General features: G+C 38.8%; 2 protein-coding genes and 2 pseudogenes across 3 annotated transcripts; 2 read left to right on the top strand and 2 right to left on the bottom strand.

Annotated features, from left to right (window-relative positions):
- Positions 1–951: 951 nt before the first annotated feature.
- LOC115528721 lies at positions 952–6,881 on the bottom strand (annotated as a pseudogene).
- A 20,423-nt stretch (positions 6,882–27,304) lies between these two features.
- Positions 27,305–28,279, bottom strand: LOC115527888 (annotated as a pseudogene).
- A 2,304-nt stretch (positions 28,280–30,583) lies between these two features.
- On the top strand, positions 30,584–189,274 carry SMCHD1 (structural maintenance of chromosomes flexible hinge domain containing 1). Of its 2 annotated transcripts, XM_030335646.1 has the most exons (48): positions 30,584–31,103; positions 40,214–40,289; positions 41,390–41,551; positions 46,116–46,198; positions 46,856–46,986; positions 60,709–60,823; positions 60,944–61,063; positions 65,659–65,825; positions 67,724–67,814; positions 68,503–68,713; positions 71,271–71,391; positions 71,470–71,653; positions 73,228–73,422; positions 74,957–75,070; positions 75,622–75,728; positions 76,449–76,531; positions 77,137–77,250; positions 84,150–84,227; positions 84,307–84,426; positions 88,740–88,884; positions 94,496–94,592; positions 95,918–95,990; positions 98,291–98,430; positions 99,085–99,219; positions 101,041–101,268; positions 107,343–107,491; positions 108,403–108,491; positions 109,059–109,177; positions 113,441–113,608; positions 120,607–120,732; positions 122,957–123,036; positions 123,272–123,429; positions 125,000–125,115; positions 126,768–126,832; positions 142,707–142,794; positions 143,634–143,765; positions 144,634–144,786; positions 152,659–152,785; positions 152,954–153,073; positions 154,250–154,335; positions 156,385–156,507; positions 160,053–160,243; positions 161,920–162,029; positions 162,486–162,556; positions 170,150–170,321; positions 180,556–180,714; positions 180,973–181,087; positions 188,220–189,274. In XM_030335646.1, exons 1-48 carry the CDS (start codon positions 30,927–30,929, stop codon positions 188,242–188,244), a joined length of 6,009 nt encoding a protein of 2,002 aa, XP_030191506.1. In that variant the 5' UTR covers positions 30,584–30,926; the 3' UTR covers positions 188,245–189,274. The 2 variants fall into 2 exon arrangements, with proteins under 2 accessions (XP_030191506.1, XP_030191507.1); XM_030335647.1 differs by lacking the exons at positions 30,584–31,103; positions 40,214–40,289; positions 41,390–41,551; positions 46,116–46,198; positions 46,856–46,986 and having other exon boundaries at positions 60,752–60,823; positions 60,927–61,063.
- Positions 189,275–208,275: 19,001 nt separating this feature from the next.
- Positions 208,276–259,974, top strand: EMILIN2 (elastin microfibril interfacer 2). Its single transcript, XM_030336871.1, has 8 exons — positions 208,276–208,631; positions 209,175–209,297; positions 234,552–234,727; positions 239,543–241,471; positions 254,586–254,999; positions 255,592–255,624; positions 256,185–256,313; positions 258,923–259,974. Exons 1-8 carry the CDS (start codon positions 208,498–208,500, stop codon positions 259,258–259,260), a joined length of 3,276 nt encoding a protein of 1,091 aa, XP_030192731.1. The 5' UTR covers positions 208,276–208,497; the 3' UTR covers positions 259,261–259,974.
- The last annotated feature ends 2,054 nt before the right edge of the window (positions 259,975–262,028 follow it).

Raw genomic sequence — 262,028 nt, forward strand, 5'->3', positions numbered from 1 at the left:
AGGACTTGATCCCACAAACCTGTGATCATGACCTGAACTGAAATCAAGAGTCAGATGCTCAACCAACTGAGCCACCCAGGTGCCCCTTTCCCTAAACTTTTGAATTAGATTCTTAATTAATTTATCTTAATTCTTTTTTTTAATGTAAGTATTTAAGACTATGAATTTTCCTCTGAATTCTATCTTAGTAGTATTCCACAGATTTTGTTTCTTTGTTTTTTGGTTTTTTTTTTCCAATTTACTATAGCACTTTATTTTTCTCACACAATATGTTGCTGGCACCTGATGTTCTCACCTGATAGTGGAAAACCAAAATTTGTTGTCATCTCTTAAATAATTGAGAACTGTCTACAAAAACTTTACATGAATTAAAAGGATGAAAAAACAGGTAAAAATGCAAACCGCTTTCCAACCCAAGAGAAGTAACGACCCACCATTTCTGGTGGGGAAAATATAAGATAAGAAAGGAAACTGAGTGGGAAGGCTTGGAATTTGCCAACCCTGTTAGATTAGCAAGACAGAAATAACAACTGGTCCAAGAATTCTTTCCAGCTTCCAGAGAAATCTTGGGATAGTCAGTTCTTACACATTAATACTCTACACATATCAAGAAATGGATGACCTCACAAATTCTCACCAAGCCAATGGATTTCTCTTCCATAAACATGTTCTCTCACCTCAGTTAGAAAGTGACTAAGCCATAGGTACTAATGGTTTAAATCAAAGATACATGCAAGGTTTTAAACATATATCAAGAGAATAGTTAACTTGAATACAACATCAAAATCAGCAGCGAATTCTACAATCCAGTGCTAATGTCAGATACAATGTTCAAGGATAAATTTCTTTTCAAAGGCTTATTCCAGTTTCATGAGGCCAGCATGAGGGAGGCAAATGTATACTTTTGAATAACCTCATGCAGCAAATGTTATACATCTTCTTGCAGTCCATTTAGAAACACTTGCAGTGGATGATGCAGAAGCCCAACTTGTTCTTCTCCTGCTTACTGGTCCACACCTGCCAGAAGGTAGACAGTGAGGCCAGGATGGATTCCCCACTCCACACTAGGTACTTACTCGCAGGAGGAGTGATGATCTTGACCTTCATTGTGCTGTGGGCCAAGGCAGTGATCTATTTCTGCATCTTATGGCAGTGCCAGAGTATGTGATGGCCCTGCCATATATACTGTGTTGACATACAGGTCCTTCTGAATGTAAACATCACACTTCGTGATGGAGTCAAAGGTAGTCTCTTGGATGTGATCTCATAGGACTCAATACCCAGAAAGGAGAAATGGAAGAACTCCTCTGGGCAGAGGAACCACTCATTGTTGATGAGTACTGACCACTGGGCCACCCATAATTCTTCCCCTGGTAGGAGGAGGACAAGATGATAGCCATCTCCTGCTGCAAGTCCAGGGCAACATAGCAGAATTCTTCTTGATGTCATGTACAATTTTTTGCTCAGCAGTGGAGGTGAAGCTATAGCCATGCTCCATGAGGATCTTCATGAGGTAGTCAACCAGGTCCCATCCAGCAAGATCCAGAGCCAGGATGACTAGGGATGAGTGTAGCCCTAGTATATGAGCACCGTCTGGGTGACCCCATTCCTAGAGTCCATGACAGTACCAGCAGTGTGACCAGAGGCATAAAGGGACAGCATGGCCACATACATGCCTAGGTGTTGAAGGTCTTAAACATGATCATAGTCATCTTCTCTCTGTTGGCCTTGGAGTTTAGGAGTGCCTCAGTCAACAGGACCAGGTGCTCCTCCAGAGTCACATGTAGCTCATTATACAAGGTGTGAAGCCAGGTTTTCCCCAATTCATCACAGTTGGTGATGATGCTGTGCTCCATGTGGTACTTCAAGGTCAGGCTGTAGCAATTGCTCTGGACTTTGTCACCTATGTAGCTGTCCTTCCGCCCCATGTCCACCAGGACACCCTGGTGTTGGCTGCCTGACAATAAAAGGGAATACGTCTGGGGGTCATCATCTCCATTGAAGCCAACTTTACACATACCAAAGCCATTGTCAATGAGTAGTATGGTGATTTCTTCTTGTATTGGAATCCACGAGAGCTGGGAGGAGAGGAGCCAGGAAGCTGAGCCACAAGAGCACGTGGAATATAGGCTGACTGCAGCAAGTAGCATCCCAAGTTTTTGTATGCTGTGTTATTATTGTCTACAGTTTCAGTTGGTGACCTCTGTTTGTTGTAGACATTGTTTAAAATAGTTTTATATTTCCACACAGAAGAAATTTTATCCCCCTGATTTTTATTAATTTCTAGTTGTATTGGATTATAATCAGAGAATACTGTCTTCATTGTTTACTGTTTGGACTTTGCTGAGGTTTTTATTTGTGGCCTAATAGATTTTGTGAGTGTTCATGGGCAATTGAGAGAGAAGAGTATTCCCTTCCTGAGATATTTCATTTAATATGTTATCAATTAGATATACCTTATCAGCTATATAACTAAAGTTTCCATAATTGACTTGTTTTTTTTTTTTTAACTTGATCACTCATACATTGAGAAACACAAAGATTAAGTGATTTTACCAAGTTCTCATTAGTAAATAGTAATGTTCTTTAGTGAATAGCAAAACTGAATTCAAGCACTTTGGCTTCAGGACCTCCACTCCTAACTACTATACCATACCGACTTTCAGGGGCGTTCATTAGATTTTTCTCTATGTGGTATCACTGGGGTGTCAAACCATTCAGAAGGAGGAAGAGACATCTCCCAAGGGAACAACTTGAAATCAATAAAAAGGATTGCTTCCCTAACTCCTATGGAGTTTGGTCAGTGAAGTTGCCAAGGGTGTGGCATACTTAGCCAAGGTTGCAGTGTGGTGGGGCAGCGGAGATGCAGTTAAATTTGGGATGGTAAATGTCTAATATCAAGTAACAGAGGGAGTAGGAGACAAGTTCCACCAACGATCTGTATGAGGGTTATGATAGTGAGATAGTCATCCCTTACAGACTTCCAAACCTCTGACTGGGAAGGAAGATATGAGTTCTCAGGCATGAGACTCCACCTACCAGACAATTGCTGGGTTAAGATACAAAGGGGGAAGGCCCCTGACTTGTTTGCCTGTGAAAAGGAGGTGATCAGACTCCATTGTGGTGGAGGATAGGGTAATGAGTAGCTCTCCACCGGCAAAACTTTCAATTCCTAAAGAAGGAAAAAGATGTCTGTGCTGAGGAAGCTAGTTTGTTCACTAGCAGAGATAAGCTCACCTTAGAGAAGTCCTGTGGTATTATGTCTAAAAGAGGACACAAACAGAGCAGTACAATTACAAAGAAAAATTACTCCCTGCTTATCTTTCAGCCTCAGAAGTAAAAAGAACATCTGTTCTCTACAAATTAGTTGCCCAAGCTTATAAAAGAAGGCCTTTAGGTCCTTGCTCACAAGAATGGACAATGCAGGGGCGCCTGGGTGGCGCAGTCGGTTAAGCGTCCGACTTCAGCCAGGTCACGATCTCGCGGTCCGTGAGTTCGAGCCCCGCGTCAGGCTCTGGGCTGATGGCTCAGAGCCTGGAGCCTGTTTCCGATTCTGTGTCTCCCTCTCTCTCTGCCCCTCCCCCGTTCATGCTCTGTCTCTCTCTGTCCCAAAAATAAATAAACGTTGAAAAAAAATTAAAAAAAAAAAAGAATGGACAATGCAAAACTCCACGAATGTGCTGGGAGAGAAATGGAATGGTTATAAAACTGATTCCCTAGGTATCTGACAGTTTTGGGTTGGGGAAGATAGAAGTAGGTCTGTTTGAGAGGCTTCGTTTCTTGGGCACCAGAAAGGTGAAGATCCAAGTTATTTGGACCTTGGAAAAGGAATTCCAGATCTGTTCTCATACCTACACCCTCATGTCTCACATCCTGGAAGAGAAATATGGAGAACCGAAACAGCTGGTTATTTGAAATTGCCCATTCTCAGGGCGCCTGGGTGGCTCAGTCGGTTAAGTGTCTGACTTTGGTTTGGGTCATGATCTCACGGACTGTGAGTTTGAGTCCCACATCAGGCTCTGTGCTGACAGCTCAGAGCCTGGAGCCTGTTTCGGATTCTGTGTCTCCCTCTCTCTCTGCCCCTCCCCTGCTCATGCTGTGTCTCTATCCACCTCTGAAAAATGAATAAACATTTTAAAAAATTAAAGAACGAAAGAACGAAAGGAAGAAAGAAAGAAATCGTCCATTCTCAGGCACCAAGAGAAGATGTGGAATTAAATCAAGCCAGAAATGAAGTTGGCCATGGAGGAGGGGAAAGGCTAAAGTGGCTCTCACACATCCAGCAGGATGCCTCTGGAGGAAGGTGATGGGCAAGCAGTAGGTACTGAAGGCAGCAAATCCCATATCACCCTGCGGTGGATACACCCAATCTATGGGTGAAGAAAAGGTGAGTAATTGGATAACTGGCAACTGTGAACAGCATATATTCTGGTGTCTTTTCTTAGGGAAACTCTATCCTGGGGCAAAGAAAGGGGACGTGGGGAGCTTCATTAAGTGAGTAAGATAGTGTGGCTTCTAGTGAAAGGGAAAATAAGGGGACTCCAATTCTATAGGACAGTCACTCTGAGAATTAAAGAAGTCATCCAGAACTAATACAAGCCAGTTAAAGCCCACCAACCAAAGAAAAGACCACCAAGCCATACCTGTTTTTAAAAGTTGCGTTTATTGAACTTGCTATAGTTAAGAGGAACTGGTCATGGGACGTCTCAGTAAGATAGAATAGAGTTTGTGCTTGTGCTGGTGGGTTCTGAGAAGGGCTGGGTTCTGAGAAGGGGCCATGTCTGCAACTACAGGATAGTCTTCAGTGTGTTTCATTAGAAACATTGTTGTGTTGGCCTGAATCCTGTTCAAAACATTATTTATCATAGTCTGATTTATCATATCATAGTCTGACTAGCAGAGTTGTGCTGCACTTTCTCAGGCTGAAATTAAGATTAAAGGTCCCAGTTGGGGAACGTAATTTGGCTAAGTAAAAGGCCATGGAAAAGCTTCAGTTGCATTGTAGCTCTAGGGAAGCACTCAAAGAAAAATTCCAAGAAAGCAGACCAATTGGAAATATGGCTTGTGTAGAGGCAGGAGGCTGCTTAGCAGTAATCAAAATATCTAAGGTGAGCCTTACCTCAGATACCCAGTGTTTCCTGCACTTCCATGGATAACGTACTCTGTGAGGAGATTTTAGCACATTGGGAGAGAATAACAAAATCCTATTAAGTATAAGATACCATGTACTTCCCCTTCCTGTTGTCGTTGGCTTTGAGCTAGAATACACCTTGAGGAATTTGGCTTTGAGTTGTAAGCAGTCTTTTTCTTAGAGAAGCAAAATTGGAGACAATACACTATTTACTATAAATTTCTGTTTGTTCTGAAAAAGCTATAGGACAGCTAAATGGACAGGTTTAGTTTCATACTGTAAGGCCATAAGGCAAAAATGTTTTCTAAAATGGAAAGGGTTGAGATACTGTGAATCTAAAAGTCTAAAATGTTCATAGGACCCTATGAAGTATCGTGTGTGTCTGTGTGTGTGTGTGTGTGTGTGTGTGTGTGTGAGTACTTGCGACTCTACTCAACTTCTTTCTTTTTTGAGAAACCTTTTTTTAGGTTTAGATCACAGAAACAGGAGGAGGGACACACCCAACAGCTGTAGAAGCAGGAAATATCTACTCTAACACTGAAGAACAAAAACATGAAAATTGAGAGTGTTTGTGCATATTTTGTTCCAACTAACTTTCTTGAAAAAGTCCATATTTCACCTACATATGATGGGCAACAGGGATGCTTGGTTCTCTTTGTACAATGTATCCAGTTTGATTTAGGCAGTTTTATCTTTGCAACCTTATGTTTTCCTTTGGAGAGTATTTCTTTTCTAAATCACATTCCAGAAGCAATATGGGAGCTAAACGCCATAAGACAGCAGGGAGGCAATGAGTCACAGGGGTGATGTTCACCTCATACTGAAGGAGGGTCTGTGAAGAGAAACAGACCTGAGTCCGGCTGAGGTCAACATGAACTAAATCACTGATGAGAGTATTTAGAACTAAAAAATAAAGACACTGGGGCGCCTGGGTGGCGCAGTCGGTTAAGCGTCCGACTTCAGCCAGGTCACGATCTCGCGGTCCGTGAGTTCGAGCCCCACGTCGGGCTCTGGGCTGATGGCTCGGAGCCTGGAGTCTGTTTCCGATTCTGTGTCTCCCTCTCTCTCTGCCCCTCCCCCGTTCATGCTCTGTCTCTCTCTGTCCCAAAAATAAGTAAACGTAAAAAAAAAAAAAAAAAAAAAAAAAAGACACTGAGGAATGCGAAAAATACAAGTTGTCCTTGTTTCTCATAATTGATGTGTTCATGTAAAAGTAAATGAACCACTTGTGTCTCTCTGATGAGGATGCTGACTCCTACCTTTGTGACAGGTCAGCTGCCTTGTAAGGGAAGAATAAGTAAGATCCAGTTGTCAGGAAAGAGCTTCTCTTTCAAGAAAGTGAAACCTAGATAGGAAATGGAAACTTCATCCATGAGGGAATTTGTGTTTCTCTCTGAGCTTTGTTTGGGAATGAACTGTATGTTTGAGAGACTACTAATAGGGGCAGACCACCTCCACCCATCTTAAGGCAAGGGCTGTAAGCTGCAAAAGATTCACCAGTGTTTTATAAATCAGATTCTATATTCTTTTCTATATCCATCACTCTTTTGTCCCCTTTGGTCCAGTCTTTCTCAAAATATGATATTTGGGGGCACCTGGGTGGCTCAGTCGGTTGGGCGTCCGACTTTGGCTCAGGTCATGATCTCACGGTTCGTGGGTTCGAGCCCCGCATCAGGCTCTGTGCTGACAGCTCAGAGCCTGGAGCCTGCTTCAGATTCTGTGTCTCCCTCTCTCTCTGACCCTCCCTCATTCATGCTCTGTCTCTCTCTGTCTCAAAAATACATAAACATTAAAAAAAATTAAAAAAAAATATGGTATTTGGACTACCTCCATTATAATCACCAGCCACCACAATAGAGTGATTATTTGAATGAAGTGAATCAAATGAATGTTCTGGTTTTTCAGTGCATATAAAAGTAATGTTTATACTATACTGTAGTCTATTAAGTGTGCAATAGCATTATGTCTAAAAACAATGTACAAATCATAATTTAAAAATAGTTTATTGTAGGGGCACCTGGGTGGCTCAGTTGGTTAAGCAGCCGACTCTTGATTTTGGCTCAGATCGTGATCTCACCATTATGAAATCGTGCCCTGCATCAGGCTCTCTGCACTATCAGCCTGCTTGGGATCTTCTCTCCCCTATCTCTCTGCCCCTCCCCCTGCTCTCTCTCTCTCTCTCTCTCTCAAAATAAATTTAAAAAAAATTTTAAATAATAAAAATAAATAAAAATGCTTTATTTATTAATAGTTCTCCATCACCTGAACTGTCAGTGAATCATAACTTTTTTGCAGGTGAAGGGTCTTGCCTGCATGTTGATGGCTGTTGACTCTAGGGTGGTGATTGCAGAAGGATTTCTTAAAAGAAGACAACAGTGAAATTTGCCACATCAATTCACTCTTCCTTTCATGAACGATTTCTCTGTAGCATGAATTCTGTTTGATAGCATTTTACCCACAGTAGAACTTCTTTCCAAATTGGAGTCAATCCTCTCAAACCCTGCTGCTGTTTTACCAACTAAGTTTATGGAATATCCTAAAGCCTTTGTTGTCACTTCAACAATGTTCACAGCATTTTCACCAGGAGTGGTTTCCACCTGAAGGAACTACTTTCTTTGTTCATCCATCAGAAGCAATCCCTTATCCTTTAAAGTTCTATCACGAGATTGCAGCAATTTGGTCACATCTTCAGGCTCCATTTCTAATTCTAGTTCTCTTGCTATTTCCATCACATCTGCAGTTACTTCCTCCACTGAAGTCTAGAGCCCCTCAAAGGCATCCAGATGCATCAGAGGAATCACTGTCTGTAGAAGCTATAGCCCTGTGAAATGTATTTTCTCAATAGTAAGACTTGAAAGTCAAAATTACTCTTTGATTCCATGAGCTGCCAAATGTATGTTGTGTTAGCAGGCACGAAAACAGCATTCATCTGATTGTACATCTCCATCAGGGTTCTTGAGTGACCAAGTGCATTATTAATAAGTCCTATTTGAAAGGGAATTTTTGTTTTTTTCTGAGCAGTAGATCTCAACATTGGGCTTAAAAGATTAAGTAAGCTATGTTGTAAACAGATGTGTCATCATCAGACTTTGTTGCTCCACTTAGCACACACAGAATAAATTTAGCATAATTCTTGAGGTATTAAGGATATTTAAGAATAATAATTAAGAATAATCAAGGTATTAATATTAAGGTATTAGTTTTCAGAATGATAAATGAGCACTGGTTTCAGCTTAAAGTCACCAGCTGCAGTAGGCCCTAGCAAGAGAGTCAGCCTGTCCTTTGAAGCTTTGAAGCAAGGCATTGACTTCTCCTCTCTTGCTATGAAACTCCTAGATGGCATCTTCTTCCAATAGAAGGCTATTTTGTCTACACTAAAAATCTGTTGTTTAGGGTAACCACCTTCATTGATTATCTTAGCTAGATCTTCTGGATTATTTGCTGCAGCTTCTACATCAGCACTTGCTGCTTCCCCTTGCACTTGGATGTTATAGAGATAGCTTCTTTCCTTAAACCTCATGATCCAACCTCTGCTAGCATCAGACTTTTCTTCTGCAGCTTCCTCACCTCTCTCAGCTGTCTTAGAATTGAAAAGAATTAGGGCTTTGCTCTGCATTAGGCTCTGGCTTATGGGAATGTTGCATCCAGACCACTAAGGCTTTCTCCATATCAGCACTAAGGCTGACTCAGCTTTCTTATCATTCATGTGTTCACTGAGTTAGCACTTTTCATTTCCTTCAAGAACTTTTGCTTTGCATTCACAACTTGCCTAACTGATGCAAGAGGCCTAGCTTTTGGCCTATCTCAGCTTTCAACTGGCCTTCCTCACTAAACTTAATTGTTTCTAGCTTCTGATTTCAAATGAGAGATGTGAGACTCTTCCTTTCCCTTGAACACTTAGAGGCCATTGTAGGGTAACAAATTGGCCTAATTTTAATGTTGCTATGTCTCAGGGAATAGGGAGGCCTAAGGAAAGGGAGAGAGACAGGGGAACAGCTGGTGGGTGTAGCAGTTAGAACACACAACATTTATCACATAGGTTTGCTGTTTTACATGTGCACAGTTCATCATGCCCCAAAATAATCACAATAGAAACATCAAAGATTACCATAACAGGGGTGTCTGGGTGGCTCAGTCAGTTAAGCATCCAACTTCGGCTCAGGTCATGATCTCACAGTTCATGGGTTCAAGCCCCGTGTCAGGCTCTGTGCTGACAGCTCAGAGCCTGGAGCCTGCTTTGGATTCTGTGTCTCCCTCTCTCTCTGCCCCTGCTCCCCCTCCCCCCACCACTCCTGCTCTGTCTCTTTCAAAAATAAATAAACATTAAAAAAAATCACCATAACAAATATGATAATAGTGAAAAAGTTTGAAATACTGCAAGAATTACCTAAATGTGACACAGAGACACAGAGTGAACAAATGCTGTTGGAAAAATGGCACCAACAGACTTGTTCGATGCAGGGTAGCCACAAACCTTCAATTTGTAAAAAACTCAGTGTCTGTGAAATGCAATAAAGTGAAGTCTAATGAAATAAGGTATGTTTGTACTTGACTGATTTAAAATATCTGGGCATGGAACCTAAGAATCTGTATGTTAAACACCCCTTACATGTTTTTCTTATGCATATTTCAGCCTGATCGTCCCAGCAGGATCTCAGCTGTGCTGCCAGGAATTAAGGAGAAGATCTGTGTTTGTGACAGTGATAGAGTTTTAAAGAGGGAGCTGGTGGTGAAAGCAACGTAAAGAGATTCCCAAGTGCAAGATTGGAGTTTCAATATCTAGCTGTTTTATAGAGCCCGTGTGTAAATTCACTTTCTATTGCCAACTGAGAAGACTTTAGTTTGTTATTGCAGGAGGTGATAATTTCCTGTAGACTTTGACTCTTTCTTTCTAGAGAAAGGCTATAAATACCTTATCTATAATTTGCCACCAGAGGAAGCCTGAAACTTCCAAGTTGGGCTGCTGTTAAATCCTTAAGAAGGTGGCTTTCGTTGAGCCAGTCAATGTCTTTCTGCAACCATCTGAGTAGGATCTCTCTCCGGTGTTCAGTTCTATCTTCTCCAAGTACCAGAATGAATCCTCACCAACATTTTATTTGGAGCCAAAGTCAAAGGTTGGAAAGTAATGCCCTGGCTTCTGTGTGGCCTCACAGGGCCTCTGATGTACCCGAGTGCTCATACAGGACTGGTAGGAACCTTAGTAACAGTGAATACTTCCGCCTTTAGTATTTTCTCCCCCACTCACTTGCCTGCCATGCCCACCCCACTATATACTTACACATTGTTAGTCCCAGCCTTCCTGCCTCCTTTCCTTTCCCTCTGCAGGAGTTATTCCAGTACTAATCTGTAAAAGCAAAACTCACACTTTGTCCTGCTCCCAGGATGATTAAGAACATCACACACTACAGTTAGAAACAAAACAAAACCATTTTGCACTGTTAGGTAAACTGAAAATAGTAGGGTATTCCTGTCTTGTTCTTGTCTCCAGAATAATACACCCTGGAAAATTTCCTGCAAATCTGGATTCTCTAGAAAAAAAGTTGGGTGTTTTTTCCCATTGTCAATAGAATAATGTGAATTTGGTACCTCTGATCATTTTGCCTTTCTTTCCCTTTCAGTGTGTTTTGAATTTGGTGAACCAGTCTTTCTGGAGTCCTCAAAAAGAAGTCTGACACCTTCGCACTGATGACACATTTAGGCAAGTTTGTCCAACCTTTCCTAAAAGGGTCAGTTTCCTGAGTATTCCTTTGGTGCTCCCTTCCAGCCCTTTGTATTGTGCCCTCCAGAACCCCTTACATTTTACTAAGATCATTATATTTTCCCATCACCATAAAAGTATCGTTATCCACCCAGTGGCCTGAACCTAAGAACCTGGTAGTCATCCTTGACTCTTACTTCCCCCCACTCCCTTCTCTTATATCTTAAAAGTCTTTCATACAAGTGAGAGGCCTGAGAAAATTGAAACTTAAAAGCTTAAGTTATGGGAAACTGAAACCTAACCAAGCTTAACCAGCTTGTTCCGCTTCTGTACAATTGCTTGGCGCGCCCATGTATTCCTGATCAATCATTATTGCCTGGCACATCCGTATATTCTTGATCAACCATTGTTACTTGGCACATCCGTGTACTCCTGATCAATCATTGTTGCTTGGCACATCCGTGTATTCCTGATCAATCATTGTGATACCCGTACCCCCGGTTGTGGTCTGACCTAAAGGCAGGAACCAATCAAATACTGTTAAGTGTCCAACTTTAAACACCAACCAATCGCAGCTCTGTAACTGTGAAAAATTCCTGATTTCCCCATGACTTGTTTGTACCTGTCTATAAAAGGGGTGTAAAAACCTCTCTCAGGGCCTCTTGGCGTCACCGGCAACGGGGGCGCAGAGGTCCAGGTTCGAACCTGCAATAAATGACCCTTGCTGCTTAGCTTTGACTCTGGACTCTGGTGGTTTGTTTTTGGGGGTCTCTTAGACTCTGGGCGTTTCACAAGTTCATAACACAACCATGACTTATTTATTTATTTAGATGTGAGAGTTTTTATGTTTTAATCTGTTGCTTTTTTGAGAACATCTCTATTGAGATATAATTCACATATCATAAAATTCACCCATTTAATGTGTACAATCACAGTCTAACCTTAGATGTTTTTATCACCCCAGGAAGAAATCAGCACCCTTTAGCAGTTAACTATAATCTCTCACTTGGGTTCCCACAGGGCTTAGTTTAAGTGATCCATTAGTGATCCATTCTTCATACTACAGTCAGAGAATTTTCTAAAGTGCTAATCTAAATGCACCATATCCTAGATTAAAAACCTTCAGTAGTTCCTTGGGATGCCTGGTTGGCTCATTTGGTTAAGTGTCCGACTTTTGATGTTGCCTCTGGTCATCCTCTCACAGTTTGTGAGTTTGGGCCCCACGTCAGGCTCTGCACACTGATCCTGCACAACCTGCTTGGGATTCTCCCTCTCTCCCTCTCCTGCCTCTTCCCCACTTGAACTGTCTCTCTTGTTCTCTCAAAATAAATAAATAAACTTAAAAAAAACCAAAAACCTTCAATAGTTTCTTACTCCCATTGTTGTCCTGAGAGAGTACAAAACCTTTAAGTTGACTCCAGGGCCTTTAAGAACTAACCCTTTTCTGAATTCAAGGATAAACAGTATTTTACAGTCATCTAGGGCCCATGAGGGACCTCAGAAAATTGATGAACCCCATGAATGTGGATGCAAAAGTTGATATGTGCTCGGATATGTTCTCTCATGGAGAAAAGATGATAAATTGCATTAGATTTTCTAGGGTTTAGAATATCTGGAAGAACAGATTAATTATACATAGTTTTACTCATCTTATAGTTTCGTAATGTCTGTACTTTTATTTGTGGAGTGGGAGACACAATCACATTTTCAAAGTCTGAGATTTCTAAAGATCATTCTGGCCTGGAGTATGGGCTATGCAGCCCAGGGCATGAAAGTCTTACTTGGTAGAATAAAGTCTGTGTGAGCCTAGGTTAGGTTAGTTAAACTAACCATGTAGGGAGGTGATTGGTAGAGGAAGAAAGAGCTGAGAAGGGCCACAGAAAGGGGAGAGGAGGTTATTGGAGGGAGAATGGAATGTCAGTGCAGTGAGGCTGATCATTATACCCTGTGAGTGGGATGGGGTGGAATGCTCTTTTGTACATCTTTGAAACCCCGGTGCTTGGCACACAAAAAGCATAGGATTGACCACAAGTGCTGAATGGATTAACAAATGAATACTTTTTTTTTAATCATTGTTTTTTTTTTTTAATGTTTATTTATTTTGAGGGAGAGGGAGAGAGAGAAAGCCGGGGAGGGGGAGAGAGAGGGAGAGAGAGAATCCCAAGCTGTCAGCACAGAGCCTGTGGGGGAGCTTGATCTCACAAACTGTGAGATCATGACCTGAGTTGGTATCAAGAGTCAGACGCTTAACCGACTGAGTCACCCAGGCGCCCCATGGATGAATACTTTTAATAAGGCATCACAGTTATTTGTTTCTGTGCCTGTTTTATTCATCTCTGACTCACTAATTTTACACGCAGTATTTGTTGTATTTCCCTTAGCTGAATAGCAAGATAGAGGCTAAGTTTGGCACTTGGGAGCACATGTTTTTACTTGTAGCTCAGTTCTCTTGTCCCTGCCACCATGCTGACTTTTCAATGCCATACGAGAAAAATATGCTCCTCTGAGCCTTCTCAGAGCCTCCCAGACACTTACAAACCACAGTTTCTTTTCTGACAGTTTCATTTCTTCTCGGCTACACCTCTTATGCATAAGCAACATTTTTCTAAAGCTGTGAATTTCAAATATTCAAACCCTTGTATTTTAGGTAAATATAGATGTTTTATCTAATGTATTTAAAAGAGCACAATAAGTGTGTACTTTTGAATCTGCCATGGTACATAATGTCTTAATGGTAATAGACGCCATCTGAAAAGCTTGGTGTATTTGCCAGTATAGCACTTTGCCTCCAACTTCTAACTGATCAAAACGAAGTCTACTGAAACTGAAACTTTCAGAAAAACAACTCATTTTGCCTAAATTTTAAACAATACTAACAAATATTAGAATTTATTTTTAATTACGTTTATGGTTCTTGCTAGAGAATAAGTTTTCAAAACAATGACACACCTTAATATTTTAGCCCTAAGTTCTACAGAGTTAGAGGATTTCAAGAAGATTTGATACTTGGTGTGAATATACATTGAGGTTACATAGAGAACTGAATTAATGGGAAAAAATGGTTCAATTCACAATATTAAATGAATCCCAAATGAATTTATCTATAGTGTATAAGTGTTCAGGCTTCAGAGTCAAATAAATTTGGATTTTCATCCAGCTCTGTCAATTACTAGCCATATGACCTTGGGCAAGTGATTTTCGTTTATGTCTCAGTTTCCTCATTTACAATATAGAAATAATATCTATCTAGCAGAATTAATTGCAATAAGTGCCTCAATCACTCAATAATGACAGTTATTATTATGACTACGTTCACAGTAGGAATATCAATCTGCAATATATCAATTAAGGTTTTTAGTTGCAAGGAAAAAAAAACTATCTCTGGCTCTTTTAAAAGAAACATTATTGGGGCGCCTGGGTGGCTCAGTCGATTGAGTGTCCGACGTCAGGTCAGGTCATCATCTCACGGTTCGTGAGTTTGAGCCCCGTGTTGGTCTCTGTGTTGACAGCTCAGATCCTGAAGCCTGCTTTGGATTCTGTCTCTCTGTCTGTCCCCTGCTTGCACTCTGTCTCTTTCTCTCAAAAATAGATAAACATTAAAAAAATTAAAAAAGAATGAATCTCCATTAATAAAAAATATAAATAAATGACAGAAACGTTATTTTTGACAGGAATCTGTGTAGCTTGTGGATTTCCTGGGAGGTTGGAAAACCCGACTTAATAGCTACATAGCCAAAAGTATGACTAGAATCAAGAACTGCTTCCGTGAGAACACCACTGCCAGTGGAGATCACTCTACCCTAGGCTAAAGTGCCTCTGTTGCCTCCACTGGCTGGATGCGATGGTTGCTGTTTCATTAATGTCTGATTGGTCACATGAGTGTGTCTCAGAGGCCTGGGAGACTAGAATAAGGAGTTTCTGCCACTTACAGCCACACATTCAGTCAGAGATGTGCTCTGTCTGGGACCTAAATTTATATGATGGGAATCCTTCAAATATAGGAGATTGAGAGGCTGCATAGCCAAAAATACACAAGTATGCATTGTACTTCCCAGGGAGAAACAAATATATGAGATTGCCTTGACTCCTCTCTTTTTCCCATTCTCCACAGCCAATCCATTAGCAAATCTGTCAGCCTCATCTTCAAAATATATCAAGAACCTGACCACTGCACCTCAGCTCCCTCACTACCAGCCTAGATCAAGCCCTTATTATCTCTTGTCTGGATTATTGAGTCAGCCTGTAGCCATTAAGCCTCTTACAGTCTATCTTCAACATAGTCATCAGAGTAGTTCTCTTAAAAAATGTGTCAGATCATGGGGCACCTATCTGGCTCAGTCGGTTAAGCATCTTGATTAAGACTCTTGATTTTAGCTCAGGTCATGATCTCACAGATCATGGGATCGAGCCCCGTGTCCAGCTCTGTGCTGGCAGCGTGGAGCCTGCTTGTGATTCTCTCTCTCTCCCTCTTTCTCTGCCCCTACCCTGCGTGTGCTTTCTCTTTCTCAAAATAAACAAATAAACCATTTAAAATTGTATATGTCAGACCATATCACTCCTTTGCCCAAAGTCCTCCAATACTTTCCCTTTTATTCAGGGTGAATATCAAAATTATCACAGTGACCTACAAGCCTCTTTCCATTAATCCTTCTCTCCCCCATTTCTCTCTCTATTATTTTTATTCTCATCCTCCATTACTCTATCACAACACCAACTATGCTCAAAACTCAGGATCTTTGCACTTATTTTTCCCTCTGCCAGGAACATTTGTCTCATTGATCTTTACAGCTTGCTCCTTTACTTCCTTCAACTTTCTTCTCAAATATCATCTTATCAGAAAATGTTCTTTGTCCGTTGTATAAAATAGTGACCCTCCGGCTCCTAGGACTCCCCTCCTTCAAAATTTTTCTCCACAGCGCATTAATCATCATTCGACATTCTGTATATTTCATTGTTAAATTGCTTCTGCCTCCTCCTATTGAATATGAGCACCACGAAGATAGAAATTTTGATTTTATCCTCAATGTCTAGTTGGCACACAACAAGCATTTGATGAATGAATGAATGAATGAACAACAGATCTTTAATTATCACTTTATTTATCCTCTAAATAAGGTACTATAAGGTACCCTATTTACTGTACTAGATGTCCAAAATAGCATCAGCACAAAATGGTGTTCTTACAATTATGTTTTTAGGATAGATCTTATTATGCCACTCACACATATATAATTTTTCTCTTGCTTCTGATTGCTGATAAGCTTCTCAACATGGGGTATGAGAGGGTGGAGAAGTCACAGGGTCATTCTAGTCCAGAGGGTCAATTTTACCTTTAGAATTTGAAGGAGAAGTTTTCTAATTTTTAAGTTTATTTATTTATTTTGAGAGAGAGCATTCACAAGTGGGGAAGGGGCAGAGAGAGAGGGAGAGAGAATCCCAAGCAGCCTCTGTACTGTCAGTACAGAGCCAGACACAGAGCCTGAACCCACAAAAAGCAAGATCATGACCTGAGTCAAAACCAAGAGCTCAATAGGCTGAGCCACGCAGGAACCCCAAGAAAGTTTTCAATTTTGTTCCTCTTTAAAAGTTTGCCACATGCATGTTTATATACAAATAGAATCAAGTTTTTCCATTTGGTTCAGTTGGGCAAAATCATGAAAATCCAGGAAGGAAAAAAATTTATGTAAGCAGTGAGTGATTAGAAAATTTATTCCTTCTGTGTTGTTAGGGAACTTTGTCTGTTAGTCCAGTGATGGAATCAGAATGCACAGGGTAGTTAAGAACACTATGCAAAAGAGTTTGGGGGAATCTCATAGTGAGCTTAATGTGGAGGCAAATAACAGCTTTCCAAGCACAATTAAGTCTTTAGTCTTAAGTAATACCAGTCAGTTTTAAAAGTTTATACTGTACTCAGTTCCTTATTAAACTATGGGTTTTACTACTGTAGAAATGGCAGTTGACCACAACCTCAAGTGTCTCTTATGTGAGAAAACACTAGGCAAAAAGAGGAAGAGATCATCACTCCTTCAGTGACACTTAAAAACCAACTACATGACATGACACCCCTGAAGAATAAGGTGAGGTGGTTTTCTCTATTGGAAATAAAAATAAATAAATAAATAAAACTAGACTATTAAAGTAGTGCAATATTACCAGAGAGGAAAAAAAAAGATTAACCAAAACAACACTCTAGAAAAGAACAGAAGAATGTATTCAATTACACAAGATATAGCAGAGAAAAATAGGCTGACTATTCAATAAATGATGCTCAATAGTTCATTATTCGTTAAAAAAATGAGATCAGTTCCTTTGTCAAGCATGATACAAATAAACTCCATTGAAATTAAAGAAAACAATTTTTAAATGGAAAAAAAATTTTAACTTTAAGAATAAAATTTGAGAAAACATTGGAAGTAGAGGAATTTTTATTTTTTTTTTAATGTTTATTTATTTTTGAGAGAGAGAGGCAGACACAAATTCCGAAGCAGCCTCCAGGCTCTGAGCTGTCAGCACAGAGCCTGACATGGGGCTCAAACTCACAGACTGCAAGATCATGACCTGAGTCGAAGCTGGACACTTAACCAACTGAGCTACCCAGGCACCCCTATTTTTTTTTAAGTTTGTTTATTTATTTTGAGGGAGAGAGAGAAGGGGGAGGGACAGAGAGAGGGAGAGAGAAAAAATCCCAAATGGTTCTGTACTGTCAGGTGGAGCCTGACACAGGGTTCAAACCCATGAACCGTTAAATCATGACCCAAGCCAAAACCAAGAGTTGCAAGCCTAACCGACTGAGCCATCCAGGCACCCCTGGAAGTAGAGGATTGTTAAAAGGAGACCACAAAACACTAACCGTAATGGAAATAATTGATAAATTACATTATATTAAGATCAAGTATTACTGTTCATTAAGAGATCTCCCAGAGAAGGAACAATACAAGCCACAAACTGGGGAAAGATGTTAACAAGATATACAACCAGCCATGGTTTAGTAGCCACTATATAGACAGAACTCCTAAAAATCGATTGTAAATGTCAGATAAACCTATAGAAAATGGGCACACAATGTGAGAGGCATTTCACAGAAGGGAAAACACAATGAGGGAATACACATATGGAAAGATGCTCAATCTCATTTATAAGGAGGGAAATGCAAATTACAACCATAATGAGATAGTATTTCTCATTCACCAGATGGACAAAAAAAAATTTTTTTTAATTTTTTTAATGTTTATTTATTTTTGACAGAGAGAGAGAGAGACAGAGCATGAGCAGAGGAGGGGCAGAGAGAGAGGGAGGCAGAATCCGAAGCAGGCTCCAGACTCTGAGCTGTCAGCACAGAGCCCGACACGGGGCTCGAACCCACAGACTGCAAGATCATGACCTGAGCCGAAGTCGGTCGCTCAACCGACTGAGCCACCCAGGTGCCCCAGGACAAAAAAAAATTTCAAGTAAAAAACACTCCTAAGTGTTGACAAGGGAAGGGAGTGGGCAGTAACTCTTCTATAGTCTTGTTTAAAATTTTGGCCTTATCTGGTAAATTTATAAGTACACACACTCTATGACACTTGATATATATTCTATGCGGTATATCCATTGCATAAGAAAGTCAGAACATAACACACAAATATTCAAAGAAGCCTGATTTTTAAAAAGCAGAAACAAACAAGAAACCCAAATCCTAGAAATAATTAAAACATCTATTGAGTCCATCTTCCTCCCAGGAGTGGCTGGTGGCGTAATGGTCACCGTGCTCCTCCATTGTTGTGTGGCCCCACAAAGTTGGCCCCAGTGGGGACCTGGGCATCCCTTGGAGGTAAACACAGCAGAGGGGACAACAGCTTCAGGGAAGCAGGATATGCTGCCATGTTGGACTAGATCAATTCCTGTCTGGACCATATAGAGGAAAAATGAACGCCTCCACCCCTGCCTCCAGGAGCTGCTTGAGTCCCACTTGATAGTTGAGTTCTGCCTTGGGTTCCAGCAGCAGATGGGGGAGGGTCCTAGTGATGCCAGCCCCCAGGCTCTGGGAGCCCCTAACCAACCCCAACCCTACCTCCCTGGGCTAGGCTCTGGCCTAGGCATTCATCACCTGGTTTAGATAGCTTCTCAAGGGCTGACCTACAGGTCATCTGGGCCTCCCCTTGTTGTGCCTGGATCAGCCCCCTCCTGGCATCACCTTTGGGGGTCAGGTGTGGGCCTGCCACCCACCCACCTTGCCTGCCTGACCAATTCTTGGGTACTCTCCACTCTGCCCAGGCCTTGAATGACCACATTAAATGGGTCTCCAACATAATAATAAATAATAATAATGATAATAATAATATGTCCATTGATAGAATGGAAAAAATGTATTATATTATATCAAGAAATATTGTATAGAATGAACTACAGCTACATGCATCAGCATGAATGAATGTCACAAATATTCGAGCAAAAAAAAAAGTAGTTGCAGAAGACTATATAAAAGTATATGTGATAACTGTGATTTATAATATGAAATGTATATCTGATCTTGCTGTTCCTGACACATAGCCCTAAAACCCTTAGAATTTCTCAAGTGGTAAGAGAGATTCATAACAATCCCCTTACAACTATTTCCGAGTTTATGTTAATGAGGGGATTCTTAGAAAGCCCTGAGGATGGAGGTTGTTTGCCAGTGGAAACAACCAGGATTGGAGGAATTTTCAGTCCCACCCACCCCCCACCCATCTCCTAGGAAGGGAGAGGAACTGAAGGTTGAATCAGTCACCAATGGCTGATGATTTAATCAATCATGCCTATGTAATGAAGCCTCCACAAAAACCCAGAAGGATGGTTTGGAGAGTTTCTGCATTGATGAAGGCACAGAGGTTCTGGGACAGTGGAGAGCCGAGAGAGAGAGAGAGAGAGAGAGAGAGAGAGAGACAGAGAGAGAGAGAGAACATGGAAGCTCCATGTCCCTTCCCCCATACCTTGCCCTAGGCATATCTTCCCTCTAACTCTTCTTGAGTTATGTCCTTTTATGATAAACCTGTAATCTGGTAAGTAAATGTTTTCCTGAGTTCTGCGAGCTGTTCTAACCAATTAATTGAACCCAAGGATGGGGTAGTGGAAACCTCCAATTAATAGCCATTGTGTCCGAAGCACAGGTGACAACATGGACTTGTGATTGAGCATCTGAAGAGCAGAAAGGAGGCAGCCCTGTAGGACGGAACCCTTCACCTGCGGGATCTAATTAAACTGTAGGGTGCCCTACTGGTGTTGCAGAACTGCTTGCTATGTGGGAAACACACATCTAGGGCCAGAACTGAGGTAGTGTTGTAGTGGATATTGAAAGTAGAGGAGACACACAGCAAGTGTTGTTTTTCCTTTACACTATACAAAATTCAAAAACTTTTGGAAACCAAATAACCTATCATAAACAAAAGGAAAAAATACCTACACATTTCTTTTTTTTTTCAATATATGAAATTTATTGTCAAATTGGTTTCCATACAACACCCAGTGTTCATCCCAAAAAGTGCCCTCCTCAATACCCGTCACCCACCCTCCCCTCCCTCCCACCCCCCATCAACCCTCAGTTTGTTCTCAGTTTTTGAGAGTCTCTTATGCTTTGGCTTTCTCCCACTCTAACCTCTTTTTTTTTTTCCTTCCCCTCCCCCATAGGTTTCTGTTAAGTTTCTCAGGATCCACATAAGAGTGAAACCATATGGTATCTGTCTTTCTCTGTATGGCTTATTTCACTTAGCATCACACTCTCCAGTTCCATCCACGTTGCTACAAAGGGCCATATTTCGTTCTTTCTCATTGCCACGTAGTACTCCATTGTGTATATAAACCACAATTTCTTTATCCATTCATCAGTTGATGGACATTTAGGCTCTTTCCATAATTTGGCTATGGTTGAGAGTGCTGCTATAAACATTGGGGTACAAGTGCCCCTATGCATCAGTACTCCTGTATCCCTTGGGTAAATTCCTAGCAGTGCTATTGCTGGGTCATAGGGTAGGTCTATTTTTAATTTTCTGAGGAACCTCCACACTGTTTTCCAGAGCGGCTGCACCAATTTGCATTCCCACCAACAGTGCAAGAGAGTTCCCGTTTCTCCACATCCTCTCCAGCATCTATAGTCTCCTGATTTGTTCATTTTGGCCACTCTGACTGGCGTGAGGTGATATCTGAGTGTGAATACCTACACATTTCAAAACAGAAAGTACCTTAGTAGTAAAGAGATGTTATTTTGGGAGGGGCCTTCAAAATATCAGGAATACTATTTTTCTTAAGTTGAGTGGTGGCTACACATGTCTTTAACAGAAACTTAGGTAATATATACTGTTATATGTGGAATAGAAGAAACAAAACAAATGAACAAAGGAAAAAGAGACAAAAATCTAGACTCAAATACAGAGAAGAGACTGTTGCAGTGGGTGGGGGGGGAGATGGGAGAAATACGTGAAGGAGATTAAGAGTACACTCATCGTGTGGAGCACTGAGAAATGTATAGAATGGTTGAATTATTATATTACACACCTGAAACTAATATAACACTCTATGTTAATTATACATCAATACAGAAAGTGTTTTCTCAAAAAAGATCATTGATATTTTTGGAATGTTTGTTACAGGAACAAAAGCTGACTGGTATTGATGACAGACATGGGGAATTTCCTACTGGTGGCAAAGGTACCCCATCTCCTTTAGTTAAAGAATATTTGGAAGAACAAGTAGCAGAGCTTTGGGGCCAGTCTGGGTATAAGTTTTGAACATATTGACTAACCTCTTTGAGTTCCAGGTTGCTAAATTGTAAAACGGCCTTTCTGGGGTGGTGTGACACTTCAATAAGATAGTTTATGTAAAACCCATTGCTGTAATGAGGACATACAAAACATGTGTTTTCTCCCTAAACATGATGAAGGAGCAGAGATGAATACTTGAGGAATAACTGAGTCCTTCCAAATCTGTGTCCTCATTCATTGGAGCACCCCCAAGTCTGCATGTGTTCTCGTACCTTTCTTCTTCACGGCTGTTTTTTTCTTTTAATGTTTATTTATTTTTGAGAGAGAGAGACAGACAGACAGACAGACCAGGAGTTGGGGGGGGGGTGCAGAGAGAGAGAGGGAGACACAGAATCCGAAGCAGGCTCCAGGTTCTGAGCTGTCAGCACAGAGCCGGATGCGGGGCTCGAACTCACGAACTGTGAGATCATTACCTGAGCCGAAGTCGGAGGCTTAACCAACTGAGCCACTCAGGTGCCCCTGTTTTTTGTTTTTTCTTCAGCCGCTAATTTATCCTGGGCAGAGTCTGAGAAGGGTTATTCTGCTTCAAACAAGAATCCTGGGTCTTTAAAATGCTACAGTGCTGGCAGTCCAATATCTGGGGACCTTCTTTGCTTCTTCAGTGACATATCTTTTTCTGCTGGATAGATTTGTCCAGTTTTAAGACCTCTCTAGCCGTGGTGTCCTCCTCCCACCAGCAGAGCCCCCCAGGCAATAGGCTGGATGGGGTGTGACCAGGGCTACAAGGCTCAGAGGCCCAGGCCAGGGTGCTGCTGGCCCTATGGTCCTGGCAACTATATAGATTTGTTTTGAAGGAAATACTAATCAATGTTTTATTATCAAAAGGTGAAAACACAATCAAACCGTTAATTTAAAATGTTTAAGGTGTTTTATTCAAAGTTGGTTCTTTAAGTGACATGGAAATTAAAGCTAATATATCAGGAGAAAGTTGGGAAAGGCTTATATGGCTGGAGATATATTCTGAGATCTTAGCTTATTTTAACACGTTTTTCCTTCTTTGATTTTCCCATAACCAACCCCACCAACTGCCTACTGTAATTCAAGAAGATAGCAGACTGTGTGATTTCTTGCCCCATGAGAACTTTGTCACAATTACTTTGGTGGCCCTCAAAGACCCATTTCTCCCATATTCTTGCCTGTGGTATCATCCCTTCCCTTTAATCTAGGTTGGCCCTATGACTTGCTTTAACCAATGGAGTATGGCAGAAGTAATGCTGTTCCAGTCCTAAACCTTCAGTTTTGCAAGCTTCCACTTTTGTGCTCTAGGGGGAGTCAGCCACTAGTCTGACTACACTGAGACCACCTCTATGAAAATCCTAATTTAGCCATGAGGAAGAGTTGAGAAAGAGATCTGAGGGTCCTGGCCAACACGCCCAGCAGAGCTCCCAGCAAACAACCAGCACCAACTTGCCAGCTATATGAGTAAGGCATCTTAGATGTGACTCCTCAAAGAACTGCCCAAGCTGATACCATCAGGGGCAGAGAAATCTGGTTCCACCAAGCCTTGCCAAAATTGCCGAATCATGAGAAAATGAAAAATATTGTTGTTTGGGGGCATCTGGGTGGCTCAGTCGGTTAAGCGTCCAACTCTCAGTTTTGGCTCAGGTCACAATCTCATACATAGTTCATGAGTTTGAGCCCTGCGTTAGCAGTGTGGAGCCCGCTTGGGATTCTCTCTCTCCCTCTCTCTCTCTGTCCCTCCCCCACTTGCTCACACACTCTCTCTCTCAAAATAAATAAATAAACTTAAAAAAAGAAACAAAGGAAAAGATTATTATTTTAAGCCACTAGGTTTTAAGGTAATTGGTTATACAGCAATAGATAACTGAAACAAGGTGCAGAGTAGAAAAGATACTTCCCTCCTGGGAACTTTTTTTCTAAAGACCTAAGCTCTTAGAGGAATGCAAAGGGCTTTGGAGAGGGGATGAAAATGAGTGAAGGACTTCTAGGGATAGATAGAGTACCTTGAAGAAAGATGAAGAGAGATGGATTAAAATTAAAATTAAAGGGGCACCTGGGTGGCTCAGTGGGTTAAGCATCTGAGTCTTGATTTTGGTTCAGGTTATGATTTCACGGTTCGTGGGATTGAGCCCTGTGTTGGGCTCTGTGCTGACAATGCAGAGCCTGCTTGGGATTCTCTCTCTCTCTCCCTCTCTCTCTCTCAAAATAAATAAACATTTGAAAAGAGTTTGTTTATTTATTTACTTATTTATTATTTTTGAGAAAGAGAGCACAAGCAGGGGAGAGGCAAAGAGATAAAGAGGGAAACAGAATCTGAAGCAGGCTCCAGGCTCTGAGCTATCAGCGCAGAGTCCAACATGGGGCTTGAACCCACAAACTGTGAGATCATGACCTGAGCCACCCAGGTGCCCCCATAAGTAAACATTTTTAAAAATTAAAATTAAAGAAAGATTCCCTCTGGGCTGGTAAGAAGAGCGGGTACTCCCAACTCTCCTAGCTAGCTATATAGCACACCTGAGCAGATGAGATCAAAGCCTTGCAAGTGGTTCCCATGTTCGAGGTAGCACAAAAGCAACAGGAAGCCATCAGATCTAAAGAGGCCATGTTGACAACGATGAGCTTCTCTCCCCACTACTCAGAACTTGGAACTTTTGCTGTTGTTGTTGTTGTTGTTTTACCTTTTTTTATTTTTGAGAGACAGAGAGAGACAGAGCACAAGTGAGGGAGGGCGAGAGACAGAAGAAGACACAGAATCTGAAGCAGGCTCCAGGATCTGAGCCGGCAGCACAGAGCCCGACACTGGGCTCGAACTCAAGAACTGTGAGATCATGACCTGAGCAAAAGTCGGACGCTTAACCGACGGAGCCACCCAGGCGCCCCAGAACTTGGAATTTGTTAAAACTAGAAACAAAGGAACCTCCAGATGTTTTCTACCAACCTGGTAGATTGGGGCTCAGAGTCATAAACAATTTTAGCAGTCAAAGTCTGAACTCAGTCTGAGTCACCGAAATTGTCCTTACCTTTCTTTACCTTAAGAAGTGTACTTAAAAAAAATTGGGGGGCACCTGGGTGGCTCAGTAGGTTAAGTGTCCAACTTCGGCTCAGGTCATGATCTCACAGTTTGTGAGTTCGAGCCCTGAATCGGGCTCTGTGCTGGCAGCTCAGAGCCTGGAGCCTGCTTCAGATTCTGTGTCTCCACCTCTCTCTGCCCCTCCCATGCTCATGCTATGTCTTTGTCTCTCAATAATAAACGTTAAAAAATTTTTTTAAAAATTTTGTTTTTTGAGGGCTGCCTGGGTGGCTCAGTTGGCTAAGCCTCTGACTCTTGATTTCAGCTCAGGTCATGGTCACACAGTTGATGAGTTTGAGCCTCACATGGGGCTCCATGAGGTCAGGGTGGGACTCGCTCTCTGTCCCTCCCCCTCTGCTTGGGATTCTCTCTCTCCGCCCCTCCCTCTCTTTTCCCCTCCCACTCTCACACGGTTAACACACTCCCTCTCAAATAAACTTACAAGAAAATTTTGTTGGGAAGATAGGAGTATTCAAAAACTCCCTTTCCTTGCTCTTTATATTCTAGGTATTTTTATTTGAGGAGAATTTAACTTCATCAGCAAATCCTAACAAGATTGTAATTTCTCCCCCTTCTTTCTGCCAACTGTCTTAGACCTGTAATATTTTATCAAACTGGTCTCATCACAGTACACAGACAATAGCACTAACCCAGAATCAGCAGGGATTTCTGTAAGCTTCCTTGTATTGTGGGATAGGACCACTCAGGAGTTGGGCTATATGACTAGCTTTGACAAATGACATCAGCAAATGCAATGCAAGCAGAGCTTTCACAGGCATTTGCACATTAGAGTTTTTCCTTTTGAAATTCTGTGACAGCCAAGTAAGAAAACCAAGCTCATTAGAGATGCCTAGTAGAGGTAAACTGAGCTTCAGTTCCCAATAGTCTCAGCTGCCAGCCAAGTGAATGAGACCATCGTGGACTTTAGCCCCAGTCAGGCTGCTAGGTGACTTCTGCTGTAGATGTGATCTCAAGTGAGACCAGCAGAACTGCCCAGTGAAGTTGAGTCCAAATTTCAGAATCATGAGTAAATACATGGCTCCTGGTTGAAACCACTAAGTTTTTAAAATTTTTTTAAATTATTTTTTATTTTTTTAAAGCTTATTTATTTTGAGAGAGACAGAGACAGAGACAGGGCAAGTAAGGAAGGGGCAGAGAGAGAGGAAGAGAGAGAGAATCCCAAGCAGGCTCTATGCTGCCCGCACAGAGCCCAATGCAGGGTTTGAACCCACAAAACCGTGAGACCATGACCTGAGCCAGAACCAAGAGTTGGACACTTGACTGACTGAGCCACCCAGGTGCCCCCTACTAAGATTTTTAAATGTAAAACTGTTTACTGACCACTGTTTACCAATATTTACAATAAAGTAAGCAATACACAGTTGAATGACATTCTGATTACTATAGAGTTACTGTGTTTCCTGACTTCTGCTGGACCAGTAACACAAATACTGAAAAGACTGAACCTACGTGTAAGGAATAGGTCGGGTAAAGGAAAAATATGCAAATCAATAGTTTAAACTACAAAAGTTTGTTTGCTCATTTATGCAGTATGTCCAAAACAGCAACATTTCTCATCATCTGATTGGTTTCATGAACACTTTCCATGAATTACGATCTTTCAATCAATATAACACAAGGATTTCAACCTTTTGTAAAGGAATGGTTCTCTAAGAAGAACTTTGAATGCCCATTTAACTAAGCCTTGTTTGGCTTATTAAAAAACACCATTATTTGTTTAGTTTTCTCCCCTGAGTGGTTAGGTTATTGGTAGTGATAAAATTTTTTCCTTTCAGGGAGTTTTGCAAATAAACTGTTACATTTATATAACTATAGATAAAGTAGGAATTGTGATGTCTACTTTAAATTGTTTAATTAATTATAGAATCATCTATTTGGTTGAGAGTTTCTGGCTTCAGAAAACTTTCAATTTAGCCTGAAGTTATCTATTTCTTGGGTTGCTCAGAATGATGGCATCCCAGAAACAACATGAACTTACTCATGGTTGTAAAATGCTATTTTTGTTTTGGTGAATGAAAAAAAAAAAAAAAAACCCAAAAAACAAAAACAAAAACAAAACCCCATTAACAACCATTTACACTTGTATTTATGTATACACACAAAAACACTTAAACAAAATACCCAGAATGGTCCTTAGCCATTATAGGTTAAACATAAGTTCTGATTCAGTGATGACTATGGGCATTTTTTTAACATTTAGAAAAACTGTTCTCTAATGCAGATAGAATAATATACAACAGTATCATGTGTTCTTTTCTGATAAATGAAGCAACTATAGCTTCATTTTTATTTGTCCAAAGTAACCAGTGCTATTGATGCAAAAACCAAAAACAACCCAATAATTCTCTCAATACTACTCAAAATGAACAGATTAAGTTTGATTTTCTTAAGAATGAAAATGGCTCAGTTGGTTAAACAATCAACTCTTGGTTTCGGCTCATGTCATGATCTCATGGCTCGTGGATTCAAGCACCACGTTTGGCTCCGTGCTAATGGTGCAGAGCCTACTTGGGAATCTCTCTCCCTCTCTCTCTGCCCCACCCTGCTCTCTCTCTCAAAAAAAAATACTCATAAAAAAGACATATATATATATGTACAATTATTGTACAATTATGTACATATATGTACATAAATATATATATGTACAATTATTGAGCATCTTCTGGACAAGAATGCAGAGTTTGTCTCTTTTTTTAAAGAGCAATTACAATTTAAGGGCACTTCATGTTTGCCTCTTTTGCCAACAGTATGTCTGTCTCATCTGCATCTCTCCATTTCATGAGAAAGATTAATTCTTTGTTGTTGTCTATGACACTATTTGTTTAGGACCAAGACCATTGGCAAAACATCTTGGTTAGTCAGCAACATCTCTTTTTTTCTTTGATTTGCTATCATCAGATTCACTGTCAGATAAAGATTTTCTTTGTCCTTTTTTTTTAATGGCTTTTTGAGAATTAAAAAAAAGTTTGATTAACTATGGATAATCTAAATTTTCTTCAGGTTTTCAAGTATTGTCAGAATCTGTAAATCTCTTCCACTTAAAGAACTATTCCACCCTCCCATTCTCTACACATCGGTACCATACTTTTTCCACCACCAAATCTTTGGGCTCTTCAACTCTTTTACTTCTTCCTTTTTAAATTTTATTTTATTTTTATTTTTTATTTTAGAGAAAGAGAGGGAGCAGAAGGGGGGCAGAAGGGCAGAGAGAGAGAGAGAGAGAGAGAGAACTTAAGCAGGCCCCATTCTCAGTGCGGAGCCTGACGCAGGGCTCCCTCCCACATTCCTCGATCCTGGGATCATGACTAGAGCCAAATTCAAGAGTTGAATGCTTAACCAACTGAGCCAGCCAGGTGCCCCTCTTTTACTTCTTCCATTTGTTTCTTTTCCATTTTTAAAAAGTTTTTTATTTTGAAAGAGACAAAGACAGGGCTAGCGGAGTAGAGGCAGAGAGAATTTCAAATGGACTCTGCCCAGTCAGCACAGAGCCTAATGCAGGGCTGAAACTCAGGAAGGTGAGATCATGACCTGAGCCAAAAACCAAGAGTTGGAGGCTTAACCGACTGAGCTACCCAGGCGTCCCTCTTTCCCATTTTTTGCAATGTAGTGTTACTGGAGGCCATTTTTAGTTGTGGGCTTGAAGAGTTATACTATTCACTGCCTTCCAGCAGCTCCAGTCTGGGTCTATGGCATTTCAGATTATGGGGGCCATGTCCCGGAGGGTGGGCCCTGGAGAGCTGTGCAAGAAGCTACTTAGTTTTTGGAGTAGATTGTTGTACAGCAATAGATAAATGGTAAAGGAACACTTATTTACAGTCTATATGGTAAGATGGCTAATGAAAATAAAAATTGAGTCAGTTGAAGAGAACTAGTTGTGATACTGGGTCATTGCAAACTTTTTTCAAATTGAATAAAGAACAAACTCATCTTTTTTTGTTGAAAAGCTATTTGGAGAGTTTCTCTGGAGAACAAGTTATGGAAATGGTTCTGAGGCTATTCAGGTTACCATACTGGCACATGAGACTGATTCACACTTGACCTTTGAAGAAGATACTATCAATACTTCCATCAATAGTTGCCCATAATATTATAGTACACTTCTCTGGCACTTTTGTATTTCTCCTCTTGGCAATTATCTTGAAATCTCTTCTACAGACGTGAAAAGAGTTTCTGCTCGTATCCACATATCTATACTGTACAGAGAAATGGGACTCCCCTGATGATGAACCGGCCCTAATCTCAATTTGATGAAAGAGTAACGCAATTTGTTTTACCCATTAGCTAAGAATTTTATTCAATTTGTATTTTTCTCGAGATATTTATATCAAAGACTATTACATTATAGAAGGAAATAGTTCACATGAATTTGTGAAGTAAAACATGACATCAAAGAAATCCCATAGGAGTTAGAGGTTACTTTGGTCTGCCTTCTCCTACTTCTCCCTTCAAGAACATTAATGGCATTTGGCCACAACTTGCCTCTTGCCAACTATATCTCCCACTATCTACTGCTCTATTCTCTCCACTTCCAGTCCTAATTATGTTCCCCAAACATACATGCCTTCACACTCTTGTTCGTACTATGTTCTACCTTTAATATCCTAAGTCTAGCCACTCCCCTCCCCCAAGATTCTGGAACAAGCAAATCTAAGCTTATAACATACACTAATGATAATAATCCATCTATATAATTAACCATGAAGATCTTTCCAAACCTAGTAAAACGGAAAATATACTAAATAATTACCCGAAATTTTTGGAGAATTGAAAAATCCCAGTCTGCTACTTTGGGATTTGGGAATTTAAATGTCACTCTCAAGTACAAAATATTCACTAAACATTTTTAAGAATTGGAGAGTAGGGGCGCCTGGGTGGCTCTAAGTCCAACTTGGTCTTGGGTCATGATCTCACCATTTGTGGGTTGGAGCCTGCAGGCTCTGTGCTGACAGCTCAGAGACTGGAGCCTGCTTCAGATTCTGTGTCTCCTTCGCTCTCTCAAAAATAAGTAAATTAAAAAAAAAAAAGAATTGGAGAATAAATGACTGAGTCCTCCCAACAATGACATTTTTATTTGTTGTTGAGTTAGGGCACTACGGCGGTAAGCATGTTTAATGAAAGGCAATAAAGACTTTTATGAAAGCAGACTATATGGTAAGCATTTTGCTAAAATTACGTAACTTAATCCTTTGGCATAGGTGTTCTCATTCACAATTTTTGGCAACAAGACCGCTGCGGTGAAGGTCTGGCCAGTTCAGTGGGAAGGGTTAGAATCGCAGACATTTCAGGACCCTCAGAGGCCGCCTGAGGGAAGGCCACAGTGACGTCACAGAATCTCGGTTCGGACATTCTCAGGGACCAGCTTTGTCTCAGTGGCCCACACTGGAGCCCACAAAGAACCACTAGCAAATGGGGTGGAAAAGGTGGCGTAGGTGCCTGGGCGTCTGTTTTCTCCGCGTGGGGACACACGTGCTCGCTACGTAGGAAATCCCACCCAGCGACGCCCGAGGCCCGCCAGCCCGACCTCTTCCAGCCTCCGCATTCAGGCGACCAGGGCGCAGAGGACGCAGCCCTGGCCCGGGCACCACCGCCGCAGCCCCGGGAGCTCGAGGCCAGGGAGAGTCGGTTGGGGTCACGCTAAGGCGGGAATGTACCAGGACATTCTCGGCCAGGAGAAAACAACCACTCGGAAGACCCCTGCCGCAGGTCTCCGCACTAGCTCTTCTTCTTGGGAAATGGGTCGCCCCCCAGAGCGCAGGCGCCCACAAGGAACCGCGCTTCCCTCCCAACTTCTGGAGGGCGAAAGGGGCGGGTCCAGGGAGGCAGTCGCTGAAGCCCCGCCCCGCCCGCGCGGCCTGCCGGATTCGCCCCGCCTCCTGTGCGCCGCGAAAGGCCCTTCTTCCTCCTGCGCCACAGTCCGGGCGGCGGCCCTGGTCGTGGGTTGTACTGCGAAGCTCGCGTGGAAGGCGGCGGGCGCGGGTCCCGGCCATACGGAGAGCGCGCTGCGCGCCCCCTTCTCCCCGGGATCGACGGGCCGCGGAAGTGACGTGTGCAGGAGCAGGAGCTCGTTTGAATCGGTTCCCGGGTGATCCTCGCGCCCGGCGCTGCTCGGCCGCCGCCTCCGCCACTGAGGGAGGAGCTGCAGCGCGCCGGGCTAGAGGCCTCGCGCCGCCCCGGGGGCTGGAGCTAAAGGCGCCGAGCGGAGCCTGCACCTCGGCCCCGAGCCGGCCGCGGTAGAGGCCGGCGCTGCCGTTTTTTCTCCTTTCCCCCAATATGGCAGCGGCGGGCGGCGGCGGGCCCTCGGTGGGAACTGGAGAGGACGGCGGAGGCGACGGCTGCAGGACGGTGTACTTGTTTGACCGGCGGGAAAAGGAGTCCGAGCTCGGGGACCGGGTGCTGCAGGTCGAGGAGCGCTCGGACTACGCAAGGTTCCGCGCCTCTGTGTGTCAGGTACGCCAAGGGTCCGAGGAGGGATGCGCGGGTAGAGTTTGGGTTGGGAAGGTGACGAGACACTCAACTTGCTCACCAAGGGCAATAAACCTGTCACCTGGCCCTAGTTCTGCGGCCTTGGCTTCTCTCTGCCGGGTGCCCGCCATGCCCGTGGCCGGGCGGCTGGAAGCCTTGGGCTGGTCCCAGCCTCGGCCTGGGAGTGTAGAGCCAGCAACTCCGTGGGCCTCCCCCCTGCCCTTTTACGGGGTTGGGGTCGGGGTGGCCCTCGCTGCCCGGGATTTCTTAACCTCGCGTTTAATTGGTCCGTGGCGACCTTAGTACTCTAAGCCCTTAGTACTCTAAACCCATCTTCCAGGAGGAAAAAGTCACTGTGTCTCTTTCGTGAGTTACTTTTTGTTTTAAAATAGAGAACAGAGTTGTAACCCGATGGCTCTGTTATGACTTGCGATGGTTGGGAGTTCTGAAATTCCTGGAGTCGGTTTACCTCAGGTTCATTAAATGATCCAATAATTTCCCCGGTCGTCCTGTCAAGGTCCTTCTTTCCCTGGTGGAAGCACTTGTCTGAGTTAGCTTCGCAGGTGGAGCTGCCCTTCTGGTTTTCTGAACCGTAGCCCTTGAGAGTTTTAGAACTAACTCGAAAGGTGTCTGTGGGTAGCTGTGAAACATCAAAGAAGGGTGTGTGTGTGTGTGTGTGTGTGTGTGTGTGTGTATATATACGCTATATATATAGTGTGTGTATATATAGTGTATATATATATGTGTGTGTGAGATGTGTATATGTGTGACTATATATATTTGTATATGTATCTCGACTGTGTTAGTTTGCTTTAAAAACTGATTGTGTAGGAAAAGCTACTTTAAACTGTCAAGTGTCTTCTAGATATGTGGCGGTGGTGGTGCCTGAGCTAAAGAAAGGATATAGCCCTGTGCTGCTTTAACCACATGAAGTTCTTTTTAAGCTACAAAGCTACTTAGCTTCCAAGGAAAGAGAACTTTGTGTTGAAGCATTGTTTTAATTTGGTGGGGTTGGTGATTTAGTACTGTTCTAGACACACAACTCTGTGTAGTTTCTGAAATAATTGAAATCAATATCTGTAGAATAAGAGCGACCTAAGAGCAAGGACTCTGGTTTGTTCACGGCTTTATTCCCAGTGTGTAGAACTGTGCCTGGCACATGGCAAATACCAAAATCATAAACAGTGCATTCATTCCGTGCCTGGAAGTAATAGATTCCCATGTATTTGAAAACCGAATGAATGCTCATCTTTTTTTGATGAATGTTTCCAAAACCATTCCACAAAAAGGGAACTCTTTATGTTCATTATTTTTATTGTTAAAAAATCGGCACATTAAAGAAAATATGGAACAGAGGGGAGAGGAAAAGAAACCTTTACTATAACATTTATAAATACTGGTAGCACTTGGAGTTGTTTTTTTGTATCCTTATCCGATTTAAAAAAATTTTTTTTTTAACATTTATTTATTATTGAGAGAGAGCACGAGCGTGGGAGGGGCAGAGAGAGGGGGAGACACAGAATCCCAAGCAGGCTCCAGGCTCTGAGCTGTCAGCACAGATCCCGAGGTAGTGCTCAAACTCAAACCTAGAGATCATGACCCGGGCAGAAGTTGGATGCTTAACCGACTGAGCCACCCAGATAACCCTACCCCGATTTTTTTTTTTTTTTATTGTTGTGACGCGCGTTTGCATTCTATTTTTTCAGTTAATATTGTCAGCATTTTTCTATTTTAATGCAAGTCTTCATAATCAAAGTTTGAAATAGTTTGTTTCGTACCACTGTTTACATAACCAAATCCCTTCTTTTTGTCAACATTTACGTTACTTTCAATTTTAAGTAATTCCAATGTAAGCATCTTTGAATACATCGTGTTTTATGTCTTTTTCTTTTGTTTAGAAACTTGAAAGTGAATTTTCTGTATCAAAGGTCAGGAATATTTTTAAAGCTCTTGATAGGTATTTTCAGATTTGTTTTCAATAACATTGTACTAATTCACTCCCTCTTTAGAAATAAATTCTCCCTTGTGAAAAGTGTCACTAACTGTTATTTAGGGGAAGTATTATTACAGAAGTGATAACTCACTTTTAGAGATGGTGACTCACTTAAGTAGAACAGTACAGTCTTGAATTAGGATTCAAACCCAGAACCCATATTTTTTCTGTTATACCACTTTGCCTCAAATTAAGTTGTTATAGGGAATAGATGTATTTATTCCATTCCTTCAGTATCTTAATTTGAAAACCAAACAAAATCTTTCTTTTGACTAATTCTTTCCTCCTCCTTCCCACTTTTTTCTGTTGGAAGAGACAAAGGTGAAATTTGATCAGAGGGAGAGGGAAGAACTAGTTAAGGAAAAAGAATGGAAGGCTAACTTTTTTTGCAGAATTTATTTATTTTTTTAAATTTTTAATGTTTGTTTATTTTGGGGGGGGGGTGGAGGGGCAGAGAGGGAGGAAGATACAGAATCTGAACCGGTCTCCAGGCTCTGAGCTGTCAGCACACAACCCAATGCGGGGCTCAAACTTGGGGACTGCGAGATCATGACCTGAGCCGAAGTCAGACGCTTACTCGACTGAGCTACCCAGGTGCCCCACAGAATTTATTTTTTAAAGCATCATTAGATTATGTAACCTAATCCCATAACCTTGCCTCCATTACCTACATGAAGAACTGCATTAAATTACTGAATTAAGTCCAAGATTACACAGTTAATAAGCACTGAAACTAGGGTTAAATCTAGGTCTCTTTGATTCTGAAGCTTGTATTTTTATTTAAAAAAACCTCCACAGTGCCCACGTTATTTACTACAGCCTTTATTTTCCTTGTTGGGGAGGAGGCAAAATAATGCACTAAGTAAAAGTTTTTCATTAAAACTTGAACTAATAAGTATTTGTAGTGCTAGAAAGTATTATGTATTCTAAACTGTTATTTGGGAAAAGTTCACTTTGTGGAAAAAGGGAGCAGTCAAGAGGAAAGAAGAAAGTTGAAAAAAAAAAAAGGAAGGAATAGATTTGGAAGAATCCCTTACACTTGTGATACGCAGCTATTGACTTCACCTGAGCCCTTGTGGCCTTGCAGAATCATAGAAGATGATTCATTTGGCTAGCTCTTCAGAATATATCCAGACATTAAGTCCCAAGTATGCAAACCTTCCTCTCCATCTCCAATTTTGAGGAAATGTTTACTTTTTTCTTTGTGTGGTTCCACTATACGTTGTTACTCTACCATGGCACCTTACTCTACCATGATACTTAAAAAAATCTGTATGCTTGTTGAGGGCAGGAGCTTTACCACTAGTTAGTTTATAGCTGTTAAGTGAATCACTCTCTTCCTTTTAAAAAAATTTGGTACATAGGGTACACATATTAAAAATTCTGGGGGGCTCCTGGGTGGCTCAGTTGGTTGAGTGTCTGACTTCTGCTCAGGTCATGATCTCGCGGTTCATGAGTTCAAGCCCCACGTCGGGGTCTGTGCTGACAGCTCAGAGCCTGGAGCCTGCTTTGGATTCTGTGTCTCCTTCTCTCTCTGCCCCTCCCCCACTTATGTTTTGTCTCTCTCTGTGTCTCAAAAATAAATGTAAAAAATTTTTTTAGAAAAATTCTGAAGATGGGGGTGCTTGGTTGGCTCATTTGGTGGAGCATGTGACTCTCGCTCTTGAGGTTGTGGGTTCGAGCCCCAAGTTGGGTGTAGAAATTACTTAAAATCTTTTTTTTTTTTTTTAATTTTTTCAACGTTTATTTATTTTTGGGACAGAGAGAGACAGAGCATGAACGGGGGAGGGGCAGAGAGAGAGGGAGACACAGAATCGGAAACAGGCTCCAGGCTCCGAGCCATCAGCCCAGAGCCTGACGCGGGGCTCGAACTCCCGGACCGCGAGATCGTGACCTGGCTGAAGTCGGACGCTTAACCGACTGCGCCACCCAGGCGCCCCGAAATTACTTAAAATCTTAAAAAAAATTATTTTTCCAGAAGATTAAAAGAAGCAAAAGTGGGTATAGGAAGGAATAAAATAGTAACCTGAAGAGAGTTAATAAACTTTGATAATATCTTCCACCATTGCTTAGCCTTGAAATCAGCTTTGAGTTTCTTAGAGGTCAAAACAAGGAAAGATAATTGATAGAAAAACTACAGTGTCTATAAAATAAAAACATTCCGTTTGCTAGTGAAGCAAAGCTTTGATTTGAGAAATAATTTTCCCTAGATTCCTTTGGAATCCTCATAATACGGACAACGTCCTTAAAGAGAGGAAAGGCTGCTGCTCATTTCCTTTAATGCAAGGTAGGGTATGTGTTATTTAGGGTAATGCAAGCTGCTTTAACCAGTAACCACTCGGATATTTTTAAGTTTTTTTTTTTTTAAGTTATTTATTTTTGAGAGAGAGAAAGCATGGGTCAGGGAGGAGCAGGGAGAGGGAGAGAGAGAATCCCAAGCAGCCTCCACTCTGTCAGTATGGAGCCCGATGTGGGGCTTAATCTCTCGAACTGTGAGATCATGACCTGAGCCAAAGTTGGATACTTGACCACCTGAGCCACCCAGGCACTCCTCAAATTTTTTTCTTCTTTTTTTTTTTTTCTTAGAAATTTCTCACTCACGTGCAGTATGGGTGTTACTGGTCTGTGGGTGATTCAGGGACATAACCTGCACATTAGGTATAATGTCAAAGGACAAATTAAAGGCTAGTTTGCAGAGTTTCAGAACAGTGCATCGCAGTATGTAGTTTCTGACTTAATCTATGGATGAAATTTAAAGTATTTGAAGACTTTATGGACTCAATTTAGTTAGCCGTTAAGAAATATTTAAAATTGGCTTTTGAGGAAGGTTGGACAACAGGTAGCTTGAAGGTGACCTAAAGAGATGGAAGGCAGGTAATTTTTATTACCCATTAAAGGCAGATCTGTCTGCTTTACCAATTAACCCAGAAAACGATGGGATCAAAGTATTCTTTTAAAAATGAAAAAACCTAGGGGCGCCTGGATGGTTCAGTCGGTTGAACGACCCACTTCGGCTCAGGTCATGACTTCAAGGTTTGTGAGTTTGAGCCCTGTGTCAGACTCTGTGCTGACAGCTCAGAGCCTGGAGCCTGCTTCTGATTCTGTGTCTCCCTCTCTCTCTGCCCCTCCCCCACTCGTTCTCTCTCTCTCTCTCTCTCTCTCTCTCTCTCTCTCTCTCTGTCTCAAATAAATAAACATTAAAAAAAATCTAATCAAGTCTCTTGCCCAAATAGAATGTTATTCTGCTTTCTTATAGGGAAAGGCAGAGTAAGTGTATCTGTATTCAAGGCCAGGTTAATACAAAACATGAAAGACTTTATGTCTTGATAAGATAGGATTTAGACTAAAAATATGGAGAGAGAAGGATATGCCGTCTTGAATAAAAGCAAAATGAATTATGTAAAAATGTAATTTATATTTGCCAAATATCAAAGATTTAAAAATATTGAGAAAAATTATGATTTCAAGAAATAATTCTCATATACAGAATTATAGGTAAGGAAGACAAAAGAAAGCTTAGTATCTTAGTTGAATAATAACAGATTAATGGAGAGAGTGTATGGAATTATTAGATATAATTCAGATGCATGTAAATCTTAAAAATTCAACTTGGCACATAGTTTTTCAGTAACTGTAAGAACAGACTTTATTCTGCAGGGTACGTAAGCACATGATCTAGCAATTGGGCACTGTAGAAATAAAGTAGTACTGAACTAAAAAGTAAAGACTCATTACACAAAACTAATAAAGGTCTGTAAAGCCAGTTTATTTGTTAAACAAGTACAGTTTTATTCCCCATCAGTTTATGTCCATAGCTTCATTTCTGTGGGGTGGAATTCCATAGGATATGACTATCTTTAATTTTAGTAAAGTATACCAGATTGCTTTCCTTTTTTTTTTTTTTTTTTTTTTTTACAGTTTTTTAGGTAACCTCTGTATCTAACATAGGGCTTGAACTCACGACCCCAAGAGCATCAGTCACATGCTCTTCGGACAGGGCCAGCCAGGCACCCCCAGATTGCTTTTCAATATAGTTGTATTGATTATCAGTCTTTTTTTTTTTTTTTAATAAATATTTATTTTTGAGAGAGCATGAGTGGGGGAGGGGAAGAAAGAGAAGGCGACAGAGGATCCAAAGTGAGCTCTGTGTTGACAGCAGTGAGCCCAGTGTGGGGCTTGAATCCACAAACCCTGAGATCATGACCTCAGCCATCGGGTGCCCAACCGATTGAGCCATTCAGGTGACCCTAATTATCATTTTATTAATAGTGTATAGGCCCAGTGTCCCTGTGTGGAGACCTGTACTTTATATTATCAGGACTTAAAATTTTTGCCGACCTCATGGGAATAAGTTGTTTTAATTTCTCTACTAGTGAGGATGAGTGTATCTTCATATTTTCTATTTTTTTCCTTTATGGCTTGCACTTTTTGTATATTTTCAGAAATCCTTTTCTCTGTCTTCTCAAAATTATTCCTCTGTGTTCTCCTCTAAAATTTGGGTTAACATACAGCATCTTTTTTTTTTTTTTAATTTTTTTTTCAACGTTTATTTATTTTTGGGACAGAGAGAGACAGAGCATGAACAGGGGAGGGGCAGAGAGAGAGGGAGACACAGAATCGGAAACAGGCTCCAGGCTCTGAGCCATCAGCCCAGAGCCTGACGCGGGGCTCGAACTCCCGGACCGCGAGATCGTGACCTGGCTGAAGTCGGACGCTTAACCGACTGCGCCACCCAGGCGCCCCAACATACAGCATCTTTAATTCTCTTGAAATTTCTTTTTGTGTATGTTAAGATGGGGATCTTATTTTACCTATTTTTATGCAGTTATCTAGTTTCAGTATCATTCATTGAAATTATTCTTTCCGCACCAATTTATAATGTCACCTCCTATTTCCATGTATATATGTGTGGGTCTGTATCACGATCCACTGTTCTCTTCCACTGGTCTGTTATAGTATATTTTATGTTACACATTTCTCTTACGAAAAGCTTCAAACATAAAGAGAGAATAGTATAATGAGCCCACATTAACTCATCATCCAGATTCAACAGTTACCAAGTATTTTACCACACAAGTATCATTTTTGTCTTTTGTGGCATATTCCAGTTCTTGGTTCACTTTACTCCTAGCTTTTCACATGGATTTCTGTGATCACACCATCAAAATTAACATCTTAAAATATTGTCTGATAGCTTTGTTCATATACAGGTATCTCTGATTATTTCAAAATGTCTTTTTATAATTGGTTTTTTAAAATCAAGATTCCATCAGGGTCCTCATGTTGAATTTGTTTTTTTATATTATGAATTTAGAGCATTTCAGCACAACTGTCTTTCCCCAATCTCTCAGTTTTTCTTGACCTTTGCCTGTTGAAGAAATCAAGCAGGTTTTTCTTGAATAGTGCACATTATGGATTTGTGCTCCTTCATGGTGTAATTTAACTTGTTCTATCTCCATATGTCCTGTAAACAAGTTATTTTTAAAGGTTTATAAGCAAAATTTAGGTTCAACTTCTTTGAGGTTTGGAGGCAAAGAATACCTCATAGATAGGTGGTGCTGGTACTTTATGTTACATTGTATCAAGAGGCATGTAATAAACCAATATTTCTCCCACTCTTAGCAGTGCTAAGATCATATTAGCATTCAAGTGGGATTCAGGTGGTTTCACCTGGATCCCTCCATAACAAAATTTGATCTGATAGTTCATCCATTAATGGTGATATTTTGATTGCCATTCCTCCTGTATTTATTAGCTGGAATTCTCTAAATAACAACTTTGCCTCATCAATTAGAGCTCTTTGGTTACCCCTAAATACAGTTGGTACCAAAAAGGCAGGATAAATGCTGTGTTTTTTCCCTTAATGTCTTTTTAAGTTTAATTATTTTGAGAGAGAGTGCATGAGAGCACACAAGCGGGGAAGGGCAGAGAGAAGAAACAGAATCCCAAGCAGGCTCCATGCCATCAACACAGAGCCCTACAAGGGGCTGGAACTCAGGAGCTATGAGATCATGACCTGAGCTGAGATCTAGAGTACTCAACCAACTGTGCTACCCAGGCGCCCCTTTATTTTTTCCCTTTAGTCAGTGTTTAGAGTAAGGAGTTGGTGCTTTAACAAGTTTCAGTGGGAACCAATAAGGGTTTAGTATCGCTATTGAAGATTTGAGTGAGTATCATCAGTCTAGTTGTCCGTCCCACCCCGGTGGCAAAGTTGGTCTAAGATTAGTCCATCATTACTCAAAGCAGAGGTCATTCTTTCCACTTAACTATACATTGTTGTATTGTTTAATTTTAGAAAGAGCATATGTCTTTTAATTGTAAAGATATGTAAAATTTTAATGGAAATGTTAACTCATTTTTCTTACTGTCATTTTTTGATCAGTTGTAAAATGTCTATTTTTTGTATGTTCATTGGTCATTCATTTGTATTTTTTCCTTTTGATCGTGGTTTTTTGTTCTTTTCTCTTTGTTGATCTTCGTCTTGTTTCAGGAAGGCTTTTGGTTTCCTAAGGATGCTCTTTGTCTCCTGTTGGAATTCCCTCTCAGAATTTATAATTAGCCTTAATTTTTTAAAGTTACTCTTTTGGAAGGGGTTATAATAGATTAAAGAGATTCTTTAATACAGAAAATCCTGCATAGCATGGCTATTCTTACCTCTGTGTTATAAATATTAACTTCTCCTTTTTTCTAGTACTTTTCGTGTGTTTAAGTATTTAATCTATATGAGCATAAGTGTTAATGCTTTGCTTCAAATGAGTTTACTTATGTGTTGACATGAAATAGCATGCCTTTTGCCTAGGAGGCCCTGCTCATATTAAAACTCTTTTGAAATATTTCGTCTAATCATCATGTTCCTAGGTGGCTTTATATGCCAGTAGAAGAAAAAACAACCTTGTTAAGCAAATAGGTAATTAATAGGTAGAGCTGTCCTAATTATGCAGAGGAAAAATTTTTAAATATCAAGACTTACATTTCTTAGGCAAATACAGTAATTGTTACAGGGTTATGATATACTATCAATATTTTCATATTCTTATGAACTTGAATGATGTATTTATTTCCTTTGTGTAATAATTGATTTTATTCCTATTATTTTGGATAGACACTTGGCATTTCACCTGAAGAGAAATTTGTTATTACAACAACAAGTAGGAAAGAAATTACCTGTGATAATTTTGGTAAGCAGTGTTTAATTGATGCTTTTATATTTAGTATATTCTAGTATATTATAGGGCAGTAACTATTTTATTACACAGATAAACATCTAAAATTATTGATAATTTTGGTTACTTTCGTGGAGTGGAGGGGGAAACTGATTATATGTGCACAGTTTGTGTAGAGGTCATATTTTTCAAACAAGATTATAGAAAAATAGTTGTCATTTACAGCTGCAGAAGATGAGATGTTGTGTGATACTTGGCCACATTTCTTTTACATGGGCCCTCAAGAAGTTAATTCTCACCAACTTAGATTCTTCCACTGTCTTTTTTTTTTTTTTAATTTTTTTAATGTTTGTTTATTTTTGAGAGAGAGACAGAGTGTGAGTGGGGAAGGGGCAAAGAGAGGGAGACACAGAATCCAAAGCAGGCTCCAGGCTCTGTACTGTCAGCACAGAGCCAGATGCGGGGCTCAAACTCCCGAACCGTGAGATCATGACCTGAGCTGAAGTCGGACGCTTAACTGACTGAGCCACACAGGTGTCCCCCACTATCTTTTTTTTTTTTTTATCCAATTAAATTCCAGGACCTGCCAGTTTTTGTGCTTGATTACTTTTTTTTTTTTAATTTTTTTTTCCAACGTTTATTTATTTTTGGGACAGAGAGAGACAGAGCATGAACGGGGGAGGGGTGGAGAGAGAGGGAGACACAGAATCGGAAACAGGCTCCAGGCTCCGAGCCATCAGCCCAGAGCCCGACGCAGGGCTCGAACTCACGGACCGCGAGATCGTGACCTGGCTGAAGTCGGACGCCCAACCGACTGCGCCACCCAGGCGCCCAATGTGCTTGATTACTTTTGAATTTAGTTCTTTGTCTGATTTCCTGTGATAGTTTAACTTATTAAGAATTGAGTGTTTTAGATGAGTGGAAATATTTGGGCCAATTCCACTGTACTATCCTTAATAAAACACAACTGAATTTATAGATAGATCCATTGTGTGAGGGTTTGCCTGTACCATCTCTAAAGATATCTTATAGATATAATTTGCATATTCAGAATTATAAATTCATTGTGTTTCTGATACTAGTGTAGCACTTAAGTTATTACTTCTTAATTACAGATGACACTGTTAAAGATGGAGTCACTCTATACCTGCTACAGTCAGTCAATCAGTTACTACTTACAGCTACAAAAGAACGAATTGACTTCCTACCTCACTATGACACACTGGTTAAAAGTGGCATGTATGAATATTACGCAAGTGAAGGACAAAATCCTTTGCGTAAGTATTACATCTGTACTAATTTTGACAAACTATTACTATACTTTATCCCTTGACCACATGTTGCATTCCTTCACTTTTTAAAAATTCTATTTCTACTTTACTAGAAGATATGACTGGTCATTGTGAACTTCCTTGCTTCAACCTCTTCATCACAATATGTTTCTTTTTCTATCTAAGTCTTCAGAGTAAAGATACCTCTCTTTTAAAACTAATCTAGTTAGTATTACAATTTCTTCCACTTTAACGAATAAGAAATATTGTACCTACATATCTTTCCATCTCTTGTATACTCTGATTTATTCTTCCTGGCTTCCTGTAGACCTCTCCTAATTGAGAAAATTTTTTTTTTATGTTACAAATTTGTATACCTGAACTGCACAAGTAAGTGGTTTTTGGTCTGGTCTGCATTTCTTGTTTCTTTCTACCATTACTTCTCACTACTTTTTATCCTACCTTTGGATTGTTTGCTAATGACCTTTATATAAATCAGTTGATTTAGAGAGTCTTTTCTGTCTGGATCCTGCCAGTGTGTTCAGTACTACTTAGATATTCATTATAAACTTATTAAAAATATTTTTCTCATTGTATGCATTATAGTTTGTAGGAAATTAGAATACATAGATAAGTAAAAAGAACATAGAGAACATCATATCTCTATCACACAGATATAACTACCACTTACACTTTGGTGTTTATCATTTCCGACCCTTTCATAACTTTTTTAGTGGTTTTATATGGTGCATACTTCTTTAATCTACTTTTTTGTTTAAAATAAAATGAACATGTTTAATAAATATGTCGGTGTATATTTGTTTTTAATGTTTATACATTATTTACATAAATTTCTTTGAACAGTGTTCTACTGTTAGACATTTTTAGTCTTTTTTATGTTACACATGACTGAATATTCTTTTGTCTAAATCTTTGTACACATCCTCACCTGAAGTACTGGTATTACTCCTGTCAGCTGCAGTGGCAGGCTCTGTGCCAAATGCTTTATGAACATTATCTCATTTAATCCTTAATCCCATGTAGTAGTTAATGTTAGGTAATGACCCTACTTTGCAGAAGAAACTGAGGCTAAGAGATTTTAGGTAGTTTGACAAAGGCCACCCTACTAGTAAGTGTTGGAGCCAGGATTTGAACCCTAGCAGAGGAAGAACTACCGAACTTGAACTCCTAACCGTTATATTTATTACCTCTGATGTTCATTATATACAAGAAAGCTACCATCTTATTTCTCCCATCTTAAAAACATCATACTTACTTACACCAGCTACTGCCCAGTTTTTGTTCCAGTTTACAGCAAAACTCCTTAAAAGAGTTGACTGTATTTACTGTCAGTAGTGTCGCTCCTCTTCCCATTCTCTCCTTTTCACTCTCTTGTATTTTTTTTTTTAAAGAGAGTGCGAGCCAGGGGAGAGTGGTAGAGAGTATCTTAAACAGGCTCCATGCTCAGTGAGGAGCCCAACAGGGAGTTTGATCCCACAACCCTGGGGCCATGGCCTGAGCTGAAATCAGGAGTTATATGCTCAACTGACTGAGCCACCCAGTTGCCCCTGTACTTACACTTTGAAAGTCTCCAGTGACTAAATCCAATGATCAGTTTTCAGTTCCCATTTTACTCAAGGCATTGACAGTTTATCACTTCTTCCTCCTTGATAAAATAATCTTCACTTAACTTTTGAGAAACCATACTCTATTTTGTTTCTACCTCACTGTCTTCTCTGTAGTCTTCTCTCTCCATCTTCTTTTTTTCTTCTTTTTCTTTTTTTCTTTAATTGAGATATAATTGACCTCCCTCCTCAACCTTCTTAATCTTGAAGTGCCTCAGGGCTTAGTTCCTTGGTTCCTTATCTTATTTAGTCATCCTATCCAATGTCACTGTTCTAAATACCATCTTTATGGCAGTGACTCCTAAATGGAGGTGATAGAAATGGTAGTTTTTAGTTAAATATTGATAATAATGTCAGACTTCTCTCCTGAATCCCAGTTTTGTCTGTGCAGCTGCCCATATGTTATCTCCGCTAGAAAACCTAAGATGGGAGCCCTGATCTGATCAATGAATCCTAACTACACATAATTTTCCCATCCAAATTGATTATCACTGTTTTTTTAGTTGCTTAGGCCAAAAATCAAATTGATCTTTCATTCAGTCTGTCAGAAAGTTCTGTTGGCGCTATCCTCAGTGTGTATCTAGAAATGACAGTTTCTGTTTCTTTAAACCTGATCTCGAGGAATCATCACCTAGATTATATAGTGAACTCTTAATTCATTTCTATCTTTTCATGCCTGTCCACGTAAGGTTTGAGAAGTCAGATTGTGTTACTCTTCTGCTGAAAACACTGATGGTTCCCCATTTCACTGAGAATAAAAGCCGAAGTCTTTTTAATCATCTATATGGCCTTTGTAGCTCTGCTTTGTGAGTTCTCTGCCTTTGTCTCAACTCTTCTTTTTGCTTGTTCGTTTTACCCCAGTTCTAGCTCTATACTTAGCTTAGGGCCTTCTGCCTGTAATACTCTTTGTCCAGATAGGCCCTGTCTCGTTGCCTCACCTCTTTGAAGTTTTGTTTATTACCTTCTTAACAAAAATTAACCTGCTTAAGATTGCAACTGTGTTTCCTTTGTGCCTTTACTGTTAGTCTCTTTGCTCTTTCTTTTCTCCATCACGTATACAACTTTCTAACATGATTATGATTATATTACATTTTCCATCTCTCTCATCATTTTCCATCTTTTAAAAAAAAATTTTAATGTTTGTTTATTTTTGAGACAGAGAGGGTGAGCAGGGGAGGGGCAGAGAGACAGGAAGACAGAATCCAAAACAGGCTTCAGGCTCTGAGGTGTCAGCACAGAGCCTAATGTGGGGCTTGAATTCACCAGGAGTGAGATCATGACCTGAGCTGAAGTCAGATGCTTAACCAACTGAGCCACTCAGGCGCCCTGATTCTTCCATCTTTTAATTAGAATGTTAACTCCACAAGATTAGGACTCTTGTCTGTTTTGTTCTATCCCTAGAATAATGGCTGAAAATAGTAAGTGTTTAAATACTTGCATATTGAATGAACTTGTAATTCTTTCTCTGGAGATAGATTTCTAAATATATAATTATAGAGTGAATAGGTAGTTCATTTTCAAGATTTGATATAAATTTAATTGCCTTCCAGATTAGTTGTGCTAGTCATCATTCCTGCTGTCATATGAAAAAGAAAGTCTCCCTGTTTAAGTTCTTGCTTTGATTACTGTGACTTTACATTCCTAGGTCTTTCCCTCCTTTTGTTTCATTGGCCTTTGGTGGTGCTTCTTACTATCCTTGACCATATAGTGGATATTTCTTCAAGTCATGCTGCTCTTTGTTTATACTTTTCTCTTAAGTGATCCAAGCCTTAACTGTTCTGTCAGTGAAGCAAAAATCCTTACCTCTGGCTGTTTTTATTCTCTCAAGTATCTGTTCTAGCTCCCTATGGGCCACCTCTACTCACTGAATTTGATGTAGTAGTGGTGGGGCATTGCAGCTAAAATGGAATGATTGTTTTCCTTCCCCTCTAAATTTTTCCTTACTGGTAAATATGACCATTTATCAAGTCTTCTAGAGCAAAGACTCAAAACCATCTTGAATTTTTTTCCTTTGTTCATTCATATTTCTGCAGATACCAAATTCTTCCCTCCAAATTTCTCTTAATTCTTTCTTTTCCTCCCATTTCTTACAATGTTCCTCCTCCATTTTCTAGACATTACCATTGGCCAGATCCTTATATGTAATCTGATTTGTGGTAACTTCTTTGTAGTTTATAAACATAGCCATTCTGTAAGTGTTTAGACTTTGGAATGCTTGCTGGGGTGCTACTCTGTGGATTAATTTATAGTGTTGGGTTATGCTTCAGGGAAAGTAAGAGACATAAATTTGGTATGTTGCCCTTTTTAATTAAGGAAATAAAAGTGGAAAATAGTTTTAATAGTGACCTTGAAGAAAAGAGAATATTAGGTGATAATAGTGAGCCGTTAAGAAGTTGAATATCAGCTTGGTTGTTGTAGAAAATAATTAGCAGTTCTCTGTTAAACAGACATGTTCTGCCATTTGACAAGTTGCTGTTAGTTACAAGATTTCCATATCTAAATTAGTTCTTAATAGACACTTTTATAGTTGCTTTAGATTTGCCCCTTCATCTCTAAATGTGTTTACTTTTGACTTGTGCATGATGTATTACATACCACGAACTAGTATTTGATTTTATGGTTATGGTCTTCTGTTTGTCTTCTATGTCTGTATGTCTGTCTTTAGATTATAAACTCCTTGAAGCCAGGAATCATGGCTGGCTGACTCATGCCGTTTAGTGCCTTACAAGTACTGGGTGATGACTGCTTTTTTATGCGGTGGTGATTGGTGATGATGCCTTTATTATGTATTATATCATTAGGATCAGGATAATACTTTAATTCTAGCTCTTTGGAAAATAAAAGTGATGGCTTAAGGTACTTCAGAGTTTCTTTTACTTTGTACTTTTAAATGAAGTATTTGGGAGGGAAAAGTTAAGCAGTGATGTCTTCTCATTCTCTTCCAGCATTTGCTCTTGCCGAATTAATTGACAATTCATTGTCTGCTACTTCTCGAAACACTGGTATTAGAAGAATACAGATCAAATTGGTAAGAAAATAATATTATAAAGAAATTTTACTTTTCCTTTTATAGAAGTACCGTAAGTTCATTGTAGAAAAATTAGAAAATAAGGTCAAAAACTAAAAGTAGAAATAATTATTTGATGTCTCTTCATTGTTAAAATTTTTTATGTGCCCTTTTTTCTATGCATATATGTATGTATGTATATATATATATATGTGTGTGTATGTGTGATCATAGCTTACATTTTGTTTTTTGTGATCTTCTACTTTCCCTTGACAGTACGTTGTAGACATTTGTCATATGAATATTCTGCAGTATAATGTTGTTATAGTTTCATTTATTGGTTATATGATAAATTATGTAATCTACTATTGTTGAACATTTAGATTTTTTTCTGTATTTTTGCCATTGTGAGGAATGCTGGCATGATTGATAGGTCTTTGTACATGTATCTAGTTCCTTAAGCTAAATTCTGAGGTATGGAATTTCTGGATTAAAGGACACGAAGAATTCTAAGGCCTTTGATTTATATAGCTGAAGTATCTTTTAGAAAGTTGTAATACATTTACACTTCCACCAGCAATGTGTGAATGAGCCCATTGAATTACTACTTTAATGTTTAACTTTTTATATTTTTAATATTGATTTGACTTTTCCTGTCTTTGTGAACTTATTTCATAGCTTTTTGATGAAACACAAGGAAAACCTGCTGTTGCAGTAATAGATAATGGAAGAGGAATGACCTCTAAACAGCTTAACAACTGGGCCGTGTATAGGTTGTCAAAATTTACAAGACAAGGTGACTTTGAAAGGTTAGAAAACCTTACTCACTTTTTTGATGGGGAGCTGGGAATTTTAATAAGGATGGGAACTCTAATATGTCTTTAGTTAAATGTGGTACATTGGAGGTTTTGACATTATCAGCATATATATTGTCAGCATATATACTTAGATTTTTATATTATTGAGTTTTTATTATCAGTACTTAGAAATAGTCAAAATTACATAATATTTTGCCCTTCCACTGAAGAAATATTTTTGCATTTCCTAAGATACGTAGAAGCTATTATGATATATTAAGTACTTTGGACCTTTCACCCTTTCCTTACTAAATTTTAATGAGAGCTTTGTGGTCTCTAGAGCAGTAGGATGGTTTTAAACTAGGCTTTAGAAATCACCCGATGTGATTTACAGAGTGTCTAATGAACCACATTTAGTTCTGTTGAGTCCACCATTGCTCTACTTGACAGGTCTCTGGTTAATAAAACATTCACAGCTGTTAGTGAATAGTGTCTAGTCAAGAGTTTTGTATCAGAATATGCTTATAGAAAATATCCTGAATGAGAATGTTATAGGGGAAACAAAATATACTAGAAGTTGTCAGGGTTATAAAGATTTAGGTCTTTGGGATATTAGCTGAATTCTAGTAAGAACTGTGACCCACAAGTCTTTTGGTATTTTCAGCTATGTTGTGTACTTCAGGTAGCACACTTGGGAAGAATCTGTTGTTGTTGTTATTATTATTTTTAAGTAATGTTTGTTCGTGTTCTGTTTTTTTCTTTTTGTCATGTCAAGGAGAATCAGTCAAATTTAGGGATTAATCTTAACATTGTTAAAAATTAATATAGTTCGCATATTTGCCTTCTTGTTTCTGAAATTTCAGCACCCACAGAATTTTTATCAAATTTGTACACACTTACAGTGTCATGGTTAGAGGCCATATAGTGAAGAAAGTCTCAGAAATCATTTGGCTTGGTTTGAATCTAGCCTTAATAGTTGCATGACATTGGTCAAGGTATTTTACTTCTTTGGGTTTCAGTTTACATATGTGTAAAATGTGGATAATACCTCATGAGGTTTTGTGAAAACCAAGTGAGTTAGTACACTGTAAAATCCTTAGAGCTTGGTTTATGGTAAGCAATGAGTAAATACAAGCTCTATAAGCTATCATTTTAGTTACTACTTTCTCACTGTTACCCTCAGACTTTTCTACAACCATTCTTTTTCATTATATTCATGAGTACATGTCATTTCAAGGATTTATAAAGTATCCACAGAGAAGGCAAAGACCATGGTCTTTTATAATGTAAGGATAGAATTTAGCATGCAATAGAAATATTAGGTATAAGGGAAAGGAGGACAAATAGTAGATTGGGCAAAAAAGGTAGAAAAATGTCATTTAAATCAAATGGAAGAGTAGAAACTATAGTGTTAGATTAAATTTTACCTGGATTCATGGAACATGGATGGACTCTCATTTTTCTCTAGGTCTTAGCACAATGTAAACTTTTAAACTTAAGTCAAACGTTAGGGAAATTTAAAATTTTTAACAGTCATTTATTTATTTTGAGAGAGTGTGAGTAGTGGAGAGGGAGAGAGAGAATCCCAGGCAGCCTTCATGCTCAGCGTGGAACCTGACATGGGGCTCGATCTCACAAGTCATGAGATCATGACCTGAGCTGAAATCAGGAGCCGGACACGCTCAACCAACTGAACCACCCAGGCACCCCAAGACATTTTATTTTTTGGTAGAAAGCTAACTGTTGCTGGTTTTGGTCCTAGCATTTTAGGTATCACTAAACAATCAGTTGTTGTAGCTACTATACACTCATAGTCTTTGAGTCTAATATCGGTCCCTTGACCCACCCACTCTGATTTTTGTTAACATCGGATGTTAACAAAGCTTATTCCCCTAGCTTCTGCTCTTGTAGAAGAAGATTATCAGTTGCTTTACTATTTCCAGTTTAGTTTTTACTGGCTACAAGAGTGGATGTCATAGGACACAGGCTATGGAAGACAAGGAAGGACAGCCTAAAATATAAAACAACTGACTCTCTAGGCCTGTAGGTTATGTTGTAGAGAGAAAAACAGAAGTAAAACACACAAAAAATTTATAAGCATTCCAGTCATGGATTATTGCTGTTAAGAAAATATTGGTGGGGAGAGAGGCGCCTGGGTGGCTCAGTCCGTTAAGCATCCAACTCTTGACTTCAGCTCAGGTCATGATCTCACGGTTCGTGGGATAGAATGCCTCATTGGGCTCCAAGCTGAGCATAGAACCTGCTTGGGATTCTCTCTCTCATTCTCTCTCTGTTTCTCCCTCGTTCACTCTTGCTCTCTGTCAAAATAAATGAATAAACATTAAAAAAAAAAAAACAGGGGCGCCTGGGTGGCTCAGTCGGTTAAGCGTCCGACTTCGGCTCAGGTCATGATTTCATGGTCCGTGAGTTCGAGCCCCGCGTCGGGCTCTGTGCTGTCAGCTCAGAGCCTGGAGCCTGTTTCAGATTCTGTGTCTCCCTCTCTCTGACCCTCCCCCGTTCATGCTCTGTCTCTCTCTGTCTCAAATAAACGTTAAAAAAAAAAAAAAAAATCAGGTGATGTGTTAGAGCCTGATGGGCATCTCTTACGTTAAAATCATTAGATAAGAGGGCCTCTTTGAGATTACATTGGTTGAGGCTTGAATGATTAAAAGAAAATAGCCAAGTGAAGATCTGGGGGAAGAATATTCCAAGTAGAAAGAATACCAGCAAAGACAAAGACCTTGAAAGTATTATCAGCTTGTTTTGATTGGGACAGAGCAAGGAGACAAGTGTGATTAGACCACAGTATATGGAGGGGAGAATAGAGGGAGATGAGGTGAGAGTTGTTACTTGCCAAAATTCTTTATAACTCTTGCTCAACCTTGGTACTCCTCTTCCACCCACCCTTTTTATTTTGAAAAAGTTAAAGCTAACAGGTTGAAAGAGCAGTATTAGCATGCACGTATCTTTCACCTAGATTTATTTGCTAAATAACACTTTGTCACATTTGTTATCTTCTGTCTATATGCATACTCACATTCCCTTCCTAAATCGTTTTAAAAATTAGATTCTTTATGAAATTTCACTACTAAATACTGCAGCAAGTATCTCTTTCACAGGGATATTCTCATAATGATAATACCATTATCACACCCAAGAAATTTATCATTGATTCAAAATATATAATGTTCATATTCAAGTTTTTCCCCTTTGTTATGTCTCTATGTTCTCCTTTACAATAATTTGTCATATATATGTCTTTAACAATACTAGTTTTTTGTGGAGTTCAGACTAGTTGTAGAAAGGTTCAAAACCTGGATCTGAGTGTTTCGTCAGTACTATTCTTTTCCTCAGCAGTTTATGAACATTGTCATACAGAAAAGTTGAAATTCTACAGTGATAACCCAGATATTCATACCTACATTCTTTTTTTTTTTTTTTAAATATAATTTATTGTCAAATTGGCTTCCATACAACACCCAGTGCTTATCCCAACAAATGTCCTCCTCAGTGCCCGTCTCATACCTATTTTCTACCATTGATTGTTGCTTTCCCACTAGTCTATCCTACTGATCTTCAGTTCAGGTTTTAAAATTTAATTCAAAATAAATTGCAGATATCTGTAAACTTTTTCCTAATGCTTAAAGCATTGATACCATTACTAGATTCTGTTTCTTTTGAGGTAAAATTTATATGCAGTGAAATGCTCACATCTGTCTTAAGCTTTTCATTGGATTTCTTTTTTTTTTTATGGTTCTATAATTTACATACCATAAAATTCACCATATTAAAGTGTACAATTTAGTAGTTTTGAGTATAGTCACAAAGTTGTGCATCATCACCACTAATTCAGAACGTTTTCATCACTCCAAAAGAAAAGAAACCTTTACTCATGGTAGTCACTTGTGTGTCCCCTCACCATCTCCCTCACTCTTAGCAATCGTTAATGTGCTTTCAGTAGTTGTTAGTCTAATTTTTAGTTGTTTTTGTAGGGATTACAATTAACATCTTACAATCCAGTTTGGATTAATAGCAATTTACTGTCTGGAATATACAAAAAATTTGCTTCTATATGGCTTTATTCTCCTCCTCCTCCTTTGTGTTGTTATTTTTATATAAGTGACATCTTTATACATCATAATTGCATCAACATAATTTTATAGTTACTGCTTTATGCAGTTATCTTTTAAATCAGAAGGGGGAAAAATCAGAAAGGATGTAAAAAGCATCATCTTTAGTAACTATTTTGGGCAGATCTACTAGCAACAAATTCCCTCAGTTTTTGTTTATCTGGGACTGTCTTAACCTTCCTTTATTTTTGAAAGTTGAGTTTTTTTCTTTTAATGCTTTGAACATGTTCACCTACTGCCTTTGGTTCCATAGTTTCTGATGAAGAATCAGCTGTTAATCTTATTGCATATCCCTTGTGTGTGACTAATCTCTTCTGTTTGCTTTCAAGATTTTTTTTTTTTTTTTCTGGCTTTTAATAGTTTGATACTGATGTATCTAGGTTTGGGTCTTTTGAGTTCCTTCTACTTGGTGTTTGAACTTCTTAGATTTGTAGATTAATGTTTTTCATCACATTTGTGGAAGTATTTGGCCATTATTTCTTCAAATCTTTCTTCTCTGTGGCTCTTATTATCCATATATTGATATGCTTGATGGTGTCCTGTAGGTTTCTGAGATTGTGTTCATTTTTCTTTTATTCTTTTTGTTCCTCAGACTAAGTAATCTCAGTTGACCTGCCTTTAAGTTCACTGATTCTTTGTTCTGCCAACTCAGATCTGCTAGTGAGCCACTTAACTGAATTTTTTTAAATTGCAGAACTTTTATTTGGTTCTTTTTAAAAAAATAATTTCTGCCTCTGTTGTTTATTTGGTGAAACACTGTGCTCATACTTCACTATTTACTTTATGATTTCTGTTCATGTAATGCACTTTAAAATAGCTGATTTAAGGGCTCCTGGGTGGCTCAGTTGGTTAAGCATCCTACTCTCGGTTTTGGCTCAGGTCATGGTCTCATGGTTTGTGAGATCAAGCCCCACATCCGGTTCTTTGCTGACAACGTGGAGCCTGCTTGGGATTCTCTTTCTCCCTTTCTGCCCTGCCCCTCAAAATAAATAAGTATTTAAAAAATAAAATAACTGATTTAAATCTTTGTCTAGTAAGTCTAGTGTCTGGGCTTTCTCTGAGACAGTTTCTTCTTACTGCTATTTTTCCTGTGTGTGGACTATACTTTAATTTGGCATGGCTTATAATTTTTTTCTTTTTTTAAAACTATTTTTAATGTTTATCATTTTTGAGTGAGCTAGAGAGAGAGAGAGAGAGAGAGAGTGTGTGTGTGTGTGTGTGTGTGTGTGTGTCTGTAGAGGAGGAACAGAGAGGGGGGAGGCACAGAATCCAAAGCAGGTTCCAGGCTCTGAGCTGTCAACACAGAGCCCAATGCGGGGCTCGAACTCAGGAACTGTGAGATCACGAACTGAACCAAAGTTGGCCACCCAACCTACTGAGCCACCCAGGCGCCCCAGTTTACAATTTTTTGTTGAGAATAAGACATTTTAAGTAATATAGTGTTGCAACTCTGGAAATTATTGCTTCTGGTTTTTTTTGTTATTTTTATAGTTTCCCCTCTAAACTAATTTTGTAAAATCTGTATTCTTTATCTTGTGTTGCTAGCTAGTGATTGGACATTTCCCTAAATGTCTGGAACCATTAAGTCTTCCGAGCTTTTGCCAGTGCATTTTGTTTGCATATTGGAGTATGTCTTTAATGCTCTGGTAGGAAGTTTAAAACTCTGCCTTTGTCTTTACTTCTTGCTTGCACAGAACCTCAAAGTCAGCCAGAAATGAAAGCTTAGGGCTTTCTTGAGCATGTGGCTAGCCCTGCATATGAGTATGCCCTTCTTCTCTATTCTCATGAATATGTTGCAGCTTTTAAAACCCACTATGGACCTCTCATTCTCCAGCTTTTCTTTGTCAGTTTTTGGCCAGGTTCTTATTTCCTCCCAGTTGTTTTCATTGCGTTCCTCAGCTGTGATCATAAATAATTACCATTGATAAGTTTTTGACACATGACTGAGGGAAAAGTGGTTCACAGTGAGCAGGTTCTGAGTTGGGTCAAATAAAGGCAAACCCTACGAGTGGAGATTCCTTGGGAACTGTCAGACAAATCTAATAATGGCAGTTCTATGGGAAAGGGGCTTTAGGGGAACTCCAAACTTGCTCCAGTGACTCCTGGGTAGCTGGTTTTCACTGTTATTGTAAGGCTATCAGTTTTCAAGGCTTCTGTGGAGCTGGTGAGGCCGGAAGTGGGATAGGGCATGTTAAAACATCACAGAGCTCACTGTTCTGAGATTCAACTGTGTGTCTTGAATAAACACTCCTTGGATTGTTCAAGCCTTTGGTTAATACTTATTCTGAAAATGTTGATTTTTGACAATGTTTGCAGATGTTCTCATTGCTTTTATCAATGAGTGAGTTTTCTTAGGTCCTTACTCTACCATTATGGAAGTGCTCACTCTGTTAGCCGACTTTTGACAAATGCATTCACCTGTGTAATTCAAACCTCTAATAACATGTAGAACATTACATGAACTTAGAAAATTGGCTCATCACTCAGGCATTATTATAATCATTGCCTTAGAAGTTAAATTCGGGGTGCCTAGGTGACTCCGTTGGTCGAGTGTCGACTTCAGCTCAGGTCATGATCTCGCAGTTTGTGAGTTTGAGCCCTGCATCATGCTCTGTGCCAACAGCTCAGAGCCTGGAGCCTGCTTCAGATTCTGTGTCTTCTTCTTTCCCTGCCCCTCCCCTGCTCGCGCTCTTTCTCTCAAAAATAAACAAACGTTTAAAAAAAAAAAAAAGAGGGGTGCTTGCATGGCTCAGTTGGTTAAGCACCTGACTTTGGCTCAGGTCATGATCTCACGGTTCTTGAGTTCAAGCCTCTCACAGGACTATCAGTGCAGAGCCCACTTTGGATTCTCTGTCTTTGTCTCTCTCTGCCCTGCTCCTGCTGGTGCTCCATCTCTCTCTGCCCCTCCCCTGCTAGTGCATATGCTCTCTCTCATAAAAAACATTAAAAAAAATTTTTTTAAAAGAAGTTCAATTAGATACCTAGAACATAATTGCTGTGTGGTCATAATCCAGATGTGTGTTGAATCAGTGCTACCTCCTGCTCAGCCACTGAAAGGTCCTCAACTTAGGTAGCCTTTTTTTTTTTTTTTTAATAAAAATAGTATGCCACATAGCTTATTTCCCATGCCATTTTTTTTTAGGTTGTAGAAATGGACCCTCAACAGGATTTTCCCTAATTTTGCTAAAGAAGAAGTTCGTCTTCAGTACTTTTCTGCAAATTTAGATGAACTTTTACTTTCTGGTATTTGTTACTTGAATTCAGAGAATGATTATGTAACATTTAGGCATCCTACTTTAATTGGGTTAGTTTCATTGTGTTGCATAGATTTATTCCAGAAACTCTAATAAGGATCTGTGGCCATTTGTCAGTTTTATTGGAGGTAAAGCTTTCTTTATTGTGGGATTATTCCCTTTGATAGATTCAAGATAGATATAAATACACATATGTAGTCACTCTACCCTATTTCCTGGCAACCACTTATATTTTAGTTTCTTTTACTAATTTTATTCTCTTTCTTGTTCCTTTTTTTTTTACTTTCAACACCTTCTGTGATTTCTTGCATATTTTTTTCTCTCTTTTAATAAATACAGTACTAATATATCAAAAAGATACAGTGTCCTTTTACATTGTATCAAGAATATGAATGTTTTTTGAAATTTTTTTGGACTGTGATATGTTATTCCTGAGGGATCTTTCTAAATTCTCTAGAGGAGTGCTTCTGTGATGCAAAAATTTTTATAGGGTCTTAGATTATCTTTCTCTTGTACTTACCTTCATGAAGGGATGTTTATATAACCCTTGAGTGTAGATAAAGGAAATTTTCTGGACTTATTTACACAAGTCTGAAACCTAGACATTTGTGTTCTTAACCTTATTTGCTATGATAGGGTTTTTGCCTAGGTTAGATTTGCATAGATGGTTTGGGTTGAAAGGTAGACTTAATTCCTGGTGATTATGTCCATTCACTGTCAGTGACTAGAATTCTTAGTTTTGAATCAGTCTAAGTATGTGTGTGTTTAATCTCTGAGCCCATCTCTCTCTAAGCTTTTGTGTATTTCCCGTATATGTTTTTAAGATAATATTGGGGGGTATTTTCAGGTTGTTTCCTAGAAGCATTGCCATAATAATTAAAGTCTTATGGGGCGCCTGGGTGGCGCAGTCGGTTAAGCGTCCGACTTCAGCCAGGTCACGATCTCGCGGTCCGTGAGTTCGAGCCCCGCGTCAGGCTCTGGGCTGATGGCTCAGAGCCTGAAGCCTGTTTCCGATTCTGTGTCTCCCTCTCTCTCTGCCCCTCCCCCGTTCATGCTCTGTCTCTCTCTGTCCCAAAAATAAATAAACGTTGAAAAAAAAAAAATTTAAAAAAAGAAACCATTTACTTTGTTTGTAGGGGTGGGGGGGGCAGCTCGATCTCACAACCTTGGAATCATGAGCTGAGCCAGTATCAAGAGTCAGTTGCTTAACTGGCTGAGCCACCCAGGTGTCCCTACTTTTTTTTTTTTTTAATACATTAGGTTCATAGAATTTAATTAATTACAGTTTTTGGTTTATAACAATTTATCAATTCAGGCATTGTATTTTTAAGGTTTATTGAAAAATTTAATAAGCCGAATAACCAGAATTTACCACCCAAACCAGTAAGTAGCACAGTTTCTGTAACTTAAATCTGTGTGTTCCTCCCTTGTTCTGTTTTTTTTCCTCTCCATCACAGTTAACTATCTTGAATTGTTTTTCTTATTTCCTTATTTGAGCAAAATATTTTATTTTTTATTAAAAACAAAATTTTTTTTAATGTTTATTTTTGAGAGACAGAGCGTGAGCAGGGGAGGCGCAGAGAGAGAGGGAGACACAGAATCTGAGGTAGGATCCAACTCTGAGTTGTCAGCACATAGCCACCCAGGCCTGAGCCACCCAGGCACTCCTCCTTATTTTTGTTTTTAAATGTTTATTTTGAGAGAGGGGAGGGGAGGGACAGATTGAGAGAGAGAGAGAGAGAGAGAGAGAGAGAGAGAGAGAGAGAGAGAAAATATCCCCAGCAGGGGAGGCTTTGCTGTGTGCAACACGGGGCTTGATCTCACAAATCAAATTGTGAGCTCATGACCTGAGTCGATACTGAGATTCGGGATGCTTAACCAACTGAGCCATGCAGGTGCCCCCTTATTTCCTTATATTTAAAAAATCTAACTTTGCTTGTTTTTTGATGCTGCAAAAAAGGATAGTCATACGATATGTTGTTCTATAAGGGACTTGTATTTTCACTTAATATTAGGTTACTTAGATTTCGTCTTTGTGTGGGTCTGTAGTTTTTTCTTTTTCATAACCATATAATATTCTTTTGTGCATACTTAAAATTGCACTGTATTTATCCAGTCTCCAGTCAGTGGGCATTTGGCTCCCCATGCCACATTTGGCATTATAAGCATTACTATCTTACTTATAAGTGTTTATGTGTGTGTATAACGTTACATATGTATTTGCTAGTCCAAGTCTACGTAAGTTCTTAGATACCTAGAAGGAAATTTGTGGGTTAAAAGATAAAAGTTCCAATGTACAAGGTAGTAAATTGTTTTCCAGAGTGATTGTATTTATTTATACTTCCATCACTTATGTAAGTTTGAGGGTTTTTTTTTTTCTTTTGAAAGTTTGGGTTTTGAAACTCACATACGAAGCCATTTGAGTCTGTTGTTTTGGTGGGAGGAATTTTTTACTATTGCTTTGATTTTTTAAATATAGTTAGAATATTTAGGCAATTACTGACTTAGTTTTGGTAAGTTATATTTTACTAGGAATTAGTCCATTTCATTACATTTTCAAGTGTAGTAGTGTATATTTATTGGTAATGTTTTCAAAGAAATAATGTGTGCTTTGATAAATTAAAAAAAATTTTTCTCTTGAGGTGTGGAATCTTAGATGATTGATTTGAGATTTTTCTAAGATGATGATTTTGTGCTACAAATCTTTAAGAACTATTTTCACTACATCCCACAAGTTTTGATAATGGTGTATATTCATTGTCCTACAGTTTGGTGTATTTTTTATTTCCTTTGTAATTTGCTCTTTGATCCATAGATTGAGGAATGTGTTGTTCAGTTTCCACGTGTTCTTAACATATTTTCCTCTTTATGTTGATGTCTAGTTTGGTTTTATTATAGTCAGAGGAAATATTCTCTATACACTCTATTTAAATTTGTTGAGATTTATTTTGTGCTCCAGAATATGATCTATTTGGGGGAATTTTCTGTGTCCTTGAAAAGAATATATATTCTGCTGTTGTTGGGAGGAGTGTTCTGTAAATGTCAATTTGATTCCATTCGTTGATATTGTTTACTTCTTTTATATCCTTGATGGTTTTATATCCTTGCTGGGATATTCTTTTATATCCTTGCTGGAATTTTGAAGTCCCCCACTTATTTACAGGTGTGTTTCTTTTTTCACTTCTTAATTTCTGCTCTATGTTTTTTGAACTTGTGTTATTTTATGTATACGCAGTTAGAGAATTGTTATGCATTCTTGGTAAGTGGATCCTTTTATTATTCTGTAATGCTACTCTGTCCTTGATAATTTTCTTGTTCTGAAGTATATTTTATGTGATATTCTTTAGCTTTCTTTTCATTCATGTTTTCCTGGTATGCCTTTTCTTACCCATTTTCTTTTAACCTACCTGTATCATTATATTGGAAATTCTTGTAGACAATATATACTTGGGTCACTTTTTTATTCATTTTATTTAGTGTATTTGTATTGTCACATTTACTATAGTTCTTGATATATATGTCAGGACTTAAGTATGTCTTGTATAGCTTCTCTATTCCTTTTATTTTTCATTTTTCTGGCCTTTTTATGGGTTACTCAACATACTTTTCTGTATTTTGCTATTTTTATAAAGTGATTTTGACTATAGTTTTGGTTTTATTTTTTAGTGGTTCTGAGGAATACTGTATACATACATAACATTACATTGTACTAGTAAGGATATTTTACCACTTAAAGTGAATTTTAGAAATTTTAGTAAATTATTTAGGTCCCCTCACTCTCTCATTTATTATTGAGTTTTCTTAAGTTTTACCTCCATGTACATTGAGAACCATATCAAACGGTGTTATTTTGATTTCATCAGACTAATATAATTTAAAAACTCAAGAGGAGGGGCGCCTGGGTGGCGCAGTCGGTTGAGCGTCCGACTTCAGCCAGGTCACGATCTTGCGGTCCATGAGTTCGAGCCCCGCGTCAGGCTCTGGGCTGATGGCTCGGAGCCTGGAGCCTGTTTCCGATTCTGTGTCTCCCTCTCTCTCTGCCCCTCCCCCGTTCATGCTCTTTCTCTCTCTGTCCCAAAAATAAATAAAAACGTTGAAAAAAAAATTAAAAAAAAAATAAAATAAAATAAAAACTCAAGAGGAGAATGAAGACCTATTTATCTATGTATTTGTTTCATTGTTCTTGCCTTTTTTTTTTTTTTTTTTGATCGTTTCCTGGTGATACTCCTTATCAGCTTGCTTTGATGTTACTGTAGCTACTCCAGCTTTTACATTTGTGTTGATGGTAACTTTTTTTCCAACTTTTTAACCTATTGACACTTTATATTTAGAGAGTTTCTAGAAAAAAAAATAGTTTCCTTAAGATAGAATATAGTTGTGTCTTAAAATTACACAATCGCTGCCTTTGAATTGAGGTTTCAGACCAGTTACATTACTGTGATTATTGGGATGTTTTGATTTAAACTCTGCGGTCTTTGTTATTTGTTTTTTTCATTATGTTTTTTTGTTGTTGTTGTTCCCGTTTTTCTTTTTTCTTCTGCCTTATTTTAAAATGAGTATTTTGTGTGTATTTTAAAATGAGTATTTTATTTCCTTTGTTGGCTTATTATTTGCTACCCTTGTTGTATTGATAATGTTAGCATTCAAAGTATGTATCTTCAATTTGTCACAGTCTATATCAAGTAATAATATACTACTTACATACAGTATTAGCATACCACAGCAGTAATACCTGTGCCATTTACTGTCTTAAAATTTATTTAGTATTAATTATTTTGAGAGAAAGAGACAGAGTGTGAGCAGGGGAGTGACAGAGAGAGAGGGTGACACAGAATCCAAAGCAGGCTCCCAGTTCTGAGCTGTCAGCACAGAGCCCAGCACAGGGCTTAAATTCATTACCTGAATTCATTACCTGAAGTTGGATGCTTAACCAACTGAGCCAGGTACCCCCATGCCATTTACTGTCTTGATGTTTTGTTTTTACAAAGTTTCTGTTGATATATATTAAATATTGAATTGTATTATTTTTATTTTCCTTTATTTTTATTTTTTAAGTTATTTATTTTGAGAGACCGAGAACATGCATGAACGGGGAAGGAGCAGAGTGGGAGGGAGGGAGAAAATCCTAAGCAGGCTCCGTGCTTTCAGCACAGAACCCAACATGGGGCTCGATCACATGAACTGTGAGATCAGGACCAAGAGTCAGATGCTTAACCGACTAAGCCACCCAGGTGCCCTCGTTATTTTCCTTTAAACAGGAGTCCTTCCCTCTGTTTAATTCACACATTCATCACCTTACATACTTCTTTTTTTTTCCCTCTTAACGCAGAAGAAAAAAAAAATTAAAAAAAAAAAGACAGTTAAGTTTAAATCAAAACATACCAATAGTCACAGTAATGTAATTGGTCTAAAACCTCAATTGAAAGGCAGAGAAGAGGATTTTTAAATTTTATTCTCTTAGCACATTTCAGTTATACATACAGTAGTGTTAGTGATTAGATCCTCAGACCTTATTTTTCTTATAGCTGAAAATTTGTGTGTTTTCGCAACTGCTTCCCATTTCCTGACTCCCCAGCTTTTGTCAGACATTATTTGTAGCCTTTTCCATTTTTTCCTCTTTCTAGAACTATGCTTGTAGTGTAGTGAGATAGTTTCCTACTTTGGAAACGTATGTCTTTTATACCTACTTTGATATTTTCTGTTCCTTTTCTTTATTTCTTATGGGTAAGTTCTTTGAATGCTGTCTTTGTATTTTCTCTTTCTAGCTGATCTTTAGCTTTTCCATTGAGTGTAATAGGGGTTGTAGCCTCACCCCCAATTGTTTGTATCTGATATTGGGAAATGGTGTCCCTTGATACCTAGCCTTTATTTTGAGAACCCAGGGATGCTTACTCTCCAGAGTGTTGTTATGGTGCCATAAGAGGTTCTTTTGTGTCATGTTACTAGGAAATAAATGTTTTTGCTATAATTCCCATTATTCAGAAATTATTTTTACAAGTTTAGAAGCAGTAAACAAATTTGAAGGGACAATTCTAGGGGCAGTAGGATATGTAAGGATACAGATATTTATTTAGTCTTGTTTGCTAAGAGAGTTTATGATTTAGTAGGGTGGGCCCAAGAAGGTGCATTTTTTGAGTTTCCAGGTGATGCTGATATAGCTGGTCTGGGGAATACATTTTGAGAACCAGTGGACTATTTATCTTGACTTTGGGCTCTGATTCTTTTACCTTGAATGGGGGTGTTGTCTAGCTTGGGGATCATTTTATTAACACTTAATAAAAGTGCTTTAACAATTTCCTTTGGCATCTAAGTAGCTTGTTTAAAGTCACTGCATTAATGTTTTATTTTAGTGATCATTCAGGATATGTTCGTCCAGTACCAGTGCCACGCAGTTTAAATAGTGATATTTCCTATTTTGGTGTTGGGGGCAAGCAGGCTGTTTTCTTTGTTGGACAATCAGCCAGAGTAAGTAAAAAGATTTCTTTTAAATGAGAGTTGATTAAAATACTTGGAGGTTGATTCTGTCTAAATTACTAATTAGTTTAACTTTTAGGAATTTTTAAAGTAGTCTTTAATATTTAACAGATGATAAGCAAACCTGCAGATTCCCAAGATGTTCATGAACTTGTGCTTTCGAAAGAAGATTTTGAGAAGAAGGAGAAAAATAAAGAGGCAATATATAGTGGATATATTAGAAACAGAAAGGTATGATACATTTTAACTCATTAATTATAAAGTTGTTAAATTGGACAGATAGAGAAAGTACTTTTTTTTTCAATTTCTAGCTAAGATACTTAGCTATTGCTTTAAAAACTTGAAGGTATGGAATTTTCAAATTCCATTACTTTTTCTTCTTTTTGCTTTAGTCTTGTGAATAGCAAAAGTGACCATATACATGCTTTCTCAGGCTGGAAATCTTCAATGCAATAAGATGTCTCATAAAGCTGAGTAAACTTCCTTGGAAATTGATCATATAATTATAAACTTTTTCCCTTACACTGAGATTGATTTTTTAAATCTTTTTTTGTCTAACAGTTTCAGACTTAGAGTAGAAAACACTTATAGTATAGGGAAATAAGCTTTTAGGAAATTGGAGCTCCAGAGAAATAAATGAGTGATTTACTTTTGTTAGAAATTTGCATTCATATTCTAATTTTAATGAGCAGAATATTAATGAATTTGAGTCTTGGTGGTGAGTTCATAGTATTGTATTATTCAACTTTTCTCCACTTGAAATATTTTGAAATTGTTTTAAAATCTTTAAAGTTTGAGCTTCTTAAGTCTTTTCTTATTCTAAAACAAGTTATAAAAAATTTATAGAAAAGTACAAATAAAAATGTGCTCAGATTCCAGAAAAAAATATCTAGTTGAATTTCTAGTCTTTTTTATTTTATAGGGTTTTTTTTTTTTTTTTGTTTTTTGGGTTTTTTTTTTTTTTTTTTTTGGTATTTTTAAATTTTAATTCCAGTGTTACACAGTGTTGTACATTAGTTTTGGTGTGCAATACAGTGATTCAACAATTCTGTATATTACTCATTGCTCATCAAGAGTACACTTATTGAAACTAATATAACACTGTAAATAACACTGGAATTAAGAATAAAACCTCCTTATTAGCATCTTGAGTTGGAAGGGGAAAGTATACTCTTAATCCCCTTCATCTACTTAATTTTTTTTTATATAACAGTTTTGAGCACACATTTTTTTTTAACATTTTGAGTATTTCTCCATTTTATAAAATATTTTGCTGTACCACACACTTTTTATTATTTTTTTTTAATGTTCATTCACTTTTGAGAGAGAGAGAGAGAGAGAGACAGACAGACAGCATGTGAGCAGGGGAGGGGCAGAGAGAGTGGGAGAGACAGAACTTGAAGCAGGCTCCAGGCTCTGAGCTGTCAGCACAGAGCCTGACATGGGGCTCGAACCCATGAACTGTGAGATCATGACTTGAGCCAAAGTTGGATGCTTAACTAACTGAACCACTCAGGTGCCCTAGTACACACACATTTTTAATACCTTCATGGTGTTTTGTCTGAATGTGTTATAATTTGACTATTCTGTTGAGCATTTACTGTATTTAAAGGATTTTATTATAAATACACTGCCATGAATGTCTTTGCAGTTTTTTCTTCATATAGCTATTAGAATTTTAATAGTTATGACAATGAATTTAAAGTTTTTAAATGTTCATGGTGTGTATTACAAAATTGCTCTTCTAGAAGGTTAAACCCACATCTAATATACTCCCCAAAACAGTATGTGGAAGGGCCTATCTGATAATTTCCTTATTTTTAAAAAGTGGAGTGGAGGGGAAGGCAGTAAAATGCTGGCAATTTGACAGGTGAAAGTAATACCTTTTCTTTATAAATGGGCTGATTTTTTTTTTAATACTTTCAAGCCACCTTTATTTTCTGTATAACTTAACATTCTCCTCTGTTTAGGAAATTTCTTCATTTTGCTCATCCCTCTTTTCCCCTTTTTAAGTTTGTTGTATTTATTACACAATTTATATATCATATTATATTTACATACTGATATTCCATCTTTCTCATCTTATGTTACCATCACAAAGCCCTGTAAAGTATATTTGTGGAAATATTATGCTGTGTTAAAACTGGTGGAAAATAGGAGTTCAGAATTCAAGTGATTTTTAAAACTGTATAGGTATGATAAAGCTTGGATAGAACTAATGTCTCTTGGATCATCATTTCTGCCACTTTTTCCTGTGATTTTGTGCTTAATTTGTCCTAACATAGGTTTCATGGCTACTGGTAGGCCCTTGGTCCTTTTTTTTTTTTCTGGACAATCTTTTCCAGCCTACTATTTGGCTTCTCCAACTTTTACACACAGTTATTACAATGTGTACAGAGTTGGTGGCTCTTGATGTACAACCAGGAGTCTTGCTTTTTCTAGGAGGCAATATATATGCTACTTAATACTAACAGTTCTTAAATCTGTATTTGTCAAGACTTTTCTCTTAAGATTGAGACACTGAATCAGGCTGGACTCCATTGAGGAAATAAATCATTGTAGGCTCTTCAAACAGAAAAGGATTTAATAAAAGGAATTTGATGTTTGCATGATTATTGAAAGCGCTAGGAGTGGGCTCTTGGCTGAGCCTCATAGAAAGCTATTGGGACACTCTGAAGTGACCTTCAAGGCATGCTGTAACATCTGCTATAATAAGGTAGCTGGAGGACCACCACTGGATCTGGAATTTAGAAACACCCTGCCTTATCTGTGATCCAGGTGTTGGAAAGGTCTTGCTGCCACAATTGCTCCCAACACCAAAACACAGACCTTCTGGCTATAACCCGTGCTGTATCAGTGCTAACACTTGAAGCCAGAACTTGAATATTGGTCTTTCAGTACCTTGCATGATAACAGAAAACGTTCAAGACATCTCAGGAAATGGGCTTTGAGTCATTTTCCTCTTCTAAATCTTTGGCTACTACATCTAATTGATGAAACCGAATTCGCATCCACAACCTAAAATGTAAGGGAGGCTGAAAGGTAGACTTTTGGTTTTGCATTCTCTGCAGCCCAGGAAGGGACAACAAAAGGTGGGATGAATTGGTGCTGAATACCAACTGATTATATCTGGTATACTCATTTCCAATTTCAGGTAGATGTCCTTCCAGATGTTCCATAAAGAACTCACTTTTGGTACCTCTGAAATCAGATTATTATCTACATCTTTCCCTATTCTTTGTTTATCTTCACCTTTCCTCTACCCTTTTCAATTAACAGTATCCCTTGGCCAGAGTAGTTAGTAATTGTGTAATCCTTGTTAATCATTCACCATTCAGTTCTGACTTTTAAAATAGTTTTTCATCTACCCTCTCTTCCATCCATATTCACTGCTTCTTTCAGCCTTTCCAGCCTCATCTTTCATCATATATTTAATATATACTTCAAACTACCTTGTTTGCCTTATACTCTCAAATCCTTCATATTCTCATGGGGCTGGAATGTTCTAATCTTCTGGGAAAATGCCACACTCTTTTTAATTCTGTAGCTCTTGGTTCATATCTTTATAATGGCATATTGTTTTGTAATCATTTGTTTCTCATCTATTAGATGGAATTTATAGGGAGGAGGGGCACTGTCTTAGTTAACTCTTATCTTCCTTGTGCCTATATTGAGTCATAGGACTTAGAAGGTGCTTGATAAATATTTGGTAATGAACCCACATCATTAGTAAACCCAAACTAATCCACTAAGCTCTCAAAGGGTATAAAATGTTATTTGTATACTATATGTTGTAGCTGTAGTATTAGTGTGTAGCGATGCATTGGAATGGTTTTGGAGGGTTGGTTTGTTTGAGTGTTTATTTTTTTGAGCAAGAGAGATAGAGGGTGCGTGCATGTGCCCAAGTAGGGGAGGGGCAGAGAGTGAGGGAAAGAGAGAATCCTAAGCAGGCTCCGCATTCAGCAAGGAGTCTGATGGGGGGCTTGATCTCAACACTGCAAGATCATGACTTAAGCTGAAATCAAGAGTCAGATGCTTAACCATCTCTGGCACCCTTAGAGGGCTTGTTTTTATTTACTTAATGTGCTGTAGTAATATATGCTTATTAAAAAAAACAGTTTCCTAGATGTAATAGTTCAGCGTGTATCCTTACAAGCTTTTATGTATATAGCAACATACATAGTGTATGTATGTATATACATGTAATTTTAACACATAGAGACTAACTGTAAAAACGAGACATTTGTAATTCTTACCCTCAAACACTACCCGTTCTTTCCCCCTCCCCACTTTGCTTCTGAGCAAGCTATAGATACTCTCTGAAACTGGACTAGGGCACAGGATGATTTTACTCCCTTTTAAACACAGTTCCTTTGGGCTAAGCCAGCTGGGTTCAGGCTGCATCCCAGTTTTCTTGAACATGGAGAGCTGGGCATTTGTCCTGACCAATTTAAGTGGTAGGTATCTCAAGGAAGAATTCTTTCCACCCTAGGGTAAGTGTCCTTAGTTTTTTTTTCAGCATTTTTAAACTCATTATTTGTTGTTGTTGTTTTACCTTTTCTTTTATGATTCTACAATTGGTTTAGCATTATGGTATAGGGTACTCCTGTATATATGCCACATTAGCAATTTATGTTAAAGCTATCCTGCTCTCACAGCATTGTCACATACTCAGCTGATTTGTATTGGGCCATTTTCCTTCAAAAGTTTTTTGAAGCCTGTTTATGAAACTATCCAAGCGAATCATATTAAAAGTCAATGTAAATGTTATTTGTTTATTACAATTAAGTGTATCTAACCTATTGTATTTATATTCACTCTCCTAGCCATCTGATTCTGTTCACATTACAAATGATGATGAAAGATTTCTACATCATCTTATCTTAGAGGAGAAAGAAAAAGATAGCTTTACTGCTGTGGTTATCACAGGAGTACAACCAGAACACATACAGTACTTGAAAAATTATTTTCTTCTTTGGACAAGACAGTTAGCGTAAGTAATTATTTGAGGACATGTTACTACTTTTTTAAGACAAAATATTACAGATACATCAAAAACCTCTTTGCTGTGTGTTTTGTGCCTCATTTCCTTCCCTTCAGTACAGTAACTAGTGCTCTGATCTTGGCATTAAAATACTTCTCTATTCTGTAAATAAATATTGATGACTTGCAATATGTTGGTCATTATTTGAAGGACAGGCTTTTGAGACCTGTCATAAAATTTAAAATAAACTTAGGAACTTATATCAAATTCAGCACCATCACTTTCATATTCCCCTTGTGTGGTTCTTTTCTGTAGCACCTATCATAATCTTCCGTACCATGTATTTTTTTTTTTTACTTTTTTGTCTGCCTTCCCCATTGGAATCTTTTTTATGTACTACTATATCCCTAGTGTTTCCTGTTAAATAATAGATGCTCAATAAATGTTTATCGAATGCATGAAGTCTGTTAAAATAAAAATACGCAAATTGGCCTATATGATCTAATAATAGTGAAAATAAATTGTTGTATATCTATTCCAGGAAAACTTTTAGGGAGTGTGACATATTCCATTAGACTAAATCATCAGAATGTTTAATGGTTCTTAGTTTTTTCTCTGTAAACATAGTAAGGACCATTTATTTCCATAATTTACATTAGTCTGAATTACTGAGTATGGCAAAAATGGGTACAACTGCACAAAATTTACATTTTTTAAAAAACATTTTTTGTATTTACCCAAAAGACTAACTAATGTACTTAATTTGAGATTTTTTTTTATTTTGTATAGAAATGTATACTAACAGTTTAAAAAGTTTTTATGGGAAAATAATTTTATTTTAGAAGTATCTTTTCTTCTTGTTGCGTATTGATGTTTATTGACTCTGTAACCTAAGAATTTTGAATAGGACTTTGGAATTTTTATTCTCGAAGTACACATCTCATTAGCTATTTTGTAATGATTTCTTTTAACCAAAGGAGCTCAGTGTACATAACACAGAATATAATCTTGCTGTAGCAAAGAATAATCTATTACTTTAACCATTCTTTGAAATTCTTTTAAGCTATTTATAGCACTTTCTTAATGTATTCTTGTAAACTGTTGATTACGGTAACACTTTTGATATGCATGAGGAAAGACCTAAAGATTTTCAGTGATTTCCTTTTATCTCAGTATTTTAAAGATTAGGATAATTTTTTACAAATAAAATTCACATGAAGGAATATTGCAAATACTTGTTTGAAGAGTAAATAATAACATAGTATGGTTTAGCCCTAAATAATCTTACCAAAAAACTTTTAAAACTTAAAAATAAAGTAGCAGCGAGTTGTGAATTGGTTTTTAAAGGGATTATGTTGAATTTATTAGTTTTGCTTTAGGAATGTTAGGGCAAGAATGTCTCAATGCTGTAAGAGAGGAGAGACGAGAGTTATAGAATAACGTTCTCATATTCAGATAGCTTAAAAATATCCAATCCTATGTACTCCCTGATTATTTAAGTCTCTTTTAGAACATGCCTAACAAGTAGAATTATAGTCTCTTGCCTTCTAGTTTTCATACTATACTTCTTAGAAGTGTAATTTATGTGGGCTTTTGATGTTGGAAAGGCTAGGATTGTAGTCCACCTCTCTCCAACTCTAGTTTTGTAACCTTAAATTGTGTAAACTCTTTGCACCCCAATTTCTATATCTATAAAATGAGATCGTAATACCTGCATTTCAAATCGTTTATACTGTTAAATGGTATACTGTATTTAAGAATGCTTAGTATAGTGCTTGGCTGGTACCTACCAAATAGATAACTGCCAAATAGTGGTCATAAAAATTATTTTTGTAGGTTATTATGTGAACTGTAATTTTATGAATTAAATTGAATTAAAAGTATAAAGTTATTTTTCTATATTTTAGGCATATTTATCATTACTATATTCATGGCCCAAAAGGCAATGAAAAACGTATATCAAAAGAAGTTGGACCTTTCAACAACATTGATATTGAAGTAAGATAAAATTCTTTCTTAAAATAGTACAAGTTATTAGGTATCTGTTCCAGTTCCAAATGACTTTGGATAAGAAAAATCAGTCAATAGACAACCCTTCTCTCTTTGTCTTTTACCAAAGTATTTTGGCAATTTAATATTTAAGTAGAGAGATCATTATTAGATCTATGTAGTTTTTGAACCTTTATTTACTATAGTATTTGCTTTCTTTTTCTCCTGTCTTTTTTAGAGATGTGAGTTGTTGCTGAACATCAGATATCAAAGTGGGGAGGAAAAGGGATATAAAGTTTCTCTTTGTTCATAAAAGTCTTATGATGGTGAAGTAAGATTTAGAAGTATAGAACATGAGTATTGGGTTCTCCATATCCTTGCCCACATCTTGGAAAGAATTTCACATGCATCGTTGTCTCACTTCCTACCTCTAGCAAGAAGCCTTAAATGTACTCCTGAGTTAATTGTTCTTTAGCTGTGCTTTGCTTATGTTCTATTTTTTTAAGTAGCATATTGTGTTCCTTATTGGGATGCTACATATGGTTATTTAACCCATATATAAGTATATTTATTTAATTAAGCTATATGATTACTTGTTTAAATACAAGTTTTTACCTATTCTGTTGTTAGATCATAGTTGAGAGCAAAAGTGAAGTCACCATAGAATTTAATTATTTTTGTTTTATTTTTATTTTAGATTTCTATGTTTGAAAAGGGGAAGGCACCTAAGATTGTCAACCTAAGGGAAATAGAAGATGACATGCAGACGTTGTATATAAACACAGCAGCTGATAGTTTTGAGTTCAAGGCTCATGTTGAAGGAGATGGTGTAGTGGAAGGGATTATTCGATACCACCCTTTCTTATATGATAGAGAAACTTACCCCGATGATCCATGCTTTCCATCAAGTATGTTAATCTGTTATCTTAGCTACAAAATGTGAAGTTGTGATTTAGAATTTTTTAATGATTATTATTAGTTGGGCTCTTAGGGCTAGATAAATTTTAAAACTTGTTTTCTTAAGCATGTCTTAAATTCTTAGGTATTTATAATTTTTATAATTCTTGATTTATGTGTGTATTCACTTCCAGATGAGTAAAGCACTGGCTTTAAAGAATATTACATATTCTTTTCTCATGAATTGCTTACTGAACTTTTAGCTATGTACTGCATATTAATCCTTTACATATTGTCTTCTCATTATCTTTGTAGGTATTTATAAATAAGTTTTAAGCTTTTCATAGTCATGTCAGTTTTTTTTTTTTTTTTTTAATGCTTTCTGATTTTGTCTTGCTTTGGAAAGCCTTCTTATATTTCCAGATTATAAAAATGTCCTGTAGTTCTCTTTAAAAGTCATTTTATGTTTAGATCTTTAATGCATGTAGAATCTCCTTTTTTTGTACTACAATGAGGTAGGGCTTTGCCTTAATATTTTCCATGTGAGTATTTGGTTTTGTAGCACCAGTTACTTAATGTTACTGTTTTTTAAATAGTTTGAAATATTTTATAATACTGAGTTCCAATAAGTACACACATTTGAATTCTTTAAGTTATTGATCTATTTTATATTTATATACATGAATAATGATACTTTTATAGCTTTGTATTGTATGTTGATACTTGCAGATCAGGAAACTTAACATTCTTTTTTGAGAAAATTCTTAATCTTTTGCTCTTTTGGGTAACCTTTGGAATCACTTTGTACATTCACTTAAAAAAAAATCCTGGTGGAGTACTGAGATTGCATTGAATACATAGAGTAACAATATTAAACTTTCTCATTCAGAATACTTGTTAGTCTTGTGAGTTCTGGAACCAGATTTCCTAATGTAAGTCCCATCTTTGACACTTTATGTTGTGTAAACTTTGACAAACTACTCCTTATCTGTTTCTTTATCTGTGAAATGGGAGGTAATCTCTTTCCTTTTAGAGGTGTTGTGAATTTTATTTTATTTTATTTTTATTTTTTTTTAATTTTTTTAACGTTTATTTATTTTTGAGACAGAGAGAGAGCATGAACGGGGGAGGGTCAGAGAGAGAGGGAGACACAGAATCTGAAACAGGCTCCGGGCTCTGAGCTGTCAGCACAGAGCCCGACACGGGGCTCGAACTCACAGACTGTGAGATCATGACCCGAGCTGAAGTCAGCCGCTCAACCGTCTGAGCCACCCAGGTGCCCCGAGGTGTTGTGAATTTTAGATAAGAAGCTGGTGCAAATCCTTAGAATAGTGTCCAACATTATTAGTAAGTGTGGCTCTACCTTCCACAATGTAGCTGACCCCTTTTTAATTTGCCAACCTTTGTCATTTTTGTATGCTGTAGACAAAAAGATAAAGTTCTTCAAGTGATATCTTAAAATAAGAATCAATAAGCGGGGCGCCTGGGTGGCGCAGTCGGTTAAGCGTCCGACTTCAGCCAGGTCACGATCTCGCGGTCCGTGAGTTCGAGCCCCGCGTCGGGCTCTGGGCTGATGGCTCGGAGCCTGGAGCCTGTTTCCGATTCTGTGTCTCCCTCTCTCTCTGCCCCTCCCCCGTTCATGCTCTGTCTCTCTCTGTCCCAAAAATAAAAATAAACGTTGAAAAAAAAAATTAAAATAAAAAAAAAAATAAGAATCAATAAGTTGAGTGGTCCAGAGGGATTCTCCAAGAGCAAAGTGATTGGGTTTGATTGAAAGGAACTTCTTTGTTGAGTGTTTTTTGGGGGAAGAAGAGTTTATTTTGTGTAGGTGCCTGAATGCCAAAATAACTAAGGCGTTACTCTATCAGGACCATAGTGTTTGATCCTAATTTGTTTGGATATATGAAAGTGTATTGCTCAGAAGCATAAAAGTGTTATGGACAATTGTGCTAATAATGCTTCTGATGCTTTGTAATATGTTATAATTGTAGCTGTATCACCTGAGTTTGATCTTTGAAAATTTAATAGGTTATTTAAAGTAAAATTAAGTTTAGTGTTATTAATTTGTTCAAACTAGGCACAGTTGCTGCTACTAGATACTGTAGATTTCTCAGATGATTTTTATGTGAACCTACTGGTTCTGACAGAATTGTGAAACGTGTATTTGAGGTACAGTATTCAAGCTCCTGTATTTGTAGGGAAGAGCGATTCTGCTATAGGGCATAGTCTCTTTGCATGTGTGACTCTTCTACACTGTAAATAGATTTTAAAGATTGCAGGCTTAGCAGCTCGTGTAGTACTCCTAACACAGATTGATAAGTAATGTAAGTAATTATATATTAATATGATTAAGAACACCATTGGTAATGGGGAACAACTTCAGAAATCTGCCTTTCTGAGGGCAAACTAAAGTTGTCATTAAGTTTTACAGAAAACAGTGTGAGAGACCTAATGAGTTTTTGTCATAGTTTCTCTGAAGCAACTTTAATATTTCACTTAAAGAAGTGGTATAAATTGCATAAACTCTATAGCAATAAACATTTTGCTCTACTCATGCATTTGCTTTAGAATTAAAAGATGAAGATGATGATGATGATTGTTTTATACTTGAGAAAGCAGCAAGAGGGAAAAGGCCTATTTTTGAATGTTTTTGGAATGGACGGCTAATACCATATACATCTGTTGAAGAGTAAGTTTTGATTTTTGCTGAAATTACATTGATTTATAAACCTTATCTTTTACTAACTAATGTTTTATTCTGTTCAAGTTTTGACTGGTGTACTCCTCCAAAGAAGAGAGGGCTTGCGCCAATTGAATGTTACAATAGAATATCTGGTGCATTATTCACTAATGACAAATTCCAGGTCAGCACAAATAAACTGACTTTTATGGATCTTGAGCTAAAATTGAAAGACAAGAACACCCTTTTCACAAGGATTTTAAATGGACAGGTATGATTTTAAATATAAATTTTGAATATTTGCCTATGTTCTATTTAAGTACAAGAAAAATCACAAGTAGTATAGACTTGTACTGATAATTTTTTATGCTTTTTATTTTATTAAATCAAAAGAATATAAATTCTTGAGCATTTATGTGTTCACATTACTCAAAAATTTCAAACTGATTAGGCTGTGTTTGGATGAAAATTTTACAGATATTTAGATCTTAATATTAAGACCTATGACAGTGAATAGAAGCTACAGAAGCATGTCCATTTGATGAGAGCATATAAAATCATATTTTATACTATAAGGGCTATACATTGAAGTGCAGTATAAAAATTTGGTAGCCTTAACTTTCTTCAGTGATAAGATTGGTTTTCCAGTTGCAAGTTAATAAATTTAAGGTGAAATCATCTTTTATTTTGTTCCATTTTCATTTGGAAATGGTATATTATACAGTAAGATATGTAGGAAGAAACGAACTTTACTTCATGTGTTATTGTCTGCAAAAGCATGTACTGTGGAGGTTTTTTTTCCCTACTAATTCTCTTAAAGACAGGCATTAAACAGCTTATGCTTGAGTGTAAATCTTTCTATACTATCTTCCAACAGGGTGAAGAATGGTAAACAATAACACATTTTCTTATTACTAGAAAACACTTAATTTTCTATATGTGTTTTAACTTTTTTTGAATGGATGCTATATATATATATACATATACATATATATACATATATATGTATATATAATATGTAAAAGGAAAAATGTGTTCAGTATAGCAGTGTTTCTCAACCCTTTTTTCATTATCCTCCTCATAAGGAGCTTTTTAGACCTTTTTTACCCCTGATCACTCCCCCAATGATATTTTAATACCATAGATACGCTGTAGGTATGTTTATTGTGTGTGTGTATATATGTTTATGTGTGTATATATATGTGTGTGTGTGTATAGATGTGTATGTATATATGTATGTATGTATATGCATGCTTGATAAATGGAGAGAAATTTTTATCACCTTTCTCTTTCTGCTAGGCAGCCAGTATTCATCATTTTTGGTGTACTCTTAAATTCGTACCAGAGAAGGAAAGCTAGCTTTTTGTTGTTGGTAGTGACCATTGAGACCTTGGTTCCAAAGATGATAGCAAAGACTTTTTTTCTTTAGTAATGCTTTTGTTAGAAATCTAAATTTGGGGGCGCCTGGGTGGCGCAGTCGGTTAAGCTTCCGACTTCAGCCAGGTCACGATCTCGCGGTCCGTGAGTTCGAGCCCCGCGTCAGGCTCTGGGCTGATGGCTCGGAGCCTGGAGCCTGTTTCCGATTCTGTGTCTCCCTCTCTCTCTGCCCCTCCCCCGTTCATGCTCTGTCTCTCTCTGTCCCAAAAATAAATTAAAAAAAAAAAAAAAAAAAAGGAAATCTAAATTTGTATGGGAGAAAGTTCCAGCAGAATATTTTAATTTTCTATTAGGTTTTCTGAGGGTGGGGTATGTGGAAGAAAAAAAGGAATGAATGACAAGCATCTATGGTTATATTTGTTTACTAGTAGCTGTATTTCATAGAGCATTAAAAATTGTTTTTTACAGGAACAGCGAATGAAAATTGATAGAGAATTTGCTTTATGGCTGAAGGACTGTCATGAGAAGTATGACAAACAAATAAAATTTACATCTTTTAAAGGAATAATTACACGTCCCGATCTTCCTTCTAAAAAGCAGGGCCCCTGGGCAACATACTCAGCAATAGAATGGGATGGAAAAATATATAAAGCAGGACAGCTGGTAGGTTTAACTTATTTCTGGATTCAGTTTTGAATAGAATTTGAAACTGAATGAGATGTATTAGAATTTAACAACAAAATAGTGCATGTATTGGCTCCTCAGGAGTCAGGAAAGAATGAAAATATCAAACTGATTTTAATGGCATAATTTAATGTGGCATTTATTAAAAACCTGTTTCCCAAAGGCTCTATTAGTAAGGTTTTTATTTTTTTTCTTGCACTAAACTTTACTCAAATGGAGAGTCTTAAATTTTTTTAATGTGATGTAATGAGGTTTTTGCTTTGTTTTTGTTTTTTTACTAAATTTTCGTTACCTGTTTGCTGCTTGTAAGTTACTCTGCTTGTTGATTACATTATGGAGAATGAAGAGATCTAGGAGAGAGATCTTTTGTCCTTAGGGACATTATAGTCTAAACTTGGTAGTAACCTAAACATAAATAATAATAGATAAGAGAACAAATGCTTGAAAGGAGAGAATGAATACTGCTTTGGCAGTTTGGAAGGAGAGGAGAGCATTTTCTGACTATGAATGGGCCTGGGAAAAGAGCAAATCATGACATTCTTTGGGCAAGAAGTGGCATTTGTATGAATCTTGAAAGAGGTAGAGAGTTGGGTGTTTATGCAGATACTACAAAGGTTGAAGGTGTCCATTCACTCTGTAGTGTGAGAGGAGTCATCGTGTATTTAAAGCTTGGGAATTGTATGTGATCATCTAGAGAGGTGTAATGTGTGAAGTTAGAGCCTGGCTTTTCCAACACATAGGGGGGTTAGGGTGAAAAGGATGCACTGGCAAAGGAAAATGAAAGGGATAAAGATAGAAGGAAACCCTGATGTCAAGCAGTGAGTTACAAGGAGGAAGTGAACACTTTGGTCAAGTTCTGTGTGGTAGTTGAGTAAGGTGCTTTCTGAGAGACCATAATCTGAACTTAGACAACAATACAGGTAAGTGCAGTGAAACAGCAAGTAGTAAAGTTGGGTTGTCCTGCAGCATGTTGTGTGTGAAAGGAAATAGTTTAGAAATGAGGCCGAAAAAGTAGGTTGTGTGTAAACTCTTGTAGTCCCTGTCAAGAGTTTCTGAATTCAACTAATGAAAATTATCTTTAGATTTTTAAAGCCACATAAGGAAAAGAAGTACCCATAGGCAAGCTTTGAGCCAGTTTATTTGAAAGGAATAAGTTGTCAGAGTTATTCACTGTTCATAGTCACTGTTCATAGTCTGAAAGCAAGATTTTGTGGGAAAAAAAGGGTTTGAGGTATTTTGGCTTCATAATTGACTTTGGAGGAATTCTAGACCTTTTAGACATATGCATAGCAATGACATTTTTGTATGAAGAAGCCACTGTGTCTTTACAAAGGTATGTTAAGAATAAGTGGGAAACTTATATAAGCAAATATAAATAAATGCAACTTTATTAGAATGTTTTTTTCAGTAATTTTTCGATACTGAATTTTCCCCTTCAGTGAAATAGTTCTATGATTATGAATATTAAGCCTGTTTTAGTAAATACTAAAAGCCTTTCTCTAAAAACTATTAGGTCAAGACAATCAAGACACTTCCTCTCTTTTATGGAAGCATAGTAAAATTTTTTCTTTATGGTGATCATGATGGAGAAGTATATGCCACAGGAGGAGAGGTTCAGATTGCAATGGTAAGATAGCAAGTAATAAAACATTTTTATTGGAAGTCTCTTGGTACTGCTTATTTTTGTTTAATGCTGAAATAAAGATACAGTATTTTATATTTTGTTTGCATTTGGTTTTTCTGTTGGATACATTAGCGTTAGCATGAATTTTTGTGTTTCTTATTTGGTGTTTTCAATAATCTGTAGAGCTTAACATGTGCCCAATGTTTAACAAACATACGTATGTTATTTCTAGTTGTCAGAATAATTTTGTAAAGTGCAAATTTTGTCCAAGGCCCACAAACTAGTAAAAAATTGGAGCCAGAATTCTTTCTCAAGGATGAATAACTCTAAAATGAGAGTGGGCTTTATCCTTATATTCTTGATAATATTTGAATGGTATTTAATTATGTCTAAGGAGGTTACATGAAAAATAGAACCATTGTGGTATAATGTAATAATGGTTATTATGACTTACGTACTTAATTGGGGTAAAATGTTTCTTTGGAAGAAACAAATGTTTTCATTGTAGCCAAATTTGAATTTTTTTTTTTGAAATGTTGATATAAATTATTCAGGAACCTCAAGCACTGTATGATGAAGTAAAAACTGTGCCAATTGCAAAGCTCGATAGGACAGTTGCTGAGAAAGCTGTGAAAAAATATGTAGAAGATGAAATGGCAAGGTAACTCACATTTCAAATTGCAGGATAAGAGTAACAAAATAAAAAATGAATCATAACGTTTTTAACTCTTCTTGAGTGTGTTGTTAATGGACACATAATAGGACACTTGTAGTCATAGATTTACATATTGTGATGAACTTGCTGTTAAAAAAAATTGAGAGCTTTGTAAAACAGAATCCTGCATTTTGCAGAAAAAGTAAATTTTATGTATCTAAAGTGTCACTGTTATAGGCGCTATGACTCCAATATGTTAGAAAACAACTTGGTTTGACCTACAACTAGAAGAAAGTCGTAGTAACTGTTGGGAGGTAAAGATCAGTACCAAAGAAGTAAAGGAAAGTAGAAAAACAAAATTGTTTGTAGCTCTTGCTTGGCTAATGATGCAGTCATTTTGATTCTTACTGAATTTCACCAATAATTCTCTTATAGTTTATTGTATTTCCCAAATGTAACTTGTACTGTAAAAGAGCAGAGGAACGCCCTCCCCCCAATTGATAATTCTTGGTTCTTAATACCAAGAGATTTTGTATTACTGTTTCAGTAACCACAGTAATGGTTAGGGAAATTTTTTTAGATTATTAATCATGTAGAATTTTAGCATTAGCCTTTCAAAATACTATATCAAAAATAAATATTACAGTTTCTAGTGACTTGTATTTATCTTATTAAGACCATAGTTAACATAGTTCATGAAACATTAATATGCTGGTTTCATAATAGGCTCCCTGATAGATTATCAGTAACTTGGCCTGAAGGAGATGAATTATTGCCAAATGAGATTAGGCCTGCTGGAACCCCCATTGGTATGTTTTTTTTTTTTTTTCCCTTAATACTGAAAATATGCTTTTTGTGTGTCTTACGTATTTAATATGTAAAAGACCATGATGAATTAAAACACTATGTCAAGACCTAGCAGACTTATCACATTTTTTTTTAATATATGAAATTTATTGTCAAATTGATTTCCATACAACACCCAGTGCTCATCCCAAAAGATGCCCTCTTCAATACCCATCACCCACCCTCCCCTCCCTCCCACCCCCTATCAACCCTCAGTTTGTTCTCAGTTTTTAAGAGTCTCTTATACTTTGGCTCTCTCCCACTCTAACCTCTTTTTTTTTCCCCCCTTCCCGTCCCCCATGGTCTTCTGTTAAGTTTCTCAGGATCCACATAAGAGTGAAAACATATGGTATCTGTCTTTCTCTGTATGACTTATTTCACTTAGCATAACATTCTCCAGTTCCATCCACGTTGCTACAAAGGGCCATATTTCATTCTTTCTCATTGCCATGTAGTACTCCATTGTGTATATAAACCATCATTTCTTTATCCATTCATCATTTGATGGACCTCATCACATTTTTTGAGTGTAACTAAGACATTCTTATTTTAAATTTTGGACTGGTAGGTGCATTAAGAATTGAAATACTGAATAAAAAGGGGGAAGCGATGCAGAAGCTTCCAGGAACAAGTCATGGAGGGTCAAAGAAACTCCTGGTTGAACTCAAAGTTATATTGCATTGTAAGTATGCAAACTAATTTGAATCTTTAATATTTGTTCTTAAATGTGTAATGCAGGTTTTAATATCTACATATAATTATCGATGACCTAACAATCTGAGAGACACAGTAGATTTGATTAAAGTTAGGAATTTCTTTTTTTTTTTATTTTTTTAAATTTTTTTTTTCAACGTTTATTTATTTTTGGGACAGAGAGAGACAGAGCATGAACGGGGGAGGGGCAGAGAGAGAGGGAGACACAGAATTGGAAACAGGCTCCAGGCTCTGAGCCATCAGCCCAGAGCCTGACGCGGGGCTCGAACTCACAGACCGCGAGATCGTGGCCTGGCTGAAGTCGGATGCTTAACCGACTGCGCCACCCAGGCGCCCTTAAAGTTAGGAATTTCAAGTGTGTTATGACTAATTTTTTAATCGGTATTTTTCCAAGGGTTTTTTTTTTTTTAAGTTTATTTACTTAATTTTTTTTTTAATTTTTTTTTTTAAGTTTTATTTATTTTTGAGACAGGGAGAGACAGAACATGAACAGGGGAGGGTCAGAGAGAGGGAGACACAGAATCCGAAACAGGCTCCAGGCTCTGAGCTGTCAGCACAGAGCCCGACGCGGGGCTCGAACTCACGGACCGAGAGATCAGGACCTGAGCTGAAGTCGGCCGCTTAACCGACTGAGCCACCCAGGCGCCCCTATTTACTTATTTTGAGAGAGAGAGAGACAGCGAGCACGAACAGGGGAGGGGCAGAGAGAGAATCCCAAACAGGCTCTGCGCTCTCATTGTGGAGCCCAGTGCAGGGCTCAAACTCAAGAACTGCAAAATCATGACCTGAGCCAAAACCAAGAATCCAACGCTTAGCCGACCGAGCCACCCAGCACCCAGGCACCCTGTTTTTTTTAAACCCTTTATTCTGAATTTTCCCAAGAAGGTGACTGTGGGCTAAAATAAGATATGGTGTATATATGTGTAGGAATTTGTACTAGATAGGAATTCAGGTTAGCTAATCCATAAAATCTGTTGTAAATCAAAAAACTATGGCTCTGAACCTGTGAGCTAGAAGTACTTGGCTTAGATTATAGGCCTGTTGACTGGAGAAGAAATGAGTATTCTTGCTCATTTTATATTTCCCTAATTTGAATCATCTTGTTTGTTTCTTGTCCGTTGCTTTTTCTTAATGGCCTAAAAGTATTTTCACTTACGTTTAAGGATCTGTTCTATCCCTACATACTGTGTGTCTCATCCATGGATTTTGAAGATACAGTATTTTATTTGATATATGTTTATTTCCAACAATTTAAAAACTAGTCAGTGATCCTATATACTTTATGTAAATGTCTTCTTAGGTCTCTTGGCATTGAACAGTTTGACTAACTTATTTTCCTGAAATACTCTCATTTTTGGCCTTTGTGACACCCGATACCTTATTTCTCCAACCCTTTCCCCACACCCCCCCCCCCACCATTTATTAGGTATTCCAGATGGGGTTCACTGACTAAAATCAAAGTGTCAGGATTTCGTTCCTTTTGGAGGCTTTAGGGCAGCCTTGCCTTTTCCATCTTGTAGAATCTGCCCACATTCTGTGGCTTGTGGCTCATTCCTCCATCTTCAGAGTCAGCAGTGTAGCATCCTTCAGTCTTGCTGTGACTCGGACTCTCCTGCCTGCCCCCCCCCCCATAGTTTTTCCAACCAAAAACATTTTTTATTATGTTAAAATATATATAACATAAGTTTATCATGTTAACCATTTAAAAACAGTCAGTGGCATTGAATACATTTATATTGTTGTACAACCATTACCACTGTCCATCTCCAGAACTTTTTTTCAACCCAGACTGAAACTTTGTAGTAATAACTTCCCATCACTCCCTCCCCACATCTCCTGGTAACCATTGTGTTCTGCCTTGTGTCTCTGTGAATGTGACTATTTTAGGTATCTCAGTAAGTGGAATCAAGTAAGTGAAATCATACTCTATTGTATGTTTGTGTACCACATTTAGTTTATCCATTCATTCGTCAGTGGACACTTAGGTTGCTGTCATGTATTAGCTATTATGAATAATGTCGCTGTGAACATTGGTATGCATAAATCTGTTTATGTCCCCGATTTCAATTCTCTTGGATATACCCAGATGTGGAATTGCTAGATCATATGCTAATTCTAATGTATAACTTTTTGAGGAACTTTTTGTCAGACTGTTCTTCACAGGGGCTGCACCATTTTACATTCCACATCCTTGCTAACACATGTCATTTTCTGCCCCTCCCCACCCCACCCATTTGTTTGATAAAAGGCATCCTAATTGGTGTGAAGTGGTTATTTTGTGGTTTTGATTTGCATTCCTCTAATGATGAGTGAAATTGAGCATCTCTTTGTGTGCTTATCGATCATCTCTATATCTTTTTTGGAGAAGAGTCTATTCAGGTCCTTTCTCATTTTTAAATTCTGTTGTTTTGGAGTTGTAGGAGTTTTTATATTTGAATAATCCTTATCAGATACTGTATAATTTGCACATATTTTCTCTTCATTCTGTGGAATGCCTTCTTACCCTATTGATGGGGTTTTTTGATGCAGAAAATGTTTTAATTCTGATAACGTCCAATTTTTCTGTTTTTTGCTTTTGTTGCCTTTTCTTTTGACGTCCCAAGAAGTCACTGCTAAATCCAGTGTCAGGAAGCTTTTTCTTGTATGTTTGTGTATAAGATTAGTTTTATCATTTTAGCTCTTACATTTAGTTATTTGATTTGAGTTTAATTTATATAGATTAACTTCTTTTGCATGTAGATATCTAGTTTTCCTAGCACCAATAATCAAACACTTTTTTCTCCATTGAATGGTCTTGGCATTCTTGTCAAAAATCATTGGACCGTATATTCAAGGTTTTATTCTGGGCTATTTCATTGGTCTGTATGTCTGCTCTTAAGCCAGTACCACACTGTTTTTGATAACTATAGTTCTGCAGTAAACTTTCAGAGGAAATGTGAGTTCTCCAACTTTATTTTTCTTAAGATTGTTTTGGCTGTTAGGGTCCCTTGAGATTCCATCTAAATTTAGCATGGGTGTCCTATGCCTGGAAGAAGTGATATTGGGGTTTTGATAGGGATTATATTGGATTTGTAAATCATTGGGTGTTATTGTCATCTTAATACATGAACATGGTTTGGTATCATCCAGGTGTGCTGAATTTATTTATTGACTGTAAACAGCTTTTTTGTGGAATCTTTAGGGCTTTGTACATAAAAGATCGTGTCATTGGGGCGTCTGGGTGGCTGGCTCAGTTGGTTAAGCGTCCGGCTTCAGCTCAGGTCATGATCTCACAGTTTGTGAGTTGGAGCCTCACATTGAACTCTCTGCTGTTGGCACAGAGCCCACATCACATCCTCTGTCTCCCTCTCTGTCTGTCCCTTCCCTGCTTGCGTTACCTCTCTTTCTCAAAAATAAACATTACGAAAAATTGAAAAGATTATGTCATCTACAAACATTGAAATTTTACTTCTTTCTTTACAAAGTGGATTTTCTTTTTTCCTAATTGGTCTGGCTAGGACTTCCAGTACCATGCTGAATAGATGTGGTGTAAGCAGACATCCTTGTCTTCTTGTTCATGATCTTGGAGGGAAAACTTTCAGACTTTTATTTCTGAATATGATGTTAGTTTTAGGCTTTTCATAGCTCTGCAGGACTCCACACATGATCTGGCCTTGTCTCCCTGTTCAACTTTATTTCTAACATTTTCATCCTCACTGTATTCCCAATCATAATTCTTTTTGTTCCTGTACAAGCCCAGTTTTCCCACCTCTGGACCTTTGTATGTATTTCCTCTGCCTGCAACTTTTAAACAGCAACTTTTCTTATTTATTTATTTATTTATTTATTTATTTATTTATTTATTTATTTATTTATAAATGTTTATTTATGTTGAGAGAGAGCAAGAGCAGGGGAGGGGCAGAGAGCGAGAGGGAGAGAAAGAATCCCAAGCAGACAGTGCAGAACCCAGGGCGGGGCTCAGTCTCACAAACCATTGGATCATGACCTGAGTTTAAATCAGGAGTTGGACGCTTAACTCACTGAACCACCTAGGCACCCCTAAACAGCATATCTTTGATAAAACTATTTCTCAGGTTTCAGACTGCCACTTTCTTAGACTTTTTTCTGTTTTTCTAGTTTTCTACTAATATACTTAGATTTATTTGTATAACTTGGTGTTTTGTTACTTCTTAAATGTGCCTTTGCTGTCTAGAACAGAGGTGGCAAATTATTTGTAATGGATCAAATAGTACATATTTTGGCTTTGAGGACCCTAAATTCTTTGTCACAGCTACCTAACTGCTATTCTAGAATGAAAGCAGCCATGGGCAATAAAGTAGTTTGCAGACTCCTTGATCTACAAGATGGAAATTCCATGAATGCAAGCATATTGTTGGTTTTTTTTCACTTTTTTCTAGTGCCTAGGATACAAGAGGTAGTTATTAAGTTTTTGTTGAGTAAATAAAAAAGATATCAGAAAGTTGCTTGGTCTTTTTTAGAGAACTCTAATGGCTTACTGTCTAATATTCATTATAAATTTACAGTTGCAACATTTTTTAAATTATGTAATGGGCTCCAAGATACATTGGTTAACCTAAGTCAACAGGAAGTATTTGGTTGTACTTGTTTTGTGTGTGTGTGTGTGTGTGGTGAATCTCAAGTACATGCATCTCTAAAAATGTGTAATTTCAATTATCACAGTAATTCCTTTTGGTCATCTTATAACCATCCAACTTAAATTTCTCTGATTTTCTAAAATGATAGACTTTTGTGGTGGTTTTGGTATCAGACACATGTATTACATTTAGTTATTATATGTCTTCAGTTTCTTTTTTTTCAAAGTAGAGCTCCCTCCTTTTTTTCTTCATGCCAGTAATTTGCTGACAGAACTCAATCACTTGTAGTGTAGTGGATTTCACAGATTCTGTTTGTTCCTTTGGGATGTCATTTAACTACTTTTCCTATTTGTTCAATTGCCAGAAAACTGGAAGGTAAGCCTAAAAGATTGAATACATTTGGGTTCCTAATATTTTTGTTTTGTAGAGTTTCTTATGGTATTATATGTTAAGAGGCATATGATATATGATTGTTCCACGTTAAGTGCTGCTAATGGATCATTAAATTCACTTGGCTAATTATAAAGGTCTCTTTCAACCATTATGTAATAGTCTCATCCATTGTTGATTTTGCCTGAATTATTTGGTGAATTAGTTATTACAGGTAATTCTTTTCTGATTCTTGCATTCCTTCCTAATTTGTTATCCAGACTTCATCTGTGAAGAATTTTATCAGTTAGGTTCATTGGTTTACCTGAAATGCAGCTTTTATAGGAAAGGCAGTAAAAAGTATAATTCTTTTTCTTTAATTACAAATTACCAGTTAAGCATTGTTGCTGTACAATAATGCCTGGTGAGCAGTTTCTGTTTTTTGGTAGTGTTTTTGTGAGTTTGTGGGGTTTTATATATTTAACATGCTTCATTCATTTTGATGTGCCTTCATATTGGCTCTTCTGTCTTCTTGATGTGATCCTTTTTGTCTTTGATGCGAGCTTTCTTGCTTCCTGACTCAAGATATCCTAGAATATTGTTATACATGTTCTACCCTAGACTTGGTTTCAGCCATTACTGCTGGTTCCTTTCTGTGGGGAATGGTGTTTAGAGACCACAATCTGAGTGGTAGAGTTGCTCATTGCCCCCAGGTGAAACTGCTTTTAAGCTTTTTGATAGCTAATCACAAACATTTTTTGAAAAGAAAAACTGAATTCACATTGACATTTTGGGTTTTTATTGAACTAATTTGGCTTTATGCTTTTATTTCATTTCTTTAATGCTGAAAATCCAGATTCCTTAACATTAATGGTTATTTGTTTTATCCTACAATGTATTTCATTTCAAAATAATAATACTAATATAATTACTAACAATAAGACTTGATAAATTGGACTATTTTGCAGCCCTGTCCTTAAAATCTTTCTTTCTGTATAAATAGTAAAAATGATTCTAATGTTACTTGAAGTATACTTTTTTTTTTTTTAAATGTTTGTTTATTTTTGAGACAGCATGAACAGGGGAGGAGCAGAGAGAGAGAGGGAGACACAGAATCCGAAGCAGGCTCTAGGCTCTGAGCTGTCAGTACAGAGCTCGACGTGGGGCTCGAACTCACGGACTGTGAGATTGTGACCTGAGCCGAAGTCGGACGCTTAACCGACTGAGCCACCTAGGCGCCCCGAAATATACTTTTAAAATGTAGTCAAGTCACCTACTTAGTACACATTTTGGTTTTGTTTATGAATTGCTGTATTTTAATGCAATTTCTTGAATTTTTAAGTCATTTACATAATTTCAAAGTCAGAAATAAAACTTCAGAGAAGTTATGTCATCCCTGTACTCTTTTTTCTTCCCTCTTTACGTAATGATTTTATTAGTTTTTGGCTTATCTTTCCTGTATTTCGTGCTATAATACTGAGCAAGAATGTATTTATATTTCTGTCTTTTCCTTATAAAAAAGGTAGTATGTTTGATATATATGCTTTTACTCCTTTCCCATAACAATAGGTCACTAGGTCTTAGCGATTATTCTATATAAATATAGTATTTTAATCTTGAAAGCTCTTAAGGAAAATTATTTTTAATATCAAAAAATTATCTCTGTTCTTTTGTATCAATCTTATTTACAAGATATATTTTTAAGAAATAAAGGTGTTTTAATGAGCTAATTTTCATTATGCTGTTCACTTGCATAGGATAACTTTAGATCTTTTGATGAAGTTTTAAAACAATTTTAAAATGTACAACAAATAAAGATATTTGATACCAGTGTGACATTTCATAGTCATGTTCTGTTTTCAGTTTCTCAAGGTATAAATGTTTTGTTTTTTCTTTTATTAAGCTTCAAATGGAAATAAAGAAATCATTTCACATATTAGTCAACATGGAGGAAAATGGCCTTACTGGTTTAAAAAAATGGGTGAGTTATTATTCTGAATGTTAAAAATTATGTCAGTATTATGTTGACTTGATTTTTAATTTCTTCTTAATTTGTCCAGAAAATATTCAAAAGTTGGGGAATTATACATTGAAATTACAAGTTGTGTTGAATGAAAGTAATGCAGACACGTATGCAGGAAGACCGCTACCATCAAAAGCAATTAAATTTTCTGTTAAAGGTAAGTGAAATACCAGTATATAACTACATATTATGCTGAAGGTGGCATTTTATTTATTTATTTATTTTTTTAAATTTTTTTTTTTTTCTCAACGTTTATTTATTTTTGGGACAGAGAGAGACAGAGCATGAACGGGGGAGGGGCAGAGAGAGAGGGAGACACAGAATCGGAAACAGACTCCAGGCTCCGAGCCATCAGCCCAGAGCCCGACGCGGGGCTCGAACTCACGGACCGCGAGATCGTGACCTGGCTGAAGTCGGACGCTTAACCGACTGCGCCACCCAGGCGCCCCTTTGTTTTTTTTTTTTTTTTAATTTTTTTTTTTTTTTTTTTTTGAAGGTGGCATTTTAAATAAAGGGGGAATAGATAAATAATTCAGTAAAAGATGTTTGGCCAGTTGTATAATCATCATTATCTCAAAATGCCTAGGTGGCTTAGTCAGTTAAGTGTCCAACTCAGAATTTCAGCTCAGGTCATGATCTCCCCACCATGAGATTGAGCCCCGCATTGGGCTCCATGCTGGGCGTGGAGCCTGCTTGAGATCTCCTCTCCCTCTGCCTCTCCCCGTCTTGCACTAGCTCTCAAAAAAATAAATAAAATGGCTCTATAATTCTGCTTCATAATCATTTCTTTTAAGGTTTTTACTTAAATTTCAGTTTGAATATACAGTGACTATACAGCGTAATATTGTTCCAGGTACACAGTTTAGTGATTCAACACTTCCGTACAACACTCAGTACTCATTTTGACAAGTGTACTCCTTAATCCCCATCACCTATTTAACCCATCCTCCACCACCTTTCCTTCTAGTAACCGTCAGTTTGTTTTCTGTAGTTAAGAGTCTGTTTCTTGGTTTGCCTCTTTTTTTCCTTGTGCTTGTTTATTTTGTTTCTTAATTTCCACATATGAATGAAATCATACAGTATTCATCTTTCTTCTGATTTATTTGGCTTAGCATAATACTCTCTAGCTCTATGTCATTGCAAATTCATAATGATATTTCTTTAAAATTTTTGAAGTCCTCATTGTTTTCTTCTGTTGTTGCTGATCACATCTAAAGCTATTCAGATTCCTGACCTTTGCTTGTGAGCCTCTCTGCCCCTCACCCCAACCCCAGTCTTGCCTCTTCTCTGACCCCCAGCTGTTTGGAGAATCTTTTTTTTGTTCTAGTTTCTGAAGTTTTAAATTCTAGGAATTTTTCTTGAATTACTTTGATTTCCTACTCTGTTTTCCACGTTATCTAATATTAAGACAGTAGACCTCTTGACTGGTGTATTAATATTCTTTTTTCTACTTTTCATTTCTTATTTTACTATATTATGGGAAATTCCTTTAACACGATATTCTACCCTTTCTATTGAATTTTTCCTTTATGCTGTCATTTTTTATTCTCTGTTCCCTATTCAAAGCATTGTCTGCCTACTTCATATATTCAGTAATTCTCGGAGGGTATCAATAACAGTGGTGGTCTTTTTTGAAGCATTTAAACTTCATTCATAGTCATTTTCCTCCATGGTTTTGTTTTTGTTTTAAATGTTTGCCCTTTTAGAATAGATGCTCTCTTACACGACTAGTGGTTTGCTTACACTTAACAACAGGACGTTTGAAAGCTTTTAGTTCATTTGGGGGAGATTATGAGAATTTTTAGGTTTTCTTTTTTTGACTGTTCAGATTCCCCAGAGTAGAGCCTTCCAGTCTCCTGGTAGGTGGGTAAATACCTGGCTGCCAGCATTTTGGGAGCAAGCTGGGAAAGACTGTTGGGGTTCTCACATCTATCTAATCTTTCACTTGCTATTTTCAGCAGACTGTGACACATTTAATAGTGCTTTGCCCCTTACTTCTTAACCCTACTCTTTTATCTTCCTCAGAGAATTAGCCATCTGTTGGTGGGGATGAGGAAGACAATTGACTGGTTTTGTGTATTGAGGAGTAGGGATTTGGGGAACTCTTTCTTTAAACAGACTTCAGCAGGTCTTTTTCATTCCAGTTTCATTCCAACATACCATCCCTGAGACTTTTGGGTATCCTGTAGTGTGAATTAGATTGGTTCTATGCTTGCTTTGTTGATAATTGAGGGTTTGATGTTCTTGGGTCTTTCCGTTAAGTCAGTTACACTTAAGACATATGGAGAACCCATATGGTCTCCAGTTTCAAAACCTATTGCTGTTGTATATTTTGTTTTTGTAGTTTTAGACCTCTGTAAAAAAAAAAATCTCTGAATAAAATCTCTGTAGTGTCATTATTATGGGATTTTTGGAGAGAGCTGATTTAAGTGCCTGTGATCACCTTACCTTCTTTAATCAATCAATAGGGCCACCATGGAAATTGTTCCTTTGTGTACGTACAGATCTACCACATTGTTTTAAGAGCTGTGGAACACATTCCATAGATGGACATGCTATAGTTGAAGTAGTTTTCTGTTGATGAACATTTTGGTTGTTTCCTATTTTTTGGCTATTACAAACCATGTTTCTATATGGGAAAAAATTTATGCTGCTTTGTGTACATGTGCTAGAAGTTCTGTAGCGTGGACACCAAAAAGTAGAATTGCAAAACTGATACGTATATGCCTTAATGTTTAAATACATTACTGTCAAATTGCCCTTCCTAAAGGTTGTGCCAAGGTACCCTCACCAGCAGACTATGAAAGTTCCAGTTTTCCTGTGCCGATTCCTGGCTGACCTCTGTATTTATCCTACTTGGTGGTTAAATTGTTTAATTATTAGGTTGTGCACCTCTTCTTGCCTTTCTTGGGCTGTGTCATCTGTGACAGCCTGTTTTGTTTGCTGTGCCCATTTTAATAGTTTAAAGCTGTGGTTCTTAAATTTTGGCTTTGTATTTTAATTACCTGGAGAACTTATTAAGACACAGACTGCAGGGCATCACTCCCAGAATTTCTGACTCAGTAGGTTTGAGTGAACCCTAGAATATGCCTTTCTAATAATTTCCCAAGGGATGGCTGAAACCATTAGACTAGAGACCACACTTTAAGAACAGCTGGTGGGGCGCCTGGGTGGCTCAGTCGGTTAAGCGGCTGACTTCGGCTCAGGTCATGATCTCGCGGTCCGTGAGTTGGAGCTCTGCGTCAGGCTCTGTGCTGACAGCTCAAGAGTCTGGAGCCTGTTTCAAGTTCTGTGTCTCCCTCTCTCTGACCCTCCCCCATTCATGCTCTGTCTCTCTCTGTCTCACAAATAAATAGACGTTTAAAAAAAAAAAACAGCTGGTTTATAGGAGGTTTTTATGTATTCGGGATTTTAAACCTTTGTTGGATATGTTGTAAATATTTTCTCATATAAAGCATCTCTTTTAACTTTGTTCATTATAACTAATAAAATATATTTTGCTAAATACATTCTTTCATAGCTCCTGAGTACAGTAATCCCTCTTGTGTGCAGCAGAAATGTTGCAATACCACCACCAGTGAATCCCTTGAAATTGCAGATAGTAACAAATCATATTATGTACTGTTTTTTCCTATGTATACCTACCTATAATAAAGTATCATTTATAATTTAGCAGTAAGAGATTATATAAGAGTAAGAGATTGTTGTAACAATGAAATAGAACATTTATAAAAATATACAGTAATAGAAATTTTCTTTCTTAAAAAATCTTATACTACTTTACTCACTCTTCTTGTGTTGATGTGAGATGATAAAATGCCTGTGTGATGAGGTGATAAAATGCCTATGTGATGAGATGAAGTGAGGTGAATGACGCAGGAATTGTAACATAGCTTTAGGCTACTATTGACCTTCTGAAACTATGTCAGAGGTGGAATCATCTGCCTCCGCACTACAGTTAACCACTGACGAGGAGGGATATTGTGTTTTGCCTTAGTTTCTCCTATGATAAGGTTATAAAGTTTTTCTTCATTATATTCTAATAATTTCGTAGAATTTATATATAGTGAGATAAAGATCTGACTCTTCCCATGAGGCTTATAGGTATAATTTATGTAGGGGAGCCTGGATCGCTCAGTCAGTTGAGCTTCTGACTCTTGGTTTCGGTTTGGGTCATGATCTCATGGTTCGCGAGTTCCAGTACAGAGCCTGCTTGGAATTCTCTCTCTCTCTCTCTCTCTCTCTCTCTCTCTCTCTCTCTCTCTCTCTCCCCCCCCCCCCCCCCCCACCCACAGTGTCTCTCAAAATGAATAAATAAATTTTTAAAAACACTAGATTTAATTTATATAAGTTTTTCACAGATTTAAAATGCCATCTTTGTCATAATTTAATATCCTGTATATAAAATATGGCTGTTTCTGACCTATGAATTTGCTTCTCATGTTTACTTTTTTTTTTTTTTTTTTAAAGAGGGTAAACCAGAGAAGTTTTCATTTGGTCTTATGGATCCTCCTTTTCGTGTTGGAGTCCCATTCAATATCCCTCTGGAGTTTCAGGATGAATTTGGTCATACTAGTCAACTAGGAAATGATATTCAGCCAGTTTTTGAAGCAAGGTAATTTGAAGGATCACTTTGTATATGATTTTTCATATTTACTAAGCATTTAGTCTTTTTTTTTTTTTAGCTTAAATTATTTGTGTGTGTTTAACATTAGATTTATCATTTAGAGTGTATAGTATATTTTATAATATCTGGGGCATTTATTTACTCCCAGGCTATGCTTTGTGACTACAGTGTCATTATAAATTGCTTTAGTTTTGACAAATTATTGTTAAAGTTGTTCAAGTGAAAGTGATAGCTCTGTCTTACTCCATTTTATTCTGCAAGTATGAAAGAAAGTTATTGCTACTTAAACTTAGTGTTATTGCTTACTCTAGAAGGTTTTTAACCTGGTAATACAGTTTTGGGTTTGTTTTTTTTTAAACTATAGCCATAAAGTTTATGGTTTCCATGGAAATTTGAGTCTTTCCTTAGAATTTCCCTCTATGTAATAGTTCTTTAGTGTTGTGATTGGCTTACAATAAGAAATCAGAAACTTAACTATGATTGAGGATGTTATTTTCCATTCTCTCTTTTTAAGGTGCTTTGGGAGAAAGTCTTGTTCATTCTCAAGAGCATGAATACTAATTGTTTCTTTTTTGCATTAGCTGCCAAATTTGTCTTTTTGAGCCCACTTTTTAGTATGTTTTCTTCTCTTGTCTCTGTACTTTTTTCCCTTTGTGTTGTAATCGTTCACTCTTAATCATCTGAGCATGTGCTATGTTGTAGGCATTTGTAGCTAGACATATGGAAGTGAATAAGGACATAGTATTTGCCTTCTAGAAGCTCACATGGTTAAGTTCTTGAAAAACAATATATGGTTATAAAAAATACTCAAAATGAGTTTTTTAGCTTTATGTTCTCTTAAGGTGCAAAAACTGATGCTTGTCTTTTGACATACTGCATTCAGTTGAATATTAAATGGTAATGGAAAAGTTGAACACTTAAATGTGTTTGTTTAAAAATAAAACACTTAAAAGTATATCCCTTCTAGTCACAAATAGAAAATATTAGTGCATTATTTGGTACCTATTATTGATTATAATTCTATCCTATCCTTATAAGGGTATTCTTACATAAGAACTCCCTGTCTCATGTGCATGCATATTTATATTTGGAGTTTTCAACTTAGTTAAAAAAAAATCCTTACTAAAAAAAAAATGTGAATTTATCTTCAACCAAGACCACTTTCTGAGTGGGTTTCTTTTTTTTTTTTTTTCAGTGTTACATTAATTAACAAAAATCATTCATATAATTTAAAGAATCAAATAGTATGTTAAGGCTTATTCTTTTTTTTTTTTTTAATTTTCTTTTTTTGAACGTTTTTATTTTATTTTTTTTGGGACAGAGAGAGACAGAGCATGAACGGGGGAGGGGCAGAGAGAGAGGGAGACACAGAATTGGAAACAGGCTCCAGGCTCTGAGCCATCAGCCCAGAGCCTGACGCGGGGCTCGAACTCACGGACCGCGAGATCGTGACCTGGCTGAAGTTGGACGCTTAACCGACTGCGCCACCCAGGCGCCCCTGTTAAGGCTTATTCTTAAAAAAAAAAAGGGCAGTTTCTTTTCTCTCTGCCCTCTCTATTCCACCCACAACTCACTTCTCAGAGAACCATTTTCAACTTTCTTACTTGAATCTGTTCGTAACTACTGCCACATACCTACATTTTGAATTGCTATTCTTGATTCTTCAGTTGTAGGCATTATTGCTTGATTTACAGCTGTAGATAAAGATATCCTCTTGTTGTCACTTCAGTTACAGATAAGCTTCCTTCCTATTCCTGTATTCCTCAGTAAAGTTTATATTGTGGCTTGATTGGTATTTAGTGCTGGCTGTGTTGCAATTATGTAGATACTAGTCACTTTATTGTACAACTTTGTTACTTTTTTCCTTGGATAAATTTACTACAAATTAAACCCTACGCTCTCTGCCAAATTGTCTCATATCCTCTTAAGATGTTTTAAGTGCATAGATAATCTATCAGTTTCATATTTTTGGAGACATCTCTCTTGGAGCTTGTGATGTGCTAAAGTCTATACTGATTGTGTTTATGCTTGTTATAGTTGACATTCTGTTATCTTCCTTCACCTTCATCTTAGGAATTCCCTTTGTCCTCTGTGTTGAGGAAATAAAAACAAAACCTACCCCTCAACCTAGAAAACTTCTTCATAAAGGTAGAAGAGAAAACAGTTTCATTATTGACTGAACATTAAACCAAAATGTCATAATTATCGTAGGCAATCGGATAAAGAGATGGCAAAGACTGAAGAAAACCTTATTCCTTTATGTGGATAAGTGGCTATAACTTACATATTCATGTTTTAAAGATGAAATAACTAAGTTTACCACTGGCTGTAGGATTTGCAATTTGGAGTCAGCTTACTGGAAGTTAGGCTCAGAAAACTGGGAGATAGGGATTTTTACCTTTTTTTGATGAGTACACTGCCGAGAGTTGTCTTTCGGGTTCTTGAGGAAACATTCCTGAATTGTGAGACTGTTAAGTAGCTTATTTTACTTAGCATTTACTTTTTCATGGCTCTCCAGTTTTTTAGAAGCTTCTCTTGCTGAAACACATCCTTCACTAGGTTCCTATGAAGGAGTACCTGTGAGAGACAGTTATTTCTCAAAAATGTCTCTATTCTACTTGATTGTATTGAAAGTTGGGCACTATTTTCCTCAAAATTATGAAAGCATTGGGGCGCCTGGGTGGCTCAGTTGGTTAAGTGTTTGACTTTAGCTCAGGTCATGATCTCACGGTTTGTGAGTTTGAGCCCCGCATTGGGCTCTGTGCTGACAGCTCAGAGCCTGGAGCCTGTTTTGGATTCTGTGTCTCCCTCTCTCTCTCTGCCTCTTCCCTGCTTGTGTTCTCTCTCTTTCTTTCTCTCTCTCTCTCTCTCTCTCTCTCTCAAAAATAAACATTTAAAAAATTATGAAGGCATTGCTCTATTTTTGCTTTTTAGCTTCTGCTGTTGATAAATTTAAACTTAGTTTTACTTTCATTTTTGTGTTTTCTGTGTATTTTTTCTGAAAGCTTATAGGATCTACTTTTAATTCTCAACATGGCAAAATTTTACAGTAATACATCTTTGCATAGGTCTCTACATTATTTGAAGTACTTTTGTCTGCTTTCCATCATCGCTGTTTTTTCTTTCTGGTAACCTTATGTTTTGGTAATGAACATTCTGGACCGCTTCTCTGATTTTCCCAATTTTTATGTTTTTCTTATTTTTGTGTTTCTGCTTTCCTTTCTGACAGATTTTTTTCAACTTTACAACATTTCCATTGAATTTTTCCTTTCTGCTTTTTTTTTTTAAAAGATGATTTATTTATTTTGAGAGAGAGAGGAGAAAGTGAATCCCAAGCAGGCTCCATGCTGTCAGCACAGAGCCCGATGTGGAGTTTGAACCCACAAACCCTGAGATCATAATCTGAGCCAAAATCAAGAGTCAGATGCTTAACAGAACCACTCAGGCAATCCTCCTTTCTGCTTTATTTTTAATTTCCAAGAGTTTTCTTGGTTCCCTGAAAATTTTTTTTTTTTTTGTAGATCTTGTTTTGTAAATGTAATACGTTTTTTCATTGATAAATGATGGTTTGTTTTTTTTTAAAGTTTATAGGCACAGAAAATCTGTTTCTCCAAGTTGCTTTTTGTTTGTTGGTTTTTTATCTCTTCAGATACCTGGTAGTCTTTGGTTTTATGCTTATAACTGAATGACTAAAGTGTAGATAAGGAAACAGAATGTGGGAGAAACTGTTGACTATGAACTCCACTATAGGATGGTATATCTGTAATGCTTTATTGGGGGAAAATCCTGTTGTCATTATCTTCAGGTCTTTTTCTTGGGCTAGGCAGTTTTCTCAAATTTTTAGACTCTTGCCTGGAGGGGAGTGGTTTGGCTGTCCAGGTTCCTAGCCAGTCCAGGAACAGGACTGGGATGGGAATAGGGATGGGAAGGTCTCAGCATCCTTATACATTTATTCAGGATTACTCCTTCTATACTTTTTAGTATTTTATCCTATCTTTTGCTTTATCTACCCTCCCACACCTCCATGTAGAGATTCTCTGTTTTAGCCTTGTCAGAGATTAATCTTCCAGTCATCTGCCACAGGCCAAGAGGGGAGATCTGGGGATCCAAATTTTCATCAATCTTTTTTTTCCACCTTTCTCTTACCAGCCCCAGAGCTGTACATAGAAATTCTGGGTCATAGTTTGTTTTCTAGCCTTTTCCATTGCTATTTTAAGGTTACGGTTTTTTTTTTTTTCTTTAAGGTTAAGTTTTCTTGAGGGACTACTAAGTCCTGTATTCTAGGAGATGAGTTTTATTGTCCTTGTCTCTTTTTCATTTCCTTCCTTTGCTTAGCCTTTTAACAGTAAACAAAAGAAATCCTTTTGTTCTCAAAGTAGAGATTTAAGAGATAGTGAAAGCAGATGTGTATGTTTAATATCCATTTCTCCCAAGGAGTCTATTTTATCTTACATGTCACTTTACAGCTTTGTTTGAACAAGGCATGTTATTTAATTTTTATAACTTATTCACTAATACCTGTAAATATTTAAATTCCATTTTTCAGAAAACTTAGGCTTTTTTCTGCCTTTTCCTTTTCTTCCTTTACCTTACCCCTTGACAAGAGTAAAATGTTTACAACGTAAGGACCTACATGTGGTCAAAGATGATTTAGGGAATCTCAGTATATATTCTAACAAAGTTACATCATAAGACTATACTTGATTATTTGGACTTTATCTAAAATTGCTATTCAGTTTAATAAGTGCCAGATGGGGCACCTCGGTGGCTCAGTTGATTGAGTGTCCGGCTCTTGCTGCCGGCTCAGGTCATGATCCCAGGATTGTGGGATTGAGCCCTGCATTGGTCTCTGTGCTGACAGCATGGAACCAGCTTGGGATTCTCTCTCTCCCTCTCTCTGTGCCCCTCCCCTGTTCACTCTTGTGCTCATGTGCGCGCGCTCTCTCTGTCTCAAAATAAACTTCAAAATATATATACGTGTGTGTGTGTGTATAATTCCACAAATTTTCTAACATCTCACTGGGTGAAAGATTTGAAAAAAATACATGGCAAAGTCTGAAGATGTCCCTAATAGGGACAGGTGGCCTATTTGTATATTTCCTTTTCTTAGACCTGGTCTAGCATTTGTTGATTTCCTGCTTTGTATCTTATTCAATAAATGATGTTTTACATTTTATAATTTATCATTTATAGGGTATGGCCCAGTGCTATCACTTATGGATCATTTATTTTATGTTTATTTTTGAGAAAGAGCGCATGCAGGGGAGGGGCAGAGAGAGGGAGACACAGAATCTGAAGCAGGCTCCAGGCTCTGAGCTGTCAGCACCCCCTGATGTGAGCCTTGAGCTCAAACTGCGAAATCATGACCTGAGCTGAAGTCAGACGCATAACTGACTGAGCCACCCAGGCGCCCCGGATCATTTTTCTTTATAAAAGAAGTTTTTGGGAATTTTCTTGGGTTGAATTATTCCATTTTTTTAAAATAATATTTTATTAGAAAAGTGAATTAGACATAAGAATGGTACATGAGCAAGTAACACATTTGTAGCTTCTTTGGTGAGTTATGGAGGGGAAGTTAAAAAAATTTTATGTTTTCCAGTGGTTTATCTTTGCATTATGAAGAAATAACCAAAGGACCAAATTGTGTAATTCGAGGTGTTACAGCTAGGGGCCCTGTAAACTCTTGTCAAGGCAAGGTAAGCATTGTACTGAAATATTATAATACATGTTTATTTCTTTTGTCATAGAAATGAAATGGAAAATTTCAAATTGGATAACATATATTTGTGACAGGATGACAATACGGTGTTCCTAAGAATTAGGAATATTTCACTGAACTTTTACATCTCTAAGGAAAACTAGCATGTTTGCCTTTGTTTAACAGTAAATTAGATATTTTTCAGCTGTCTTCATATTCATTCCAGTCTTCCAATATTCAAAGTCATTTTTTCAACAGTGACCCAGTACTATGTTTCTTTTTTCTTTTCAACTTTTTAGAACACAAAAGTATGAGAAACTTTAGCTCACATTTATGAACGTATTGGGTTTGGTATTTGGATTAAAGGAAAGTGGTTGAGGAGGGATAAGGTTAGGAAAGTAAAAAATACAAATTCCAATAAGGTAATTTTTCAATCAGGTATATAAAGCAGCTAGTAGATTTACATGACGAAAGGGATTACTATGGCTAATAACAAGTAATACATAGCCTTTTTTCACTGCATCATTAACTTACAATATGTATTTAAAATTTTTCTGTCAAAATGGTGTTTAAAATAGAGCATGTGAATGTCTTTAAATACTGTATGCTATACTGTATTGTTTAGTCAAATTAAAGGTCAAGTTCTGTACATCTTTTGGAATTCAGAGTTTTCTGGAAGAAGAACTTGAAAATCAGGGAAATTTGACTTTAGTAAGATAAGCTTACTGAAAAAACTAAAATGATTTCTAGGTTTTTATAATCTTTTTTGAAATAACTTTATATTTACAGAAGAGTTGGAAATACAGTATAGAGAGTTTGCATATGCTCTTTACCCAGTTTCCTTTATTAGTCTTTTATAGTCAGCATTTATCCATTCTAAGAAATTAACATTGCTACAATACTAGTAACAAAACTGTAAACTTTATTCACATTTTACCAGTTTTTTTGTTTTGTTTTGTTTTTACTAATAACTAGTGTTTCAATTCAGGATCTAATCTAGAGTACTACATTGCATTTAGAGATTTCTAGATTTTTGGTATTTTACACTTCACTATTTTCTGTATTTTTTGTAATCCCCATCTTGATTCTGATTATTCAAAGGTTATTCCTTTTGAATTAGAAGAAGCTGGTATCTCTAAGGGAGTAATAGAAGTTAATTTTTTTGACCTTTATTTCTTACATACATAAATGATAATTTTAGTATAAATTTACTGAATAGATTTCTGTAATGTTATGGGAATGAAAAGCAAAAGTCAGAATTGAGATGATAAACTACTGAGCTATTTAGGACTTGGATTTAATTAAAGTAATTTTTTTCAACAGAATTTTAATTTGAAGGTTATTCTGCCGGGTTTAAAAGAAGACACACAGATTTTAAAAATTAGATTACTACCAGGTAATGTTTTAAGAAATACTCCTAATAATCACCTTTAAAATAATATTCCTATTATAAAATACAATGATGAGATGGTTTTTGGTTTGGTTATGGTATAAGTCTTGAAAATAATTTGAATGTGAAACAAATCACTGACAGAAATGACTAATAGAACAAAAAAGGAAAACCTTTAGGAAGACATTATTAAAGCTCTGAAGTAATTGGGAGAAAGGGAATATTGAAAATGTATTAGGGAACCATTCTTAGAAATATACTAATTAGGCTTATATTAGAGCCGGACCTGTCTTTATCTTTTCTGATATAACTGTAAATGTTTCATTTTTTTAAAAAGAAAAGTTTTTCATGAATTTATGTTGTTATTTTGATAATGATTTAGCAACTTGATAATGAAGTTACCTTAAAGTAATAGGGTAGGAAATGCTGGCTAATTTGAGGGGCTGTCTGTCCTAGGTTCAAGATAATACATTCTGGTATTAGCCCTTCTGGGTTTGAATCTAAGCTCTGTAATTTATGAGTTAGGTAAAGTTGTCTTATACCACAGTTTCCTCAAGTATAAAATGAGACATCTACTTTCTCATGGTTGTTATGAGGATTAAATGAGTTAATATAGGCAACCCTCACTTTGCAAGATTTTTTGGTAACTGAATGGAGGACACAGTTCCAATATAAGTTCTCACTAACACAGTACTGTGCAAAGTGAGATGTGCTTGTAAAATACCTACATTAGTGATTGGTATGTCAGTTTTAGCTCTGTTTTATTAATAATAGTATTAACATATCTTTGTTCACATGACTCTGTACCATTTATTTAAAAAAATTTTTTTTAACATATATTTATTTTTGAGAGACAATGAGAGGCAGAGCATGAGCAGGGGAGGGGGAGAGAGAGAGAGGAAGACACAGAATCTGAAGCAGGCTCCAGGCTCTGAGCTGTTTGTTAGCACAGAGCCTGACACGGGGCATGAACTCACAAACTATGAGGCCATGACCTGAGCTGAAGTTGGATGTTCAACCGACTGAGCCACCCAGGTGCCCCAGTTGGTACCATTTTTGGATGTGAAAAGAAACATGTTAGCTACATCCTTGTACAAATTCAAATAGTTTGATGCTTCCCTCAAGCATAAATTGATGAAGATGTTTAAATTAGCACATTGGTAGGAGTATAAGAATAAAATTGTTGGAGTACCTGCCTGGCTCATTTGGAAGAGCATATGGCTCTTGATCAAGGTTGTAAGTTTGAGCACTGTGTTCAGTGTAGAGATTACATGCATGCACACACACTTTTTAAAAAAATATTAAATGCTAAATAAACGCTTGCAATGCTTTTATTTTAGAGGTTAGCTAAAAAGTATAGATTTGAGTAGTGAAATCCTTAGTAACCAGATGGTGTGGCATTATTTTTAAATTTGACAATGAAAATTGTGAAGTAAAAAGTAGCATGGTATGATGATAATGGTCAAGAAGTTTTAAATTACTTAGAACATAAACCTGAGCCTGCTGCTTACTAGTCATGTGACCTGGACAAGATACTTAATCTCTCTGGATTCCAGTTTTCTCATTTATAAAATGAGGATAATATATTGCCCTTTTCATTAAGATTATTGTGAAGATTATGAGAATAGTGCTTAAAACTTAACACACTGCATGGCGTATAGTAAAAAGTAAATAATGTTGCTAACATTAGTGTTTTTCCTAACTGTTCTTTGTGAATTTTTGTTACCAGCATTTATCATAAATTGTATTTAAAAACATCAATGTTTATGGAGCACATCAAATCATCTTGGTACAGTAGTGTGAACCCTCTTTGATCTAAGAGGAAACTTGTAGCTTGCTTGTAACAGAGTAGTGGACAAACAAGTAAATTATCTGGTTATATCTTTACATAAACTAATCCTTTGAATACTGTTAACCTAAAATGTGTTTTTTTCTTAATATGTTTTTGAGAAACTAATCATTGTGTAAAGTTAAAGTGAGTAAAAGTATTTTTTAAAAATTCTTCTTGAATATTTTTTTTCCAGGATCTCTTTAAGGTTTTACACCTGTAGGTAATTTCTAGCATTAGTTATTGTGTTATAGCTTGTTGCATAAAACTAAGTCTAGACCTCAAATATATACTTGAGACAACTCTGATCATTCATAGAATCTATACATTTTGGGGATAGAAATGGTTAAACATGGATATTGCTTATTTTTTTCTTGTCATTTTTAAGATCTTAAAACTTGAAATGTTACAAGTTGTTGTTTCAGTATTTCAGTCTTAGAAACTTGAATCTGTATTTCATTATGTAATTTTCTGGTAGGTCCCCCTCATCGATTGAAAGTGAAACCTGATTCTGAAATTTTAGTTATAGAAAATGGAACAGCTTTCCCATTTCAGGTAGAAGTTCTGGATGAATCAGACAATATAACAACACAACCAAAATTGATTGTTCATTGTAAGGTAAGTTACTGTAGGGTAAGAAGAATATGTAGATTTTATTTTGAGTCCTGTGGTAGTCAGTGGACTTGACTGTCTCTTGTACCTACTTTATAGTGAGACTTAAATTGTATTTAGGCCTTTAATGATTATTCCATGGAGAAATTTGTGGGTATCTCATTGCCTATACTTTCAGCATCTGTAAGCCAGTAAAGGTGTTAACTGTATCAAGTTTCATAAAGAATTTTATAGACAAAACATTTTTTTGTTTTGGACCCATCCTTTCTTGGTCCATTCCCCTCAGTTTAGATGAAGTATTTAATTTATGGGTAGAATAATCTTTCAGGGTTAGGGATGGGTAGACAAATGAAAATAAGTTAAAATTAAAAAAAAAGGCACAAAAAGAAAAGGAAAACCCAAATAGGTAAAATTTAAAAAAAGAATAGTGTTTGAGGAAGTTGGTGTTTCAGAAGACATAAATTTTAGTTAGAATTATAGAAAATTACTCTTTTCATTCAGCAGTTGTCTAGAGTATCAGTGAATTCTGTTTCACTTTTTCCAATTTATAGCCAGAAATAGTAGCTGTATTTGAAATTATTTGAAAATTTAAATAATAGTTCTTGAATAATTTGGTACATTTGATTGGGGTCTTACAATTATTTTGTATGTTTTCAATAGTTTTTCGGGGCTCCAAACCTTCCAGTCTACGTTGTAGACTGCAGCAGTTCTGGAACCAGTATTTTAACAGGATCTGCAATTCAAGTGCAGAACATTAAAAAAGACCAGACTCTGAAAGCAAAAATTGAAATACCTGTAAGTTGTCATTGTTATTCATTGATATTATGTTGTTTTCATACAAATATTTTTAACAGCTTTATAATATTTTAAGTAATATTTGACACATAAAAATGAGGTATTTGTGGTTCTTTTAGCTAAGGTGAAGAAAAAGGCAATGTGAAATGGTATAGTGAGTAACAATTTTGTATTAGTAATTTTGATTAAAGCTTTTATAATATCTATGGCTATTGATTACATATTCCTAAAATTAATTTTTTCTTTTATTAAAATGTATTTATGTGTCAGTTTTATTTTTTTGTTTCTTATAGTTAACACTTGTTTCTTAGAAAGTTTGGTAAACAACCAGTGAAGGACATATAAATAATTCATATGTATAATTTTAAAAATAAATACATGGTTACTATTTTCAAGTAGAGTTTTGTGGTACTGTACTAATAGGATACTTGTTACTGGATGGATGTACATCATGGCTGTAGGTGAAGCCAGCCTGGAAGAGGGCCAGCAACTGACCTCCTAAGGTTGCAAAATGAGACAACAGATACTTAAGTTAAATATTTCAATGTGATTTCTCCATTATTGGTATTGTAGATGATGAGTAATCTGACCAATTGATTAACTGATGCTTTTCTACTCATTATACATCAATTAACATATCTTGAGTCACAAAAGGGTGAAATACGACTGTGTTGTTTTCACTAGAATGAGATGGCTCGTTACTTCATTCCTCTTCTTTACAAGCTGATTATATTGATAACCTTCAAATAACTGTTATGCAGTTTTTTAAATTCAGTAATGTGGGCAGCATGCTTTTGAGCATACTATCTTGCAATCGATCAGGAAGAAGAAACTTGGAGTTTGGGAGGAATCTGGGTTTGGGAGCAAAGAGTAACAAACATTAGGAATTACATAAATACTGTAGAACAGCAGCAGGCAGAAAACCAAGAATCTAGATCAGGTATGCAATTAGAAAATGTTATCCAAAGGCAGTAACTCTTGAATTTGAATCAAGTAAATGCAATATGCTTATAGTAGAGATGTATTTGTTATTTCCCTGATAATTCTGTAAGGTAGGAATTTTATATATATATCATCATTCATTTGATTGGGCTTTGATAGGAATGACTACAACTGGATGAGGAAGGAGAAATGGGCTAAATAAGATTGTAAAAGTATTTTAGGCTTAGGCTTACTTTGAATTTTGTATATCCTGTGGAATGCACTATGACCTAGATTATGAAATAATGAATGTAATGTTTTAATTTTTTATGCCTTTAAAATCAGTTTAGTGTAATCCAGTTTATCTGTACTGATAGGTGGAAAATTGTTGTGCCCATAATATAAATGTGCCAGCTTAGCCTTCATGGCATCTGGAGTTCTCATTTAGCTATAAACAACATTATTCACTCACTTAGTTTCAGTGTATTCAATGTATTGCTTCAATATAAATAGTGTATTTTATGGCAACTATTTTCTGATTTTATGGGAAGTTACTAATTTCATACATTTTTATTCTTAATAGACGATAGTCACCAAATCTGTCATGTGATTACAAATAAGGGAGAGTGAATCTTTGTAAATCCAAATATGCTAGTTTTTGGCTTTAAGAATGTGGCCACTGTCATTATTTATAACTTGATGGTATAAAATAGGAATTATTAATGGTATAGTGTGATCTTAATGCCAAAACTTATGGATATTAACAGTGTATAAGATGATCTTCCATAATATTGGACATAAATTCTTAAGCAATGTAAAAGACTCACCACTGAAGCCCAAAAATAGGTTTTCAAAAAGTGCAGATGTCATTCAGTATATCTTTCTGTGCTCTTTTCCTAGAGTTGTAAAGATGTGGCACCTGTGGAGAAGACTATTAAGTTGCTTCCTAGTAGCCATGTTGCGAGATTACAGATATTCAGTGTGGAAGGACAAAAGGCAATCCAGATCAAACATCAGGATGAGGTTAATTGGATAGCAGGCGATGTTATGCATAATCTTATTTTTCAAATGTATGATGAAGGAGAAAGAGAAATCCACATAACATCAGCTTTAGCAGATAAAATTAAAGTAAGTATCTCCAAATAGTTATTCACAAGAATTTTGTTCATTTTATGATTGGAAGACTCAACAAGAAGTTTTATCAGGTAGCTTCTAAGAAGCTTATCAGAGACAAATAGTACTATTATTTAAAATTTCAGGGTAGGGACACCTGGGTGGCTCAGTCAGTTAAGCTTATGATTCTTGATTTCGGATCTCATGGTTCATGGGTTTGAGCCCCATGTCAGGTCTATACCAACAGTGCGGAGCCTGCTTGTGTGTGATTATCTCTCTCCCCCTCTCTCTGCTCCTCTTCCATGTGTGTATGCAGTCTTTCTCTCTCTTTCCAAAACAAAAAACAAACAAAAATTCCACACTAAAAACTTTTTTATGCACATTCATATGAATGATTCATATGTGACAAATGCATACTTAGAGAAATGATTTGGATGCTTAGCAAAATGCCAAAGATTGGAATTCTCTTTTAGTTGTATACTTCCTGACCAACTGTATTGCTGCAGTCACAGTTAAGATTACCATACCAAAGCAATGTATAGTATTTGTAGCTGCTCTAAAGGCACTAAACCAAAGGTCTGTTAAAGGCAGACAGTGAAGCATTACTGTTACTGTTTTAACTACAGGGCCCTGATTTGACCATTTGAAATTGGCATATCACTCTCTAAAAGCCTGATCTTAGAAAACAGTTTTGTAGATTCTCAGCTTCATATGGTCCTCATCAATCTGTTGTAATCTAAATTTATCATTGGCACCTTGTTAGGGTAAATCTGTATGTTGAAACCTAACATCTCATTTAACAGAACCAAATCAAAATAGATTGTTGTCACCTATAGTAGATACCTGTAGCACTCCTCTTATGATTGATTGTAAGACTAGTGGGCATTCTGTGCTTCCTCCTTTCAAGGTACAGTCAGTTCTGCTATAATGAAACACATGCATTTTTTAAAACTTTTTTTAATGTTTGTTTTTGAGAGAGAGAAGAACAGCACAAGCTGGGGAGGGACAGAGAGAGAGGGAGATGCAGAATCCAAAGCAGGCTCCAGGCTCAGAGCTGTCAGCACAGAGCCCAATGTAGGACTTGAACCCATGAACCTTGAGATCATGATCTGAGCCAAAGTTGGACACTCAAACAACTGAGCCACCCAGACACCCCAAAACACATGCATTTCTTAAAATCACTGTGCCAGATAAAAGGGTAAAAACCAATAAAAATCACAGGGTGTATGGGGGAAATGGGAATTAGAGGCACAGTACTCAAATTTTATCAGTCACCCATTAAAAAAAGATAGAAGGGGTGCCTGGGTGGCTCAGTTGGTTAAGCGTCTGATTCTTGGTTTCACCTCAGGTCATGGTTCATGAGATCGAGCCCTGAGTCACGCTCCATGCTGACAGCCTGGAGCCTGCTTGGGATTTTCTCTCTCTTTCTCTCTCTGCTCCTCCCCTGCTCACGTGCCACTGTCTCTCTCTCTCTCTCTCTCAAAATAAACATTAAATAAAAACATTAAAAAAAAAGAATACAGCCTTCAAAATAAAAAAAAAGAAACTAATAAAGTAGTCCCAATACATTAGTAGCAATAACACATTAAATGATTAAAAAGTCCACAAACACTACAATAATATGTCAGTTTACTTTGTAGAACTGAGTGCAAGAAGGGTTGCAGCTTGTGGGTTACTGTGAAGTTGTGGAAACTCCACTAAGTGTGGACATGTGTGGCTCAATATACATAATCACCTGAGGTGGCTGGCAGGTTTGAGTTATGTTACTTGTGTATTTCTGCATGGATTGGTTTAGCTGGGGACAGTTTTCTGGGTTCATCTATTGTTTTCATGGATGAAATTGTACATAAGACATAAAATTTGCTTTATTCTCAAACTGTTCCCTAATTTTTTAATATCATTGAAACAAATATGCATTTTCAAACCAAACGTTATAGCAGAACTGATTGTACTTTTTCGCTTGTCATCCAGAAAGAAAAGAACTCCTTAAATCTTGTGTGAGAAAATAATTTTTAAAAATCCAGTTTTCTTTAAGGCAGTTAGAGACAAATAATTCCCCCTTTCTCTGGAAAGCCAACATTTGCAGGCCCTTATATAAGGGGTCCCAATTAACTAAATTTGTGGAGAGTTACTATGTGGGATAGGAGGTAATTATTTCTTTGTACTATTTCATCCTATAGTCATCTTGAGTTTCCAGATATAGGATCTAATATTTAGCCTGTGTATGGCGTGTGGCAGGAGGGCAGAAGGAGAGGGAAAGAGAATCTCAAGCAGGCTCCACTTCCAGTGCAGAGCCTGACTGTGAGATCATGACCTGAGCCAAAACCAACAATTAGATGCTTAACTGACTGAGCCATCCAGGGTGCCCCCTTGGGATCTGACATTTTAAAAGAATTGTTCAGTAGGGGTTCAGCTGCCTTTACTTTTAAATCTTACTTGAAATATCCCTTGTCCCATCCAGTTTCTTTTTTCCCTCCGTAATGAAGGACTAGAGAATTGATAGAGAAATAATCCTGATCCTTCTTGGAAGGGGAGGCAACTCGTGTTTTATCTATATCAGTAGACTTAAAGTTGAGTGATTTAATAGTGGTGCCAGGAACCTGGCTTCTGAACTGGTTCCTTGCTTTCTCATAGTTAGGTTCCCACATTGTGGTTTCTTATCAAGATTAAGAAGAAACATTGACTCGAGAGCCTCTATCTGTCTATAACCTTCTTTTTGCCGTTCAATAAGCATGTGACCAGCATTTGACACCTTTTGGCTCAAATTTAGTAGTTAAATACTTCTTGGGTTCCAAAGATTTTAAGACATGCACCTCTTTATTGGCAATAAAAGATATCAAATGTTATTTTATTATATGTATAGTTTTTAAAGTGATTTCTGTGGTCTTCAAAGAGTTCTCCAATATTGAGGCAAGTTAGCCCTGAGCTGGGAATCTATTGAAGGGATAGCACGGCTAGAGTGGGGGGAAGAAAGCCTTTTGGAAAAGTATAACTCCTGCTTTTTCCATTATTTAAATTTAAAAAAAGGTGTGTGTACAGACTTACATATATATTTACATATATTTATATATATATGATACAGTATAAAAGATGATTAAAATTAAAAAGGTGACTAAGAAGATTAGAACAGTTTAAACTGTGAAACCTTAAGAATCACAACTATAGAAGGCTAAAAGAGAAAGTTGAACTAAGAATTCTTACATAGAAAAGATTAGGGGGCGCCTGGGTGGCGCAGTCGGTTAAGCGTCCGACTTCAGCCAGGTCACGATCTCGCGGTCCGGGAGTTCGAGCCCCGCGTCAGGCTCTGGGCTGATGGCTCAGAGCCTGGAGCCTGTTTCCGATTCTGTGTCTCCCTCTCTCTCTCTGCCCCTCCCCCGTTCATGCTCTGTCTCTCTCTGTCCCAAAAATAAATAAACGTTGAAAAAAAAAATTAAAAAAAAAAAAGAAAAGATTAGAAGTTTAAAATTAGGATAGAAGTAGGGTGCTCAACTTAAAAAAGGGATCAAGTAACAAATTAGTATGTGGAATGCAAGAGATTTAAAATGAAAGAGCTAAAAGCATCCAAGAATGGATTAAGACTCAAAGGTAGCCAGAACGGTAGATGATTTGTTTTCTCATCTTAGTGAATAGGAGTTAACCCAGATCTCATTCAAGGCCCCCATTAAGAGGTTTCTTTTAACAAAAATTTGAATATTACTCTCAGAATTGATCATTTGATTTGATGTGTATGTTATTTTAAGCTATAATAACCACAGTGGTAATCCTATGGCCCAACGTGAAAGAAATGACTGAAAAAATTTTATTCCAGTGAAAGATATGGTAACATTAACGGTGAAGACAAAGAGGAAGCATTTAAAAATTTGAGTATAGTTGACATACAATGTTATGTTAGATTAGTTAGGTTACACACAACCTAGTGATGACAAATTTGCCTCTTCACCACAACTGTAGCTACCATCTGTCCTGTTATGTAGTTATTACGCTATCATTGACCGTATTCTTTATGCTGTGCCTTTTATTCCTATGACTTACTCATTCCATAACTGGAAGCGTGTACCTCCCTCCCCTTGACTCATTTTGCCGAACTCCCCACCCCCCTGCCTGCACCTTCCCTCTGGCAACCATCAGTTTGTTCTTTGTATTTATATGTCTGATTCTGTTTTTTGTTTATTCATTTGGTTGTTATTGTTTGTTTTTTAGATTCTTATGAGTGGAATTATATGGCATTTGTCCAACTTATTTTACTTTGTATAATATCCTCCAGGTCCACCCATGTTGTCTTATATAGCACAATCCCACGTGTTTTATAGCTGCATAATATTCCACTGTATATATACACCACATTTCCTTATCCATTTGTCTGTTGATGGACACTTAGGTTACTTCTATATCTTGGCTATAGTAAATAATGGTGCAGTAAACATAAAGGTGCATGTATCTTTTTGAACTAGTGTTTTGTTTTCTTTGGGTAAATACCCAAAGTTTTTGTTTTCTTTGGGTATTCCACCCAAATAGTGGAATTATTGGATCATATGGTATTTCTATTTTTAATTTTTTGAGGAACCTTCATACTGTTTTCCAGAGTGGCTGCAGCACTTTATATTCCCAACAGTGCACGAGGGTTCCTTTTTCTCCACATGGTTGGCAACACTTGTTATTTCTTGTGTTTTTTCATTTAGTCATTCTGACAGGTATAGAGTGATATCAGTGTAGTTTTGATTTGCATTTCCATGATGATTACTGATGTTGAGTATCTTTTCATGTGTCTGTTGGCCATCTTTATGTCTTCTTTGGAGAAATAGGTATTCAGGTATTATGCCCATATTTTAATTGGACTCTTTTTTTTTTGGTATTCAGGTGTAGGAGTTCTTTATATATTTTGGATACTAACCCTTTATTAGATACGTCATTTGCGAGTATTTTCTCCTATTCAATAGATTGTCTTTTAGGTTTGTTGATGGTTTCCTTTACTGTGCAAAATCTTTTTATTTTCATGTGGTCTCAGTAGTTTATTTTTGCTTTTGTTTTTCTTGTCTCAGGAGACATATCTAGAAAAATGTTGCTATGGCTAGTGTCAGAGAAATTACTGCCTTTGTTCTCTTCTATGATTTTTATGGTTTCTGGACTCACATTTGGGTCTTTAATCCATTTTGAGTCTGTTTTTGCGTATTGTGTTAGAAACTGGTCTGGTTTCATTCCTTTACACATAGCTGTCCAATTTTCCCAGCACCATTTATTGAAAAGACTGGCTTTTCCCTTTGCATATTCTTTCCTCTTTTGTCCTAGATTAATTGGTTATATAATCGTGGGTTTGTTTCTGGCTTTCTATTCTGTTCCATTGATTTATGTGTTTATTTTTTGTGCCAGTATCATACCGTTTTGATTACTGCAGCTTTGTAGTATGTCTTAAAATCTGGTACTGTGATACCTCCAGCTCTGTTGTTCTTTCCTAGGATTTCTTTGCCTATTCTGGGTCTCCTGTGGTACCATACAAATTTTAGTATTATGTGTTCTGCCTTTGTGAAAAATACTGTTGGTATTTTGATAGGGAGTGCATTGAATATGTAGATTGTTTTGGATAATATGGACATTTTAATAGTATTCTTCCAGTTCATGGGTATGGAATATCTTTCCCTTTGTTTTTGTCATCTTTAGTTTCTTTCATCAGTATTTTGTAGGTTTTGGAGTACAGGTCTTTCACCTCTTTGGTTAACTTTATTCATAAGTATTTTATTCTTTTTGGTGTAGTTGTAAAGGGTTTTTTTTTTTTTTTTTTCTCTTTCTATACTTCATTTTTAGCATATAGAAACATTTCTGTTTTCTGGGTGTTAATTGTATATCCTGCCACTTTACTAAATTTATTACTTGTACTAGTGTTTTGGTTGGAGTCTTTAGAAGAGGGAGAAACTTCTTAATCTCACTAATATATGTATGAACCACCATCATTTATGGTCATAAAGGGACTTTCTTTTTCTTTGGAGGTGGTGAAGATGGGTTATAATTTAACTTTGATTCTTCAGTAAGATAAGTGGCATTAGGAGTACATTAGGCTAAGCTTTATATTCTTAGGTATATAATTTCTCTTTTAGGTTAATTGGACTCCTGAGATTAACAAAGAACACTTGCTACAGGGTCTGCTTCCTGATGTACAAGTACCGACATCTGTGAAAGATATGCGCTATTGCCAGGTTTCATTCCAAGATGATCATGTGTCTTTGGAAAGTGCATTTACAGTAAGGTTTGTGGGCATATTATATTTTGAGGTATTTCAAAATTCAGCATATGACAACAAAAATACTTGTCTCCAAAGCACACTAGTGAAAGTTATTTTTAATGTAGAAAAGATTGCAATTTCTGTGAAATAAAGTAGGTTGTCTTTGGAATAAAGTTTCACAGGAAATAGTGATTAATTCATCAGTCTTTTCATCTCTTTGGTTAAGTCCATTCCTAAGTATTTTATTCTTTAGTATACCCTGTGCTTAATGACCCTCTGGTATCTGTAAGAACTATAACTGTCATTAAAGGAAAGCCCTCCTAGTGCAAGCAGCAGTGAAAACACCTGTGAAATGACAGATATTAAAAAATATAAAAGATACAGTGTGATCAGTGTGTTGCTCAGAAGGAAAAATTCTTTCATTGCTTCGTGATTAAAGCTGAGTCCTACCAGACCACTATGTATTGCTGATAGAAAAGGGAAGACTTATGTAAATATATATAGAAAAATCTTTTACCCTGGCCTCAGTTTCTTGCTCACCTCTTCCAGTAACCTTTTTCACTTGAATTCCTCCATCCGTTTTCATAGTATTTCCAGGCTCCATAGTTGAGATAAAATTTTTAGATATACTGCTCTCCACCTGCCACCTGATCTCTTGAGTTATTTTTACTGACCCACCTTTTCTTTCTCAGTTCTCTAGTCATAATTTCCTTTTAATCCAGCATGGATGCTATGATTTAACACTTTGCAAGCTGTCTTTTCTCTGTTTCCATTTGGTTTAATAGTGATGTTATATAAATTGAGGTATTTTTGGAGGGGTGTTGTATTTAAGATTGAGAAAGTGAGTGATATATATATATGCTTACTCTTTAGCATATTAAAACTAAGTTTTTTCTACAAAGGTAGAACTAAAGCCTTTTCTTAACTAATTTCAGGCCACTTCCTGATGAGCCTAAACATTTAAAATGTGAGTTAAAAGGAGGAAAAACAGTACAAATGGGCCAAGAGCTTCAAGGAGAAATAGGTTAGTATGGTCTGCATTTTTTCTTTAAAATACTTTTAGAATATGTGCTTACCTACATTCACATTTTGGCATACGTGATCTGAAAGGAAAGCTTTGGTTTTATATACATTTGGTGTTTTAAAATCTATTGTTAGAGAAGATTGCTGTATTTTTACTATCTTTGCCTAGGCTGACATAACTTTAAAATCATTTTGGCAAAAATAGTTTCTTGGGAAAATACTGATTTTTGTTAGAATAATAATAGTTAACATTAAAACTATTACATTAAAAGTGCAAAGTAAACGTATCAGTGGATTCACGTTTATTTTTCTTACATTTAGAATATTACCTGAATTAGAATAATATTGAATTATTTTCTTCAAATTTTGTAGTAAGATTAACATCAAAATGGTGTTATATATAATAAATATAAGCATACTTAAGTAGATTGTTGATTTTTTTTTTGGTAGCGATTATATAAGAAACAAGTATTATTTTTTACAAAAAAATACATAAGAGAACAAAGTTACAGTGGTTTTCCTAAGCATAATTTTAAGTGTTAAAATTAAACTTTCCTTTTTTATATAGTTGTAATAGTTACAGATCAGTATGGAAATCAGATTCAAGCATTTTCACCAAGTTCTTTATCTGCGTTGGGAATTGCTGGGGTTGGACTTGACAGCTCCCATTTGAAAACTACTTTTCAGGTATGATTACTTTTCATAGCAGTTGGCTTATGCCGTTGGTTTACATTTAACAACATTTGGGAAAAACTAAAATAACCAAAAGAAGTTTGATTTTGGTGTTAACAATGCAAAGTCACAAAAGGGATTAAGACGGTTTTGTTATGATCAACTTTAAACATATGCAAAAAATAGAATAGCAGAGGTAATCCCCATGTTTCTATCACTCAGCCTCAATAATCACCACTTTCCACTTCGCCATGTCTTTTTTTTTTTTTTAAGTTTATTTTGAGAGGGAGCGCGTGCACAAGTGGAGGAGGGATAGAGAAAGAGGGAGAAAGAGAATCCCAAGTAGGTTCTGCTCAGAGCCCAATGTGGGGCTCTATCCTACCAACTGCGAGATCATGACCTGAGCTGAAACCAGTCAAGTGAGCCACTCAGGCACCCATCATTTTTTTTTTTTTTATATGAAATTTATTGACAAATTGGTTTCCATACAACACCCAGTGCTCATCCCAAAAGGTGCCCTCCTCAATACCCATCACCCACCCTCCCCTCCCTCCCACCCCCCATCAACCCTCAGTTTGTTCTCAGTTTTTAACAGTCTCTTATGCTTTGGCTCTCTCCCACTCTAACCTCTTTTTTTTTTTTTTTTCCTTCCCCTCCCCCATGGGTTCCTGTTAAGTTTCTCAGGATCCACATAAGAGTGAAACCATATGGTATCTGTCTTTCTCTGTATGGCTTATTTCACTTAGCATTACACTCTCCAGTTCCATCCACGTTGCTACAAAAGGCCATATTTCATTTTTTCTCATTGCCACGTAGTATTCCATTGTGTATATATACCACAATTTCTTTATCCATTCATCAGTTGATGGACATTTAGGCTCTTTCCATAATTTGGCTATTGTTGAGAGTGCTGCTATGAACATTGGGGTACAAGTGCTCCTATGCATCAGTACTCCTGTATCCCTTGGATAAATTCCTAGCAGTGCTATTGCTGGGTCATAGGGTAGGTCTATTTTTAATTTTCTGAGGAACCTCCACACTGCTTTCCAGAGCGGCTGCACCAATTTGCATTCCCACCAACAGTGCAAGAGGGTTCCCATTTCTCCACATCCTCTCCAGCATCTATAGTCTCCTGATTTGTTCATTTTGGCCACTCTGACTGGCGTGAGGTGATACCTGAGTGTGGTTTTGATTTGTATTTCCCTGATAAGGAGCGACGCTGAACATCTTTTCATGAGGCACCCATCATTTTGAAGCAAATTCTATACGTTATAATGTTATCCATACATTGGTATGTCATACATGAAATGTCATCCATAAATATTTTGATATGTATGTAAAGGTAGTTTTTCATAAATAAATAAAATTTTAGTGCTTACATCCTGCATTAAACAGGATGCTAGTGAAAAAATTGGGGAAATTTACAGCTGTGCAGTTATTTGAGATTAGCTTGAAAAAAAATTACTGTAGTGGAATCGTTTCAGTTTAAAACAGGCAAACATGATGTATTCTGCTTGGAAAGATCAAAAACAACTCTCAGGGAAAAAAAAGATGTGGGAGTCCAGGCTTTAAGGAACCTGCCAGGCCATAGTAGGTGAGAAGGAATTCTAAGGCCCAAGTAAAGCTGAATCCAGTTAGGGCATTCAATGCTTTTTAAAAACTCTTCTTCCTTTTAGAGTCTCCATTACAGTCTTTAACCTGACAAAGGAATCATAAGAGTAGTCTCTTTGTTGCCCTTCCTTACTAGAGTTTCTTCTCACTAATCTGTTGATGGTATTCTAGTTCTCACGACACAACTCACTATGTCTTAGTGCCAAAGAACTTTTAATGATGTTTTGTTTACTTTACAAAGATAAAGTTTAGTGTTTGACTTTCAAGTTTTTGCATTATTTATCTCCCCCCTATGTATATATGAAATCAGAAGATAACTATGTTTCTGCTGTATGCATGAGCAACCTGTGCCTCCTATCACTTTATGCATAGACACCCATCTTCATTCAATAATTTCTCCTAAATTATAACCTGCCTTCCTGCCTCTTCAGTTTTCCCTATCAGATTCCCATCAGCACATAAACATGCTGTCATATTTCTCATGTTTGTTTTTTTTTTAAGTGTATTTATTTATTTTGAGGGAGTACGTACAAGTGGGAGAGGGGCAGAGAGAAGGAGAGAGAGAATCCCAAGCAGGCTCTGTGCTGTCAGTGCAGAGCCTGATGTAGGGCTCAAACTCAAACCGTGAGATCATTGCCTGAGCAGAAATCAAGAGTTGGACACTTAACTACCCAAGATACCCCTGTCTTACCTCTCATCTTAAAAGACAAATTATAACCCACCCCCCCCCAATCAAAACATCCTTGGGCTCTAATTCCCTGTCCATCTGTTGCTCTCTTTCTCTTCTTTCCATGGTGTAACTCCTTGGAAGAGTTGTATATACTGTTTCCACATCCTTTTTTGTCATTCTAAGGCAAGGCACTCATCATTTTTTTTTCCGTTTCACCTGACCAAATCCATTGTCCATTTTCCTTTCTCATTTTATGCCACCTATTAGATCTATCAGCATTTTATACTGTAAATTTAGACTTCATCTGCTTAGTATGGCCTAAAATATCCTAAAGTATCCTACCACAGCATAATCTCCCACCTTTCTCCATAGCTCATTATTCTTCAGCCAAGGTGACTTACTTTCTTCCTGTTGTCATTTTACAACTGAGGTATACTATCTTGACTTGTTTTCAAGCATCAGGAGTCTACCCCCAGTCTCTACAGAGAAAAAATCAGAGGCTTCTGTTTTAAAACTATTTTTTTTAATAGTGGTTTTTTTTCTAAATAAAAAGTAGTTTTAATATGTTATTGATTCTTCAAATTATTTTTGCATTTGCATAAAATGTACTGCTATTCTGAAGTACATTCCTTTGATAATTTCAGCATTAGACCATAGCACCTTTCAGAATTTTATATTTAATTCTATTTGAACTCATCTACAGTTTGTAAATGCATATACAGATTTCCTTTTCAAGATTGGAAGTAAAACCAGAATAACTTCCAACAGGACTTAAACAAGAAATCATGTCTTCAAAAAGCCTTTTAATGATTCACTAATAAATATGGAATTCTAGGTTATACTTCATATATTTTCAGTTATCAGTATGTTTTACTAATGAATATTTGTTTTCCAGATATTGAAAAATTCTGAACTCATTGGGGTTTAATTATTTTGCAGTGTCTTTGTACAGAAAATGTTCTACTAACAGTTGAGAATGTCAAACATGAAATTTTAACGCTGATTATTAACATCTGATGGAGTAGGGGCACCTGGGTGGCTCAGTAGGTTAAGTGTCCGACTTCAGCTCAGGTCATGATCTCACAGTCCGTGAATTCCAGAGCTATATCAGCTCTGTGCTGATAGCTCAGAGCCTGGAACCTGCTTCGGATTCTGTGCCTCCCTTCCTCTGCCCTTCCCCCTTCCCCTCTCTCTTTCTTTCTCAAAAATAAACATAAAAAATTTTTTTCAATCTGATGGAACAGATTTGTGTTCATCACAAATTTGAGATAAAATTGTTAAGGATCATTGTTAAAATGAATACTAGGGTACTCGTGCCACTGTGGAATTAGTTTATATCATTCCATCACATAGCAGAAATTATAGACTAGTTTCATTGATTCCCATTAATATGCTGTGAACCTGAAATTGGACAGTAACAAATCAAAGCCCCTACCTTCTTGGAGATCAGCTTACAATGGGAAGAGCATGCAGTAGGTAGGAAATGAGGGATAAGAAAAATAAAATGGGGTAGTGGAAACCGTACCATTATATAGGGTAGTCAGGGAACACCCCTCTGATTAAGGTATCCTGTATGCAGAAACCTGACGAAAGGCCATGTAGATTGGTAAAGAATTTTGCAAACATCAGGAAAGAACAAGTGCAAAGCACACTTTTTGGGCAGCACACTATTGGGCAAGCACACACTTTGCTGTTTGGGGAATAAAGAGGAGATGGTGGAAATAAGAGGCTAATTAGGAAAAGAGGAGATAAAAAGACATAGCACCTTTTAGATCTCTCTCTCTCACAAAAAAGAAATTCAGCTTCTCCTTTCAAGGAAGTGAATTTGATAGTATGCCAGTATTGGTATGTGTGCAAATTATTTGTCATTAGTTATACGCAGAAACATATCTGTATGCATAGTGGGTTAATGACAACATTTTCTTTTTCTTTTTTTTTTTTTTTTTTTTGAAAACTAAACATTACATCCCTCTTTACAATGTACCTTTCCTCACTAGGAAAATACACAAAGTATAAGTGTAAAAGGCATCAAATTTATTCCAGGCCCTCCTGGAAATAAGGATCTTTGTTTTACTTGGCGTGAATTTTCTGACTTTATTCGAGTGCAGCTAATTTCTGGACCACCAGCAAAACTTCTCCTTATAGACTGGCCAGAATTAAAGGAGGTAAGTAACTGCCTTGATTAAAGGAAAGAATTTACTATCACATGGCTTATTACTTTCAGGTTGTGAGTGGGTAGATATATTTTACTGTTGAAGTAACAGCAAATAGCAATGGTAACAATAACAAAAGGACAAAGTAATATTCTAAATACTTCGTTATTTAATTCATCACTTGTGTTCTCATTTGTTAAAGAATAGGGAAATAACTTGAACACTGAGAAATGTACAGTATGTTATTTTTGCTAGAATTTAAATTAAAAAAATTTTTAAGAGTGTAATCACACCTTAAAATTTTATTACAGAAATTTTCGAACATGCATACAAGTGAAAATAGCATAATGAATCCCCAGGTTTAACAGTTACTGTTTTTTTCCCAATTTTGTTTCATCGTTCTGTCTTACTGTCTTAAAATGTTTTCTCTGGAGTTTGACAAAGCACATCAGATATCAAGTCATTATACACATGAAAACATTGGCATGCCTTCCTTTACAAATAGTTAAATCTTAAGTATAAACTTTGCAAATTTCTGTTAAATCTGTTGAGTTTTTACTAAATGTTTAGAATTCTGGTTTTAAAATATTTGCATTTTTGTTTTCAGTTTTGGTCTAGCAGGGCTCTACCTGTTGGTATGACAGCTTACATACTTTTCTCAAGGAAGATGAGCTTATCACCTTGGTTATGGATGAAATTAATACTTTTAAAGGAGTACATCACCTAAGAAAAGTGTACATTATCTGTGGTCTAGTTTGAGATGGCTCTTTTTGGTTTGTGAGTTTAAAATAGATAAACAAGTGGTGACAGTGAGCTCTAAAATTTTTTTCTGTAATGTGTTGATTGAGGAGTTTTACTGTAAAGCCAGTGCTTTTTTATTTGGGAGCATTTATACTACATAAGTAATACACTTTGTGTTTAATGAAGTCAATAAAGGATTTGTTGGTTGATGACATTATGAAATAATTGTTTACCTTTGAGGTGGAAAAAATGTTAACATGTTCATCTTTTTATATGGATTTGTGTTGGGGAATGTCAAAAATAATGACAGTTTAACTCAAAAGATTTTTAGAAGATTAATTTGCAGATACCATAGAAATCCAGAAGCTTTAAAAAAACTCATTTCTCATTATGTTAGAGAAATGGTTATATGTAGATAAGGCTGTAAAAGTAATCACCGAATGTCTGGTATTCCTAAAATTTCCTAATTCTGTTTTTAAAAAATTTATTTAAGCTCAAGTTAGTTAACAATACAGTGTAGTAATTCGTTTCAGGAGTAGAATCCAGTGATTCATCACTTACATACATATAACACCCAGTGCTCATCCCAGCAAGTGCCCTCCTTAATTCCCATTATCTGCTTAGCTGTCCCCTCACCCACCTCCCCTCCAGCAGCCCTCAGTTTGTGCTCTGTATTTAAGAGTCTCTTATTGTTTGCCTCCCTCTCTTTTTTTTTTTTTTATCTTATTTTTCCTTCCCTTCCCCTGTGTTCATCTGTTTTGTTTCTTAAATTCCACATGAGTGAAATCATGTGATATTTGTCTTTCTTTGAGTGACTTATTTCTCTTAGCCTAAGCCATGTTGTTGCAAATGGCAAGATTTCATTTTTTTTTTTGACCACCAAGTAATAATTCCAGAGTGTATATATACCACATCATCTTATCCATTCATCAGTCAATGGACATTTGGGCTCTTTCCAAACTTTGGCTATTGTTGATAGTGCTGCTATAAACATTGGAGTGCATGTGCCCCTTAGAATCAGCATTTTTCTATCCTTTGAATAAATACCAAGTAGTGCAGTTGCTGGGTCACAGGGTAGTTGTATTTTTAATTTTTTGATGAACCTTCGTACTGTTTTCCAGAGAGGCTGGATCAGTTTGCATTCCTGCTTAACAGGAACTGTCCCCCTTTCTCCACATCCTCACCAACATCTGTTGTTTCCTGAGTTGTTTATTTTAGCCGTTCTGACAGGTGTGAGGTGGTATCTCATTGTGGTTTTGATTTGTAGTTCTGTGATGATGAGTGAGATTGAGCATCTTTTCATGTGTCTGTGTGCCATCTGGATGTCTTCTTGGGAAATGTATCCATTCATGTCTTTGGCCCATTTTTTTCACTGGATTATTTGTTTTTTGGGGTGTTGAGTTGGGTAAGTTCTTTATAGATTTTAGATACTAACCCTTTATCCAGTACATGATTTATAAATATCTTCTCCCATTCCATCAGTTGCTTTTTAGTTTTGTTGACTGTTTCCTTTGCTGTGCAGAAGCTTTTTATCTTGAGGAGGTCCCAGTAGTTCATTTTTGCTTCGGTTTCCCTTGCCTTTGGTGATGTGTCTAGTAAGAAGCTGCTCTGGCCGAGGTCAAAGAGGTTTTGCCTGTTTTCTTCTCTAGGATTTTGATTATTTCCTGTCTCATATTTAGGTCTTTCATCCATTTTGGATTTATTTTGTATATGGTGTAAGAAAGTGGTCCAGTTTCATTTTTCATGTCGCTGTCCAGTTTTCCCAGCACCATTTGCTAAAGAGACTGTCTTTTTTCCATTGGATACTCTTTCCTGCTTTGTCAAAGATTAGTTAGCCTTACATTTGTGGGTTCCTTTCTGGGTTCTCTATTCTGTTCCATTGATCTGTATGTTTTTGTGCCAGTACCGTACTGTCTTGATGATTACAGCTTTGTAATACAGCTCAAAGTCCGGAATTGTGATGCCTCCATCTTTGGTTTTCTTTTTCAACATTACTTTGGCTGTTTGGGATTTTCTGTGGTTCCCTATAAGTTTTAGAATTATAGCTCTGTGAATCTAGCTCTGTGAAGAATGCTGGTGTTATTTTGATAGGGATTGCATTGAATGTGTAGATTACTTTATCGACATTTAGCAATATTTGTTCTTCTGATCCTTGAGCATGGAATGTTTTCCCATTTCTTTGCATCTTCTTCAGTTTCTTACATAAGCTTTCTGTAGTTTTCACTGTACAGATCCAAATCAACGTCTTTGGTTAGGTTGATTTTTAGGTATCTTATGGTTTTTGCTGCAGTTACAAATGGGATCAATTTCCTGATATCTCTTTCTGTTGCTTCGTTATTGGTGTATAGAAATGCAGCCAATTTCTATTTCTTTGATTTTATATCCTGCAACTTTGCTAAATTCATGTATGAGCTCTAGCAGTTTTTTTTGTGGAGTTTTTAGGGTTTTCCATGTAGAGTAAGTATCTTGTCATCTTGGAAGAGTGAAAGTTTGACTTCTTCCTTGCCAATTTGTATGCCTTTTATTTATTTTGTTGTCTGACTGCTGAGGCTACGACTTCCAGTACTATGTTGAACAACAGTTGTGACAGTGGACATCCTTGTTGTGTTCCTGACCTTAGGGGGAAAGCACTCAGTTTTTCCCCATTGAGGATGATAGTTAGCTGTGGGCCTTTCATATAAGGCCTTGTGATGTTGAGATATGTTCTGTCTATCCCACTTTCTTGAGGGTTTTTATCAAGAAAGGGTGCTGTATTTTGTCAGATGCATTTTCTTTCTTTCTTTTTTTTTTTTTAATGTTTATTTATTATTAAGAGACAGAGAGACACAGAGCGTGAGTAGGGAAGGGGTAGAGAGAGGGGGAGACATAGAATCTGAAGTAGGCTCGGCTCTGAGCTGTCAGCACAGAGCCCGACACGAGGCTCAAACTCACAAACTGCGAGATCATGACCTGAGCTGAAGTCGGTCGCTCAACCAACTGAGTGACCCAGGCGCTCCTGTCAGATGCATTTTCTGTATCTATTGAGAGGATCATAGGTTTCTTATCCTTTATTTTATTAATGTTGTGTATCAGGTTGTTGGATTTGTGAATATTGAACCAGTCCTGCAGCCCAGGAGTAAATCCTATTTGATTATAATGAAAATTCTTTTTTTTAATGTTTATTTTTGAGAGGGAGGGAGAGACTGAGCACAAGTGGGAGAGGGGCAGCGAGAGAGGGAGACACAGAATCACAAGCAGGCTCCAGGCTCTGAGCTGTCAGCACAGAGACTGATGCAGGGCTCGAACCCATGAACTGTGAGATCATGTCCTGATTCAAAGTTGGATGCTTAACCAACTGAGCCACCCAGGCACCCCAATGAATAAATCTTTTAACATACTGTTGAATTTGATTTGCCTAGTATCTTGTTGAGAATTTTTGCATCCAGGTTCATCAGGGATATTGGCCTATAACTTTCCTTTTTATTGGGGTCTTTGTTTTTGGAATCAAGGTAATGCTGGCTCCGTAGAATGAGTTTGGAAGCTTTCCTTCCGTTTCTATTTTCTGGAACAGTTTGAGAAGAATAGATATTAACTCTGCTTTAAGCATCTGATAGGATTCCCCTGGGAAGCCATCTGGCCCAGGACTCTTTGTTGGGAGATTTTTGATAACTGATTCAGTTTCTTTGCTGGCTGTGGGCCTGTTCAAATTTTCTATTATCATTTGAATTTTGGTCGTGTGTGTCCATTTCTTCCAGATTGCCCAGTTTGTTGGCATAAAATTTTTCATAGTATTAACAACTGTTTGTATTTCTGTGGTGTTGGTTGTGATCTCTCCTCTTTTGTTACTGATTTTTATCTTTGTGGGTCCTGTCTTTTTGATACGCCTGGCTAGTGGTTTATCAATTTTATTTATTCTTTTCAAAGAACTAGTCTTCAATTTCATTGATCTGTCTACTGGGTTTTTTTGTTTCTATATCATTTATTTCTGCTGTTATCTTTATTATTTTCCTTTTTCTGCTTGTTTTAGACTTTATTTGCTGCTGCTTTTGTAGCTCCTTTAGGCGTGAGGTTAGGTTGTGTATTTGAGACCATTCTTGCTTCTTGAGATAGGCCTGAATAGCAATGTACTTTCCTCTTAGGACTGCCTTTGCTGTATCCCACAGGGTTTCGACTGTCGTGTTTTCATTTTCATTGGCTTCCATGTATTTTTTTTTTAATCTCTTTTTCAATTTCCTGGTTAACCCGTTCATTCTTTAGTAAGATGTTCTTTAACCTCCATGTATTTTTTCCTTTGGTTAATTTCAAGTTTCATAGCATTGTGATCTGAAAATATGCATGGTATGATCTTGATCTTTTTATATCTATCGAGGACTGATTTGTGTGACCCAGGATGTGATCTATTCTGGAGAATATTCCATATGCACTAGAGAAGAATATGTATTCTGCTGTTTTAGGATGAAATGTTCTGAATGTATCTGTTAGGTCCTAATTAATTCTTGACCCTACCTTCCCCCTAATAGGATCTGAAGTGGAAAAGGGGAACTAATTTAACACCTATCTGATAAATAGAAAAAAACGTATAAATGTTACATTAATATACACATATGTTCTTTCATTTAGTCTTAACATTACGCACTTTTTAACATTCTTATTTTATAAATGAGGAAACTGAAATCCTGAAACATTGTTACATTCCAATACTAGAAAGTGGTAGAGGTTTGTAATTATGAACATTAGATTTTGGATACTTCCCCCCCCCCCCCCCCCCCCTTTCTCTCAGACAACTCTGTGACTAACAGTTTAGGCTACAAGTCATTTATTAAAGAATATTCTTTAAAAGTAATTACTGTGTGATGGGTAGACAATGTGTTTAGGAATAAAGTACCATGATAATGTTTGCATTTGGAAACTGTCATTGATTTTTTAAATTCAGGCTTTTAATAAACTTTGGCAGATGGAATATAGTCAACTATAGCCATGTAAAATTTGTGATCGTTAAGCATTTTAACTAAACTAGTCTTAAAGTTCTTTTTTTAAGAAAAATTAAGTCCTATCCAAAACACATTAGTATTTTCCCCACTTTTAGCAACCTCCTAATTTGAACCAACTACCTCTAGTAAAGTGGGGCTTGGAGGAAGCAGAGGAAACATTATTAATAGGAAAGAGATGATAAATCAGCTTTACTTTTTCACTAGTCAGTTCTCTCCAATCTGTTTTTCAGCTTTTAAAATATGATACATAAGATTGGAACTTCATCAGGTTTCTTGCTAGGCAGTGTGTTTCCTTTGATATGTTCAGTACAAATAGGTCAACAAGCAAATTCCCAAAATTACATAGCCGTTACATGGAGGAAAAAAACAAGCGTTTTTGTATAGATTATCAGCAACTAGTTCTATTTATGTACGTATGTTTGTATGTATTTTCTTTTTTTTAATTTAAATTTTATTTAGTTAACATACAGTACAATATTGGTTTCAGGAGTAAAATTCAGTGATTCATCACTTACATACAACACCCAGTGCTCATCATAAGTGTCTTCGTTAAGTACCACTCTAGCCCATCTTGCACCCACCTCCCTCCGTCAACCCATATATATGTCTTTTCTCTATCATTAAGAGTCTCTTGTTTGTTTCCCTCTCTTTTCTAGTCCTGTTTAATGAGTGGTAGAAAGCTGTGTATTACTGCTTCATGTAAAGTGCCTGAGTGCTTGTCCTTGACAGAGGAGCTAAACCATAGACAGCCAATGCTAAATCTGAGAACCTAAGATAAGCTTTTAAGTAATTCCTTTTTTTTTAAATGCTTATTTATTTATTTTTGAGAAGGAGGAAAAGGGAGAGAGAGACTGTGTGTGAGTTGCAGGAGGGAAATATAGAGGGAGAGAGAGAATCCCAAGTAGACTCCACACTGTCAGCACAGAGCCCAGCATGGGGCTTGATCTCATGAACCATGAGATCATGACCTGAGCCAAAATCAATGGTCAGACACTCAACCGACTGAGCCACCCAGATGCCCCCATTGAAGTCATTCTAATATGTAACTTTTAAGGATGTGTTAAAAGCCATAATGTCAAATGCTTTTTTTTTGAACTTTTATTATTAATTACTTCTATAAGATGATGATCACTGGTGACAATATAATTCACTTTCAGAAGTTTATTTTAATAGATGAAGAAGCCATTTGTGACTAGAACCAAGATAAATTAAGTGATCATTTAATAAGTGTACAAGTAGTAATTATATCATTTGGCACATATGCTTTAATGATTTTGAAAATATTTATACCTGTTTTAGTCCATTCCAGTGATTAATGGAAGAGAATTACAGAATCCTCTCATTGTTCAACTTTGTGATCAGTGGGACAATCCAGCACCTGTACCACAGGTCAAAATAAGTCTTGTGAAAGCTAACAATTTAAAGGTAAGTTTTAAAACATCCTTACATAATTTTCATCTACTTAAAATTTTGGGTTTCATTGTCATAATGTTATTAGATAGATGTCATATTTTTAAACACATAGTCTTACATAACCTTGATTATTGCTTAGTTTAAATCACCTTAAAGATTTTTCATAATTATTTTGAGGAACTAAACTTCATATCTTGCAAGCAATGTAATAAGGGGCAGTATTCTACAGTTATGATTCTTTCCTTTTTTTTTTTTAATTTTTTTTTTTTAACGCTTATTTATTTTTGAGACAGAGAGAGACAGAATATGAACGGGGGAGGGTCAGAGAGAGGGAGACACAGAATCTGAAACAGGCCCCAGGCTCTGAGCTGTTAGCACAGAGCCCGACGCGGGGCTTGAACTCACGGGCCGCGAGATCACGACCTGAGCCGAAGTTGGCCGCTTAACCGACTGAGCCACTCAGGCGCCCCAGTTATGATTCTTTCAATACTAGTATGTATTTGGATTTCAGATTAGAATGAATAGATGACACTGAGAAAGTGAGTAAAGGCAAATATAGTGGCCTACAATATGGGTTAAGGAATAGGCATTACTTGGGAAACTTAAGCTAAAGGTGATCAAAAAGCATCATGTGAGTACCTGTCCTCCATACCTTATGGAGTGCTACCAGGGCCTGGGCATAGCTGCTAGACTTATACTGAGTTATATTCTAGGATATGGGGCAAGCATGAGTATCGCCTTGTAATGTTTGGGGGCAAACATTGTGCTTAATACCAAGAAGTCCTAGATTAGGTACCACCTGTTTACACGAGCACTGGGATTGCCAGCTTCTTGGGTTCTAGTGGGAACTTGGGGTGCCTGGTACAGAGTTGGAGGCCCTCCTGTGAGGGGAAATGGGAGAAGCTGCTTGTCCCTTGCAAAGTTGTATTGTGACATAGTCCCTCCTGATGAAGTCAATTAATTTGTCCCAGTCAGGTTGTTACCAGGCAGCACAGAGACAATTCCTGGGGTTGTCTTCAGCCAGGTTTAAGTATCCTTCTATGAACATTTTATCATTTTAGTGGATAAAAACAGTTGAGATTATGTAAATGTTCAGTTGTTTTAAAAATAATCCATTAATTCAATAAGAACTCGTAACAGGTTTCTAGGACCTGACACGTTGATCTTAAAAGTCATATGGGAAATTAAAATGCCAAGAATGGCTTGGGATCCACATAGACTTATTTTCATAGTAAAATAGTTAGGGTCAGTCTTTCTGTTAAGAAAGACTGTGGTATTGCTGCTATACACCCGGAAGTAGAAGACATGCTTCTTGGGCTTAGCAACAAGAATTTAGGACCCAGATGGAAGAAATACTTTGAGAAAGATGAGTTGAGAGGTAAATGGATCAAAGGGTAAATGAGATAAGTAAAATAAATGAATTTATTTTGTCATTTTGATTGTGCCTTCTCATTTTCGCCTGTTGCTTTTTTGCATGTACCTACCATATTACCTAACTTTTAGGTTCCATTAAGCAGAAATGGACATCAGAGCTTAGGAAAGAGTCTGATATCCTGCTACAACAGTTTACAAATTCACTTTTGTTGTCAGTGTTTGCGTTTAGGAGAGTTAAACTGATTATTTTCTACCACAAATAAGAATATTAGTCTAGTTTCACAGAAGTATTTGTAGAAGGCTGAGAGATTCTTTTAACCAGTGATGAGTACCATTGATTTTTATTCATTGGAAAGTGAAAGCTTGGTTGTCACTAAGAAGATAGTGTTGCAACAGAGGTCTAAGGAACACGTCTGAGTAAACATGAGGAGAAAGATGAGTAACAATGGACATGTTATCTTGATGCCTTGACTTAAATGTATATTTATGTTTATTTCACCTGTGCCATTCCCCCACCCCACCTCCTCAGCCCCTATTTTGGAATGTACCTTCAGTGTTTGTATAACCAACCTTCACTTGAAATATCATTGCTGTTGAAGCAGTGAGCATTGAATTCTGCAACTTAGTAACTGAAATACACTAAATTATAGTTTAATTGATCAAGATGAGAAGTTGTCCTTTGGGTTAAGTAATTATATATTACATTATTTCTACTAGTTCAGATTAGGAAATCAAAGATTGTAGAAGTGTGTGCAAGTACAAATTTTAAAATAGTAATGGAGGAAAAGAACATTGTAATAGGGGAAAAGAATTTGTTCTCTAGAATTGTCTAATTAACCGTTTTGTTTTGTTTTGTTTTTAGCTTACTCCTTCAAACCAACAACATAAAACAGATGAAAGGGGCAGGGCTAATTTGGGAGTGTTCAGTGTTTATGCCCCTAGGTAAGAACCAAAAGTTTGATAATTATTAGTCATATAAAAATTGAGTTTTCTTATTCCTTGCCGAAGTTAAGAGTAATAATTAGCCTTCTATTTAGTGTTAGGTAGTAGATGGAACTGAACAGGAGTAGAGACATTTTGTAAATGAGTTTAACTTTGTATAAGTTGTCCTAATTTTTAAGCTATAACTATAATGTAATTAGAACTCTTTGTCTCTCTTTTTTCTCCCTCCTGTTAGAGGAGAACATGTGATGCAGGTTAGAGCCATTTATAACAAAAGTAACATAGAAGGACCTATAATTAAGTTAATGATTCTTCCGGACCCTGAAAAACCTATTCGTCTCAATATTAAATATGACAAAGATGCTTCCTTTTTAGCAGGGGGTATTTTCACTGGTGAGTAAGTCACAAATTTCAAATAGATTTGTAATGATAATTGCATTTTACACTAGTGGAATAAATTATTTATTTTAGATATTCAGCATGATAAAAAACAAGCCTGCATAGCATTTTAAATGGCAAAGAAAATGTTTGATTTAACTATATCTTCTTTCATCTCTATTGTACATTTGCTTAATGGTCAAGAATGAACGGAAAGTTTGTACATAAGCTGAGAGCCTGTGGTTATGGAGTTTGTGTTTGTTCATTCACTGGATTGTGAAGTTCTGCAAAAGGAGGATGGCAAGAACTGTGGCAGTTCTATTAAATAGGTTGTAATGTCATCTTCAACCAAATAGAACCAGGATTCTTTAACTTAATTTGGATGAAAACATCAGAATTTATTATTAAAGCTATTTCAGAACAAAAAACATTTCCTAAATACCTGCGATGTCCAGACACTGTATTGGGCTCTTGGTTCCAATAATGAATACAACAATTGCCAATGAGTTCTGTCTACTGTAGAAAACACTTAAGTAAGCAGATAATTTCAGTGTAGTCTGGCAGTGTAGTCTTCCTGTTTTCAATAGGAAATGGTATTTACTTTATATGGGTAATTTTCTTGAAGACTTTGTTTTCTTAAAGGGATGAATTCCTATACATAGTTATAAGCAGTAGAAACAAGCAGACCAAAAAGTTTAGATTATAAAATTAATAGTTTTTAATAATTGTTACATATATACATAGCCTTTATACTCATAATTTTAAGTCTGTTTCAAGAGGTAAGACCTATTTCCTGTCATTAAAAAACTATATCCATCAGGGGTGCCTGGGTGGCTCAGTCGGTTGAGCATCCTACTCTTGGTTTCAGCTCAGGTTATGATCTCACGGTTTGTGGGTTCTAGCCCCACGTTAGTCTCTAAGCTGCTGGTGCGGAGCCTGCTTGGGATTCATTGATTCATTCATTCATTTTCTCTCTCTTTCTCTCTCTCTCTCTCTCCCCGTCTCTCCCCCTCCCTCCATCACTCCCCCTCCCTCCGTCACTCTCCCCCTCTCCCCCCTTCTGCCCCTCCCCCACTCACATGCTTGTGCACACTTGCACTTTCTCTCTCTCTCCCTCCTTCCCTCCCTCCCTCTAAGTACGCAAAACTTTAAAAAATTATACCCATCATATGGGTGCCAAGTGAATAAAACCGTAAAATATACACTGAATTCTCAGAATACATAAAGCACATGGATTTATGACCAGTTGCCTTATTCTGTGTTGCTGAGTATCCACAGTCTAACCTTTTTGGTCTTGCATGGTAGAACTTCTAGCAAGGCAGATTGTGAAAATAAGGCAAAGGATTAATAATAGTAAAGATGTATGTGTTAGATTTCTGGAAGAGATTTAGCATTAGAGTTGTCTGTCAGGATTAATACATTTTTATAGACAGATTATTGGGGAATGCTGATTACAGAATGGTTTTGTTTTCTTCAGAATTTCATTATTAACATTTAAACAAAATGTACACTTTAAGACGTACGGTTATTTAACCAAATTCATTAAGTGGACTAGGAAATAATTTTTTAATATTCACCATGACAGATTTTATGATTACTGTTATTTCTGAAGATGACAGTATCATCAAAAATATTAATCCAGCACGTATTTCCATGAAAATGTGGCAGCTGTCTAACAGTGGGAACCGACCACCAGCAAATGTAAGTTCTGGGGAAGCATTTTTAGAAGTTAAAATTAACTCTTACATTTAACTTAAATGTAATTTAATGCAAGAATGCAGTCTGTATATACTGAAGAACTACACATTAACCCACTTCATTACTTGAGATATGTATGTATATATGAGTATATTAGAATATGTTTCAAAATTAAGTGTTGATTCTTTTGAAAAAGAGTAGCCTACATTGTGATATTCCTTGAACTTTAAGATATTTTACACTTTAAAATTACCTAAAGGACAGGGACACCAGGGTGGCTCAGTCAGTTAAGCAGCGGACTTCAGCTCAGGTCATTATCTTGCAGTTTGTGAGTTCGAGCCCTGTGTCAGGCTCTGTGCTGACAGCTCGAAGCCTGGAGCCTGCTTTGGATTCTGTGTCTGTCTCTCTCTCCATCCGTCCCTACCTCCCTCCCTCTCCCTCTCTCTGTCTCCCTCCCTCCCTCTCCTCTCTCTCTCTCTCTCTCTCTCTCTCTCTCTCAAAATTAAATAAACATTTAAAAAAATTCTAAAGGACAGTGGCACTGTTAAATACCACTAAGAGATAATATATAAAATGAGACAGTAAAGAGATGTGATGATACACTTACAGGTTACAGGAGGGAGGGTAGAGTGGTGAGAATAGTTGAGGGTCTAAGCAGCACACTCCAATAGAAATATAATACAAGTCACACATAATATTTATATTTTTCTAGTGGATACATTAAAAGAGTAAAAAGAAAGAAGTAAAATTAATTTTAAAGTAGTTTTAACCTAACATCAAGTTATCATTTAAACATGTACTCAGTATTTAAAGTTTATTAATGAGATTTTACATTCTTTTATGTTACCAGTCTTTGAAATTTCGTGTGTATTTTATGCTTACACCACCTTTCAGTTTGATCCAGATATATTTCAAGTGCTTAGTAGCCACATGGAGCTTTAACTAGATTCCTTAATTTATACTGTCAGTCCCATCAGGCTGCTATTACCATGTCACCCCCACAGAGATCTTTTGTGTACCTTTTACATGGTATGTCACAGGGGTGCCTGGGTGGCTCAATCAGTTAAGCATCCGACTTCAGCTGAGGTCATGATCTCACGGTTCATGGGTTCAAGCCCTGAGTCAGGCTCTGTGCTGACAGCTCAGAGGCTCGAGACTGCTTCAGATTCTGTGTCTCCCTCTGTCTATGCTCCTTTGCTGCTCACACTCTGTCTCTCTCTCTCAAAAATAAACATTAAAAAAAATTTTTTTTAATGGTTGTCCCCATGATTAATCTCATTATTGAATCTTAAATGCATTGTAGGGGCGCCTGGGTGGCTCAGTCGGTTAAGCATCCGACTTTGGCTCGGGTTGTGATTTCATGGTTCGTGAGTTCAAGCCCCACATTGGGCTCTGTGCTGACAGCTCGGAGCCTGGAGCCTGCTTCTGATTCTGTTTCCCTTTCTCTCTGCCCTTCCCCTGCTCATGCTCTCTCAAAAATAAATAAATGTAAAAAAAAATTGTTTTAATTTTAATGCATTGTAAAGATATATATGTATAGCTGTGTGTGTATGTATTTATAAATCCAGATGTGATCTGTTATTTGCGTTTAGTGGAAATATAAAGGTTTCATCCTGATTTCTCCCTCCCCTCCTTCTCTCCTACTTCCTTTCTAGGCAGAAACATTTAGTTGTAATAAAATAAAAGATAATGACAAAGAAGATGGCTGCTTCTACTTCAGGTACTTCTCAAGTCATTTCATATTTTTATGCATAATTTGTTATAAAGTGATTTCAGCCTTGATGATGTTTGTCTGGCTCAGCTGGGGGAAAAGTAATTTATGATTGAAAAGAAAATGTTAGTGTTTTAATTTTTCTCAGGAATTATTTTGAGAAAATAAGTATTTTGTTTGTAAGCTTTGTAAAATGGTTTGGGGAAGGATTGTTGTGATGGTTATATTAACTTTCAAAACTAGGATCAGAAAAATTTACATTATGTTGCCAGAGCACTTTATAATATATACATTTCTATAGTTCAAAACTTAAAAGGTATGAAGTAAAATAGGTAACTGAACTAGTTTTGTTTTTGGTTTTTTTTTTTTTTTTTTTAGTTTTACTAAATTACTTTGGATTGAATTCACTTGAATTGTTGCTTTTGTTTTCTGGACCTCTGCTGTGAAATATGAAAATTGTTTGCTTTTTTTTTTTTTTTTTTTTCCTCAAGTTAGTTAAAGTACAGTGTACTCTTGGCTTCAGTAGTAGAATCCAGTGATTGATGACTTACATATAACACCCAGTGCTCATCCCAACAAGTGCCCTCCTTAATGTCCATCACCCATTTTCCCCACCCCTCACCCCCCACACCCCCATTAAACCTCAGTTCTCTGTATTTAACAGTCTCTTATGGTTTGCCTCCCTCTCTGTTCGTATCTTATTTTTGCTTCCCTTCCCCTATAATCATCTTTTAGTTTCTCCAGTTTACCTATGAGTGAAATCATGTGATATCTGTCTTTCTCTAACTTATTTCACTTAGCCTAATATCCTATGGTTCCATCCACATTGTTGCAAATGGCAAGATTTCATTTTTTTCATCACCGAGTAGTATTCCATATATAGATAGATAGATAGATAGATAGATAGATAGATAGATAGATAGATATGTTGATGGACATTTGGGCTTTTTCCATAATTTGGCTATTGTTGATAGTGCTGCTATAAACAGTGATGTTCATGTGCCCCTTTGAATCAGCATTTTTGTATCCTTTGAATAAATTCCTAGTACTGGAATTGCTGGGTCATAGGGTAGTTCTGTTTAATTTTTTGAGGAACCTCCCCGTGTTTTCCAAAGTGACTGCACCAGTTTACATTCCCACCAACAGTGCAAAAGTGTTCTCCTTTCTCCATATCTTGCCAACATCTGTTGTTTCCTGAGTTAATTTTAGCCATTCAGACAGGTGTCATTTGGTATCTCATTGTGGTTTCGATTTGTATTTCTCTGATAATGAGCAGTGTTGAGCATCTTTTCATATGTCTGTGTGCCATCTGGATGTCTTCTTTCGAAAAGCGTCTATTCCTGTCTTTTGCCCATTTCTTCACTGGATCATTTGTGGGTTTTTTGGATGTTGAGTTTGGTAAGTTCTTTATAGATTTTGGATACTAATCCTTTATCTGATACATCATTTCCAAATATCTTCTCCCATTCCATTGGTTGCCTTTTAATTTTGCTGATTGTTTCCTTTGCTGTGCAGAAGGCTTTTTATCTTGATGACGTCTCAGTAGTTCATTTTTGCTTTTGTTTCCTTTGACTCTGGAGACCTGTCAATAAGAAATTGCTGCAGCTGAGGTCAGAGAGGTTGTTGCCTGTTTTCTAGGATTTTGATTATTTCCTGTTTCACATTTAGGTCTTTCATCCATTTTGGATTTATTTTTGTATATGGTGTAAGAAAGTGGTCCATTTTCATTCTTCTGCATGTCGCTGTCCAGTTCTCCCAGCACCATTTACTAAAGAGACTGTCTTTTTTTTCCATTGAATATTCTTCCCTGCTTTGTCAAAGATTAGTTGGCCACATATTTGTGGGTCTGTTTCTGGGTTCTCTATTCCATTGATCTATGTGTCTGTTTTGTGTCAATACCATAATTGTCCTTATGATTATAGCTTTGTAATACCAGTTAAAGTCTGGGTTTGTGATGCTTTCTGCCTTGGCTTTCTTTTTCAACATTACTTTGGCTATTCGGGGTCTTTTGTGGTTCCATACAAATTTTAGGATTGTTTGTTCTAGCTCTGAGAAGAATGCTGGTGTTATTTTGATAGGGATTGTATTGAATGTGTAGATGGCTTTGGATAGTATCAACATTTTAACGATATTTGTTCTTCTAATCCATGAGCATGGAATGTTTTTCCATTTCTTTGTGTCTTCTTCAATTTCTTTCATAAGCTTTCTATTGTTTATTGCTAGGTATTTTACGTTTTTTGGTGCAATTGTAAATGGGATCAATTACCTAATATAATCTCTCTTTCCCTTCATTATGGGTGTATAGAAATGCAACCGATTTCTGTACTTTGATTTAACATCCTGCGACTTTGCTGAATTCATGGATCAGCTCTAGCAGTTTTTTTGGTGGAGTCTTTTGGGTTTTCCATGTAGACTAAGTATTGTGTCATCTTGGAAGAGTGAAAGTTTGACTTCTTCCTTTCCAATTTGTATGCCTTGTATTTCACTTTGTTGTCTGCTGAGGCTAGACTTCCAACACTATGCTAAACAACAGTGGTGACAGTGGACATCCCTGTTGTGTTCCTAATCTCAGGGGGAAAGCACTCTGTTGTTCCCATTGAGGATGATGATTAGCTGTGGGCCTTTCACATATGGCTTTTATGATGTTAAGTATGTTCCTTGTATCCCTACGTTCTTGAGGGTTTTTGTCAAGAAAGGATGCTGTATTTTGTCAAATGCTTTTTCTGCATCTATTGAGAGGATCATACGGTTCTTATCCTTTATTAATGTGCACGTTTTTGGATTTGTGAATATTGAACCCGCCCTGCAGCTCAGGAATAAATCCCATTTGATCATAGTAAATAATTCTTTTAATTTACTGTTGAATTCGGTTTACTAGTAGCTTGTTGGGAATTTTTTTTTTTTTTTTTTTTTAATTTTTTTTTTCAACGTTTATTTATTTTTGGGACAGAGAGAGACAGAGCATGAACGGGGGAGGGGCAGAGAGAGAGGGAGACACAGAATCGGAAACAGGCTCCAGGCTCTGAGCCATCAGCCCAGAGCCTGACGCGGGGCTCGAACTCACGGAGCGTGAGATCGTGACCTGGCTGAAGTCGGACGCTTAACCGACAGCGCCACCCAGGCGCCCCGTTGGGAATTTTTTAAAAACATTTTTAAATGTTTATTTTTGAGAGAGAGAGACAGAGCATGAGTGGGGGAGGGGCAGAGTGAGAGGGTGACATAGAAGCAGGCTCCATGCTCTGAGCTGTCAGCACAGAGCCCAATGAAGGACTCAAACCCATGAACCACGAGATAAGACCTGAGCTGAACTCGGATGCTTAACTGACTGAGTCACCCAGGTTCTCCTTGAGAATTTTTGCATACATGTTCCTCAGGGATGTTGACGTGTAATTCTCCTTTTTATTAGGGCCTTTGTCTGGTTTTGGAGTCAAGGTAATGCTGGCTTCATAGAGTGAATTTGGAAGCTTTACTTCCATTTGTATTTTTAGAACAGTTTGAGAAGAATAAGTATTAACTCTGCTTTAAATGTCTGGTAGAATTCCCCTGGGAAGCATCTGGCCCAGGACTCTTACTTTTTGGGAGATTTTTGATAACTGATTCAATTTCTTTTCTGGCTACGGGCCTGTTCAAATTTTCTGTTTCTTCCCATTTGCGTTTTGGTAGTGTGTGAGTGTTGCCATTTCTTTCAGATTGTTCAGTTTTTTGGCATAGAATTTTTCATAGTATTCTCTTATAATTGTTTGTATTTCTGTGGTATTGGTTGTGACTTCTCCTCTTACATTCATGATGTTACCTATTTGGGTCCTCTCTTCTCTTTTTGATAAGTCTGGCTAGTGGTTTATCAATTTTGTTTATTCTCTCAAAAAGTCAGCTTTTAGTTTCATTGATTCTGCTGGAGGGTTTTTATTTTTGTTTTTGTTGGATTCTACATTGTTTATTTCTGCTCTAATCTTTATTATTTCCCTTCTTTTGCTGGCTTTAGGCTCTATTTTTGTTCCTTTTCTAGCTCCTTTACGTGTAAGGTTAGGTTGTGTATTTGGGACCTTTCTTGCTTCTTAAGATAGGCCTGAATTGCAGTGTATTTTCCTCTTAAGAAGTGCTTTTCTACATCCCAAAGTGTTTGGACTGTTGTGTTTCATTTTCATTGGCTTCCATGTGTTTTTAAATTTCTTCTTTAATTTGCTTGTTAACCCATTCATTCTTTAGTTTTTTAACCTCTGTGTTTTTGGGGGCTTTACAAATTTTTTCTTGTGGTTGATTTCAAGTTTCATAGTGTGACCTGAAAATATGCATGGTATGATCTCAGTCTTCCTGTACCTGTTGAGAACTGTTTTGTGACGCAATATGTGATCTGTTTTGGAGAATGTTCCATGTGTACTTGAGAAGAGTGTGTTCTGAATGAAATGTTCTGAATATATCTGTTAAGTCCATCTGGTCCAATGTGTCCTTCAGAGCCATTGTTTCCTTGTTGATTTTCTGCCTAGGTGATCTGTACATTGTTGTAAGTGGAGTATTAAAGTTCCCTATTATCTATACATTTATTTATGTTTGTGATAATTATATATTTGGGTGCTTTCATAGTGGGGGCATAAACATTTACAAATGTCAGCTCTTCTCGATGGGTAGACCCTTAATTATGATAGAGTGCCCTTTTTCATCTCTTGTTACAGTCTGTTTTAAAATCTAGTTTGTTTGGGGCTCCTGGGTGGCTCTTAGATGGTTCTCCATCCTCATTCTCAATCTTCAGGTATCCTCATGCCTAAAATGAGTCTCTTGGCAGCACATAAATGGATCTCGTTTTCTTATCCATTCTGATATCCTGTGTCTTTTGATTGGGGCATTTAGTCCATTTATATTCACAGTGATTATCGAAAGATATGGATGTAGTGCTGTTGTATTATCTGTAGGTTTCATGTTTGTGGTGATGTCTCTGGTCCTTTGTAGTCTTTGCTGCTTTCCACTCACAGAATTCCCCTTAGGATCTCCTACAGGGCTGGTTTGGTGGTCATGAAATCCTTTAGTTTTTATCCGGGAAAGCCTTTATCTCTTCTATTTTGAATGACAGCCTTGCTGGATAAAGGATTCTTGACTGCATATTTTTCTTATTCAGCACATTGAATATTTTCTGCCACTCCCTTCTGGCCTGCCAAGTTTCACTGGACAAGTCTGCAACTACCCTTATGTGTCTGCCTTGTAAGGCCCATTTGTCCCTAGCTGCTTCCAGAATTCTCTCTTTATCTTTGTGTTTTGCCAGTTTCACTATATGTCATGGTGTTGACCTGTTTTTGTTGATTTTGAAGGGAGTTCTCTGTGTCTCTTGGATTTGGATGCCTGTTTCCTTCCCTGGATTAGGGAAGTTCTCGGCTATAATTTGTTCAAATAAAACTTCTGCCCCTTTCTCCTGCTCCTCTTCTGGAACTTCTATGATATGGATAGTGTTTTGTTCATGGAATCACTTAGCTCTTTAATTCTCTCTTGTGTCTAGTAATTTCCTTTCCCTCTTTTTTTCAGCTTCATCTTTTTCCATACATTTATTTTCTATTTCACCTATTCTCTCTGCTGCTTCTGTCCTCACTGTCACTGTAGCTAGTTTATTTTGCATCTCATTTACAGTATTTCTTAATTCATCGTGACTATGTCTTAGTTTGATCTCTGCAACAATAGATTCTCTACTGTCTTCTATGCTTTTTTCAAGCCCAGCTATTAATCTTATGGCTGTTATTCTAAAGTTTTGTTCAGATTCATTGTTTATATCTGTTTTGAACAATTCTGTGGCTGTCATTTCTTCTTGCTTTTTCTTTAAGGGAGAATTCTTTCCTTTCATCATTTTGGCTAAGTATGTGTCTTTTGTGTGTTTTAATAGCTTGTTATGTGTCCTGCACCTGCAAGTACTATATTAAAAAGGGGTCATACACTGTCCAGGGCCTGACCCTTCAGGAAGTGTTTCTGGTGTATGTTGCATGCTATCTGTTGTTGCGTTTTGGCTGTTCTATCACACTGATCAGTCCTCTGCAAACCCTTCCACCAGGTGTGCTTTTGATTTGTTTGTTGAAGTAACCCTAGAAAAAAAGGAAAAGAGTTAGTGGGGAAAGCCTGATCCTGTGCAAAGAGAAAAATGGAAGGGGAGACTTTCTTTCTTTCTTTTTTTTTTTTTTTTTCAGTATATGAAATTTATTGTCAAATTGGTTTCCATACAATACCCAGTGCTCATCCCAAAAGGTGCCCTCCTCTCCCTCCCACCCCCCCATCAACCCTCAGTTTGTTCTCAGTTTTTTTTGTTTTTTTTTTTTTTTTAATTTATTTTTGGGACAGAGAGAGACAGAGCATGAATTGGGGAGGGGCAGAGAGAGAGGGAGACACAGAATTGGAAACAGGCTCCAGGCTCCGAGCCATCTGCCCAGAGCCTGACGCAGGGCTCGAACTCACAGACCGCGAGATCGTGACCTGGCTGAAGTCGGACGCTTAACCGACTGCGCCACCCAGGCGCCCCTGTTCTCAGTTTTTAAGAGTCTCTTATGCTTTGGCTCTGGGGGGACTTTCTGATGAGAAATCTGATCAGCTTACTGAGGATCCCTTGTATGTAATGATTCACTTCTTTCTTGCTGCTCTCCATATTCTATTTTGTATTCTGTTTGTCTTTTGTAAGTTTGATGATAATGTGTCTTGGTGTGTATATCTTTGAATCTATTTTATGCAGAATCTCTTGAGCATATTCTATATATATATTTGTATCTTTCATCAAACTTGTTAAGTTTTCAGCCATTCTTCAAAATATTCTCTCTTCCTCTGGTGAAAGAGAGGACACTTGCTAGTGTCCCAGTGGTCCCTTAGGTTCTGTTCACTTTTATTCAATCCTTTCGACTTTCTGTTCCTCAGACTCTAATATCCATTGTCTTCAAGTTCACTAATTCTTCTTCCTGCTCAAATCTGCCTTTGAATACCTGTAGTGAAATTTTCACTTCATTATTGTTCTAGCTCCAGAATTTGTTTTTGGTTTCTTGTTAGGTTTTCTATTTCTTTATCAATATCTCCATTTTATTCATACATCACTTTCTGAATTTTCTCCACATCTTCCTTCAGTTCTTTGAGCATCTGTAAGACAGGTGTTTTTTAAGTCCTTGTCTAGTATATTTGCCATCAGGTATTTTTCAGTAACATTTGTTTTTGTTTTTATTTTTTTCCCTTTGAATGGCCCATACTTTCTTGATTCTTTGCCTTGTGGTTTTTTTGGTTAAAACTAGACATTTGAAGCTAATAATGTGGTAGCTCTGGAATTCATATTCTTTGCTTCACCCGGGGTTTGCTGGGTTTTATTTTTGTTTATTTTTTCAGTTGTTACAGGCTGTGTGTCACAGATCGGTCTTGGGTGTATACTTGAAGTCTTGTCATGTCTTTTTCTGATTCTTTCCCTGGGCATGTGTGGTCACTTTCTAATTTTCCCCATATGTGCAGTTGTTTATGAATGTCCTTTAATGTCTGGTTCCCTAAAAGGGAAAAAGAAAGTGAAGAGAGGGAAAGAGTGCTGGCCCTTTAAGTCCCTTGGACATTACTTAAACTGGAGAATGAGGGGCTTGCAAAGTATGGGCTGGGGCAGGAACAATGGCTGTCTGCATTTTTGTCTGCTCCTCTGTGATCAGAGGCAGCAGAGCACAGATCCCCAGTATTTGGAGGGGTAGGGTCCTTTTTGCCCACTCTGGCTCCTAAAAGCTGTGTACAGACTGCTCTAAGGACATACATCTGCCTGCCATCGGGCTGGGAAGGGGGGAATGAGTAGTTACTTCTGTGCTAAGAGCTGAAATTGATCGAAATTCACTGTAATTTACTATCTTAGTCTTCAGTAACTTTGAGAGTTCCAAACTTACATCAGACCTATTCTGCTAGTACAGTTGTTTTCTGGAAGGGGAGACCAATTCCTGGTGCTTCCTACTTCCCTTGTCTTCTCAAAATCCTGAGAAAGATTTGGAAAAGGTTTATTTTTAAAATTCCTTAACTCATCATCAGTAGAGTCAAAATTATTATTATATTAATATGTCCAAACTAACTGTATTGAAGGACCATTTTGTTTTTTTAAATCTTTCGTAGACACTCCACTTTTGTTAAAGATCTTCTGACTGTGCACTTGTTGTAAAGGCAATGTTAGATTGCTGTATGTTTCTTTTTTAATTTTTTTTAATGTTTTTTTATTTTTGAGAGAGAGAGAGAGACAGACTGTGAGTAAGGGAGGGGCAGAGACAGACACAGAATCAGCAGCAGGCTCCAGGCTCTTGAGCTGTCAGCACAGAGTCCGACACAAGGCTTGAACCCATGAATCGTGAGATCATGACCTGAGCTGAAGTCAGAAGCGTAACCCACTTAGCCACCCAGGTGCCCCCTCCCTTTTAATGTATGTTTATTTTGAGAGAGAGAAGAAAGGGCTGAGAGAGGGGAAAAGAATCCCAAGCAGGCTCTGAGGTGTCAGCCTGGAGCATGATGAGGGGCTTGATCTCCCGAACTATGAGACCGTGACTTGAGCCAAAATCAAGAGTTGGCCGCTTAACTGACTGAGCCACCCAGGTGCCCCTCTATATTTCTAAATAGTCTTGAGTTTGCTTATTATGTTGTGACAAACAACAACATATACCATCACTGTCTTTATCTTATACTGTGTAACTTTGCTTTAAGTCTTTAAGGTACACTCATGTTATTGCATGGGACTCATTTAAACATCCAAGAAAGCACATACTGCCTTCTTTTCAGACTACTAAATTATCTTTTAGTGTATGAATCTATTAAAATATGTGGTAATTGGGCTATTTGTATTCCAAAATATTTAAATAATTTGTTTTAATTGAATCTTATTTTAGCATTCCAGGGTATCAGAAGGAAAGTTTTAGTAATTCTTTTAAATATAGTCACACATTAAAAAAAAAAAAAAAACTACATAGTTATACTAATTGCACAACAATGGGAATGTACTAAATGCCAATCAATTGTACACTTAAAATGGTTGATTTTGTTTGAAATGAATTTCATCTCAATAAAAAGAAGTCTTAGCTATATAGGGGAATGGGCAAAATAGGGAAAAGTGATTAAAAGATGCAGACTTCCAGTTACAAAAACATGAGGATACAATCTATAATTTAGGAGGATGTAGTTAATATGTAGCAATATTGCATGGGAAGTGATGGTAGCAAGATTTATTGTGGTGGTGATTACTTCTACAAATACAGTTTATGCTAAACCTTTGCTTTCCTTCTGGGAATATGGAAGTTTTAGATGTACTAAGCAGAGGACCCTTAGGTGACCAGCCCCCAATAAAAAACTGGTTGCTGAGTCTCTAATAAGATTACTTTGGTTAACAGCATTTTGTGTGTGTTATCATAACTTGTTGCTGGGCAATTAAGCAAGTCCTTTGTGACTCCACTGCAAAAGAACCCTTGAAAGTTTGTGTATGTTCTCTCTTGGATGTTGCCTATTCATCTTTTCCCTTTCCTGATATTGCTTTGTATCCTTTTACTGTAATAAATCGTAGCTGTGAGTATGACTATTAACAGAGTCCTGTGAGTTCTCTTAATCATCAAACCTGGGGGTGGTCTTGGGAACACTAACTCTTTCCTTGTTTTGTTTTTAATTGATTTAAGCCTTCTCTTCACCCAATGTGTGGCTTGAACTCATGATCCTGAGATCAAGAGTTGCATGCTCTTCTGACTGAGCCAGCCAAGTGCCCCAACTTTGTCCGCTCTTTTTTATTATAATTTTGTACAGTTATTCTTGGAATTAATATTTTTAATGTATGAGGTATAAGTACAGGTCAGGTTTTTTTTTTAATTTATGTATGAATAAATAGTTGTGTCTGTATTTTTTATTGAGATCATTGTTCCACTGTGCCATCTTTATTTTAAATCATATGTCCATATTTGTGTGCATCTGACTCCCTATTTTGATTTCTTCACCTGTTTGTCTATATTTTACCATACCGTACTTCTTGATAAGTTTGATATCTTATAGAACAAGCCCTGTAACTTTGTTCTTTTTGAATATCTTGGCCCTTAATTTTCCATATAAATTTCAGAATCATATTACCAAGTTCAAATACCAAATACAATTTTAATAACAAAAGCTGTTGGGATTTTTTTGGTAGAAATTTGGGAACATCTTGCAGCCTACTAATATGTCATATTCCTCTATTTTTTCTTTAGTTTCTCTGTATCATTTTGCACTATTTTAAATCAAAGTGTCCTACATCTTTACTTAGATGAATACCTAAATAGGTGATTTTTTTCAATTTTTTTAAGATATAATTAACATATAGCATTGTCTTAGTTTAAGGTATATAACACTGATTCAAGATAGATATATATCTCCACCCAAATGTTTCCCATGGTAGTTCGGTTAACATGCATTACCTTAAATAACTACAAAGTTTTTTTCTTGTGGTGGAAACTTTTAAGATTTAGTCTCTTAGCAACTTTGAAATATACGCTACAGTATTGTTAACTATAGCCACCATGCTACACATTTCTTCCCAAGGATTTACTTATCTTTTAACTGAAACTTTGTGCCTTTTGACCACCTTGATCCATTTCCTCCATCTCCCAGCTCCTACCTTTGGCAACAACCAATCTGTTCTTTGTATCTACGAGTTTGAGTTTTTTAGATTCTACATATAAGTGAAATAATAGAGTATATGTAATTGTCTGATTTATTTCATTTCGCATAATGTCTAGATAAAGATCATTGATATTTTGGATGCTATTGTAGACAACATCCTTTAACGTTTTTTACGTTTGTTGTTGGTTACAGAAATCCAGTTCACTTGTGTTTATTGACACTGTAGCCAACATCTCTCCTCACTTCCTTAATCTCCAGTTTTGTTTATAGATTCTTTGGGATTTCAGAATAGATGCACATCAACGCCTGTGAATAATGATAGGTTTATTACTTTTCAGTCATTGTGCATTTTCTTTTTCTTGCCATATTTAACTGGCTTGGACTTACAGTAAAATTTTAGATATGATGAGAGTGGTCATTCTAATTCATCCCCAGTTCCTAATTTCATTGGTAGATATATTTATCAGTCTGTTCTTTTCTAATCATTAGTAAGAGAATTTCTATTTATTATGGATTGATATTAGATTTTATCATCTATTGAGGTAATATGTGATATTTTTCCTTTCGTTTTTAATGTGCTGAATTTTACAGAACGTTAGTTTTCTCAATGTTCATTCAGCCAGTCTTATATCACTGGAGTAAATCCATTTTCATCATGATGCATAACCTCTTTTATGTATTGACTGTTTTGTTTTGCTAATATTTTGATTGGAATTTTTTCATCTACATTAATGAGTCAGGGTTGCCTACGCTTTCTTAAACGTTCTTTTTAGGTTTAGTATCTAGGTCATTAATGCCTCACTAAAGTAACAGGGAGAAGTGGGCCCTAAGTCTTGGTTTATTTTCTGGATCTTGTGTGAGAGTCATTATTTCTTCCTTAAATGTTTGGTAGATTTCATTAGTGTAGACATCTGTGCCTGTAGTTTTGGGGAGGAAGGTTGTAGTATGGATTCAGTTTCTTCAAATTCAGCAGTTATATGAGTATTTGTATTTCCTTGTTGTCTTTGGTCAGTTTTGGTAACTTACAGTTTTCAATTTGTCATTCTTTATGTTAATTTAAAAATTCGTTCATAATTTAATTTTAATGCCTGTAGGATCTATAGTGAGCTCCCATTGTTCACATTATTTTTTGTTACTCAGCTAATCTTACCAGGAGATGTAAATATTGTAGGTGTTTTTGAAGAACCAACTTTTGCCTTTTTAAAACTTCTTAGGATTGCTGTTTAATGTGCTTATTTTCAGCTTGTATATACACATATGTGACTATAAATACTTATGTTTAAATATATGTGTTTATACATGTAGAGGTATAAATTTTGCAAGTTTTTTTACATTGTATTTTCATTATTATTTGGATCAAGATATTTTCTAATTTCGATTGTGATTTCATCTTCTACCCATGGCTATTCTTTAGAAGTATATTGTTTAATTTCTGAATTTTGGGATTTTCTTATTCTTTTTCTGTTGCTGATTTCTGGCTTAATTCCACTGTAATCAGAGAGCCTACCTTGTATAATTTCATTTCTTTGAAACTAATTGGTAATTGTTTTTGTAGTATGTGCGTATGGTCAATTTTGGTAAATATGTACACTAGAAAATAATAAACACTGCATGTGAAGTACAGTGTTATGTTCATTAATTCAAAATTTGGTAATCCTTGTGTTTCATTTTTCTACGTTTAATTTTTTTCTATATTTTTAATTTTTCTGTATACAGTAAAACCTGGGATTGCAAGTAACTTTTTTGGAGAGTGTTCTGCAAGACAAGCAAACATTTCTGATAAGTTTTAACTTGATAAACAGGTGATGTTTTGCAATACAAGTAGTACAGTGATGCCGAATGATCACAACTGAGCCAATGGTTCTTGAAATTCGCTTTGATATACGAGTGCTTTGGATTGCAAGCATGTTTCTGGAATGAATTATGTTCACAAAGCAAGGTTTTACTGTATATATTTTTTTAAATGTTTATTTTGATAGAGCGCAAGTTGGGTAGGAACAGAGAGAGAGAGGGAAGAGAGAGAATCCTGAGCAGGCTCCTTGCTGTCAGTATAGAACCCAACACAGGGCTTGATCTCACAAACTGTGAGATCATGACCTGAGCAGAAATCAAGGGTCGGTCGCTTAACCAACTGAGTCCCCCAGGCACCCCTGTATAGGTGTATTTTTTAAGCAGTGTTGCAAATCTCCCATTACGAGTACGGAATTACTTTGCCTCCTAGTTCTGTTAGTGTTCACACATTTTATTAGGCTGTGTTAATATTTACAAACAGATTTACATTATTATGTTTTTTTGGCCAATTGAATTGGCTAACATTATGTGAAGTATTCACCTTTTTTCTCTAGTGATGCTTTTTGCTTGGAAATCTACTTTGATAACAGTGTACCAACTTTCCATATAAGTCACCTGCAAAAGCCACCTTAGGGATCATGAGAGTTTTTGGATAAATATCTTTTTTCATTACTTTTGTATCTTTATATTTTAAGTGATCTTTTATAGATGGCATTATAGTTGTTTTTTAAAATAATCTTTTAAATGAAAAGTTTAGATCTTACAAATAATAACTGAAAGCACTTGCTTTTGACTCAACCTGTTTATTTGATCCTCCTACTCTTTGTTCCTTTTTCTTTAGAATTTATTGTTTTTAGTTGTTTTTTCTCATTAACTTGGTAGTTACACGATCTTACTATTCTGTAAGTGGGTTTTTTAAAAGAGATTTCAGCATGCATAGTTGGCATCCTATAGGAATGTGTGACGACACTTTACATTTTTTGCCCTCTCTTTGGCCTGCATGGATCTTAGAACACTTAAACACCATTTCTCTCAACTTAAATGCCTTCATTATTGTATATGTCAAGCCTATGAATACATTATTGGTTTATATAGTGTTCATTTAGATTTACTAACTCATTTATTCTGTTAATCTTCCACTCAGGTTTTGCATCTGAGGAAGTTCCTTTAGTATTTCCTCTAGTGTACATCTGCCGGCGATGAATTGTCTCTTTTTTACCTGAAAATATATTTACTCCACCTTCATACTAGATGAGTATTTTTCTTAGAAATGATATTCTAGATTGGCAGTTCTTTCTTGCAGTACTTTCAAGACAGCCTTTACTGTCCTGTTGTTTACATTGAGGAGTTAAGCTGTCAGCCTTATTTTTATCTTGAAAAGTAATCATTTCCACTCTTCTTTGGTTGCTTTAAGTTTGGTTTTCAACAATTTTACTATGACATGCCTATTCATGGATTTCTTTTTATTTATTCTACTTAATTTTTCAAACTCAAAGACCATAAAATCAAAGCTTATAAAAACTATCAGCCATTTCATCAAATATGGCTTCTGTTCATTCTTTCCTTCTTCTTTTTCTGGCATATTAGTCCTTACATCATTCTCAGTCTTTCATCCTCTTTTCTCTATTTGCCACTCTCTTTTTTGTCTCCCTTCATTCTAGATATTTTCTTCTGAAATACCTTCAGTGTATCCAGTTTGCTATTAAACCCATCTTTGAATAAACAATTTCTATTTGGCATTATTAGTTTAGTTTTGTTTTTGCTTTTTAAAGTCCAGTTCTATGTTGGAATTCCCAGTCTTGTCTTTTATTACCCTAAGAAGCAGTAACCAGAGTTTATTAAAAGTCTGTCTCAAGTTCCTTTTGGTCTGTTTCAGTGGTCTTTTGCCTCTGTCGGTTTTCATTCTAGTTTTCTTGCCTCTTTATGTACCTGTTTTTTATTGTTTACCATACATTTTGTTTATGAATATTTATGGAAATAATTTGAAGTGTCAGACATTTTCTTTCTCCAGGTTGGGTTTACATTTGCTTCTGTTATTTGGGCCAGTAGCAGTCTTTTTATCATTTAAGTCCACATTCAGAGATTGTCATGATTCAAAGCTGAGTTGTTTTTCCCTTGGAAGCCTATCTGACTAGGTTCACCTCTATGCCTAGGATGTGTTCCCAGGATTGATTAAAGCAGCCTTAAATGTGAAACTCCCTTCCCAGGATCTCCATGCTATCTTATATCCTGTTGAGTTATTTTTCACTTTTGTTATCTCTTTAACATCTTCAAGCAAATGCCTTTTAAAATACACTTGTTTAAATATCAAGACATATGGATCTAGAGAGTATAATGCTAAGTGAAATAAGTCAAAGAAAGACAAATACCATATGATTTCACTCATATGTGGAATTTAAGAAACAGAACAAATGAAGAAAAGGGGGAAAAGGGTCAAACGAAAAAACAGACCTTTAAGCATAGAGAACAAACAGGTGGTTACCAGAGGGGAGGCAGGTGGGGAGTATGGGTGAAATAGTTAAAGGGGATTTAGAGTACACTAACCATGATGAGCACTGAGTAATGTGTTGAATTTTGAATCACTATATTGTACACCTGAAACTAATACAACACTGTGTGTTAACTATACTGGAATTAAAAAATAACTTTAAAAAATAAAAATAAAATATGCTTGTCTTCATCAGGAAGAGTTTGCTTGCCATTTGGAAGCAGAGGTCTTGTTTCAGTCTTACTATGACTTTATTAGGAATTCTTCTCTTGGAGAAACATGACATAGATTATTTTCTCCAAGTTTTCATATATATTGCAGTTCTGGGATTTCAATACAGATACATATTCAAAGCCTTTGTTCTTTTTTACTCCGTTATCCAGTATTTTGAGAATGTGAATGACATGCAAAAGCCACCTTAGAGATCTAGAGCCGTGTTGCACATATCATGCAAGTTATACCAGAAAATGTTATTCATGTTTTTGCTTTCATTAGGTGTGATCAAAGCATACTAGTATGTGTACCTCTTATTAAGTACTGAGCTCTTTATTGATAAGTAAGTCATAGTGAATGCCTTGTGTTATATGTAAACTTAAATATTTAGAATGGTGCTTGAAAGGAAAACAGTAATATAAAAAGATCAGGATATCCTATAATTTTGAAATATAAAACTGTGAGTTGGATATTTATTTTGTAGAAACAAGGCAAAATTCACTTGACACATAACTCAGCATTTTTGTGTTTACTAGTTTGTCAGCTTTATATTCCTGTTCTTGTGAACTTTTGCCATATCCAGAGCTTCGTTTCTGGGTATTTTGAGAAAGAATATCCAGGTAAGACAGACCTGGAGTAAAGCTTGATATTATGGGAAATATTTGTTGAATGAAGGCGAATTTAGTAATAGTAATTGTTTTTGTATGCATTTTGTGGAAGGAACGGAATATGTTGATGCTTTGAATTCCTTCTCTTTTTAATTAAAAGTTGTCAGTGATCTTCTCTTTCTTTCTAACTTAGGGATAAAGCAATTCCTAACAAAGTGGGGACCTATTGTATCCAGTTTGGTTTTATGATGGATAAAGCAAATATTCTTAACAGTGAACAGGTTTGCTTACTCTTTTTATATACTATAGTTAGCTTTACATTTTCTTGCCTAGTGTAGGAATGAAAAGGTTTTGTTTTAAAAGTGAATTAATTATTGGATGCAAAGTATAAATAGTGCAATTTTCAGGACTATTAGAAAAGAATATATTTAAATTATGTTCAATAATATGACCTGATGTAGAAATTACTTTTTCCATTTCTCTTTATTTCAAAGACTCCAGTAGGCATTTTAGTGTATATCATGATAAGGTTACTTCTATCAACCATACATGAAAATTTTTCAGTTAATAACATTTTAGATACTAGTAATTCTGAATAATGAAATTTAAAGTAATTTTGATATACATCATCTCCATTCAATATCTTAGTGTACTAAATTTTTAAAAATCTGTTTTTTTTTTAAGTTTATTTATTTATTGTGAGAGAGTTGAGTGAGGGAGGACCAGAGAAAGAGGGAGAATCTCAAGCAGGCTCCACGCTGTCAGCACAGACCCCATGCAGGGTTTAAATTCATGAAACCCTGAGATCATGACCTGAACCGAAATCTAGAATCAGACGCTTAACTGACTGAGCCACCCAGGTGCCCCCAAAATTGTCTGTATTTTTAAATCCCTCTAAATTTGTTCTTAGATGACTGTTAACATGCAAAAATTTATCTCTGAATTTATCTTTTCTGAATATAAAAAGTAAGTTGATTCCAAGTTTAGGAGATTAAGAAAATCTATTTTAGAAGGTAACATTTCATTTTATTTAGTATATGCTAGCATTATTTCTTGTCTTACTCTTAAATACTAAACCATCAATATATTATTCATCACAATGCTGCTTTTGTTTTGTAAGATTATAGTTGATGTTCTACCTAATGAACCTGTGAAGTTAGTTCCTAAAATCCAGCCAGCTACACCAGCTGTTTCAAATGTTCGTTCAGTTGCCAGTAGGACCTTGGCCAAAGATTTACATCTTATTATTACGGTAATGTTTATTTACTTCCAAAATTGCAAAGAATAAGAAAAATTATTTCTAGTTTTAGTGTACAGAATAGTTATTTATAGAGTTAGACCTTAATTATTCAGTTTAAGATAATATGGCAAATTTGTGTGGGTGAATGAAATGTTTATAAACACCTTTGTATTTGAATACAGAGAATGTGTAACATTATACATAAAATATATCCAGATATACTAAGTAGGACTGACTCAAAAATGCAGGAATTTGCCTACCTTTCCTAATACATACCTTTCTTTCATGTATGTATTATGAATGTGTGTGAAGTAAATTGATTCCTCAGTGTCCATTTCACTCTTGGGACAGAAGGAAATAATTATTTTTGAGAGATCTGCTCTGATGATTTATCACAATGAGCTCTTTAAAGCTTCTTATTACCGAGAGAGTAAGCAGCAATAGAGCTGCTGAGAATATTAACAAAAATACGTAAAACACACTAGCCGACTTCACCTTTATGGAAAATTTTGCTGGTGGGATACTTAACTCCTTTCAGAAAGTTTTTTGCTGTTTTAGACGGGTGAATCATTCTTCTCTTCCTAGATCAATAGATGAATAAAAGTAAAAGACAAGGTGAAATTTTTAAATTGGGAGTCCTTTTAATATAGAAAGTTATAAATCATTATATTAGATGGAAGCCTCTGGTTCTTTTACAGTTTCTCAGATTATTTTCTGCCTGTGGAGCTCTTAATCCGAGAACTGAATTCTGTGTTTGGAGTAAGAAGGATGATGATAATTAGATATTTAGAGTTTATATTGTATTTCTGATACATTCATTTCCTTTTCTGGATTTAATCTCCTTACCAGTTCTCCTAATTTATCTTTTGTTTACTTGAAGGATGACTACAATAATCAAACTGGAATTGATTTGGTTGGCACTGTAGTAGCTACAATTAAAGGTTCTAATGAGGAAGATACAGATACACCACTCTTTATTGGGAAAGTTAGAACGCTGGAATTTCCCTTTGTGAAAGGCTCAGCTGAAATCACGGTAATTTTTATGTCTTCTGGTAGATAATATTTCTGTATTTAATATTATAAACCACAGAGTTAAATACCCGTTCTTTTGTGTATATAACTATGAAGATGTTCTAAGTATAGCATTAAATTGAAACGTCAGTGGAAATACTTTGTGATTTTGCTGTAAGCTATTACACATTGGACCCAGGATCATTCTTACTGTAAGCAAGAACCTCTTTTTCCCTATGGATGACTCTTTTCTCTGATTGTAGTGATTTTTAGCTTTGGTGATAATATATTCGTGTTTCATTGAAAAGTTACCATTCTGTGGATAGAAATAGAATATAATATAGCCCAGGTAAAATATACACATATATCAAGGCACCTGAGGGGCTCAGTCAGTTAAGCATCTGAATCTTGATTTTGGCTCAGGTCATGATCTCACGGTTGCTGAGATGGAACCCAAGTTGGACTCTGGACTGACAGCATGGAGTCTGCTTGGGATTCTCTATCTCTGTCCCTCCCCTGCTTGTGCTCTCTTTCTCTCAAAATAAATATTTAAAAAATGTATACATATCTAGAAAAAAATTTATAAAAAGCTTATCTTTGTTACTTTTATTTTTCATAATGGAAATACTTTTACTTGTATAAAAAATACACAGTGCAGAAACTTCAAAAACAATCACTATTTTATCACCCTTCAGAGATAATGTTGATTAGCAATTTAGTGAGACTTACCTTACAGACTTTCTGTATATACACAAACACTGCACAGATACCCCATGTGTATGTTATTTATATATGTGAGTAGGGTATAAAATTTCATTAATATAAAACTGCGCTTTTATAAAAATTTTATTTAACACATCCATGGCATATTTTATCAGTATGTGTAAACTTACGTCATTGTATTATGATCATAATTTAATCAGTCCTAAGTGGAAATTTAGTTGCTTTCCAAAGCTTGTTATCAACAATGCTTTCATCAGGTTTCTTCTGTGTACATCCTTTTGCATGTCTGATTATTTGTTTTAGAAATTGCTAGAAGTAGAATTGGAGGCAGAATTTTAAGCCTTTTGGTAGGTAGATATTGCCAATTGCTGTTTAGTTTACATTCCCACCAGAAATAATGTGTATTTACCTTCATAATATTACCAGCCCTAAATATGAATGATTTTTGGAACTCTAACCCAAGTTTCCTATATTTAAAAAAATATTTTGTTATTAGTGAGGATGAATATTTTTCTTGTTCTTGATCTTTTTAGGATTGTCCCTTGATGCTTTGTCTTTTGGAATATTCACATTTTCATAATTTTATATTACAGATAATCATGTTCTTTTGTATATAAGGATTGTTTCCTGATTTTGTTTTTTAGATTTTAGCTTTGTTTATACTGGAGTACAGAAAGGATTATGTCCACAATTCCTGCCCTAGTACTCTTATGCCATTAATCTTTTGATTATTTTTAACATTTTTCAAATTCATTAAATTTCTTGGTATCATTTATTGAATAATTCTTCCTGTACCTGTAAATCTGAAATGTCACCTTTCTTATATTTATTTATTTTTTTAATGTTTGTTTATTTTGAGAGAGAAAGAGCAAGCGGCAGGGTGGGGCAGAAAGAGAGGGAGAAAGAATCTCAAGCAGCCTCTGCAGTGTCAGTGCAGAGCCTGATGCAGGAGGGCTGGATCCCACATGAGATCATGACCTGAGCCTAAATCAAGATTTAGACGCTAACTGACTGAGCCACCCAGGTGCCCCTATATCTGTTTTTGAGAGAGAGAGAGAGGATGCGCATGCACACAGCATGGAGGGGCAGAGGTAGAGAGAATCTTAAGTAGGCTCCATGCTCAGTGTGGAGCCCAATATGCAGGGCTTGATTCCACATCCCTGGGATTATGACCTGAGCTGAAATCAAGAGTTGGATGCTCAGTCGACTGACCCACCCAGGCACCCCATCTTTCTGGTATTTTTTTTATTGTTGCCAGTGTTCATCTTTTTATCTAATCCAGTGCCAATACTACATTGTTTTAATAACATTAGGCTTAAAATTGGGGAGCCTGCCTGCTTGCACCTCGCCTGCAGTAAATGTATTGGTTAGTCTGTCGGTGACAGACCATTACAGCATTTCCATCTTAATTAGTTTCCAGTATTTGAAGTTCTGGAGGTTTTACATAATGATCTGCATCTCTGATTTATTTGGAGAATTCTAAAGATCTGGCAACACTGGACTACGATTCTCTTAGGGCAGAAGGATTTTCCAGTCCCTTGTATTCATGCCACTTTTTTTTATCTCTTGACATTGAGGGCAGTTGTCATTTGTTACTTATATTCACACTTGTTCTTTTATTTGTGTTATAGTAGAGAGTAAAAGTGAAATTTTCTTGTACCCTAACAAAAATTAGGTAATGAAAGCCACATGTTGAAAGACAAAGAAAACATTTTGAATGTGCAAAGTAGGTTTGTGTTGGAAGAATACACCTAGCCCACTTACCTTTGTCTTGTTTCCTTGACCTCCCCTCCCCTTGTAGGCATTTGAAGTTGCTACTCTGGCTGTACACATTTATGAGGTTAAGATGGTGACTTAAGCTATTCCCTTGCAGCTGCATATATAGAATCTAAGCTTCATGTCATTCATATGACTTTCCACTAGAGGTTCCTAATATCCCACTGAATAAGCAGAAAACTCTCAAGTCCTTCTTGGCTTCTGGCCCAGCTGTTGATTTATTAGGTCTAAGATAGGGGCTCTGGAATCTGATGTAACAAGCAGGTAGTTCTCGTCAATATGGACATTTAGGAAACACTGGCTCAGAACAAGACTAGTTATTTGTTAATATAACAATAATATAATGGTTAATTATAATTAAATGTTCCACATTTGATTGAAAAGAATGTGTATTGTTTAATTCAGGTTATAATCTAAGCCTATTGTTCAAGTTGTTTTCTAATTCTCTTTATTGCTTATGTCATCTAGACATTTCTTATTTATTTATTTATTTATTTATTTATTTATTTATTTATTTTAATTTACATCCAAATGAGTTAGCACATAGTGCAACAATGATTTCAGGAGTAGATTCCTTAGTGCCCCTTACCCATTTAGCCCATCCACCCTTCCACACCCTCTCCAGTAACCCTCTGTTCTCCATATTTAAGAGTCTCTTATGTTTGGCCCCCCTCCCTGTTTTTATATTATTTTTGTTTCCCTTCCCTATGTTCATCTGTCTCATCTCTTAAAGTCCTCATATGAGTGAAGTCATATGATATTTGTCTTTCTCTGGCTGACTAGTTTCACTTAGCATATTACCCTCCAGTTCCATCCACGTAGTTGCAAATGGCAAGATTTCATTCTTTTGGATTGCCGAGTAATACTCCATTGTGTGTATGTGTGTGTGTGTGTGTGTGTGTGTGTGTGTATACACACACACACACACACACACACCCCACATCTTTTTTATCCATTCATCCATCAATGGACATTTGGGCTCTTTCCATACTTTGGCTATTGTTGATAGTGGTGCTATAAACATGGGGGTGCATGTGTCCCTTTGAAACAGCACACCTGTATCCCTTGGATAAATACCTAGTAGTGCAATTGCTGGGTCATAGGGTAGTTCTATTTTTAATTTTTTGAGGAACCCCCATACTGTTTTCCAGAGTGGCTGCACCAGCTTGCATTCCCACCAGCAATGCAAAAGAGATTCTCTTTTTTTTGCACCCTCACCAACATCTATTGTTGCCTGAGTTGTTAATGTTAGCCATTCTGACAGGTGTAGGGTGGTATCTCATTGTGGTTTTGATTTGTATTTCCCTGATGATGAATGATGTTGAGCATTTTTTCGTGTGTCAGTTGGCCATGTGGATGACTTGTTTGGAGAAGTGTCTATTTATGTCTTTTGCCCATTTCTTCACTGGATTATTTATTTTCTTGGTGTTGAGTTTGATAAGTTCTTTATAGATTTTGGATACTAACCCTTTGTCTGATACGTTGTTTGCAAATATCTTCTTCCTTTCTGTCGGTTGCCTTTTAGTTTTGCTGATTGTTTGCTTTGCTGTGCAGAAGCTTTTTATTTTGATGAGGTCCCAGTAGTTCATTTTTGCTTTTGTTTCCCTTGCCTCCAGAGACGTGTTGAGTAAGAAGTTGCTGCGGCCAAGATCAAAGAGGTTTTTGCCTGCTTTCTCCTCGAGGATTTTGATGGCTCTTTGTCTTACATTTAGGTCTTTTATCCATTTTGAGTTTATTTTTGTGTACGGTGTAAGAAAGTGGTCTAGGTTCATTCTTTTGCATGTCGCTGTCCAGTTTTCCCAGCACTACTTGTTGAAGAGACTGTCTTTATTCCATTGGACATTCTTTCGTGCTTTGTCAAAGATTAGTTGGCCATACATTTATGGGTCCATTTCTGAGTTCTCTATTCTGTTGCACTGATCTGAGTGTGTGTTCTTATGCCAGTACCATACTGTCTTGATGATTACAGCTTTGCGGTATAACTTGAATAAAGTCTGGGATTGTGATGCCTCCTGCTTTGGTTTTCTTTTTCAAGATTGCTTTGGCTATTCGGGGTCTTTTCTGGTTCCATACAGATTTTAGGATTATTTGTTCTAGCTCTGTGAAGAATGCTGGTGTTATTTAATAGGGATTGCATTGAATATGTAGATTGCTTTGGGTAGTATTGACATTTTTAACAATATTTGTTGTTCCTATCCAGGAGCGTGGAATCTTTTTCCATTTTTTTGTGTCTTCTTCAATTTCTTTCATAAGCTTTGTGTAGTTTTCAGCGTATAGATTTTTCACCTCTTTAAGTTAGATTTATTCCTGGGTATTTTATGGTTTTTGGCGATTGTAAATGGGATCTATTTCTTGATTTCTCTTTCTGTTGCTTCACTATTGTGTACAGGAATGCAGCCAATTTCTGTGCATTGATTTTCTATCCTAAAACTTTGCTGAATTCATAAATCAGTTCTAGCAGTTTTTTGGTGGAATGTTTGGGTTTTCCATATAGATCACGTCATCTGTAAAGAGCAAAAGTTTGACCTCCTACTGGCTGATTTGGATGCCTTTTATTTCTTTGTGTTGTCTAATTGCAGAGGCTAAGACTTCCAATACTATGTTGAATAACAGTGGTGAGAGTGGACATCCCTGTCTTGTTGCTGACCTTAGGGATAAAGCTCTCAGTTTTTCCCCATTGAGGATGATATTTGCATTGGGTCATTCATATATGGCTTTTATGATCTTCAGGTATGATCTAGAAGTTTCTTTTTTTTTTTAAGACTTTCTTTTTTTTAAGCTTATTTTTGGGCGCCTGGGTTAAGTGTCCGACTTAGGCTCAGGTCATGATCTCACAGTTCATGGTTTCAAGCCCTGCATCGGGCTCTGTACTGACAGCTCGGAGCCTGGAGCCTGCTTCAGATTCAGATTCTCCCTCTCTCTTTGCCCCTCCCCCACTCACACTCTGTCTCTGTTTCTGTCTCTCTCTCTGTCTCTCTCTCTCTCTCTCTCCCTCTCTCCTAAAAGTAAACATTAAGAAAATTTTTTAAGTTTATTTATTTAGAGAGAGAGAGACAGAGCACAGCAGGGGGAGGGGCAGGGAGAGAGAATCCCAAGTAGGCTCCACACTATCAGTGCAGAGCCTAACGCAGGGCTCAAACACACAAACTATAAGATCATGACCTGAGCCAAAATCAAGAGTTGGACGCTTAACTGACTGAGCCACCTAGGTGCTCCTAGAAATTTCTGAAAAAGATTTCTAACTTTTATTCCGCTATGGATTTGTTCGTTCCCCATATTCCAGATTCCCATTTATGCTTGGATCCACTAATGGACTCTTCAGTTCTCTTCATTTCCATTATTCTTTGTATCCTTCTCTCTTGCTAAGCTGTACATCAGAGGTTACAAACCATAAAACTTTGAAATAGGAAGGGCCTTCTCTCTCTCTTTTTTTTTTTTTTTTTTTATGTTTATTTACTTTTGAGAGCAGGAGACAGAGCTCCAGGCTCCAAGCTGACGGTAGAGAACCCGATGCGGTGCTCAAACTCACGAACTGTGAGGTCACAACCTGAGGTCACAACCTGAGCTGAAGTTGAATGCATAACTGACTGACCACCCAGGTGCTCCAGGAAGGGCCTCCGTAGTAATACATAAAAGAAAAGATTTTATATTTAACTACATAAAAAGTTAAAACTTTATGTACCATAATCTTTTCTTGAACAGAATTAAAAGAATAGTGGCAACATATTGATAATTATTGACCCTGAAGGGTGGGCATGTAGAGATTCATTATATGACTGTACAATAAAAATGTTTTTAATTAAATTGTGTAGAAATACTGCAGTGCACTCACACCAGTATTGGGTTAGGTATATTAAACATATTTCTAAATCTCCTTAAGAACTTCCTGCAAATCAATAAGAAAAAAGACAATCTAGTAGAAAAATAAATCACTGAAGAATATGAGCAGGCAGTTAATGGAAGAGAAAATATAAAGGGCCAATAAACAAGAAGCATAACCTTAACACCAGTCAGAGACATGCTAACCAATAATGACTGGTTCTTTTTAACCCATTTCGTTGGGTGGAGGGGGGAAACTTGATAATTAAGTGTTGGCCAGCCTCAGGGAAACTAGGTATTTTTACACTCTAATGATGAGAGGATAAATTGATGGGCTTTTTGAAGGGAAATTTGATAGTACCTATTAAAATAGTGTTTTTAATGAGTTCTGTTTCTCATTATTCTAGAGAACATACATAGAAATACTGAAAGATACTTTCTTTGCTGTATTTATAAATACTAGTTTAAAATTTGTAAGCAAATTGTTCACCTGATGAGAGAATATAGTGTAGTATACCTATACTATTCCATATATTTTACGAAGTGCTATCTAGACATTCACTTGCATTGATCAACAAGTCAGACTCCTTGCTAAAAGCCAACTGCTGAACTATGAAGTTGTTTATATGTTTTTAAAATGTGACTTGTATTTTATTTTTGTGCGACTATTCCTGTAAATACATTGAAAACAATTTTCAGAAATTATGTGTGATTGCACCTTGGTTTAATGGTGGGCTTGTATTCTGTATTCCTTGGAAAGAAAATTGTTATCTGTAGTTTATTTGTAATTTTATTTCATGGATTTTTCTACACTATTTTTACCAGTGTAAACTTTTAAAAATTCTACTTCTCTATCAGTGAATTGTACTAGTAGTGTAAAACTACTAGTGAAACAGCTAGTATCCTTGTTTCTTATAAGAATGTAATAAATAATTTAGGAGGTAACTATAATTTATAGTATTGTTATGTGCTATGGTCTTAAGCTAAAATACATCAGAAGTGTTTTTGTGTGTGCATTAATGAAAATATAATTAAAAAGAAAACAAATCTTTCAAGCTTTTTAGGATCTTTTGTTTGGTCACCTGGGACTAGTGGGTCTACTTCCATGGTAACAGCTGTAACTTAAACTCAGCATTGGGCTTTGGGCATGTCTTTGTGATTGTTTTTATAACTTTCATGCCATCAACTGTTTCACACTGCTTCAACTTCTTAAAGGTTGGCATCAAGAAGACTTTGCAGGTCAAGACAGTAAGTGGCCGTTGATACTTGCGTTCTGAAAGAAAAGATACTTTTTCTTACAATTATCTATTATATATAATTTTTGTATAATGTATTTATTGCTAAGATCATTTGACTTTCAAACCAGTACCAAAAGGTAAAAAGTTTTATGTCTTGGGTGGTGCTGATGTTTTAGTGAATGTTTAATGGATCTTAAGGATCAGTCAATGCCTTTTGCCTTGAGCGTTTACCACTTGGAAATAGAAGACAGTGAGATACATAACATTTATACGTTGACAAATACATTCTTGAATCTTGTTTTTCCTTACTTTTTTTTTTTTTTTTTTTCTTTTTACAGAATCTAGTGCTGGCAGAAAGTAGTCCTGGAAGGGATAGTACTGAATATTTTATTATATTTGAGCCTCAGCTACCTGCTCTATCAAGAACATTAGAACCATATATCCTACCCTTTATGTTTTACAATGGTAAGATTTTAGGAAAATAGAGGATTTTTCTTATTCTTGTGGTTCTTCAGATAACCTTGTTTTGCTTTCCATTAACCTGGTGCTTTTTAGTTCTCTAATTATGACATATTTTGGAAAAGTCACAATTTTAGGATTGTTTGAAGTAAATCATCTGAATGTTTTTCTTAGATGTTAAGAAGCAGCAACAAATGGCAGCACTTACAAAAGAAAAGGACCAGGTATCTAAGAATATTATAATGTACAGAAGTTTATTTGAAGCCAGCAAACAGCTTCTTGATGAAATGAAGTGTAAGTCATTTTGTATTCAAAGGTAATAAAAAAAAAATTGGTTTGGGGGAATGTAAGGCAGAAAGTTGAGACCATGAGAAACAAAAATTGTTTGCTTTCCTGAACTACAAGTAAACTGCAGAACACTGCAACAATGGTGTAAGTAAGGCAATAATACCTTATTAGTTATTTGGTCTTAGGATGATGTATTCCATCATTTTAAATAAATTTATATTCTGCTTACCTATAAAAATTTGAAATTTTTTTTTTTATTAGAAATCTGTATAAGTTTAAGGCTTTTGACGTGATAATGATGTTTATATCCAGCTTCAGGTTCTGGCAAAAGATATTGAAAGACATTATTACTGCGGAAGTGATAGGTGTTTTAATTTTTAGTTTGAGTCATGTATTGAATCTTGTATTTTAATTAAAATATCTGAAGTATGTCACACCATGGAGGTGTACAGGGCAGCACACACTTGTATAGAAATACATAAGTTACATGTAAGTCAGTGCACACAACGTTTGCTGCAATTTTTAATAAATTTTGAATATTGTTAAGATAAGGCATTTGCTGAATCATTTATGTTTTTCCATTTGTCTTATTTTTTCACTATGGCTTTTGGCTTTGTGTTAATTACATAATTAAAATGTTGAACCATTAACCAACAAATTTTTTCTGCCTGCCTCAGAGTACACACTTTTGTATATCTAAGATGAATGATATTTAGAGCTAAATAGGATGATGATAATACGTCAGTAGTAGCAGTAAAAATTATTTTTATAAAGTCTTATTTGGTTCTTGTCACAACCTTTAGGCAATTATGTATAAGTTATGTATAGTCATGTGGATTAGAATTAAATGATTTATCTAAGATTACTTGGAGTTTGCAGTATTAGTATTATAATATCTTCCTTAACCGTATTGAATTTGTTTTTTATTTTGTGTATTTTTTATTTTTGTGTAGTATATAATATCTTCCATAACCCTATTGAATTTGTTTTTTATTTTTGTGTATTAGATCCAAGTCTTAAATTTAGACTTCGTTTCATTTTGAATTTCTAAAATAGTTACTATATATTTTACTTTAGCATCAATCAAAAAGGAAAAAAAACAAGAGATTGAAAATATTTTTCAAAAACTGTCTTTTGGGGGTTATTACAAATTGATACAGGTTTGTTTGTTTTTAATTTTAGGCCGAGTTGAAGAAGCAAAATTAAAAGAGGCTCAGTTGCAAACTGAACTAAAAACACATAATATTGACATTCCTACAACACAGCAGGTACAGTTTCCAAGTATATGTAAAAAAAATTTTTTTAATTAAATTCTAGTCTGTAATTTTTTTTTTTTTTTTGCCATCCATTTTTATTTAGAATGTTGTAGGCACTCTTGTTGCAGGGGTACCAAGACATGTGGATTGCAGCCTAATCACTTACTAACCATTAAAAGGACTAACAAAATGATAGAGTGCTTTTTTCAAAGAAATTGCAACTTGTATTTCTAATGTAATGACCCCAATAAGTGAAATTAATAATCCACCAATTTGAGAACTGCATTGAAGGGGCTGCATAAGTTATAACCAGTATATGTGGTGGCAAAGAAAATGAGAGAACATGACAATAGGGTTTTTTTTTAAACTTCTGTTTCTTTGTGTGTAACAAAAGAGAAATCCTATTGTAGGTTATATATTTCTTAACTAAGATAAAAAAGTCAGTGAAGTGGAAGCTTTACATTTCTGTAGCCACATTCTTTTTTTTTTTTTTTTCAATATATGAAGTTTATTGTCATATTGGTTTCCATACAACACCCAGTGCTCATCCCAAAAGGTGCCCGCCTCAATACCCATCACCCACCCTCCCCTCCCTCCACCCCCCATCAACCCTCAGTTTGTTCTCAGTTTTTAAGAGTCTCTTATGCTTTGGCTCTCTTCCACTCTAACCTCTTTTTTTTTTTTTTTCCTTCCTCTCCCCCATGGGTTTCTGTTAAGTTTCTCAGGATCCACATAAGAGTGAAAACATATGGTATCTGTCTTTCTCTGTATGGCTTATTTCACTTAGCATCACACTCTCCAGTTCCATCCACGTTGCCACAAAGGGCCGTATTTCATTCTTTCTCATTGCCACGTAGTACTCCATTGTGTATATAAACCACAATTTCTTTATCCATTCATCAGTTGATGGACATTGAGGCTCTTTCCATAATTTGGCTATGGTTGAGAGTGCTGCTATACTATGCATCAGTACTCCTGTATCCGTTGGGTAAATCCCTAGCAGTGCTATTGCTGGGTCATAGGATAGGTCTTTTTTTAATTTTTTGAGGAACCTCCACACTGTTTTCCAGAGTGGCTGCACCAATTTGCATTCCCACCAACAGTGCAAGAGGGTTCCCGTTTCTCCACGTCCTCTCCAGCATCTATAGTCTCCTGATTTGTTCGTTTTGGCCACTCTGACTGGCATGAGGTGATATCTGAGTGTGGTTTTGATTTGTATTTCCCTGATGAGGAGCGACGTTGAGCATCTGTTCATATGCCTGTTGGCCATCCGGATGTCTTCTTTAGAGAAGTGGCTATTCATGTTTTTTGCCCATTTCTTCACTGGGTTATTTGTTTTTTGGGTGTGGAGTTTGGTGAGCTCTTTATAGATTTTGGATACTAGCCCCTTGTCTGATATGTCATTTGCAAATATCTTTTCCCATTCCATTGGTTGCCTTTTAGTTTTGTTGGTTGTTTCCTTTGCTGTGCAGAAGCTTTTTATCTTCATAAGGTCCCAGTAGTTCATTTTTGCTTTTAATTCCCTTGCCTTTGGGGATGTGTCAAGTAAGAAATTGCTACGGCTGAGGTCAGAGAGGTCTTTTCCTGCTTTCTCCTCTAGGGTTTTGATGGTTTCCTGTCTCACATTCAGGTCCTTTATCCATTTTGAGTTTATTTTTGTGAATGGTGTGAGAAAGTGGTCTAGTTTCAATCTTCTGCATGTTGCTGTCCGGTTCTCCCAGCACCATTTGTTAAAGAGACTGTCTTTTTTCCATTGGATATTCTTTCCTGCTTTGTCAAAGATTAGTTGGCCATATGTTTGTGGGTCTAGTTCTGGGGTTTCTATTCTATTCCATTGGTCTGTGTGTCTGTTTTTGTGCCAACACCATGCTGTCTTGATGATTACAGCTTTGTAGTAGAGGCTAAAGTCTGGGATTGAGCCACATTCTTTTAAAGTAATGCCTGTTTAATGACTTTATGTTCTTGAGTTGTCCAGATTGTTGATTTTTTTCTGCTGTCATTCTGGGATGTCTGGTACGGGAGTAATTGGTCTTATAGTTAATTTTTCTTTACAAATTATAGATGCCGCACATTGAAGCACTTTTGAAAAGAAAACTATCAGAACAGGAAGAACTGAGGAAAAAACCTAGAAGATCATGTACTCTTCCAAACTATACTAAAGCCACTGGAGATGTTTTGGGAAAGGTTTGTGTTTAAGCCTTTTAAGAGGCAGTACATTTTATTATGTTATGTTTAAAATGTGTTTTAAAGTAACATCATAATAAAAAGTGTCAGGTTTTTTTGTGCTTTTTAATGTGTTCCCATAAATTACTTGTTCTCATTACCATAATAGTGATTTGGTGGAATTCAAAACTGGCATAATTCCTAATTGTGGAATTCCATAATTCTTACTTTTGAGGGCTGTGGCAGAAATTAGTATGTCTCAGTCCGAGGCTTGTTACGTGCTTAGAGACGCTTTCATGTCAGATGACTTTATAGGTAGCCAAGACCTTTTCATGTGACTCAAACCTCAATGAGACAACAAAAGAAAAAGGTAAGAATTTCTCTCAGTCTAATAATGTTAGTGAATTCTGGGGGTGCTCCTAGAGTTTAAAAAACTATAGCAGAAAACTTCATACATAATTGCTGCCAAAAGAGTTCCATCCTTCTTTAATTCTTTGCCTCTTTGGTTTTTCCTTTTGTCAAATGAATTGTATTTTCATTTTTATCTTTTGATTATTCAATCCTGAACATTCTGTTTTATAGAAAGTTTTTCTTGTAGATGTCCCCAACACCTTTAGTTTTTAATGATGTTAAGGTTTGTGGTGTTATTACGTATTTGTGTTTTACTTGTTGAACTTTTCCATTTCATATGCATCTCTCCTTTCTGCTTTTATCTCTGTTTTAAAAGTGAGGAAACTGAGGGGCACCTGAGTGGGCTCAGTTGGTTAGGCGTCCTACTTCGGCTTGGGTCATGACCTTGCAGTTCGTGGGTTTGAGCTCCACATCAGGCTCTGTGCTAATAGCTCAGAGCCTGGAGCCTACTTCAGATTCTGTGTCTCCCTCTCTTCTCTGCTCCTCCCCCATTGATGCTCTGTCTTTTTCTGTCTCTCAAAAATAAATAAACGTTAAAAAATAAATAAATAAATAAAATTGAGGAAACTGAAACTGAGGTAGAGAGATTAAAAAAAAACTTGCTCAAGGTTACATTACATGTGGGTAAGCGGCAGAGCATGGGCTCAAATCCAGGCAGAGTCTGTCTCCAAAGTCTGGATGTTAATCAGTGTTCTTTATGCCTATGTGCATCATACTACTTTTACAACCACTATATGAGTTTTTTATAGTATTTCTAGGTTTTGCATGAGGATATTGAAGTTCAGGAATTTAATTGTCAATATATAGTTAGTAAGAGGCAGAACTTAGACGTAAACCAAGGTTTTTCTGACTCCAAAGCCCATTGTAGTTTCTTTATAAACAGTTTCCTAGCACCACAGGCCAACTACACAGTGAAAAGAAGGGGTGATGGTTACTCTCAAAGTGTGTAGCTGTGTGTACTACCTAAACCAGTAATGGTAGCACTGCCATTAATGTGTTGCATTATTACTTATATCCAAAATATGAAAATTGAAAAACTAAGTTATAAATTCGTAAATTAGAAAACAAGATTCTGATTTATATTTTTTAAAGTTGTTATTCCTCAGAACCCATTTAAAGAATTTATAGAAAGAGGTAGTCTTTGTAGAAGAAGCAGTCCTACAATTTAAGCTTAGTCTAAATGTTCGGCTAACAGTCCACACATTCAATGGTTATTTGATACAAAATTCTTGTTCAGTAGGTAAGATTTTTACGAAAGCATAAAATAAATTTCAACAGAATAAATATATTTTAGTCTTCCGTTCAAATATTTCTCATCACAGATCTTAAAAATCTGGGAGAACCTTTGAAATCTCATTTTACATAATTTCTCCTTTGGCTTCTCAGAATACAAGTCCTCTCCTAACCATCAAGAGAAAAATTTCTAAAAAAAAAAAAAAAAAAAGAGAGAGAAAAATTTCTACTCCCTCCATATCATGCTTAATCTTCCTTGATTCCTCTAGGAAAAAAAAAAAATCTTGTATTTATTCTGGTATAATTCTAAACTAGAATTAATAATTATGGAATATAGTAAGGGACAAGAGATTTTTCACCTAGACTTTATAATGTGTTTATTTTTGTAATTGTGAATACCTTAGTTAACTTGGATGTTTTAGTCTTCCTCTCCTGAATTCCAAATACCTTGAAATCCCGTCTGTATGTCTTTCTTTTAAGTGCCATTCATCTCCCATTCCTGAGAAAGAAGTCATGACATCCATGAAAAATGGCTAGGGTGGGCTTAAAAGAGCTGAAAAATAGTTAAAGCTTGAATGAACAGAACACTGTATATGGTACACAAGTAAAAATGGTTCGTGTTTTCTACAGGATTGTGTTTTTGGAAAAGAAAATCCTATATATACTTCACATCACCTGAAAGTTTAAGAAGAAAGTGTATTGTTAAGGAGCCTAGTGAGAACTTCCAATTATATCTTTATTAAGAAATAACCCAATTATAAGATCAGGGTACTTGTAGAACAACCACAGAATGGGCACCTGTCCTCACACATGTGGTCACAAGTAGAATGAGGTCACTTACTTTGATTTGCCTCTTCTAATCCTTCCTTTGTTTGTTAGAACATTTTTTTAAATCTTCATTTACATGTACTAGTTTCTTTGCGTATCTCTCTTACCTTTATTCCACTAACTTAGAGGATTGGAATACAAGAGTAGACATTGTGATGTTTCTAACAATGACAGGACATTTTCATTGCTAGGGCATGTTTTTGCAACCTGTTCAGGTAGGAGTAAAGAATAGATGCTACCATAACGATGCAGTGAATGAGGTTTTGAAACTGGCCTCAAAATTTCAATCTTGTTGGACTTTGCGCAAGAACGTTTGTAACTAGGGGCACCTGGGTGGCTCAGTCAGTTGAGCATCCGGCTTGGCTCAGGTAATGATCTCACAGTTTATGGGTTCGAGCCCCACATCGGTCTTTGTGCTGACAGCTTAGAGCCTGGAGCCTGCTTCGAATTCTGTGTCTCCCTCTCTCTCTCTGCTCCACCCCCGTTCATGCTCTGTCTCTCTCTCCTTCAAAAATAAATAAAAACATTTAAAAAAAAAGTTAAAAAAGAAGAATGTACAAATACTGAAGTATTTGTAAATAGGAAAGTAAGTTTATTCTAAGTTCCAGTGTGTTCTTACAAGCAGAAGAAACGATTCTTATTTGTGACATTTAGATTTGTTTTCTGAAAGAAATACTGTATATTGGAGTGAGGTGTCTACTTAGAAGGGTATGTGATATATAACTATATTTGTGTTTAGTTGATTCTTAATCCTTCATATGTGTATATTATTTTATGGTTATTTTATCATTTAAGATCTATCCCAGTAGTGAAGGTATCATATATATCATTAATTAGCTAATAACATTCTAAGTATTTTTTCCTTGCTCATTTGCAAAGTTTACAGGAGTTTACTCTGTGAAACAGTTTTTCCAAAATTTAATAGCAGAATAGACCATTAACTATTTAAGTCAGTAAGCTTTTATAGTTTGAGAATTTTCATGTGAGTATTTCAGAAAAGTTTTTGCTGTTTAGATGTGGGTTTTTAAAATACTTAATATCAAATTTTTATATATTTAAAAGTTTTTTACCTGATTTTTAAAAATGGGTTGTAGATTGCACACCTGGCACAAATTGAAGATGACAGAGCCGCAATGGTTATTTCTTGGCATCTGGCGAGTGACATGGACTGTGTTGTCACCCTGACCACCGATGCTGCACGTCGTATCTATGATGAAACCCAAGGTCGTCAGCAGGTGTTGCCCCTTGATTCTATTTATAAGAAGACTCTTCCAGATTGGAAAAGGTTAGAAAAAAGTGGGAGTAATGATTTTTTTCTGAAATCACTTTTCTGTTATCAAAGTGCTTAATTTTGAAATGGTTTCTGTAAAAGATGCCTAAAACAAACTGAGCAGTGACCCACATTAACTAGGTTATTTTTATCTTCTTCACAAATGAGTATACTTCATTAAGATGAGTATTGCAGTGAATTTAATCAAATATGCCAGGCATGTTTAATTTGCCAATTAAATGTTCTTTGTGTATAAGTCACACATGCACACACAAATCCAAAGCAAGTTTTTGGCTTTTGTAACAGGAAGGATGTCAATATCATTGATGAAATACAAAACTCTTTTATTTGGAGTAGGAGTATAGATTCATGTCTTTTGTCCTGTTTATGTCCTGTGAAGATAAGCAGTCATCATTTAGGTCGAGAAGGTCTGCATTGGAACTGCCAATAGCAAAGTTGAAATGTAACAGACTAGTTAGAATGTTGTATTATTATTTTAATATAAATCTAGTTTTTTTAATTACTTCCTCATTTACTTTTCAAAGTATGTTTTTAAGGAATAACTATGCAAACCAATTAGGCATTTTTTATCTAAATTTAAAAATACTTTATGTGTACTCTGATTTTGAGCTTAAAAGACTAGAAGGAAATGGTAACAAAACAAAGTAAAATGTATAATGGAGTATTAATGAATAATTTTCTCAGACTTATAAACAAAGTTGTACAATTGGGTAGGAATAGGGACTTGACAGAGAATGGGACCTCTATTAATATTATATATGAATGTTATTAAACTAACATATTAATTTCATTTTGTAATCTAAAAATGGTCTGAGGAAACAACCAGAATTTGAACTCAAATCTGTCTGCTTTTAAAATCTCCCACTTTGCTACTAGTCAGTACTCATTTTAAACAACACAGGAAATCCAGTAATTCCTGTGTTCATTGAGGGTAATACTTTTTGTATGAATAATTTTTCCTTTAGGAGGGCTTCTTTTGTCTGCAGAATCTGTGAAGACCAAGTTAATATTTGACTTAGGGGAGAGTATGAATTTGGTATTTGCGGCTAATGTTTGCATTAGAAGCTAGTTATTCTCTCCATTCCTGGTATTGTGCCTCTTACTCAGATTGAGTTAATAACTAGCTCCTAGAGCCACCCCTACCCTGCAGTGCTCCTACTTTCAACATTTGAGAAAACCAGCACCATGTGTAAGGGAAAGGTCATGACAGTCTAGTTAGCCTCCATCTCTTAAATCTCATTGTTCTCTCTGGGCTGCCGTTGCTCATTCTGTACCCTGTGTGGAAAGGACAGGGAGCCAGAGTACTCGATCTCCCTCCCTCACATGGGTCTCTGTCTTGGGCCTTGCCTCTTTCCCCATCCGTGCTAGGGCCACTCTCCACATGAAATAGTCATCTCATTTAGGGGCAACTTTTGAGGCTGCTTTTCTTTTTTCCTTGTTAAACCCAACAGCAGTTTATATTGATTTTAATAGCACCGATAAAACTAAACAGATATTCTTATATAGTATATATTATTCTCATAGTTAATCATTTAGGAGTGTCACTTGTGGATAAGGAATTGATTTAAATGACCACAATAATGATAAGCAACGTATACATATGCTTTTCATATTATGTTTTTTAATTAAAAATATATATTTGCTTTAGTATTTAATTTCTTTTCATTCAGACCTCTACCTCATTACCGAAATGGAAAATTGTATTTTAAACCCATTGGAGATCCAGTCTTTGCCCGAGATTTGTTAACATTTCCAGACAATGTAGAACATTGTGAAACAGGTAAAGGAAATTGTGAATTTTTTTTTTAACTTTATTTTTGAGAGAGAGTGGGGGGCGAGGGGGGTGGTAGGCGCAGAGAGGAAGATAGAGAATCCAAGGTAGTAGGCTCCACACCATCAGCAAAGAGCCGAGCGTGGGGTTCTAACTCACAAACTGTGAGATCATGACCTGATCTGAGGTTGGACACTCAACTGACTGAGCCACCCAGGTGCTCCTATAGTGACTTTATAATACAGATGTTAAGACTTATGATCCAGATATACAAATTACTGGTTATGGAAATTTACGTTATTTATTTTTTTTATAAGTTCTAGTTTTATTAATATTTAATTCTCTTTTTTTTTTCTTGTTAGAGGGGTAAAATTTTGATGTCAGCATTCTAAGAAAATTTTGTATGCCAACATTTTAATATGACCAAAGATATCATAATTTAAAAAATTTATTGAACTTTTTTAGTATTTGGTATGCTGTTAGGAGACACCATTATTTTGGATAATTTGGATGCTGCCAATCATTACAGAAAAGAGGTATGTATTTGAATTTTCTTTTTAATTTCTAGCTCTACTTTTAATGTGTGTTTTTAAAGTTTTACATTTTAAGGCCCTATATATAGGAATAATTTTGTGATAATGTTCAGATGACTAACCTTTTCAAAACCAATTTAAATCCTGCAAATTGACAAGCAGCATAAAACTGGACGCAGTATGTGAATGAATGGGCTAGGATACAAATTACAACGAGACATGTTTGGGGGATTTGAAATTATCTCAAAACTAGTATCTGCTGTTGATGATGGTATTGGAAAAAGAGTATTCTTAGATAATGTTTGTGGAAATGTAATTTGATGGAGCTCTTATTGTTAGGGCTGCTTTGACAAAGTACCACAGACTAAGAAGCTTAAACAATAGAAATTCATTGACTTACACTTCCAGAGGCTTGAAATCCAAATTCAAAGTGTGGGCAGTATCGATTCTTTGTGAGGGCTGTGAGGAAAGGATCTATTCCAGGCCTCCTTCCTTGGTTTGTGGATAGTCCTCCCTGTGTCTCTTCACATCCATGCGTATCTGTGTCCCCTTCTTATAGAGACACCACTTGTTGGATTATGGGCCCAACCTTATAACCTCATTTTAATTTGATGACTTCTATAAAGACGCTATCTTCAAGTAAGATCACATTTGAGGACCTGAGGGGTTAAGACATTAACATAGGAACTTTGAGGGACACAATTCAATCCATAACACGTTTGAAGGGCAGTTTGGCAATATAAATGTGTCAGTTATCTATTGCTACCTAGCAAGCACTGCAAACGTTAGTAGCTTTAAACAATAACCACATATTAGTTTTCAGGTCTCTGTGGGTGTCTCCACATAGTGTTAGCTAGTTGGAGTGTTGTCTAGTTACACTTGGGATGGTGGGAACTCCACAGTGCCTCACTCACACAGCTGGCAGTTGGTGCTGGTTACTTTCTGGGAATTCAGCCAAGTCTGGTCAGAGGCTCAGCTGGCACTATCTTTTGTTGTCACTGTTCTCAAACTGCCACCCCAGGGTGTTGTGGTATAATGCCATTAAGAGTTTTTAGGGGTGTCTGGGTGGCTCAGTCAGTTAGCCATCCAACTCTCAATCTCAGCTCAGGTCTTGATCTCAGGGTTGTGAATTCAAGCCCCACATTGGGCTCCATGCTGGACGTGGACCTATTTAAAAAAAAAATTTTTTTTTTAAGAAACCCTTTTGTCTACCTAAGAATCTAGGAAGCAGGGCCTTATATCTGAGGTCTTAACAAAGGGGCATCTTTAATTTCATTTTGACCCTTAGGATACATTTTACTGGCGAGGCACTGGGTTTGATCTTTGTTCTGAGGTTCTTCATTTCTTTTTGAAGAACATTTTGGTTACTGAGCAGGCTGGAGATGAAAAATCACCTAGCATGTCCAGGGTTAGGAATATTTCATTGAAATTATTTTTATTTTCTTATTTCCCTTATTATTATTAATTTCCTTGAAATTAGTTCCTACTTTATCTCCTACTCATACTGACTACTTGATACTGGCTGCTGGCTGGGCACTCAGCTGGGGCTGTAGGCTGACACACGTGGGTCTTTTCATGGGAGTCTCTTCTTGTGACTGCTTGGGTTTTTTCAGATGGCATCTGGGTTCCAAGAAGGGGTGTTCCAAGCAGTTAAGACAGAAGCTGTAGGTCTCTTAAGTCCCATCCTCAGAAAGTACATTTCATAGCTCAGAATCTGGCCAGCCCAGATCCAAGGGGGTAGGTGGGGAGGTGGGAATAGACTCTGCCTTCTCCATGGGAGAAGGGGCAAAGAATTTGCAGCCATCTTTATACCATCACAAAGTGTTAAAATAATTTATCTTACAGACACACTCCCACAAGTATATGAAGATGTGTACAAGAATATCTATTAGGGTATTAAAAGAATTTAAAACGGGAAACTTTGGAAACAGTCTTAAATGTCCATCATTTAAAATTGGGCAATTCCATTATAGTAATGTATACAATAGAGTATATGTTGCTGTTTAAAAGAATATAATAAATTTCCTTCTCCTAACAAGGAAGATGTATAAAATATATTTTGTTGAAAAGTTGCAAAATTATGTGTAAGATGTTACTGTCTTAAAGAATAAGCTTATGGTGGTGAGGGGAAGGGAAAAATGAGTAGAGAGGAGTGGGAGATACAGACTTCCAGTTATGGAATGAATAAACTATGGGATTAAAAGACATCATAGGGAATTTAGTCTGTTATACTGTGATAGCGATGTATGATGACAGATGGTAGCTACACTTATGGTTAGCACAGCATAACATATAGAGATGTCGAATCACTATGTTGTAGCTTGAAACTAATGTAATATGTGTCAGCTATACTCAAAAAATGTTTTAGTTAATTTAAAAATATTCTTGTGTTACTTTAAACAAACTGAAAGAATATGTTGTCTACTGTTGGATGTGCTAGGGATTATCACTTCTATATTACTTTTAAGTTTTACTTATAAAAAAGGAAACCTCTGAAGGATGGCTTTTCAAAGGGCACTTCCAGAGATTGAATAAAATAATGCACATAAAGCATTAAGCTAAGAGCCTGGAATATGGTAAAATTCCAGTAAAGGAAAGTTCTGTCTGTATCTGAGATCCAGAGGTCTTGAATTCTTTGATACAAAAGAAGTATTAAGTTTAGTAAGTATAGTGTTAGGAGTTCGTAAATACCAGGTAGTAAACATGTATGAAAAACATTATAGGCTCTCAGATTACTATAACTGAAAATGAGTAAGAATATTTGCAATTATGTAAGAGAAAACAGAGGCCAGTTTAAAATACTAGCCAGTGTCTACAAATAGTGTATTCTAGAATCATGGGTACCTTAGAGATGATATGCTCTCACTTTCTAAATGAGAAGTCTCTGAAGGATGGCTTTTCAAAGGGCTCTTCTTAAGCTCAGGAAAAATCATGGATGTGTACCAAATCACATCCACTTGTGGCAGAACTAGAACCGAGAAGTTTTTCTTTGCACCCAGTTAAGAAGAAATAATAAATGTACTCTGATTTAGGAGAGCTAAGTTAGCGAGATTACTGAAAATTACGCAACTAATTGGGGAGTAGTATTTGGCATATTGATGAATGTTTCCATGGGAGCCCAATAATGACTTGTAACATACTGTACCAGCGAACACTTGTGGATGGAGAAGGTACTATATTCTGGTAGTGGTTAGAATGTGTATATATCCTAAATTATAGAGTAGAAGTCATACCCATTAAATGTCATGACAACATGAAAGCTTACTAGAGAGAATAGAAGTAACAAATTGGATAATAACTGGAAGATTCTAGTTCAGTCAGTATTTAGACACTTAACTGTGTATGAGACATAGTGGATGCTATTAAATGTTGAACAACTGGCTCTCTGGTGAGTGGGGTGATAGGACCCTGGTTTGTAGCTTTTGCCCAAGGTGTAAATCCTCCTATCATGGCTGATTTCCAGTGGCCTATGTGTAGCCACTGAATGAGACGCTCAGGAGAGTTTGCTCTCTTGACCTGATAAACACTGACTCCAGCATACCACCAGGCACAGTGCTAGGCACTGAGGGCTATCAGAGACAACTCAGAGGAAATTCCTACAAAGATAAACTAAAAGGCTGTTTCTGGGTACGTAGGTTATATATCTTAAGGTATGAACTGTCAAGAAAGTAAGATTTCTAAGTGAAGGTGGAACTCAGATAAACAGAACTCTAAAGCCAGGATTTGCCTAGAGAACATTTGTCAAAGTAATTGAACTAGAGCATCATTTTTCATTCCTTTGAGAGACTCAGAGGGTAAGAGACAAAACCCAGGGCTTTAACCTGAGTGGGGAATATGATAAAAGATCCCTTTCCCAATAAACTGGATCCCCCAAAGGGCTAAACCTTAGTGTAAGTTGAACAGAAAAAACTGCCACTTTGATCTCAACTCCAAGTGCCTCTGAGACTGCAAGAAAATTACCTCTTTTGAACCTTGGCAATAGGTGGAAAAGGGAAAAAAACAAAATCAAACCATTTTCCTGAGAATTCATCAATATAAATAAATTGGCCTCTGTCTGTTTGCAACCTGTATTCATAATACTTGGGTGGTCTGAAAAATCTTAAGGTAAACATTTGATTTGACATGGTGCTGGACTGGTAGTGTCCTTAGATATCTGATTGGAGGAAACAGATTGTCTCTGGAAGAATTCACCTTTATCTCAAACCTGAAATAATTTCCATAGTGAACGTAAAAGCAAATATTTTTCTTAAATATGTTTAATACAATTCAAGAAAAGTGCCAAAAATAAGAAAAGAGCAAGTTGACTTGAGAAAATCAAACGAGCTTCTAAAACTAGAAAATACACATAAACATGAAATACTGGGAAGGTTAAACAGTATAATAGAGAATTAGTGAATCGGAAAATAGGTCAGAAAAATTGTGCAGACTGCAGCCTATGGGGAAGGAATGACTGTAAGAGGAGGAGGAAGTTGAGAGCCATGGAGGACAGAATGAGAAAATCTAAAAAAAAAAAAAAAAAAGTCTAATTACAGTGCCAGAGTGGAGGGAGAAAAAGATCATAAGGCAATATTTGAAGAATCTAATGGCTGAAATTTTTTTAGCTTCCTCATAACTAGTATAGCAAATACTGATTGCTTTGCTTCCAAAGTTTTGAATCAGGTCTTATAATTCCACCAGTTAAGTACTGTCCTAAAGCTCTTATGAGAAAAGGCATTTATGGCATCCCTTTGTAACATTGTTTTTGGTAGTTTGTCACTGTTTTCTCTTCCTGAATGCTTTATGCAATTTCTACAGAGCCAACCCCTTGTTTTTATTTCACCCCTTCCTAGTCCCCAGGGCAGGTAGTTTCCCAGAGCTATACGGCTTTTGCTCACTCACTGAATTGGCAAAAAGTGTCGTCATCTTTTTTGTCCAAATTCAGTGCTTAGGGGGTAGAACCGTAAGATTGAAGGATACTTTGTTGAAACTGTCCATGAAAGTAGTATTTGCAGAACTGTTCTGAAAGGGAGCCAAACTGTCCTTTTTCCTGGAGGCTTATAAACTCATATTGTCATTCTACTGACAAGAGAATGGACAAGTCTATAAATAAATTTGAGTGTGTGTGTTATTTAAGATGGTATCAAATCCTTAAAAACATTGCATGAATCCTGATAAATGGATAGTACATGAATACAGTTTGTATTTTTAATGTTCACTTAAAGAAAACATAAATCCAGGGATGCTTGGGTGACTTGGTTAAGCATCTGACTCTTCATTTAGGCTCGGGTCATGATCTCGGAGTTTGTGGGATCAAGCCCCGTGTGGGGCTCCACGCTGACATTATGGGGCCTACTTGGGATTCTCTCTCTGCCCCTCCCCTGCTCTCACACTCTCTGTCTCAAAATAAATAAATAAAACTTAAAAAAAAGAAGAAGAAAAGAAATATGCAAATTCAAACCAAAACTAAGAAAGTTGTGCCTGTTTGTAGTAAAACAAAAAGATTTATTTATTTTTTTTTAATTTTTTTTCAATGTTTATTTATTTTTGGGACAGAGAGAGACAGAGCATGAACGGGGGAGGGGCAGAGAGAGAGGGAGACACAGAATCAGAAACAGGCTCCAGGCTCCGAGCCATCAGCCCAGAGCCCGACGCGGGGCTCGAACTCACGGACCGCGAGATCGTGACCTGGCTGAAGTCGGACGCTTAACTGACTGCGCCACCCAGGCGCCCCACAAAAAGATTTATTTTACCAGAGTTTACCACAGATTTTCTTCTTACTGCGTTTAAGTTTTTTTTGAGATTTTTTACTGTTAAGTAATTTCTACACCCAGTGTGGGGCTCAGACTTAAAACCCAGAGATCAAGAGTTGCATGCTCTACTGAGCCACGCACCCCTGCATTTAATTTTTTTTTAAGTTATTTGGTTATTTATTATTTTTATTTATTTATTTATTTTGAGAGAGAGCTTGTATGCATGCACAAGCTGGGGATGGACAGAGAGAGAAGAAAGAATCCCAGGAGGGCTCTGCACTAACAGTGCGGGGCTTGAACCCACAAACCATGAGATCATAACCTGAGCCAAAGTCAGATGCTTACCTGACTGAGCTACCCAGACACCCCCCTGCATTTAAATTTTTTAAAAAGTATCCACCTCAGTGGGAAAACATTTGTAAAGTATCCATAGAATTATATTAAAAGAATAAATACTAGTCATGATTTTATATTACGTTTTTCACTTGTTGCTATTTTTCATTTTTAAAAAAGTCAAATTTTATTTAATATTTTATTTTTATAATTCAGAGACTCTTTAACCCCAATATTAGATTGAATTAGGTATTTTTACATATTGTTGTGTTCTTCAGTCATTTTTTTAAAGTATGCATTTTATTTCACTGTGTATATGTACCATAATTTATGTAACTTGTTGAGACATGCAAGTTTCATATCTTTTATTAAAACAATGTTTTAGTGCACATTGTTCACATCTGTGATTTTTCTTCAGAATAAATTCTTACAAGCGGAATTGCTGGCTCATGCAAAACATTAAGCTTTGTAATACTTGTTACATTTCCTTTGAGAATGGCTGTCCAGAACAGATTAGTACAAGAGGACCTTTCTACTTAGCTCTCCCAACATTCAAAGTGGTGTGTGGTGTGTGTTAACATTTTGAGTAGTGAAAAGATGTTACCTGAATTCCACTTCTCTCATTTTTCATTTTATTTTTTGTCTGTTTTCTAGACCTTTTTTGAAAAAAAATTTTTAAAAATCATGAAATACTAAACCCAGTGTCTTTCTTTTTTTTTTCAACGTTTTATTTATTTTTGGGACAGAGAGAGACAGAGCACGAACGGGGGAGGGGCAGAGAGAGAGGGAGACACAGAATCGGAAACAGGCTCCAGGCTCTGAGCCATCAGCCCAGAGCCCGACGCGGGGCTCGAACTCACGGAGCGCGAGATCGTGACCTGGCTGAAGTCGGACGCTTAACCGACTGCGCCACCCAGGCGCCCCCCAGTGTCTTTCTTTTATTCTGACTTCTCTGAAGCATTAGAATTCTTCACTAACCCTTCCTACTTCCATTCCATGACTTGGCTTTACTACATAATTCTAGTCCTCCCAACTCTGACATTACTAGCTCTTTTTCTTCCCATAGTTGAAATTACAGTTTTGTCCTCTAATGATTCAACCCTGTGCTTTTCTGTCTGTAGTCTTTGGTGTCATGCTCTTGGTATCCTTTGGTCATCTGGAAAACTTCTATCTAACAGAAGAAAACAGAGCTAGTGATGCTGCCCTGGTACTGCCGTGGCTTTCAGAAGCAAGTGGCTCTCTGGCTTGTCCCCCTCTCTTCCTTCTTCTTATTAGTCAAGCTATCAGTTTCACTTTTTCCATGTGCTGTGTCACTATTCCAGCTTAGGCTGACACTTGAGAAGTAATCGAATTCATCTCAGTGCCTCTGGGTTTTTACCCCAGTTCATCTTATACTTCACTAACTTATTTTGTGAAAATACTAGCGTGATCATGTCATTTCTAATCTCAGAACCCTTAAGTGATTTCCTCTTTATTAGAACAATTGAGATACATTTTATAGGCTCACTAATTAATATTCATTTGCTTACAATAGGTTGTTAAAATTACACACTGCCCTACACTGCTCACCAGAGATGGAGATCGCATTCGAAGTAACGGAAAGTTTGGGGGCCTTCAGAATAAAGCTCCTCCAATGGATAAACTTCGGGGAATGGTATTTGGAGCTCCAATACCAAAACAATGCCTGGTCTTAGGGGAACAAATAGGTAGGTTGAATAAGTACTTAAAAATTTCTCATTTGATTTCGATCCTTTGAGGCTTGTGTACTAATACTCTGACATGAAAAGTGAACCAGTAAAAATCTGAATATAATGTTTTTGTCTAGTACTTTCAACTATCTTATATCAGGTAGTTTTGAATTACATAGAAGGTAGGTTTTCCTTCATTTTCATTCCTCTTGTTTTGAAATCAAGAAAATACTGTCCTTATTGAAGAAATTAAGTATTTCATCTAATCATCATACTTCTTTTTATATTAAAATTGGTAACTATCTCGATTACAATTAAGAACTTGAGAATTTATGACATGTGACCTTCCTCCCCCATTTTCCCTTCTGCAGGCCTGTCCCCTTGTTTCTAGGCAGCTGATATAATTGCCTCTACGTCTGTACTTTGAAGTGTGTATACTTTACTGGAGTCCCCTATAGGCTGTTGCCTTAGAGCCTGTTTGCTCTTACTTTTATATAGTTCTAATATGCTTGGGTATCTACTTTTGCAGCAAGAAAGTAGTGTGCTGTCATTATTAGCTTTAAAAAATACAGTAAATTATGGTAGAATACACATTATATAATACCATCTTGACCATTATTGTGTGGTTCAGTAGTGTTAAGTACATTCACATTGCTGTGCAACCAATTTCCAGAAATCTTTTTATTTTGCAAAACTGAAACTCTGTGTATTTGAACAGCAATGTCTCACTTTCCCTTCCCCCATGCGCATGGCAACTACCAGGATTTCTGTCTGTGAATCTGACTACTGTAAGGCCTCATAAAAGTGGAATCATACAGTACTTGTCCTTTCGTGCCTGGCTTATTTACTTAGCTTAATGGCTCCCAGGTGCATCCATGTTGTAGCATGTGTCAGAATTTCCTTTCTTTTTAAGCTGAGTAATATTCTCTTGTATCTATATACCACGTTTTCTTGTTAACTTTTATTAAAGTATAATATACATATAGAAAAGTGCACACTTGATAAACACAGCTTGATAGATTTTCACAAAATGAGCACTGCCCCTGTATTAAGGAATAAAACATTGTCACATCACAGAAAGTCTCTCGTGCACTCCAGTCACTGCCTAACCCCCTCTCGAAAGGTAACAAGTACCTTGACTTAAAACTGCACATCTGTTTTCATACCTTATATAAATGGAATCATACAGTGCATACTTTTTTGTGTGTCTGGCTTTGTTCATGCAACACTGTGTATATAGTTCCTTTTCATGCCAGGATAGTAGTCCATTGTGTAAATATACTGTAGTTTATTTCTTTATTCTACTGTTGAGGAACTTGGATAGTGTTCAGACTGGGATTAATACTTCAGCCACTAGCAATATTTAAAATAATAGTTGGAAAAGATGGTGGGAAGAAGGTTGTCTTGTGTTCTTTTATGAGATGGTCAGTCAGGTGCAGGTATATAAGAGGAGACACAGGAGAGGCTTGGGAAAACAAAGTGTATTATACTCACAGGTCCTAGAGACAGGAGGCATACAACACCACTTAAGGCCATGGAAAAATACGGAAAAAACATAAGGGTGGTGAGGAGGCAGAAGACAAGAGCAAGGGGAATGCTTAGGCTACAGCCTTGATGAGGCTTTCCACAGGAAAGGCAAGGCATGACAGGGTGAAAATAGCTTAGGGTTGACTAGTTTGAGTAACTTCAGTGGGCTTTGGGCTATAGGTATGGTCTCTAGCTGGTTGCCTGGTACCTGGCCCTGAAATGATTAAGGCAAAGGAATACTGCTTCCTGGGGTGCACAGATTAGATAGAAGAGGTTTGACTCTGGATTGGTTAGTTTGCATATCAAAGCATGCTGGGCCTTTTGCTATCTAAGAATTGTCTAGCTCCATAGGGGGAAGTCTTTACCAAGCCAGAAAGGTTTTTTAAGATGTCAAAACATCATACAGAAAATTAAAATTGTACATAATACAAAGAGTCATACTTCTGTGTATGGTGGCAGTGAATGTGTGCAAAAATCGTCTCTGTAGACAATAAGTGAACATCTAAACTGATTTTAAAAATCAGAGGGGCACCTGGTTGGCTCAGTCAGTTAAGCGTCCGACTTCAGCTCAGGTCATGATATCATGGTTTGTAGATTTGATCCCCACATCGGGCTGTGCACTGACAGCCCGGAGCCTAAAGCCTGTTTCGGATTCTGTGTCTCCCGCTCTCTCTGCCCCTCCCCTGCTTCTGCTCTCTCTCTCTCTCTCTCAGAAATAAAGATAAATAAACTTAAAAGAAAAACATCAGAAAAAACAGGTCAGTCAGGGCCAATGAAGCAACATAAAAAGTCTCAACTCGGGTCGCCTGGGTGGCGCAGTCGGTTAAGCGTCCGACTTCAGCCAGGTCACGATCTCGCGGTCCGGGAGTTCGAGCCCCGCGTCGGGCTCTGGGCTGATGGCTCAGAGCCTGGAGCATGTTTCCGATTCTGTGTCTCCCTGTCTCTCTGCCCCTCCCCCGTTCATGCTCTGTCTCTCTCTGTCCCAAAAAATAAATAAACGTTGAAAAAAAAAATTAAAAAAAAAAAAAAAAAGTCTCAACTCATATCACTCTAGCACTACAGTTTATGGCAGTGGTTCCCAAGCCAGAAAGAATTACCTGTGGAACTTTAAAAATGCACAGGTGTGGTACTGACAGTTTTCAGTTTACATGGGCATCTTAATGTCAGTATAACAGCATAAAGCATTATCTAGATCTTTGGGAAAAAAGCATTTAATTCAAGATTGTTGTGCCATTGTTGGGCTGTCAAATATTAACAGATAATGCAAGGATTTCAAAAATATGTTACATACCTTTCTTGTTAAATATCTTCAAAAATACACTCCACCTGCAGACTAATGATTCAGCAGTAAGAACTCATTAAACAGTTTAAAAAATGAAATAAGAGGGGCGCCTGGGTGGCGCAGTCGGTTAAGCGTCCGACTTCAGCCAGGTCACGATCTCGCGGTCTGTGAGTTCGAGCCCCGCGTCAGGCTCTGGGCTGATGGCTCGGAGCCTGGAGCCTGTTTCCGATTCTGTGTCTCCCTCTCTCTCTGCCCCTCCCCCGTTCATGCTCTGTCTCTCTCTGTCCCAAAAATAAATAAACGTTGAAAAAAAAAAATGAAATAAGATAATTTAATATTATTGATATAAGATACTTTTGGTTGTAACCAATAGTAATCAGCCATGACCACTTTAAACAAACAAGAATATACTGGAAGGAAATTGGAAGAAATCACGGATCCAGAGGAGATTGGAAACAGCCAAGACAAAATCAAGGATGACTCTGACATTCAGCATCCTTGAGTTCCTTGCACCCAGACCTCAGTTTGCATTTTTTAACGTGACTCAGGGAGGTACCTGGCTGGCTCAGTCAGTAGAGCATGCGATGCTTGACCTCAGGGTCGTGAGTTGGAGCCCCACATTGGGCATGGAGCCTACTTCAAAACAAAACAAAAACCCAAAAAACATGACTCAAACTCTAAAACTCCTAGGAGAGAGATATTCCCTCCTTAATCAGCTGGCCATAGTTAGCTGATCAGATCAGATAGAACAAACAGAGCTTTGAGAGATTCACAGAGAAAAAGCAATTTTGAACTAGACCATCACCACAAAAATTGTCTCCTACTAGCACAATGAAAAGCAGAGTGTTTGTCTTCTAAGTAATTTTCCCTCACAGTGTTTTGCATCACAGTATTTGATAAGAGATAAGAGCAAGTAAAATCAGCATAAAACATAAAAAATTGGTACTTACATGTTGTAAAATAAAGTGATTAAAAATGAGATCTTGAATAACAAGTACATGAATTTTTTCATTAAAAAGCAAAGACACTTAGATTTTAAAAATCTAATCCCAGAATATATAAAAATTGTCATTTGTTGGGTGCTTAATATATATGAAGAAGTTATGATAAAGGTAGAGGAAGTGAGTAAAGAGAAACTTGAGAAAATTTAAATGACAAACACAGTGCCACATGATTAGTAAACTATAAAACAGGAATCTGTTATGTAAAGGCTGTGTCTATGACACTGCTTTATGTTCTTTATAAGAAATCTAACAAAATACAAGGTAAAATTAAAGAATTAACAAAAATGCCATGTAAACGTTGAATAGAAGTCCCCAATAACAGGTATTATTGATGCCAAAGTTAACCTTAAGGCAAAGACACTAAAAGGACAAAGATAAATTGATTTTCATAAAAGATATATTCTATACTAGAGGTACAAAACTTAATAAACTTGATACAATAAATACAGAGCCAAAATTTTTAAACTGTTAACAATAAAGATAGAAACATTTTGAGGAGCCATTATTACATGACAAATTATTAGTCAAAAAAATAAGAAATTACCACCTAATAAGTTGCATTACCAGTATCTTCTTAGATATTTATAGACTATGTCACAAAAATTGGTCACACTTTCAGTGGATCAAATTGCTACTCAGCTACAGTGAGACTACAAATGTTAAAAAAGCAAATTTTACTTAGGGTACGTTTTGTGGCATAAGGTAATAGAACTCTAAAAGTAACTATTCCTTTTCTCCCACAGTAACTACCCCAGAGAGTCTACATTTAGAAATCAGTATTTCATCAAAAAAGATAAAGTTTAAGTGTTATGAATTAGACTTAGGAGACATGAAGATAGCCAACATCACACATAGATCAAATCTACAGGCTGAATGCTTTTATTGTTAAATGAGAAAGAAAATATTCAAGTCAAATGACAGGAAAAAAAATACATTTCAAGAAACAAGGACAACCAAATGAATTAAAAAAAAAAATCTTGTACTGAATATGTAATTCTTAGAGATGGTCTTGGGCAAGAACAGATACAAGAGGAATATTGGGTCAGAGCATCTATTTAGACAAAGAGATAGCTTAGGTTTCTGTATTATAAATACATTTAGCATCTCCAGATAAAATGGACTAAATCCTAGAAAATTGCAGATGAGCAAAATTGAATTAAATAAGACAGAAAATTTACATAGACCATTACCTGAAGAAGTATTCAGAAAGTTCATCCTATAGGGTTTTAAGTAAATTTTAAATATAAATTGTTGCAGAATATAAACATGGAGAAATACCCAGGTCATCTTATGAAATTAATAACAAACCTAGTATTACCACTCTTGAAATGTGTTCAGGAAATTCTTGGCACAGTTAAATAGAAATAAGAGCTTAATATGGAAAGAAGTAGTTTAATGTTCCCTTTACCTACAGTGATTTTGCCCCAGATACGTGCATGGTTGGCTTCTTTCTTACCAGTCTGTACCCTCATATTACACCTTCAGAAAGAACTTCCTTGATGACCCTATCTGAAATTAGAAGGGATTTGTTATAGAAGTACTGAAAGAAATGAGAAAGTATTTCTCAGTTAATTAAAAAAAATTTTTTTAAGTTTATTTATTTTGAGAGAGAAAGAGTGTGCGCACCCACAAGTGAGGAAGGGACAGAGAATTCCAAGCAGGCTCTGTCACTGCAGAGCCTGGTGCAGGGCTCGAACCCACGAACCATGAGATCATGATCTGAGCCGAAATCAAGAATTTGCTTAACTGACTGAGCCACCCATGTGCCCTATAGTTAATTTTTTTTTTAAGTTTGCAGAAAATTTTAAATCACTGGAGAAAACAGAAAGGCAAATGATAAACTTGGAGGGGGGGATTGCAACATATGCTAGAAAAAGGTATTATAGCCCTATTATTAAAAACAACCTTTAGGGGTGCCTGGGTGGCTGGCTTGAGCATCCAACTTCGGCTCAGGTCACGATCTCTCAATTGATGAGTTCGAGACCCGCATCGGGCTGTGTGCTGACAGCTCGGAGCCTGGAGCCTGCTTTGGATTATCTGTCTCTCTGTCTGTTTCTCTCTCTCTGCCCTTCCCCCACTCATGCTGTCTCTCTGGCTCAAAGAAAAACATTAAAAAAATTTTTAAAACAACCTTTAAAAAAAGAGGAAAGATTATAGGAAAATGGATGGATAATATAAATCAGCAATTTTCAGTGGAATAATAATAGTTAATATTTGAAGGCTTACTTAGATATTGGATCCTTTGTTAAGCTTGTCACTGGAATGATTTCATTTACTGCTGCTTTCACTGGATAGATGAGAATGTAGAGGCTCAAAAAGGTTAGATAACTTTCCCAAGTTCAGAACAGTATTTGTTTTCATTTTCACAGTGAAGTGAAAGAATAGAAAGAAAATTGTTTTATTTCTGGATTACATAATTAAGATGATTTTCTTTTCCACTATCCTTTTCTATATATTTTTCCAGATCTGTGTGTCACTTTTATAATTAGAAAAGGTTCTAATTGTTCTTAATACTGAAGTTCTTTGAAGCAGTAAATGATCTTCTAGGGAATATGCTTACATAAACCATCCCACATATACACAAGGCTTTTCTTTCACTCAGGTGAATATTAAAAATAGCACATTTTTTCAAGCTAAATATTAGAAATGTTAAATGCTTTAATTGAATTTAGAATCTGGGAAATGCCTGATATAATGTTAGAAGGAAAATGGTTAGAACATACAAATGCAAATATCATACATGATAAAAATTAAACATGCAAACTTCGTGGAATGAAAAACAAGAAAAAGGTAAGATGATACACCCACTGATTTTTTTTTTCTGACCTTTTCTGTATTATTCCACGTTTTTTATAGAGATCTCATAAGTAGAAATACCTCAAAAAAGTATTAATAACTGTGGACATTGTAGAAGCCAACATACAGACATATGTATTCTATGTCTGGCCAGCTTAGACATTGTTATATCATGTTTAATTTAGTCTAATATTTAACCTCTCAGTTACTGCTGTCCATTTATTTTGTTGTCGTTTTAAGTAAAACCATTCTTAATGTTTTTAGAAGTAGTGACCAAGATTATTTAAGTGCTGTGGTTTTCAGGGCAAGGACATTTTGTTCTATTATGAAAATAAATAGAGCAGTAACAATGAACTTCCACGGACCTGTCATCTAGTCACTCTTATTTCATTCATAACCCTCTTATCTCACAACTTGCTCTGTTCTCCTGTCTCCAGGTATATTATTTTGGAGCAAATCAAAACAGAGGTTCTATTTTTTTTCTCACCCAGTCATAAGTGCTGATCAGGTTTTTGCCAATAAACTTCTTAGAATCATATAGAACATAAAAGTTTGAGGAGACCTAAATATTATTTAGTAAAGTCTACATGCCCGTCTACCTGCTTGAATCTTCTAGTAGTAAAAAAGTTGCTTTTGCCTTCTAAGCAGACTTTAAATATTTGCCTAATACCAGCCATTCACATATACTTTCAATTCCTTTATATTATTTTTAGTAACTGCTTACATGGTCATTTCTCAGGGTACATTGAAACAATCTATGTATTTCTTTAATATGTTTCATACATAAATGAATGCATTGTATTTTGAGCTTTGTTCCCTTTATATGAAGTAATTTTTTTTTTAGTATTTTACTGTTTTCACAATAAAATTTCATCAGTGGATTCCCTAGATAATTGAAAGTTTCAGACAACATACAAAGACTAACAAATCATTTATAAACAGAATTAAATGTGAATTTTGAATGTTTCTCTTTGGCAAAATTCTTTTTAGTGAGTTAGGAAAGACTTTTATAGACCCCATGGTAAATAGAAGTTACATTTCATGAACAAAAAATTGGGTGTTAAGGCATATTAAATTAAGCTGCTAAGGGGTGCCTGGCTGACTCAAGTTGGTGGAGCATACTCTTGATCTTGGGGTTGTGAGTTTGAGCCCCATGTTAGGCTTAGCGATTACTTTAAAAAAAAAAAAAAACTGCTACTGTCCATCTTACTCATAAAATATGAACCAACTGTTAGTGCTGCATTTAATGAAAAATATTAACTAATATTCCATCCCTCTGCTTATAAATAAAAGGAACCCTATTCTCTTAAAGTGTTTGAATATACTAATTTCTTGAGTATTTAAAAATGAAAGAGGGGGTACCTGGGTGGCTCAGTCTGTTAAGCATCTCTTAGTTTCAACTCAGGTTATGATGGTTGGTGCTCTGCACTGAGAGTGCAGAGCCTGCTTGGGATTCTCTTCTCTCTCACTGCCCCTCCCCTGCTCATAGTTTCTCTCTCTTTCTCTCTCTCTCAAAAAATAAATAGACTTTAAAACAAGGTAAAGGAGGGGCGCCTGCGTGGCTCAGTCGGTTAAGCGGTCGACTTCGGCTCAGGTCATGATCTCGCGGTTTGTGAGTTCGAGCCCCGCGTCGGGCTCTGTGCTGACAGCTCAGAGCCTGGAGCCTGCTTCGGATTCTGTGTGTCCCTCTCTCGGACCTTCCCCCATTCATGCTCTGTCTCTCTCTGTCTCAAAAATGAATAAACGTTAAAAAAAAAAAAATTAAAAAGGTAAAGGAATATAAAAATACAAGAACCTCATAACTAACTTCTTAAGAAATAGGATATCAGACTCTTAAGTATAGAAAACAAACTGATGGTTATCTTCCAGAAGGGAGGTGGGTGAAGGGATAGGTGAAATAGGTAATGGGGATTAAGGAGTCTGCTTTTTTATAATGAACACCATGTATTATATGGAAGTGTTGAATCACTTGTACACCTGAAACTAACAGAACACTGTGTGTTAATTGGAATTTAAATAAAAAATAAATAGAATATCAAGCCCTAATGGCCTGAAGTTTTGTGTATCTTCTTCTAAAGGGCAGCATTCTGATGTATACAGATCTGGAACATAATTTTGTAATTCAATCACATCCAAAATACGTACATTTTTACAGTATCTTACTATGAAAAGAATGCACTTTGCCATGTAAAGAATATACTGTGTAAAGTAAGAAAACATAACATTACTAGGAAATTAAAAGTACTATCAGACTAGAAAACCAATCTTTTTTCTAGACACCTTTAAAAGTTCCCCATATGTCATAAAGAATTAAGGATCATCAGGACCTTGTCATTAGTCAGTTTTGTATAGAATATGTATTTAAATGTATGAACATACTGGGGCACCTGGGTGGCTCAGTGGGTTAAGTGTCTGACTCTTTCGGCTCAGGTCATGAGATCAAGTCTCATGTCGGGCTCTGCACTCAGAGCAGAGATTGTCTCTCTCTGCCCACCCCCTCCCCCCCACATACACTCTCTGTCTGAAAATAAAGATTTTAAAAGTAAATATATGAATATATTCATAAGCATACACATATGCATGTGTATTTTTTTGCTTCTTCATCAGAATGCTAGGTTTCTTTTTCCAGACACTGTTCTTGCCCCTTGAAGTACAGAATATTTCATCTTATATCTGACTCTTAAATAATTTTTCCATAATTTTATATGTAAACTAGTTTATATATTAAATGTTTGGGCATTTGTGTGTCCATTCCCATGCGTATTGATCATCATTTTGTGTGACCAGAGTGTCAAAGGCCAGATAGTAAATATTTTAGGGTTTGTGAACCAAGAGGCAAAATTGAGGGTATTACTGAGGTATTTATATAACCATTTAGACTGTAACAATTTAAAACTATATAAAGCATTCTTGTCTCTTGGCTGTAATCTTCTGGCCTCTGAATTGGGAACCAGATTGTATTTAATAATATTTAGTGTCTAATAAATCATACAGGCAAAAAAAATAGTCTCAAACCTGAATAATGTAATACATTTTTAAGCATAGTAAGTTTTAGAAAGTTAAGCTTTTTGAAAATAAAGTATCAAGAGTGCATTTTTGAAAGCTATGTTTAAGATAAGGGTCATATCTGGAAGTAGTGATTTTCTAGCGGTACTATTGTTCTTTAAGTAATTTCTCTGTCCAGTGTGGGACTCGAATGCAGTATTCCCAGATCAAAAGTCACATGCTTCACCCACTGAACCAACCAGGTGCTCATAGCCATTCTATATTTAATGCATTTGCTCCCTTCCCCCCAAATTTCTCTTTGTGGAATTAGAATGAATACTATCAGACATAATATAAACATTGACTGTGAGAGTGATCCAATTCACAGAGCACTTTTACATAGAAAACTCTTTCCTGACACAGAAATAAATTTATTAAAGTCAAGCAATTGAAGAAAATTAAAATGTAATAAGCACCAGTCTTGTGCTGGGTCTAAACTATATTTTTATTTTGTTTACATTGAACAAAGTTTTGTGGCTTTAAAAGAAGTTCCCACATGCTACTATAATAAAATGCCCAGTGTTGCTAATTCTTCTTTCCTAAAACATTGACTTGATATATCAGTAGTTTTAATCAGTTATCTTTGGTTTCTTTGCAGATCTTCTTCAACAGTATCGTACTGCTGTGAACAAGTTGAACAATGTGATTGAGGACCTTAACCGTCAGTTAGAGTACCTTCACACTCCTGATATGAAGAAGAAAAAACAAGAACTTGATGAACAAGAGAAAAATCTGAAACTAATTGAGCAGAAACTAGGTTTGTGCTTGTTTTTTGTTAACTTCTACTTTCTCTGCATGAAGATAAATATTTATGATTAGAGAGAGTTCAACTATAAGAAGAAAGAAGGTGAATGATTCATAACTTAAGTTGATGCTCTTGTTCTCCAAGTCCTTTGATAAATGATTGTAAGCTGTTTTCTTAGCAGGAATAGTAAGAAGCATTCTCAGTATTGTTTATTCTTTTTATAAATTAAGATATACATAAGTTCATTTTCTACACTTTCTATCTTTACAGGTATGACTCCCACGCGTAAGGGTAATGACTCATTGCGCCATCCAACAAAGGTTGAAATGACAGATTGTCCAATTCCTCCTAAAAGAATGAGAAGAGAAGCTTCAAGACAAAATAGGTGAGTTTATTGTGATCTGAGAGTTATTATTGGTTAGTTTATCAAAGCTCTTGGGTCATCATACTTAAAAACCAGCACAGGGGTGCCTAGGTGGCTCAATTTGCTAAGTGTTCGACTCTTGATTTTGGTTTAAGTCATGATCTCAGAGTTAGTGAGTTCGAGCTCCACCTTGGGCTCTATGCTGGCAGCATGTAGCCTACTTGGGATTCTCTCTCAAAATGAATAAATACATAAACATTAAAAAAAAAAATTAAAAAAACAGCATGAATTATTTCTGATTTCCCCCTTGAGCCAGAATTAGGGTTTTGTTTTTGTTTTGTTTGAAAAATAAGTGATGAAAAATGAAGATAAAACATAATTATTATATTGTCCTAGGATACTGCAGTTTTCTAAATGATTTTTGCTAATTATTTAGAAGTGTTTATAGTTTAAGCTATTTTGTTTAAATTCAGTGTTAAGATTTTTTTTTAATTTTTTTGAGTTTATTTATTTTTGAGAGAGAGAGCATGAGTGGAGGAGAGGCAGTGAGAAAGGGAGAGAGAGAATCCCAAGCAGGCTGTGCGCTGCCAGCCCAGAGCTCTATGTGGGGCTCGAATCCATGAAACCATAAGATCATGACTCAAGCCAAAACCAAGAGTGGGACGCTTAACCAACTGAGCCACCCTGGCATCCCTAAAATCAGTGTTAAGATTTAAATTGCATTTCTGTCGTTTGACCTACTTTGTAGATACACTGCATTCTGCTTCATAGGATCAGTAGCTTGCTAAGTTAGAATATACAGAACCATTTGTATGTTATTTACTTAAAAAGTGCTTATAATGGTTGGTTGGGAAAATCAGATACCACTTAGATAGCTCCCCAAAATCCCAGCAAAGCCATCTGCAGCCTAACTCAGTGGTAAGAAAACTGTCCTTTTTTAGATTAGGTGTTAGTAAGGCCATCCCATAGTGAGATACTATGTATGGTTCTGGGGTTTCTTGTACATTATTTCAAAAGGTTTAAATATGGACTCTGCCTGAATAAATGTCTCATATTGACCTTAGAGGAATTTCTTTGAGACTCTGGTGTTTGGGATTGGTATTCCATGCCCTTTCATGTACATATTCTCCATTTATTCAGTAACTGTGTGAATGCTTATTTTGTGCTGTATGTTGCTGGGTGAGTAAAAATGGCATGGTTCTTTCCCCCTCATGGAGCTCTACAATCCTGTGCAGAAACATAGTTCCAAAAAGTAAACATTTTCCTATATATAAAATAATGTTAAGGTCTATGAAAGAAAAAAGGATTAAATGATAGAGAGTGGGGAAACTTGATTCTCAGGAAAGATCATTTTAGCAGAGAACTGAAGGGAAAGAAGCTGCCAGCCATATAGGGATTGGTTTCAGTCAGAGGGAAAACAGGCATGGAAGCTCAGAGAAAGTAACAAGTGTAGCATGTTTGAGGAACTGAAAAGATGCTTTTGTGTGGCTGAGGCATGGTGGAAAGAAGGAAGAGTGTTTGGAGAAGTAGCCAAAAGCCAGATTATCTGCCTCCCCTCTCCCCGCAAAGATAAATCTGTGTTGCAAAAAATTGTGAGAGAAAATACCTTATATTTTATGTCCATTCTATGTTTTGAGTACCTAATATTGTGTGCTAACAAGGGGAAGGGTCTCTTAGAATAGCTTCCTTTAAAGTAAATTGAGAAGGAGAGCTACTGAAGTGATGAGATTTTAAGAATACAGTTCTCATCAATATGAGAGAGGTGTTTCCACACATGGGTATATGAATGATGTGTATTTGTTATGGGTACACGATATATAGAAATTATTCTGACCACTGAAAGTGTGTTGGGACAGTACAGCATCGGAAAGAATATTTGCAATGGATTTAAACACATACAGTTTTTATAAATCACAAGTTCAAAATGCAAAAGAATCCTCACTGATGATCATTGGTAATTGCTAGGGTGCTGACTCATTGCTATAAAGATAGACATATTCATAAAGATATATGTGTTCTTTCTTATATGAACTGTGTTTCAGGGTAACCAAATAGAAAAAAAAGTTTTCATAGAAATTCTTTAGGGGTGTCTGTGTGGCTCAGTCCGTGAAGCGTCTGACTTTGGCCCAGGTCATGATCTCACGATTTTTGGATTCAAGCCCCACATCAGGCTCTGTGCTGACAGCTCAGAGCCTGGAGCCTGCTTCAGATTCTGTGTCTCCCTCCCTCTCTCTGCACCTCCCCTGCTCGCACTCTGTCTCTCTTTCCAAAAATAACATTAAAAAAATTTTTTTTTAATTCTTCTTTAAAATATTATTTATATAGGTGCACCTGAGTGGTCCAATTGTTTAAGTGATCTTGATCTCAGCTCAGGTCTTGATCTCAGGGTTGTGAGTTCAAGTACCACATTGGACTCTACACTGTGTGTGGAGCCTACTTAAAAAATCTTGAAATTGTAACATCATGATTTTGCCACCACTAATACATAATAGATCCAGGCAATAATAATAGATACCCAAATGATTAGGTAAAAAGTTGATGGGAAAACTTAATAATGGAAAGATCAGATTGATATACCTGAAGCCACTGATTGATCTTAGCAACACTAAAAGCAGGACATTTGCAATTGTGTGATTGAGTAGGAAGTAACCTGAATCCAATGAAGCTTCTAGTTAGTGCTTCCTGACTGAAGCTCTGTGGAAGAATTAAGCACTTGAGAAAATTATTTTCCCTAGGATGGTATGTAAATGGTAACCTTCTAGATGGTTTGGGAAGGAGGTTAATTCATTGCATCCAATAGATACCTTCCAACATAAGACCTTAATTCTCACAAACTGAGAACAGTTTGATTTAACTACCAGTGTACAGGAAATAAGGGGAATTTAGGAACGAGTTAAATGGTACCATCAGGAAGTAATCAGCCAATCCAGAATGTCAAGAATGGGACATTGTACAGGGCAAATGACTGGTTTTGTTAATTGGTCCCATAAAAGAAGGATAGGAAGAAGGATGAGCTAACTTTTGTAGGATAAAAGTGTTTGAAAGATGTAAGAATCAAATGCAATGTGAAATCCTTGTCTGAATCCAGATTTGAATCTTTAATATGACAACTTTGGAAAAATTTGGAGAAATTTTAGTGTCTCCTAGATATTAGATACATTAAGGAATTATTTTCTGTATAACATTATATAGTATTTACATTAAAATAAATATATTAGAAATGTGTACTGAGGTTAAATAACCTCATGTCTGAGGTATACTCTAAAATACTGCAGGAGGGGGGAAAAAGTGACAGGATTATCAAAAGAAGATTGGGCAACATATTATAAAATTATTGCAGCTTGAAATGGGAATTCATTATATTATTCCCTCTTTTTTCATGTAGGTTTACTATAATGTTTTTTTTTTTTTCTTGGCAGTTTTTTTTTTTTTATTTGTTTCAGTAATGTCTATACCGAGTAAGGGGCTCAAACTCAACCGTGATAACAAGAGTCAAATGCTCTTCTGACTGAGGCATATAGGCACCCCTACTATAATTTTTAAAGAAGTGTTCTATTTTTTAATTTATTATGGGGACCATATTTCCAGTTTTCTAAGAGACCAAGAGGAAATTCCTGCCAAGCAGTTCTAGAGTAAAGTACACATTTTTAAAGTTGCACCACAGCCCCAGACTTTGTAGTTACTAAAGTACAACTATACATGTCACTGATTTGGATCTTAATTAAGATTTTAATTAATTAAGATTTTGTAGCAATTCAGAGGTGGCATGGGCTAGAGTTGATTTTTTTTTTTTTTTATGTTTACTTATTTTGAGGAGCACGAGCAGGAGAGGTACAGACTCTCTAGAATCCCTATCAGTCTCCACACTGTTCATCGCAGAGCGTGACTCGGGGCTTGATCCCAAGGACCGCAAGATCATGACCTGAGACAAAATCAAGAATCAGATGCTTAACTGAGCCACCCAAGTGCCCTGATTTTTTAGTTTATCATTATGTTGTTAGTAGTGGTAGTATCATTTTCATTAAAGTCATACATGTATATAAATCAAATGCCATATAAGATTTAATGTTCTGTAATGTGAGCCACATGTTTAATTTTTTAAGTTTTCTAGGAGTTGTGTTAAAAAGAAACAGAGGCACCTGGGTGGTTCAGTCAGTTAAGTGTCCAGCTTGGATTCAGGTCATGATCTCATGGTTCATGGGTTCAAGCCTGGGTAGGGTTCTCTCCTGTCAGTGCAGATCCCACTTCGGATCCTCTGGCCTAGCCCCCTTCCCCCCACCCCCCCCCCCCCCCCGGTGTGTGCGCGCGCTCTCTCTCTCTCTCTTTCTCAACATAAATGAATAAACTTAAAAAAAAAAAGAAGAAGAAACATTAATAGATTTTTTTTTAAGTTTATTTGAGAGAGACAGTGACAGCACAAGTGGGGGGAGGGTCAGAAAGAGAGGGAGAGAGAGAATCCCAAGCAGGCTCCATGCTGCCAGCGCAGAGCCAGCACAGGGGTTTGAACTCCAGAAACTGTGATACCATGATCTGAAGTGAAACCAAAAGTCAGTTGCTTAACAGACTGAGCCACCCAGGCACCCCTTAATAATTGATTTTTTTGAATCTAGTATATAAAATATTATCACTGTAACATGTAAATAGTGTAAAAAAGTTTTGAGATACTTTAAATTCTTTTTTTCATACAAAGTCTTTGAAAATCAGGAGACTGTAAATCTCTAAGAACTAGTTACATTGCAAGTGCTCTGAGCCACACGTGGCTGGTGGCTACCATATTGGAGAGCACAGGTATAAAAAGGGGCTTATGATGATGAAATCATGTATCCTATGCGTTCTCACCCATCCCATTCCCAGAGGCAACTTTAACTACTCAGTTTTAGTTATTCTGTTGCTGCCTCCCTATTTTTTATATACTGTGTCTGTCTTGTTGTACCAGCTTTAAGACAGTACAACTCACCTGGCCCCTTAGTGTGGAAGTCCATATTGCTTGGCCCACATAATGACTTTTGGACTGAATTGTTTGGAGGTGTTTTAGAACTTTCCATCATGATGCAGAAGGAGTTATAGTTACAAAAATCAGAATATATTATTAGGAGAAGGATAGAGCCAGGATAAGGTAACAGATTACAAATACTGTTACTGAAAAAACTAAAGTCAAACTTCACAGAAAAATAGAAAAAATACATGAAGACAACAAAGGAGACACAAAAAACCAATTCTGACTATTGGGAATCTAGAATGAAGAAAATGGAGAGGGAAAAATAAGTGAAAGAGAATTTCCCAGGGATTATTAATACATGAAAGGGCCCACTGAAGGCCCAGCACACTGACTGACCATAACGGCACAATGACTGATGTACCAGAATATATTTCATAGTAAAATTTTAGAGTATCAAGGGAGAGGGGAAGAGCATAAATGTTTCCAGAAAGCAAAACAGAACCATATTGTCTGTACAGCTTTTGACACACAGAAAATAAAGCATTGTTGTTTAGCTTTGTGGTAGCAGTGTTAGAAGTTTAAGGTTGAAAATGTGATATATTCTATCCCATCGCTTTCTCCCCTTTTGCATCCTGTTTATCTTTGGAAGATTTAAAATGTTTAAGCTTCCATTTAAAACTTAAATTACTGGGGCACCTGGGTGGCTCAGTCGGTTAAGTGTCCGACTTCGGCTCAGGTCATGATCTCGTGGTTCACGAGTTTGAGCCCCGCGTCGGGCTCTGTGCTGACAGCTCAGAGCCTGGAGCCTGCTTCTGATTCTGTGTCTCCCTCTCTCTCTGACCCTCCCCCCATTCATGCTCTCTCTCTGTCTCAAAAGTAAATAAACGTTAAAAAAAAATTTAATTTAAATTACTGTTTAGTAATTTCCTCATCCCTAATCTCTGCCAGTTCTCCATAGATCTTGAACCAGTAATTCTTGCACAATCTCAAAAACTTCAGAGCATTTGAAATGAAAATACCTTGAGGTACCTGGGTGGCTCATTCTGTTAAGCATCTGACTCTTGGTTTCAGCTCAGGTCCTGATCTCATGGTTGTGAGATCGAGCCTCCATGTCAGGACCTCTGCTGACAGTGCAGAGCCTGCTTGGGATTCTCTGTCTCTCCCTCCATCCCTCGCTCTTTGTCTGCCCCTCCCCCACTCACATGTGTGCGCTTTCTGTCAAACATTAAAAAATATATATCTTAACAGTATTGAAATACTGATATATTTCATCCATACAGTTGGAAACAAATTTAATATTAAGTAGTAAATAGCATAACTTTGTATTTACGTTTTTATTTTTATTTGTATGTATATTACATACTTCGGTATGTTAACTTTTATAGAGATTACATACTATATTTTGTCAACTCTAAGATGATATTATAAGAATCAACATTATTTTATGAGATGTTAAAACATTGCAGATTTACTCATGACATTAAAAGGTAGGCTTCCAAGATGTTAAATATGGATCTTAGAATCCACAAAATATGTTTGGCCATGTATGATAGTGTGCGGTAGGCTCATTTTCTTCAGTAGAGGCTTCAGTTTCCTAATTCATTTTCTACTCATAGAGTTAAAAATTAGCTGTTTATCAAAAATGTGCGTCTTCTGTTTGGAGATGGCAGTTCAGGGAACTCTCTTTAGGAAATAAAGTATTTAGATATATCTGACAAAAAAAATACTGGCATACATATATACATATCAAAGTGTTCATTGTGTTCATGTCTGTGTGAATGGGATTATCGGTATTTTTAAATGTTTTTCCTTTTGCTGGTATTTTGTGACTTATCTATAATAAGCATTATAATTCTTGTTTATTTCTAAAGCAGTAATCTAATTTAAGGAAAAGGGGAAAAGAAAAGCAAAAATCTTAAGTTTTGAGGTCTGAGATATGCCAATCAAAGAACTATAATACAAATTACCTGTTACTCTATATGTTAAGTACTGCTTTTATTTTTGAGGATTGCTCTCTTTCTTGGCATACATGTGAAAGAAGTAGTTATATACAAGGATTCAATTAAATATGTTTATACCAAGAATTAACATAATTAATGGAACATAGTTCCATTGGGTACTTAACCATCTATGTCTGATGTGGGAGTTTAGGAAAGGAAAACTGTGGTACCTAAAATTTATTACGTTTTTTTTTTTCTCCCCCGCTTTGACTAGGATTATAACCAAATCAGATGTGTGAACAATTACAGAGAAGAGGGAACCATTGGTCTCACTGAGAATGCCCTGCCTTCTGCAGCTCTCTTTCAGAAGACCAAGAGAGTGACTTACCAGACTGAATATTTCTGGGGGACGATACAACTATCTGGGCATGTATTTTGATGTCAATCCAGATGGGACTGGAAACAGCCATTCAGTTTTTTGAAACTCACTGGACAGTATGGATTTACTGGAATTATTGCAGTCATCATGCCCTTTGGTTGTTATTATCTTGCAAATGTGTCAGGAAAATATGCAAATATGGCAGTGACTATAGAACTGGCACATAGCATTTATTAATCCTGAAGAAAAGTATATGTACTATTTTTCAGTATGATTATCATGGATATGCTAGAACTATTTCTTGAAAAAAAAACCTTTTTAATACTTTTGTGTGAATTTATTTAACAAAACTGTTTTGTCTGTTGTGTCTAAGGAAAGTTCTAGAGGTTAGGTATTTAATTGTAAATATGTGAGGGAACTCTTAATGAAGAATTCAGAATAAAAATAGAAAAAGCACAGGTATCTGGGAATTCAGATATTAAGATACATGGAAAAACGTTCAGTTGATGAGTGAACTTGTGACAGCAGTAGCATTTTAAATTTCTAAAGACTTATCCTGTATATATATAAGATATGCAGCGGCATCAATTTTTATAAGTATTGTTTGACTTTATTAATACTAGATGATATAGTCTCAGCCTTAATTCTACATTTTCATTATTTTGTAATTTTTTATTACTATTTTTAAAGGGTTAAAGAAGTCGTACACTCCCACATTAATGTAATAGTCTACTAGAAAGTTGCTGCAAAAATGTTCAAATTGTGTTTTAATTCAAGCTAATGTATGTCAATATATATGTCTTTGTGTAAGTCCAGGACTATTGTTCTGTGAAGTTATTTTGTAAGGAAATGCTTTTGGTACAGTTTTGTGTCCCAGGAAATGTGTGTGTTTTTTAATCCTTTCTGAGTATACAGTAAGGTTAATAAAGAGGATTGTTTCTTCCCTATTAGATAAGTGTTTTCCTTTTTTAACATTGAAAGCTCTATAAAAGTTAAGTTGGTAAAACAAAGCTAGAGGCATCACGATTTTGGACTTCAAGCTATGTTACAAAGCTATAGTCATCACAACAGTATGGTGCTGGCACAAAAACAGACACATAGATCAGTGGAAGAGAATGGAAAACCTAGAAATGGACTCAAAACTATATGGTTAATTAATCTTTGACAAAGTAGGAAAGAATATCCAGTGGGAAAAAGACTGTCTCTTCAACAAATGGTGTTGAGAAAACTGGACAGCAACATGTAGAAGAATGAAACTGGACCACTTTCTTAAAATGTACACAAAAATCAAAATGGTTGAAAGACCTAAATGTGAGACAGGAAACCAACAAACCCTAGAGGAAAACACAGGCAGCAACCTCTGACCTTGGCCAGAGCAAATTCTTACTAGACACATCACCAAAGGCAAGCGGGAAAAAACGAACCACCGGGACTTCAAAAAAAGATAAAAAAACTTCTGTGCATTGAAGGAAACAATCAACAAAACTAAAAGGCAGCCTATGGAATGGGAGAAGATATTTGCAAACAACATACCTGATAAAGGGTTAGTATCCAAAATCTGTAAAGAATTTACCAAGCTCAATACCCAAAAATAAATAATCCAGTTAAAAAATGGACAGAAGACATGAATAGAGATTTTTTCCAAAGAACACCTCCAGATGGTTAACATACCTGAAAAGATGCTAAACATCACTGATCATCAGGGAAATATAGATAAAACCATGATGAGATACCACCTCCCACCTATCAGAATGGCCAGAATTAACACAAGAACCAACAGATGTTGGTGAAGATGCAGAGGGGACAGAAAGAGGCTCACCTCTTTTAAGGACACAGCACCACTGAATGCATGTGACAGTTCGTAACTTTTTTTTCCCCCAAACTCAACATACTTTACAATGCTCTGAGGAATAGGATATTTAGTTTGTGTAAGAATCATTAGCCTTAGTGACAGATAAATTCAACTCAAGGTTTTAATGTATACAAAGGCTACAAAATACAGATTCAAGGGGACATATGCACCCCGATGCTTATAGCAGCATTATCAACAATAGCCAAACTATGGAGAGAGCCCAAGTGTCCATCAACTGATAGATAAATAAGATGTGGTATAGGGACGTCTGGGTGGCTCAGTCAGTTAAGTGTCCGACTTCAGCTCAGGCCTGACCTCATCATTCATGAATTTGAGCCCTGCATCAGGCTCTGTGCTGACAGCTCAGAGCCTGGAACCCACTTATGATTCTGTGTCTTCCTCCCTGTGAGACACTGTGTCTCTGTCTCAAAATTAAGTATTAAAAAAAGTTTTTTTTTAAGAAGATGTGGTATATATAGACAATGGAATATTAGCCACCAAGAAGAATGAAGTCTTGCCATTTACAATAACAATCATGGAGCTGGAGTGTTTTATGCTAAGCGAAATAAGTCAAATACAAATACCATATGATTTCACTCGTGGAATTTAAGAAAGAAAACAGATAAACATATGGGTCAGGGGGAGAGTGAAACAAACCATAATGGACTCTAGAGAACAAACAGGGCTGATGGAGGGAAGTAGGTGGGAAGTGGGTTTAGATGGGTGATGGATATTAAGGAGGGCACTTGTGATGAGCACTGGATGTTGTGACGAATCACTGAATTCTAAAACCAATAATGTACTATTACATGTTAACTGACTAGAATTCAAATAATTTGAGAAAAAAGAAAAATACAAAAAAGTTACCTTGGTAAAAACTGTTAGGGTATTTATCTTTATAATTGGAAGTTATTTAACTTTTGTTGAAGAAGGAAACAAAGTGGCAATAATTTAGGAAAATTGGATTCCTTTCAAATGACACTATTTCTTACTAGTTAGATGTTAGCTAAAAGCTCCATCTAAATTTTTTATACTTTTGACTGTATGTATGACTTGGTTACTTAATCATTATGAAATGGGTGAGATAAATTCTGTAATACTTTGTATAATTTTCAAATAATACTTGTTAGTAACAAGTTTGTATTTGTATCCATTTTATACTGTCAGAAATGTCTTCAGTTATATTAGCTAAACATTTTCATGGAATCATCTCTTCCTAGGACTTCATGACTATGTAATTATATTTATACATGTTCATTTTTTTTTGCATGTCTGTTGGACAATGTTTCTTATGACTTCAAAATTTAAGTTGGTACTTGTTATTAGCATGTATATGCTTAGATTTAGGGATAGATAGGTAGCAACATTAAAATTCATTATAGGACATCTGGCCTTAAAACATTAATTATCTTAAATATAAGATAAAGTTTCTCCAAATCTGGCTTTGTGCAAGCAGGTATTAATGGATTCATCAATAACCTAAGTGTCTGAAGATATTTTCCTGTTTAAAATTAATTCCCTTTTGGAGAGTAATCAAATTGGTGTTAAAGAATCACCTATCTCAGTGTCAAGCAATTCATAGTATAGACAGACATAATATTTTTATGTTAGGAAGGTTAAATTTAAGGTAAAATAATGTCCAATAGTATAGATTCCTAGTATTCTGATTCTTTAGACCATGCTCCAATAAACATATGGAATAGAAAATATTAGTAATTATATCTCTATAAAGTACTGTATTTAAATCTTTGCTAATAGCATTTGCTTACATCTACTTTTCTCATGTTTCTCTCCTACAGCTACTCTTAATTTTATTTTTTAATTTTTGAGAGAAATGGAACATTGCATTTCATTTTTCTACATTTTTATTTTAGTAGGAATAAAGAATTGTGTGCCTTGAAAGTTATTTACTTGATAGTCCATTGGGCAAGATTTTTTTTTTTTTTTTTTTTTTTAATTTTAGAGCATTAGTTGGGGAGAGGGGCTGGGGAAGAGAGAGAGAATCTTAAGCAGGCTTCACACTCAGCACAGAGCCCAACACAGGCGCCAGCCTTACAACCCTGGATCATGACCTGAGCCAAAATCAAGAGTCAAATCCTCAACTGACTGAGCCACTCAGGTGTCCCAAGTTTTTAATTTTTTATTACTGAAATGTAATTGGAATTCAGTATTATACTTGAAAATAGCAAGAACAAAAACCAATATAGAATGAGACCATTACTTATGTTGTGCTAGAATTATAGGGGAATATTTAAGGGCTAGAAGGATCTTTGTATTCTTATATCATGTAGATATTCTGTGATATATTTAATGATAAGTGGTCAACGAATTTAGTGGAAAAAATTTATTTCCATGCTTTCATATACCAGAATTATGTTTTGATTTGTTAAACTTATGACATATTTCTCTTCAGTAGTTCTGCAGAGAACTACTGCAGAGTTCTGAATTACCTCTTTGAAGAACTGCTGACAAGTCAACCATGGATCTCTTTACACAAATACTAATGAAAAGTCAAAAGAATCAAACTAATCAGATATGCTTAAAAGGAATAATATATTGAACCTTGGCTACATTTGTATGAAATATTCATGTGTAAATTTCCTAATGTTTTATTTAAGAGAATTTAGATTATTCTATTGGTTAGAATACCAATTTCATAAGACATTTATAAATAATGATTACTGAGATGCTACAAAATGTAAAACCAAAATTTGGACTTCGTTGTCTGAAATACAGAATAAGTTTTACTTTTTTTTTTTTTTTTTATGTTTATTTTTGAGAGAGAAAGCACAAGCCAGTGAAAGGCAGAGAGAGATGGGGACAGAGGATCTGAAGCAGGCTCTTTGCTGACAGGAGAGCCTGACATGGTGCTCGAACTCAAGGCCCATGAGATCATGACCTGAGCCAAAGGCAAGACACTTAACCAACTGAACCATGCAGGCGCCCCAGTATGATTTTACTGCAACATTTATAAATTCACTAATTCAGCAAGTACTTCCACCTGCATTTGCAAACCAGTGTGTCTGACCTGTGGAAGAAGATAATAGCTACCATTTAATGAGTAACATGCTAAGTGGAACATTTACATACATGTTATTTACAAGACACATTAGATTCAAAAGCATAAATAGATTAAAAGGATGGAAAAAGATATGCAAACAGTTAAATCACAGGAAATCTGAAGTGATGATACTAGTATCAGATAAAATTGACTTTGAAACGTGTTATTAGAGATAAAAGCATTTTATCATAAAAAGGTGAATCGGGGAGATACACTTATAAACATACATGTATCTAGTGACAGCACCAAAATACATGAAACACAAACTGACAAATGAAAGAATTCAGCAATGGTAGTTGGAGACCATGAACCCTGTTTTCAATAATGGATAAAACAGTGATACCAAACACAGTAGAAGACTTGAACACTATATACCAACTTGACTTAACAGACATAAAGAAACTGCACCCAACAACAATATGTATTCGTCTCAAGTACACAAGGAATATTTCCCATACCAACCATAAGACTAGATACTAGCATAAACCAAATCTTAATAAATGTCAAAGAACAGACATAAAGTTATGTTCTCTGATCACAATGCAATCAAGTTTGAAATTAACAGAAAACTTTGGGAGCCTCACAAATATGGGGAAATTAAGACACTCCTAGATAACCAATGGGTAAAAAAAATTGATGAAATATTTTGAGATGAGTGAAAACACACAATAGACCAGAACTTATGGGATGCAGCTAAAGCAGTGCTTCGAGGAAAACTTACAGCTGTAAATGACTAAGAAAGGGAAAAGATCTCAAATCAATAACCTAATCTTTTACCTTAAAGGAGGGGAAAACTAAAAGTAAGCAAGAAGAAAATAAAGGTTAGGGTGGAAGTGAAGAGTATGAAATAAAGACTAGAAATACAAGAAAAAAGTAATGAAACCCGAAGTTGGTTTTTTTAAAAGAACAACAAAATTGACCAAACTTTGGCTAGTTTAACCAAGAAAAAAAGAATTACTGGAATAGAGAATACAATTGGCCTTTGAATAGCATGGGATTAGGAGCACCAAACCACCTTCTCCCTCCCACTCCCCACACACACTTCCAAAAATAAAACTTTTTGACTCTCCAAAAATTTACTAATCGCCTACTATTGACCAGAAGCCTTATTGATAACTGTTGATGAACACATATTTTTTGTGTTATATGTATTATATACTGTGTTCTTATAATAAAGTAAGCTAGAGAAGAGAAAATTTTAAGATAAGAGAAAACATGTTTATGGTACTGTACTATATTGAAAAATTTGTTTATAAGTGAACCATGACCACTCAAATTCATACTGTTCAAGAGTCAACTGTACACTAGAATCAGAAATGAAAGAGGGACATTGCTACTAATCTCACATCAAATTTGCATTCCAGTTACTCAAGTTGAGATGTCCTTACTCAAGTTGAACATATTGCGAGTAGAAGATATCTTTTTCTAAGAAGATGAAGAGAGTCTTTGGAGAATGGCCTCACTAACTTGGTAAGTTAGTTTTCTCAGAATCTTGGTGATTCCTCTAGTTCTTCCATAATTCCTCAGTGCTCTTGCCATCTTCTGGTAAGTCATGGTCTTCCAGTTGCCTTTTCTTTTCCCCCCAAGTTGGGCAAGTTTCCCTTCCCTTCCCTTCCCTTCCCTTCCCTTCCCTTCCCTTCCCTTCCCTTCCCTTCCCTTCCCTTCCCTTCCCTTCCCTTCCCTTCCCTTCCCTTCCCTTCCCTCCCCTCCCCTCCCCTCCCCTCCCCTCCCCTCCCCTCCCCTCCCCTCCCCTTCCTCCTCCCCTTCCCTTCACTTTTAATAAAATCCAACCCCTTTTTGTTGTATAAGTAAAACACTAGTAATAAAAGGGTACTTCCTCAGCCTGATGAAGGTCATCTATGGAAAACCCAGAACAAACATCATACTGGATGCTTTTCCTCTAAGATCAAGAACAAGACAAGGATATCTGCTCTTACCACTTACTCAACATTATATTGGAGGTTCTAAGCACGGCAACTGAGCAAGAAAAAAAAGTCACACAGATTGGAAAGGAAGAAGTGGGACCATCTCTGTTTGCATATGACATGATCTTGTATATAGAAACCCCTAAATAATCTGCTAAAAAATTAATACATGAATTCATTGAGTTTGCAGATATAAGATCAATATACAAGATCAGTTACATTTCTATACATCTGCAATGAACAATCCCAAAACCAAAACAATCTCCCAGTCACATCAAAAAGAATAAAATATTCTTTAACAAAGAATTTAACAAAGGAAGCACAAAATGTGTACTCTGAAAACTATAAAACATTGCTAAAAGATCAAAATAAATGAAAAATCTCATATTGGTGGGTGGGAAGATTTGACTGTTAAGATGACAGTACTCCTCAAACTAATCTACAGATTCAACACAATCCCTATCAGATTCCAGCTGACTTCTTTGCACAAATTAAAAGTTGATTCTGCAATTCATATGGAATTGCAACACAGAATAGCTAAAACAATACTGAAAAAAGAACAAAAGAAGACTCACACTTCCCAGTTTCACAAATTACTAGAAAAACATCAATAAGACAATGTGATACTAGCACAAAGATATATGACTAAATGGAAGAGAATTGGAAGTTCAGAAATAAACCTATGTTTCTATGGTCAGCTGATTTTCAGCAAAGATGTCAAGACCAACCAAAGGGGAAACAATAGTCTTTTTGACAAAGTGTGCTGAGACAATTGGATAACCACATACAAAAGAATTACGTTGGACCCTTATCTGATACCATGTACTAAAATTAACTCAAAATGGACCAAAAATCTAAATACAAGAACAAAAATAAACTCATAGAAGGAAAGATAGGGATAAATCTTCATGATACAGGATTTGGCAAAGAATTCTTAGGCATGACACCTAGAGCAACAACAGGAAGTAAGATAAATAGGGCCATCAAAATTAGAGTTTTTTGCTTCAAAGGAAACTATCAAAGAGAAGTGACAACCACCAGAATGGGAGAAAATGTGTACAAATCATACATCTGAAAGGGGCTTATATCTACAATATTTTTAAAAACTGTTACAACTCAATAAAAAATTGAAATAAAAGCAGTATGGTATTTGCATAAAAACAGGTAGATTAATGGAACAGGAAATAAGCCCATGCATACACGGTCAATTAATTTATAATGAAAGAGCCAAGATTATACAGTGGGAAAAAGACAGTCTCTTCAATAAATGGTGTTGGGAAAACTGGCCAGCCACCATACACAAAAATTAATTCAAAATAAAGACCTGAAGGTAAGACCTGAAACTTAAAATTCCCAGAAGAAAACAGGTGGTAAGCTCCTTGACATCAGTCTTGGCAATAATTTTTTTTTTTTTTTTTGGACCAAAGACAAGGAAAGCTTAAATAAATAAGCGGGACTACATCAATCTAAAAACCTTCTGCACAAGAAAGGAAACCACCCATAAAATAAAAAGGCAACCTACTGAATGGGAGAAGATACTTACAAATCATATATCCAGTAAGGTGTTTATATCTGAAATATATTTAAAAAAAACCTCACACAACTCAATAATAAAAACAATCCAATTAAAAAATGGGCAAGGATCTGAATAAACATTTTTCCAAAGAAAACATACAGATGAACAATAGGCACATGAAAAGGTATTCAACATCACTAATCATCAGGGAAATGCAAATCAAAATCACAATGACCTATCACCTCACACATATCACAATGGCTATTATCAAAGACAGAATAAATAATAAGAGTTGTTGAGGATGTGCAGAAAATGAACCCTTGTTCACCATTGGTGGAATTTAAATTGGTATAGCCACTATGGAAAATGCTATGGAGAGTCCTCAAATAATTAAAAATAAAAGTATCATATGATCTTCTGGTTATTTATCTGAAGAAAACTAAAATAGTAACTCAAAAAGATATATGCACTCCCATGTTTATTGCAGCACTGTTCACAATAACCAAGGTATGAAAACAACCTAAATGTCCATCCATGAATAAATTGATAAACAAGGTATGGTGTGTGTATATGTATATATACATGCACACCCACACACAAAGAAATATTCATCTATTAAAAAAACACGATCTTGCCATTCGTGATAGACCTTGAAGATATTCTGCTAAGTGAAATGAGTCAGAGACAAATACTGTGTGATTTCACTTATATCTGGAATCTAAAAAACAAAACAAAACCCAAACTCATACATACAGAGAACAGACTGGTAGTTGCTAAAAGAGATGAGCTGTGGGGACGTGGGCAAAATGCATAAAGGGAATTGAGAGGTGCAAAGTTCTTACAAAATAAATAAGTCATGGGGATGTAATATACAGCATCGTGACTATAGTTAATAATACTGCATTGCATATTCAAAAGTTGCTAAGAGAGTAGCTCTTTAAAGTTCTCATCTCTAGAAAAAAAAATTATAACTATGTATGGTGATGGATATCAACTAGACTTGTGAGGTCATGTTGCAATATATACAAATATTGACCGATTATGCGCTATACCTGGAACTAATATAATGTTATATGTCAATTATAACTCAATTCTTTAAAAAAAGAAATTTAAAAATCTAATAACCCTAAAAACAGAAATTTAAAGATCTAATAATCCTTTTTAAAAAGTAGTGGAAAATCTAAATTTTGGAATAAGCTGAAAAGAAAAGGGGAAATGAATAGAAAAATCCTAAGCAATGAGAGAGGGAATAAAGTGATTTATGATATCTTGCCATCATAGAGCTAGTCAGGAGTTCAGAGGTCATGAAGACCAGTCCTTCTCTCAGAACCAAGCCCTCCTCAGTGTATTTTTGACTCTTTGAATAAACAGTCAAAAATGTTTTAACAAGTTAACAAATATGTTTTAAGCTTCAATATGAGTACAGAATGGAGTCAGGTTTGTAGAACTTTCTAGACATAGACAAATGCACCATAATTTCCTTAAACATTTCTATGTTTCAAAGCAGCACCCAAATCATTTTTTTTTCCGGGATGACTTAAAGGATACAGAATCCCGTTTTGCCAGGTATGCTTTTTAAAAGATTCTTATTGTGAAATGTATATAGTATAGTATATGTTTTATTTATATCAGTGTGTAAAAATATGTATGAAACAAACATCCACTTAATAACTAAATACCTACAAAAACAAAATATCTGTCAAAAACAAGAATGCTGCTCTAGATGCACCCATGTGCCCTTCTAATCTCTCAGCGCTCCCTCTCTGGAGGAAACCACTATCCTGCCTTGTTTCTCTCTTGTCTTTATATAATTTTATCCTATAGTGTGTATCCTCAAAGAACATAGTTTAATTATGGCATTTTTGAACTTTACATAAATTTTATTTTATTTTATTTTTTAAGTTTATTTATTTATTTTGGGAGACAGAGAACAAGCTCAGGGGAGGGGCAGAGAGACAGGGAGGGAGAGAGAATCCCAAGCAGGCTCCGCATTGTCAGTGTAGAGCCCAATGTGGGGCTCGAACTCAAGAACCGTAAGATCATGATCTGAGCCGAAATCAGGAGTTGGACATTTAACCGAGTGAGCCACCCACGCACCCCTGCATAAATTTTACAAATCATACTTTAATGGAATATCTTTCTCTAACTTGCTTCTTTCATTCTCTGCACTGACAGCAGAGAACCCAATGTGGGCCTCATACCCGAGAACCATGAGATCATGACCTGAGCCAGAGTCAGAAGCTTAACTAATTGAGCCACCCAGGAGCCCCTGATACTAATTAGGTATCAATTTACATTTCCAGGATGTTAATGAGATTTAGCACATTTTTTAATTGGCCATTTGAGTTTCCTCTTTTGCGAAGTACAGATTCTAGTCTCTTGTGCATTTTTCTTTTGGATTGTCTTTTTCTTGTTAGTTGTTGATTCGTTAATTTCCTCTATCAATTCTTTATCAGTTGTATGTTGCAAACGTGAGAGGACCTAGAGGTACCCAAGAAAGCTTCAGAGAATGGATGAAGACTCCAGGGTCTTGGAGATGGAGTTAAAGTTCTCCAGTCATGGAGAAAATTCCACACAGAGGAAATAGGTTATGCAAAGATTGTATTGTTTAAGGACCTCAATCAAACATAACTTGGAAAAGGTAAAAAAGAGAAAAAACCACTTTGCCTTCTCAGCCCTCCTCAGGCAAATTAGATTTGCTTCTGGATTTAACATTGTTATTTTTGAAGACTAGTTTTAATGTGGTTGAAATGGATTTGTGTGTTTCTCCAGTTTGGGCTGTCATTTTGCTCTTTGAAGCCTCATCTCTGATAAAATACAACATACCTCTGTGCAAGGAGGAAGCGGGAAATTAGAGGAAACCATCCTCTAAAAAAAAAAAAAAATGTTTTTATTGTCCAGACTCGCTCCCTTATAATTTTTTAAATATTTATTATTATTTTTATATATAGAGAGAGAGTACATGCAGAGGAGGGGCAGAGAGAGAGGGAGACATGGAATCTGAAGCAAGCTGCAGACTCTGAGCCTGATGCGAGGCTCTAACACATGAGTTGTGAGACCATGACCTGAGCCAAAGTCAGAGGCCCAATCGACTGAGTCACCCAGGTGCCCCAACAATTTTTGAAGTATCTGAAAAAAGTATTTAAAACTCCAACTGAATGAGATTATTCATAATGAATCTGTCCTTCAGTGGACATAATTTATTTGTATTTCCCTGGGAATCATTGAGGAACAGCAGTTCAAAGCCTGAAATGGATTTTCCTCTGATTTGTTATCTCTACAGTTGACGGATCTTTCTGGCTAAGCAGGGATTTGGCAATGTTTGGTTCTTAACTCCAGCTTTTTAAAAGTACAGCTAAGGAAAACTGTAATTCTGAGGTGACATATGATTGAAACCTCATCTGGCCCCTTATTACCTCATTCATTAGGGCAAGAAGCACTCTGGCTGGAGATCACATGCTGTGGCCCAGGGAGAGGGTGACTCTTATTTTTTTCTCCAACTGACCTGGCCTCAGAGCGGGGTGGAGAAGGACTGAAAATAGTCATTTCTTGGCTGCATTGGTCAGATGGGAGGGCCTCTCTAACATGGGTCCATTTATGAGTGAAAGAGAGAAACAAGGTCTCTGGAGGTTGGACTCATCGGTTACAGTGGATATGATGTGAGCAGAGTTGGTTAAGGCCCAAGGAAAACCACAGAGGCTTAGATTTATTTGAGTCATTTACATTTGTTAAAAGATAAAACTGAAGTGTATACTCTTCTGGTCTAAGTTTGAGTTTTCAAGTTAGCCTCCCCAGATCCCAGTTCACCCCAAATTTAATGCTACATTTCCTCCTATATATAAAATGTATGTTAACTTGATCAACTGTCTTATAAAAGTCAGACATCTGTCTGCTTTCTTTCACTTATTCAACCAATGTTTTTAAATAAAATGTTATGTGTGAGACACTGTGCCAAGTATAGGGATAAAATATAAGATGAGTAAGAAATAGTGGGTTTTTTTCTTCAATAAACATATATTCAATATTCAAAACTAATCGAGGGGCACCTGGGTGGCTCAGTCAGTTAAGCCTCTGACTTCGGCTCAGGTCACGATCTCACGGTTCATGGGTTCAAGCCCCACGTCGGGCCCTGTGCTGACAGCTCAGAGCCTGGAGCCTGCTTCAGATTCTGTGTCTCCCTCTCTCTCTACCCTTCCCCTGCTCGTGCTCTGTCTCTCAAAAATGAATAAACATTAAAAATATATATATTTAAAAAAAACTAATCAATGGTGTTGGAGGTCAGAATCAGTGTGACTTTGGGGATGGATTAATGATTAGGAGGAACCTTGCGAGGCCCTGGGGTGCTTGTCATGTTTTGTTTCATGATCTGGGTGCTGGTTATGTGACCATGTTCAGTTCGTGAAAATTCATTGAGTCATCTATGACATAGGCACTTATTTATAAAAATGCTATACTTTGAAACGATTTACAGGAATAGACCACAAGGTACAAACATTTACTTTTAAAAATCCTTTGTGAAATTGGAATCCCTAGGGAACCCTGGATTCTTTTTGGGTTCAAACACATTGGAACTGAGTTCTGATAGCTTATTTTCTGATGTTCTTCCTATTTCTCCCAGGGATCCTGGCACCACTTTGCCCTCAAACAGCCCTTTGGAAAGCATAACCTCAGAATATTCATGTAATATTCTCAGAAAACATGTGAGAGTGTAATAGAAGACTAAGGCACTTTCCTGCTTGACCCCTCAACATTCCTGAGTATGAAACTCTTGTCTCACCTGTATTTTCCATTAGTCAAAAGATATTAGGAACTTTTATCTGCCCATGGCATATTATTTATGTTGTTTTAGTTTTTTTAACCAGTAAATGTCCAGAGATGTCAAAGGGGCTTAGAGAGCTTCATTTCAGCAGGCTCTTCCTTGCTCTGCACTATTTAAATGTGCTGTGACCAAGCCAGAGTGTTTAAATAGAGTGGAGCACCACGGTGCTGTGTTCTACTTACTTAGCTCCTGAGGATGAGTTTAAGAGTGATTACGTCTGAGAAGACAGAACCAAGGAACCTCATGCAAATATTCACCTTCATCAACAGCCAACTAAACAATCAAGTATCTGGTGCTTAATGAGCTTTGTTTTTTTAAATAATATAAACTTTAAAAAGTTACCAAAATGTTCATGAGGCAGTAACAGAAGAGGCTGCTGCAAGTAAAGTTTTGACTTACTGAAGACCAGTTCTTTCTCATTTTCTGATTTTATTATTTGCATTGACATTTATTAATGTTCCAGCCTTTTATAAAGGCTAAACATAGTGTGGCTTTCCGTTCATTTTAGGGCTCTTAGAATGACCCTTTAATTTATTGTCCAAACCCAGGCACTTTTGAAGATGAAAGGAGACACTAAAAATAATTAATAGTGTTAACTGATCCACAACAGGAGTAACCTGGGACTGGCCTAGGCAAATCAGAACATCTGGTCATTCTACCTATTGTTAGATAAGGGAAAAAGAGAACCAGTTTGTTTGTTTGTTTGTTTGTTTGTTTCTCCAACCAGCCTGTACTGCACTTTTTCCTCTTGTTCATTACTCCTGAACCCTACCTGGCCTCTCTGCCTCACCTACCCCCTGGCTACGTCTAGGACCACATGCCTTATAATCTAGCTAGTCTACCAGCTGAACCCTGCCTTTATTATTAAAAACATGGAAGGTACAAGGTTACATTAACTTGTACCCTTCCTCACTAGCGATTCCATTCACTTTTGATATCATAGATGACTTAAAGGAAAGCAGAACAAAAAATATAACACTTAGCTTAAACCCACACTTCTCAGGGCACCTGACTCGCTCAGTTGGAGGAGTATGTGACTCTTGATCTCAGAATTGTGAGTTTGGGCCCTACGCTGGGTGTAGAGATTACTTAAAGAAACTTAAAAAAAGAAAAAAAAACACCCACACTTCTCTGTCCTAATATGCAAATTTTCTGATTGCCTCAGATCTATTTCTTTATCACCTAACTAAACAGTTTTTACTATGGTATATTCCATGTACTGAATGTAACTATATGTTAAATCATTTCATACATGTATGTCCTGCATCTCAGTCAATTAAGATCATTTCATACATGTATGTCCTGCATCTCAGTCAATTAAGAAAGAACAAAATCTGCTTTTCCTCTCGCTCCCACATTGCCTGGTATAGTGTTAAATATACAGAACTTACCCAATCTGCTTACTGATAAAACGCATCTTTTGGCCACAAAATTGCAAGAACTTTTCCCCCTTATCCTCCCAAATGTAACATTTTTTTACTGCTCCCGGACTTAAGCTGAAATATAGTTCATCCTCACTATTCATAGATTCTGTATTTGTAAAATTGCCTACTTGCTAAATTTATTTTTAGATCCAAAAGCAATACTTTTAACACTTTCATAGTCATTTGTGGACTTGTCCAGAGTGGTAAAAACCTTCCTTGTCTGATGTGTGCATTCCCATTCAGTGAGACAGTGCTCTGCCTTCTTGTTTTCCCTCTCAGCTTATAAGTAAGTGTCCTTTTCATGGTAAATGTGGTGTCCCTTTTTGTTTGCCTTTTTGTACTTTTTGTTGGCAGTTTTGCTATTTAAAATGATCCCCAAACATAGTGCTGAAGTGCTAGCTAGTGTTCCTAAGCACAGGAAGGCTGTCATGTGCCTTATGGAGAAAATATGTATTAGTTAAGCTTGTTCAGGCATGAGTTACAGTGGTGTTGGCCATGAGTTCAATGTTGATGAATCGGTAATGTGTATTAAATAAGGTATCTTTAAATAGAAACACACATAAAACAAGGTTATGTATTGACTGGTTCACAAAAACATTGTGACCAGAGGCTTATAGGAACCTAACCCTGTATTTCTTATAGGAGCAATTGTTCTGTATTTGCTAATTCAGTGCTGGCAGCAACTTTATAGAACATACTACATTAAATAATGAAAACTGACCATACTTACATACAACATTGTTTAGAACTGCACAATCTGAAATACTAGAAAGTATCAATTTGCTCATGAATACTTTTCTGGTGAGTATAGATTGAGATTGTGCTAAAATATCATGTATTTCATAATCATCAAACACATTCTGCCTATTGAAAACATTTTGTTGGTTCCAGAATAATCAACTCTTATTCCATAAATAGATGATGAACTACAACATAGTTTGAGGTGGCTCATATAGGAAGACATTATGCCTAAGCTATTACAGCTCTCTTGGAAGCAAATAGAGTTCTAAGAGCCTATTTTTGTCAGTTATTTCTTATGAAGAAAAAATGTGTTCAAAACCACACCATAAGTGTGACAGCAATGAATTCCCAAACATATTATTTGGCTATAGGAAGCATTCTTAGAACAAGGAAACATCTGAAAAAAATTAAGAGATATGGAATTAGAAACAAATTTCATCTTTTTGAGGAAGAAGATGTCCACAATTGAGTTGCCTGATGATCTAAGTTTATTTTTGTGGAGTTACCAATCCAACCAAAGATCTCATTGAATTGTCTTAAAATAAATTTCTTTACAATGTAGAGGATGAAATCTCCTGAACAATAAACCAAGCTATATGTTTTCCCCTGGGGGCCAATAAAAAGAAAACTGGGCTGGAAGTCAAAAGCCCAGTATTGCATTCCCGACTATGACATTTAGAGTCATTCTGAATGAGTCACGCATGTGCCTTCATGGCAGCCATTTCTTTATATTTCTTACTTAGGAAAAACAACAACAACAACAAAAAAACTGTAGTAGATGGTCAGCTGCTCACTTCACTCGGCACAAAAAAAGAATGACAAAACTCCTGAACCTGACTGCAAATTTGTTGGCAGTGCTAGGGCAGTAACAGTAAGGATTATGAATATTTATCCTCCACTTGGCCCTTGTGTATGCCAGGCACTGTGCTAAGCAGTTTACGTGTGGTAACCCAACTAATCCTCCCAGTGGCCACACAAGGCTTGAACAGTATGTTAACTCCATTGCATGAGCTGTTAATGACACTGTTTGTTTTCAAGTGTGATTTCAGGCATGATTTAAAAATTTTTTTTTTCAACGTTTATTATTTATTTTTGGGACAGAGAGAGACAGAGCATGAACGGGGGAGGAGCAGAGAGAGAGGGAGACACAGAATCGGAAACAGGCTCCAGGCTCTGAGCCATCAGCCCAGAGCCTGACGCGGGGCTCGAACTCACAGACCGCGAGATCGTGACCTGGCTGAAGTCGGACGCTTAACCGACTGCGCCACCCAGGCGCCCCATCAGGCATGATTTTAACTTTTCACAGTTTTGAAGTTCTCATGTGATAGTTTATAATGTATTAAGTTACACACCCCTGATCAATATAGGGGAATTTGCTCCTGTTATCTCTCAAGAAAGATGATTAAAATAATGGCCACAATCCTTAACAATGTCATTAAATCAATCAATCGATAAATGAGATCAGTCTTGGTTTCAGAAGATTGGAGACTTTGAATCTTTAGGTATGTATAGTAAGTGGGATATTTGTAAGTGATTAAATTTAGAAAAAAAAATTGAAGAGATCAGTTCTTTATTCTGTTTTGGTCTATTTTAGCAGTCTTTGACAAGACAGGAAAGTACCTGTTTGTAAATTTTGAAGTCTAGGGTCTTCTCTCTGAATTCATTCTGAAGGTGTCTTATGCAATGCGATGCCTATATCAAATGTAACTAAATGAAATTGTATCAACCAAACTTCATCATCCCAAAACAAATCAAGCTAAATAGTGCAGTTAATTTTTCTCAGAGATATTTCTGTCTCTTTTTCCCTACCAAGCTGCATTTCTTTTTAATGTAGGGCATCTTATCACTAACTTATGAATGTGTAAGACATTTTCTTAGGGTGTATTATGTTAGGAATGCTTTGCAATCAAAATTTATTCAAGATATCCAGTCTTCAAGGACTTTCTTTTTCTATCATTAGATAAGCAGCACAAAGAAGTGGTAAAGACACATAAAAGTACACCTCGAAGTTGTTGGAGCAGGGGGCGGGAGGGGAGGGCTTCTTTTTGGAGTTCTCGAGAGCAAAGACAAGAAATGGGAAGGATGGGACACCCAGGCTGGTCTTATGACTCTTGACCACATACATCCTAGATACGAATCGGTTCATCTTGATCAAATGTCATGTGCTCGGATGACTGAATGCGAGGATGGGGGAAAGTATGCCCCTGCTGCCTCTGTAATCACTCACCCTCCTCCACCAAGTAACTAAAGGGGAATCTGGGGGTTCTGGGAGCCCAGCAGGCTCATTGCTTCATGAGACATGCCCCTAAGTACAGAGCCTGATGCGCGTTTTTATCATGACCAATAGTGAGGGAATAGATTTTAGGAAGTAGGTCTAACTTTGCATTTTTGCTTTAGCTAAGTTGGTCACACAGTTAAGTGTGGAACTTACTATGGGGCACTTTGATTTTAAAAGCAGAAGAAACTCCTTCAAATTGTGATAGGAAACTGACAGTTTTCAAGTGCTTATTTAAAGTAGTTGGCGGCTTCTAAAGAATTCACACTTACAGCCTTCTCCCAATTATAACCCTATTATTCCTTATGGCTGGGGCCACATGGCCCACCCAATTAGTTTGTTTCCTCCTGTGCTTAAGGTCTCTATCCTCAGGAATCTTCCCACTGCTTTCTGGAAGAGCAATTTCTGGTTCCTGAGTTTGATGTGTCCCTTCCTGTAGCTAGAGAAGAGAAAGGGAAGAGGGTCCCTTGGGATCTTGGCCTCAAATCCTCCTGAGAGCCAAGTCTTCTTCCATCTTCCCAGAGCAGCCCCATGCCAGGTACACATGGGCATGTGTCTGGAGAAACACACTGTCTCACTTCATTGACTACACATCAGAAATTGTATACACTGCACTGTACAGGAATTCCTGGAAGTTCTGTAAACACAGAGCTCAGGTCAGTTTGGGCTCACTTGTGAACGCTCACTATCTTCATACAATGCCTAGCATGTAACAGATGCTCAGAATAAAATTTATCTACTGATAAGTGCCATTTATAACTGACTAAATACAGTATTATGGTCATCTCAGTGGAAAGTTGGTCCTCAAACTCTTGGAGTAGACTGCAGCTTCTTAAGCCTCCTAGTATAACTTTAATGGAAAAAATAGCTTTGACTTCATCAGTCCAACTTACTCTCACATTTGAGAATGACCTGTACTGAAGTTGTGGTTGTTAGCTGCTGGTTGTAGACACACATCATTTGTGTGTGTGTGTGTGTGTGTGTGTGTGTGTGTGTGTGTGTGTGACTCTCCTTCATTTCTGTGCTGTTTCTTCCCTTATGACACTCATCAACAAAAATGGTGTTAGGATGGGGAGGAGGGGGAAGTCATAGAAAGATGCAGCCCAGGTTATGCGAGACCACTTTTTATCTCTTTCTGTGATTTTTCCCCTCAGGGTGATTCTTTTGAAGACTTGGATGACTTCAGTCCAATATTTGTCTGATCTTCCATTGAGAAAGTTCATGGAGACACTATGTCCTTACATGGTATAATTTTCTGCTTGGCTCTTGTGAAGTTTCTACTTAGGGAATTTTCTTTCTTCCATTTGCAAATCAAAAGGCCCAACAACATCATCAAAGCCTATTAGAAATAAAATGGACCTAGGGCTTCGTTGAGGGAGCATAGCAAATGTTCATTGTCCATATAACAATTCACAGCCAACAGCAACCTGTTTACTCACAGATACTGTAGTTAGTTTGTGCAGCCCGCAAATAACCTCAATCTAGTGTTTATTAGAGCAGGTTAACTCAAATACATCCCCGGAATACAGGCACTTTGGCAGGGATTTTATGTAACATTTTTCTGTGGAGTTGTTTGATCCCCAAAAGAAATGGGTAGACATTAGTGGAACTCAAGAATAGGCAGAAAATACGAAGGTAAGTGAAAAGATGAACGTCTGGCAGTGTTTGAACGGTTAGGAGCAAATGTGACCGTTGTGGAGTAAATGTCTTTAACGTTGACAGAAAAAGAAAGTTCAGAGTAGGACATCAGAAGCAGAGGCTGTGAGATTATCTTTCAAAAATCAGTGTAGCATTTATTAGAGTCTGATGCTGTTGTGAACTGGTGGGGCTGTCCCCTGCTGCCCTGCACGTTGACTTGGAAACTGAAATGGACGCACGAGGCAGAGTTGAGTAAAGAGAAGACCCGTGTTCATTTCCCTGTAAACTCTTGTAATTCCAAATGTGAGGGAATGGCCACGTCTTGCCAGAAGAGGAAACCCGAGTCGAGTCCTCCCAGGGACTGATAAAGATGTCCCTCACTCGCTCCGGGGAGCCGGCACCCGGGCACAACAGGCACGACGCGAGGACTGCCAGACTCGCCGACTGCGGCCACTTCCCCAGGGGCCGGGGCGCGCCTGCTGGAAGGTGGGAGGCGGAGTTGCTCCGCTTCTGGGAAGAGACCAAAGGAATGAGTAATTGGAAATTCTGTAACTTAGACCCTTCTCCTAAACTCTTCAGCCCTTTCACCCCAAACCCCCTGCCGAGAGGCAAGGGCACCAGAGACGGGGAGCCGTGGTGGAGGGAGAGTCACGTTTCGGAGAGGGAAGTGAAATAAAGAGGGCGGCACCCGGGGGGGACCTGTGCGTCATTGAGGGACCGAGGAGAAGCGCGGGCGCACGGGGTGGAAAAGGAGAAGTGGGAGCTAGAAGCCGGAGGGGGCGGCCGCGGAGCGGGGGCGCCGAGGAGCGCCCGAGCCTCCTGCCTTCTCCGGCCGCGCCCCGTCCGCCCGCAGCCTCGCGGAGCTAGCCTCGACCCGCCGCGCTCCGGTTCCGGCAGGCGGGGCGCGCTCGCCGCGCGCAGAATGTGGCCGAGGACAAGGCTCTGGCCCCGCGCGCCCTGGCGCTGGGCGTTGGCGCTGCTGACCCTGGGCGGTGCGGGGCTGTGCCATGCCGGCCCGCAGCCCATGCACCCCGCGCGGCCGGGCGCCAGGAACAAGTAAGTGTGCGGTCCTTCTCGCTCCCAGCACTGCGATGCTCCTTCCAAGAGCCCTGGGCCCCCGCCCACCCCCACTCTCCACTAGCAGCCGGCCCGCAAGCTCCATGCCAAAGGCGATGAGCAGCAGCCGGGGGGTCCCCCTCGGGCTGCCCCGGCGGCGGCGCCTCCCCCGGGACCGTGCGCTCTACCGTCGGCGCGAGGCGTCCCGGGTAACCTCGCCTGCGCTCCAAGCAGCGCTGCCTCCGGGGCTAAGGGGCGCAGAGAGTGTCCCGCAGAGCAGGGCGATCCCAGGAATTACTGAAGCCCTGGGACCGTAGGCGCTTTTCTTTTCCCTGTCTTTTGTCGGCTTAAGGTACACGCTCCCCAAAGGCGCAGCCGCGTACCCTCCTGATGGCCGCTTTGTCGGGCTCCCACCTCCGCAGGGACCGCGGGCTCCGTGACCCTCAATGCGCCCGCTGCCCTATCGGCTTGCCCCGGCTCCCCCAGCCTCGTTGTTCTCTGGGTTGACACTGTGTCCTTCTCGCTCTCTCTCCTTCACCCCAGGAACTGGTGCGCCTACATCGTGAACAAGAACGTGAGCTGCTCTGTGCTGGAGGGAAGTGAGAGTTTTATTCAGGCTCAGTACAACTGTCCCTGGAACCAGATGCCCTGTCCGTCCGCGCTGGTGTAAGTCGTTGAGCCTAGGAGCTGGCGGAGTGCGCCAGGGCCTGGGCGGTGGGTGGCGTCGGAGCGTTGAGCTCTGGCCCATCCGTAAATCTTTTCCAGAGTGGGAGAAAACTCAGCAGCTGAAAAGTCTGAGCGCTGAGCGGGGTCCCAGGCATGCTGGGGGTATTTTGGAAGCGTGTGTTGCCCTGAGTGTGGAGGATGCGCACAACTTGCGAGCTTGTGATCACCGGGGCATGGGAGGGGTGAACAAAGCTCCCACCCCCACCTCTCTGTTGTTTTTTTTTTTTTTCTTTCAATTTTATTACTAACATAAGGCAGCTGGACCTAATTAGATCCATATTGTGTGTTCTGGGGCACGCAGAAGGTTCCAAAATGTATACTGCTAAAAACTTTGAAATGTAGGATTAGCTGAGAGGTTTGTTCCATCTCGTGTCCTAAAACAGGCGAGTTTTGTCCAAATGTCCCCATAAAACGGACCTCTTCCAGTGTTGTCGCTCTCTAAACTGAAGTCCCAGCTATAACTTGCTTAAAAGTGAGTTGCTGTATTTTTCATGTTAGATTTGGGGATTCGGCCAAGAGGTCGTCAGGGGAAAATAGTCTTCTTGTTGGTGAAAATCATCTTTCTGCTTATAAAGATTTCACCATCTTAAAAAAAAAAAAAACAAAACAAAACAAAGAGGAAGCAATGCAATAGAATGCAAATTCTGTTAAATACATCACACTCATTCAATTGTCTTCCGGCAAGCCTTTGTGTTTTTGTGTAAGTTATCAGAGGATAAGCGTTGTGAATCAATGGCTGTTGGGGAACGCATGTGATGGTTGCAATTATTTGTTTCCCCCTAAGAATAAGTTGTTTGTCTTAGAGCACAGTTGTCATTACAGCAAAGAATAGCCAGTAGGCGGATCTGTCTTTGGCAAGGCAAAGGGACAGACTGAAACTGGACTCCAGAAAACCTTATTCCAGAAGGCAGTAGATGAGCCTTCGGGCTTGTGGGGTGGAAGTGGTCTCTGGATGGTTCCACTTGGGCTGTGGTGGGAACTGCAAATCGGGAAGGGGTTGTTCCTGTTAGGCCAACAGCAACAACCTAGAAGAGACCCCCACTTTCAAATAGAGAATCAGGCAGAAATGGAATCTCTGGCTCATGACTTGGATTTCTCAGAGAGGCACAGCACTGTCATATCGCCAGTATCTCTAGGTGGTAATTTGTAGACCTCACAGTCCATGGCCGGCAGTCACTGAAATGAGAATCAAGTAAGATTTTTACGTTGTGGTAGAGACATGAACCAAGTATTCAACACAATTTGAACGGGTTTATTTAAAATTAGAATTATTAGTCAGGAATATTTCATTTGTTTCACACAAGAACTACATTTTATGATTTGCTATAATCTCAATACTTCCTTGTGGTGACTCAGATAAATGAATTTTTCATTTGGAGAGGTAATGCTTTTCATTTAAAAGATGTTTTTTCTTTTAAGGTTTCTGAAATTATTTTAGCGCTTGCAAAATCAAATGATGATTTAATTGTTGTATTTGACCATAACTCAGTGAAAAAGATTCTTTGTCGTCAGTGAGGAGCAAATCACCTCCAGATCTCAGGTTAAATGGGAGGCAGTTGGAGCATATTTTCACCACCTACTGGGAAAGACAACAAACACTGCTTTAAGAAATGATAGATGTTTCTGTTGTTTGACTTTTTAAAAAATTTTTTAAGGTTTTATTTATTTTTGAGACAGAGACAGAGTGTGAGTAGGGGAGGGGCAGAGAGTGAGGGAGACACAGAATCCGAAGCAGGCTCCAGGCTCTGAGCCATCAGCACAGAGCCCGATGTGGGGCCCAAACTCACAAACCATGAAATCACGACCTGAGCTGAAGTCAGCTGCTTAACCGACTGAGCTACCCAGGTGCCCCTGTTTCTGTTGTTTTATTAAATAAAATCAAAATAAGTGACCTGGGTGTTTTTCTTCACTAATAGCAACATTCAAACACAATTCAAGTGTGTTTTTACACTTTAGACACTGCATTGTAAGTGCGAAATTTAAAAAATAAGACAGTTTTAGCTGATCAAGCTGAAAATGTTGAAATTAACTAATTCAGTGTTGACTTTTTTCTGTTTCCTTAGAGCTAGGAAAGGAATGGCTTATCTTATTTTTTAATTACTAAATGTTTCCTAAATTTTTATGATTGGTGGATGATTGAAGTCAAAGCCACTGTATACTTAAAAGGCTGTTTAACATGGAATTTCCTAGGTATTTCAGATAAATCCAGAAGCCCGAGCAACTTCTCTTCTTTCACGGGTGTTGTCAGTAGAGGTCTCCTCAGAACCTGAGATGTATGGAAGTGAAGGTCCTTTGGAAACTAATCCTGCAGTTACTGAGGGATACTTTCCAGTGGTGTTAGAAGTGCAGGGCTGGAGATGTTGGAGCTAGAATGCAGATGGGCAGCTGGTGCTGGCTTAGCGCCTGGGAGTGACAGGTGTGTGCCAGCAAGGCCTTGAGAGAGTTGGGGCAGAGTGGAGTTTCTAGGGATGGTGGAGGGAAAGGAGCAAGAGGAGCCAGGAAGGGGAGAGAGCAAAGCCAAGTCTTTGGAGGAAGAGACCACATCTTAGAGACTTCAGGAGGAGAGATCTGGAGGCTAAGGGGCCCAGTGAGGCCAGTGGCTTTAACTAGCAGGGAGAAATTGCTTCTGCAGAAAGGACAGTTTCAGGTCAGTGGTGGACGGGCATTGTAACTTGTGTGAGGTTAAGAGAGTAGGTCAAGAGGAAACTCAGGTTACAAAAGAATCAAATGTATCTCAAAGGCTTTGGTGGAAAAAGAGAGTTGGGGCACCTGGGTGGCTCAGTCAGTTAAGCGTCTGATTTAGACTCAGGTCATGATCTCACAGCTCGTGAGTTCAAGCCCCACGTCGGGCTCTGTGCTGACAGCTCAGAGCCTGGAGCCTGCTTCGAATTCTGTGTTTCCCTCTCTCTCTGCCCCTCCCCTGCTCATGCTCTCTCTCTCTCTTTCTAAAATAAATAAATATTTTAAAAGATTAAAAAAAAGAAGAAGAAAAAGAGAGTTGATAGTAGCCAAGCAGGTGAAGCACACTGCATGTTCTAGGACAGAAGTAGAGAAGCCAAGGGAGACCCCAAATCAGCTGGGAAACAAGAGGTTTTATGGGGAAGTCCATAGAAATAAGGGGAGAACATCTATGCCTGGTCATGACTGAGCCTCTGCAGGCATGTGCATTTCCAAAAGGTTTAGACTTTGTTCCATTTGTGTATATGAAGAACCTTCGATTCCAGATTGCAGATTTGGACATCTTTCTGTGACAGTGGGAACAGTGAAGGTTTTTGTATATGTGGGGATTTTGAGTGATCATTTTCCCTGAAACTGTAAAGACACTTCTATGTGTCAAGCACTGCATCAGGGCTTTTTATTCTGTATGAGGTTATTTAATTCTTGCAACAACCCTTCAAGATGAATGCCATGGTCCCCATTTTGCCAATAAGGGTCTTGTCTACAGGTCATGTGATGGTAAATGGCTGAGCTGCCCACAAATCCAGGGCTGCTGGCCTTTGTGGACTGGCCTTTGTCCCCCCTAGCAGTGGAAGATGCATTTGTTTGTTTTAGTGCGTACCTTTGGTGAATTGCACTATATTCAGCTATCAAGAACACTGATACCTTCTTTCATGGAAGGCAATTCCCACGTAAAAGTGAGAGCTGTGTGTATGGCTGTGCACTTAAATATCTTTATTGTGGGTTATTTGCTATTATGCATTGGACTATCTCATTTTTCATACTCTTCGTTAGGCTCCAGTTGGTTTCTTCTTTAAATGTTTCCCAGTTTTACTGAGGTGTAATTGACATGCAGCACTGCATAAGTTTAAGGTATACAGCCTGGTGACTTACATATGTTGTGAAATGGTTGCCACAGTAAGTTAACATCTGTCATCTCCTAGATACAAAAAAAAAAAAGAAAAAAAGGAAGAAATATTTTTTTTTCCTTGCAATGCAACCCTTAGGATCTACTCTTAACGGATTTAAACATACTATATAGCAGTGTTAACTACATCGATCATGTATGTTACATCCCTAGGAATTTAGGTTACAACCGGAAATTTGTACTTTTGACCATCTTCATCCATTTCCCTCTCACCCCACCCTTGCCTCTATTAACCACAAATCTGATTTCTTTTTTCTGTGAGTTTGTGGTGTTTCTAGATTCCACATGTAAGTGAGATCATACAGAATTAGTCTCTCTGACTTACTTCACTAACCATCATCCTCTCAAGGTCCATCCATGTCACATGGTAGGATTTTCTTTTTTCTATGTTTATTTTATTTTTGACAAAGAGTGTGTGTGTGTGTGTGTGTGTGTGTGTGTGTGTGTGTGTGTGTGTGCGCGCGCGCGCGCCTGCAAGCAGGGGAGGGGCAGAGAGAGGAAGACAGGATCCAAAGCAGGCTCTGCACTGACAGCAGGGAGCCCCATGTGGAGCTTGAACTCACTAACGATGAGATCATGACCTGAGCCGAAGTCAGATGCTTAATAGACTGAGCCACCCAGGTGCCCTGGATTTTTTTTTTTAATGGCAGAATAGTATTCCATTGTATGTATATATCACAACTTTTTTATCCATTCATCCGCTTAGGTTGTTTCCATGTCTTGACTATTGTAGATAATGGTGCTGTGGACGTGGGGAGCAGAGGTCTGTTTAACATAGAGTTTTTGTTTCCTTTGTATATATACCAAGAAGTGAAATTGCTGGATCATATGGTACTTTTAATTTTTTGAGGAATCTCCATACTGTTTTCCATAGTGGCTTGACACGTTTACAGTGCACAAGGGGTCCCTTTTCTCCACATCCTCAGCAGCCTTTATCTCTTGTCCTTGTGATGTCTTATTTTAATAAAGTATTCAGGGTTGACTTGGGTGAAAATACCACCCCCCCCCCCCGGAGCATATTATTATAATGAGAGCAGCCCCTTCATCACATCTATTCCACGGGGGCATTATCTCCATTCTACAGAGGGTCATGTAGTTAGGAAGTAGCCCATTCGGGATCCATATCCAGTCATATTTCCAAGCCTTAGGCTCTTCCTCCTGCATACTCCGTGGCCCCTTACTGTCTGGACCCACCCAAGGGTGTGTGAGTGTGATGCCTGCCACAGAGCATGCTGGGACATTGGCACCTCTGGTGAGATGGGAAGGGAAGGATGAGGGTCTGAGGTTTCCTAGATCCCACTATACACAGGCTGGTGGTGTTCGGGGGTACTGCTGGCTAGCAGACAGTGCTATCTTCTTCCTTTGGGCTAGGCATGGTTTCCTTTCATGCAGCATTCATGCTTTGTGGCAGTAGTTTCAGAGAGTCCGGAACCTCCCACTCTACTTGCGTCGGTCCAGCTGACTGCTATTAGTATTTGAGGCATTTGGGGGCGTCCTGCTGTGTGGAGCAGCTGCCTTGTAGGTGAGGACATCCGGGCATCCCAGATGTAAGGCAGGATTATTCTCCTGTATTCGCTTTGCTCCCAGCTGAGGGCTGAGGCTCCGTAGGGTGGGGTTTCCTACTCCCTGAGCCCACAAACTGACGGGTTTATCAGCATCTACCCAACCCCACTCCTGCCCTCTTCTTGGGTGTGTTGCATCTGGGTGGAATTTTTCCTATGAGCTCTTTAAAAGAATCTCATCAGTTGGGGGAGGAACTGGGTGGGACTAACTAGGGGAGCCTGTTCTGCTGTGATAACACAGAAGAAGAATTTGTGAATTTGTAGCAGGTGTGAGTTCTAAGTGCTGAGTTCCAGAACTCCTCTAATTCTCAGATTCCAAGGGGAGCAGATGGTCATTCAGTTGGAAGAAAAGTTGTCTATTAGGAGGCAATCTCAGCCAGGAAAAGCTCGTAAAAAAAAAAAAAAAACAAAAAACACAAAAAACGCACGCACACACACAAAGAACACTTAAGGCTGCGAAAATAATGAGGGCTTACATCTTCTAGAGCCAATCCTACAGTTTCTCTATCTCCCGGAACAGAATTCCATTCAATTGGAAAACGTGCCTCTTGGGTGTGTAACTTCAGGGGAATTGGTTTTCCTTCAGCTTTTAAACATCTTGCAATCAATTGGCTGTAAAGAGCTTTGCTCCTTGGTTTTGAGGGTAATTTGAATTGATGAGGGAAGGCTGAGCTAGCCCACGTGCCTGAGGCCTTCACTCACAGTGCCCAGACCCCATGAGCCCAGTACACTTGCCTCCTTCCTTCGGTCGACCTTCCTTCTCATCCTTCCGGGCTGCTTCTGCACTGCTGACCTGGAATCTTCTGACCTTCCTTTTAAGCTTCCTGGTAAATCGGATGCTAGGTTTGTAGAGCCCTTCTACAGTCGTTATTTTATTTTCTTTTCATAAATTCAGCCAGATTATTTAGGGCAGAGACTGGGGTCTTGGAAAAAGAACTTTATGGTTATTGGCTACGTTTTCCACCTTTCTGATCTTGGAGAGAAGTTAATGGGATTCAAATAGAGGTCACAGTCTTAAGAAAGACAGTTGCTTCTCATTAAACCCTGTTTTGGTCCCCTTAGTTGGTCTTTCTCCACTGATCTATTCCACTGTGTTGGCACTTGGTAAATCAACTAAAATTCTGAAATAGCCAGAAAAGGGGAGGTGAGTGGGAGCAAACATCCCCTGAAGGAGTCCCTCTAGGGGCTGCCTGGTGTGGACAACATGTTCTGGAAGAGGAAATAAAAAACTTGGCTTCTGGCCTGAGCTCTACCACCACTGAGCTGTATGACTTCAGGCAAGTCCTTCAACCTGTCTGAGGTATGTTTTTTGCTTTTTGTTTTGTTTTTTTTTTTTTTTTTTCCATCTCTACATTACTAGTGGGATACCGTAGCTGACAGAACTTGTTAAAAGTGCACTATCATACTCATATAGGGTATACTCAGCAGGAATGTCTCATGAACACGCCTATTCTCATCGTTTGGAGTGTTGTTGCCTCTCAGGTGGGCTCATCTTTGAAGGCTTTGAGTTTGAAATCAGTGCTTCTGGACATGTTAGAGGCTGAGGTGCTAAAAAATGAAATAATTTCACGGGGCACCTGGCTGGCTCAGTCGGGGGAGCATTGGACCCTTGATCACTGGGTGGTGAGTTCAAGCCCCATGTTGGGATTAGAGCCCATTAATAAAATAAAATCAAGAGAAATAAATTCGGTAAACTAAGATAATTAAGCAAATGAAATGAAATGAAAATCAACTTTTAGACATGAAGCTAATAACTTAGAGATTGCTTTGGAAGGCAGAGCCAGTTATGGTTTCTTTGGGGAATGAACGTAAATGAATACAGTCAATTTAAAGTGAACGTTCCACTTGCCGTGGGCGCTGAGTGCTGCTTCTGCAGATGCGTGCCTGCCTGTGGTAGCTCAGCAGAGAGCTAGCTGGGATGTCCCAGGTTTCATGAGCAGTGGGCGAACGCTGCCCATCCTCCCGCCACCTTTCAGCCCGCCACCACGCTGCTCTAACCCTTTGCCTTTAGAAAAAAGCCCTCTTCCTCGGGTTGGTAACAGCAGGATGTTACGTTTACTGAGTGTGAATAATGCAGTAGGTACTGCACCTGGCAGATCCCAGAGTTTTACATACTGTATTTTAAAACCTAGGGGCACCTGGGTGGCTCAGTCGGTTAAGCATCCGACTCTTGATTTCAGTTCAGGTCATGATCTCATGGTTTATGAACTTGAGTCCTACATCGGACTCTGTGCAGACAGTGCAGAGCCTGCTTGGGCTTCTCGCTCACTGGCGCGCGCTCTCTCTCTCTCTCTCTCTCTCTCTCTGTGTGTCCCCCCCACCCTTACTCATTCTCTCTCTCTCTCTCAAAAATAAACATTCAATTTTTGTAACCTAAAGCTGACAGACTATGCCAGTGTTCAGACGACTTACAGACTGTGACCCAAATGTGCTGATTTATTGCTGGTCCAAACACACACTGACGTTTTTACTACTTGGAATTAACTGCTTCTGTCCTTGGTGAAGCAGCCTTCTGGAGTTAAAAATAGCAAAGAACCACTTGATAAGAGGAGGTGAACCTGACTTGTCCTTATAAAGCACAATTTTCCTGGATGGCTCGAGAGAGGAACATAGTAGTTGTCAATGTGACAGCAGTGTATATGTTGGAGGAAAATAATGAAATGATTGAAGTGAAACTCACCCATAAGTTTTCTTCTTTCCTTCCTGTTTTACAGTGGTGACGGGCGCTGGAAAAAAGTAGGGAGAGTTCAAACTCACCAAATCCCTAGTTTGGAAATGCTGTAGAAGCAAACTTTTCTGGGTGTGTTAGAATCCGGCTGTTCTTTTTTTTTAATTTTTTTCCCCTACTTTCCACTAAGAAAATATTAGATTAGGGAATACGCCTAAAAAGTATTTTCTGCAGTGTCAGCCTTTCAGGGCAGTATATTTTACTAGGCATTTGGTTAAGAGACCAGTGGTTTTAGGTGAAGCCTTCTCAGGCTGACCATTTCGATGAAAGGGAATTTTCTATGCGACCTGTTTCCTAACAGTCCCCATCTTCGTACATATTTGTGATTGTCCAGGGTCTGCTGAATGGGCTTTATTTGGTTGCCTTTTACAGCAATTTGCTCACAGTCCGTTATAAAACAAGGTTCTAGAGATTCCTTCTTGCTGCAACTTGTTTCTCTACAGCTGCCCAGCAGGGATGCTGTTGAAGGATCATGGGATAGGGACCTACATTCTTTTTTTTTTTTTTCCCCCTAAACTGTAGTGAAAATGCCACTTGTTTTTCTGCTGAGGTTTTCCATGTATCTTGAAAACAGAGCCCCATAGCTGTGGCCGTGATTGCAACAGAACCCAGGGCGGGGTGAGTTTCACAATCTAGCGATCGCGGGAGATCTTTTCACCATTAAAGTGTTTCTCTGGCTAGTGTCCGTGTCAACGCAAAGAGCTCTCACGTGCTGGTGGAATGAAGGCTTTGGGCAGGGAGGCAGAGCGGAGCCTTTCTGAGTATTTTGAACATTCCAGAATCTCCAGTCTGGCCAGCTGTCCTGACAGCGTTCAGGTTTGTTTATGCGTCAGGGGGCCTGCTTTTCAGCTGCTTTTCCAGCAGCTTTCCAGGACAACAGCGCCAGGTCAGAGCTCTGGCTTGGTCATGACAAACGAGGCACCCTTTTCCCATCCCAACACTCTGCATCATCTTCTGGCAACTCACAAGATATTTGCGAGTCGTTCCGTTGCATTATTGCAAAAACGGCGAGATATAACCCAGATGCCTTGCTCACTGGAGGTGCAGGAGGGAAGGCAGAAACACCATCTATGGCTTGTTTCCTGAACCAAATAGCATGGCACCCTCTAAGCACCTCTTGTCAGAATTGTCACTGAGAAAATAATAATCCCAAAGAGTAGTCATCCCTTGTCATATTTTAGAATGCTAATTTATATCTTTGATGTTTTGTGTGTTATTTAATATAAATGACAATTTGAAGGCTGTTATAAAAAAAGAAAATTGTTTTGACTATCTTCCTTAGTCACCGATCCATACCTTTGAAAGTACAAAAATAAATATTAGGTCTAAACCCCCAACAGATAAAGCAAATGGTTAAAGCAAAAGAGTAATCCAATATGTTAAAAAAAAAAAAAAACACTAAAAACTTTAGTTAGATCCTCATTTTGAAACTGTGAAAAAGACTTAATGCTGTGGTTTTGGTTTCTACTGGTAGAAACTTCGCTTAAATATAGATTTAATTTTATTTATTTATTTATTTATTTATTTTAAGCTGAGCTATATTATTAGATAGTCAGGGCAAGACTATCTGGTACTTGATTTCACAGTCCTGAAGAGATTTAAGGCACCCTAATGCAAAAATGCATGTGTATGTGTGTGTGTGTGTGTGTGTATATGTGTGTGTGTGTGTGTGTGTGTGTGTATATATATAAAATATATATATATTATATAATATATTATATATGACATATATATATTATACAAAACAGCTTTATTGAGGTATGATCTACATACACAAACCATACATGTTTAAAGTTGTGTAATTAAATGTTTTGATACGTGTATGCACCCTTAAAGCCAAGATCATAATCAAGACATTGAATATAACCATCTCTCCCAAAAGTTTCCTCATGCCCCTTGGCAATCCTTCCCTCCAGTTTCTCCCCACATACTCCCTAGGCAACTGCTGATCTGCTTTCCATAGGTAAGTTTGCATTTTCTAGAGTTTTTATGTAAATAGTCATACAGTATGTACTCTTAGGTTAGCCTTTAGCCTTTGTTCACTCCACAATTATGTTGAGGTACATCGTGTTGTACTATGTATCAATAGTTGATTACTTTGTATTGTTGAGTACTATTCCTTTGTATGCGTATACCACCATTTGTATATGGTTTTTGTAGCTGGGGACTTCCTTGTGGCAAAATGGTGTAGAAAATCATTTGTATTGATAGCAAGGTCACTTCTCTGATTTTTCTGAAGGCAAATTAGATGGTAAATATCTAACAGATGAGAGCATAGATAAAACTATAGTGGAGTGAGAAAAACGCATTTCACACTTATAACCCTGGAAAATGTTGGATTTAGGCCACATAATTAACTTAAGCCACTTCGAATTGGCAGAAAACTCAATAGGGTAAAGAAGACTTCTTTGCGGACTGTTGGTCACTCAGTTTCATTAAATATTTTTATGAAAGGACTATGTGTGGCCCAGGACTAGGCCCCATTGGGACCCAGGAAGGAACCCAACCTCTCTCTTGCTCTCCGGAAGTCAGTGAAATGAGACATAGAGAGAAATAACTATAAAATAAAAGGTAGAAACTAGAATTGCTATACAGAAGTACAAATAGCTGAGGATGTTCAGAGGTGGAAGGAATTATTCCCAGCCAGGAGGAATCTGAGAACATGTTTGCAGGTGATGACATCTTAGCAGGACTTTGAAAGATTGTTCTAGTTGAATATGTGCAGAGTTGAGAAGACACCAGCATAAAACAAGAAAACATGGGCTGGGGCCTAGAGGTGGGAGATGAAGGGGCGTCCGCAGGCCAGGCTCCTCCCGAGGGCTGAGAGAAGGTGCTGCTCAGGGCTGTTCTCCCTGGCTGGTAGATGGTCACCTTCCTGCCAGTGTCTGTCACATCCTTTCCCTCTGTATGTGTCTCTGTGTCTGAGTTTCCTCTTATACACACACCACTCATTGGATTAGTGAGGCCCATCCCAATGGCCTCATTTTAACTTGATTGCTTGTGTAAAGCCCCTATCTTTAAATAAGGTCACATTCTGAGGGACTGGGTGGGGGTGAGGACTCTAACAAATCTTTTTGGAGATGACAATTCAACCTGTAACAGCCAGTGTTAGGAGGTTAGGCTTTATCATTTAGGCAAAGGGGAGTCATGGGAAGTTTTTGTTTTGGGACACCATCAGAACTTTGCTTCCAAATGCTGATCAGGCAATGTGTGCAAAGTAGATTTGAGCGGGGAGAAGGAGGGGTGTGGGCAAGGGGTGGTGGGAAGGGCATTGTCAGGAGACTGGCCTCAGTCCCTGTCGGACCTGTGCTGGGTGTGGTGGGGGAAGCAGACCAGGCAATGCAGAGGTTGAGAAGCAGCGGCCCAGTCTAATGGCCAGGTGACCTCTCCTCTGTGTTTAAGTGCAACAGCACTGTGTGGGGGTGAGGGTACATAAAGAGCTGTCACTGAGTGATCTGTGTGGTCTGTTGTCAAGGGTATTGATAAAAAGGACCACGTGTTGTGAAGGAAGTCAAGATAGTTCAAGGACTGTCATTTGAAGGTTATGGCAGGATTGCCTTTGTCCCTGGGATAGTCAGCACCTCATTATTCATCACCTGTGGTCAGGAGCCAACTATAATTCTTCACATGGGCCATTGAGACCATTATTATGGAAGGAACCCATATATATTTTTTAATGTTTTTTAAAATTTATTAGAGAGAGAGAAAACGAATGAGTGGGGAGGGGCAGAGACAGAGTGGGGCACAGAGGATCTAAAGCAGGTTCCACATTGACAGCAGAGAGCTGGACATGGGGCTTGAACTCATGAACCATGAAATCATGTTCGGACTAAAAGTCGGACGCTTAACTGCCTGAGCCACACAGGCACCCCAAGAAGGAACCCATATTTTTAGTCTTTTTGCAAATTTTTGCCCTATGATAAATTTATATATCCTGCATGTACACGACACACAGAGTGTATGCATTTCATTTATAAGTATTAATTTATTTTGACAGAGAAACAGCATGCATGAGCATGAGTCGGGAAGGGGAAGAGAGAGAGAATCCCAGGCAGACTTCACAGAATCATCATGGAGTCCAACATGAGGCTCGAACCCATAAACTGTGAGATCATGACCTGAGCCAAAATCAAGAGTTGGGTGTTTGACTGAGCCACCGAGGCGCCCCTGTGGCTTGTGTTTTTAAAATGGGAATTGTGAGGGGCGCCTGGGTGGCTCAGTCGGTTAAGCGTCCAATACGACTCGGGTCATGATCTCGTGGTTTGTGAGTTCAAGCCCTGTATCCGGCTCTGTGCTGACAGCTCAGAGCCTGGAGCTTGCTTTGTATTCTGTGTCTCCTCCTCTCTCTGCCCCTCCCATGCTCATGCTCTGTCTCTGTCCCTCAATAATAAATAAACGTTAAAAAAATTAAAAAAAGGAATTGTGACACACATATAATCTTGAAAATAATTGTAAATACTGAATGAAAATATAGTGGCTTATAGCTAAAATGAGGATTTGAAATGTGATGGATTCTAGTTAAATCAATCAGGGTAATGATACAATGTAATTTCCTGAACTGGCAGTCTCAATATAACCTTTAAAAGTTTTTTGCCAAGATGTGAGTGTATGTTGACTATCTCTCTGATAGGAGAGACAGCTTTCCTTCTGTAAGAGTTCATGTTACACGATTGTAAATCAAAATTCAACTTGATTTGTTGACATGAGGCTTAGCGCAAGTGACTCTGTTTTGGTTCTGTTATCTCTCTTTTTTTTTTTTTTTAACACAACTATAAAGAATGGTTTGGTGTTACTGGGAAGTTAAAATGACAAAAGACAGAACTTCATCTTGAGAAAGTTAAATTCTAAAAACATAGGGAAGTATTTTAAAGATTAATTCTGTGGCTTTGAAAATATCCTGCTTGCTTTTACATTTTGTTTGTAAAAATTGAAGCCAGTTTCAGTGAGGGCTTTCGGTTATGGGCCAGCTTAGGAACCTGCTTATTAGCAGGATGGGAACCACTATTTAAACCAAATATTTAATTGTTTTACCTAAAAAAAAAAAAAAAAAAAGCACAGTAATGCAATCTATGTCATTTTTCTTAAAAACAACAACATGATTTCAAGGAAATGGAAGCTAGCCACCTATCTTTAAAACTAGGTAATAGAGGTCAGGAGAGCCTGGGTGGCTTAGTCAGCTAAGCGTCCAACTCTTGATTTCAGCTCAGGTCATGATCTCACAGTTAGTGCATTCAAGCCCCGCATCAGGCCGCATGCTGACAGTGTGGAGCCTGCTTCGGATTCTCTCTCTGCCCCTCCTCCGCTCGTGCTCGCTCTCTCTCTCTCTCTCTTTCAAAATAAGCAAACTTAAAAAAAGAAAAACTAGTGTTATTCAGCCCCCCTTTCACCTCAAAGTCTATATATTTGTCTCACTCCCTTCTTAATTTGCAAGAATTGTGGATGCCCAGAAGCTTTCCTGTAGACTGGGATAGTGTCCAAGGCCAACTCTCCCATAGCCCACTGTGTATGTGGGTTCTGTGTGGCTGTCTCAGAACCCCATGGAGTTGGCCAACGTACACCCTCCAGTCCCCAGAGAAAAATCCAATCCAACAAGCCTGCATGAGCAGTGAGGACTTTGCTGGACACTGTGGCAATACAAATTGTTAGAGGATGCCATAGTGATGCCAACCTTGAAAATCCACTGGCCACCCTAAGTCACCTTGGAGAATAGTTCCTCTTCATTTCTGCCTCCTCCAGTGGCCTCCTGCTCTGTCACCCCTACTCATTTGAAAGCAAATAAGCCAAATTCTTCTTTTTGCTCACCCCCTACTTGTCCACACCTTCAGACCTGGGCTGTCGCAGCCCCTTCGAAAGGAAAAGCATGCTCTTTCTAAGCAGAGTGCAGGTGGATGAAAATGTCTCCACTTCCCTGTGTTAAGTGTTGATTAAAAAAAACCCTAAAGTGGGGTGCCTGGGTGGCTCAATCGGTTAAGCGTCTGACTTTGACTCAGATCATGATCTTGCGGTTCATGAGTTCCAGCCCCGCATCGGGCTCTGTGCTGACAGCTCAGAGCCTGGAGGCTGTTTCAGATTCTGTCTCCCTCTCTCTCTGCCCCTCCCCCACTCGCACTCTGTCTCACTCTCTCAAAAATAAATACACATTAAAAACATTTTTTTAAAACCCTAAAGTAATATTGGGTTATCCTGGACAATGTGAGAAATATGAAACTAGACTATTTTGGTACTTTTTCTCCCCAGTGTCATAAATTAGAAAAGAAATACAAGTGTTCCTGTATTTTCAATTCCCAGATCATTGCTTTTACTGAGAATGAATTCGCCCAAAGGAAGAAGGTGGTGTTTTTGTATCTGCTGAGACATTCCTACTGTCTCAGGATTTTCTAGGCGTCTAAAGGACCTCACCAAGTCACAGGTGTGGTCTAAAGCTTGCCAGCATCCATAGTCTTCATCCAAAGGACCAAGATCCCTAAAGGGGAAGGTTGGATGTTGCAAACCAAGTCCAAGGAAACACGGGAAAGAGGATTTTGAAATGACTTTGAGTTTCGTAGCAGAATTTGCGGAAATGATTTTTGCCCTTAAAAAAAAAAAAAGAGGAAATAATCAAACTAGTTATTTGGTAGTTCTGAAAGGAAAGGTTTGGATCCCCAAAACCATGGGAAGTTGTATCTGTGGTGAGCATCCTGCGACAGGCTGAGGCCGGCAGATGTTCTCATGGCTCACGCTGTGGGAAACCAGAGCAAGAGCAGGAGGAGTGTCCTGAGATTCTGGCTCCAGGAACGAGGAAACATGATGTAAGCTTGAGAAGGAACAGTATAGAATTTATCTGGGGAAGCAGCCTGCAGCAGCGATGATGACTGTCCTGGAAAGAATCCTGTGGGGGAATGTGGGCTTTCATTAATGGCGGATTACGATTACAGCACCCTCCAGAAAGCTGGGACAGTGAGCCTTCCCACGGTGGCTTGACTTTTGTAATGGATTTCCCAAAGTCAGGAAGTTAAAACTAAGAATGTGAATTCGTAGGAACGCACATGCATAAGCTGTATTTCACGGTGCCGGCCACGCCCTGTACTTTTGGAACATTGTCATTTTCAGCAAGGCAAGCCTTCGTGGAAGGAATGTAAGAATAGCAGCTTCACTGGCTACTGGTGGCCGAGCCTCCCCTAAGCTGCTGTGGTGTTCCAGAATCCCCCTCCTTCACCACTGCAGAGACTTCCCCAGGGTGAAGTGGGTGATAATTGTAAAGAACTGGGTGGGTGTGTCGGGACAGGGGTATTACTTTTGACAAGTCTGTGTGATCCGAGCAAACTACTGAGGGGTAAAGAAGATTGCAGGTTTTGAAATCTAACTTGCCACTCTAAGTACGCGAGGAAATTAATTCAAGAGGAAACAAAAATAAGCAACTTACGATCCTGGTGTCCCCAGCAAATATATCCTTTGTACTGGGAAGCAGACAGTCTCTTGTGTGTACATTTTCATTTCGAACACATTGCTTTGGTCTAGGATCTGTTATTATTTTTTTAAGTGTACAAACCTATCTTGTAATCTGATTTCAATCAGGGCTCATCAAGGTTTTAGCTTTGTTGGGTGCATTTTGTATTTCAGAAATATATTTGCCCGAGCATTCTGGCTTTTAACACCTAGATGAATTTGCCAACAAAGTCAAGGAAGATACTCTATTTCTTTCCTTCCATTAATTTCTCCATGCAGAGATCTAATTAAAAATGTGTCATGGAGCAGAAAAAGATAAGATGAAAATTGTGGTTTGTGTGTGTGATGTGCTTTAACCTGGAAGAAGGCCCTTTGGTTCCTTCACTTTGTCCTGTGTGGGAGACTTCTTCATCCTGTGGAAAATTAGCATTGGGAGGGATCTGGGACGGGTAGAGTCATCTCCTCGGATTGCAGAGATTGTCATTGTAGATGTACATGGTTTCAAATGGCCAAGGTTTGATTGTAAAACAGAGTGGATTGAAATCAAATGGCAAGTGTCTCTCCTGCTGGTGCAGAACCACTTTTCCTTCCCTATCATTCTGGTATCACTTCCAGTTTCAAACTTTATAGCCATTATTGCCTGACTCTATTTTCTGTTGTTACTTCCATTAAAAACAAGTCTATTTATTCGTTGATTGATTAAAAAAAAAAAAAAAAGCAATAATAACAAAAGCCAGAAAAAAAACCCATTTGTCACAAGTAGTTTTTAGAAAAATTAGTTTGCTGTCTTGTCAATCTCTAAATCAGAACATGAGACCAAACTTTGTGAAAGTGAATTACTATGGAAAAGAAAGGAAATTTTGACACATGCTACAATGTGAATGAACCTTGAGGGTGAAGGAGTTCAGAGCAGGCCACCCCAAACATGCCACTTTGACATATTGATTATTTTGAGCTGAAGACAGTTGAGAAAAAGCAGAGACAAGAAGAGCCCTCTGTCTTCCCTCTTTCTGTCTAAAATCAGGGTTCTAAGTTTCCTGCCTCTCCTGTACCAGGCCGAAGAGAATGACCTTTGTCACTGTAGATACACAGTTGGCACCAAGATAAGTCTGCATATGCAAGCCTTACTGACATAGCCCTTATCTTCCATGAGTTTTCCCTCTAGATTTCCTAGCTATAGTCCCACAATTTATTGCCCCTAGAAGCCCAAACCCCTTTTCCTTGGTCTAGTCACTTCACAATTTATCACCCTGTGTTAAAATGGTATATAGTCCCCTGAGTCCCACTGCTTGTTTTCACTTCTTTTCTGTGAAACCTCCATGCATGTAAAAAACATTAACATCCATACAGTTTGGATGTCTTTTCTCCTGTGAATCTGTCTTTTGTCAGTTTAATTCACAAGACCCAGAACAAACCTAAGAGGGTAGAGGAAAAGGTTTTTTTTCTCCTACAAGGACATTATGCTAAGTGATATAAGTCAGTCATAAAAGGACAGATGCTGTATGATTCCACTTAATATGAAGCCCCTGGGGAGGTCCAATTCACAGAGACAGAAAGTGAGATGGTGGTTGCAGGGGCCAAGGTTGGGGAGAGGGAAATGGGCAGCTGGTGTTTAATGGGTACAGAGCTTCAGTTTAGGAAAACGAAAGGAATTCTGGGGATGGATGGGGGTGACGGTTGTGAACAATGTAAATGGACTTAATGCCACTGAACTGGGCTCTTCAAAATAGTTAAGATGGTAATCTTTTTTAGGGACTGGGTTTGACTCAATTATACCCTTGCACGCTACTCCACTCACCCCTGCCCCGTGTCCACGCAAACAGGGCTCATTCACCAGAGCAGTCTTTCCTGGATGAGGACCAGGAATGCTTCTCCATGGCTCTCTCACTGCCCTCTCTACTTCATCCTGTCTTTCAGCACTCTTCCCTGGTTAGGATTTTCCTGAACTTAGGGGGAAAATATTCTTCTTCAGCCCCCCTTACCTCCTGGTTACCACCCTATTTCTCATTTCCCGTCACAAGCAAACTTGATGGAAGAGGTTTTTTGGTCTGTACCTCCTCTTGCTTATTTCATTCTTTATTCTGACCCAGCGCCTCTCTCAACATTGATCTGAGCAGCGCTGGCTCAGTTCACCGAGAATCTCCTTGTCTTAAGAACAATATCTCTCAGTCCTTCTGTTACTCGACCCTCTCAGCAGCGCTGGAAATATGACCTTGGCTGCCTTCTTGACATACTCTTTCCCCTGTCCTTCTTAGATATTGTGGTTTCCTTGTGTCTGTCTAGCAGCATGTGCTGGCCACTTTCTGTTTGTCCCCAGATCCATTTTCTCTCCTTCTCCCTCCTGATTTTGTTCTAGGAGTCTGACCTGGATGGATTGTAATTTAATCCTTTCATTGTATTGATGAAACTGTGGCCCAGAGATGGGAAGTTCCTTGTCTGTCAGTCAGGGAACTAATGAGAAGGGCTTTTGCTTTTAGTCTAGGGATACTTACAGTTGGTTGCTGTTTCCAGAATTATCTCACTAGTACTGGTCACTGGGTTCCCTCACCATCTGGCTTCCCACTGGTCTGGCCACTGTAAGTCACCTGCCCTCTCCCTCCAACTGAAAGTGGGCAGTGACTGTTTCCTCTACGAAAGGCCACAGCTCCTGTCCAGCGGCCTTCTCCTAATGCTCTGGTTACAGCCTTGTCCTCTCCTGGCCCCTTTAGACCTAGGGTTGGTACATTTCTCCCATTCTTTTTTTTATTATAAATTATTCAATTAATTTAAATTAAAAAAACAGTGCACCCATTTCTCCCACCCCCATCCCCTACCCCTGGCAAACACCAATCTGTTCTCTGTAACTGTAAGCTTGGTTTTTTAGTTACTTTGTGTTTTTTTGGTTTTTTGTTTCCACATATAAGTGATATCATATGGTATTTGTCTTTGTCTGACATATATTTTTTTATTTTTATCATTTTTAATTTTGTTAATGTTTATTTTTGAGAGAGAGAGTGAGAGGGAGTGGCAGAGAGAGACGGAGACCCTGAATCCAAAGCAGGTTCCAGGCTCTGAGCTGTCACTAGAGAGCCTGACTTGGGGCTCAAACCCACGAGCCATGTGATCATGACCTGAGCCGAAGTCCGATGCTTAACTGACTGAGCCATGCAGGTGCCCTTTAAATTTCTTTTTAAGTCTATTTATCTTGAGAGAGACAGAGACAGCGTGAGTGGGGGAGGGGCAGAGAGAGAAGGAGAGAGAATCCCAAGTAGGCTCTGCACTGCCAGCACAGAGCCTGATGCGGGGTTTGGACTCCTAGAACCCTGACATCATGACCTGAGCCTAAACCGATTCGGGCACTTAACCAACTGAACCACCCAGGTGCCATTGACTTATTTCATTTAGCATAATACCCTCAGGTTCTATCTATGTTGTCACAGGTGGCTGGATTTCATTCTTTTTTATGGCTAATATTCCTGTGTGTGTATGTGTGTGTGTGTACCACATCTTTATTCATCCATCCATCCATCCATCCACTCATTCAAGTGTCTATCCATGGATATGTAAGTTGCATCCTAATCTTGGCTATTGCGAGTAATGCTGCAGTGCACATTGGGGTGCAGTTATCTTTTCAAGTTAGTGTTTCTTCAGATCAGTGTCCAGAAGTAAGGTTGCTGGATCATATGGTGGTTTTGTTTTTAATTTTTTGAGGAATCTCCATACTGTTTTCCATAGTGGCTGCTCCTGTTTACATTGCCACCAACAGTGCACCAGGGTTCCCTTTTCTCCACATCCTCACCAACACTTACTATTTCTTGTCTTTCTTGACACCAGCCACACTGACAGGCGTGAGGTGATATCTCATTATGGTTTTGATGTGCATTTCCCCGATGAGTAGTGATGTTGAGCACCTTTTCATGAACCTGTTGGCCATCTGGATGTCTTCTTTGGAAAAATGTCTATTCAGATCCTCTGCCTACTTTTTAAACATATATATATATATATATATATACACACATGTATACTACTTTTTATGCCTACTTATATGCCTACTTTTTAAGCATATATATATGCATATATATATATATATATATATACACACACACATACACTCACACACATTTTGCTTTAAGTTGTATGAGTTCTTTATGTATTTGGATATTAGCCCCTTATCAGATACAGGATTTGCAAATATTTTCTCCCATTCAATAGGTTGCATGTTTATTATGATGGTTCCCTTCGCTGTGCAGAAGCTTTTCAGTTCAATGTAGTCCCACTTGTTTATTTTATGTTATGGGTATTTTACCCACATGTTATACATATTTACCACAGTTAAAAACAAAAAGTCAGTTACCATGTCTGGATGTGGAAAACTTGGTGTAGTACCTGAATGCCAGATAAACGAGTCTGCCTTGGATGTGCATCCTGAAAACTCCATGAAATGACTTCTTGCTTGTATGTACATGCTGACTTTGTCCCAGATCAGTGGTTATCCCTTCAGGCCTAGGATGCTCCCTACAAAAGAGAAGGAGGCACCTCTTCTTTCTAGCTTCCTTCTCCATCCTGAGAGTCCATTCCAGTCAATACTGTACAGGACCACTCGTGGGATGAAGCAAGAAGAGTTGGCTCCGGGGCTTTGGGGACAAGCCAGTGCCTGGAAGAAAGAGAGGAATTTACTAGAAAGTCTGTTCTTGGGAGGAATCCCAGTCAGTGGGGCACTGGGCTTTAGATTTGTGCACTGTTAGTGGCATGAATCAAATAAGAAGTTACAGGCGAATACTAAATGCAGGGAAATGAGCCTTACCTTGTAGAACAGCTGTCTACATGATCCTCTGCCAGTGATGTGTGGCTATTTCTGAAAAGCCTTCTACTGGCAACCCGGAAGGAATGTGGGAGGAGAGAGAAGATGGGTGGGTGTGAGATAGGAATGAAGAGATGAACAGATGTGTGCCCATTGCCATTCCCTTGAAAGTCTGATGAAGGTCTAGGCCAGCTCTGTCCCGGAGACCTCCCTGTAATGACTGAGATGTTCATGCTAATACTGCATGTGGCTACTGAGCACCTCAAATGTGGCCAACGTGACTGAGGAAATGAATGTTCAATTTTGTTTACTTTTAATCACTTTAGATTAAAATAGCCACACTTGATTAATGGCTATATAACTGGACAACACCACTGAAGGTCACCTTCTGGTGTGTGATTCTTGCCTAACTCATCATGACCCGAGGACTCTGGAGCTTGATTTCGTTCTGGGAAGACTTAGGAATTCACATCGGTTGGGGTTAGACCTGAGGACAACTCTGGGGCTTTTAATATGGACATTGGATTCCCCAAAACCATGTCAAAAGTAGACTTAGTATCATTCATTATTGTTTGATTAATGATTAATGCTTCATTCTTTATTGAGCACCTACAATAGGACAGATTGCTGTCTTTAAAAATGGGGATGTTGTAGAGAACAAAACCAACAGGAATTCTTGCCCTCGTAGGGCTTATGGTCTGTGAAAAGACAAACACTGAACAAGTGTGAACCAAAGCGTATTATGAAAGAATACGTTATCTGTCAGTAGGAAGAAGTCTTTATCGGGGGGTGATAGATGTCCAATGGAGGCACAATCATTTTGTCATATTTTGTTTTAATGTGTACATTCCAGTCATATGGTCCCTGAACCCTGGTTCAACTTTTCCAGTCCTTTTCTTGCCACCTTCCTTCTCAGGAGAATCTTCTGGGTTGATCTAATATTACACATTAGACACGGTGGATGAACTCCTAAAAATGGTGAACCCTTGTTCCCCACCCCCACCCCCACCCCAAAAGGGTTTCAGAGGTAGATGGTGGGGGAGGAGAGTTGAGGAGAGGCTGAGTTGCGGAGTGCTGGCTAGTGTGGGGGCAGGCTCGGGCTGCCAACCCCCCTCCCCACCGGGAGCCCCCAAGAGCACCTGAGGCAGCTGTGGCCAGGGCTCCCCTGGGAGACAGGATTTTGTTACAGTCCCTGCCCAAGACTGGGATGGGAGCCAAGGCTGTAGCCTGAGTCAGCCTTCCAGCTTTAGCCCAGCACCGCCTTGACTCTGTCCCTTTGGCTATCAGTCCCTCAGCTGGGTGCAGTCAGCTGATTCACTAAGTGTCCCTGGGGCACCTTCTGTGTGCTTATAGCCCATGGGCCCTTGGAGTTAACACTTGGGCTGCTTTCGGTCGATTCACTTCCCCTGCCTGGTTGCCTCAGAGGCTTCAAGCTCCCGTGAGGAGGGAGGGCCTATGGGTGCCCTGACTTATGGGCTGCACTTCTCAACTTGACAGTTACTTGGGGAGTTTTTGAAAGGTACACATGCCTGGACACCCCTGCCCCCAGGCCAGTTAAATTAGAATTTTGAGTATAAAGACGTGAGCTTTTTTTTTTTAAAGCTCCCTATCGGGGATATTGTCCTGCAGAGCACTGAGGGACAGAAGGAGGATCTGGGCATCATGCTGTGTTCCTCCCATCCTCTGGAGGACCTACTGGCTGGCTCTGATGGAGGCAGGAACCCCTTTCTGCAGGGAAAATCCCAGTGGGGCTGAGGGGTTGCACAACCCTACCTCTTTCCCTCACATCCCCCAGATTGAGGACCCACGGCCGCCTCTGGGATCTATGTCCCTGTGCACGGAGCAGTCGGAACGTGAGCTTTCCCACGGCTGGAGGTGGCCGCCTGATCACTTCCAGCTGTCATCACTAGCCAGGAAGGCCTCTTCCACACGCTGGACTTAAAACTCTGTTAGAAATGCTGTCAACCTGAACTCCATTGCCGCAAACCGGAAACCCTACAGCAAGCCGATTAGGCAGAGGGTGGGAGCGGGGAATGTGCGTGGGGCTGGAGAGGAAGGCAGGAACTCCAGGGAACTTTCCTAAGTTATGAGCTGGCTCCAAAATAATAACTGCCTTTAAAGAAAATAATGAGGTGTGTTGGAAAGGCAAGCACTTTCTTATACTCAGCTCTGTGGTTGGGGCTGAGGCCTCTGGGTGGGGGGTGCGGGTCGCAGGCTCAGGGTTTGCTCTCCTGGTCCCTCGCAGCCGCGTCCAAAAGGGTTTGCTATGGGCTGTCATCTGCTGGCACGTGTACAAAACCCGAGAGCAAACACATTTTCACATTCAGTCTTAAATGCTCAGAGGAACCAAGTTTTTCTGAGATTACACATTTTTGCAGCATTATGCTATACTTGAACATGCAAAACAATGAAGTGGAATTTTTTCTTTCTTTCTTCTTCTTCTTTTTTTTTTTTTTTTAGCATATGTGCTGCTGAGGCAAGCACTCTTGATTTTTTTTTAATAGTTTTTAGGACCACACAGGGACTTTTTTGGTAGGTTGGGTGCTAGGGGGCTAGGGGCTAATGTGGACCGTGTCAGATGTTCAGACAAGTGTTTGCTGAATGGGGATGGCATCTGTCCTTTGACCCTGCTTACACGGCCTTCTGGAATATCTCTGGGTGGGTGGAGTTCTCTCCACCCGAGTCTCTGCTTCTGTGTGCTGGGAGGACCGTCTGGGGTACAGGGGCAAACACTTGGGTTTAAATCCCAGCCCTGGCCCTTCCTGACGGTTGGAACTTGGACAGGTCACTTAACCTCTGTGAGCCTCTGTTTTCCCATTTGTGAAAAGGGGAAACTCTATAAATAGTTAGGCCTCAATGGGGTGTGTGGTGGCAATAAGAGGGAATAAATAACCTAGAAGCGAGGTCTTGCCTCATGCCCCCCCTTTTCTGTTTCATTCATTCGGCTTTGTCTTCTGTTTTGAAAAAGTCTCCCTCTGGGGCTTCTCAAAACTTGTGTCCCCAGGCCCCACTGCAAGCCAAGTAAATAGAATCTCTGAGGGCGAGAGCCAGGCATCTGCAGTTTTTCACTCTTCCCTAGTGATTCTGACACTCAGCTAAGGTTTCGAACCACTGCCCTAGAAGGGCCGGTGAACCAGGGACAGAGACAGGTGTTGGGACACTAACATTTGGGTCAGTGCTGTCCCCAGGGCCTTCTGGGAATTCCAGAGGATCACCTTGGGTCCTGGCGATGGGGGAGTTCCTTACACCTAAAGTTTTAGTTGTCATGGTTTTGACCCTCAGGAAGGATGCCAAAAGCCCATTACATTTACTACTTTGCAATTTTCTTGGGAGTGTGACTTTGAACTACACCCTCAGCAAGGCTGGTGCTGAGGTGGAGTCACCTGACCGGCACCAGTCCCCATGGGCCCCCCAACGCCCCTCTGAGCAGCACACAGTCCTAGGAAGTGACAGAGAGCTGATTCCTTTCAGGGAATTGGCCCCCAAGGAGGAGGGTAGCTGCCAGTGCTGGTGTTCACAGTGAAGAGATAGTGAGGACGTTCTAGAGAGCCATGCTTCCAAGCTGGAAGAAGAAGCTGGGATAAGTTAAGGAGTGGCCCGCATCTGTGCTGTGAGCAGAGGCACCTGGGGGTGTTAGACCCCTGCATCCATCCTCTGAGTGTACGGGGGCTGCTGGGTTGCCACTCTCTGGCCCAGGCCCAGCGCTGGGTCTGGAGGACTTTACAGCTATCACAAGAATCTCGGTGTGAGATGCACGTGCATGGGGGAACGTGCACTTAAAAAGGGATCCTTATTTCTACCATTAGCTCTACAAATCAGGGAATCTTTTTATTTTTTATTTTTATTTATGTATTTATTTTTATAATCGTTTTTTAAATGTTCATTTTATTTTTGAGAGAGAGACAGCGCACGCAAGTGAGGGGCCGAGAAAGAGGGAGACAGAGGATCTGAAGTGGGCTCTGCCCTCACAGCACAGAGCCCAATGTGGGGCTCGAACTCACCAATGGTGAGATCGTGACCTGAGCTGAAGTCGGATGCTTAACCAACTGAGCCACCCAGGTGCCCCCAGGGCATCTTTTTAAAAAGGTCTGGGCACAGCTAGCACGAGGTGCCCTCTCTGAAGGCTCATGGCCTGCTGCCTTTGCAGGAAGGAAGGTGCCAAGATGAAAGCACAAATGCTATGGAGACAAAGGTGTCAGGGAGGTTTCTTTAAAATACAAAAAAAAAAAAGGGGGGGTGCCTGGGTGGCTCAGTCGGTTGAGCGTCCAAATTCGGCTCAGGTCACGATCTCATGGTTCGTGGGTCCGAGCCCCGCGTCGGGCTCTGTGCTGACAGCTCGGAACCTGGAGCCTGCTTCCGATTCTGTGTCTCCCTCTCTCTCTGCTCCTCAACTCGTGCTCTCTCTCTCTTTCAAAAATAAACAAACATTTAAAAATAAGTAAATAAAGTACAAAACAAATGACCCTGAGTTACCCCAGAAAAAAAATCTCCGCAAAGCAGTGAATTGTGGAACAAAAATTTGTGTGCGAAACAAAAGCTCAGTTTGAGGAATTGCGGGGCCAGGCTTTTCTAGGTTGTCCGTCTTTCTGGCCTTTAGTGGGAGGGCAGCTGAGTGCAGGTGGGTTGAAGATGGATGAAGGAGGCCAGTCCGATTTTGGCTGAGCCCCAGGCATCAGGGCTGGACTGAAAAGACCAGTGGTCCCTTCTGGGTCAGTGTGGAGAGGGCAGGCAGAGCCCTGAGTGACCTGGATCCTCTTCATTCGGGTACAAGTCAGGGGGGCCCGGGGCGCTGGCGATAGCCAGTAAAGAGAGATGCCACCCTTTTCCTCGGCAGGTATCGTGTGAACTTCAGACCCAGATACGTCACCAAGTACAAGACGGTGACTCAGTTGGAATGGAGGTGCTGCCCTGGCTTTAGAGGGGGAGACTGCCAGGAAGGTCCCAGGGACCCTGTGAAGACTCCCCGCCCCACGCCCGCTCGGCCTCGAAACAGCGTGAAGAAAGCCACAGGTAACTTCTTTGTGCTTCCCTGTGCATGGCCACCGCTGATCTTTCCAGTGCTTCTGCAGACCGTAGGATTTATGATTTAGAATGTGGAGCTCTCCAGGGTCTTCCAGTAACACGCATGTATGCCTACAGTAGACGCATGTGGCATACAAATTTATTTGCAGAAGCAGTAGCAATCAGAATACAGTTTTGTTTTGATTTGTTTTGTTTTGTGTGGCAAGTAAATTGCTTTGTTAGGGCTGGTTTGTGAAAGCAAAGGATTTGGCAATCAGCGTAGGGGAGGCTGATGGTTTCAGACTGGGGTAGTGTGGGCACAGATGCGAAGAGATTCATATGTAGCGATGCTTTGTTTTTACTTTTTGTCTACAAGCTCCCATAGATCTGAATTTGAAGAAACTAATTGTTGTTTTAAAAATAGGTGAATCAGGGGCACTCGGGTGGTTCAGTCGGTTGAGTGTCAACTTCAGCTCAGGTCACGATCCCATGGTTCATGGGTTCGAGCCCCGCGTCTGGCTCTGTGCTGACAGCATAGAGTCTGGAGCCTGCTTCAGATTCTGTGTCTCCCTGTCTCTCTGCCCCTCCCTCACATTCTGTCTCTGTCTCTGTCTCTCTCTCAAAAATAAATAAACATTAAAAAAAATAGGTGTATCAGAATCATCCTCATTCTGTCTGGGGTGAGAGATTTGCAAAGGTAAGCCCCAAGTTCGATGTATCCAGTGAAGTTGTTCTTAAATTTGTTTGTGAATTTTTTTGGAAGTAGCACAAATTCAGTGAATAACTAAGAAAGCAATGATAATTTTCACCTTTGCTTTTAATTATAACATCAAGAGAATGACTTTTATGGCTAAAAATTTTCTGTCCTTTTATTGTATGTCACTTTATCTTTCCTCTTTTTTAAGTTGAGTGAGAATAAATGTAACCTAGATTTTCTTACCAATTTGATGTTTAAGTCGTCTTGAAATGATTATGTTTTCCCATGAAGTATTGTCAATTTTGAAACTTGTAGTGTTTCCCCATATTGTTTGTAAAATAGATTTTAAAATAATTTCTATGACAAAAGTAATATATATCAATTATAGAATCTTTATAAAGTCTAGGGGAATATCTAGTTACACATAATCTCACTGCTCACATTTTGTTATCACACATTACTCTCCTTCCTATATCCGCTTGTACGTGTCGTTAAGGAAAATTCACTTATTCATCCCACACGTGTTTATTGAGCTTCTTTATCTGGCAGACTCTATACTAGACACTTGGGAAAAGTGAAAAACAAGGCAGACAGTCCCTGAACTCATGAAAGGCAAACATCAGACATGTAATTGCAATACGTCCTGATAGGTACTATGATGGGCTCACATGAAGGGGATCTGTTGGATCATAATAGGTTACTTTTGTTTTATTTTTATTTTATACAAGTTTAAACCCGTAAGAGTTGAATAGCTTTAAAAGGACTATTAGGAAAGCAGTGACCTCCCTTTCTCCCCCACTTTCCCTTTCCAGGGGTAATTACTTTAAACTCTTTAGATGGTCTCTTGGAATTTACCTCCATATCTATTTTTCAAGTTTATTTATTTTATTTTATCTTGAGAGAGAGAGAGCGCGTGTGTGTGCGTACCATGTGTGTATGAGTGGGGGAGAGGCAGAGAGAGGGAGAGAATCCCAAGCAGGCTAGCACAGAGCCTGCGGCAGGGCTTGAACTCATGAACTATGAGATCATGACCTCAGCCAAAATCAAGAGTCAGATGTTTAACCTACTGAGCCATCCAGGCTCCCCAACCTCCATATCTATTGACTTCTCATTATGGAAGGTGAAATTATGACTCCTTTTCATCTGCTTTCCTCATCCTTTCCATACCGTTTATACCAGATTTTTAATTTACTTAATACTTCTTATTTACGTTGTGGTAACTAGGTAGATAATGTGTACAGCTGAGCTATGTAGTATGCTATGAATCTGTTGGCTTTCCTATATAGCTTTTTGGTTTTTTTAGAGTTAGTGATTGTTTTATATTTTCCTTTGCTTGTTTTTTTTTTTGTTTGTTTGTTTTGTTTTGTTTTGTTTTGTTTTTATGTCTTTGTCCCTATTTTAACCTGAACTGTCCTCAGGGTGATTATTTAGATGTCCTGTCATTATGTTCAGACACATCAGTTTCACCTTCTTGGAGCAATCCCCACCAGGACTGGTCATCCTCTTTTCCTTGTTCACAGCTGCCAGCCTGCGATCTTACTTGTTTCCCTCCCACTGATTCCCTGTTTCCTATACTCTTTGTTCTCAATGTACTCCCTTGTTTTGGTAGAGCACATTCTCCAGTAGTTTTATGAGAAGATTGTATGGGATGTACACTTCCTAATATTTTATAGTCTGAAAATATTTTTATTCTACTTTAGAGTTCTAGATTGGAAATAATTTTCCTTTAGAATTTTGAAAGCATCACTCCCTTTTCTTCTAGCTTCCAATGCAGCTGTTAAAATGCCCAAAACCATTCTGATTCCTAATTTTTATATGTGACATGGTTCTGTTTTTTGTTTTGTTTTGCCACTTTAGTGGGATTTCAGAAGGCGATGAAAGGAAATGCTTATCCTTAATCCACTATCATTGTAAAGAACATACAATTTTATTTATTTATTATTTTTTTTAATTTTTTTTTTAACGTTTATTTATTTTTGAGATAGAGAGAGACAGAGCATGAACGGGGGAGGGTCAGAGAGAGAGCAAGACACAGAATCTGAAACAGGCTCCGGGCTCTGAGCAGTCAGCACAGAGCCCGACGCGGGGCTCGAACTCATGGACAGTGAGATCGTGACCTGAGCCGAAGTCGGATGCCCAACCAACTGAGCCACCCAGGCGCCCCAGAACATACAATTTTAGAACTAATTTTTACACTTAATCTATAATGAACAACTATTCATTAAATAGTTTGCAATATCATTTAATGGCTTTGAGAGTGTGATTATTTGAACACAGTCCCCTACTGTTGGTCACTTAGGTTGTTGGTAGTTTTTTATAGATAGTATTTGAATAAACATTTTTTTCCTGTTACTATTTTGGATTCATCTCTGATTATTTACTTGAATAAACTTCTAGAAGTGTAATTGTTGGGGCAAAGGGATTCTGAGATTTTGATACTTACTGCCAAGTTATCCTTCCAAAAAGTTGTAGCAATTTCCACAGTCACCAGGAATATGTAGAAGAAGCATTTCCTCATGTGCTGTTCTTCCCTCTTCTCCTGCCCTTTGCTTTTATTTCCTTTGCTCAGAAAGGCATTTCATTTGTAAGTGATTCAACAACTTGTTTTTTCCTCCTGGTGTCTTGAGGTAGAATACATTTTTCAGTATGGAAAATAAGGTGTTCTTTATAGTTCTCTACTTGAGAGTTTGGCCATCTGACTTCCAGTCTTGATTTTACCACAAAGCTGATTTTCATGAATAATAGCTGTTGTTATGGTTGTGTGCAAAAGTTTAGGGGAGGAAAAAACAACGTTAAAGTCAAATATCTACAACATTCTACATTTACTTCTAGCGCTTGTTCAGTGTACCTTAATGCATTTTATTTCATTGCAATCTCTATGTTATGTTTGATTTTTTTCCATCCTTTATGAGAGTCTCTGTATCATCTCCAGGCTTGTCGATGTTAGCCCCTTTCTAGTATTCCTTGCATCCTACTGTGAGTTCAGGGGTGTGGTTTGCTTTCAGGTTCCTACTGTCTCACGTTTCAATAATTTTGTTTTTGGTTAGTTCATCTATCTCTGTATCTATCACTTTATTTCATTTTAGGACTCATCACAGTCATCCTTATTAACTTTTTTTATTTCTTTTGGACTATTTCCTTGGAAGTATATTTCTCAGAGTAGGATTATCAAAAAGTCAATGTTTATATTCTTTGGTTTAGTGAATCTTAGTATATATGACCACATGGCTTTATTGTTAGGAGGTGACAGTAGAGTCACTGCTTTATCCCTCTTTAGCTTTTAGTTTCCCCAACTGCATAACAGTGCTAAACAATGTCTATGAGACTTTGTTAGCATAGCGATGCTAACAAAAATAAAATACCATTTAGGAGTTGCTTGGAGGATAATTGACTGCTTAATATGATATCATATCACCCAACAGCTAATGGGTGGATATCACTAAAGTGGCTTCTTGTGGTTTTACAGTATGTAGTCAACCATTGGGGTGTGGCTGCAGCTCACTAATGTGAGAATGATGTGTTCATATGACAAAGTAGATTAAGAATATTTCCCTTTAGGGGCGTGTGGGTGGCTCAGTTGGTTGAACACCCTGATTTGGACTCAGGTAATGATCTCACAGTTTGTGAGATCGAGTCCCGTGTTGGGGTCTGCACTGATAGTTTGGGACCTGCTTGGGATTCTCTGTCTGTCTGTCTGTCTTTCTCTCTCTCTCTCTCTCTCTCTCTCTCTCTCTCTCAAAAATAAATAAATAAACTTAAAAAAAATTTCCCTTTAGAGTGAAAGAGACCATGGACTACCTACTATGTACCATGTACTACATATTCTCTCAACAACCCTAAAAGGGAAGATAGTACCTCAGCTTCATAGATGAGGGGATTATTGTTCACAGAAGTTAATTAACTTGCTCCAGGGCAGACAGTAAACAACAGAGCCATAATGCAAAGGGAGGCCTATTTGACTCAAAGGCCATAGTCTTTTTCTCTCTACCACAATAATTGCCTATGGTGAGAGGGGATCTATAAGTGAAGGTTTAAGTGCATTCCTTAAGTACCCTGTTTATTGTCTTTGCAGAAAATGGGAAAAGGTAGAACTTGTTAAGTCATGTCCAACTCTTTCTTTGTAACAGATAATGAACCAAGCCAAGTCTCAGAGCCCAAGAAGATTTTGCCACCAACTCGTGCCACAGAACCAAGTCAAGTCATAGATCCAAAAGAGGGGGCGCAAGAACTTCAGGAAAAAAAAATCCAGGTGCTTGAGGAGAAGGTTCTCCGACTCACAAGAACAGTTCTTGATCTCCAGTCTTCCATTGCTGGAGTGAACGAAAACCTCAAACATGCCGTTCAGGATGATGCCAGCAAAATGCTGGCATCATGGCTCAGTAATCTGCATCCCCAGCCAGTGCCTGACAGTGCCATTGGTGGAGACACAGAAACCGTCCAGCTTCCTGATGTCCTCAACAATAAGGAATCTGGCATGAAGGACATCAAATCCGAATTGGCCGAGGTCAAGGATGCTCTGAAGACCAAGAGTGACAAGCTGGAAGAGCTGGATGGGAAAGTGAAGGGGTATGAAGGACAGCTCAAACAGCTCCAGGAGGCTGCCCAGGGCCCTACGGTGACCATGACGACCAATGAACTCTACCAAGCCTATGTTGATAGTAAGATTGATGCCCTGAGAGAGGAGCTCATGGAAGGAATGGACAGAAAGCTGGCCGACCTGAAGAACTCATGCGAGTACAAGCTGATTGGTCTCCAGCAGCAGTGTGATGATTATGGGAGCAGCTACCTGGGAGTGATCGAGCTAATAGGAGAGAAGGAAACAAACCTGAGAAAAGAAATAAACGATCTTCGAGACCGGGTACAAGATCCTTCAGCTCGGTCCAACTGCTGTAATAGTGAAAAGAATGGTGACTTTGGGCCACAGATCAAGATGTTAGACCAGAAAATTGAAAGGGTTGCTGAAGCCACCAGAATGCTGAATGCACGCCTGGACAATGAATTTGACCGCCTTGTAGTTCCAGAGCCAGATGTGGACTTTGATGCACGATGGAATGAACTAGATGCGAGGATCAATGTGACAGAAAGGAATGCGGAAGAACATTGCTTCTACATTGAAGAAACCCTTCGGGGGACCATTAATGGTGAGGTAGATGACTTGAAGCAACTTCTTGATCAGAAAATCCAGTCTCTGGAAGAGCGCCTGGGGAGTGTTCTCCTGGAGGTGGCCAATAGCACTGATGCAGAACTCATCCCCCCAGCCTCAGCCCTGCCAGGTGTGTCAGGGGCTGGGAGCAAACAGGTCATGATAGAGTTAAACCACCTGAAGAGCAAAGTTCAAGTTGTTGAGGATATTTGCCTGCAGAACTTTCAGGGAGAGTCTCATGGGGTAGAAGATACTTTGCCAAACGGAGAAGACCACATAGCGGGTGATAGTTTGAACCTTTTGAAATCTCTGAATGACACAATGCATAGGAAGTTTCAAGAAACCGAACGTAGCATCCAGAAACTTCAACAGGATTTTAGTTTTCTTTATTCTCAACTAAACCACACAGAAGATGATGTGAATCATCTCCAGAAGGAGCTAAACAGTTGTAGAGAAGGTAAAAATGCTGCAGTGGGGGGGTTCTCTAAGGGGGGTGAGAAGGGAAGGACGGTGGAGCCCCTCCCGTCTCCCCAGGACCCCATGGCTCATTGCTGCAGCCACCTGGAGGAGAGGTGGCAGCGGCTGCAGAGCCAGGTCCTCTCTGAACTGGACACTTGTAAGGAGAACACACATGGGGTCCAGAGGGACGTGTCCGTGGTTGAGAGCAGGGTGTCTCATATGGAGAAAGCCTGCAGCAAGCTGGACTCCATCTCCGGAAGTCTTCAGAGGATCAAGGAGGGGCTCAACAAGCATGTCAATAGCCTCTGGAGTTGTGTCAGGCAGATGAATGGGACACTCCGGTCACATTCCAGAGACATATCTGGCCTGAAGAATTCAGTCCAGCAGTTCTATAGCCATGTTTTCCAGATTTCTACTGACTTGCAAGACCTGATCAAATTTCAGCCATCAGCAAGTAAGTTGCCCGTTACTATCCCATTTCTTGTATTTGTTCGCAGCATGCATTATGCTAGATTTTGGATGGTCTGTGGAGTTCACTACATCAGTGCTACCCAAAGTGTGGTTCGTAGATTGGTGCCAGTTTGTGAATCACTGGTGCTGAGTGGCAACGAGATAAAAACCAACATCGAGAGTTAGTATTTAGAAACTTTTATTTAAAACAATTTGACATCACTGCAGGATTCAGGCACACCATCTGTGCATTTTACAAAAGTTATCAGTCCACAACAAGTTGAAAATGAAACTGCTCCTTTGCCACAGAGGAAGAGGGCAAGATGTGGATCTATATATACTGTCATGTTGGGGAGCTTAGAGTTGGGGTCAGATTTTTGGCCTAACAACTTGGAGCACTGGCTACTTAGGGAGACTCCCATTTGCTTATCTGTTCACTTCTCTATAAGCAGTGCTTTTTGTTTGCTGGTGTCATTATAATCTTTGTCATCATTATCTTTGGGCCACCTCCTGTCTCCTGAAATCTAAGGTCTAGATGATGGCAGATAGAATACGGTCATATTCCTTTCCAAAGACCATGGACAAAAAGCATTTTAGGGGCAGTAACTGTTTAAAGCCGTATAGTGCTTACAACAAGGAAGCATATCACTTGTGTTTAGGCAAAGCTTGCTGCACACTAGACACGGAGCAAATGATTGTTGAATGAATGAATGAGTGGTTCCTTAATAACATGAAACAATATATTCAACAAAGTTAATTTCTTTGTTCCTTGAGCGTTTAGCACATCATCCATGAGGGACATACCTTCTCTTATACCTGGATTCTTTCATGTAGGTGGCCTCAATAATGAGACAGCCTTTTCTAATTGGAAGCAGGGAGGGAAAGTGTGAGTTCACACTTATTGAGCACTTTCTGGGGACCAGCACTGGGCTAGTTCCCTCAGGCCATGTCATAGAGCCCCACAACACCCTCTGCTTTCCCAAGGGGAAGTGTACCCAGGGGCACACATCTAGGGAGTGGCAGGGCCAGAACGAGAACCCTGGGTGGGCTGCATCCAAGAATTGTCTTCCAGTCCAGCACACATCTCCTTCGTGTGTCCGAGAGTTGAATGCAGACTTACTGGTTCCAAAAGGACTTGTTGAGGGCCAGCTGTATGCCCAGAAGGACCCTACTTCCTGACCTGCCCTCTCCCTGTTTTCTCCTCTCTTCCCCTTTGGGCTTTTATCACCTTTTCCACCTTGCTCAGCTCCAGGTGACAAAGACCCCCAACACTGAGCTGAGATGTCATGGCCTGGAGTGAGCCTATAGGGTTTTATGTCCAAGCTGAGTCATAAAACCCAAGGAGCGGAGGGCTGAAACATGAGGGGCAGTTGAGCACGGGCCTGGCTAGGGAGAGTCATGGTCAGGTCCCCGGGAAGCTGGAGGATCTGAAGTAGTCAGGTGGGAAAATGCTTTGGGTGTTCTCAGAGAAAAGGAGTTTGTAGATAAGGAGGTACCCAGGCCAGCCAGGACCAGGAAGCTGGCCTCCACCCCAGTGCTGGGCCCACTACACCACACTGTTCATAAGCCTCCCCTCCTCCCAGGCCCACACAGCCTCTGTATCTCTGGAATGTTGAGTAAAGGTCACAACACTGTGTGTGTTCATAGAATGATTGTCCCTTGTGGTGACAGTGCTGTCTGGACTGTGTTTTATAATAACAGATTGAATCAGATATTTCCAGTTGATTTGCAACTCCCAGGCAGTATGGGAAGCTGTGTTAACTCTTTCACACTTTGTCTGCTGAAGTAGGAGTTGGAGGTGAATGTCTTTAAAGAGAATGTAGCTTCTAAAAGATTATCCTTTTGGAATGAATTCATTGCTGTGAATGTAGAATGTGTGGCCTTTCAAGAATTCCATTGATTGAAAAGAGCCAAAAATAAACCAGCAGAGCTTTCTCTGTCCTTATAGTGTCAAGGTCTAGGAGATCTGCAGCCTGAGAAGCAGAGGTCTAGGGGGGAATCTGGAGTTAAGGTCACAGTGAAAGCCATACATTGACCAGTTAAAAGTCAACAGAGCGGGCGCCTGGGTGGCGCAGTCGGTTAAGCGTCCGACTTCAGCCAGGTCACGATCTCGCGGTCCGTGAGTTCGAGCCCCACGTCAGGCTCTGGGCTGATGGCTCAGAGCCTGGAGCCTGTTTCCGATTCTGTGTCTCCTTCTCTCTCTGCCCCTCCCCCGTTCATGCTCTGTCTCTCTCTGTCCCAAAAATAAATAAACGTTGAAAAAAAAAAAAAAAAAAGTCAACAGAGCATTTACTGAGCACCTGCTGTGTGCAAGACTCTGTGAGAGGCATGGAGATGAGTAGCATGATCCCTAACCTCAAGGCATTTTCAATCACAGTGGTAAAGAGACACAGGTCTGCAGAAGGAATGAATGCAATAGTATGTAAATGTCCAGCGAGTGGTGTAGGGGTTTGTTCTTTCAGTTCATAAGGTCTTACCGAGCCCCTATTATGTGGTAGTTAATGAGCTATGTGTGTGGATTATGTGGATGACAATGCATGTGACAATAACAGTCTGGGGACAAACAAGCTGACAAAGGGATGGTCATGGGCATGGGGTGTGCACAGGCATACTGGGTGTGTGGAGAAGCGCTTATGGCCACTGTGGAAGTCAGGGAGGGCTCCTTGGAGGAGAGAGCCCCTGAGCTAAGCCTTCGGGGTTGAGGAAATTGAGAGTTCAGAGGCTGGAGGAGTGAAGAGCGAGGTGGAGTGAGAAGAGAAACTTCTGGAAGGAGGTGTTACTGGAGCTAATAATTGAGGGTTGGGTATGGGCCCAGAAAAGCAGGAGGGTTGGTATGAATGGGCCGTTATCTATTGTCATGTAACAACCTGCCCCAAATCTTGGTGGCTTAAAACAACAAAGATGTATTATTCTCCACTATTCTGTGCATCAGGAGCTCATCAGGGCTTGGCTTAGCTTGGCGTGGTGGTTCTTTTGCTCCATTTGGCATCAGCCTGAGTCACTCAGCTGTAATCAGCTGGCAGTAGGGCCTGGCCGGGCTGGAAGGTCAGGAAGGCTTTCGTCACATGCCTGGCCCCTCAGGCCTCCTCCATGCGGCCATTCTCTGTCTTTCTCTCTCTCCATGTGGCTGACTTGGGCTTCTTCACAGCATGGTGGTCTCAGGTTAGTCAGACTTACTACATGGTGACTGGCTCATAAAGGAAACTGGAAACCGCTAGCCCCTTCCAGGCTGGGCGCTGAGCTGCCGTGGCATTCCTTCTGCCACATTCTCTTGGTCAAAGCAAGTCAGCTCTGGAAGGGGGATGTGGTTTCTATGTGTTGGGAGGAAAGGAATATTAATGACAGTTACCATATCTCCCTTGGTGAAAAAAGGCCCAGGGAAGAGGATGTATAACGTAGGTTTGGACCAGTGACCAGATTGATGGCCCGGGGCTGCAAACTCTGGTGTTTCTCCTCAGTGCACCACCCTGTTCTCAGATGCTGTTCTTTTCTTTGGAAACATCCCTAAGGGGGCCTGAATTATCCAGGAGACAGCTAGTGGGAGCAGAAGGGGCTTCAGCTGATGCTCAAGTAGATCTCTTGAGTATTTTATCTCCCTCCCATTACTGAAAATGTTCTTCCCTGGGTTTTAAAAGGGACTCTTGAAACTATTTGCAAATGTTGGCTTTTTTTTTTTTTTTTTTTTTGGATAAAAGGTCCATGGCTTTCATCTAGGTCTCAGAGAGGTGCCTAATGGCCAAAAGGTGAAGAACCTTCACTCACCTTCTCACCTTCAGCTCAGTAAAGTGGGTGTGATGCCTGTCTCCCAGCCCCCCTCCATCCCACCCATTCATTCCTATGCTTTCAACTGAGCCGTGTGCTAGTGCTGCAGTGCCGGCCCTCGTGAATGTCACTCTAGCGGGACGACAGACAATGCACAGCCAAGGTAAATGCTGATCGGATTTCGGCTAGTGATCAGTTTGCGAGGAAAGACACAACAGAGCAAGTTCATGGAGAACAGGAGACGGTGGTATGTTTTAGGTGAACGGTCAGGGAGGGTTGCTCAGTGGAGGTGACTTCGTTGCAGGGCTTTGCAGAGACCTGTGGGAAGTGGTCCAAGCAGTGGGAACAGCATGTTCAAAGTCCCTGAGGCAGTAATGAGTTTGTCCTGTTCGAAAAACGCAGAATGTATATGAACAAGGGGAGGGTGGGAAGTCCTGGGCATTGAAGTCAGGAAGGAACCAGGTCATGTAGGATTTTATAGGCTATGGTAAAGGATTTGAATTTTAAGTATGATGAGAAACAATCAGAGGATTTTAATTTTTTTTTAATGTTTATTTTTGAGAGAGAGAGAGAGAGACAGAGTGCAAGCGGGGGAGGGGCAGAGAGAAAGGGAGACACAGAATCTGAAACTGGCTAGAGCTGTCAGCACAGAGCTGGAGGCAGGGCTTGAACTCAAGAACCTCAGGATTATGACCTGAGCCGAAGTTGGTCGCTTAACCGACTGAGACACCCAGGCACCCCACCCCCCCCGTCCCTTTTTTTCCAATGTTGATCAGAGGATTTTGAGCCAGGAAGTGCTTATTATTTCTCAGCTTTGCCATTCTAGCTACTTCCATGCTTTCTCTGGGACTTCGGGCAAGTTATTTATCTACCTAATTACCTCACTTTCTGCATCTGTTACTTGGAAATAATAATGACGCTGATCTCAAAAAGTTTGTTTAAAGAGGATTAATACTCATAAAGAGTGGAGTATTAAATAGTGCCTGGCTCCTCGTATTTATTCAATCAGTATTACCTATTATTTTAATCCTCTGACCCCTATAATGTTTAATCTGCTCATGGCTGCATTTTTCTCCCTTTTTCTTCCTACAAACCCCCAGGCATCCAGCCTCAAAGAAGTCAGAGCAGCCTGTCCACACAGCAGACACGGAAGGAGACCCCTGGGTGTCCGGCTCCTGGCTGCTCTGTGGAATGCTCTAGATAGCCAGTGGGGGTTTTCTCACTTTCCCTTTCTTTTTCCTTAAATTGGGGGGCAAGTAGAAAGTGTAAAAAGCCTAGAAATCTCCCCTCCCTGGCATTCAGGATTCACATTCAAATACTTTTGTTGACAAGAGGCTCAGCACTGGGGTACTTGGGCAGTTCAGTCAGTTAAGCGTCCAACTTCGGCTCAGGTCATGATCTCACGGTTCGTGAGTTCGAGCAATACACCAAGCTCTCTGCTGTCAGTACAGAGCCTGCTTCAGATCCTCTGTCCTCCTTTCTCTGCCCCTCTCCCACTCACGCTCACTCTCTCTCTCTAAAAAATAAACATTAAAAAAAAAAAGAGCTCAGCACTTGGGGATAAGTTAGGTTCCAAATGACAAGGTGGTTCTTAAGTCCTTTGTCCTTCTGTCTGATGTGGCCATAACGGTTTGGCTGTCTGCCTGGGCACGCTCACTCCCATTGTCAGGCGTGGGTGGGGCACTGTGCTTCTGGCCAGCACCCCCTCCATTTCCCTTGGTCAGCATCTTGTGGGGCAGGAGTTCCTCTGTGGCGGGCAGCTCCAGGGTCTGCTCCCTGCATGAGTGAAAGGTGTCTTTTCCTGCCTGGGCCTGAGGACTGCCCTGGCCTGTAACGAGTGTTGTCAGCAAGGCTGTGGCTGGCTGCCCTCTCTGACAGCCGGCACATCCCAGCCTTCTTGTGTGACACAGACGCTGAGCCCTGGCTGGACTCCAGCATTTCTGCTTACAGTAGGAGAGAGGGGACTTCCTGGTGTTGAAACACCTGGGGCTCCCGCTGGGTGGAGATGATGGGCAGAGGAATATTTCTGTGCATCAGGGAAGCTCTCTTTCCCTACTGCACTGTTCCAAGAAGGGACATGCCTGCCTAGATGCCATGATGTTGTTTCAACAGACTCTAGTGACAGGAGTATCACTTCCTTTTTCAAATCCGCCCCCCCCCCCTTCTGCTCAAGTCTGAGGGCTGTTTCTCTTATAACTTGAATTATACTAAGCACAACATTTCATTTAGTTGTGTTAGAGATTTAGGAATCCCATCTTTATCAAGTTGCTTAATTCAAGCTATGCTACAAAAATGAAAAAGCATGGATTTTCTAAATATTTAACCATAAAACCTGGCCAGGGGAAGAGTGGCCTGATGCCACAGTCATGCCCTCAACTTGAAATTGGCTGGGTTTGGGTCAGTTTAGGTCCAAGATGGCATGATGGACCAAGTCAGGGTTTTAGAAATATCTAACGCCTAAAATAAACTGCATATACTCAGACCATCCTGACCCCTGCAATGTGCTCCCTTACACCCTGTGGGCATCTGGGGTTCGTAATGCCCTTTGGTGGGGGTAAGTTGCGGCTGCCTTTCTGCATCTTAACCATTGAATTTAGAACCATGGTATTCTCAGGGCTGAGGTGTCCCACAGCTGCATGCAAAAATCCTCTGGGAGCTTTAGAAAAATAAGAACTCCTGGGCTCACTCAGGAGATTACTGCTCAACAGGGATGAGGTGAGACCCAGGAACTTGCAATTAAATTTGTTATTACAACAAAACAACCCCCGCTAGCTCTGGTCCCAGAAGAAGAAGGAAGGCCACCTCAAAGGCAGCAGGATATAACCACCCAGGGAGAACTGTGCCCAAAAGAAGGGGAGAAACAAGGAGGAAAGAAGAGGAGAGAGAAGGAAAGCCATGACTTGGACACCGCACCAGCAACAAACGTGGACAGCGTGTGTGCTAGTTCACCTGGGGACTCTGTTGTAGTTGTTGAGACATGCTCTAGTCTTGAGTATGCAGCTTTGCGGTAGGTCTTAAAACCTGGGAGTGTAGACCCTGTGCGGTTCTGCAGAAATTTTAGAATCAGGTTGTGAAATTCTACAACAAAAAAATTCCCAAGCGATGCTGAGGCTCAGCTAGGTGAGAACCCCTGCCCACCCAACCCTGAGATTCTGTGATTGCAGATTCCTTCCCACTTCAGATGTATTGGTACAGCTGTCTGTATCTCCGTGTTCTCTAGGTTGTACTTTTCAGAAATGCAGAGCCGTTTTCGCTGTTTAGCCTGATTCCGGGGCTGCTCACGTGGTCACGTGGGGACTCATTGTCCCCTCTGTGGTGTAAGCAACACAGCCCTCCTCATAGGCGCCGAGGCCTTCTTTCCTTCCAGCTCAAACCACAACAGCTTCCGGGTCACCATTTGCTCCGAGTAGAATCATTCCCGCGAAGACCTGGTTTCCCTTCAGGTGTCGTCAGAACAAGTCCGGTTTTCTGTAGGTTGACTCCTCAGCTCAGAGCACACCTGTGGCCCTCCACGGCATTCCCCCTCCCCTCCGCCGCCCTTGCCCTTGCACCTCAGTCTTTCTGCAGGGAGCAGGAGCAGCCGCTTCCTCCAGGCAGCCCCATTCTCATGGGCGCGCAGTGTGGTGGTCTTCCGGCTTTGCCGGACGCATGTCAGCGTTTGGAAGGATTTTTGTAGAAATCCCATGTCTTGATGGCCTCCGGGAAGGAGCTCGCTTGTTGCCGGCTTGTTGCCGGCTGTGGCCTGCAGGTGCACCCCGGCTTCCCGGGAGATCGGATGCCCCCTCAGCCGGACTTGGCGCCTGCGCCGTGTGTCCCCGTTAGGGATGAGCACCCGCGCCCTCGCTCTGTCTCGCTGGCACCCAGTTCTGCCTGGTTGACGAGAGGGCGCCGTGGAGCTGCCCGTTTAATGGACGGGGTGGATGAGGTAGGAGGGGTCAGTGGCTTTTGCACGGCCGGGGTCCCGGGCACAGCCTCTGACACCCGGGGTCACCGTCTGTCCCCCGGCCTCTGGCAGTGTAACAAGACCCCACCACGCTGCCAGGCACACCTAAGGGCCCTCATGCTTGCAGTTTACTTTCTCGTGGCCACCGGCCTCCCTTCAGGCCTCCCTGACAGGAGGCAGAGACAGCCTGTCAGGGGAGCCAGACACACGTTCTTAGCAGCTCGAGGAATAGGGCGGATTTTCTTCGGCAGGTCTTTGTTGCAGTGAAGTCGAAATTGGCTTTTAGTAAGATGGACTCTAGAGGAGAAGCAGCGGCCTTCCCTCCCCGGGTCCCTCTCCGTCTTCGGGGAGAAGGCTGTGGCCCTGCCTGAGGCCACACGGGCGCATCAGGACTGGAGCCTGGGGCAGGTTCCCGGACCCGAGGCAGCACCCGTGGGGCTGCGCTGTCCCTTCCTGCGTGAGCCTCACGCCTTAACCACAAGGGCAGCAACTCTGGGCTCTCCGGGAGAACGCGGTTCAAATGGTCATTCTCTGAATTGGAAACACATGTTGAGTTCAGAAAGCCATCCGCTGCCAGGAGTGATCTTTCCAGAATGAGCAAAATGCTGTCCAGTCTGTGTTACAGCTTTGTAACAAATGCGTATACATTGGAAACACCTGGCATGAGATGGGGGAGCAGGGGCTGGGGGAAATGACTGCACCCAGGGCAGCATTGCCTTGAGGTGACCGGTTGTCTCGGAGCAGTCAGTTGCCCCCAGCCAGGCATGGGTGTGCTCGCCATGGAGATTGGGGGGGGGGGGGCGGGGATATTTGGCCCAAGGGAAATATTTGTTCATTCTTTTCCTTCTGCCTTCCAGTGTGTGTGATAAACCTGAGTGTTGAGGGAGTGATGGACATAAAAGAACCTTCACCATCTCTGTGTACCAGCATTACCCTATTTGGCCCCAGAATGACAATGATTTTTTGGCAGAATTAGGATGCCTAAGGTAATGGCTGGTAAGGTGTGGCCCATGATGCCTGCCCTCCTTCCAGCCTTCATTCATTCACCACACCCTTAAATGTCGGCAGTGTCGTGTACCAGGCCCTGTGCCAAACCCTGGGGACAAAAGATCATTAAAATGTGTCCTCAACTGCTCATCATCCAGCATGACAGGAACAATAGTAAAAAATTGAAAGAGCCCTCCGAGGCTCAAAGGGCCTCAAGGTTCAGAGGCAGGATTATTCGAGCTCTATTGGGCTAATCCACGATGGCTTCCCTGAGCAGGTGGTCTCTGAACCGGGACTGAAGTGAGGGTGCTGGAAGAGGCTGTTTTAGGCAGCGTAAACACTGAAAGCAAAGGCGTGTGGCCAGGGAAGCTCAGAGGAGGGCTGGGCACCAGTGAGGACACTGAGGGTGCAGGAGGAGGTGGAGCAGGTGGCGGGGACTCAGGATGTCAGAGGAGATTTGATTGGATTTTATAAGCATTGGAAGACGATTGCAGATTTTTGAGGAGTGAGAGAGGGAGGGAGGGAGAGTGAATGAATATGACAGCGCCTGGGTGGGGGGGTCCGGGAGAACAGCGGTGGCTTTCAGAGGAAGAGCGGTGGTTTGGAGGGTGCGGTAGGAACAGGTAAGAAAATAAGGACCAGTGTGAGGGGCTTGTACTTTGCCGACTGCAGTCCATTGAGGACGGAGGGGACGTGTTTACTTTTAAAGTTTGGATGGAGACCCACACACTTGGACTAAAGGGCAGGAGCCGTGGGGGCAAGGAAAGAGGCCTGAGGGAGTGGATGGGGCAGCCCCCAGAGGGAAGACAGGCCGGCCGGGAGGAAGGGCTCTGAGCCAGGGGCTCCCTGTGAGGAGGAGGGAAGGGAGGACCCACCCAGAGTGCAGGCAGCTCAGGGAGGGTCTTCTGCAAGTACGTTTTATAAAATATAAAATAGTACAGAGAGATTTATAATAAAACCAGGCCCTGGCCCCCCCGTCCCTGGCACTTCTAGCTCCCCAGAGGCAGCCACGTGCAATTCTTTTGGCTGTTTTCCCCTGATATTTACCTCTAGGTTTCTAAATTCATGTATTACTTTTAGATTTCTCTATATACAGATATTATATATGTAGTATTTAGACATTATATATATCATGTAGCAGCTGTAGGCATTAGTTTATATATTAGGCTTGCTTATATCTCCCCTGCTTCCCTTCCTCCCCACCTCCCACTAGAATTTACCACAATAGCCAGTATTTATGCTGTTATCAATAGGCAATCAGTCGCCAATATTTATCCTGTTATGAGCTAAATAGCTCAGTACAGCTGAATATGATTGTTGCTTTTCTTTGAATTAGTAGTAGTGTATTATTTGCTAGATTTTATGTATCTATTTTGGATTCCTCTTACCCTAGGATACCCTCTCAATATAATTTTCTATACCATAAAAAGTATCAGATCATTTTTTGTTTTTTGAATTCATGAGCTCCGTTCTGGAGTTCTCTTTTTGCTCCAATCTGGACTGTTTATTCTCTGGACTTGCTAAAGGACTTCAATTTGAAACTTCTTTCACTACCATCCTAGAAATTTCTTGAACCTCTCTCCTGTCTTGAACTTTTTTTTTTTTTTAATGTTTCTTTTTTGTATGGTTTACTTGTTTCAGTGGAGTATGTTTTCTAAGCTTTTTAAGAAAAGGGGCCTGAAGGGTGCCTGGGTGGTTCAGTCAGTTAAGCATCTGACTCTTGGTTTTGGCTCAGGTCATGATCTAGCGGTTTGTGAGTTTGAGCCTGCTTGGGATTCTCTCCCTCCCTCTCTCTCTGCCCCTGCTTACTTTCACTCTCTCAAAATAAATAGACTTAAAAGGTGGGGGGGGGGGGGCTGATCGTTTATTTGTTTTTGTTTTTTTTAATATTGCATGTCTGAAAATACCTATTCTTGAATCATAATTGACATTTTGGTTGGGTATAGAATTCGAGGTTAACAATTTCTCCCTCAAAATTTGAAGACCTTGTTCTTTTGTCTTCTAGTTTCTAGTACTGTTGTTGACAAACCTGATGATGCCTTTTGGATTTGAAGTCACACTTTAATTTTTATTCCCTGAAAGCTTGTAGGATCTCCCCTTTTCCTCAGTGCTCGGACTAGATCTTGGTTTAGGTCTTTTATTCAATAATTTTGCTGAAATAAAATGGTGTGTATGTGTGAGAATTTGATAATTCTTGCCTTACCACCTCATCATTCTATGTCCCAGTTTTACTGATTTTTTTTTCAGGAAAGATTTCTTATTGTTTCCTTCCTGATGTCCATCATTTTGTCTTGTCCTACCTTTTTTTTTTTTTTTTAAGTTCTTTCTTTCTCATTTTCTCCTTCCTTCCTCTCCGTCCCTGTCTCCATCCCTTTCTTTCTTTGAGACAGTGCAAGTGGGGGGGAGAGAGAGAGAGAGAGAGAGAGCAAGAGAGAGAATCCCAAGCAGGCTCTGCACTCAGGGCTTAAACCCCCAAAGCTGTGAGGTCATGACCTGAGCTGAAACCAAGAGTTGACTGCTTAACTGATTGAGCCATCCAGGTGCCCCATGTCTTCCTGTCCTACCTTCTGAAAGATTTCCTTGCTTTTATCTACCAACTCTTTCATTGTATTTGCTTATTTTTGGTAAGAATATTTTTATCAGCAAAGGCTCATCCTTATTCTCTGATTATGTCTTTTTAAAAAATGTTTTGAGAGAGAGAACATGTGGGCACACATGTGAATGGGGGAGGGGAAGAAAGGGAGACAGAGGATCCAAAGCAGGTTCTGCACTGACAGCAGAGAGCCCGATGCTCAACTGAGACACACGGGTGCCTCTGATTATGCCTTTCTTATACCAATGTATTCTTGCATCTTGGACTGTGTCTTCTGTTTGAGGGTTTTACCTCTTTATTTTCTTGCATTGTGTGTTTCCTCAGAGTTCCTTTTCATTGGTACGTTGGTTGGCTTGTTTTGGTCTTATCAGAGGTTTTCTGTACATCAAGTGATCTTGACTATGGTTCACATTTAAAGGTGAGGCACTGGATGAGATTTTATGCTGGTGGGTTTCTTACAGGGTCATTTTGAAGATTCTCCCTATCCCCAACCTAAGCTATAAATAAGTAGGTGTCCTGGGTGTGAGCAGGAAAAGGGGGCTAGGAGCTTCTTGATTCAATGCGTAGACTTCGCGTTTCCATGTTCTCATACTCCTGTCCTCCACTGTGGCTGGTGTCCACATGTCTTTAGTCCACCTGCCTCAGTTTCTGTCTAACCCAGCCCTTCTCAGTCGTGGTTCTGAGGAGAATTACGGCCTGATGCTATTCCACGGAACCACATGAATTCTCTCCTCTGCATCTAGGTGTTAGCTCTGTATTATCTTTGGGACGACTGAGGAAGTGGTGAATCATTCTCAGTAGGGCTGTAGTCTCTCATGGAGCACTGGTCAGGAAAGGCTGTTTGAGAAATAGCCTCCCTTGGGGGCCAGAGGTGGGTGAGCAACCTGGCTCTGTAGCAGAAGGGGAGGGGAGCATGTGTTTGATTATTGTAGTTACCTTAGCGAGTTTCAAAACTAGACAGTGGGTCAAAATGCAATCACTGATTTTGCCTGGACATTAATTGTATAGCTTTGGAACCTGGGCACACTGCAGGTACCACACAGACTGAGGAGTTGGGTGGGCCCTCAGGAAGCCTTCGTGGAAGGCTGGTTCCAGGAATGTATTCATAGGAGGAAGGGGCAGCCGCTTCCTGGCTGTGTCACAGTGCCCTCCCATGAGGGCAGGGAAATGTGAATCAGAAACTTCCTCCCGTGGAAATCCCCTTAGTTGGTGATAAGGCTGTGGCAAGAGGCGCTGGGTGTTTCTGTGCCTGCTGCTGAGGTGGCTTAAGTGCCCTAACACCAGCTGGGGTCACTGTGGCATCTGCTGCTCTCGGCAGGGTCCCAGCTTGTGAAGCCACCCACAGTGACCCCAACACTAGCTGGTTTGGGAGAACATTTGTTGGTTGGGCTCAGCAGGTCCCTTTCAGTAATTTGTGATATATCCAGGTTATCATCATGTGGTGAAATCAGAAGTTTTGGTGCTGGGGCCAAGAATGGTGCTGTTTTGGAGAGCATGACTACTGTGTAGAAAGGAAGGCTGAAAATCTCCCCCCACTCCACCCCTGTGCAGGGGGTCCCCATGGCTCTTCTTATCGGCTCCTGGGTGACCCAAGGTCAGCTTGACCTGTGGCCCCCTTCTGAAGCCGTGAGGCATGCTGCCCCCACACTGTGGTGGCTGCTCTGTGCTGGCCCAAGGCAGTGCCCGTGACTCTTGATGCTTTGGGGACAGCCACCAAGCCCACATCTTCACAGGGGGCCCAGCCCATCGATTCTCACAGAGGCGCCTGTGGCTGAGCAGTCAAGTCTGAGGTTTTTAATCCTGCATATTTCTCTCCATTTTCCAAATGCCCAGCGGAGGAGCCCTCAGAAGCACCGCAGCCCCCACCGCGAGGGAAGGCCCCACAGGTGCCTGGAAGGCCCTCCCACCCAGGGCCAGTGGAGGCCCCCACGGAGGCCTCTCATCCCAAGCCAACCCCTCTGCCGAGGCCAAGTGCTCCCCCGCTTCCTGAGGAGCCTGGAAAACGTCTGCCCACAGGCCAGCAGCCTGTCCTACCCAAGAGACCCCTGCAGCCACTGCCCCCACCAGCATGGCCACGCTGGACGGGGCTGCCCTTCCTGCCTGGCTCCACTGGGGTCATTATGGAGACTGGAGAGGCCGGGCCTCCAGGGAGGATGGGCGTGTCAGGGCGGGGCCTGCCCCAAGGAGTGGATGGCCAGACGGGGCAGGGACCCATCCCCAGCGCCGAGGGCTTTGCGGGAGCACCAGGTAAGGGCCCTGCGGCTGGACACCTCCAAGTGGAGGGGGTGACACTAGATGGAGGGGCAGCCTGAGCCTTAGGGGGTCTGCTGCAGGGTCTTTCCAGGTGCGAGTTCCAAAATCCTCGAAGCACCACGGCTGCCAGGCAGGCAGGGTCAATGCTGGGAACACAAGGAGACACCTTTGCCCTCAGCCATTCTCTTCCTTTGGTCCTGCTCAGCCACCCCAAGCTGCAGAGATCACAGGGCTCCCCCCACAAACATGCCTTTCCCAGGAGGATACGCATTAGGGATGTTTATACTCCTTGGGGCTGTGCATTTGCCTGTCCATCCATGCTTCCACCCCCTCCCATGCATCCATCAAACACTCATCGAGCCTTTCTTCTCGGATCCCCCCAGCCAGCTTGCCCTGACGGACCTTCTCTGCTCTGTGAGAGGGGGCTAGTGAGGAAGCAGGCACAGTGGGGGTACAGCTGTGCCCGTTTCTGGGAGGGCAGCTTGGGAGGGGCGCTCTTGCTCTAGGTCTAAAGGAGAACAGTGGGAGGAGCCGGGAGAAACAGAGGGGCTCCTGTTTGATGTCCCACTCCCATTTTGTTTTTCAGGATACCCCAGCTCACCTCCTGTGGCCTCCCCAGGTACGTCTGCTGGAAGACCTTGGTGGGAGGCTGGTTCTCCTTGGTGGCCTCTGCCCCTCCCCTGCGTGTCCGGCCTCCTCCCTCTGAGCTATTAGCGTGGGTGGAGGCCCGGCCCAGCTCTTTTGTGCCCACCAGCTGAGGGACAGACCTCTGCTGACGGGACTCAGGCCCCCGCCAAGATTTGCTCCTCCGAGAGGGTCTGAGTCACGCCTGAGACTAGGGTTTTTCCCTCACACATCTTCCCAGCCCGTGGAGTTGGCCGTGAGGCTCACTGGCTGGGTCTCTGCCTGGTGTGGCTGTGCCTAGCTTCCTGTTCCCCACTCCCTGCCTGCCACGAGCCCCCGACACACACACACACAGTGTCACACGGTCTCACATGTCCACTCCCAGACAGTGCTTGTCCTGCTGCTCACCGTCCCCACCCCCGAACCGACGAGGACCGGCCTGGCCCTGTGTCCCACAGTGCTTTGCCACCTTAAGGCCAAACAGCACCGTGAGGCTGCCTCTCCAGACTGGCGCAACCTGACCCCTGTGAATACTTCATGTTCTCTCTGCTCCAGGGACTCCAGCGCCTTCTCTGGTGTCTTTCTCTGCGGGGCTCACCCAGAAGCCTTTCCCCAGCGATGGGGGTGTCGTCCTCTTTAACAAAGTGCTGGTAAATGACGGGGACGTGTACAACCCCGACACTGGTGAGTTCTGAGGCGGTGCACAGTCTCCACATGCCAGCGGGCCCCCTGTCCTGTGTGCAGGGTGGGGATGCCACGCCCGAGGTGCCTGAGCAGCTGTGGGTGCCTGAGGGACCAGTTGGCCCCTGTTGCTCCTCCCCTGATTTGTGGAGTTTTAGGTGAAGAAGTTTGCAGCTGCCAGGCTGCGGGGTGGGTGGGTGAATGTGCAGTGACCTTTTCTAGTCATGAGAGCAGCATACCAGTCCTTGGCACTGTTGTTAGGCTCTGCCCACCACTGATTGCACCCTGGCCCCTCCCCGCTGTCCTCCAAGCCCCGGGGAGGTCTTCTTCCTAAGCATCTATTGTCCCAACACCCCGGGACAGGATGGGGGAGAGCCCACCCCTGCCCTGCCTCCTTCAGTGGCTTGTGGCTCATTAACAGAGCCAAAAAGGGTGACAGCACTCCTTCCGGAAGGGACCGGACCCGGTTGCGGGGTCTCCTGCTCTGGAATAGAACTGCTTTAGCTGTGGGCCTGGGTCCTGCCTGCAGCATCTGTCTTGTCGCCCAGATTATCAGTACAATGACAACGGAGGTCACCCTGGGTTCCTGGCTTCCTCCTTCCCGCCACACCTGTGCCTGGGCTTCTGTCCATCTTTGTCCCTGGGGACTGAAGTGAGAGCCTTCCTTCCTGAAAGGCCAGACATGGGCATCTTTTCTCTCTATAAGGGGAAGGCGTGTCAGGGCCCCACTTCCTGGAGGGAAGCACAGCTCCAGGTGTGGCTGGGGCAGGGTAAAGCAGGACCCAGGGGCTTGTGCCGAGGGCCCAGTCACCTTTCCTGAGTAGCTCACAAAGCTGGGGAGGCCCATCTCTGATCACATCAAGTGCCAGCATGCTGCGGTGCCCACAGAAGTCCTCCCTGAGGAAATGCACAGTTGTGAGGGCAGGAGGAGGTCAGGAAGGTTACAAGGAGGCGGATGGAACAGAGTTCCTTGGCAGACAGAGATTTTAGGCCTCACTCTCGTGTTTGTCCTGCCCGGCCACCATCTAGCTAAATCCCACTGTTCCTAGGACAAGGCTTAGGTTTTAGTGAGCATAAAAGTTACCTACGGAACTTGGGAAAGGAACTCGGGGTCCTCCAGGCCAACTGGAGTCAAGCTCAGGACTCTACTGTTCTCCAGGCTGGCGTGTGGGAAGAGCCTTTGCTTTCAGAGACCTTCACTTTCTCCACAAGCTCAGGTTCTCCCTGGGGCCCTCACCCCATGCTGCCTGGGTGGTGGGGACAGCTTGTCCACCCTGACGGGTCAGGTGACGTTTGCAAGCAGAGATGGTGACTGACATTTCTTTCACATTCTGGGTGACCCCGAGTGAGGCCTCCCCACAGGCAGTCTCTAAGCGGCGTAGGAGGCCGTGCGTTCTGGTGCCTCAGGAAGACTTGTGGAGTTTTATATTACTTGTCATTAAAAGCTGGGGAAGGGAGCAGCAGGGCCTGGCAGTTTCTGACCATTTTTCAGGGCAGTCCACGAGATTCCTTCTCGGCTCCTGGGCTCTCCATTCTGTCCCTTTTGGCCTGTGGTCGGGGTCCGTGCCTAGCCCTCCCCACAGCCTATGGGAAGTGGCTGCTCCCACCAACATTTGGTGTAGGCTCCGACCCTTGTGGCTTTGGGGCACCTACAGTTGCTGCTTTGCAAATGGGTCTATCTACCAACCCATGTACCCTCCCTCCAACCACCACCTCCCCTGCTTCCCCAGGCTCAGAACCTGTGGGCCACTGGCTCAGTGAATGCCTGCTTATTTTTGGCCACAAATGGATGCCACCTGTATACTGATCCCGTGCAGGGGGACTGGCTCTTCCAAGTGAGGAGGGCTGGCTGTGGCCTCTCCCTGGGTTAGTGACAAACTTTATGGGTTCTTTTTGCTCTTGCCTCCTCAGGAGGCAACTCAGGCATTTTGTGGATGTTGTGCCCAGCACACAGGTTGTGAGGCTTATTCTAAGTTGGCCCTGGGGTGCTCTCAATGATGGAGGAAACTCCCAAAATGCAACCAGGATCTGGGCAGCTGCTGCTTCCCCACTAAACCTTGGGTGAGGTAGGAGCGGACCCTGCGTCTTCATACCTGCGCCATGCACATAGCACTGCTGAAGCTGGTGTGTACCCCATCGCCAGGAATGTTAAAGCAGCTGAACTCTCTTCCAGCAAGGGTGGGTGGTCCTCTCCGTGCTCACCGCATGACAGCATGGGGAAGGTTATTCTGACGGCTGCTCCGGACGTAGGTGAGAGTTCTAGTCATCAGAGCACATCCTGGGGGTTTTGCAAGATTTGTCCTCTCCTGGATGTTCCAAGCAGAAGACAGGGGGTGTCACAGTGAGGACTGGGCCAGCTAAGGAGTCTGTCATTGGGTGGGTGGAGGGTAGGTGCAAGTATAGAAAGTCTGTCATTGGGTTGGTGGAGGGCAGGTGCAAGTACGTTCCCTCAGGGTAACCGATCTTCTAGAGGTTGGGTGACCACCTCTCCCCGTTGGGTCTCCTGGGACAGTCCTGGACAGAGATGGTTAGTTCCCCAAATCTGGGTTAACCAATAACCTGTCACAAAGGTCCTGTGATGGTGTGACAAGTGCCTGCCTTCATCCTCCCAGGGATCTTCACGGCTCCATACGATGGGCGCTACCTGATCACAGCCACCCTCACTCCTGAGAGGGACGCGTACGTGGAAGCTGTCCTGTCGGTCTCCAATGCCAGTGTGGCCCAGCTGCATACAGCTGGCTACAAGAGGGAATTCCTGGAATACCACCGGCCCCAGGGGGCTCTACACACTTGTGGGGGCCCAGGGGCCTTCCACCTCATCGTGCACTTGAAGGCAGGAGATGGCGTCAACATCGTGGTGACTGGGGGCCGCTTGGCTCACACAGACTTTGATGAAATGTACTCCACGTTTAGTGGGGTTTTCTTATATCCTTTCCTTTCTCACCTCTAGGGTGCCTGGGGAAAGGGAAGAAGAAAGATAGTTGTGAGAACTTGGAAGCTTTAATATATGCAGTTTATTATGTATGTAACTGGAACACTGGTCTAGTTTTCTGCAGACGCCCCAACACCTCCCCCAAGATACAGACCTTACCTGGCTGCTGAAGCCACACACCCGAGAGTTCCCAGGCAGGTGGTGAGGACACATGTGCCTGATGGGGCCACCACCTTCTGTCATTCCGACTGGACACCTGAGGAGCTGGGGCCTCCCCTGCGGCTTCGCTCACAGAGCCTGTGCCGGGCCCGTTGGGTGCTAACCACAGAGCTTAATCTGCTGCCCAGGACCACATCTTGCTGATGGAGAAGAGCTGCTGGGCTGCAGGGCTGAGAGGCGGCGGGCCGGCAAAGTGGTTCCTGTGGACGCAGTCTGCATTTACGCTGCCTGCAGGAGAGAAGTTCAGATGCACTGAAGTGCCGAGGTGGCACGTGCCACCCCAGAGACCTCAGGTCTCCAGGGTGGGCTGTCCCAGGGCTGGTTGGCACTGCTCACTTGGGCCCATGCCCAGCTGTGAAGGAAGGCACAGGGGGCTTGTGCAGCTCGTGGGGCTCCTTGAATGACATGTACATTTGAAGTGCAAAGACAGGGAGTGTCAATAAAGATGAAAAAACACTTCAGGTTACTCCAGTCTGGTGCCTTATGGACTGAGAGTTGTTGCTAAAAAGCAAACTGCAGAAAGGTAATTTTTTTATGCTTGTAGAAAGTAAGCTTGAATAAATCTCAGCCATATCACTGTTACCCCTCACTATCCAAGCTATATACTTGGGGATTGATTTTTGCTTGTAAAGACAAACCAGATGTGCTTAGAGGTCAAGGCCCCCCTGTGATCTCTGCAGCTAAAGAGGGGGCTCCTCTAGGGGATGCTTAAAATTCACATCTAATCAGCAGCTGGCCGACCCAATGAGATCGCTCACTGCACGGCTCAGCTCACAGCAGATGCGGCTTTACAGACTTGCGGGTTCCCCGGCAACAACAGGCCCAACATAAAACTGATCACACACTGAAAGCTGAGATCATCGGAGAAAAGCAGGCATCTTCCCATGGAGAGCACATTCTGTTCCAGGGAAGCCCAGGCACATTGCTCCTTTATCTGCAGCCACAGAAACCCCTAGGACACAAGACTCTTAGCTTTAGGTGGTCTCTGCTCATCAGGCTGGTAAAATCTTTTGGCCAATCAAGTGCCCCTGGGAGAGGCAAGTCGCCTAGAGTCCCAGGGAAAGTTGTAGATCATAGAAACAAGTTTCCTGGGCCTGAAATCAAGCCACTGGATGCTCTTTTTTTTTAATTTATTTTTTAATGTTGTTTGTTGTATATTTTTGAGCGAGACAGAGCATGAGCGGGGGAAGGGCAGAGAGGGAGACAGAATCCAAAGCAGGCTCTAGGCTCAGCTGTCAGCAGGGCCTGATGCGGGGCTCAAACTCATGAACTGTGAGATCATGAACTGAGCCAAAGTCAGACGCTTACCCGATTCAGCCACCCAGGATACTCTCATATGCTGTAAAAATTCTGTGAGTTTCTAGGCCTGCTTGCAAATGAGATGATAGGGTGGCCCCTGGACACTTCAGAAAGGAGCCTTCTTCCTCATCCCCTTCCCCCAGGTAAGCAGAAGTGACCCAAGAATTTCAGGTTTGTGGTTTTAGGACTTTAAAATCTGGATCTCTCTATCCAGGAGTTGGGGGGAGGGGCACTCTCCTTCCCTGTTTCTACAGCTGGGGAATTGGCTAACAGTGGCTGTATCACCGGCCGACCTAGACATGACTCATGGAAAAAAACCCAATGCAGTGGAGCATTTCAGGAAAACCCAGCTGGCACGTGCACATACTTTAGCCCTCTCTCCCTCACACCTCCCTGTAAAGACCTTAGCGCCAAAGGGGACAAATGCTCAGCAGCTGGAAAGACAGGCCAGACAGAAGGGAGACAGGGACCATTCTTTCTACTCCGTAGACGGTTGTCTAGAGCGCCAAACACTTGGTCCTCTTCTCTCAGTGCAGACTGACTCATTTACCAAAAAAGGTGCATTTCAGCTCTCTGTATCCAAGATAGGCAAGATAAATGAAGTCTAATGACAGCAGGTCCTGCATTTACTTCAAGATAAAATAAATGAAAACTCAGAAGTTTCTTCTCAGAACACAGCATCTTTCAAAAAGGAAAAGGCCGTCCTCTGTACTGAGGGAAACCGCAAGGCTGGCCAAGCTCAGGACCCTGGGAGCTCTGGAGCAGTCCCTTCCAGGAGCTGACAGGCTTTAAGCTAGGAACCATGCCCAGGATGCAATCAGGTACCAGAAAATGACTTCTCAAAGGTGCTGTTGCTGAGGAAAAGGTCAGGGCACTTAAACAGAGACAGGACTGGGACCCGCCCCCGCCCCCCCAACATTAACAAATGGCCTCATTTAAATGATTAACCACAAATAAAGAGTGCAAATCAACACCCACTGCATTTGAAATTATTTCCATGGTAGCGCATTGATTCAGCTTTCTCAGTGACCCGATCATCTTTCGAGTGGTCTCACGAGTGATCTGCGGTTTGAAAGAAGGGTTTGCAATCAGGGAGACAGACCCAATCCACGCTTGCAGATCTAAAACATGGCATCGTACATATCCATGTCCACTTTCTAAACAAGTTCCTTTCCCCCCCTACACTGTCCTATCCTCAAGGGAGGGAAAAAGGCTGCACTCTTCAGGGCTGCAGGAAGAAGCCCATGCTTTTCTGCTCCCAGGCACTA

This window comes from Lynx canadensis, chromosome D3 (genome assembly GCF_007474595.2).
Source record: "Lynx canadensis isolate LIC74 chromosome D3, mLynCan4.pri.v2, whole genome shotgun sequence".
NCBI classification, from domain to species: domain Eukaryota; kingdom Metazoa; phylum Chordata; class Mammalia; order Carnivora; family Felidae; genus Lynx; species Lynx canadensis.

What these genes read in the sequence shown, in the direction of transcription:
- SMCHD1 (XM_030335646.1), top strand. Translation starts at nt 30,927, where the DNA reads ATGGCAGCGGCGGGCGGCGGCGGGCCCTCGGTGGGAACTGGAGAGGAC. An exon ending in CTTTAGCAGATAAAATTAAA is followed by an intron (nt 101,269 to 107,342) that starts GTAAGTATCTCC and finishes TTTCTCTTTTAG; the next exon opens with GTTAATTGGACTCCTGAGAT. An exon ending in GAAAGTGCATTTACAGTAAG is followed by an intron (nt 107,492 to 108,402) that starts GTTTGTGGGCAT and finishes AACTAATTTCAG; the next exon opens with GCCACTTCCTGATGAGCCTA.
- EMILIN2 (XM_030336871.1), top strand. Translation starts at nt 208,498, where the DNA reads ATGTGGCCGAGGACAAGGCTCTGGCCCCGCGCGCCCTGGCGCTGGGCG. An exon ending in CAGCGTGAAGAAAGCCACAG is followed by an intron (nt 234,728 to 239,542) that starts GTAACTTCTTTG and finishes TCTTTGTAACAG; the next exon opens with ATAATGAACCAAGCCAAGTC. An exon ending in ACCTCCTGTGGCCTCCCCAG is followed by an intron (nt 255,625 to 256,184) that starts GTACGTCTGCTG and finishes TCTCTGCTCCAG; the next exon opens with GGACTCCAGCGCCTTCTCTG.